This window comes from Mesocricetus auratus, unplaced genomic scaffold (assembly GCF_017639785.1).
Source record: "Mesocricetus auratus isolate SY011 unplaced genomic scaffold, BCM_Maur_2.0 Super-Scaffold_100013, whole genome shotgun sequence".
In the NCBI taxonomy this organism is placed as follows: domain Eukaryota; kingdom Metazoa; phylum Chordata; class Mammalia; order Rodentia; family Cricetidae; genus Mesocricetus; species Mesocricetus auratus.
In genome coordinates this window covers 27,628,765-27,881,441 of record NW_024429196.1, presented here as the reverse complement: position 1 = coordinate 27,881,441, position 252,677 = coordinate 27,628,765, and the positions used below count along the sequence as shown (strand labels likewise).

The 252,677-nt window shown below is 40.8% G+C and overlaps 4 protein-coding genes across 8 annotated transcripts; 3 read left to right on the top strand and 1 right to left on the bottom strand.

Moving 5' to 3' along the window:
- The first annotated feature begins 24,917 nt into the window (after nucleotides 1-24,917).
- On the top strand, nucleotides 24,918-59,751 carry Itih2 (inter-alpha-trypsin inhibitor heavy chain 2). Its single transcript, NM_001281662.1, is given in 21 exon segments — nucleotides 24,918-25,104; nucleotides 26,308-26,382; nucleotides 28,360-28,392; nucleotides 29,832-30,001; nucleotides 34,580-34,684; nucleotides 35,893-36,055; nucleotides 38,334-38,441; nucleotides 39,052-39,180; nucleotides 40,605-40,721; nucleotides 42,801-42,969; nucleotides 43,733-43,858; nucleotides 46,424-46,605; nucleotides 47,258-47,443; nucleotides 47,923-48,062; nucleotides 50,756-50,925; nucleotides 53,047-53,184; nucleotides 55,842-55,955; nucleotides 56,320-56,518; nucleotides 57,248-57,420; nucleotides 58,042-58,153; nucleotides 59,454-59,751. Coding segments are annotated over 21 exon segments (2,841 nt in total). The 5' UTR covers nucleotides 24,918-25,020; the 3' UTR covers nucleotides 59,602-59,751.
- Nucleotides 59,752-61,764: 2,013 nt separating this feature from the next.
- Nucleotides 61,765-74,126, bottom strand: Kin (Kin17 DNA and RNA binding protein). The gene is made up of 5 exons (XM_005071717.4): nucleotides 73,944-74,126; nucleotides 70,301-70,395; nucleotides 64,425-64,468; nucleotides 64,215-64,337; nucleotides 61,765-62,729 (listed from the first exon to the last, which is right to left on the bottom strand). The coding sequence occupies exons 1-5, from the start codon at nucleotides 74,055-74,057 to the stop codon at nucleotides 61,927-61,929; spliced, it is 1,179 nt and encodes a 392-aa protein (XP_005071774.1). The 5' UTR covers nucleotides 74,058-74,126; the 3' UTR covers nucleotides 61,765-61,926.
- Nucleotides 74,127-74,186: 60 nt separating this feature from the next.
- Nucleotides 74,187-91,695, top strand: Atp5f1c (ATP synthase F1 subunit gamma). 5 transcript variants are annotated; one of them, XM_005071718.4, is made up of 10 exons: nucleotides 74,188-74,340; nucleotides 80,961-80,995; nucleotides 81,686-81,817; nucleotides 84,987-85,191; nucleotides 85,626-85,769; nucleotides 85,873-85,937; nucleotides 87,924-88,079; nucleotides 88,436-88,532; nucleotides 90,947-90,983; nucleotides 91,568-91,695. In XM_005071718.4, exons 1-9 carry the CDS (start codon nucleotides 74,285-74,287, stop codon nucleotides 90,951-90,953), a joined length of 897 nt encoding a protein of 298 aa, XP_005071775.2. In that variant the 5' UTR covers nucleotides 74,188-74,284; the 3' UTR covers nucleotides 90,954-90,983; nucleotides 91,568-91,695. The 5 variants fall into 5 exon arrangements, with proteins under 5 accessions (XP_040611465.1, XP_005071775.2, XP_012970118.2 ...); XM_040755532.1 differs by lacking the exon at nucleotides 74,188-74,340 and adding an exon at nucleotides 75,359-75,383; XM_040755533.1 differs by lacking the exon at nucleotides 74,188-74,340 and adding an exon at nucleotides 79,222-79,250.
- A 7,125-nt stretch (nucleotides 91,696-98,820) lies between these two features.
- Taf3 (TATA-box binding protein associated factor 3) lies at nucleotides 98,821-241,933 on the top strand. Its single transcript, XM_005071716.4, has 7 exons — nucleotides 98,821-99,189; nucleotides 103,919-104,161; nucleotides 200,224-202,052; nucleotides 211,583-211,665; nucleotides 235,616-235,865; nucleotides 238,502-238,608; nucleotides 240,017-241,933. The coding sequence occupies exons 1-7, from the start codon at nucleotides 99,024-99,026 to the stop codon at nucleotides 240,129-240,131; spliced, it is 2,793 nt and encodes a 930-aa protein (XP_005071773.1). The 5' UTR covers nucleotides 98,821-99,023; the 3' UTR covers nucleotides 240,132-241,933.
- The last annotated feature ends 10,744 nt before the right edge of the window (nucleotides 241,934-252,677 follow it).

Genomic DNA, 252,677 nt, shown 5'->3' with positions numbered 1-252,677 from the left:
ATCTTTTTGTGAACTTTGGGGATACAAGTTCAAATACCCAGAACCCATATAAAAATCCAGGCATGCTCACACGGTCATTTGTAGTCCCGGTGATTTTGGAGGCAAAGGCAGAGAATCATTGGGGCTTAGTGACTGCCAGCCTCCAGGTGTGGAGAGCCCTGTTTTTATCCATTTTTCTGCCATTACACTTTTTTCCCCACTCCCAACTTTTTTGTTGTTGTTTATTTATTTTTTATTTAAATTAGAAACAAGCTTGTTTCACATGTCAATCCCAGCTCCCTCTCCCTCCCCTCATCCCCTGCTCCCACCTGTCCCCCTAGTCCCCCACTCCACCACCCTCCACTCCCCAGGGAGGGTGGGGTCTTCCATGGGGGGGGGAATCTCCAATGTCTGTCATATCATCCAGGTCAGGGCCCATGTGTCCACGCTGAGAGAGTATCCCTCCATGTAAAATGGGCTCCCAAAGTTCATTCATACACCAGGGATAAAGCCCCAGTGATTGCCGAGGCCTCCTCACGGGCACCCACACTCAGGGGGTCTGGATCAGTCCCATGCTGGCCTCTGGGGCTCATGAGCTCCCCCTTGTTCAGGTCAATTATTTCTGTGGGTTTCAACAACCTGGTCTTGCCCCCTTTGCTCATCACTCCTCCCTCTCTGCAACTGAGCTCCAGGAGTTGAGTTCAGTGTTTAGCTGTGGGTGTCTGCCTCTGCTTCCAGGATGGCGTATAAGATAGTCATCAATCTCATTATTGGGGAAGGGCATTTAAGGTAGCCTCTCCACTATTGCTCAGATTGCCAGTTGGTGTCATCCTTGTAGATCTGTGGAAATCTCACTAGTGCCAGCTCTCTCCTCAAACCTGTAATGGCTCCCTCTATTATGATATTTCTCATTCTGCTCTCCTCTGTTCTTCCCCCGACTCAACCTTTCTGCTCCCCCATGTCCTCCTCTCCCTTCCTCTTCTCCCCCTCTCTTTTTCCCAGCTCCCTCTCTCCTTCCCCCATGCTCCCAATCGGCTCAGGAGATCCTGTCCCATTCCCCTTCTCCAGGGTACCAAGCATACACTCCCAACTCTTATTTCTTCAAGATCCTTCTATTCAAATTCTACTCAGAAATAACCAAAACCTCCTCCAGAAACACTCACTTAAAAGTTTCTCTCCCTTGAAAAAGCTTAAGGCTTACAAAATGCAGGACTAAGACCACGTTGTAGGGATTGAATCTAGGTCTTTGCATGTGTTAGAGATATGTGTTCAACTTCTAAGCTTGCATCCCAGCCTTTGGCTTTTTGAGATAGGCTGCCCTTGAACTTCTGGCCTTCCTACCTTAGTTTCTCCAGTGCCAGGTGTGCAGAAGTGTGCTCCCAGGCCTGGATTGTAGCAGTACATTTTAATAGATTCTGGAAGCCATCAGATGGCTGAGTGAATGTTAGTTTTTGCCTTGATTTCCAGAGCTGAACAACAGCAGCAAAAATCAGAACTGGTGTTTTCACTGTCTGGTGTTAGCTCAAAAGAGCCAGCTACCGTGTTTGCTCAGTATACATGTTCATATGGAATTCACAGCCAGGCTAGAAATTCTGCAGAAACATTTGTCAGTTGAGCAAGTATTTGTCCCTACAGAAACATACATTGATCAAAAATCTTGTCATCAAAGAGTTATTCTAATTTTCTTTTGAAAGGATGAAGTGACAGCACTGTCATTTTTACAGAATCCGGGAATCACCAATAGGACAAGATTCTGAGTGTATCTGTGGGCATTTTCTATATTAATTTTCTAGGTGAATTAACTGTGGTTTGCACCATCCTATGGGCTGGTGCAATAAAAAAGGAAAGAAAGCTGACTATCAATGTTTATCTCTCTGTGTGCGCTACCTGACTATGGAGACCATGTGACCAGCTACCTCACTTCCCTTCCCTGCCATGATGGACTATGTCCCTTGAGCCATAACCAAAATAAAGTCTTCTCCATTAAGTTGTTTCTTTTCTGGTATTTGGTCCCAACAATGACTAAAGTAACCAACACAGACACCCAGAGCAACACCGGTACCCCCCAGCAGAGCTCTCGGCTTTGACATGGGATTATCACTTGGCATAGCACAGAGTGTTTTTCAAACACACATGGAATAAGACATGTTCTGTCACCTGTGCCTCCATGTACTATCCGTGACACTAAAGCCTGAAGTCAGAGAACACAGCAGCACCTGAAGGTGACCCCCAGGAGTGTTTTCAACCTGAAGAGCTGCCAGATGTGTCTCAGGCAGATGTTGGGAGAGCTCCAGAGCACATCCCCTGCCAACACAGACATGTCTCTGGAAGGGTTCTGGCTCCCATAGACTGTGGGTTTTGTGGGTGGTGCTGAGAGATATAACACACCAGCTGAAGCCAGGGCCTGACTTGGCAGCGTTGTTGGGTTCTCTGGAAATGCTGATGGGCAGGCTGCCTGACTGGCAGCAAGGGAGCCTCTGTGGCATGCAACATGTGCAACAGGTACCAAACACATGGGTACAGACTTGCTGAGCAAAGCTGTCTGGTGAGAACAACCTTAATTCTTGCCAGTTTCTGAAAACATTTGATCACCTCTGTCATGCTTTTCTTAATTCTTTTTCTGGTATTACACAGGGTTACATAAGACCACATTTATGCAAGCATATAATAGACTTAGAGTACATTTCTTCCACACCCAGCCCCCTTTTCCACTTTAACTTTTCTAAGTTGGTCCCTTCATTCCTATAGACAGATTTACTTCTATTTCCCTGCTACCCCTACATTCTTGACTGTATCTGTACAAAATCTAGGATCCAGGGGCTGGTTCAGCACTAAGAAGCACTTACTGATCTTGCAGAAGACCTGTGTCCTACACATTCATGATGACTCATCATCACCTATAACTCCAGCTCCAGGACCTCCAATGCCCCCTTGTGACTTCCAGTGGCCTGTGATGCACATCCAGGCACTCGGGCACACACACACACATACACACACACACACACACACACACACATACACACACAAAATAAACATCTAAGATCCGCAAATGAGAGAAAATGTGATCTTTCTCTTTCTTAGAATGACTTAATTTTCCTAATATGTTTATCTCCAGTTTCTGGAAGATTACATAACTTCATTTCTCTTTATGGCTAAAAACAATACCATTACATATTTATGTTGTATTTTTCAAATAAGCAAATCATTATTTTCTTCCTCAACTTAGAATTCATTATCTTCCCACCTCTCATTTGGGTTAGTTCTAAATTCTAGAATGTTCTTAGGAAACTGAGTCTGGAAGGAAGTGAGATGTCCTCATGGTATGTCTGATATTTTCCAGGAGCTCTGTGTTTTTGTGTGTAATAGTGTGTGTCTGAGTGTGTGTGTGTATCTGAGTGTGTGTGTGTGTGTGTGCATATATGTGTTTGGATGTTGTAGTGGTTTTAATGGTAAATGTTCCCGGTAGGCTCAGGTATTTGAATATTTTTCCACTTGGTAACAGTTTATGGAAGTATGGCCTTGCTGGAAGAAGTATATCACTGGAGTTGGGCTTTGAGATTTTGTAGCCTCACCCCACTTGCAGTTTGCACTCTGTTTAATACTTATGGCCAAAGATATGATTTCTCCATTTCTTGCTCCTGCCTCTACGTGTGCTACTTGCTGCCATGCCTCCCTGCCATGACAAACTAATCCATCTGGAATTCTAAGCCAAAGTAAACTGCCTTCCTTAAATTGTCTTTCATTGTGGTATTCTATCACAGCAACAGAAAAGTGCTTATACACACACGTGCTCTCTCTCTCTCTCGTGTGTGTGTGTGTGTGTGTGTGTGTGAACTTCTACATTCTCTCTAACATAGGATCTGCTTTTCCTTTTAATGACCTTATCAGAAATAGCAAATAAAGAACTGGAGATTTAACTCAGTGGTCAAGTGTTTGCCTAGTATTATTTGACCTTGGGTTTGATTTCCCAGTACTTCAGGAAATTGGGAATAAAGAAAGATAGTATTTCTTAGCTTCTTCTAGCAACTACACATGACATGTATATCAAAGGAGAGTACTGGCCTCTGTGGCCCTATTATACATGGTCATTTCTCTAGTCTGCTGTTTGTCTCCTGATTTAACCTTAAAATGTAATCTATCTGTCTGTCTGTCTATCTATATATCAACTATCTATATATCTATCTCATACTCTCCTTTGAAACAAATTATTGTTATGTCTCCCAAGCTGGTCTCAAACTCATGACCTTCCTATCATAGCCTACCCTATGGTGGGATTATAGATGTGTGCCATTGTGCCTCACTGGCCCCTCTCCTTTAAAATTTTTCAAGGTTTTACCACCATTTCAACAGGAATACTAGCACATATCTCCCTTCTATCAAGAACATGTCTGATGTAACTTCATGACCACAAAAGGGAAAGACAACTTATGGACCGCATGCCAGCATAATGCTAAGTGTTTTCCATGCCTTACCTTATTTGCTCCTGAAGATAATCTGCACAGCACAGGAAAAAAATACAGCTTCATAGAAATGCAACAACTTCCCCAAAAGGGCAGAATTATAAACAGTGGAGCTGCGATTTCATAAATCCAAGATTGTCCGAAGAACAGCTGCGGAGCTTTCTTTTCCTCGTGAGGCCGCTGTACTTTTATTGCATATTTGGTGTCTGTTCTAGTAGATTCCAAATCTTTCAGCGTCACTAAATTCCCAAGGCCACTGATCATAGCAAAGAAATGCCACTGGGCATAGCACTGGGCAACACACACACACACACACACACACACACAATGCTGCATGACTGGTTTCAGCAGCACACAGTTCAGTAGGAGGGCACATGCTTAACATACCTCAGGTCCTGGTTTCAACCTCCAACATACAGAAAGGAAGGTCTTGAAATGATGATCCTGTAATCACAGCACGGAAAGAGATGATCAGTTTTTGTTATGTGTAATGATGCACTTATCAATGACAGAAAGAATTGCTCTGTGTTAATGTAGGTACAACAAAGCACAAAGTGAGTTATTTAATACAGCACAAATGTATTGTCTTACACTGTCCCTGTAAGTTGTGGGGCAGACTCCTTCGACTGCTCCTCCAGCTACTACTGCAGCCCCACCCACCCCCACTCTACTTACTGTCACATCTCCTTCCTTCTCTCTCTCTCTCTCTCTCTCTCTCTCTCTCTCTCTCTCTCTCTCTCTCTCTCTCTCTCTCTCTCTCTCTCGTAGAGACTCTTGTGATCCTTGGAGTAACCCAGATAACTCAGATCTCATCTTATGATCCTTGACTGAAACTTGACACCTATGAAGTCCCTTTCACTGTGTAAAGAATAGTTTCTGGAATTGAGGACAAGAGCATCTGTCGTTTGGCCTATCATTCACTTGGTGTCCTACCTTAAAGCCTGTACTTGGTACTTCTGAGAAGTATGACAGTAAAGTGTGCCCCTTGCAAGCATGAAGACCTGAGTTTAGAGGCAGATTTCAAAAAAGATGGATGGTAGTGTGCACTTATAGCCCCAGCACAGCACAGACAGAGATAGAAGGATCCCTGGAGCTCACTGGCCAGTCATGCTAGCCTGCTTTGTGAGTTTCAACTCCGTTGAGAGATATTGTCTCAGAATACAAGATGGGAAAGAGCAAGAGAGGTGGTTCAGTGAGTCAGAGCAGGCGCTGTGAAAGCATGAGGACCTGAGTTTGAAACTCAATACCTGTGTGAAAAGCCAGGTATGACTGCACCTACACCTGGACCACTGGGGTTTACTGGCCACCAACACGGTATCAGATTCAGGGACAGACTCTATCTTAGAAAATAAGGCAGAGAGTGACAGAGCAAGACACCCAACATCTTCCTCTGGTCTCCATAGCAGACTCCTACCATCCCCACCCACACATCAGCAAATTTTTAACAAGTACAAGTATTTTGAGTGAAGATATAGAGAAAACTAGAAATTTCCAAAAGCTTTTGTTTTGTAAAACATTTTGATGTTTGGGCTCCTGAGTGATAGCCCTTTGGGGCTTGTAACAGCAGTGACTTTTCCATGCCTTGTCTAAAACTTCAGAAGAAGAAGAAGACTCCTTGATGAACTCTTCAGAGAGGTTTAAGGTTTTTAAATGTGTTAAATTCATTTACATCCAAGCTTTCCAATGCAGTGAATATTGGTTAACTGAGTAGCCCATGAGTTTACTATATGTCTATACTTTCTGATTTATGAGGCCAATTCCTGAAAAATATATCTAAGTATCTGTTCCTACACACCTGTCCTAATTTCATTTCTGTTGTTGTGATCAACTAGCCCTGCAAAAAGCAACTTTGGGGAGAAAGGTTTAATTTGGCTTACCATCCTAGGTCATAGTCCCTCCCTGGAGGGAAGCCACACTGGCAAGATCTTGGAGTATCAAGTCAACTCTCATCCACAGTCAAGAGCAGAGAGAAGCGAATGCCTGCTTGTTTAGTGCTCAGCTACCTCTACTCTTAGACAGTCCAGTGTCATCTCAAAGCACAAGACACCACCCACTTTCAGGCTGTGTCTTCCTACTCAATTAGACATTGAAGAGAGTCCCCAAAAACTGTCTGGAATGCCAACCCAATCTAGACAGTTCTTTATTGAGACTCTCCTCCAGATGATCCTAGGCTGTGTCAAGTTGACAGATATTCATCACAATACCTCTATATATTCACTGTATCTGTGATATTATATGAACCTTTACATACCCTTATATATTCATCATACATATACCAAACACACACACACACACACACACACACACACACACACACACACACAGAGTCAGAGTCAATCTGTAATAGTTTTAATGTGTGACTATTTAAACATGCTTTTGGATAGCAAAAACTCTATTTCTTATAAATTTCTCCCAAGATAGTACATGTGTACATATTTAACGACATTGAAGTAAAGCCCTGATTGCATTATTGTCCCAGTAATGACTGGGCTGACCACCAGCTCCCAGCATGAGGCCCTATTTTATCTGCAAGTTACTCCTCTCCAGTTTTGTACAGGTCCTATACACTACTAGCCCTAAAGTGATGTCCACTGTCTGCCACCTAGTGGAGACAGACATTCTAGAAAATCTGACAAATGACCTAAGCAAAAGTCATAGGCAAATATAAATACATGAGTGCAAGTAACAGAAATTTCAGAGAAAATGAGAGCTTTCCCACAAATATACAGCTAAGATAAAAATATCCTTCCCAACGCTTCCTACCCCGTGTTCCTGGCCTAACTCATCTACTTCCTGCAGAACACACTGTTGTTTTTCATAGGTGACCCGATGAAAATGATGATGTGTTTTCTTCACAGTGTGAGGAAATGGCTTCTGCTAGTCAGGGTTGATGCCTAGGCACCGAGGGAAAAGGGTGTAGGTTGTGATGGGAAATGACAATTTGTGGTGGACAGGCGCTTGCCCAGCTGACTTCACTCAGCCTTGATAACCACGTGAGTGCTGTGTGAAGGCACCGTTCCTCCCTTGGAAGCTGGACTTTTCCCTCCATGGTGTTGAGTTTCTCCTCTGAATTGCTGACTAGTTCGTCCACTTTGCTAACTGTCTTGTCTAGGTCTTGAACTGATTTCCTCACCTCAGTGATCAGATCCAGTCATCTCTGGATCATTGACCGTTTTGAAAAGTCTGACCCTGAAATCTCTTTCTGGCATTTCACTTATCTCATTTTCTGTGGTTTCCAGTCTTGAGGAGATGTGAGCTTGTGCAGGTATCATATGAGTCAAAGAATTAGTAAAAATATTGTAAAAAAATAAAATAGAGAGGCAATTTTTAGAAATAGCTTAATTGTTCTAGATACAAGAGTGTTGTATAACGACATTGACCCCTAATATTTATCTTTGGATCTGTTCTTAGGCTGCCCTGTGTTCATATCTCAGCTGGGCTAGCCTTTTCTATTCATACCCCAAATGGGATTTCCACCTCTATTCATACCTCAGTTGAGTTAGCCTCCTTTATTCATATTTCAGATGGGAGGCTATCGTCCTGTTTTATATCTCAGATGGGATATCCTCCTGTTTTGTATCTCAGATGGGCTATCCTCCTCTATTCATATCTCAGATGGGCTATCCTCCTCTATTCATGTTTCAGGTGCGCTCTCTGCTAAGGCAGGGAAGAAGCTAGAGGGAAAGAGGATGGGTGCTCTGAAGCAAGTGAAAAATAGAAGAAAGCTATTTTCTAGCTTTCAACAGTGTCTTTGTAGTTCCTTGGAGTTTGTCTTTCACTATCCCAATACAAGAATCCGTGTACTTCCTTAGAGTTTGTCGTTCAGTAGTTTACTATCCCAATACAAGAATCCCTGTAGTTCCTTAGAGTTTGTCGTTCAGTAGTTTACTATCCCAATGCAAGAATCCCTGTAGGCCCTTCCTAAATATTGTTTAGAAGCCTCTATGTAAAGTTCAGACATTTTTTTCTTTCTTTTTTTTATTAATATTTTTTTTATTTTCCATTTTAAATTTAGATAAGAAACAAGGTTGCTTCACAAGTCAGTACGAGGTCCCTCTCCCTTTCCCTCCCCTCCTCCCGTGCCCTCCCCCCCATCCCCCCCGTTATCCCCTCATTCCTCCAGGGAGGGTGAGGCCCTCCATGGGGGTGTCCATAGTCTGTCATTTCATATAGGGCAGGGCCTAGACCCTTCCCCAAGAGTTCAGGGTGAGAGTGCACCTCACATTGTTCTATGGGAGTCCAGAGACCGTGTGTATACTTGGGATGGGTACTGATCTGCTGTCCAAGGCTCAATAGATTACCTAGGCCTCCTCACTGACACCCAGATTCAGGGGGTCTTGATCAGTCCCATGCTGGATTCCCAGGCTGATGCCTGGGATTCAAGAGTTAACCTTTGTCTGGTCAGCTGTTTCTGGGGGTTCAACCAGCCCAGTCTTAATCCCTTTGATCATCAGTCCTCCCTCTCTGATACTGGCTTTCTTGAGTTCAGCTCAGTACTTAACCAGCCAGTAAATGAAGTTTCTGTTTCCCAGACTCTCTGGCAATAGGATTGTAGGCTGGCACTCCCCAGATCTATGTCTAAAATCCATATATGAGAGAGTACATGCCATGTTTCTCTTTTTGTGACTGGGTTACCTCACTCAGGATGGTTTCTTCTAGTGTCATCCATTTGCCTGCGAATCTCATGATTCCATTATTTTTTTCTGCTGAATAGTACTCCATTGTGTAGATGTACCACATTTTCTCTATCCATTCTTCGGGTGAGGGACATCTAGGTTGCTTCCAAGTTCTGGCTATTACAAATAAAGCTGCTATGAACATAGTGGAACAGACATCTTTGTTATATGAATGGGCATCTTTTGGATATATGCCTAAGAGTGCAGTTGCTGGGTCTTGTGGTAGGTTTATTCCCATTTTTCTGAGGAATCTCCATACTGCTTTCCAAAGTGGCTGAACCAGTTGGCACTCCCACCAGCAATGGAGGAGTGTCCCCCTTTCACCACATCCTCTCCAGCATAAATTGTCATTGGTGTTTTTGATTTTAGCCATTCTGACAGGAGTGAGATGGTATCTCAGAGTTGCTTTGATTTGCATTTCCCGGATGGCTAAGGATGTTGAGCACTTTCTCAAGTGCCTCTCAGCCATTTTAGACTCCTCTATTGAAAACTCTCTATTTAGTTCTGCAGCCCACTTCTTAATTGGGTCCTTTGCTGTTTTGGAGACTTGCTTCTTGAGTTCTTTGTAAATTTTGGAGATCAACCCTCTGTCAGATGTGGGATTAGTGAATATTTTTTCCCATTCTGTGGGCTGCCTTTTTGTCTTGCTGACTGTGTCCTTTGCCTTACAGAAGCTTCTCAGTTTCAGTAGGTCCCATTTATTAATTGTTGATCTCACTGTCTGTGCTACTGGTGTTATGTTCAGGAAGCTGTCTCCTGTACCAATTCTTTCAAGGGTACCACCCACTTTCTCTTCTAAGAGGTTCAGTGTGGCTGGATTTATGTTGAGGTCTTTGATCCATTTGGACTTAAGTTTTGTGCATGGCGATAAACATGGATCGATCCGCATTCTTCTACATGCCAGTCTCCAATTATGCCAGCACCATTTGTTGAAGATGCTTTCTTTATTCCATTGTATATTTTTAGCTTCTTTGTCAAAGATCAGATGTTCGTACGTGTGTGGGTTAATACCCGGATTTTCAATTTGATTCCATTGGTCTGCCTGTCTATTTTTGTGCCAATACCAAGCTGTTTTCAGGACTATAGCTCTATAATAGAGCTTGAGGTCAGGGATAGTGATGCCTCCGGACGTTGCCTTGTTGAACAGGGTTGTTTTGGCTATCCTGGGTCTTTTGTTTTTCCATACAAAATTGATTATTGTTCTTTCAAGGTCTGTGAAGAATTGTGCTGGGATTTTAATGGGAATAGCATTGAATCTGTAGATTGCTTTTGGCAGGATTGCCATTTTTACTACATTGATCCTACCTATCCAAGAGCATGGGAGATCTTTCCATTTTCTGAGGGCTTCTTTAATTTCTTTCTTTAAAGATTCAAAGTTCTTACGATACAGGTCTTTCACTTGTTTGGTTAGCGTTACCCCAAGGTATTTTATGTTGTTTGTGGCAATTGTAAAGGGTGATGTTTCTCTGATTTCTCTTTCAGCCCTTTTATCATCTGTATATAGTAGGGCTACTGACTTTCTTGAGTTGATCTTGTAACTTTGCTGAAGGTGTTAATCAGCTGTAAGAGTTCCCTGGTAGAGTTCTTTGGGTCATTGATGTAAACTATCATATCGTCTGCAAACAGTGAAAGTTTGACTTCTTCCTTCCCAATTTGTATCCCCTTGATCCCCCTTTGTTGTCGTATGGCTATAGCTAGAACTTCAAGTACCATGTTGAAAAGGTATGGAGAGAGTGGACAGCCTTGTTTTGTTCCTGATTTTAGAGGAATTGCGTTGAGTTTCTGTCCATTTAGTTTGATGTTGGCTGTTGGTTTACTGTATATGGCTTTTATTATGTTTAAGTATGTCCCTGTTATCCCAGATCTCTCCAAGACCTTTATCATGAAGGGGTGTTGGATTTTGTCAAAGGCTTTTTCAGCATCTAGTGAGATGATCATGTGATTTTTGTTTTTCAGCTTGTTTATATGGTGGATTACGTTGATGGATTTTCGTATGTTGAACCATCCCTGCATCCCTGGGATGAAACCTACTTGATCATGGTGAATGATTGTTTTGATGTGTTCTTGGATCCGATTTGCCAGTATTTTATTGAGTATTTTTGCATCAATGTTCATGAGGGATATTGGTCTGAAGTTCTCTTTCTTGGTTGTATCTTTGTGTGGCTTGGGGATCAAGGTTATTGAAGCCTCATAGAAAGAGTTTGGCAAAGACCCTTCTGCTTCTATTGTGTGGAACACTTTGAGAAGAATTGGTATAAGCTGTTCTTTGAATTTGTGGTAGAATTCTGCACTGAGGCCATCTGGACCTGAACTTTTTTGGTTGGGAGACTTTTGATGACAGCTTCTATTTCCATAGGGGTTATAGGTCTATTTAAATTGCTTATCTGTTCTTGATTTAGTTTTGGCAAATGATAGCTGTCCAGGAAGTCATCCATTTCCTTTAAATTTTCGAATTTTGTGGAGTACAGGTTTTCAAAGTATGACCTAATGATTCTCTGGATTTCCTCAGAGTCTGTTGTTATGTCCCCCTTTTCATTTCTGATTTTGTTAATTTGCGTGTTCACTCTCTGCTGTTTGGTAAGTTTGGACAAAGGTTTGTCTATCTTGTTGATTTTCTCAAAGAACCAACTCTTCGTTGCATTGATTCTTTGTATTGTTTTCCTGGTTTCTACTTTGTTGATTTCAGCCCTCAATTTGATTATTTCCTGGCGTCTACTCCTCCTGGGGAGTTTGCTTCTTTGTGTTCTAGAACTTTTAGCTGTGATGTTAATTCTCTGGTATAACTGTTTTCCTGTTTCTTCATGTGAGCACTTAGTGCTATGAACTTCCCCGTAGCACTGCTTTCAAAGTGTCCCATAGGTTTGGGTATGTTGTGTCTTCATTCTCATTGAATTCGAGGAAGTCTTTAATTTCTTTTTTATTTCCTCTTTGACCCAGGGATGGTGCAGTTGAGCATTATTCAATTTCCATGAGTTTGTAGGTTTTCTGCAATTTGTGTTGTTGTTGAATTCTAATTTTAAGGCATGGTGGTCTGATAAGATGCATGGAGTTATTCCAATTTTTTTGTAGCTGCTGAGGTTTGATATGTTGCCAAGTATGTGGTCGATTTTTGAGAAGGTTCCATGTGGTGGTGAGAAGAAGGTATATTCTTTTTTATGTGGATGAAATGTTCTATAGATATCTGTTAATCCCAGTTGGGTCATTACTTCTATTAGACCCTTTGCTTCTTTGTTGAGTTCCTGTCTGGTATTCTTGTCTAGTGGTGAGAGTGGTGTGTTGAAATCTCCCACTATAACTGTGTGGGGCTTTAGATGAGATTTAAGTTCTAATAATGTTTCTTTAACGAATGTGGATGCCTTTGTATTGGGGGCATAGATGTTCAGGATAGACACTTCGTCTTGGTGGGTTTCACCTGTGATGAGTATGTAATGACCTCCTTCATCTCTTTTGATTGATTTTATTTTAAAGTCTAGTTTGTTAGATATTAGGATTGCTACCCCTGCTTGTTTCTTGGGTCCATTTGATTGAAAAATTTTTTCCCAACCTTTAACTCTCAAGTAATGTCTGTCTTTGAGGGTGAGGTGTGTTTCTTGTATGCAGCAGAAGGAAGGGTTCTGTCTTCGAATCCATTCTGCTAGTCTGTGTCTTTTTATGGGTGAGTTAAGGCCGTTAATATTGAGGGATATTAATGACCATTGATTGCTCATCCTTCTTCGATTTGCGATGGTTGTTGTTGGTGGAATTATGGGTGGAATTTCGCCCCTTTGTTCTTTTGGCTGTTGGTAGAGAGGAATTCTCTAATGCTTATGTTTTTCTGGTTGTAGTTAGCTTCCTTGGGTTGGAGTTTTCCTTCCAAAATTTTCTGTAGGGCTGGGTTAGTGGACACATATTGGTTGAATCTAGTTTTGTCATGGAATATCTTGTTTTCTCCGTCTATAGTGATTGAGAGCTTTGCCGGGTATAGTAGTCTGGGCTGGCATCCATGGTCTCTTAGTGTAGGTAGAATATCTATCCAGGACCTTCTGGCTTTCAGAGTTTCCATGGAGAAATCAGGTGTAATTCTGATAGGTCTGCCTTTATATGTTACTTGACCTTTTTCCTTAGCTGCTCTTAATATTCTTTCTTTATTCTGTATGTTTGGGGTCTTGATTATTATGTGGCGAGGGATTTTTTTTGTGGTCCACTCTATTTGGTGTTCTGTAGGCTTCTTGTACCTTCATTGGCATGTCTTTCTTAAGGTTGGGAAAGTTTTCTTCTATGATTTTGTTGAATATGCCTTCTGCCCCTTTGAGGTGGATTTCTTCTCCTTCTTCTATACCTATTATTCTTAGGTTTGGTCTTTTCATGGTGTCCCATAATTCCTGGATGTTTTGTGTTAAGGATTTGTTGGATTTAAGGTTTTCTTTGGTTGATAAATCCATTTCTCCTAATGTATCTTCAACACTTGAGATTCTCTCTTCCATCTCTTCTATTCTGTTGGTAATGCTTGTATTGGTAGTGCCTGACTGTTTGTCCAGCTTTTCTATTTTCTGCCTTTCTTCAGATTGTGTTTTTTTTAGTGTCTCTATTTCAGTTTTCAACCCTTGCAGCGTTTGCATTGCTTCTTGCAATTTTCTGTTTATCTGTTCGTCCGTTTGTTGCCTTTTATGAATTTTTTGGTTTGTTCTTTCTTCCATTTCTTGCATTTTTTGGTTTGCTTTTTGTTCCATTTCTTGGATTTTGTGCTTTGTTTCTTCTTCCATTTCCTGCCTTTTTTGGTTTGTTTCTTCCTCCATTTTTTTCATTTTTTGCTTTGCTTTTTCTACCATTTCTTGCATTTTTTGCTTTGTTTCTTCTTCCATTTCCTGCCTTATTTGGTATGTTTCTTCTTCTAATTCTTGCATTTTTTGCTTTGCTTTTTCTTCCATTTCTTGCATTTTTTGTTTCATTTCTTCTTCCATTTCGTGCCTTTTTTGGTTTGTTTTTTCTTCCAATTCTTGCATTTTTTGGTTTGTTTTTTCTTCCATTTCTTGCATTTTTTGGTTTGTTTTTTCTTCCATTTCTTTGAGGGATTTTCCAATATCCTCTTTTAGGGCCTCTATCATTTTCATGAAAGTGCTTTTAAGGTCGTTCTCTTCTGCTTCCTTCGCGTTGGAATATTGGGGTCTTGCTGGTGTGGAGTCTCTAGAATCTGGCGGTGTCATATTTGTTTTTCTGTTGCTGACTGTGTTTTTGTATTGTCTCTTTCCCATCTCTTCTTTTAGTGGGTGCAGAAAGAGCCCCTTCCTGGTCTGGGGACCAGAGTTCCCTTTGGTGGGTGCTAGTAAGTCCAGTAATCTGGTGGTTCTTCTATGCCTTGTCCAAATGCTGGTCCGTGGGTAGAGAAGAAGAACAGGAATCTGGGGCGCTTAGCCTCCTACCTGGTCCCCTGGACCCTATGCTGGGTCCTGTTGTACCTGATCCGGAACAGCTACTCCCCTGGTCTCCCTGGCTCCTGTAGTTTCCTGGTCTCTTTGGTGGGAGAGAAGATCTGGAGTCTGGGGTGCTTGGCTCCCGCCGGGATTGGGAGCTCTGTGCAGTTCCCAGGCGATCTGCAGGCTCTGGAACACAGGCCGGGAAGCTGGCCTGTTTACCTGATGATGCCAGAGGGACAGCTGCTTCCCTGTACTCCCAGCCTCCTCTCCTTTCCTGGACTCGTTGGTGGGAGAGAAGATCTGGAGTCTGGGGTGCTTGGCTCCCGCCGGGATTGGGAGCTCTGTGCAGTTCCCAGGCGATCTGCAGGCTCTGGAACACAGGCCGGGAAGCTGGCCTGTTTACCTGATGATGCCAGAGGGACAGCTACTTCCCTGTGCGCCCAGCCTCCTCTCCTTTCCTGCAAGTTCAGACATTTTGATGATAGATAAATTAATAATCACAGTGTAACCATACAGAGCAACTATTCAGTGAGAACTGTGTCCCATTTATTGCAAAGCTCTTTACATTAACCTTCAAATTACCTTTAGAACTCTCTTTCCACTTTGGCATCAAGTCTCTGGAAGGCTGTTTCCTTACTCCTTCTGCATCCTCCACTTTACTTGTTAGTAAAGAAATTCCCAATGGGCTTGGGAAGTATAAATCACTTGAGCTCTGTGCTTGGAGACCAGCTTGGTAAGTCCTTTACTAAGTAGCTCCTGGAGGGCTGCCCTGGCCAAGGAACCTCGAATCTTCAGTCTCTCAGAGACCACAGCTGGTGTAACAAGCTTATAATTGGGCACTTCCTTACAGAGCTTGTCATATGTAGTTTTGTCAAACAGGACTAGATTGTTGAGCTTACTCCGGACTTTGCCTTTGGACCACTTCTTTTTGGCCTTGCCACCAGACTTATTTATTGGGTCTTTGTCTTTCTTGGCAGACTTCCTGGCATCTTTCTTCTTGTTGTCATCCTTAGGCGGCTAGGGGAAGAAGACTGGAGTGCAGGATGGTCATAGGGTGGCCCCCGGTCTTCATCGATAGTTGTATTTCACCCACCCATGGCGGCGGCGCTGGAGCACCTGGATGCAAAGCCCACAGCAGCCCCGCAGATGATGAAGCGCTCCGTGTGACGATGCCTCCATGGCCCCCGCCCCCAGCACCGCTCAGCCCTCTCAACCCCACTGCTGAACACTGGTGAGTCCCACCATGTTGAAGCTCAGAGAAAGGCGACTACCACTGCAACCGCCACTAAGATCCAGATTATACTTTTGAGTAGTCAGAATGCCCATCTGAGGCCCAACTTGTGCATTCATGTGGAGAGATTCTATAAGAGAGGAGAATTCAGATTCTGTGCCAATGGGCTTCCAGCCCCTGGTGAGGTCATTGGATGCTACAGCCTAGAGGAGTCCCTGCTTGACTACAGGCCCAGTCAACACTATGCAGAGCCAAAAAACCTCCAGTTGAACCCAGTAAACCTACAAACTCAAGAGACTTATTACATTGTTTAAGTGATGTAGCAGAAGGAAACCGAAGCATTCCTGGTACCGACCGGTCTTGGCCTAGTGAATGCTGCCAAATTGCACCTCAAAGAAACAACTGGAAGATGCTCAGTGTTCCTGGGCCCAGTTTCATCCATTTGAACTCCCTCTGCCCTGGCCTTCTCAGGGCAGGCCTAGCCCTGCTCATTTTTCTGCGTTGGAGACTGGCCATCTGCCCAGCTCCCTCCAACTTTTATTTTCTTTCCCTCGACTCAGACTCTGCCCTCCTTTGTGACATGAAGTCTCCATAGGATAATAACTCCATAATAACCTTCTCTCTTGCCTCATACTTTGATGGTGATCATAACCTCTCCAGCTTAACCTTTTTGAACTGTGTGTCCAGATTATACCCTAAGATGCAGTTTTTAAATCTCTGTCCCACAAATCTTCAGTGTCATCTTTAGGAACACTCTCCATTTCCTTAGCGACAATATGATGTTGACCTGGAGCTCACCTATTAGGGTAAACTCCCTGGACATGGAATGTCAGAGACCTTCCTGCGTCTCCTCTCCCAGCACTGGTATTACAAACACACACCAACACCAACACCAACAAGCCCTGTCATTTTCAGATGGATTCTGGGGAGCCAATCCAGACCCTCATGTTTACAAGGCAAACACTTTACCAACTGAGTCATCTCTCAAACCCTCATTCTATTCTCCTGGTTAGAAAGTCCTGGTCCTATAATTAACCAGATGAAAATTTATCGCATTTTCTTTTTCTGTCTCAACCATAAGAAACATTTTGAAATCAACCTATACTATGACAAACCTGTGTCTTCAATTTAAAAACACCATAGTAAAGGGATGTAAAAATCAGTTCAACATAATGTTCTGTAGATCAATGTCAACCACTAGTTATTTAGGCAGCAAATCTCCCTGTGTCATCTGGAGGCTCCACAATCAGGGAAGATTTAACTGTGATGTGAGGCACTGTTGATGGATTATACGTGTGTCCGCTGACAAATTAGTTTGCCTCTGAGTGCCTGACCAGGATGAGGTCACAGCTCTGGTGTAGTCACAACCCCAACTTTAATCCCCACTGAAGATTCTTTGACTCCTCTGTTTCCTCATCCTTATGTACATCTTTACCGAACACTATTCTTGGCTTAGTTTCCCAGATCCCCCCCCCCGTCTTCTTCCTGAACTTGAGGCTCAGACTGTCCTCTTCTGCCTTCTTTAGTCTGCTGACCTTTGTCAAATAGTTTATTTGTAGTACCAAGGATTGAACCTAGGGCCTGTAGCATACTAGGTAATATTCTGCCAGTAGCTACACCCTCAGCATTATAGTTTAATCTAGAACATCAGTCAGAGTTCTACATGTTGAAGGCTTGGGCACTCTCAGGTGGAATGTTTATAGGAGACATACAAGGGGAGGAGGTTAGGTCATTGGGTTTATTGTTTACATTACTCACTTCTGAAGCACAGGGTGACAAAGAGAACCTTAGAGGAAAGATGTATTTGGGCTCACAGTTTGAAGGGACACAGTTCATCCTGGTGAGAACATGGCATCAGCAGGTGTTCATATTGCTTCTAGTCACAAAACAGAGAGATGAGCACTGATGACTCACCTCCTTTTTACTTTGACTCAGTCCATCACCAGACTATGTAATAATAGTTTTGCCCTCATTAAAGATGGAGCTTCCTATCTCTCTGGACCTCTGTGGAAACACCCACATAGATAAACACAAGTTTGCCTCCTGGAGACTCTAAATTTCCTCAAGTTGACAACAAAGATTAATCATCATGTTGGAGGTGTGCTTTTGAACGATACGTAGTGACCCTGCCCTGCTTTCTTCTTCTGCCACTAGCATTTTCCTTTGCCTCAAGCTCCCACCAAGCCACACTGCTTTGCCACAGGTCAAAAAACAATAGAAGCAATCAACCACGGATTGAAGCCTCTAAAACTGCAAGGCAAGAAATGCTTTCCTCCTTCAGAACTGTCACTGCTATTTTTACAGTGGTAGAAACTAATACAGCTTCCAACCCTGCACTCATCTGCCAAGCCGTGTGAGCTCCAACTTCCTCTACACTCCATATCAAGTGAGCCCCAGGCACACTTTACACACATGTGCATGCTTGTATGTGTGTGCATGCATACCTGTGTGTGTGTATGTGTGTGCACACGCGCACACATGCACGCGCATGCGTGTGGCTTTTTAAAAAAATTATCAAGCATCTTTTAGGTTGTTTCTCATTAATTTTTTTTCAGATAATTCCACTTCAAGCTCCCCAGCCTGTAATTTACAGATGTCAAATCCTCTTTGAATATTGAGGTGATCTAATAGTCATATCTTAGGATCTCTTTTTCTGTCAGTACATAAGAGCGTAATTAGTCTGAGAAACGAATCATTTAAACTGTGTTAGCACAGCTTTGCTGGCTCTATGTTTCTCTTGATTTGTATTTCCCATTGCACATTTTATTCTTTACTGTCTGATTTTTTTCATGCCAAGGAAACACAAGACAAATAAGTTATTCAGTTGCATTAAGCCATCTTTGCTGGGCTGTCAATCTCTTACTTTTCTTCTTTCTGTCCTATATGTTGCAAACACAGTGTGTGCAAGGTGCTGTGTGTGCAGAGGTCCAGGGTCAATCTCCCCTCCATTATTCTCTAGTTATTTACTTTTGAGACAGTCTTTCTGTTAAGTTAAAGATAATCCAGTTGGATAAGATAGCTGAACAATGTGTTTCAGGGATCTGCCTGTTTCTGTGGAGCCTGCAGCTGTCTTCTGCTTTTTCTGTAGGGTCTGAGATTTGAACTCAGATCCTTGTGCTGACACAGTAGGCACTTGACCAAATAAGCCATCTCTCCAGCCCAAATACAGTTTTAAAAGTGCAGTTTGTTATGATTTTTCAAAAGTCACAATTTCCTCTTCCAGACTTCTAACACTGCTCTCTATTAGTATGATTATTTATTAATAATAATTATTACTATTATCTTTCTTTGTAACATTTTATGTATTCATAGCCTTATACTTTACTCAATACCCCCTATTGTCCTCTGTCCCCATTCCCTGGTCTCTTCCCTCCTTCCTCAAATAGTCTCCCTTCTGCTTTTTATTTTGTTTATTTATATTTTGAGGTTATAGTATAATTACAGCCTTTTGTTCTCTTCTCTTTTCTCCCTTCAAACCTTCCCATATACCTCTCTTCATTCTTCTTTAAATCCATGGCCTCTTTTTCATTAATTTCTATTGCATGCATATATGCTTATGTCCTGATCAGTCCTTTAATGTCATTTTTACATATATTTTCAGGGCTGTCCATTTGGCACTAGACAACCAATTGCTTTCCTCTTCCCTGGGGAAGGCTACCTCTCCTACTCCAACTTTCCTCGGTTGCCTGTGGTTCTTTGTGTAGAGTTGAGGTCTCTTGGGCTTTTACCTGTACACTTAGGCAAATATTGCCCCAGCACAAAGGCCCTAGTGAATCAGAGAGGCAGGTTGCCTGTGTGATGAGTAGTGAGGATCTGGAACCAGACTGCTTATTCAGACCTGTTGCCACCACCACGCTGTACCCATCATTCTAGTCCTTCTCTATTCACTGTCTACGACGGCTCTGAACACATGACAACCACTTTGAGTCACACTTCATCACCTTATAGAGAATCTATTGAAATAAACTCTGTCATCTCCATGACTCAGACATCCAAGCACACTCCTTACACTTTTTATACCCTGGAGAGAGACCTGCCTGATAAAATACAGGAAGATGCTGTTGACCAGAAGATGGATACTGATACCAGATCTCAGGATGATCCAGTTTCTGGATATGCTCCCTACCTTTCTAGAAACATCCAGACTCCCCAGGAGGAATGTCTCAACCTGTTATATTGCAATTGATTTATGGTGGCTGGTTGCTCTGCACCCCCAGATCCGTTATCTCTACTATGGCAGTTGGTATGAATTTGCACTTTGAAAACAAGAAGCACAGGACAGAAATTACTCAATAGCAAAGATTTGATTGGCTTAAGAACTAATGAGAACACCAGCTCCATAGTCTCTATGTTTTACTCATGCTGTAGATATTTTGTTCCAACCATTTTCTTCCAAAATACTTTCATATTGTGGATCAAAGAGACACTAACCTATTCCTGTACCTAATGCAAACAAAAAATATGTTGTCAGGTAGTAGAGCATCATCTTTAAAATACAAATAGATAATCCTTTAAAAACTTCTAACAAAATGATTTGGCTTCATTATGAAAAGGAAGTAATCAGAGACCATATTTGTGTAGAAACAAACCTTTTCTGTATTGTGCACCATTTGACCTAGTGGATGAGGAGAGAAGAGTCAAATATGACTATTAGTACATTAGCTTCAGCTTAGAATGTGTAAACATGTTCTTGGACTGGGGAGAGTCTCAGTGGGAAAATGGATTGCTGCACAAGCATGAGGCCTGAGTTCAATCCCCAGCACGCGTGTAAAAGCCAAACGTGATAGTCATGACTAGCCCTAGCATTAAGGTGACAGAAGCAGGTAGATCCAGGCCAGCTAACTTACGGTGAGTTCCAGATTCAGTGAGAATTACTGTCTCAAAAATAAGGTAGGCAACAACTGGAGAAGACATAACAAACTCTGGCTTCCACACATAAATGCACAAGCAGGTGCCTCTATATATACATGTGTTCTGTCTGTCTGTCTGTATATCATCATCTATCTATATCTCAGACAGGATGAGAACTGAGCTTTTTATAAACACACAGTTGCCACTGTCTAAACCACAACCACACATTGTGACAAGTTTCAGACTTACTGACATTTCTTAGAACTCTCAATGAGAACTGTTGTTACTTCATTCAAATGTCATGAAATAGTGTGACTTTTTCTTGTAAATTTACCGTTTATTTTCATACACACAGAAGCGAATATTGTTGTGACCTTCATAATATGGATTTTTCGTCTTATAAATTATGCACATTTTCAGTGGTGGGTAGCTTCAGTTCACTATGTTATCTCTGCCTGGGCATGAAAGGTAGGGGGAAGGGTCACAGGTTCAGGACCCAGCGACCTAAACACACATGCCCTTCCCGGTCAGAGTTGAGATACTTCCAAACATACAGAAAGAGCAAACAATGGTTTTTTTCTGGAGACTTTGGCATTTGGAGACAAGCTAGCAACATGAAAAGGGAAATTTGAACCAGGATGCCCCAAATTTGATTTCTCGAGAGATAATTCTGAATATTGATTTAAAGTCAGTGAAAATAGGATGATGGTTAAAAAGACTAGAATACTGAAAAACCATAATTATTTATGGAAAATGTGCCATTGGGCCTAACTTGACCCAAATCACTTTCTCAGTGGAGAATGCCATGCTGTAGAGGCCTTTCTCGTGAGAGCTTGGTGTAAGCTCACCTATCCCATCCTAGACAGAGGAAGGAAAATCAATGTCCTCTCTCCCATTGTACTTGAATGTTCCAGCAGATAAATTGTTGTGTAATTTCTAGGGCTTAAGAGAAGATTGGTTAGAAAAATAGAGTTAAGTATCACTCATATTCCATGTGAGTCAGTTTTTAAATGGTCAGGGAACTACCAGACATTCCCATAGGCCTGGGGTTCTTGACCCTACACAGGACAACCTCTCCTGGACAATAATTCTCCACAGAACATGAGTTGCTAAATTATAATCTGCATCCAAGGGTCTATATTCTGTGACAAGAAAAATAAAATTCTGTTAGATTTGGACAATACTCAAAATGTCCTCAGTGCACAGGTCTCCCTGTTCTACCATAAAGGAATATTGTCATATGCTAACCAATGTGCAAAACTAGAGATAAGAAATACATATGGATGTTTTTACCCATTTAGAAAAAAGCAAAAAGAAGAAGAGTAATAATATAGCAAAATAATCTATGATGAAAATTTAAATTGAACAAGCCTTTATTTGTGCTCCACAATGTGTGGGAAAATAGACTTCCAGGCACTGAGCTAAGGTTTACTCTCACAAATCTAGAACATGAAGAAAGTAGTTTATGGATAAGAAGAGACACTGATTACTAAACCCTATTTTTGTATGCCCAAATGTTTTCACACCAAAATCTACATTCCTTTTTAGGAACATAATTTGGAAATGTTATTTACTGCATATTTAACATTTTTCAAGATTTTTATTTATTTATTCTTATTAGTTTTAATTATGTGTGGGGCATGTGTATGGTCAAGTGAGTACAAATGTCTACAGAGGTCAAAGGTGTTGGATCCCACTAAAACTGGTTGTGAGCAGCTTGCTGTGGGTGCTAGGAATCAACTTGGGTCCTCTGGAAGAGTCCCAAATGATCCTAACTACTGAGTGAGCACCTCTCCAATCCCAGTGCCAAGTGTTCTAAATACATGATCATATTTAATGCCCTAAAAACCCAAGATATAGAATAGGTTAATGCCCTAGCTCAAGCTACTATAATTAAAAAATACTGTGAGCTGAGGAGATTAAACAATAAAAATTTGCTTTTTTTCAAGACAGGTTTCTCTGTATTGTTTTGGAGGCTGTCCTGGAACTCGTTCTGTAGACCAGGCTGGCCTCAAACTCACAGAGATCCATCTGCCTCTGCCTCCTAAGGGCTGGGATTAAAGGCATGTGCCACCAATGCCCCGCAAAAAATTTACTTCTTAAAGTTCTGAAGGTTGGATATCTAAGATCAAGGTATCATTCAACTGCTTCTTGTGAAGGCACCTTCTTGATCTGAGCATTGCTGCTTTCTTGTTGAGTGAGTCTTTAGAGGGAGACTTACAAGGACACTGCTTCTACTGGATCTGGGTCCATACCCTTCTGACATCATTTAATAATAATTGCTTCCTTACTATAGATGTGTCTATAGTAGGCATGAAGGTATATGAATTTGAGAGGGTCACAATTCAGTCTACAACAATGGGAGATGATGCTTATGCCACAACAAGCAAGTGGTAGAAATAGGTATGACCTAGGAAGATAGACTCTTAACTACTATTGTAAAGAAAAAAAGAATTGTCTACCACATGGATAATGCTGTAGTCACCATGATGTCTTGGTTATTTGCCCATCTAAGTAACTTTTTAAGCTGTCAACACATGGCCTCATCAGTCAGCACAGTGTTTTCATTAGTTGGCAATAATTAATATATGCTCATCTACATGCCAAAGATGAATGCTTGGGAAAAGTGCATACCTGTCATTCCACATTAATATCTAGAGTTTTATGTGAATATTTCATGAACCAACTAATCATCTCAAGCTATCCCCACTGCCTTTGCCTTGGCCTAGGACTTCATGCTATCTCACTAGAGTGTCAGTTTCTGAAGTAGATCCTTGAATTCATGTCTTGTTAATTTCATCATCTGAACTGCACCCAAAGTGATCTTTACAAAATGGGGATGCCATCTTCTCCTCTTCTAACTCATTGAGTTCTCTCTGCCTGGAGCACAGAATTCAGACCCCTGGAGGCCAGAATTCAGACTCCTCTGGACCTATTCATGTAGTCTCATCTGCCTGCTCCCTCTTCTTTCCTTCCTCCTTTCTTTCCTTCTTTCCTTCCTTCCTTCCTTCCTTCCATCTTCTGCCATACTGATATATTTTCACTTCCTTGGGTCATGCTCATTCTGCTTCCTAGTGATCCTGGAGCAATCACTCCCATCTTTGTAGGCCCAGCTGATAAAGCCCTGCCTTCTCTATGGAGGGTCTGTGCTTCTCCAGGTCAGTGGATTCCTCCCTTGCATCGGACATGAACTTCTAGTTTGTTCCTCATTCTAGGATATTTTCCATCCTCCTCCACTACTGCAGTGAGAGATTCCAGGATGAGTGCCATGCTTTCTTTTATGCATTTGGTACCCAGTACACATAATATATCCTCCACTGATGTTTACAGTGAAGGAACTAATTCATTAACTGTCTTAGCTATTCACTCAGCGTCTCCCCATCATTTGTCAATGTGCTTGTTGTCCACTTTTCATATATATAGATTGTTCATGTAATTTTCCCTTTAATCATTTTCCAGAAATTTGTATTGGTATTGTAATAACATAATAGCAACGTTATAATCCATAGTTTATATTTTCACCTCATGACTCACCAAAATGATGTAACCACTATGCCAGCAGAGATGAGGGGCAGCAGGAAGGGACACTTCTGTTTATGAGCATCTTCCCTGAAGAGTGATCCCTGGTTCCCTGCATCCTTCCCCTGCATCCTTCCCCTGCATCCTTCCCCTGTATCCTTCCCCTGATCTTTATATGGTGCAAATACTCAGTTATCAAAGTAAGAGTGGGGGACCAGAAAGCAAGAATTCTCTCCTCAGAAAATCACTATATTTCTTCTCTTACTTTTCCTAAATGCCTCTTGCTGTCTTTCAATTTTTTTAGATTTATTTTATGTGTCTGAGTATTTTGCCTGCATTTATGTGTGTGCACAATCATGTGAGTTCTGGGAATCGAACCTGGGTCCTCTGCAAAAATAGTAAGTGCTCTTAACCACTTTGCCATCTCTACAACCCTCCTGCTTTCATTTAACTGAAATAATTTTATCTCCAGACATTGTCAGTTTAGCTCTTCTTCCTGAGTTTATTCCTTAGTGTCGTTCCTTACTTGGACCTTTAAAGAGGGTGATAATTATCTTCAGGTCTCTCTGATTTTAAGATAAATTCGAATCAGCATATTCAAGGGAGGGGCACACAACCATCTAACCCTGGGTCTGACCCTGACTCATCCCTGCAGCCCAGGGACTGCTCCTGGCTTTGCTGTTTGAATAACCCCCACTGTCCCTTCCACCCCCACAGCTCAAGTTTGAGCTCCAGAACAAATATTTGTCCTGAAAATTTGAGCAAAGTTAGACGGCTCTCTTCTTTTTTCTTCTTTTTTAAAACGAACTGCTCTCCTCGACAGAATAAAGTTGCTGTGAACTTGTTTCAGTAGGAGAGGGATTCTCCCCAGACCACCTCCTCTAGAGCGCTTGGCACAGCTATCCAGCAAAATGCAGCGACTTGCATGCGTTCTCATCTGGCTATTTCTTTTGGAAGAACAAGCCTTCGAAATCCCCGCAAATGAGTACTCTGAAGTAAGTACTTCTGTGGGACTCCTAGCTATTGGTCTAAACAAATGGGCTGTAAATAACTGAATGCTATTCCTATTCAATAAACTTGTTCTGTGTAGAACAGAAACTTAGGGGAACATTCATCATCCAGTAGGAGCTTCCTGTTACAATTATGGTATATTTACCTCTTAAGACATTGTCAGGTTTTTGCATGAAATTTAAGTCAATTCAGTGGTCAGATATCCTGGTGTAGCACATATGGAGCATAGTTGTTGCTTTTTTATATAAAAATGTGTGTAACAACAGGCCTATGCTAAAGGGTTGCCATAAGAATTAGGAGATGTACATAAACTACCGGGCACAGCACATGAACTGCACTTCTTAGTGATTGCTAGTGTTGTTGTATAGAAATACTGTTGCTACTCTTTTACTCGGTCACTCTCAAAGCATCACTGTCTTTCACGCCTAAGCAAACTATTATTTTTGTAATAAGAACACTTTAACTATTCTGAAGAAAAGAAGGTGGCAGCACAATGGGAAATCAGCAGGAATGGCACCAGGGGTCTCAGGTCTCCACTTGAGACCCTGTATCACCCCAGGGTAGGATAAATCTTGAACTGAGCCATTCTTACTATGACACAAGAGCTATTTCTCTGCCAGCAGAGGAACATGTGTTACAGGATTATTCTTGAAAATAACAAGAAGTGGATTGCACACAAAAATAATAGAGAAAATGTGTTTTTAAGAGGAGAAAAATTACTCTGCTTAGAAACTATTACATTTTCCAGCAGTCTAAAAACCACAAAAAAATGTGTCAGAAATCTCAGATTGAAGCCAAAACACCCAAATATGTTTGGACTTTTTCAGTAATTTCTAAACAGCCTTCTTTTCATACCTACATCTGTCCAGTATCACACAATTAAAGCCCCCTTAATCCATCCAAGGGCTTTTTCAGGCACCTTTTCTCATTAGATTGCATGTCTGTCCTATCATCTTCAGGAACACTCAAAATCTAATTCTTACACACAACAAATTTGAAAGAGTTCATTTCCATTTACTTATGTCTGAGACCTAACTAGCAAATATACATGTTAAAGAAATTATTATATTAAAAATAAGGTAGTCCAATGACAGAGGGAAGAATATAAAATAATACAATGAACGTAGGTTGCCTCTCTTCCTGTAGATGATTTTTAAAAGAAATGTGCATCCTCAACTTTTTTTAAGTTCGCAGGATACGACAATCTTGTGGAACTGGCCCCAGACAAATTCCCATTTGTGCAAGAGAACAGAAGATATCAGGTATAGTAAATTTTATTCCAAATGGGGAAAATGGATGAAAGAGATCATGACTGGAGAAGAGGTAAAAGATGACTCTTTATGTTCTCAATAATTTGTTTTTTTCTAACAGAATAGTCAAGTATTGTTACACACTTGTCAATGTGATGTACAAAGAGAATTTTACATTGTTTTCCAGAAGCTTCTACCTTTAAAGGACACAGTAAAGTCACACATTCTCCTTCCACTGGTTGTTTAGTCAAAGGAAGAGCACTTTGGTCCAGAGAACTAGACATGCTTGAGGCCACATCCTGGGCGTTGCTGAGGAGAAACAGAAAATCTCCTCATTTGTGGGGTGGGGGTGTTCCGCCATGCCAGCAAGGGTTTGACTTCTCCCACATAGAGCCACATACTGAGAAAAGAGATATTTATGGAAATAACACTAAGCTGAGAGATGACTGGCTTTGTCTGGGTGTGAATGTTTGACTTTCTAAAGTCCAGCTTTTATAGATCAATATTATTAAAAATCCAGTAGGCAGAACTTTGTGTCAGGATTTTTATCTAGCCTCTGGTGTTAAAACTTAGTTATCCTGCACTCCTGGAACCTAGTGACAGAGATGGAAGAGTGATGAGCAAAGGGGTCAAGACCATGATGGTGAAACCCACAAAGACAGCTGACCAGATAAGGGGGAGCTCTTGAATCCCAGACTGATACCTGAGAGGCCAACAGGCGTCTGATCCAGACTCCATGAATGTAGTCTCAGTGAGGAGGACACAGATATCACTGGGGCCTTGGGTAGTAGATCAGTGTTTACCATGGTTTATGAATGATCTTTGGGATCCCATTTCAAATAGAGGGATGCTCTCTCAGCATGGACACATAGGGAAGGGCCTAGGTCCTGCCCTGGATGAAATGACAGACTCTGGAGATCCCCCCCAAGGAGGGCCTCACCCTCACTGGGGATTGTGGGGATTGGGTGGGGGGGCTGGAGGGGCTGGTGGAGGGACAAGGGAGGAGGGGTGGGAGAGGGAGCTGGGATTGACATGTGAAGTATTCATGTTTCTAATTTAAATAAAAAGATTTTTAAAAACTTAGTTATCATAACGTCTAAAAGTGTTGGGTATGGTGGGACACAGAGTTACAGGGCTCTGGAGTCTAGGACAGGAAGATTGCTGCAAAGCTGAGGCCAGCTTGAGATACATGGTAAGCTCCAGGACAACTTGAACTGCAGAGTGTCTCAAAGACAAATGAACAAACAGAAACTCCAAAAGACAACCCTTGACCTGTGTCACACAGCATCCACTAAAATATCAGCCACCCAAAATTAGCCCACATATAACAATGGACTCATTTTCTAATCCCTCAGACATTAGATGTTAACTCATAACTCTTAAGCTGTTTACCTTTCAAAGACAAGTGATGCCCTTTGTCCGGGCTCACAGGACCCTACTCTTGTGGCTAATCTTCTAACACTGTAGCATAAGTAAGGGCATAGAATTTTCAAGGTACCATTTACTGTATGTGGCTCCAGGGATAACAGTCTAGGAAATACATTAAAGTCCCTGTTCTCCCGTAGCTTAGTCTAAAAGGAAAAGGCAGACCTTAAACGGTTCCACACTTAGGATGGGTTATTATGAGAAAGGTTAAGTGCTCTAAAAGGAAAGTGCACAATGCTATGTAAACAGTAATGGAAGTTAACTTGAGGCTCAAAGATTTCATGGAGAAAGTTCTTCTAAAGCTTTGACTTGAAAGGTTTAATAACATTCTACCATAGAGCAACGTACATCCCAACAAAAATGACTGAGAAAGTTATTCAGAGAAACTCACAGGTGGGAAAATCATTTTCCGTAATACTCCAAATTTATGTCTTACACCAATGAATGACTTGTACCATAGTCTGGAGGGAACATAACTCTCTGACTGAGAACATGGGACTTTGCCTTGAGGGAGTAAGCCTCAAGCCGCTGAAGAATGACTGCCTCTCTGACTTGTTTCCACAGAGAAGCCTTCCTGAAGAATCAGGGGAGATGACGGTAAGTTGACTTTGATTGTGTCACAGATTGGTGTGTGAATGATTTTCCTGTTAGTTATTAACTGGAAATCAATCGAGGTGTTTCCTTTGTCTCTGTCACTGGAAGTATTGACCTAACTTGTGAAACTTTGCCTTACCCAACTCTGTTTGGAAGTGCTTCTGAAGCTCAGCTCTGACTAGCACAGGGCAGGTGTCACTGTGAGCTGAAACACCTTTCCCATCTCCTCATGCTTTACTAATGATACAGCTTTATCAACCATATGTATTTAATCCTGACTTAATACCTTTGACTTAAAACTACGATGCCTGATAGCTATGGCAAGCCAAAGAGTGCCTATAAAAAGTCACTCTCAGGCAGCATGGCTCAAGTCCTAAAAGGTTTAGAGCGGACCTTCCCATTACAAGAGAGCACCCAACACAAGTGGGTTGTAATGACTTCCTTTTCTGAACTGAGAGTTTCCCCGGAGAAGCAGGGGGAAGGGTAAATACATTGGCCTGGATTTTATCTTAGCTTGAGATAGGCTGGGGTCTAACTAGTTGGAAGCATTAATCTCAGAGAACAAAATCTGAGAGATAAGACCTACTAGTGAAGTAAGCAAATCTTCTTGAGGATGAAAAAAGCAAAATCTAACAGGTCACATATTGCCATGGAACTTGCAGCCCTCAGGAACATCCTAAAGGAGATACTCTTCATGCCTGTCCTGTGGTCATCCTGTTTTGTTTTGTTTTCTTAAGCTGGGGCTACCTTCAACCCATAGAGGATGGGAAAGGAAGTCCAAAGTATTATTAAACAAATAATGAGTAAAAATGCCCAGTCCAGGACAATTTTGTTCACTATGTACAGACTTCAATGTTCCCTTAGCTTGTTTTATTACAAAAAAAGAAGCAAGGGATGAATGTGTAATAATAATGGATGAGATTGAAGGAAATAGGTAGCAATACGGAGTTTGGGAGTTGCATATGTAGTTCATGCAACAGCACCCCTGCTTGCATTTCACTCTGAAGACACAGCCACTCTCCTCTTTTGACCCTGTGATCCCCACCTCGTCTCCCTAGTTACAACTATGCATTAGAAATTACTTCCTGAGCTCTTTCCATCCATCTTGCTTCCCATGTCCATTTTCTACTCATATTCTAAAATGATGGAAATGAGGAAAACACCATGAAAGGAAGAAGGCAGAGACGTAGAGAGGTGGAGAGACAACGAAAAAGGAGGAGACACATCAGAACAGAAAGGAGGAGAAACGTCATAACAAATGACCCATCTCTCTCTGTGAGGTATTTCAAGGAGTTAGAAGATTGCTTAACAATGCCTGAGTTGTGTATTTACCAACTACCCTAGAATTGTTCTTAACAAGTAAAATGGACCACTTGGAACATCATATACATAGTGCCATGTGGTATTTTGTTGTTACAGCTATGCTTTCTTGACAATTTCAGGACAATGTTGATCAAGTAACTCTTTATAGCTACAAAGTCCAGTCCACTATTACTTCTCGGATGGCCACCACTATCATCCAGAGCAAACTGGTGAACAATTCCCCACAGTCCCAAAATGTTGTGTTCGATGTTCAAATCCCCAAAGGAGCCTTTATCTCCAACTTCACCATGTGAGTAACCTCTGTAGAACCAGGGATTGGATGTTCCTCATGGACTTTGGGGATATACTTACCCTGATGGTTCTTACACTCAGCTGTGGCTCTACTTTGTGTCATTATGGGATAAGTTGGTGTGTGTGTGTGTGTGTGTAAGAGAGAGAGAGTGTGTGTGTGTGTGTGTATGTGTGTGTGTGTGTGTGTGTGTGTGTGTGTGGTGGGCAGAGGTCAACCTGGGGTGCCTTCCCTCACTCGCTTTCTTTTATTGAGACAAGATTCCTCACTGGCCTAGAACTCACCAAGTAGGCTAGCCTACCTGACCAGAGAGCTCCGGGGATCCACTGGTTTTTGTATCACCAGTGCTGGGGTCACAAGCATGAGTTACCATGCCCAGTCTTTATGTAAGTGCTGAGCATTGAACTCATATTTGCACAGCAAGCACTTTTCTGACAGAGCCAACTCTCCAGCCACCACCTGTCCTCTATAACTTGCTGAAGCAGATGTGAGACTCTTACTACAATAGCCATCTTCTACTCCCATTTGTATGTGATTTGAGAGAGAGAGACACATGAATCTTAGAGGATATCATATGAGTATGTTTGTAGTAAGTCAGTTCTGTGTGCCACTCATTAATTTGGGAGGAAGGAGTTGAGAGCCAGCAATTAAACCCAGTCTCATATCCAGTGTTTGGATGTCTCTATGACATCTTTAATGAGTGGGTTATAAAGGCTAGACTTGACTTTTTCCTTAATCATAAACTCACTGGTTCCTGAGGCAATCAACTCAATAGCTGACAGCTCTGTTAGAATAATTTCTTATGCTTCATTTAAAATTTTTCCATTTTCTACCCAATGACTCTGTTACTCACACAGAAGTTTTAAAGCTCTTCTGCAAAGTGGATATTGAAGTGCTCATGGATGAAATGGTATGAGGTTTGAGATTGGCTTCCAAATAATCGAAGTGGGAAACAACTGAGTACAGATGAACTAAGATTAGCCTAATATTCATAATGAATACCAGTGATGCTTTCATGTTGGTCTCATCCTATTGATATTTTTATAATTTTGAAATTTCTCTTAATAAAAGAAGTTAACTACTCTGCTATCATTAATAGCTAAGTCCATTGTCCATTTGGAGCATTTGTATGTGAAAGTTAAACAGTGTTCCCACAGTGGTTGGAATGGTTGTCAGCACCTGGACATCGATGTGCCCATCACCACAGTGTTCTTATTGATCAGTGTCCCTTTAGACTACCTGGAACAAGTACATTGCTCTGCATACAACCTCTTCTTTTTTTCTTAATTAAGACCTTAGGTTGAATTATTTCTCATTTGCTTTTTTTCTTTTATACACCAAGGTAATCAGTGGTATTTGTCAGTGAATGAGATAAAAGGGTAAGTTTGCAAGTTGTTTTGACAAGCAAGTGTTTTGAATGATAAAAACTGTAGATCCATCTGGGTGGTGATGGTAGACACCTTTAACCTCGCGTCTCAGAAGGCAAAGACAGGCGGACAGCTGTGACTTTGAGGCCAGCCTGGTCTACAGAGTGACAGATAAACCCTGTCTCAAAACAAAACAAAACAAAATTATCAAAACTTAAGAACTGTAGATCCATGTTAAGTATATGTCTTTTTTTGAATTTTAAATTGCATTTATCTATGCATTGTGTGTGCGTGTATGCATGTGAGTGAGTGAGTGAGTGTGTGTGTGTGTGTGTGTGTGTGTGTGTGTGTGTGTACATGGCAATGCCTCAGCAAATTCATAAAGGTCAAAGGACAACTTGTGGGAGTCAACTCTCTCCTATTACTCTGTGCATCGTGGGAATCAAACTCAAGTCACCAGACTTGGTGACAAGTGCCTTTACCTACTGAGCCATCTCAACATTTCCTAGGTTAACTGTGTTTTCTAAAATGAAAATTTATAAATATGGGGAAAAAGAATTATGCAGATTGGTATCTTTTGACTTGTCTTAAAATTTTACATTTTTTGAAAGAGTATTTATAAATTCCATCCTGCCCTCACACACCTCTGCTTCCAAGTGCTGGGGTGAATGGCATATGTCACCATACCTGGCTTCTAAGACAATTTCTGTTAGCTCTTTCTAGAAGTAAAGGGGAGGGGAAAGTTGTCTACATTGCTGCTATGTGGCACCATGTATGTAAATCCTATTTTAGGCTATTCCAATAAATTATTGTAATTAAACCACATAATTAGAATTAGAACTTATTCTAGGTATTTTGGGGTTCAGTTTTAATTCATTCATTTTCTCTCTTCCTTTCCCTTCTTGAAGTAACAAAAGACAACACCATGAAACGTACATTTATTTTGGTCTGCCTTTACTTGGGTTGAATTTATAGACTAGAGAAGATAGTCTATGTAGACCTTAGGATTAGCCAAAACATTCTTCAAGATTAGTCAAGATCCTAAACACAGGCTAGAAAGATGGCTCAGAGGTTAAGAGCACTGGCTGTTCTTCCAGAGGTTCTGAGTTCAATTCCCATTGATTTGATGGGAAACCACTGGTCTGGACACTTAACTTCGTTTTTGTTCCTGTTCTGACCAGCTTGAGTCAGTCACTCATCTCCTTAGGTCTAATTTCTTTCATGTGAAAGATAAAGCCTGGGAATGTTTTTCCAACCTGTATACTTATTGGTACTTGGGGAGGAAAACCCTTCAGGGATGTTATCCCTCCTGTTATGGCATTTCTAACATTCTTGGTGACTTTCCATTAAATGCCAGTGGCACTTCCCAGTCACCATGGCCACCAGAAACTTTTCCACCTACTTATAAATGTTTCTTCAGGGAGATGATCCTATTTAAGGACTATTAAGTAAAAAGTACAGAATTCTATTCCTCCAAACACCATTACTTGGTGAGAATTAACTACAAGTCAACGAAGACTAAGATGGATAGAGGCAAAGAGACAAAGAGAAAGCAGGGAATCCCTGAGAGAGATGTTAAAGAGATAAACAGGAAAGAAGAAGAAGAAGAAGAAGAAGAAGAAGAAGAAGAAGAAGAAGAAGAAGAAGAAGGAGGAGGAGGAGGAGGAGGAGGAGGAGGAGGAGGAGGAGGAGGAGGAGGAGAAGGAGAAGGAGGAGGAGGAGAAGGAGAAGAAGAAGAAGAAGAAGAAGAAGAAGAAGAAGAAGAAGAAGAAGAAGAAGAAGAAGAAGAAGAAGAGGAGGAGGAGGAGGAGGAGGAGGAGGAGGAGGAGGAGGAGGAGGAGCAGGAGGAGCAGGAGGAGCAGGAGGAGGGGAGGAGGAGGAGGAGAAGGAGAAGGAGAAGAAGAAGAAGAAGAAGAAGAAGAAGAAGAAGAAGAAGAAGAAGAAGAAGAAGAAGAAGAAGAAGAAGAAGAAGAAGAAGAAGAAGAAGAAGAAGAAGAAGAAGAAGAAGAAGAAGAAGAAGAAGAAGAAGAAGACGCCGACAACAACAACGACAGGCAATGGTGGCGCACACCTTTAATCCCAGCACTCAGGAGGCAGAGGCAGGCAGATCTCTGTGAGTTTGAGACCAGCTTGGTCTACAAGAGTGAGTTCCAGGACAGCCTCAAAAGCCACAGAGAAACCCTACCTCGAACCATCCCCCAAAAAAGAGATAAACAGAAACTTTTAGGGGGGTTCACCGGGGCTCTCCTTCATCTTTTCACATTGTTTTCTATCCTTCCAGGACAGCATAACACCCTGCTTAATTGGTTGATGCTGCTATAACTAACCACTACAGGCTGCGTGGGTGTAAACAACAACAAAAATATTATTCTCACAGTGTAGGAGGTTGGAAAATTAAAGATCAGGGTGCTGGCAAATTCAGTGTCTGGTGCAATCTCAGTTTCTGGTTGATAGATGGTTTTCTTATGTCTGTCTTCACATGGAGCAAAGAAGAACGAGAGTTTGGGCTTTTCTTTTACAAGGGCACCCATCATACTTGTGAGGGCTTCTCTCTCATGACCTAATTACCTCCTAAAGCCTCAACTTTCTAAATCCATTACAGTGGGAGGAAGAATTCAATTTACCAGTTTTGGTGGGATAACTTCACTCTTTTGCACCAGACTATGCTTAATTCTTAACTCTCCAAAGAGTGATCTGATAAAAGAAATGAAAATTCAATGAGTGGCTTATCAGCCACCTCTCCTAGGTACCTGCCACATTCAAAGGGCATGTACACATCCCCATGCTTCACCCAAAGAATATGATTTGAATATGGAAAGTTTAAACACAGAGTAGTACATGAGATAAATGTGGGGAACTGAAACCCAATTTAACTTCTCTCAGATCACAGGCAGATAGTCTTGTCTATACATTACTCAAAGAGCACTCTTGTTTCCTACAGATTCAAAATTATCATCGTCCTCATTCACGAAATCTAATTGATTGCTTGTTCTTTATTAGTTTCCCTAAAACTACTAATGTGTCGCTGGACGGTAGTGGCACACGCCTTTAATCCCAGCACTCAGGAGGCAGAGGCAGGCAGATCTCTGTGCGTTCAAGGCTGGGCTGGACCGATAGCCTCCAAAACAATACAGAGAAACCCTGTCTCGTAAAAACAAAAAACAAAAAAAGACTACTAATGTGGCCCATTGTTGTCTTCTGTCTATTCTAGGACCGTTAATGGTATAACATTTACAAGCACGATTAGGGAGAAAACCGTGGGCCGAGCTCTTTATTCACAGGCAAGAGCAAAAGGCAAGACGGCCGGATGGGTGAGGTAAGGGCTAAGGATCAGGGCTTGCTATCTTGCCTGCATACCTGCTTCCCCCTGCCCCATTCCTCCCAGAGCACATCAGGCTCCAGAGTGCCTCAGAGCCTCAGAAAATAGCCAAGTCCTAGTATGATAATTAGAATTAGGTGTCTCTTGCTGCTTCCTCTTTAAGACTCTAAGCAAGTGCCTCAAAAAGCAACCGTCGTACTGGATTTGGCAGTAATTTACAACACAAGAAAACCCACAGAATCAACTAACCTGGGCACATAGGAGTTCACAGAGACTGAACCAACAACCAGGGAGCCTGCATAGCACTGACTTAGACACCCTGCATATATGTGATAGATGTGTAGCTTGATGTTCTTGTGGAACTCCTAACAGTGGGAGCAGAGCTGTCTCTGAGTCTTTTATGGGCTCATACTGTATTGCCTTTCCCAGCCGTAATACATAAGGAAGTGCTTAGTCTTACTACAACTTGATATGCCATGCTTGATATCCATGGGAGACCTGTCCTTTTCTGAATAGAAAAGAAGGAGGAGTGGAATAGGGTGGGGTAGGGTAGGGACTGGGAAAGAGGAGGGAGGGGAAACTGCAGTTGGGATGCTAAGTAAATAAATAAATGTCAAAAGTGTTTAAGTAGAAAAAGGCCTTACACTGGAAACACAGACTCAGTTCTATAAGACACTGATTGATACTCATCCTCTGTAGATCTCCCAACATGTAACAAACTCAACGTAAGTCTCTGAATGCAGTGGAGGGCATAAACACCATTTTGGGAGATACCTAAACTTGTGTTCAGGTCCTGGTTCTACAGCTGACTAGTTGTGAGGCATCTTGTGTAGGTTCCTTACCCTCTATGAGCCTCACTTACCATGTGAAAGTTAAAGGTAATGACATCAGCTTATATAACTGCTGTACCAGAAACGATACATGGTGAGTTCCTTGAAAACCAGTACCCAACCAATGGTCCTTTGGCCAATGACACTCAAATCAGTGAGAAGCCAAGAAATAAATAAATAGGCCAGATGGGAAAGGTTAACGATCTTGCTTTGATTAAACTTATCTCCAACTTGCCCTTTTCTCTGATGTGTCAAGTTCATGAACAACTGAGCAGATGTGGTCAACCAGGAAAAAGATAAGAACTCTGTCGAAATTTTGTGTCTTGCAACTCCTTCATGTGCGTGATCATGTGTGTTGGGGTCTCCCACATCCAGGAGCAGAACTCTTGATATGGAGAACTTCAACACCGAAGTAAACATCCCGCCTGGGGCAAAGGTGCAGTTTGAACTTCATTACCAGGAAATGAAGTGGAGGAAGCTGGGATCCTATGAGCACAAGATTCATCTGCAGCCAGGAAGGCTGGCCAAACACTTGGAGGTGAGCCTGGGTTTATACGGTCAGCAGTAGTGCAGATCTCTGCTTTATTTTTGTTGCCGCCACCACCGATGGTGTTGACGCCCTTAGCTCTGAAAGGCAATGTCGTATACTGAAAAGGTTTGGGGTTGGAGTAAACCACACCACTTTTCTACAGGTCCCAACACCAGCTTTCCTTATGGGGTCACCACTGTACTGGCTGCCATAACAAGTTATCACAGTGTAAGCCAAAACCACAGAAAATTTGTTCTCACAGGCAGGCGGGAATCTGAAGAGTGCACACGAATTGTCCACGGACTGAGAGGATGAATTAATCCTTATGAAATTTTAATTCCCAGATGGAAGTGTAGAACACATACTGTTTCTTGCTTCTGGTATCTGACAGGTTCTAGCATCCTTGGCTTGTGGCTGTTCTATTCGAATATTTGTTCCTAATCTGAGAATCTCAAATCTCCTTCTGCCTTCCCCTTACTAGATTAAGAGCTGAGTAGCAGAAGATGACTTCCCCCTCAAGATCCTTAATTTAGTCACATTCCTGAAGACTTGTTTCCAAGAAAGTTCAAGCTGGCCGGTGGCAGTGCAAGCCTTTAATCCCAGCATTAGGGAGGCAGAGGCAAGTGAATATGAGAATTCAAGGCCAGCTTGGTATAGAAAGTAAGTTCCAGGACAGCCAGGGCTACACAGAGAAACTCTGTCTCAAAAAAGCAAACAACAACAACAACAAAACAAATAATTTTAAATTCAGATTCCAGGGTTTGAGTAATGCAGCCTTCAAGGAGCCACCACTCAACTCACAAAACTAGCCTTCAGTTCATCTGTAAAAGATGTGCTATCTGAGATTTGAGTCTTGTAGCCACCAGAATCAGAAGCCAAATAAATTTTTTGCCTATAAGGTTTCCATTCACAAGAGTTTTAACATACCTGAGTGGAATAATATACTGTTTTTCAAACTGTTCTATTACATACCACCACCCCCCACATACACACAGTTGAAACATACAGATGAAATACTCATACACATAAAATAAAACAAAAATATTTTTAAAACTCTCACGGTGCTAGCATCCTGGAGAAGGGCTCCTGGATTACTTATAATATGGTGAAGAAACAGGCAGCCAGCTCTCTGCAGAAGAAAGAAAACATATGAGTGACCTCCCTTTATACCAGTTTCCTGTCTTGAGAACTAACTCACTCCACAATGCCATCATTCACCCCTTTTGAGGCGATAGACAGTTGTCTTGCATAAGGCCCAATCTCTTGTTTGTATGTATAGGGGGCGTATGAATGTGTTTGTGGCTGCACTCCCCTGTGTGTGTATGCAGGTAGAGGTCAGAGGTTAGTTTCAGGTATCTTCTTCTCTTGCCTTTTACATTTTTTTCGAGACAGTGTCCTCTCCTAAACTGGGAGCTCATTGCCTGGCCAATGAGTCTTCAGGACCCTCCTATCTCCATCTCCCAGTGCTTCGGTTATAAGTGCATGCTGCCCCACCCAGATTTGACACGAGTAATGGGGATTAGAATCTAGATTCTCATGCTTCCCTGGGAAAGCACTTAGCCCATTCAGCCATCTCCAGCCTGAGGCCCACCCACTTCAGCTATTGCCACACCTGTGACCAAGTTTCCAGCATGTGAACCTTTGGGAGGCATATTAAAGTCATGCCCTGATGGGTAGTGTTAATTGTCAACTTGACAGAATCTAGAGTCACCTTGGAAAAGGGTCTCTGGACATGCCTGCTGAGGGTTATCTGGATGTAGGAAGACATATTTTAATTGTGGTGGGGACACTCTTGATCAGGGCATCCTGGATGTTGTTAAATGGAGCTGTATTCAAGTTCAGCAACTTGTATTTGTCCCTTTCTGTTTTTCTGACTGGGTGTAATGTGATCAGCTTCATCATGTTCCTGCTGCATTCACTTCCTCACCATGATAGACTGTACCTTGAACTGTGAGTGAAAACGAACCCTGTTCCCCTTAAGTTGCTCTTTGTCAGAGTGTTTTATCACATCCACAAGAAGAGAACTAAGCTGTCCATCCAAACCACAGTCAGGGAAAATAAATCCTGGGGGAAGTGAGGTGGTAGAAAGATATTGGGATGCTAGAAAGGAGTTAGCCACTGCCCTGAGGTAAATCATATCCAGGAAGGAACATTCCAGAGTGACAGTGAAACCATGCTGGGAAAACTGAGAGATGAGAAAAAGCATCAGAGGGCTCAGCAGTAACCTTACTTCCTGCTTTAAAGGTCTCCAAAGACTTTTGATTCTGACACGCACACTCCTTTTCAGGTGAACGTGTGGATTGTTGAACCTCAAGGGATGAGATTTCTTCATGTTCCTGATACATTTGAAGGCCATTTCCAAGGTGTTCCAGTCATATCCAAAGGACAGAAGAAGGTACCTGATATATTGCACATTGCCAGCTGTCTGAGTGGCTCTGGCTCTTTTTCTCCTGTGCTTTGTGTAGTGGGGGAAAAAAGAGTGGTCTGTGCTGAGGTCGAAGGCTAACTAGCATTAGTTTCCTATTAAGTGTAAATGTAAAGTAAATATGGAAAATAAAGCGACACTTCCAGTTATATAATTTCACTTTGTCCATTTTGGAGTCTGCTTTTTCTCAAGTCATCTACTTAATCAGTAGTTAGAGACACTTTTCACATAGAGAATTTTCATAAATCACAAGAAATATTCATTTTAATTGTGTTTGTCTTGATGGTTAGAATCCTCTAGGAACTTACACAGACTCCAGAGCTGGGAGCCATTCCTTCCATGGCATCTGGAGGGAAATTCCTTGAATCTCTTTTTTAAGGCCTGGTACCTGGCACACAGCACTGCAGCTTGTTGGAAGGTCCACTTGACAGCTCTAGTACTGTCATTTCCAAAATTGTTAGGCCAGTGGATGCTGTCAGCGGACTGTTTTCCTGTGTACATGATCAGGGACAATTGCCAAACCCTCACTGATCAGTATATGAGAGCAAAGATCAGCTTCTGCCATCCCTGTCCTTTGCAGGCCCATGTCTCCTTCAAGCCCACAGTAGCACAACAGAGAAAATGCCCCAACTGCACTGAAACTGCAGTGGATGGAGAGCTGGTGGTGATGTATGACGTCAACAGAGAAGAGAAGGTTGGGGAGCTTGAGGTGAGTACCAACTGACTCCAGGAGAACTATCAACCTAAGACCACAAGTCTCACTGCAGTTGAACAAACCCCTTGGCCTGTGAGTCACTTTTAGTTGTCAAGGAAAGTGTTCAGGATACAGAGAAGAGACTAGGATCATATTTTTCTGATATTCAGCCAAGAATCATCCCTTATGCCATAAAACCAAATAAAAGCATCTATAGAGATAGGTTAGTTGGTAAAGTATTTGTCGTGCAAACATGAAGACCTGAATTCAACCTCCAGAACCTACATAAAGAACCTGGGGGTGGGACTGGAGAGATGGCTCAGAGGTCAAGAGCAATGACTGCTCTTCCAGGGGTCCTGAATTCAATTCCCAGCACCCACGTGGTGGCTCACAGACATCCACAATGAGATCTCGTGCTCTCTTCTGGCATGCAGACACACATGGGAGCAGAACACCTTGTACATAATAAATCAATAAATCTTTTTAAAAAGAACCTGGGGAGGTTGGCATGCTGATCTACTTTAATTTCTGTTGCTCTGATAAAAAAAATACCCTGACCAAAAGCAAAAAAAAAAAACTTTTGGGAGAAAGGAATTATATTAATTCAGTTTACAATTTCAGGTTATAGTCCATCATAACAGGGAAGTCATAGCAGCAAGAGCTATTCATATCACATCTATAGTTGAGCAGAGATAAATGAATGCATACATGCTCGGTTGCTTAATTGTTTGAGCTGAGATAATGTCTCTACTCTTGTGAAATTCAGAATCCTCCTAACAAGGGAATAGTGATGCCTACAGTGGGCTGGGTCTTCTCACAACAGTTGACTTAATTAAGACAACCCCACATACACAGACATGCCCACGGGACAACCCAATGTAGACAATTCCTTTGAGACTCTCTCCTTGGATCACTTTAAATTGCATCAGGTTGACAAAGTTGACCATCAGCGGGTGTCTGTTCTCCCCTCTGAGTGCAACTCCCACTACTGGTACTAAACTTATCTCCCAGGGTCCAGTATAGATGCTATTTCTTTGGAGACTTCCATCCTAATCATAACACTTAGCATGCTGTGCTGAAAAAAAACTTGTTAGCTGTCTGTACCCTCGCTGGTTGGGACCAATGAGGGCAGAGACAACCTTAGTCACCATTGCTTAGCAGAGTGCCTGGACAGAGGCTTGAGATAAAGACTGAGTGAAGTGAAACAGGGCAGAATGAAACAGAGTGGGGTGACAGCAACACCAAGAAGGGCTTGGACTCCCAGAACAGAGAAGCAACAGAAACATCAGAAGAGAAAGACGGGTACATGCCAAGCTTCTACCTCTGTTATTATTTTCATCTTCGGGGACTCGTGCTTCCTTCTCCTGTAGTCTCCAGCCTCCATTCCCTACCTTCCAAACATTGGTCGCCATCTGACTCACACATGTTTGGTTTTTCAGGTATTTAATGGATATTTTGTGCACTTCTTTGCTCCTGAGAACCTGGACCCAATTCCCAAAAACATCCTTTTTGTTATTGATGTTAGTGGCTCTATGTGGGGAATAAAGATGAAACAGGTAAGGACTCTTTGTTTGTGGTGGTAGGTGAGTGTCTCACTTTCTGTGATTCTCTTTAGTAACACAGTTCAACCTTCTTTCTGACTCCCTACGCAGAAACTGAACTCACCGGTGATCAGACTGAGGGTGTCAGGCCTTACCAATTTTTTGAAGTTATTGTATGTCCACTAGGATGATTCCAAAATCAATGTTTCCCCAGGGAAAAAAAACCTTTTTACCTCCACATTTCCTCCATCCTTTTCCTTCTCTTGCTATTTTCAAATTCACCTTGTGAAAAGTTCCATCCTTATATAATGCCTTCTCACTCTGATCATGTCTCAGACGGCACTTGGCTTTAGTATATTGTCCTTAGTCACAAGTAACTTTTAAAATCCTCACATGACTATTGTGTGTGTGTGTGTGTGTGTGTGTGTGTGTGTGTGTAATATGTACTTGAGTATCTGTGTTTATGTAGTGCACATGAAGACCATAGATGAACTTTTGAGATATCCATCCATCTATTACTCTCCAGCTTTCCTTTGGAAAGAGTCTCTTCTCTGAACCCAGAGTTTAGCCTTTTGGACTAGAGTGTCTGGCCAGTGAGTCCCTGAAGCTCTGTGTATCTCCGCTCCTTTAGTGCTGAGATTATGTGTGCACACCACCACATCTGATTTTTACATTGGTATTGGTGATCCAAACTCAAGTCTTCATACTTTCACAGCAAGCTCTTCAACCCACAAAGCCATTTCCCCAGTCTATAATTTGTATCTGCATTGTCATTCCTTCAGGTGGTTGTCCTATCTCACGTTTTTCTAGTTCAGAGATCAACATAAGCTTATCCATGATAAATAGAATAGAAGCAAATCTAAACAACTAGTGAGGTGTTTGTTTGTTTGTTTTGTGTTTTGTGGTGGGGTGGGGCAAGATTTTGAGACAGGATTTCTCTATGTATTCCCTAGCTATCCTGGAACTTGCTCTGTAGACCAGGATGGCCTTGAACTGTCTGTCTCTGTCTCCCAAGTGCTGAGACTGAAGGAATTACCCAGAGGTGATTTTTTAATTTACTCATTAAGCCAATTAATTTGAACAATCAGCTAACTATTCCATCATTGGAAGCCATTTTCGACCACCTTAAGTAATTACTACTTGGTCACAACCCAAAAGAAGTCGGTGCCTTGGAAGATCCCCACCCACTTGAGCTTGTATTGCATTACAGATCCTCCAAGAATGTACTGTTGGTATCTTGTGTGGTTCTTCTTTGCTGTGGGAAGCTGCCCAGCATATTTCATGCCGACCTGATCTCAGTAGTACAACCTCCATGCCAGTTGTGACAGTTAAAAATTACACCGGAGCTGAATGGATAAGATAATTGCTAACATCTCTGCTGTGTACCCATGATGATCTGAGTTTGATCCCCAACATCCACATGAAAAAAATCAATCATGGTAGCATGTGTTTATAATCCCAGCACTAGGAAGGCAGAAACATACAGGTTCTGAGTCAACCTGGCATAATCAGCAAACGGGAGGCTAGTAAAAGACTCTGTCTCAAAAACCAAGGTAGATGGCACCTGAGGAATGACACCCAAGGTTCGCTTCTGGCCTTCATATTCACATACACTTGTACACGTACAAAACACACACACACACACACACACACACACACACACACAATGACTTCATATATTGCCCTGTATTTCTTGAGGGAGCAGTTGCCCCTGTAAAACATCATTCTAAAACAAGTGCTCGCTCACTGTTCCTTCCTTTCTTCCTTCACTCGACCAGTATCTATAAAGTACCTGCTACGTGTCAGACAGTCCAAGGGGGAATACCTACAGTTGTGTTGCTTATCTTAAAGTAGAACTAATAAACTGGTGTATTGTAGAAGACAGGAAAGTTGAGTATCCAAATTCCAATAGTAGATGCTTAGAACATAAGGGACAAGTCTGTGTTGGCTGCAGGGATGGACAAAAGTTTTCTTAATAAGTTGAGCTTGAGTCAGTACTTGGAGGATTAAACTGAGCCAGTGGTGGGACTCCTGATATCTCCTTCAGCTTGCAGTGTATGTAACGATCCCTCTCTTGGTTCTCTTTTGAAATAGACTGTAGAGGCAATGAAAACCATACTGGATGACCTAAGAACCGAAGACCAATTCTCTGTGGTTGATTTCAACCATAATGTTCGAACCTGGAGAAATGACTTAGTGTCAGCTACTAAAACACAAATTACAGATGCCAAGAGATACATTGAGAAAATCCAGCCTAGTGGAGGTGAGTGGGTTTGATCTAAAGTCTACAGGGAAACTTCCAGAAAGTTCAGTCTAGGTTCACTAGAGAACCACAGTCCCTGCTGAGTGCTGTGATAGATCTTACATCTTAGGACTTAGGAGACTGATGTAGAAGAATTACAAGTTCAGTGTCCCCTCTGGGCAACCGTTAGTTCAAGGCCAGCCTTGAACTTAGACTACACAGTAAAACCTTGTCTCCAACAACAACAATCAAAAACTGTTGTTCTCCACCACACTGGTATTTGTCCAGTCTTTAGTATCTGCATTAAATAATACATTTATAGATAAAAAATGAATACTGTTTGTGGAAAAAGAATAGCACACAATATAGTTTAAACAAGTCTTTAAACAGTCCATCATTTTACAAAAAAAAATGTTTAGGAAGGGATTCTAGGCTTCCTTTTTAATTATGAAGTCATTCTAAGCTTCCTTATTAACTATGTAATGGTATGTATGTATGTGTAAAATCCAGAGAATCTCAACAAGGTCATTTAGATTGTTAAGTTTGTTGCTTTACAAAATTGACAGACTGATGTCTTAAAGGGCTTATTCACCTCTAAGGGAATAGTTTAAAATTAATAATTTACTGTATTGTGAAATCTTCATGGACACAGATAAATTTGTCACTTACAAAGCAATCAAATGAATTTCATATTGAGCAAAATATGCATAAGTAGTTAGTAGACAGATAAACCTGAATCCAAGTTGTGGACTCTGTGTTTGTGACCATTATGTTATTTTAACAGGCACAAATATCAACGAGGCACTTCTGCGAGCAATTTTCATTTTGAATGAAGCCAGTAACTTGGGAATGTTAAACCCTGACTCAGTCTCTCTGATCGTTTTGGTTTCTGATGGAGATCCAACAGTGGGCAAGTATTGCTTCAGCTTTCTATTGACAAATGTTTTCACTGTTGCTTTTTAAGAATGTTATTTGCTTAACACGGGAACTGCAATGTACGTTTCTAACACATTTTAAACCCTGGCTTATGCAACAAAGTCTTCTGACCCAGAAGCACCCGGGAGCAATCTTTTTAAAACTTTATGTGAGACTATTTGCTTTTACATAATGAGAGCTAAAGAAAGATAAAAGGCATCAGAATAGAAATAAAAATGAAACCCAAAGGAAATAAATACACAGAAATGTGCAAAAACAGAATAGGACACCATCTCAGCAGTATTACCAACCAGAAAGGGTGAAACGTCTGGGAGTAAATTTGCACAGAGATTGCTGGCAGAAAATCCTCAGGGGTGTAAAGTAGGCCACACATGGTCAGGTGCTAAACCACCCATCAGCATTGCTCTCAGTACCTCTGTTTCTCTCCCACACAACAGGCTCAGAAAGCTAAGGTTGAGCTCTAATCTGTATTGTGAGAACTGCCAGTGCATGCTGGGAAATGCATTTATTTCCTCAACATTAGGTCTGAGAAGATGGTAGATGGGAGTGGTGAATGGCACTTATTTATCTTAGTTCCCACAGGAATGTAGACTCTACTGTTCTTCACATCCCTTCCAACTGCCATGGGAGAAATGACTGCTGGCTTGGGCAACCTTTAAATAAATCATTTCTCTTGTCTACAAAATAGTTTCAGCATCTCCCAATTCCTATTACTTGCTGTTATTTTTATTTGTGTCTTTATATTGACAAGTATTAGGAATAACCAATGCTAGATGGCATGGCAAGAATGAGTCGTCACATACACAAGAATGGTGACTAACCAGTGCTGTACAGATGAATAAAATAAAAGTATGGGAGGCAATTATCACAATGGCAACCAGGATCGCAATCATTTCATTAGTACAGAGACAAACATGAGTGGTTGTTATGTGTTTGTGGTAGAGCCACTGTTTTCTCCATTCACATCTTGTAGTTTTTTAGATATAAGTTTTGAATAAAATTATAAAGAATGAGAGGAAATACATATTTTTTAAGTTATGCCTGTTTCTTACTCTTGTCTCCTAATCATTCAGTTTCTGCACTGGAGTTAGTTTCTGGCTACTAGTTTCCAGAGACACTAATGTATTCCTGTCTTACTTTATGTACACACTTGTGTGCTTGTGCATGTGTGTATGTATGTGTATATACATATAAATGCATGCATTACATATACAGATACCCTACATAAGACTATTTACTTTGATTTTTGTCTTTTTAAAAATACCTCTGGGGGGAAAATACCTCTGGGGATCTGGAGAGATGGCTCAGTGGCTAAGAGCACTTGCTTTTGCAGAGGACCTACGTTTGATTCCCAGTATGCATATGGTGTCTCACAGCTATCTTTAAGTCCAGTTCTAGGGGATCCTGTGCCCTCTTTTGACCTCTGAGGTCACTAGGCACGCATATAGTGTACATACATGCATTCAGACAAACCATTAATACACATAAAGTAAATATCCTTTTTAATACTTTTGATGGGGCTAGGGAAATGCCTTGGGAGTATAAGTACTATACAACCATAAAGACCCGAGTCGGAATCTTCAGAACCAATGTTCAAAAAAAAAACCAAACTGGACATGGCTCTTCATCCCTGTAAAGTCAGCATTCTGGGGACAGAGACTGGGGCTCTCAGAAGCTTGCTGGACAGCCTGCCTAGCCAACATAGCAAGTTTCCAGTTCAGTGAGAGACACAGCTCAATCTCAAGGCAATAAGGTAGAGACTGCTACAGGAAGAAACCCAATGTCATCCTCTGGTTTCTGCATGCATGTCTAAGGTGTGAACACCTGCACAGACATGACTATACCTCTCACTTTCTCACACTCACAAAGACACGGTGTCTTTGAACATGAAAGCGGAAGAGCAGCTAGCAGGAAGGAGAAAGATAAGCAGGAGTGGGCAGTGACAAAAATGGATAATGAGGAGAATACTCCTGAAATACATTATGTACATGTATAAGACTTTTACACAGAGTTAATATAGCTAATCAAATTTTTGAATGCTTTTGAGATTATTCAATATAAATACATAGAGTAGCTACATAGGCTTTCCCAGCTCAGTTGCACCACAATCTAACCAAGTTCCCTTATGGGTGACTTGCTTTAAGTTGTTTCTGATGTCACTATACCCAAATAATGCCCCCACTTGAGTTCTTAATGAAAGAGTGAATCCATTTTTAAAAATTCTGGATTTTGGGGCTGGAGAGATGGCTCAGAGGTTAAGCTCACTGACTGCTCTTCCAGGGGTCCTGAGTTCAATTCCCAGCAACCACATGGTGGCTCTTAACCATCTACAGTTAAATCTGGTGCCCTCTTCTGGCATGTAGGCAGAACACTATATATATGATGAATAAATAAATCTTTAAAAAAAATTCTGAATTTTGTCTTATTGGGTCAAAGGGCAAATGTAGTTTTAGTTTTGAGAAGTATTGCTGATTATCTCTTCTCACTGATTAGCTCTTCTCACTGGTCCCTCTTGCCTTCCTGTCATCGCCAACTTCAGGTGAACTGAAACTGTCCAAAATTCAGAAAAATGTGAAGCAGAACATCCAAGATAACATCTCCCTGTTTAGTTTGGGGATAGGATTTGATGTCGACTATGATTTTTTGAAGAGACTGTCCAATGAAAACCGTGGTATTGCTCAGCGGATCTATGGGAACCGTGACACATCCTCTCAGCTCAAGGTAGCATTTCTTTTCCCCTTCCTGGAGATGGTCTCGCTGCCTGAAACTGATTCCCTCAGAAGACAGCTGAACTGGGCTTGGAATTGTCCTAAACCTTAAACCTCTCAGGGAACTCTGTTCAGACAGAATGGCCTCCTGAAGCCAGAAGCTTCACTTAGGTTTTTACACTTTCAGTATCAATTACCTCCTCATTCACTTATCGATCACAAAGAGAGACGTGATGGATGACTTGAAACAGAAATCAGTTAGCTTTATATCCTCTTTCTGACTCCTGTGTTTATTAAATGGACAACCAAACGATGCCAATGCCAGGCACAGCATTTGCAGCTTAGCTAAAAGATACAGCTCTAATCCAGGTTACTTCAGCCCAGATAAATTTTATTATGAATGCCTACAAGGTTTCATTTCTGGTCATAACAAAAGAGGGAGAAATTCTTGTCTCTTAAATTGTAGGTAATTTCCTAACAACATGTTTTTGTCTTATGGCTCAGAGTTCATGACCTCGGCGTGTTCATCATCCCAAAGATCCATGCAAATACATTAAGAGTTATCTACTATGTATGTGAGAAGCCTCAGGGAAAATTACTTTAGATCTACAAAGTGGTATGAAAATAACAAATTGTGGATTTTTTTTCTCTCCTGTGACTTCTAGAAATTTTACAACCAGGTCTCTACTCCACTGCTGAGGAATGTTCAATTCAACTACCCCCAGGCATCAGTGACAGATGTCACTCAAAATAGCTTCCACAACTACTTTGGAGGTTCTGAGATAGTGGTAGCAGGAAAATATGACCCGAGTAAATTGGCTGAAGTTCAGAGCATCATCACTGCGACTTCGGTATCTGCTTTCCTGCTTATTGTGAAAATCCTGACTGGTCCTCTATCCTCTAGTACACTCGGTCTCTGTGTTAACAAGCTAATCCTAACTGGTTTCTTAGTACACTCGGTCTCTGTGTTAACAAGCTAATCCTAATTGGTTTCTTAGTACACTCGGTCTCTATGTTAACAAGCTAATCCTAACGGTTCCCCTTTATACACTTAGTCTCTGAGTTAACAAGCTAACATTCTGCATCCCCAGTCTCTTGTGTGTGGAACAGAAGCAGGAGTTAGAAGGGAAGGCAAGACACATTTTTTTCATCTTTTCAGTCATTCTATAAAACCTCACTCTTTCTCCCAAGCCCAACTCCAATTTCTGGAGTTTGTGCACTTAACCTATCCAGTCTCTTCCTTGTATAACCTCAAAGTGCATTTACAGCAAATGAGTTAACTGTAATTCTAGTCCATGGGTGTCCATCAACTGATGCTTTCATTGTCCAGACTAACACGGAATTGGTCTTGGAAACCTTGAGCCAGATGGATGACCTGGAGGATTTTCTATCAAAAGACAAGCATGCAGACCCTAATTTCACCAAAAAACTATGGGCCTATCTCACGATCAACCAGCTGCTAGCAGAGAGGTAAGGCGTACACCATGGAGATTTACAAACATGAAATGTCCACCTATAATATTTGAAGTCAAGACTAGGGATATAGCTTAGTGTAAAAACCTTTGCCTAGGACACACAAGGCTCTAAGGACAATCTCCATACTGTAAACAAACAGTAAATGGGATATTTGAAGTCATAAGCAAGAAATATTTGGAACCAAGAAAGGTATCAAATAAATGGAGGGATCGGATTGTTACTGCCTGGTTTCTAGTACTTTAACTAAATCTGAGTTACCTATTTTCTTTTTATTAAAAATGTAAACATGGGGCCTGGAAAGATGGCTCATCAGTTAAGATCACTGGTTGCTCTTCCAGAGGAACTGGGTTCAACTCCGAGCACCCACATCATGGCTAACAATTTAGTGTAATTCCAGTTCCAGGGGATACAGTGCGGTCTTCTGATATCTGTGGTCACTGCACACATGTGGTGCGAAGGGACATAGATGCACACAAAACATCTACATACATAAAATTTTAATGATTAAAATTTAAATGTCACATATGTGAGATGTGTGGAGTGCATTAATTTTAAATGAATATATGTGTGTGTGTGTGTGTGTGTGCACATATACATATATATCCTTCAATGTAAGTGAAAGGTTTAGGCATTACGCTGGCCTGCCATGTTACCTGGCAGAATGCACTCAGGCAGCACTCTGGCCAGCCCAGAGTTCCATGCGAACCAGTCTGCACTCAGGTGCAAAGGACCCCTTTAAAGGACAGAACCCTGCCTGCTTCTGTTCTCTCTCATCTTCCCTTACTCTCATCTTCTCTCTCTCCACTTCTCTCTTACCTCTGTCTCTCTGTCTCTCTGTCTCTCTGTCTCTCTGTCTCTCTGTCTCTGTCTCTCTGTCTCTCTGTCTCTCTCTCTCTCTCTCATCTGTCTCCCCCTTTCAGTCTCGCTATAATAAACTATAGTTAACGTGCTCTCCATGGCTCGTGCTCTGTCCATCGTGCCAATCCTGGTTCTGTACCCACGTTCGTGTTCCTCCCTCCGCCCCTTCTAATTTCTAACTTAAAACTAATTAACGACAGTAATGACCATGCTACTGTAGATATAGAACGTTACAGGGTCTCCTTTTCTACATCCAAGGGAGCCACTATTTGTGACATGTATCACCACTGGTTACTTTTGTCTATTTCACATAACCACACAACCCTTTTTGGACTTTCACTCAGCATTATGCCTGATAGATTTAGCCATGTTGCTGCACATGTCAATAGTCCATTTGCATTTCCACTTGAAATAAGGTCCAAGGAAAAATGTATGACTGTGTGACTAGTGTCCCCCCGAGGAACAGCTCTTTGATACTTATGCCATCTCTGGCTTCTCAGTTGAACTGTATTTTTTTTTTTTTTTAGTTTTACAAGACATGGTTTCCCCGTGGCTTTGGAGGCTGTCCTGGAACTCTCTCTGTAGACCAGGTTGGCCTCGAACTCACAGAGATCCGCCTGCCTCTGCCTCCCGGGAGCTGGGATTAAAGGTGTGCGCCACCAACGCCCAGCAGTTGAACTGTATTTCAACTTTAACATAAAACCCTCTCATTAGCGCATCCTTGCCCACATTTCATGGGAATCTTCACTAAAACTTATCATTGCAAAGTGCCCACTTTGTCTCTCAGGTCAAATTCTTGGGAAGATGGACCAAGGTTGTTGAAGTGGGTTACGAGAATTGTAACCAACATATAACTGGACTCACAGAGAAAATAGTCAATAAGATTTAATTTAAAAGATACATGTGGCTATAAGATTAAATATTGACTTTTAAGGCCCTGTAGAAAGATCAGTGGTTGCTAGAATTTCAGGTGACAGGTTGAGCATAGAGCATTTCATGGCAGAGGAACTAGTCTATATGACTCTGGGATAATAGATAGGACTGCTGTATCTACTTGTAGGTCTGTTATATCTACTTGTCCATGGGATGTACACATAAACCACAGTGTAAACTATTAATCTATATGTCAATGCATTTTCCTCTCTTGTCACAGATTTACCTCTCTGGTACAAGATTCTGTAATCCAGGAAGCTATGGGTGGTTGGGATACATGGAGTACCCTCACTATCTTTTACTCAATTTCACCATGAACCTAAAACTGTCCTGAAAAAATAAGTCTTTAAAAATAATCCCTTGGGGGTGCTGGACAGTGGTGGTTCATGCCTTTAATCCCAGTACTCAGGAGGCAGAGGCAGGTGGATCTCTGTGAGTTCGAGGACAGCCTGATCTATAAAGTGAGTTCCAGGACAGCCAGAGCTGTTACACAGAGAAACCCTGAATCAGTTAATTAATTGAGGGGAGACCATGGTGGCTCAGCAGATAAAAATGTTGGCCATGCTTTTCAACATGAGTTTGATCCTGGCGTCCTACATGATGGGAGGAGAGAACCAACTCCCACAAATTTTCTCTGACTTTCACATAGACACTGTGGCACATGTGTACACATACATACATACATACGTACATACCAAAGAAATGTAACTTTAAATTTTTCCCTTGAGACCACGTAGCTAGATAAAACATTAGGGTTCATGAAACCAGTTAGTTCTATTTGCCTTTTGCCTTAGGCACCCTACCCTGTACTCATGTCTTGAGTGAATATCAGAAAAGTGGAGAGGCTTGTATACCTTATGTATAGTGATGCTATTCAATCTATCTCCTGAATGCAGAAGTCTGGCTCCTACAGCTGCCATCAAAAGGAAAATCACAAAAACAATCTTGCAGATGTCTCTAGACCATCATATTGTGACTCCACTTACTGCCATGGTGATTGAGAATGAAGCTGGGGATGAGCGCATGCTGGCTGACTCCCCACCACAGGACCATTCTTGCTGCTCAGGTCAGTGCTTTGGGACCTCATGGGACAACAATACACAGTGATCTTCTTGTCTTATGTTGAAGTCCCAAAGCCTCTGTTCCCAATTTTGATCCATCTGCTCCCAGCTTGTGTCCATAAGTGCTCAAGCTTGTTTCTTCAGTTTGAGCTGACATATTATGAACACCTGAAATCCCAGCATTTCAAAGGCTAAAGCAGGAGGCTTTGGTAACCTAGGCCATTCTGAACTGCCACGTGAATTCATGACTAGACAGGCTTCATAACAAGACCCTGTCTCCAAGTAAAGGAAGGGTTTGAAAGATGATGGCTCAGTAGTTAAGAGCACTTCCAGAGTACCAAGGTTTGATTCCCATCTGTTGGCTCACAATCATTTGTAGCTCCAGTTCCAGGGGATCCAATACTTTCTGGATTATGTGGGCACAAAGCATACATGTGGACAGACATATATGCAGGCAAACACTCATACAATAAAACATAAACTTTTTTAAAAAGCAAAATAAAAATCTTTAATGATTTGTCACTCGACAGTGTACTTCTCTAATCATTTTTAAGATTTATTTTTATTATGTGTATGTTTAAATGCATGCACATGTGTGCTGGTGTCCCTGACGGCCATAAGAGGCCATCAGATCCCCTGGAGCTGGAGTTATAAGCAGGTGTGAGCTGCCAGTTTGAGTGCTGGGAACCACAAACTCAGGTTTTCTGCAAGAGCAGCAAGCATGCTTAACCATTGAGCCATCTCTCCAAACCACCTTCTCTAATATTAATTGAAAGGAAAGAATTGGCAAACAGTTTTCTTAAGAAGGAAATCATTACTGAGTCACTAGAGTCATTCTTGTTTACCACTACACTACGCTAGCTGATGCTTTGGTTCCTGGGGACTTTCAGTAGGAAACATGAATTAGTTAGAAAATAGGTCTGGGGAAATGGCTCGGTCAGTAAAATTATTGTCTTATAAGAATGAGGACCTGATCCCAGCACTAGGGAGGCAGAGGCAGGCAGATCTCTGTAAGTTCGAGACCAGCCTGGACTACCAAGCGAGTTCCAGGACAGCCTCCAAAGCCACAGAGAAACCCAGTCTCGAAAAACCAAAAAAAAAAAAAAAAAAAAAAAAAAAGAATGAGAACCTGATTTCAACACCCAGCACCCACCTAAAAGTCATGGTGTAGTGGGGTGCACTTGCAATCCCAGAACCCAGGGATTTAGTGGCCAGCCAGCTCCGCCTACAACATCCATCCCCAGGTCCCAGTGAGAGACCATGTTTCAAATCACAAAGTGGACAGCTCCTAAGAAACAAACCTCAAGGTAATCCCTGACTTCCCCACATATGTGCACCCACATACATTTGTACACATAACAGACATACCCACACACCACTCTACCACACTCCTTATCCCAAGGCTAAGAGGACCTCTGAGTCAATTAGATTCCCTACTTAGTCTTCTTGATGCAGAGTCTTGCATAGTCTTGAGAGTGGCTGCCATACACTACAATGGCCCTCTGAGTTTTTAATTCTGTTCCAGTGGGTTCAATGGTAGCAGCTCTCTATCTAGCCAAGGATAACCTTGAACTCCTGCTCCCACTGCCTCCACATCCTGAGTGCTAGGGTTGTAGGCATGTGTCACTATGCCCAGCAGAGCAGTTCCTTCTACTGCAGACCCATTTATAGTCCCAGATACTGGAAGAATTGGATCTCAGACTCCTGCAGTGTGATGCCAGAGGAAACAAAAGGAAGGAGGACTCTGAATAAAAAGAGGGGGTTGTGCTTGGCGGTGGTGGTGCATGCCATTAATACCAGCACTTGGGAGTTTGAGACCAGCCTGGTCTACAAGAGCTAATTTCAGTACAGGCTCCAAAGTTACACAGGGAAATCCTGTCTCGGATTTAAAAAAAAAAAAAAAAAAGAGGGGGTGGAGTTGTGGGTTGAAGTAGAATGTTTACTTTGCATGATCAAGACTGAGTTTGATAGCTAGCACTGAAGTTTTTTAAAGAAGGGGCAGATAAAACCTTAGCAGAGAACCTTTGGTTGGGGGAAGAGAATACAAAGACCAGATACTTTGAATTAAGTGCAATCTCTATGGAAGAGCATCTTGAACGTTAATGGATTTGGGTTCTTCTGCACAGGTGCGTTATATTATGGCACCAAGGTTGCCTCAGCTTCCATCCCATCATGGGCCAGTCCATCCCCCACACCAGTGATGGCCATGCTTGCAGTAGGAGCGAAGCCACTTGAGTCCACTCCACCTCCACATGTGATTCGAGGTAAAAGCATTTCTCCCTTCTCAGTGACTTTCACAGGCATGGTTGCCTTCCATGGAGAGACAACAGCTCCATGCATCAGCTTGCTGCACCTGCCGTAACAAAACAGCTGGGACTGGAGTGCCTCTGGTGTCTCTTATTTGGGGGCTAACCCTGGCATCAGGGTCTCATCCTCTGGCCTTATGGGAACCTAAGGAACTCCCAGGGACTCCATGTCCAGACGCTATCACATTTTGAAGGGTAGGCTTCAGGATCTGAATTTGTATGGGGACAAACCCATACCCATCGCTGTTTCCAACTGTATGGAGTGAAGCCTCTGAAATCCAAGAGATGCTCTTCTCATGGGAGTGCCCTGGGGGAGCATGGTTTCACATTTAATGAACAGCCTTGATTGGTTAAGCACTTGCTTGTTGCTCAGCGAGTGGATACTTTCATTGAATAGGAACTATCAAATTATTTTATCCAAATGTATCATCGCCTCTGGCACAACAGCATGTGGGGGGCATAAATAGTAAATGCAATCATCTGAAAGCCAATAACACGGATTTCTTGGAGACTTTGGGCACTGAGGCTCCATTGGCTGTCCGCAACCTTTTTGACCCATTCCCTCTCAACATGTGAGACAAAGGCGCCACCTGGAGAACATAGGAGTAAATGCGTCTCCTCTCCTGGACCCCACAGTTAAGAGAAACTGTTGTCTTTTATCCACAGACACTGGATCCAGCTTTGAAAAAGATAAAGTTTACTCACATAGTGGCTGAATATGGGGAGGTGGGGGACAAAGCACTCAAAGTTACATCCCCTAGGGCTTAAGGATATTTGGGGGGCAAATAAACAGTGAGCAATGTGTGGGGAAAGGTGATTGGAGGCGAAGGAATCTGTGGTTTACAAACACACAATCTCCATAGGCCTTTGTGAAACGCACATTCAGAAGATGGAGGTGTTAGCATCATCTGAGGATGGAGGGACATCATAAGGTCACCCATCAGACACCTTTCTCTGCGTGTCCCAGGGAAGAGTCAGTGACTTCAACAAGCAAAGTCTTCAAGTCTGTGGGGAGTAACCTAGGAACTGTTATCACCAGGACTGCTATCCACAGCAAAGCTAGGAGACAAATAGTAGATTGCTCAGCTGTGTCACCTCTGTGGTTAGTGCTTGTTAAAGCTGACAGAAAGCAAATGCAGCTGAGGGTTCGTCCAGGCCTCCCTTTCCCTCCAACCACAGTTTATGGGGTTCCTTGACTTTGTCACTTTCACTTACTTCCTGGCAGCCCCTGGAGCCAGTATGTGCTTTACATCCTTATCTCTCTTGGGGAATAGACTTCAGACATTCTAAGAGTGCTTCTGACCTCCTCTGTAAGGGAGGGTCCCATGGCCATAAGCATGTGGGTTGTTTGAAATAGAAGTGGAAGGCTAGTTCCTGCTGCCAATACAAGTGCAGATGTCTAGCATCTCTTGAATAGACTCTCATATTTTAAAAAATCTTCAGCTGGGCCAGTGAGGTGGCTCAGAGGATAAAGGTAATGTCCTGAGTTGGATCCTGGAAAACCCACATGGTAGAAGAGAAGAGCACAAGTTATCCTCTGAACTCCACATGCATGCTCCACATAGACATGGGCCCATGTGCATGTACACACACACACACACACACACACTAAATAAATGAATGAATAAATAAGTTTCCAAAAAGAAGAAAATAATCTTCAGGACCGACATCTTAAGACTATTAAGCCAGCATGGTGGCATAGGCTGGCAATGCCAAGCTGAGGTAGAAAGATCGTAGGTGTAAGGCCAACATGGGCTATTCAGGGAAACCCTGTCTGAAAGAACAATAAATTAAAATTAAAAATAACAACATAAAATGATTAAAAACATTAACCTCTCATCCCAGCACTCAAGGTGAAGACAGAAGAACCTTGAGTCTGAGGGGAACACAGTCCACATAGTAATATCCCATCCCACAAAAGAACAGTTGAGGGTGTCACTCGGCGAGAGGGCACATGCCTAAAGTGATCAAAACCCTAGGTTTCATATCACAGTACAGCAGAGAGAGAGAGAGAGAGAGAGAGAGAGAGAGAGAGAGAGAGAGAGAGAGAGAGAGAGAGAGAGAGAGAGAGAGAGAGAGAGAGAGAGAGAGAGAGAGCCTGGGCTTTTGAAACCTTAAAGCCCAGACCCAGTGACATACTTCCTCCAAGAAGACCACACCTACTCCAACAAGGCAACACTTCCTAATCCTTCTCAAGTAGTGCACCTCCCTGGTGACTAAGCATTCAAATATATGAACTTGAGTGATGGGGACATTCTTATTCAAAATATCAGAAGATTGTATTTATATAGAAGAAAAACAATCACCATAATTGCTTTTCAAAGGAGCCATTGTTTCACACTTTTAATAATGCCCTCTAGTGCCCCATTTTGACATAAATCAATGAACCAAGTAGGTGTTGACCACTTGGCATGAACTTTATGGTTTGAAGGATCAACGGAAACAACAGGGGTTAATGCTAATACATGCCTGTAATCCTTCATTCTCAAGGCAGAGGCAAGAAGATCACAAATTCAAGGACAGTCTGGACTACAAGTTAGACCCTGTCTCAAAAAATGACACACATCATCTTCCTTTTCATAATTTTGTTTACATTTTCCTTGTATATTTTCTAGTGGAAAATGACCCCCACTTCATCATTTACCTACCAAAAAGCCAAAAGAATATCTGTTTCAATATTGACTCAGAACCTGGAAAAATCCTTAGCCTGGTGTCTGATCCAGAATCAGGTAAGATAAAAGCAGATTATACTTGAATTAACTAATTACATGATAGCCATGCTTCCCTGTGAATATCTGGGATTCCTTTCCCTTTCAGCTGATTAGATATTCTGCAGTTTTAAAAGTTTTATGATTAGTGAAAAATTAAATTACCTATATTAAGCATTTCAGGCAATTATAACTTAAAATACATATTTTGAGCATGAGCTAACTGATGGTATTTTAATTATTTTATAATAAAACATTAACTATAAAGTTTTTATAAAGAAAAATATTATGAAAAAATTACTTTCTCAACTTGTCAAACTTTATAAATACAAACCATAGTGCCCACATGCGGAGCACAAAAGAGAAAGGATCTTTTCTTTTACAGGAATCCTAGTCAATGGCCAGCTTATTGGTGCCAAAAAGGCAGAGAATGGAAAACTAAGAACCTACTTTGGAAAATTGGGATTTTATTTCCAAAAAGAAGACATGAAAATAGAAATCAGCACAGAGAACATCACCCTGATCAACGGTTCTTCTACAACTAGCTTGTCCTGGTCTGATACAGCTCACCTTGGGAATCAGAGGCAAGTATTATTTCATATTGATTCCCATCTGCCCTTGGAACATGACTGCAGAAGTGAGCCCAGGCTTATCACCAACAGAGAACATACAGTCACCATTGTAAACATAAGAAGTCGAGGTTCAGGGAGGTTGATCTCATCCACTATGCTATCCCTGGTACCAGGAATTGTTTTCAAAGCTCACTGTGTCTTAATGACAAGCCACAGTACATGGCATACAGTAAGTGCTCAATATGTGTGGGTTGAATCAGTAAGTAGATAGCCATGGAAATATGTAGGTGACTACATTGACAAGTATGCTCCAAGCAGTATGATCGTATTATATGCAAGAGTGTCTTCCTACTAGGACCTGTTCAATGATTTCTACAGATGTGCAATATCCCATCACACTGACATGGTGAAGCTCTCAATGGAGAGTTCCTATGAAGTCTGAGAATGACTTGCTTTAAAAAAAAAATGTCTGTTCTGGGCTTGGCGAGATGGCTCAGTATGTAAAGTACTTGTTGCTGAGACTGATTACCCAAGGTCAATCACAGGATCCACGTGGTGGATGGAGAGAACAAACCCTTGTTCTCTTCTGACCTGTACTAGTGTACTGTGAAACATACACATGCATACATGCATGGGCACAGACAAAGACACAACTAGTAAATGGATAAAATAATATAACATCTAATAAAATGTCTGTTCTGGAATAACCTAGAAACTAGTTCTCTGTGGACTTTTACGTAGAGTGCTTATCTCCGTGAAGAAAGGAAAATCTGTGACTCTCACCCTAAATAAGGAGATGTTCTTTTCTGTTCTGCTACATCATGTGTGGAAGAAGCATCCAGTCAATGTGGACTTTCTGGGGATCTACCTTCCTCCAACAAACAAGTTTTCACCCAGTGCACATGGACTCTTAGGTAAAACATCTCAACCATTGTACAGGCAGGTAGCAACTTTTGACAACTACGGTTAGAAGTTGGAAAGGTGGCCGGTAGGTGGTGACTCACGCCTTTAATCCTAGCACTGGGGAGGCAGAGGCAGACGGATCTCTGTGAGTTTGAGACCACCCTGGTCTATAGAGTGCCAGGATAGCCAGGGTTACACACAGGGAAACCCTGTGTGGAAAAAAAGAAAGTTGGGAAGTTGGCAAAACAGCAGGTGACCAGGAAATGTAATGGTCAAGGCTATGTGCCCAGTGACATTAATGTGGCAAGACAAGTGACAAAACAGGTTACGAATTATGCCATGATGTTTTTTCTGTGACTGAAGATGGGTGACTTGGTTTAGGAGGTCTGGGACAAGTAGACTCAGTAACACGCAGGTATTTTAAGAAGGGTTCATATGTATGTGACATCTCAAACCACCCTATACCTATGATTTAAGCTACACTTTCCAATGCCTATCTTGTCTGCTGTCATCAGAAGGGAAGAAGGGCAGCATCAAGTATAAAGAGATTGTAGAGGGACCAAAATGTCACTTGAAAACAATTACCGGTCTAGGAGTCCATGTAAATTGATGTGTGTGCTTTGTGTCATTAGGGCAGTTCATGAATGAGCCAAATATCCACATCTTCAATGAGAGACCAGGAAAAGATCCAGAAAAACCAGAGGCAAGCATGGAAGTGAAAGGACATAAGCTGACTGTTACCAGGTAAGGCCTTGGATGTATAAGAAAAGGCACTTGAGACACTATCGAACTCCACAAGTCACTGACAATAGACACATATACAGTAGTAGCCAAAGGACATTTCAAATAAACCAGATTAAATGCAAGTAATGATCACATGCACATACATATCATGAAGTGCCAACATGAATTAATCTAGTGTTTTCATCTGCACGTTAGAGCCCTACAGTCAGAAACCGAATAATTGAAAAGAAATAAAGGAAAAGATCATAAAATATTCAGGAAACACAGTGCCAGGGAAGGCATGTGTATTTTTATGTAAGGGCTTCTTGAATATAGATATTCTGAGTGCATTTGGGGATAGGTTTTCTTAAATGCATCACATCCATATGCTTCATTTCAAAGTGGGAATTTAGCATTCTGAGTATAAACTATAACTCTTTGAATTTCTCTCCCCTCCTTCTTGTCTCTCATGCTTAATTTAATATCATTTTAAAGCATTTTGTCTTTTCGTTATTTTATAAGTAATTTTCCTCATTAGAAATAACAGTACAGGCATGCTATTATCTTTCACATAATTAAAATGTAGCTTTACAATGATAATTAAATCACAAAATTATGATATATGCCACTACAATATAGACACATGTACTAAAATTGTGGATTCTTAGTACACCACCCAAATGGTATTGGCTTACCAGACAGAAAACTAAATGTCCAAATTAATGGACATCAGTAAGCATGGAGAAATAGTGAGACCCACTTTGCAATTGCCTTATATCATAGGCAGATCATCATTTCTATGACAAAAAGCAAACACTGAGCCTTTTCACAAACTCCTTTGACATTTCCAACGAGTAAATGAAACCATATCGGCCCCATTCAGTGCATATGTGCCATATGTACAAAATATTAGCTTCTTCCAAGTGGAAACTTGAATTTGCTAATAACTGACATCACCCTTAAATAAAACATCCATATATCGAGGAGCCTAAGAGTCACCAGATAGCACAGATGAGCCTATAGTACTGAGTTTTATTTAGCCTTTCTCTGTTTTACTATTCATTTGCTGTTACCTTGGAAGAACTCCTGTAGGCCAGCTTCTAGGAGGGCTATCTTAATTGTCTGAGGACACACTGGTTAGTTACTCTTTGTTCTTCTAGTGTCTCCAGTCACTGACACCTCTTTGAAGTTGGGGGACAGGGAAGGAGTAGTAGGTAGAGAGTAGGAAGGCAGAGAACAAGGACAAGAACTGTCTGGTTTGCAGCAGTGTCTTGTTACTGTGTTGTCTTTTCCCTAAGCATACACGGCATTTTTCTTTCAGAGGCTTACAGAAGGACTACAGGACAGACATAGCGTTTGGAACAGACGTTCCCTGCTGGTTTGTGCACAACAGTGGGAAAGGATTCATCGACGGGCATTACAAGGATTACCTCGTACCTCAGCTCTATAGCTTTCTCAAACGGCCTTAGCGGTTTATGGTTTTGGAAATTATATGTGTACATTTTCTTCCCTTGACAGGTTTTGCAGTTATTCCTCAGCTCTAACAATTCAAAACAAACCCAGATATTGCAGTGGTCTAAAAGGCCTGCTAATCCACCTGAAGAAAATAAATATTTGCAAAGAAGTCTCAGGAGTTTGTTTGGGGATGACGTATGTTAATCAAGGTGACACCCAGGAAGTGGTTAGTGAGTCAAGCCCAGGAGCCTGTGTTTACTGTGAAAATCCATCTACTGTTGAAAGTCACCACAGCATTGAGAGTAAGCACACACTTGCTGTTATTCCACAAGAGGGCCAGTTATAAGACTTTGGGTGAACACTGACAATAAACAGGGAATATATCTTCACGGCTGCTTCATAACAGAGTTACACTGAACTCCTGTACTGTAGGTGATAGTTCTATGGAATAGGTCCATAAGACTGTTCTATAAAATCAACCTCATACATGTAACTCAGGTGACCAAACTTTAAAAGTTGATGTTTCACCATTCATCACCTACAATATAACTATCTATCATATGTAAACCCTCTTGAAACCAGAAATGTTGATTTATTTTCCATTATAAATGAATAATCAACCTTAGATTTCAAACAAGGCCAACAACTTAATGGGGACAGTTGGAAAAGAACAGCTTTTCCCCTAAGTAAGCCTGTTCATTCTTTGGAGGGTTCCATGAACAACTTACAACTAGATATTTAGTTATATACAGTATGAATAATTGAGATCTCAGCCAACTAACATTGACCTGCTATTTCTGAGACACATTAGCTATCTTTTGGTTTCTTGTGGCCTGTGTTCACAAGCTTGGCCCAAGGATCAATCACAGTTACCATTAAACCAATTAAATGTGAATTTTATCTTAAATGAAAAACAAATCTTAGCTGAGCTTATGCCTGAGTTAACAAATTTTTTGTTTTTCCTCAAAGTTTAGAGACTGTTTTTAAATGACTATAAACTAAGTCAGTTTTCTTTAGGGTTAAAAACTGGAAGCAAGGGGCTGGAGAGTTAGTAAAGCAGAGAAGAGCATTTTCTGCTTTTGCAGAGGAGTCCAAGTTCAGTTTCCAGTATGCACATGTCAGCTCAGTCATCTGTAACTCCAGGTCCAGGAGATCTAATGCCCTCTTTCTGAACTGTGGTACACATATAAACACATACACACACACACACACACACACACACACACACACACACACACACACACAACATAAATAGTTCTTTAAAACTGTAAATGTGGCTGGGTGGTGGCGGCACATGCCTTTAATCCCAGTATTCAGGAGGCAGAGGCAGGTGGATCTCTGTGAGTTGTAGGCCAGCCTAGTCTACTGAGCAAGTTCTAGGACAGGCTCCAAAACAATACAGAGAAGCCCTGTCTCGAAAAACCAAAAAAAAAAAAAAAAAAAAAAGTGCATGCATGTGAATACACACACACACACACACACACACACACACATTTTAATTGTGACCTAATTACCTGGTTATCAAGCATGAACTATGTAAATGATAACATCATGACTGAATTCATGGAAAACAAGAGAATGTATGTTTTTACAACCTATGGGCCACCAGTAAGGCACCCTTAAACCTAATGAATGTTCCAAGACAGTTCGTTCTCTAATATGGCCCAGAGAAGGCAAAGGTTGGATACAAAAGCAACTGAAGGGTGTCCTTTTTATGTGTGTGGGTGTTTGGCAGGCATGGACATCTGTACAGCACGTCATGCAGTGCTCATGAAGGCAGTAAGAGGGCGCAGGATCCGGAACTGGAGTTACAGATGGTTGTGAGCCACCATGCGGGTGCTGGGAATTGAAAGTGAGTTCTCTGGAAGAAAAGTCAATAATATTCTTAACTGCTGAGTCATCTAGACAGACTCTAAAGGATTTCTTAATAAAGTGACATCTTTCACTGATCTTATTCTAGCAATATAAGTGACTTCAATGATTCATCGGAATTAAGGTCAAGCTTGCCTGATTAGAAACACACACATAGACTCTAAATTGTTTCCAAACCGTCTTACACTTTACTATAGTATTCTAATGATAGAAAAACAAACAAACAAAACAAAACAAAACACCAAGGGAGTATTATGAAAGAAAAAGGAACAGATAAAAATGACAGTTTTGACACTTAAAAAACATTAGATTTCATTATAAATTTACTCAAACAACTACCCAGCAGTATTTAAATGGATTCATTTTTAACACAAAACAAATCCCCTAACACAGTAGTTACATAGTACCTTGACTAACATCAATTTGATGCTTTACAATTTCAGTGTACGGTTAACAAATTTTCAAGCTCAAGCAAGTTTAGATATGTCTTCATATTGAATACCTTCAACTCTTCGTCCTTTCAAAGGTCCAGTTTCAATGACAATAGTGGCTGAAAAAGTCTTTTCATTGATGGATTCTAGGGTGCCTTCATTTCCTCTGTAGCCACCGTTTAAAACCAGAATTCTTTTCCCTGGGGCTGGAATGACGGTCTCTAAATGAGTCTGGTCCAGTTTCAGCCTGTCCCCAGAGTCAATCATCTTTACCACAGCTGTGTATCTGTCAATCACTTCCTTAACCACACCCTTTTTCTTGTGATATTTCTCTCCGAGTTTCTTGGTTATAATTTTCACAATGATTCCAGGCTGCAACCAGGAGTCTGTTCGCGCAGTCCTTTTCTTTTCCTCTTCAAGCTCCATGATTTCGTCCAGGGCAGACTTCTTTTTCTTCTTGGCAGGCTGAGCTGAGCTCTGTGAAGATTCTTTTCGTCTCATTGATGCTACACTCCCCAGAGTCTTCAGTGCACTTGGTCCCAAAGAGTTGGACTTGGATGATGTGGCTCCCGCTGAGCTACCTGCTCCTTTATTCAGATTGAATGTAACCTTTTCTTCATCGTTTTCTCGGCTTAATTCTGTAAAAACAGGCGTCTCCTGTTCTTTCCCCTCCAGACCTCGTCTCACCTGTTCCTCAATGAATTTGGCCGTTTTTTCTTCATCGTCAAGATCCTGCTTCTTCTTTTTTTCTAATTCCAGTTGCCGACGAATAGTTTCTGGGTCTCTGTCTATGTACTGAATGTACCAGCCTTTTGGTGTCTCGTCCACTTTACACAAGCCTTGGGGGCACAAAAACAACAACAGCGTGACTTTGCATATATCCAAAGTAAACTACAAGCATAATATGTTCCATCTCGGCACATTTACCCGTTCAGTAACTACAATCAAGTCTCCTCAAACGCAAAGCCCTGAAACACAGAGAGTTTTCACTTCCATGCTTATATAGCAATGCTGAGGTAACAGTTAAACAACTGTTCAACTACACCAGAGTCCTGACTGTCTAATGAATTCAGAATGATCTGTTAACAATACTCTAAATAAGCAAAATACTGACACCGAATTTCTCCTGTCTTCCTAATTTCTCATCATATGAAGATCAGAAATGGAAAAAGAAAAAAGCAAACTTGAACAATCTCCTCAAGATAGAAAATGAAACTTTTCCTAAAGAAGGATTACAAAGCTGAGTGGTGGTGGTTCACACTATAAACCCAACACTTGGGAGACTGAAGGAAGACAGTCATGGGTTCCAGGACAACTTGGAATACCTATTATTGAGTTCTAGAGTAGACTGGAGTACAGGTCAAGCCTCTGTCTCAACAAATAAATGAAGGAATGAAGAAGGTGAATATGAAAGAGAAGGAAAAAGAGGAAAGGAAGAAACTTCTAATGACCTTTTAAAATAATTTTTACTACTTTTATTTGTGTGAGGCACACATGCATATGTGGGGTAGACGTGTATGTATGTGTGGTGTACCTGCATGTATGTGTGTGGACACACACTTGGAAGTCAGAAACTTTCAGGAGTTGGCTCTCTAGGATCAATCTCAGGTCATCAGACTAATAACTCTTATATATATTTATATATATAAATAATATGGTTTGGACAGGCACTATCACCCAGGGCTCATGTGTTGAGAGCTTGGTCTGCAGCCACTGTGAAGTGATTGACTCTGGAGGCTCTGATCCATTCACGGACTTCAATCTGACAGCACTATTGGGAAATGGTAGAGACTAACAGGTAGGGCCTGGCAGGAGGATGCGCCCACTGGGCATGCTCTGAAAAGGAGTATCTTAGCCCAGCCCCCTTGCTCCTCCTTTGCCTCTCCGTCATGTGCTCCCTGGCACGACACTCTCCCTCACCACAGGCCCAGAAGCACAGGAGCCGAGTGATCATGAACTGAATTCTCAGAAACTGCAAGCCAAACCAAACTTTCTCAGGTATTTCACACTGTGAGGCAAAGTGCCCAATACAGAATGTTTCAGTGCACTGTCAAAAGAAGTCCTCCAGCTGGCCACTGTGGATCCAAAACCTGCAAGCCTAGCCCCTGGGAAGCAGAGGCAGGAGGGTCGTAAGTTCCACTACAGCCTGGCTATATAAGAGCCAGCTTCAAAAAATGAAAATGGCAAAAGTGTCATATAACAAACTTAACTATGGAATAGTATGCTCCCCTCCTGCTTTTATAATTGTCCTGCAGATCTGTTGACAATGACTTCTCTCCTAGAAACAAAGCCACAGAACACCAGATCCATTGCTCTCTTCTTACCCTCTCTGCCCAGCCACTTGGTAAAGTCAGTCAGAGTTTCCCACTGAGTGGCGTTCATATGGATGTGCTCTCGGTGGCTGATGTATTCATTGTACACAATGTTGTTGTGGACTCTCTTAGTGCCTAAAAACAAAATGTGACACTGTTGAGGCTGAAAAAAAGCCCATACAACGATGAAATTGGTATTTCCACACTATTTAAGATGTTTACCAAAGCGTCTCCTCAGAAGTTCCAGAAAGTCATTTCGGAATTCCCTAGAGAAAGAAAAAAGGAAAACATTAAGTTACTTGCTACAAATAGACAGCCCCATCGTCCCGAAGTTTAAGCAAGCATAATAAACTGGAGTGACCAAATGTCACAAATGTCACATCATGTGCCATAAACGTTTAAAGTGAACAGCGAAAAAACTGCAAAGATCAGCCTGGCATTGAAACGTGTGGCCTTAGTAAAGCAGCCCAGGATGGAAGCTAGCATGTGTCTTTAGAGAATGTTCATCATAGGGTCTTTGTGCTTAAGGACTATGGCATAATAATACCACTCGGCCCAGGCCAGCAAAGACACATCTTTTTTTTTTTCCGAGACAGGGTTTCTCTGTATTGTTTTGGAGGCTGTCCTGGAACTCGCTCTGTGGACCAGGCTGGCCTCAAACTCACAGAGATCTGCCTGCCTCTGCCACTGGAGTGCTGGGTTGAAAGGTGTGCGCCACCAACACCCGGCTAAAAGACATGTCTTAACCTTCAAGCAGTTCCAATAACATCAACTAAAAAAATTAAAAAATGCAACAAAATATCATAAACAAATTTGAGGGAATTGCCAGAGAGGATTTTAACACAGACAGTGAAATATAGTTCAAAGGTCATCCAAGTAGTGGCGGTGCACACCTTTAATCCCAGCACCAGGGAGGTAGAAGCAGGTGGATTCCTGTGAGTTCAAAGCTAGTCTGGTCTACAGAGCTTGTTCCAGGACAGCCAGAGCTGGTACACAGAGAAACCCTGTCTCGAACCCCACACCTCCCCCAAGAAACAATCAAAGGTCAAAAGGGGAGGCCATTGGTTGTTAGCAGAGCCATGAACACAGGGCATGCTTGATAGGTGACACTTACCCTGCTGTGGCTGGAATTTAGGATGATAATAATGAGGATGAGCAGAGGCAAAATGACATGAGGGGAGAAGATGTGCTTGAAGATGACGTCTGTTCTAATTTTTGAATCATAGTGATGTCATGTTATACAGATCTAGTTTTCAGCAAGCAATAGAAAAGCATTTCTAACCCAAATAATTTAGGTTTGAAAAATTAATGAATTAAACTCTAATTTGAAAGATAACCATGGCTTATACAGCCATAAAGGAAAGTAAAGGGGCTGGAGAGATGGTTCAGCTAATAACAACAGTGGCTGCTCCCTGAGGACCCAGGTTTGATTCCCAGCAACCACATAGCTGCTCACAACTGTCTTTGACTCCAGCCCCAGCAGATTCAACACCCTCTTCTAGTCGCCACACAGGCAAAACACTTATACACAAAATAAAATTTTAAAGAAAAATAAAATCATAACACTTGCAAGGAAAAAAGAATAAAAATTATGATGTTAAGGAAGCTAGATCATAAAAAGCTAGATTTAGAAGTGTACATGTGTGCGTACTTGTGTGTAAGGAAACCTGAAGGGGACCATGAGAGAGGATGAGGAGATGGTAGTAAGGGAGAGAAAAAGAGGGTAAGAGCATGCATGCGGTCTGAAAATAGAAGAGTGGATTACCTCGGGGGAAGGAAGGGATTCGGCAAGCAGTGGAGAAGGGTGAGAAGGAAAGGGATACTAGTAGAAGAATCATGAATTATGAGACAGTAGAACACGTTTGAAAATGCTATGATGAAACTCATTACTTTGCATGCTACCTTAAAAATAAATTTAACTATACTCATCAAACTATGATAGAAAAAGGGGGGTGAGGTGGGAGAAAATCTTGGTGGGCGGCAGAGAACAGTAATTCTCAAATTATGTTCCCCAAGCCAGCAGCATACCATCACCGGGGAATGTCACATAAATGTAAACTCTCTGGCCCCATCCAAGATCTCCTGAATGAAAAACTGGGTATAAGATCCACCACTGTTTTAAATCTAAGCCAATCCTGTACACACAATTGTTGTCGAACATTGGCTAGAACAGGAATAGCAGTGGCTAAAGTTGAAGGCTGGACTGGTGAGGAATCATGAAAGGAATTCAAGTGAAAAATTCTGGGAACCATTAGCAGGACAGAAAGAACGGAAAGGACCTAAGTTTGAAGGGCATCACACAGAATAGATGAGAAGAGTTCCAAGTGAACTGGGAGTTCTATTAGTTGACAACGAAATTTGATACATACTGAGTTCGACTTCAGAAGTGCTGACTCTCAGTGGTTTAGAGTACTTGTTGCTCTTGCAAAGAACCCAGGTTTGATTCCCAACTCACAATCATCCTAATTGTAGTTCCAGGAGATCCATTGCCCTCTTCTGGCCTCCATGTACCAGTCATGAGTATACATGAAGGAAAAACATGTATTTGTACATATAAAATAAAATAAAATTTTAAAATAATAATAAAAGAAATGATGATTCAGAACGAGCTTTCAGAAAAGCAGAGTTGTCAAGGAAAAAAATCATTTGTAACTTAGGACAAATGTTAGAAAAGAACGTCAAGATTTAGGGGGCAAAAGATTTAGGAGACACCTGATCATAAAGACAGCAGTTAAAGAAGGTGACTTACAGGACGAGCGTTGGTGGCGCACACCTTTAATCCCAGCACTGGGGAGGCAGAGGCAGGCGGATCTCTGTGAGTTCGAGGCCAGCCTGGTCTACAGAGCGAGTTCCAGGACAGCCTCCAAAGCCACAGAGAAACCCTGTCTCGAAAAACCAAAAGAGTTACAAGCATTAGCCACTGAAGATTGACCAAGAAAGATAAAGATGGGAAAAAGCCACAGTGACTTCAAAGGACTGAAAGGTAGCCCACAGCAGTGTTGTAAACAGCAGGTAAAGGCCGCAAATGTCTAGCACTTGTCACAGTGCCCTTTTCCAATGTGTAGCCTGAGCATCTGGTGATATTCAAGATGGTTTTAGGTAGTTCACAATTAAAACTAATTTTACCTTTGTCATTGTGGTTTCTGCACTGATAAGACTAAAAGCAATGAAAAGAAAATGGGTTTCATGGCAGACACCTGTCATACTAGCACTAAGGAGACTCAGACAAAAGGACTCTGAGTGAGAGACCAGCCTGTTCTACAGTGAGTAACCAGTTCAGTCAAACTGCATAGTAAGACCCTGTTCCAAAACACAAATAAATGAATGAATGCATAAATAAATATTTCGAAGATGAACAGTAAACCCACCAGCAGCTTAGCAGAACGAATAAGGTCACAGGTAGTGATCTAAAGTCATCTAACAACGGATGTACTCTGCAAAGCCATGCCAATCACTGAAAACTAAGACTAGCTTTGCCTAGAATGTCCCCATGGAGCAGTAAAACTTGTTGGATGTGTTAAATCACAGCCTTCAATACTACCCTGCTAATAGTCTGTGATAAGATGAGAATTACTAATGAACTGCCACCACTGCGTATCCCAACTGCTGTGAGAAAAGCACCATGCAATTGAGCTGTGAGTTGAAAACTTTTTCTCATGAGACATAAAAGACGAAAAGACATAAAGTACTATTATTCCAAACTGGGCATTTGGCAGACACATCTTCAAAATTCAAGAAAGACTGCTGTATTGGGTAAAAGAACAGGCCATGTGCTGCCAATGAGACTGGAGCTTCTGAGTCATGATTAGAAAGTAGAACCTGCCACTGTGAGCTCCCCATAACCCTCAAACTCAGAGCCGTCCTGACAACATCTGTGCTATTAATGAGTACCATCAAATAAATGCCACTGTACTAGTAGGGGTCACCATTTGAAAGGAAGGTGCTTGTAACTCAGTCAACTGATATTTTTCAAGAGACTCACACGCACTACAGGACCACACATATGTACAAGATGCATACAACAGGGAGACCACTGGATTTTAATTCAATAGAGTATAGATGTCTTAACCCTAACCCTACTTACATATTATAGTGTATTATAGCTACTCTAAGAGGCTTGCATTTACCCTATCCAGATGCAGTATCGAAGTATAACTTCTTTGGAAAGATGCTAGAGTGCTCCTTCTACTAACAAACAATCTATGCTAAAGTTGAACTTCCTTTATTAAAATTCCTCAATCAAAACAATATTTTATAACAGATTAAATGTGGAAGGTGAGAATTCAGCTGCCTTTTAATCTAGATATTGAAGAGATTTGCAAAAATGTAAAATAGATGTTTTTGTATTTGGAAGATATAGAATGTTGCCTTGGTTTGGTTTTTCTATTAAAAAAAAATCTCAGCAAGTTGTAGTGGAACATACCTGTAATTCCAGCATTTGTGGGGCTGAGGCAAGAAGATTTGTGAGTTTAAGGCTAACCTCGGCTACATAGCAAGATCCTGTCTTAGATCAAGGAAAAAAAAAAACAAAAGACACCAATGTGTAAGCTCTTGAGTGTAGTACATGTGCATTCTGGATACATATGGAGGCCAGAGATCAGCTGAGTGTCTTTCTTGATTGCTCTCCCTTATTTATTGAAGCAGGTTCTCTTACTGAACCTAGAGCTCACCTATTTAGCTACTCTAGCTAATAGCTTGCCGAAGAGATCCACTGTTGCTGCCTCCTGAGCATGAGGATTATGGGTTACTCTTTTATGTGGATGCTGTGGACTGAAACCCTAGTCCTCAGATGTGCAGAGGACATTATCCTCTGGATCCTCCCAAGTTCCAGTTTTATTGGAACATAGGATAAATACATTAGCATTTTACAACACACTAGTAATATTTGCAATTTTTTCAGATTTAATTTCAAACGTTGACACATATAACCCATAGAAACAAAAGTCCTTTAGAATATTCAATCATATGTATTAAGGGGTCATCAGAAAATATCTAGAAGTCTGCAAAAAAAAAAGCTAGTACTGTTAATTAACAGAAAATCATTATTAGTGTAGACAGGATTCTAACTCCTTTAAAAAAAATTAACCCAGTTGCAGAGAGGGAGGAGTGATGAGCAAAAGGATTAAGACCAGGCTGGTGAAACCCACAGAAACAGTTGACCTGAACAAGGGGGAGCTCATGGACCCCAGACTGATGGCTGAAAGGCCAACATGGGACTTATCCAGACCCCCTAAATTTGGGTGTCAGTGAGGAGGCCTCGGCAATCTATGGGGACTCAGGTAATAGATCAGTATTTATCCCTGGCATTCGAATGAACTTTGGGGGCCCATTCCACATGGAGGGATGCTCTCTTAGCCTGGACATATGGGGGAGAGCCTAGGCCCTGCCTGGGATGATATGACAGACTTTGAAGATTCCCCATGGAAGGCCTCACCCTCCCTGGAGAGTGGAGGGGAGATGGGATGGGGGGTTGGTAGGTGGCAGGGGAGGAGGGGAGGGAGAGGGAGCTGGGATTGACATGTAAGCAAGCTTGTTTCTAATTTAAATTTTTAAAAAAAGAGGGAAAAAATATTAGCCCTCAATAGGTGGAGGTAGGGCATGTCTTTAATCCCAGCACTTGGGAGGCAGAGGCAGGCAGATCTCTGTGAGTATGGCAGCCTGGGCTACAGAGTGAGTTCCAGGATGGGCTCCAAAGCTACACAGAGAAAAAAAAATAGCTCACTCTTCTTCCAGCCCTACACATAAGCCGAACAGTTACATCAGTGTGCCACTCAGTGCCCTTGTACCCATGAGAATACTAAAGCACAGAAAAACTCAGGAAGCTCATCTCAAGGCGCCATCTAAAACCCCTGCAGGGGGAAAGATGTGAGGCCAGACAGTGCTGAATTGAAAGAAAGGAAGGACAGTTCCAAGATATACTTTAGTTAGTAACAATAGCATACTGTGATTAATTTTAAAAGAAGACAAAGACTGAGCACAGTGAGACTCTAGCCATCTTAACACATATGGGACAACAGATCTCCAATATAAAATATTAAGCACTATTCCATGGCCAACTGAGTAACATTTAAGAGGTAAGAATGTCTTTGAGTACTTACTCTGAAAAATAATCCATAAACTGCTGAGGATTTTCTGAAGCCAGCAACAGTTGTCTTTGATGAGATTCAGACATACAATGACACTTAAAGCCATTCTATAAAAAATATAAAGGTAGTTGAACTGTCATCTACGTATCACAACACTCCCCACATAGTAGTCCATTAAGTCTGCAAAAGTGTTCTTTAATGATAATTCTGTTTAAGTTGTAAAATTATGTATGGGTGTTTTGCCTGCATGTATGCCTGTGCACCACCTAAGTGCTGTGTTTGAATAGGTTCCATGTCGAGGGTGAGGGGAGTGGGGGGTGCGACTACAGTGTTGGATCCACTGGAACTGGAGTTACAGACAGTAGGGGTGCTGGAAATAGAACCTAGTTCCTATGGAAGAGTAAATAGCCAGTGCTCTTAACCACTGAGCCATTTCTCCAGTTCTGATTAATTATTTTACAAAATCAAATCACTAGCTATAATCACACTCTAATGTGAGTGTGTGTGCAGACCAGAGGTGAGTAGCAGGTTCTCCTATCACTCTGCAGCCACTTCCGAGAAACCTGGAGCTCACTGGGTCAGGAACATTAGCTGTCAGGTAAGCTCCAGGCTCCTCTTGCCTCTGCCTCCCTTGATTAGTTTTACACAGGTGCGCACACTTGCGTGGGAGATACTGCCCTGAGAGCTCTCTGCAGTCCTGTTTTAATTTTTGCTTCCCCCAGAGTTGAGTCTTGAACCCTGCCACAGTCAAGAGCAGTCAAGGTCAAGAGACTGAAGGTGGTGCTGTAAAACATTTATAATGCTGCCAGACTGTGGGGATTTTACCAAGTCTTTCTGAGCACTTGCTTCTTAGCAAGAGCCTGGAAGGATGTGATGGAGCAAAAGGAGCCCATCTGAGTTTCTCCTACAGACATTCTTTTCTCTTGTTTTCTTCTACTTTGGTTTATCATCCAAAATACACCTAATGCCTATTACTACCTTATACTTAAATTTTGTTCATTGTATTTATAGCTGTACTTTTAAAAACCTGTTTTTAAAAAAAGAAGCAAGGTGGGCTTGAGATGGTTCAGAGGTTAAGAGAACAAGCTGCTCTTGCAGGACCTAAAGTTCAGTGCAGTTCCCAGCACCTACATCAGGGTGCTCACAACTGCCTCTAACGTCAGCCCCAGGGGATCCAGAGCCTCTTCTGACGTAACATTAAAAAATGAAAACTTAAAAACAAAATATCTATCTTGGTATATTTCTTCTACCTATATTTGAACCTGAAATTTCAATAGTACATATGCAGCTCTTCCAGAGGTCCTGAGTTCAATTCCCAGTAACCACATGGAGGCTCACAACCATCTGGAATGGGATCTGATACCCTCTTCTGTCTCATGCATGCCCCCTTCTGACATGCAGGCATACATGCAAATAGAGCACTCGTATACATAAATAATTTTTTAATAAGGACTTTTCCCAATCTAACAGCAAGAATAATAAACAGATGCTCTGAAATCACGCCTGTTTGTCTAGCATGCCAACTTTTTTTTTTTTTTGAGACAGTGTCTCGCTGTGTTAGTACACCTTGGCCTGAAATGTATGATCATCCCATCTCTACCTCTGGAATGCTGGGATTAGAGGTGTGTGCCACCACACCTGCATCTACTTGATTATCTTCAGATATTATCTGCAATTAAGTTCTTATGAGAAGAGGATAAATGACTAGTTCTGTTATTGTCAGTTATCTTTACAAGGTTCTTTTGATTCTGGCTGACTGTTCCCAGATATATTCACTGCCTTCCCTTCTTCAAAGGTGGTCAAGAGAAGGCCGACTTCGGCTCTTACACGTTCCCTTTTCTGTTCCTACCTTGCAATATGGGAAAACTGAGGAGGAAGACAAGAGCCATGATATCCCTTCCACCTCTCTCAATCCATTCCTTTGGGTTTCTAGAATTTAATAACATTTTGTTTTCCTTTTTATTTATATTTTAATTTATAGAATGCAATACTGGTCTTTGCTACCAAATTTCTTTTGAATTAAAATTAAATAACCGCCAAGCAATGGTAGCATACGCCTTTAATCCCAGCACTCAGGAGGCAGAGTCAGGAGGATCTCTGAGAGTTCAAGGCCAGCCTGGTCTACACAGCAAGTTCCAGGACAGCTATGGCTATTAAAAAAAAAAAAGGGAGGGAGGGAGGAAGGGAGGACAATTTCTTTCAGGTAGTGCACAAATTAGGCAAATATTATAGGTGTTCCACAGATAACTAAAAGGTTAAGAACTGACTAGGTAAAACAGAGTTTTGAAGCTGGGCAGTGGTGGTGCACACCTTTATTCCCAGCACTAAGGAGGAAGAGGAAGATGATCTATTTGAGTTCAAGGCCAGCCTGGTCTACAGAGGAAGTTCCAAGACAGACAGGGCTACACAGGGAAAGCTTGTCTTGAAAAAGCAACAACAAAAAAGGTTAACGTTTTGCAGTCTAGTCAGTGGCAGTGGATGGAGCAGAGTGTGGCTTGCAGAGGGTCAGTACGATAGCTCAGTGGGTAAAGGTGCTAGCTGCCAAACGTTAACTACCTGATTTCATCCCCAGGACCCTCATGCTGGAAGGAAATAACCAACTACAAGTTGCCCTTTGATCCCCGTATGTGTGTGAGACTTGCCCCAGTAGGCCTCTGTAGACATTTGGTGCTGAACATGCATCAAAATAAGATAATATAAATCTAGAGGGAGGCATGAGGAGATAATTCCACGGTAGAGCATTTACCAGGCATGTGTAAGATCCTGTATTAACTTACAGCACTGCTTAGTAAACAGGGTCCCTGGTTCCTACCACCACTACCACCAGACTACTGAGAAAGTATTAGTATGAAGTGGTGTGGTCTATCTTTGACACCAGCGCTCAGGAAGCAGAGGTGGGTGGATCTTGTTTGAGGCTAGCCCAGTCTATCTACATGGTGAATTCCAGGCCAGCTGAAGCTACATACTGAGATGCTGTCTCCAATATAAAGTAGAAATAAAAGGAAGTTTTATAAGGTCTGCTTTATTAGTGGCATTTTGACATATTGAAACAATACAGGCTATTAGTTTATGTTGATCACATTTAAGTTTTCATAGGTTAAGTATACTGGCGTTTATATGATTTACTATAAAATATTTCAGAAAAAAAGTAAATATGGTAAAAACACAGTTAACTTCTAGGTGCTATGGAATGCAAGCCTGTACCTCCTGAAATCCATGAACTGACACTCTAACCCCCATAGGATGGTTGCAGCACGTAGAAACTTTGGGAGATAATTCCGTTTAAGTCACTGGAAGACCCAGTCTCAAAAATAAAAAATAATTAAAAAAAAAACCTCAGGTAAAACTTATTACCTCCACTTTACCAATAAGACGTAACTTTATTTGCCCCAGTCTGTATCTCTATGACGCCGCACGGTTTGAATTCCCAAGTTTGGCCGACCCCAGGGCAGTCGGAGCCTGGCAATCAGTAAGTGTCTGTCTGAGATCATTTCTGGTGGAACTGGAGGGTCGCGCGAAGGCCAGTGAGCGTCACAGACCTCTGGCGCCTGCCTGGCTGGGGAAGACTGCGCGGAAAAGCGCTCCGAGCCGGGACGGGGTACCGGGTCGCGGTCGGTCGGGACCCTCCGGGTCGCGGCCACCCTCAGTCACTCACCTCGTCACGGCATTGTTTTTGGCACATCTGGCAGTACCAGCGAAGCTTCTGGAGCCCTTTGGACTTAATTCTATTCGCGATGGCCTTTGGGCTGAGAAAATCCGACTTGCCCATGGCGACCTAAAACGCCACAACGCTGAAGCAGCCGGAAGCGGAACTGGATCGGTTCGGGGACAGGCGGGACTAAAACTGACAGCAGGAGTGGGTGGGGCCAGGGAATTTGAGGCTTCGGAGCTCACGAGACTTAGCGAGACTGAAGACGCAAGCGAAGAGGGCGGGTGCGCCGGGAGCTCCCGCGCACGCGCAGTGAGCCCCGTCTGCCCGACCTTCAAGCTTCCACCATGTTCTCGCGGGCGAGTGTTGTCGGGCTGTCGGCCTGCGCCGTGCAACCACAATGGTATGATTAGATCGGGAGGGATGTGGGGCTCGGGCTGCTTCGAGGCAGGAGGGATCGGGTCGCATGCTCACCCTAGGCCGAGGAAGGTCCGGGCTCCTGCACGTCCCGGACGCTCGGGCCGCGGAAACGTCTGCAGAGCGGGAAGGGCGCGTGCCAGGTCCCGGGCCGGGGTCAAAGGGAACAAGGTCACGGCCTAGTCCCCCGGGACTGGAACGGCCATCCGGGACCTCAGTATCCGGACGGGAGTCGGATTGAGCGTTGTAGCCATCTGGGTTTCTATCTGCTCTGTACTTCCGCTACGTCCATGCCTTGTAAAGTCTTTAGAAAGGTCCTCAGGGTGAAGGGGAGGCCGGAGGAAAAGCCCAGGGAAAGTTAAATTGCAGATTTTGTCTATACGCCCTGTGAAACATTGCACGTTGAGCGGCTAGATGTGATCGTTTGCTTGAGCTCCTTCGTCAGGCATCCACTGTGCATCGGGCTCTTTGCTAGCTACTGAAGAAACTAAGGGAATTAGATGAACCCCCTCCTAAACCTGCGGGTCGTCTCGGTGCTGAAGACACGTTAAAAATATGGCGACATTTAGCATTGTCAGCATACCCTTGTATTGAAGTAGTATCCCTGCAAGGTCATGAAGCTGTCCCAAGGTCCCTTGGTAGGAGGAGGAGGACACATACGGGCTTTGGTAAAGTGACACTTGTTAACTTCCATGCGATGAAGGCATAGCTACTGTAAGGTTTGACGACTTTAAATGAGTTGTGAGCTATGGACATAAAGAATGTTGGTAGATTAACCTTGGGAGTAAGGTCTGTTTACTTTATATGGGAAGTCACACAAGTTGAATTCTCGGTTGTGTCAGTCTGCCTTTGGACATTTGTGGAGTGCCTGCCCTGCACTTCTGGTGCAGGTGTTCAAATGTGAGGGGTCTGGGCTTCCTGGGAACGTTCTTGGCGTCCAGTGGTGCCCAGCAACCAGTTCTTCTCCATCCTTTGCATTTGCTGGGCCTTTTATGGATCCATATTTTTAGGACCTGAAGTTAATGCAAGGTAAATGTTTTACATAAAACTCTCAGGCATAACTTTTTATGAAACACGAGTGATGTTTTGGTAAAGTATTGCTTTTACAGAAGAGCTCTTGGTCTCAGGTGACTCCTGCTGGGAACCTAAACTGGAACATAATGGACAAATGAAGGCCAAGTTTAACCTCTATGGAACGTTGGTTTTAAATGGATAGACTGGAAATTCGGGGAGGACCGGTGTTATGGAATTCATATTCCTTTCCCGTTTCAAATAGTTCAGAGTTCTTGGTGCCTAGTGTCTTTCCATCATTAGGCTTTGTTTTCCCATTTTAGTTGCCTTTTGATTTCAAAAATTAAGATGTCAAGGTTTCAGGGGCAGGAAACTTGGATCTGCAGTTAAGAGCATTTGTTGCTCCTGCAGAGGACCTGGTTCAGTTCCCGGCACCCACACATGCCATCCATAACTTCAGCTCCAGGGGATCCGGCACCCTCTTCAGACCTCCAGGGGCACCAGCTCTGCATGCAGTACACATACAGACATACAGGCAAAAGTGCTCCTGCACTTAACCCTGGTTTATAAAGTCTGAGAGTGTCACTATCTGCAGAGGTGACAGAACATGAGACTGTGCCTTCACCTTCACAGAACCATGGAGAAGCTTTAGAAATCTGTTAGTTTTGAGGGAGGATTGGAGAAAGGGGGTTCCTGGGTTTATTTTCCATCTTCAACTTTGAGGGAAAAATATTTTTACCTCCTTGGTGTTCAACAGTCTCTAAAATGGAACTGCTGTATAATGGGTACCAGTGGCTATAAATGAAGACTGGGAAGGCAGATTTCATCTGGGGTAATAAGGCCACAAAACTGCTGTAATGTAAACTGGGAGGCAACAGTCTCATCTCACAGATGACTCTGGAATTGGGTTTGAATCCTGACACTGCCACTTCATGTGGTGTGGTCTTGGGCACATTACCTAGTGTCTGTCCCACTGGGGCCTCCTCTTTGAAGCAGAAGCAGTGCTAGTTTAGTGTGGGACGAAATAAGTACACAGTAGAAGACCTGCTGGGAAACCACAAAAATGTGTTTATAAACACTACATACAATGTATACATAGGCTATTTTGTCTGTCAAAAGGAGGAAATGACGGGGATGTTAAAGAGGTGTGGTGAGGTCATTGTGGAGTACAGAGTCAGAATTTGATGAACTTGAAACTTTTCTTTCATTTTTATGCTATGCAGCATTATGAGCTTCTTAAAACCCTTCCAGCCTGCTAATTTCATGCGTAGGCATCACTCCTGACTCTCTCCTATACTGACTTGAAGTCTGGAAACTACACTGTACTCTCAAAGAAGATACTGCAATTTGTGCATATACTGGTATTGCCAAGACTCTTTAATAAACTCCAAGGATGAGTTAGGACATGATGCAGCGATCAAGACTTTTTCCTCTCAATGCAAACTCTTCTCAGTGTGAGACTGAGTAGGTCGAGCTGCCTACCCCTTAAGGTTCAAGAAATGGAGTTGGGAAGTACAAGCTTGACGTTCTGGATCCAACTCTTTGGACCTACAATTGAAGGAGAGAGCCACCTCCCAAAAGTTGTCCTTAGACATCTACCTGTGAGACTCTGCACTTCATATTTATATTTTTCCCCATAATATTTTTTAAACCTTCAGGCACCTCATCCTGTTCAGTGATCAAATTGATCTTAAAAATAAAGTTGTAGTGTAGACAGTCATCTTGAGCTAAATGAAGGTGAACTTTGAGAGCACTTCAGAGCTTATGAAGTGACAGCATATGCCCTGCATAGGGAGTTAGACGGCATTTCCTGTCCATACCAGGAATGTCAAAACAAATACACTGTGTTTGTTCAAATACAGTGTGTAATTCAGAATTGTTCCATGCAGTATTCCATTATGAGGTGCTTGTGACAGTTAAATTGAAGCATGTGCCTAAAAACATACTTTTCTAACTAAATCCAGAGCATTTGAGAGAAGGGTGGGGGGGCTCAAACTGTTTTTTTGTTTTGTTTTTGTTTTTTTTGCTGTGGCATTTCTAAGAGATTAGCACCATGTCCAATAATCAGTATTGTGCTGAAATAGTTTGTCATGTCTTCTGGCCTCCATCTTTTTCTGTTTTTCTTTTTCAATCAAACCTAGAATTTTGTATATAGTTTGTTTTTTCCATATTTAATTTTCTTTTTATATGACTGAGTAACAGCAGTATTAAGCTATGTAAGTCAAAAGATTTTTTTGTGGTTTGGGTTTTAGTTTTTTCTAGTGCCAGGGACTGGTCCCAGGACCTTGAACATGTCAGGTAAATGTACCACAGAGCTGCATCCCCCAACTTATAAGTCAAGAGATAGATTCTTCTACTTATGACCTTCTGTACGATTTTTACACACATAAATGCCTGATAAGCAAAACTGAGACACAAAGCATACATCATTCTGTAACCTACATTTGAAAATTATAACTAAAAGAAAGCACATTTTCCGTTGTAGTTTTAGATTTGTGTGATATCCAGCATTTCCTTGGAGAGTTCATATCCCTACCCACCACTCAGGACCATTTGCCCTGTGCTTAACATCTCTTTTGATACATTGTTACTTCCTCCTGTAGTGCCTTTCAGGTTCACTTGTTTTGTGAGGGGTTTTTTTTCTTTTTTTTTTTATGTTTCACATATTTTAGAGTCAGCATGGTGGCTCAGACGGGTAAAGGCACTTGCCACCAAGTGTGATAACTTGAGTTTGATCCCCAGAACCTTTACAGCAAGAGAGCCTGCTCTTCACGAGTTGTCCTCTGGACATTGACATTAGGGTCTTGTTTAAGGGCTAAAGAGAATGCTCAGAGGTTAAAAGCACTGGCTGCTCTTCCAGAGGTCTTGACCTACCTCTTCTGGCATGCAGACATACATGCTGGCTGAATACTATATACATAATAAAGAAATGCTGTTCCCACGGACCCAGGTTCAATTCCCAACACCTACATGATGGCTCACGGGTATCTGTTACTCCAACCCTAGAGGATCTGATGTCCCTTTTTAGCCTCTGGAGACATTGCATAAACATGATGCACAGGCATACATGCAGGTAAAGCTCATACACCTCAAAAATAAATTAATTATAAAAGAATTTTAAAGAGGTTTGTGTTTTATATATAAGTCTTTTATCTGGAGATAAGTTTGCAACTTTTTAATTTTATAAAATCCAACTCTTTTTTTTCTGCCATGGATTTTTTTGTTGTGTTTGTTTTGTTTTTCTCTGTGTAATAGCCCCGGCTGGCCTGGAACTTACTTAGTAGACTAAGCTGTCCTCGAACTCACAGAGATCCGCCTGTCTCCACCTCCCAAGCACTGGGATTAAAGGCATGCACTACCACTGCCTGGCCCTGCCATGGCTTTTAATCTCCCAGAAGTTATATGATTTTGCCTTTTCTACTTCTATGATCACTTATAGAAGTAAGATCATGTAATTGCCCAACTCCTTGTCCATTTAGCCGGTGTTAACCACTGTAACTTCGTTGACATCTCAAGTCAGACTTTCAACTCTTTTCTTCTTCAGTATTATTTGACCACCCTAGATCGTTTGCATTTCCATATAAACTTTATATCCCTTTATTCATGTAACCCCAAAAAGATGAAGTAGAATGGGATATTTAGAACTCAGTCTTCTAGCCACAACATGCTGTGGCACTCTTTTATGCACAGCTGTGATTACCTGCCCACCTTCAGCATCCATCATGGAGGGGAGAGGGGCCCCTACCTCTGTGAGTGGCACTTGATTGACAGTTAACAGTTGCTGATGGGGAGGGGCTTATAGGCCCTGCCCCTTCCTAAGGATCTATAGGCAGTTAAGGGTTGCTGAGGGAGGAAGAGGCATTTTTTTCAGTGGTGCAAGTACTGGTAAGTTGCCCTTACCCCTGTAAATAGCCCCCTACTCATATCCTGTAAGGATCCCTAATTGAACTCATTGGTTCACCTAAAATAAGGGGTGGGACAAAAAGACATGGAGTAGAAGGAAGACTGAGCGGGAAGCGGGGGTGGGAAAGAGGGACAAGAGGATAATAGGGGCTGAATGTGACCAGAATACATTACATACACGTATGTAAATGTCAAAATGAAGTGTGTTAATTGCCTATAATGTATGCTAATAAAACTAAACTTTGTAATTAAAGTCTGCCATATGTGTAGGTTAGGGTGGGGTCCTGTACTGCATAGCTTTGTTTCGTGGTTCTTGCCCGCTCCCATGAGGGCAAAAGCTGTCTTATTTTTCCTAGTGTCTAATATAATAGAAATAAGATACTTTAATAGAAACAAGAGCTTTTTTTGTGAGTGTTCTAAACTATCACCATAAACAGACATTTGACAGCAACACCCCAAGCTACTGCTGTCAGATTGCTGAGGGCATGAAGCCCACTCTTTAAGCTCATTATTGGGGGGGGGTGTTTTTTTCTCCAAGACAGGTTTTCTTTGTAGCTTTTGGAGGCTGTCCTGGAACTCAAATCTGTAGACCAGGCTGGTCTCAAACTCACTTCTGCTTCCCCAGTGCTGGGGTTAAAGGTGTACACCACTACTGCCCAGCTTGGGTATTTTTTAGAAACGGTTTTAGCTGGTGTGGTAGAGGTGGGTTCCGTGGTGACATTTTCATGAGTCTCATCTTTGTTAAAAGACATTAAACATTTATTATTTCAGCATAGCCTGTGGCCCTCGCTTCCTCACTACTATTTTTTACTGGTCCCTAAACAAACATTGTCCTTCAGAACTGTATTCTGAAGTTGTTCCTTGGGTCCTCCTCCACAAACGTACTAGTGCTTGTGTGGATCAAAAGCTTAGAAGTGGTATTTAATTGCGTGCTATCTTTCCTGCTAGGATAGAGATCTGTTTTCTCTAACATTTCCTTTACGTCTAATCATCTTTACTTTTGTGTATTAGCACTGTAATTTTAAAGACTTGACAAAGATTTGATTACATTTTTTATAAGCTGAGTTTTGTGAATCTTGTCTGAGATCATGTTCTTGTAAAGAAAATGTGATTTGTTCACTAGAACCAAATGTAAAAACTTTTAAAAAATGTAAATGTACTAACATTTGTGGACACACTAATGATAGAGATAAGAATTATTTTTGTTGGAGGTAGTGGTTTCGTTTGTTTTATTTTGTTTTGTTTTTAAGACAGGGTCTCACTATATAATCTGTCCTATGTAGACCAACAAGCTGGCCTCGAACTCACAGAGCTCCACCTGCCTCTGCCTCCCAAGTGCTGGGATTAAAGGAGTGTGTCACTGTGCCCAGCTCAGTATGATTTTTAATTTTCACCATGGGAGTCGGGTTTTGTTTCAATCCCGAGTTTCAAATATAATTAGACAACAATGGGAAAGACTTTATTGCTCTGGAAATAAAGTAAGCAGAGCTGTGGAAGTGGAAACCCAGAGTTAATGAATGCTATCATGCTTTAGGGCTTGGTATTAGTATTAGAATGTAAATATGCAAACATTTCTAGTTACATTCAGAGTCCTGTATTTGATAGCTTGTCTATATAGTCTATTCAAGTAAGCATTAACTGACGATACTTTAGAACAAAAAACTGAAGTATTTTTTAAATCTTTATCCTCAGGACCCAAGTTCGAAACATGGCAACTTTGAAAGATAGTAAGTATGTTTGTTGTTTCACTCAATATGCAAATTAATTCAAACTAAATTTTGACAAATAGAACTAATTTTTAAGATACACCAATTGGGCAGGCAGCATGCCATAGAAGATAAAAGTTCTAGCCACCAAGCTTAAGGACTTCAGTAGAAAGAGAACCAACTCCTGCAAATTCTGATATCCATATGTACACTATGGTACACACTCATACATGCACTCACACAAAATACATAACAGATAATACACACACAACTTTTTAGCTCATTGTATCTTCCAAAGTTTACAAATTTGTTTATACTATTGTATTGGATTTTATTTTGAAAGACCATGTGAGGTGACAGGAGAATATTGGTCTTTATTACCTGTAGAATAATGACAACATAACTAGAAAATCTATACTGCTTCAGTGTGTTTCTATTAAAACAACTAAAAATAATGATATGAAGTGAGGCCATTTTTTCCAGTTTAATATTATGTGTGTGTGTGATGTTCGTTTCCACATCCTGAGTAGTCACAGTCTCACTCCTTGACTGGGACTGGTTTGTGCATTTAGATTAACTTAGCAGCAGCTGCTTGTCAATGAGCTAAAGTGCTAATTACTCTGCTTGGCACTTTAGAAAGATTGCTCTCTGCATTCACAGATGAAATTGTACTGGGCTTCTTTTGTTTAACATGGCACTTCAACTTTTTAGTTACCAGGAGACTGAAGTCCATCAAAAACATCCAGAAAATTACCAAGTCCATGAAGATGGTGGCAGCTGCGAAGTATGCCCGGGCTGAGCGGGAGCTGAAGCCAGCTCGCGTGTATGGAACGGGCTCCTTGGGTGAGTTAGGAAAAGTGTGCCGTGCAGAGATGGTGTGTTCATAGAAGTGCATCTCGTGATGGGTAGCTTGGTCCACTTTCAAAAGCCTAGATGTACCTGGGAAGGGGGAATCTCAACTGGGAATTGCCCCCATGAAATTCCCCTGTGGGCATGTTTAGTGGCATCTTCTTCACTGCTGATTGATGCAAAGAGGCCCAGTCCACTGGGGGCTGTGCAATCCTGAAGCAGGAGGACCTGAGCTGTATGTAAAGTAAGTGGAGAAAGCCAGCAAGCAACAGTCCTCCAAGGCTTCTGTTTCAGTTCTTGACTTCCCGAGGTGATAAACTGTTGGTTTGAATCCCTGTTTTATCAACAGAAACCAAGCCTGTCCTGAGCACTCAACATTCATTCATGTTTTCGTATATGTGTGTTTTCCTGGGTTATTGAACTACCATCTGTAGGGCTAGAAAATGGTGTCATCTTGTTAATAACCTTCTGTGTGGTTTTAGGACAGTGTGGTGGGGACAGCAGATGGGAAAACAAACAGGGCAACTTGTTTGTAACTTTATGTGATGTCGTCTTGAACTCTTTTCCTACAGAGAAAAGTGGCATGGTGTTTAACAACTTAAATTTTGTGTTTAGATGATTTTATACTGATTTGATTATTAATTTGTCTTAGAGATAAGCAAAAGGCGTAGGAAATGTCCCATCCTAACTATAATTACATAATCCAAATTCTTTCAATGCTTTGCTGTCTTTGAAGTCACCTTCAATGAATTTTCTTTTTTTTTTTTTCTTTTTGGTTTTTCAAGACAGGGTTCTTTGTGTATCCCTGGCTGTCCTGGAACTCACTCTGTAGATCAGGCTGGCCTCAAACTCAGATATCTGCCTGTCTCTGTCCCCGAGTGCTAGGATTTAAAGTGTGTACCACCATCAGCTGGTAGGATTCTTAACTTACTCTGAAGAGTTTGCAAATTTGAAAGTGAAGGAGATCATTTAGTAGATTATGTTGCTCAGCCCTTTACAGCCTTCTAGGTGATCCCTTGCTTCTTTCTTTTCTAGTCTTTTCTCTCCCTAAGCTGCAGTAATTATTTGGGAATAGCTTCATTCTGTCCCTCCTGTAAATTTCTTTACAGATAGAATGCAGTTGTTAATGACCCTCAAGTCTTTATACAGTTCTAATCCTGCTTCACCTCCTCTGCCCACGCTGTTGCTGCTTTCCTTTGCAGGTGGATGTTTCTGTCCTGTAAGTCACTCCCAGGTAACCAAACAGAGACTTAATGTTAATCATAAATACTGCCCAATAGCTTATTTGTTATTAGCTTACTCTTACATTTTCAGTGAACCCATATTTTTATCTACACTCTGCCATGTAGCTTGGCACCTTTTCTCAGTACAGCATGTCCATCTTGCTTCTCTGTGGGTCCGCTTGCAACTCCCCTGGCTCTACCTTTCTTCCCAGCATTCTCTGTTTGGCTCTCCCCTACACTTTATCCTGTCAGTCTATTGGCTAGTCAGCTTCTTTATTAAACCAATCACGGCCACATATTCACACAGTGTAAAGGAATATTGCACATTTCTTAGTTTGCTTTATGTGGGCTTCCACTGATCACCTGTTCTGTAGGCCTCCTCAGGCCATCTTATTCCCAGTGGTGTCTCTTTCAATGAAGAGACATAAAAAGTGTAGACAGCAGTTTATTCAGCAAAGCGCACACTCATAGTGGGCTGCCTATGAGGTCAGTAGAACGATGAATTCCCCCATTGTAGATTTTAAAGAAATATTTTTTGAGGTGTGTGACATATTCTGAAGGTGAGAGCCAAAGTAGAAAGTTCACCATGAAGATATCAAAACCATATAGTAAAGAATACTGAGATATAGCCAAGGTCTCTTGAAGATGCAGACCTGTTTTTATTAATGCATATGTGTGGAGAATGCTCTGCTTTTAAGATTTTTAATTATGTGTCTTTGTAAAAGTGCCCATAGAAACCAGAAGAGGTGTCAAACCCCTTGGAACTGGAGTTATATGTAGTTGTAATGCAGTGGGGTCTGGAACCCAACTCAGGTCTTCTGCAAGAGCAGCAGGTGTCTTTACCATTGAGCCATTTCTCCAGCCTGTGCCTCAGTTGGTGATGTGGCAAGAGCAGTCTCAAGGACATTTACACATAAAGGGACATTTTGATAGTCAGGAGACAGACCCAACAAGATCCAGTTACAGTTTGCTTGATGACTTTGTATCTAACTCCTTTGAGATTGCTCAGCATCCATGTTGACTCTTATGACTGGCTATTGATTGAATCCATGTTGACTCTTATGACTGACTATTGATTGAATAATTGAGGCATTCTCATGAGTTCTGGACCAAGATTTTAGTACAAACAAGGTTTATGCTGTCTTCTAGGACTTTTTTCCCCACTCTACCATTCAGGTCTGTTTTATGTATATGTGTATGTTCTGTGTGTGTATAGAAGCCAGGGATGGACATGGGGTCTCAAATCTCTACCTTATTTCTTCTTTTTGTTTGTTTGTTTTTTGTTTTTAGTCAGGGTTTCTCTGTGGCTTTGGAGCCTGTGTTGGAACCAGCTCTTGCAGACCAAGTTGGTCTGCAACTCACAGAGATCCGCTTGCCTCTGCCTCCTGAGTGTCGGGATTAAAGGTGTGCGCCGCCACAACCTGGTGATCCAGGTATCTTTAATCCCACTTAATGTCTTCTTTGCCTCTGTTTCTTGGAAAACCAAACCAGAAAAGTTAATAAAGTAATACCACAAATAAATTCACACACATAACTTCAAATCAGTATCAGCAGTTTCTGTAAAATAAGAGCTTGATGTACAGATTACATGAGAGGCTAAGTAAATGCTTGCTACTTTTTTAGCTGTGTGCTGGGAATTTACATTGTATAAGTCTGGTATTCAGTTAAGCAGTTACTTTTTTGTTCTGTCATCCCTTTGGGTTGTATCTAGGTATTTTAGCTTTTTTTTTTTTTTTCTGGCCATTATTTGATCCTTAGGAACCCTTGTGTTGTCCTTCCTGGTTGTAAATAGAGTAAGTACACAAAAACCCTTGATTATACTTATCAGGTGCCACCTAAAAAAGTGCATAGAGGAAAAACTTCAACGACTTAAAATTAGAGATTGTCACTACATTTACTGTAAATTTTATTTTCTGTACTCTTTCTCTTTTGTTTTTCAGCTCTATATGAGAAGGCTGAAATTAAGGGACCCGAGGACAAGAAGAAACACCTCCTTATTGGTGTGTCCTCAGATCGAGGGTTGTGTGGTGCTATTCATTCATCCGTGGCTAAGCAGATGAAGAATGAGGTGGCAAACCTTACAGCAGCAGGGAAAGAAGTGATGATTGTTGGAATTGGTGACAAAATCAAGGGCATACTTTATAGGTAAATGAGATATGTGTTCATGTTCAGAAGTGTGGAAACATGGGTGAATGGAAGTCTCTTTGATAGAGAAAAGTTGTTCATGATTGTGTGTGTGTGTGTGTGTGTGTGTACTTCCTTGGTGCCATAAGTGAAATACAATAAAAACTAACCAGAACCACTGGTATTAAGCTGAGGAAGGAATCCTCGAAGAGTTGTCACAGTTTAGAAATGTAATCTGTTAACATTGAACAGAAGAAATATGAAATAGAGAGGCTCTGCTTGTAGTTCTTAGTTCTTCGGCAGGTGCCCTTGATGGAGTAGTCATGATATGTGGAACAACTTAACTCAGGCAATCCACCACCCACATCCCAACAGAAACCTGGCCGTGATAGCACTCTTTTTACTGTGTCCTTTCAACACAAGTATCCCATTAACCTATTTTATGTTATCTCTAGGACTCACTCTGACCAGTTTTTGGTGTCATTCAAGGATGTGGGACGGAAGCCCCCTACTTTTGGAGACGCATCAGTCATTGCCCTTGAGTTGTTAAATTCTGGATATGAATTTGATGAAGGCTCTATCATTTTCAATCGGTTCAAGTAAGAACACGTAGAATTCAGAGCTCTTTCATGTTCATGTTCTGAATGTCTGCTTAGTTTAGAAATTCTTTTTCTGCTCACAGCATGCTTCTGTTATTTCCAGGTCTGTTATCTCCTACAAGACAGAAGAGAAACCCATCTTCTCTCTCAATACCATTGCAACTGCTGGTAAGCTGCTTTCACAGGGCTAGGGTCAGGAGATAGACGTCTGTATACTAAGGAAAGCCAGTGCTTTCTGGTTGTTTTGTTACTGTTAATTGCTGAAGTGGAGTCGCTATCTGTAACATAGACTGGTCTCTGATTTTTATCTACCTGCCTCAGCCTCCCAAGTAGCAAGGACTGTTAAGTGTACTGCCTCTCCTGGATTGCAGGGACTGGGAACGTGGCTCCATGGTTAAGAGCACCTGCAGCTCTTGGGAAGGGTGTGGGTTTGGCTCCCAGGATTCACATGCCAGCTCACAGCTGTCTTTCTTCCCACTTCTCCCCTCTTCTGGCTCTGTGAGCATAAGGCACACATAGTATGCATGCATACACATGTACAAAACACTCATACACACAAAATAAAAATAAATAAATCTTTAAAAGAAAGAAAGGCAGCAGTACCAATAGTGCCTTCTAGGAATCCTCAGTCAAGTTGTAGACAAGCCCAGCTCCATTCTTTGATTTTAGACAAATGTCATTCAGCAGGCTTCTGTTTCCAATGACTGAAAAGCCTTGCTAAAAACTGCCTTTATGCTGTTGGCAAACACCATGCTCATAACTAGTTTATGACCCACTGAACTCTGTCATCTTTACTCATTAACATGTTGCAGGATGCCTGCCCGGGTCCCTTTGCCACGTTAGCCCCCAAAATAACACACAGAAACTCTATTAGTTACAATGCTGTCAGCCAATGTCCAGAGCTTTTCATTGGCTAATTCTGTCTTAAGTATTAACCCATGACTATTAAAACATATTTCTATAAGGACACCCTCCTGATGCATCCTTTCCTCCCGGGAGATCACAGGGCGACTCCCAACTCTTGACTACATTTCCCAGAATCCTGCTTCTTTCCTAGTCCCTCCTGTCTTGCTTCACTGTTGGCCAAGAGTGTTTTATTCATCAACATGTACAGAGAAGGACTTCCCCCATCAGTAACACATCTTAGAAGTAACTCTCCTTGTATTTATTGTATTTTATGTATTGGGTTTTATATTTATTTACTTTGTTTTGGGGGGTTGTGTATATTTGCTCTTTTTTTGCCTTTTAGACACAAGGTCTTAGCCTAGACTAGCCTTCAGATGCACAGGCCTCCTGCTTTTGCTTCCTGTATGACACCACACCCTGTTTGCCCCCCCCAATAATACACAAAATAGTTAAAGTCAGTACCATCTGAGATTTAGTGAAACACACAGTACTATTTCAGTACTCATGCGTGAATTTGAAGTGTACTGATAAATACCTATGTTGAATCCTCAACTCAGGTCAGTTTCAGCTCTTCCAGTCTTCATATTATAAAGGTCTTTCCTTGGCCTTACCCTATCCCTCTGAGTAGTAGATAGGGGGTGGGGGGAGGAATAGGAGAGCAGGAGGAGGGGAGGGAGTGGGAACTGGGATGGGTATGTAAAATAAAGATTGTTTTAAAATTTAAAAATTATAGAAAACAAGGCCTTTCCTCTCACTGTGTCAGACTGACATTCATATTTCTTTATTAACTAATTAAGGTGGCAATGTATAACACTTTTAGATTTAGTCTTTGATTTGCTTATTTATTTTTGGAAAATATTTTTATTGAGTGCTGTGTGTGTGGCAGATGTTTGTCTGGTTTCTATTCAGAGGGCTTTATAACCATGAACCACACACACACACACACACACACACACACACACCTACCCCCATAGCTGAGAACTCAACCAAGGGCCTTGCACTTGCTAGGCAAGCACTGCCATTGAGCAGAAATCCCCAGCCCCATAACCATGAAATTTAGTGCTTATTTTTAAATGTGAACTTCTTAATATTAAAGTTAACTTTTGGGGGTAAAATGCTAAATACCCTTTGACATATTTTGTTGATAATATTCTATGGCAATAGAAGAAATTGTTAGAACAGATTCATTCAATTTAAGATGATTTCTGTAATTATAAAAAATTATAAACTCTTGGCTTATTTTCACAGAGAGCATGAGCATTTACGATGACATTGATGCTGATGTGCTGCAGAATTACCAGGAGTACAGTCTGGCCAACATCATCTACTACTCCTTGAAGGAGTCCACCACCAGTGAGCAGAGCGCCAGGATGACGGCTATGGACAACGCCAGCAAGAATGCTTGTAAGCCCGTGATACGGTGCTAGAGGAAGTCTTTCTCTAGAAGCATGGGATTAGACAAAGCTCCCAGGAACACTTAGAGCCCAACTTCATTTCTGCTGAAAGGAGAAGCGACCAGGGTAGCATCAAAAATGTTAACAGAATATTTTATCTTATTGGGACATATATCTTACTTGATTGGTAGTGGATTTGCAAGGACTGTGAAAATAGCCTATGAGAAATAAGTAACTTTGTAAAATTCTTACTGACCAGTGAGACCAGTTTGGTGATCCAGAGGGCAGCAGGGGCTCTTCAATTAAGCAGAAATTACTCTTTTCTAACTTTTTTTATTTTGTTTATCCCTTTTCTTTTGTTTGTAGCTGATATGATTGACAAATTGACATTGACGTTCAACCGCACTCGCCAAGCTGTCATCACAAAGGAGTTGATTGAGATCATCTCTGGGGCTGCTGCTCTGTAAGTAATGTAGCTAGGTGTCTTCAGAAGACTTCTGTTCTTTGCATGTGGTTCAATGAGTCTCTGGTTGCTTGAGTTTTCTGTTTTATTAAAATCAGGAAGACTTGTAGCATCTTGTGTCCTTTCCTCAAATCTTGATGGAAAGGGGATCTCTGGCTTATTCTGATTGTTTGAGCTGAAACATTCAAGTTTAATTCCCAGCTTGAGAGATATGTATGTGTGCAGCTTTGACTTTCCCAAAGTATTAGGAACAAAGATGTGAATAATTCTGTATCAATTTGGAAAATGTGTCTTTGGAACTCAACAGCATTTATAAGCCAAAGTTTCTGAGTTACAAGACTGGTTTTAGGTTTGATGTTTACATTATTCTATTAATTACTGAATGATGGGTATTTTAAAATACTAAATATTCTAACTGGTACCATAAAACAGCATACTGCTTTCCTCCAGAAAATCCTGGATTGTTGAAAAATTAAACTGGACCTCAGCTCTGCAAACTGCCATACACAAGGCAGATGAAGATGAAGTGTGTAGTATATTGCCTTTGATTCACTGAGTCTTACCTCCTCCTGATTGCTCTAAATTCCTCTTTAATCTTTTTCTTTCTTCATACCTACATACTATGGATTATTGTCATCTCATAAATTATAAAAGGGTTTGCTAGAGATAGGGGTTTTACTATGTTGCCCAAGCTGGTCTCAAATTCCTAGGCTTAAGCTACCTTCCTCTCCATCCCCTTAGTAGCTGCCTGGCAACAACTGTAATTTGTAGGTGCCAGATCCTGAGGATGTAGTAGAGGCACTGTTTGTTTTTAGATAATTCATTGTCTTGATAGGGGAAACAGGTATTAAAGAAGATAATGGAAAATTATGGAGCTAGAAAACTGGTCCAGGGCCATTTTAAAGAGTTACAAAAGGACAGTATATGGCTCGCAAGGCCTGTAATACTTCCATGCTGGCTTTTCACAGAATCAATCTGCAAAAAATAGTTTATTGTATTTTCTGACCATCAGCACTTTGCAGTTTAATATTGTATACAAGGAGATGCCCTGGGATTTTGCCTGGCCTGGTTCTTCTCTTCTGAGTACTCCATTCGTTCTTCATCTGACACTTGTTTATCCTCCTTTATCGATAGTGTGGGTGAGGTATCTCTTAGCATCTGCCTTCACATGGTCTTAGGCCATTTTACTAGGAATTGACTTTGTATTGGCCTCTGTCCTCCTTGAGCCTTGGAGGGTACAGCATCCTGAAACTGAATAAGCCAATAGAATATATGTTATAGCTTACCTTCATCAGCTTTGCAATCCTGAGCATCCTTTTCCTAAACTATTTTGTTTTCTGAACATAGCTTCTCCCAGCCTGGTCATCATTGCCTTATTAGTATCACACAATATGGCATCTTAATGTCCAGTTTATAAACATGGTTAAGGTACTTTGTTTGACTCTTCTATGACAGGGAGACTAATACTAAGATTATGTCATTACAACTTTTTGCCAAATGCTAAGTTGGCATTTTTAAAATTTTATTTTATGTGCATTTGTGTTTTGCCTGCATGTATGTGTGTGTGAGGGTGTCAGATCTTGTAGTTACAGGCAGTGGTGAACTGTCATGCGGGTGCTGGAAATTGAACCCAGGTCCTCTAGAAGAGCAGTCAGTGCTAATAACTGCTGAGTCATCTCTCCAGCCCCCAAGCTGGCATATTTTTGAATGTTGAGTGTGACGTGACTTGAGAAAGAATTGACTTTGAAAAGTCTGAGAGCAGAATGAGTTCTTTGCTTCTGAAAGGGGATCTAGGTATGAACTGTGAGAATATAAACTGCACAATTGAGGACTAGGCCTTTTGTCGTGCTTAAGAATGTGAAAAACCTCACTTAAACTAGGAAAATGAGAACATGGGGATTAAACATTAAACTGAGAATTCTAAAAAGTAGTCTTATTGGAAATGTCTCTTCACTTTCTAGATAATCTAAGCCCTTCTTTTAAAAAGTTACTTGTACAGTCTCAACAGTGGATCACTTTTATGAATGGATTTGCATGCTCTATAACCTATCAGAAAATGTGGTTCAAATTTTAATACAAACATTGGCTTTCATGAAAAGCATGAAGAAATAAGTTACATTGTTTTTAATATGTGTTATTTTTTTAAAGATAGAAAATTACTTGTCTTGCCTATATGTTTTTTTTGTGTTTTGCTTTTTTGTTTTTTTTTTCTAGTCTTGCCTAATATATGAAGTTTTTTGTTATCTTTTCATTGGAATTTGGCATTTTATATCATTGAGTTGGTGTTAAAGATTGTAACTATTTATATTATATTCTCAGAGTAACTTGCAAAGAAATGGCCTGTAGTTAACTAGCATGGATTGCTTCTTAACCTGTGTGTTTTGTGCTCTCTTTTCTTCTAATATAATAACCAGGGATTAATGAAAATCAAGTTGCATCCACAGATAAGAGGTAAAGTTCACACACTCTTCCCCTAAGCCTTCAGCAGCAAAAACCTAGCCAGGGATTACCAAAGCCAACAGTAATGAAATTGCTTCTCTAAGAGAGGTTAAATGGACAGGATGATTTATAGTTCAGCCAGCTGGTGGGTGTGTTTGGGCAGTCCTGGATAGGGACAGATCTGTGTGTGTGTGGTACTGGTGACCTTTTTAAAGTGTTACTTTACATTGAATGTGCTCTAGAGAGTGTAGAGAACTTGAATTGTTGTAGAGTAGGTTAGTGAGAATAGTGGTTCTCAAACCTTATGGTCTCGAACTCCTATCATTTGGTTTGTAGGAGCGTCTCCTCTCTTTAATTCTGTTGTGCTTTTGTAGCCTCTGGAGAAACAGTCATTACTTGTGAGTGGGAATGAGGATGAAACAGCATTATTATGGAACCAGTTTTCCCTCATAAATCCCAGAGTCCCAAAGACCAGATTTGTCTTACTGTGTAAATGCAGTCAGTTCCTTATACCCTACCCTATTTAAGTATGTGTTCTTCTTTATTTTCCTGAAATTGCGCTGTTTGACTCCTGTTTGTTCTGAATTGTTTTTCAGGTAAAGGGAAACAACAAGCTAATTTTAACTGATTGCTGTCTGTGTCAGAAGAAACTTGGTCTACTGAGTTACAAAGACAGCAAGTTGTTTGTAAATTATCTTACAATAAACAACTTACGATAAGAAAATCAGTCTCTGTTATTAATAAAATGTTTTCAGCCTTCAACGGTCTAGACTCTGGGACCAGGGCAGGAATACCTGCAGGCAGTTTCCCTGGCTGCTATTCCTCTGCAGTCTTAAAGACCTGATGGGAAAATTCAGTTGTAATGCTACTAGGGGCACTTACTATTTCTCTCAAAAATGTTACGAATTTCCAGGTGTGTGTGTGGGGGGGTGTGGTTTCAGTAATTCTTTCAATAACATAATAACATGCATTGAGAAGGCAAGTATGTTTCATATAGATAGATGACTGTTAAGATTTGGAAGGCAGGACAAGGTACTGGTGGGGCATGTCTTTAATCCCAGCACTTGGGAGGCAGGGGCAGGAGGATCTCTGTGAGTTCCAGGCCAGTCTGGTCTACAGACAGAGTTTCAGGACAGCCTCCAAAACAATGCAGAGAAACCCTGTCTCAAAAAACCAAATAATAATAATAATAAGATTTGGAAGGCCGGTGAGATAGTTTAGTACTTAAGAATGCTTACTGCTTTTCCAAGGAACCCGAGTTTCGTTCCCAGTAACTCCAGCTCCAGGGATCCCATCTGTATTCTGGCCTCCTTAAGAACCTGTGTACTTATGGCATGCGTTTGAATGTCTGAAGTGATTCCATGATGCTGGCCATACCAAAATGTCAGGGGTTTTCTATTTGTTTAAAATAAGGCACTTAAAGCCACTATGGAAATCAGTATAAAGGTTCTTCAACAACAACAAAAACCAGAACTACCATATGATCCAACCATATACCACTCCTGGCTATGTATCCAAAGGAATATGTTAACATACCTTTACTGCTGCACTATTGATAGTAGCTAAGATACTAAACCAACCTAGATGTCCACCAACAGATGAATGAATAAAATGTACTCATCACAGTGGAACCGGAATCTTAAGTGAGGGAAGCTCAGAAAGACAGCATATTTTCCTTTCATGGTTCCAATTTTTGTTCCAAATAAATACACACATTATAGGACATAGAAGTAGAAAAGGGACTAAGCGGGAGGACGAAGTCTCAGGGGTGGAAGAAACAGTAATGGGAAAGACAAAAATGTGTTTGTGATGAGAACTGGAGTTACTGGGGGATGTGGAGTGGAGCACTGGAGAGAACAAGAGCAAGGCACAATATCTGTATGCAAACCTCATTGAATTGTTTTGTGCAAACAATACTGTGCAAAATATAATGGCATTGAAAGCTTATTGTGAAACTAATACAGGCATTCTGAAAAAGCATATAAAACCCATGCATTACTCTTCACTTAAAAGCTACCAAGAGGGGCTGGGAAGATGGCTCAGTGGTTCAGAACATATACTGCTCTTCCTGAGGACCTTAGTTTGATTCCCAGCACCGACATCAGGCATCTTACAACTGTCTGTAACCTCAGCTATAAAGGAAAACTATACCTTAAAAGCTACTAAGAAATAAGTGCATAAGCTTGAAATTCTTAAAATACTTTGTTTTCCCAACAACTGCATTACCAAACTGAAATGAAAAAATGATCAGCGAAGAAATAGGTAAAGCTGGGCAGTGATGGCGCAGCAAGCCCTTAATCCCAGCACCTGGCAGGCAGATCTTCGAATCTGAGGTTAGCCTGCTCTACAAAGCAAGTTCCAGGACAGCCGGGCTGGTAAGAGAAACCCTGTCTCCAAAAAAACAAGAAAAAAAGAAACTGGTAAAGAGATCAGTAATTCTAGAGAAATCAAGTTATTTCTGGTTCTTTTCTATTTGAAGAGCCCCCTGTGACTGGGACAGTGAATGTCAGGAAAGGGTTCTGTCTACTGGCCTCAGACACCTGAGTGATCCAGGCTTCCAATCTTTGTAGGAGTTATAATTTAGCTCACCTTCCATTTCCAGGACAGTGGAACCTTAAGGTTGTCACCTTTGTGTCCCAGACACAAGGTTAAGAATAGCCTGTGTCAAGCTGAGCTTGGGCATAGTGCCTAGGTACAGAAGAGAGCAATGAGGCCAGGAGAGTAATTTACCCTGCAAGCTCAGCTCTCAGGCTGAAGTAGGCAACGGGACCCCTAAATTCAATGTCAGACTGGGGTTACATGGTAATGTGTACTCTTAGCCTCGGTAGCTTCAGGATGGGTTCCCCCTTTGCTACAAGATTCCTGGTGTCTGTGGAAAAGGCCTCATCTGTCACTTGATTTTAGTGGTGTATGTTGGACAGCCTGTTTTCTGGATGTCTTTGCTGTCTTCACATTTACCAGTTTCTTTTCCTGGGTCTGCTTAGAAATTGGTTTCCCTAAGTTTTTAGGTATATATTGTCTGGCTTCCAAATGACTGTCCAAGTCTTGGAGCCATTTCATCCATGCTGTTTTTCTTCTGAAAGCTGTATGTTGTGTCACGGTCTCACATGGTAAGCAAGTAGATCAGTACTGAGCCACGCCCATAGCCACCCTGAAAGCATTGAGGATTCGGTAATTGTGAAGGATGGTCTTGATGTGACCCTTCCTTTATATGCACTGTATTGAACACTCATTCAGTTGTGGGAACCGAGTGAGGAAAAGGTCCTGTATTGGGAGATGTCATTCTGTAAAAATGAGTCTGATAGGTTTGAATAAAGCACTGTTGGACAATATGGAAGCAAGATAGGTGGGACTAGAAGTTGAGGAGGATTCTGAGAAAGAGAGACCCTTTTCTCCAGTAAGAGAAATACTTACATTAACAATTATGGGTTAAATCCTGAAGTCAGAGCTAGCCAGTAAGAACAAGCAAACCGCCAACAGCTTCATAATTAATATAGAGTCTTGTGTGTTATTTGGGGACTGCAACTGTGACAGGGCCCAGGCGGCTGGCAAGGAAGACTACACATTACAGACCTGTAGTAGAGGACAGATATTCTCATGACCCATTTCATTGATGGATTCTTCCTGCCACCTCTCCACTTTCTGGAACCAGTTTTTTACATTGATTTGTAATTTTCCTCTCTCTTTGTGTGTTCTCCAATCTTTTCCAGTAAATCTTCCATTGCAATCATCTATCAGTATTCTTGCAATTCCTTAAAACATTCATTTTAAATATTAATAATTCAATTTGTTTTTCCTGCATAGTGGCTAGTTCTCATGTTCCAAAGGCTTGGCAACTTTCATAAGAGCCATACAATAAATGCCTTAAGTCTTATGAGCCTCATAAGGTCTCTGCTTTTTTTTTTTTTTTTTTTTTTTTTTTTGGTTTTTCGAGACAGGGTTTCTCTGTATTGTTTGGAGCCTGTCCTGGAACTAGCTCTTGTAGACCAGGCTGGCCTCGAACTCAGAGATCCGCCTGCCTCTGCCTCCCGAGTGCTGGGATTAAAGTGTGCACCACCAACACCCGGCTAAGGTCTCTGTTTTGCATTCACGTTTTTTTTAAATTTTGTATAGTCCTTTAAAATGTAAAACAAAAGCCTGTTTAGCAACTTGGTCCTATTTAAAGTATATAATTCAGCCAAGCTTGGTTAGTCCCAGCACTGTGGAGGCAGAGGCAGGAGGGTCTCTGAGTTTTGAGTTCAATGCCAGCCTACATAGTAAGTTCCAGGTTAGAAGGGCTACATTGTGAAACTCAAAAAAGGGGGAGAATTTCAGCTTAGTATATTGAGTTGTAGACGTCCCCATTTCATAGGAAGGTGAATTGTTACAAAAGACCTTATTTATTATCTGTTCAGAACTCTATACTAGATGATTATCAGTGAGATGAGATTATGGGTCAAGTTACTAAAATGGGGGACTTTCACCAGGAGCCACAGTAAAAGTCCTGTTAGAATAAAGGCAATAGGCACTACTTGGGTACTTCAGCAGAGAGAAGTCACCAACCAAACAGCTGACCCTGATTATAGAAGTGGGCAATGGACACTATTTGCCTTACTAGAAGTCTGTTTGGGTGCTTTTGTTCAATTTTGACGGTAAATTGACAAGGTCAGGAGTCACATTCTAGAAAGGACATGAAAACCAAAGACTCAGAACCCTTACACATGAGGTCTAAGCAAGCCACTGAAAGCAGAAGTGTGGCCATCTGCAGCAAGAACAAGAGTGGCATCTCCCAGTCTTCCTTTTTAATGGGGGTTTTCAGGGGAAGAGATGATCACCAAACTTACACCAAGAGGAAGGTCGGAGGGGAAACAGTAGGACTGTGCTAAGTGTTATAATGTACTACCTAGAGCTTCTCAGGCCTGAAGGACTTCAGCCTTCCTTGGAACTGACTCAGCTATAAACAGCACATTGGCCTAAGATCACACACCCTTTCCTGGAAGTCTTCACAAAGTGACCTATGAATTTGGCAATTTAAAGGTCCAGTAGCTTCAGCAAGCACTCTGAAATTGACTGAGGCTTCTTTGATAGAACATTTGCCTGGCTCCCACTCCTTCCCTCCCACATTCAGTGTCCCAGGAGTGCTCCTAGATAAACCTGCTGTAGAGTTTGCTCCATCCCACACTTGGCTTCCTGGGAAACCAAAGCTGTGGACATATGGTCATACATATGGTTATAGAGGGAAATATGCTGGTTTGGGAAGATAAACGCTGAAGTTTCTCAGAGTTAAGTGTCATGTCACAAGGTTTGCAGCTTATTTTCAAACTGTTGGAAAAAGTGAGTATAAGTAAATTAAAAATATATTAATCTATAGTAAATTGTCAAAATGTTAATAATTGTTAAATCTAAATTAAGTTATTTTTATTTCAATTTTTCTGTAGTTTTGAAATTTTTTCTACTACACACAGGCAAATAAAGAAGTCGTGGGGGTGAAATCCAAGGTATGAGCTGCAAATTAAGGAAGTGTTCCATGTTATCAAATGGTTATAAAAATGAGCTAGGTGTGGTGGCAAATGCCTTTAGTCCCAGCACTTGGGAGGCAAAAGCAGATGGATCTCTGAGTTTGAGACCAGCTGGTCTACACAGAAAACGTCTTGAAAAAAACCAAAAAATAAAACTAATCATTTAAGGCTAGGAGTGAAAAGTGTTCTAGGGATTTTGCATCAAAAAGCTTCTTGATACTCTTGGGTACAGAAGTACCAATGAACCTAGTATGTTGTTGCTTCCCTACAGATTGTTATTTGTCAAAAGCACCGTATTTTCCGGACTTATTGGGCTTTCAAGACGTCAGCAGGGGCTGTCTACCAGCAGAAGGTCCAAGTATCCAGTAGTTGTTCCGTCCATGAGGCTGGATGTCTCAGCAGGTCTTCACTATAGGTCAGAATCCCAAAGACGAGGCTCACTGCCAGTGAAGTAGACATACCAGCTAGAGTGAGGGCAAGCAGGCAAAGAGAGAGCAAGCTGCCTTCTCCCACATATAACCCGCCAGCGGAAGGTTAAAGGTGAATCTTCCACCTCAAAGATCGGATTGGAAACGGTCTTCCCACTTCAGATAACTTAATTAAGAAAAAAAAATCTAGCGGGTCACTGACTTCACACTGTCAGCTGGGGAACCAGGATAGGACTGAACTAGGGCCCCTGAATACAGGTGACAATGGTGTGGCTTAGGCAGTATATGAGGCCACTGGTAATGGGACCAAGATCTAACTATAATGCATAAACTGGCTTTGTGGAGCCCATTCTCTATGAAGAGACACTTTTCTCATCCAGACATGGGGGGGGCACCTTGGTCCTGCCTTAATGAGGTCATAAGACACACTTGGCTGACATCCTAGAGAGGCCTTAACCTCTCCGCAGAGCCGATGGGAGGTGGGATGGAGGAAAGAAGGGGACAGCAGAGAGAGAGGAGGGAGGGGGAACTGGGATTGGAATGTAAAAAATTAAAAATAATTAAAAAATAAAAATCTCTCACAGGTATGTCCGGCTATTTGAGTTTTACAAAATTCCAGATGTAGTTGAGTTGACAACTAAGAATAGCCACCCAGAAACAACTCATAGGAGGAGCCGCATAAAGTTGTAAACCTAATACGCAATGTTAGGTACTTGAAGTAAATGACAACCTCGATACTCATAGGTTGAATAGAGCCAAACTAGATTTGGGTAAGCTAACTAATCCTTTGGATTAGTTTGGCTTGCAAACTGAAACTTTTATACTGCATCCCTAACCCATTAGCAGACACCTGAAGTTCCAGCTACCATGGGTGGAAGGGTCACTTCAGCCCAAGGGTTTAATGACAGTCCTGATAGCATAACAAAACTGAGACTCAAAGGGGAAAAAAATCCAACTATTCAAAATCAAGCTATTTCATCAAAACATCTTATTTTGGGGTATCGTGCAAACATCAGGCAAAATTAAGCTAGGGCTGGGAGAAAGTTCCGAGGAAGGCAAGGCAACCACTCTCGGACATAACCAATCTCAAGGACTTAAATGAATGTTCAAACTCGTAGGATATTGTGTACTCCGCATCCTGGATAGACTACTGTGGTTAGTAAGGTGCAAACCAGAATTTAGCTATTTTAGAATAGAAAACGGCACCAAAATAGTATGTATTTTGCTCACTACTTTGGGGGCGAGCCGGTTCCTCTAGAGTGAGCGCGGAGGCCTTCCTCCCCCTAATTCCAGCTCTATCACGAAGAGCACTGAATAACACAACGAACAAACTGAATTTATTAGCTTAGTTTGCTTTTTGGCGACGAAGTCTTTCTCCGTGGCTCAGGTTGGCCTGACTTAAGATTCCGCTGCCTCAGCCTCCCGAGTGAATGCCTTGGATTTCATTCAAACCTCACAGTGGCCAGTGACCATTGCCCCTTTTGTTCCATTTCATTTTGGATATCATCTTACGTTTTATTAATTTATTTTCTTATTTTATTTTGGCAAAGGAAGACTGAATCGAATCCGCGTTCCGGGAAGTACCTTAAACGCCCAGTTCCCTCGTTCCACATTTAAATCTCTATCACCACTGTTAACGTTAATTCTTTAACATCCCGATGTCACACACGGCCTCCTTGGTTTGCCCCTCAATACACCGACATCCACCTCTTACTTTTCCGTCAGCCGGGAGAGAAAGACCCTGACACCTGTTGTCAGGGGGGCGCATACTCCACCTGCGCCCAGGCGCTCGGCTTCCGGCCGGTTTCCTAGGCCCTAGAGTCGATCTCGAGACTATCGCTGCGCTCCCACGGGGCGGAGCCTGCGCCTCCTCGCTCTCGGCATTCTGCTTGTGCTGCCTCGCCCCGGCGGCAGTCCAGCGGGAGGCGGAGCGAGTCCAAAATGGCGGCTCTCAGGCTGGCGCGCTCCGTGCTGCTGAGGCTTTGAGGTGGTCGCCGGGGGCCGGAGGGGGGACGATTTCCCCGCCGCGGGGCCCCCAGAGGATGAATCGGGGGCTCTGCTGAGGCGAGGCGGCGGGGCTGGAGAGCAGTGGCAGCAAAGGGCTGCGGTGGCGTCCACGCAGCGGGATGTGCGAGAGTTACTCCAGGTCGTTGTTGAGGGTCTCGGTGGCGCAGATCTGCCAGGCGCTGGGCTGGGACTCGGTGCAGCTCAGTGCCTGCCACCTCCTCACCGACGTCCTGCAGCGCTATCTGCAGCAGCTGGGCCGAGGCTGCCATCGGTACTCTGAACTCTGTGAGTACTGGGGCTGCGTTGCGGGAGGGCTGCCCCCAAGCCGGTCACGAGTGACACCTCGGCCCCCCCGGCCCCCTTTGGGCGTCCCCTCCAGGGCTGGCGTTCCGAATCCGGCTTCGAGGTGGGCGATCCTCTCAGACTCGGATGGTCCTGGGCTTCCACCGTCCCCTGCGAACTCCAGTCATCCCTTAGGTGCCTCTTCCTCATCCGCTAACTTCCCGCCACCAGCAGGGAAGCAGGGTCCCGGCTTGCAGCTCCACACCCCCTCACCTCTCCTGGTACTGGAATGGTGCTTCGCTCTCTCTCATTGTCTCGGGTCTTCTGCGGCCAGAGCCACCCCAGAATGCTCTCCACCTCGCTCACCTTGGTCTTTGCCTCCCTTGCCCGCAAACTACTACAACTAGTTGTCACAGGCGCTCCGTCTACCGGCCGTTTCTTACAAGGCTGGCCATTCTTGAGCTCCTAACTACAGACAGACTCGTTGACAGCTCTGCTCAATCAGGGTCGTTGCCTCTTTTTTTTCCTCCGTATCTGTTTCACAGACAGCATCTCCACTTGCTAGTGTTCGAGGCCAGCTTTGTCGATTTCGCTGAATAACTTTGACAAGCGTCTCAGTTACGCACGCAGTCTCCTCCTTTATGCCTTTATGTCAGTGTTGATGGAAGTGTGATGGGAGGGAGCATAGGTAGTTTGCAAGGTTTTCCGGGTAATCGGGGCTGCAGTACTATTGACTTTTAAGTGAATGCCCAGAAGTGTCTTTAGCCGGAGGATATTTAATAATTTGGAACGTTTCAATAGAAGCTACAGATCATTTTATTGATGTGCTAAGCCGCGCGCGCGTGCATGTATGTGTGTGTGTGTCCCCTATTGGGGGTTATACCATTTATTTAAATTAAATGATATGATTTGAAGGGGCGGGGGTTTCAAGACAGATAGTCCTGGCTTTGCTGGAACTAGCTCTGTATACCAGGCTGACTTTGAACTTACGATCTGCCTGCCTTTGGCTCGCTCAGCCCAACATAAGACTTTTTTTTTTTAATGTATAGTGTTCTGTCTGCATGTGTGCCTGCAGACCTGAAGAAGGTACCAGATCTCATTATGGATGACTATGAGCCATCATGTGGTTGCTGGGGATTGAACTCAGGATCTCTGGAAGAGTAGCCAGTGCTCTTAGCCACTGAGCCATCTCTCCAGCCCCCCTACCATAAGACTTTAAAGATAGTTAAGTTGTAGAACTAAATGTGTTTTGTTTTTTTTTTTGTTTTTTTTTGTTTTTTGTTTTTTACGAGACAGGGTTTCTCTGCATAAGTTTTGGAGGCTATCGGTCCAGCCCGGCCTCGAACTCACAGAGATCCGCCTGCCTCTGCCTCCCGAATGCTGGGATTAAAGGCGTGCGCCACCACCGCCCGGCTCTAAATGTGTTTTATAGAGCACTTTGTTCTGCTAAAGTGGTTCCTACCTTTAAAATTAAGACCTATAGATTTATTGTATTTTTAAGATTCCAAATGCTGTTCCTGTCAAAATAACCAAACCCCACCACAAATCAGATCCTGTCCATGATATAAATCTCATCCAGTCATTCATCTTTTAAAAAGTATCTTGATTATTTTCCATTTGCTACCATCTAAAAATCTTAGCAGCACACAGTTCCCTTTGTGAGCTAGCATTTTTTTTCCTCTTCTGCTGCCCTAACATACTAATCTGCAGCCATGCTGTGGTATTTGCCTTTTCCAACACATTTGAAACTATCCACTCCCATCCATACATTGTTTTACTGAATGTCTTTCTGGTCTACCAGCAGTATCACTTGAATTTTGAGATTTACTTATCACTTGCTCTGGGGAATTTGTGTTATTGACTGTCATGATCCTGTGCATTTTTCTCTTGTGCTGTTTATCATCTTGCTCCGTAATTGTGTGTGTGTGTGTGTGTGTGTGTGTGTGTGTGTGTGTGTGTATTCGTGTATGTATGTATGTATCCTGTCCCAGGAGACAAATGAGTTATATTCATATTCTGCATAAGTACATAACTGATTGGAGCACCCTAAATGTATTTGTATTAACCTAGGGTGTGGCCAAAATAATATAGAAACTCAGGAAACAGTTGACTAGCTAATGAATGAGTTCCTAAAATGCACCTTATTGGAGTGCTTGCTTCTAACTAGGGAACTCCAAAGTGGTACTCTTTCATTGGCACCTTGAAAATATGCCATGGCAGAATGGTTTTCTATCCTTTGCTTCTTTGCCTTCAAGCCCCTCCTCCATTGTCCTTGAGTATATTGTTACTATTATGTTTAAGGTAGATTATATTTTGTTACCTAGTTCCTGAACTAAAGGAAGATGTTACCTACCTTTTGAGCTTTCAAAATATCCCCTGAATACATAGTTACCTTTCATGCCAAGTAGTTCATGGATTTAAGCATTCCAAAGTGGCCAGGGGATTTTGGGTCTTTGTTCCTTCGTTCCTCCCTCCTTCCCTCCCTCCTTCCCTCCCTCCCTCCCTCCCTCCTTCCCTCCCTCCCTCCCTCCCTCCCTCCCTCCCTTCCTCCCTCCCTCCCTCCCTCCCTCCCTTCCTTCCTTCCATTGTATCTTATTTTTGATACAGGATCTTTCTATATAGCTCTAGCTGTCCTAGAACTCTGTATGTCTGTCAAACTAGCCTGAACCTCACAAAGATACACCTAATTCTGCCTCATGAGTGCTGGTATTAAAGGTGTGGGCCATCACATCCAGTGTGAACCTTTTTCTTTTTCTTTCTCTCTCTGTTTTTTTTTTTTTTTTTTTTTTTTGGTTTTTCAAGATAGGATTTCTTTGTAGCTTTGGAGCCTGTCCTGGAACTTGCTCTGTAGACCAGGCTGGCCTTGAACTCATAGAGATATTCCTGTGGGCACCACCATTGCCCGGCTGAGAACCCTTTTCTTTTTTTTTTTTTTTTTTTGGTTTTTCGAGACAGGGTTTCTCTGTGGCTTTGGAGGCTGTCCTGGAACTCGCTTGGTAGTCCAGGCTGGTCTCGAACTCACAGAGATCCGCCTGCCTCTGCCTCCCGAGTGCTGGGATTAAAGGCGTGCACCACCAACGCCCGGCGAGAACCCTTTTCTTAATGCCCATTTTTTTTCTAGTAAGTTTTCTTTTCCTTCCTCTCCCAGACCCCCCTTTATGAGAATATGATCGTCAGGTTCATTATTGCTCATTTGTGCTTGGTGACTTGTTATAAATGCTTATTGATAGTTTTAGTGGGTAGAGAGATGGCTCATAAGTTAAGAGCATGGGCTGCTCTCCAGAGTTCAATTCCCAGTAAACAGACAGTTTTAGATTGTAGGGTTGTAGATATTCATTCATTTACTAGACGATTGTTTCTTGAGTGTCTATACTGTTTTGGTCCTACCTTATAGAAATATAAATACAATCAGGGTGCTCAAATCAGTTAGAACATTAGCATTTATGAGGAATATGAATATAATCAATTTGTCTCCTGGGCAAGGGTATTGTAAGAAAATTGTCTGCCAGTGGCCTGTCGAGTAGGTAGAACTTGAAGCCACAGCCCTGTTTATCTGCCCTTTTACCTTTCAAAGCTCCCCTGAGCCAGGCACCATGGTTCACTCCTGTATTCCTAACATACAGAAGGCTGAGACAGGAGGTTCACTGTAAGTTTGGGGCTAACTACATAAAGAGCTCTGTATCAGTAAATACATATCCAGTTCTTGTCTCAATAAACTACTCGTTGAACCTCATAACAGCTTTTTAATTACCATAGTCATGGATAGAATATTATAAAAAAACAAGCATTTCATAAACCTTAAATCACTTTTTAAGAGTATATTGTGATTTTTCTGTTTTGCCATTGGTTATAATATCTCATTGTGCCTAATGTATAAATTAAAATTTAACATAGTTAAGCTATACATAGGCAAAAACTGTAGCTTATGTAGTTTGGTAGTGTTCAAGGTTCTGGCATCTACTAGGGTTGTTGTAATGTATCTTCGGAGAATAAAGGAGACCCTTCTTCTGTGTTGTTTTTTGAGACGGGGTTTTTCTGTTATGGAACTCTCTCTGTAGACCAGGCTGGTTTCAAACTCAGGTCTGCCTGCCTCTGTCTCCAGTGCTGGGATTAAAGGCATACACCACCACGCCTGGCAGACAGGAGACCATTTTTTACTGAGGCAGTTACAGAGAAAATACAGAGTTGGGGGAAAAATATCTGAACTCTTTGGCAAGAAAAGAGGGGCCAAGGGGAGCATCAGAATGTCTGAGACTGAGACTATGAGGCATGTAGAATTTAAGGTGGTTTTGTTTTTACACTGATAGTAATAAAGACTTTTATGAGAAGTGAAATGCCTGCTTATTATTCAGTAAGAGGAAGAGTGAGTATTATTTTTCTTTTTTTTCTTTTTTTTGTACATCACTGAAAGTGTTTGGATTTTTGTTGTTGTTTGAGATAGGATTTCTCTACATACCCTGGCTGTTCTGGATTTCATTATATATACCAGGTTGGCCTTAAACTCTGTCTCTTGAGTGATGGGACTAACAGTGTACCACCATAACCAGCAGTCAGCTTTGTATTATTTAAGTAATATGATTATCTGTTTAAAATCTAATAAATATTTTCCTGTAACTAGGGTTTAAATAAGTAATGTTTTATTACAAACTATATATTTATAATATGCCTTAATATTTTGAAAATAATCATGGACTCTTTCCATTGATATGGTTTGGTTTTGATTTTATTTCAGATGGCCGAACAGACCCCATTTTGGATGATGTTAGTGAAGCCTTCCAACTTATGGGGGTTAATCTGCATGAACTAGAAGACTATATTCATAATATTGAGCCTGTCACCTTCCCACATCAAATTCCTTCATTTCCTGTTAGCAAGAACAATGTCCTTCAGTTTCCTCAACCTGGAAGTAAAGATGCAGAGGAAAGAAAAGACTACATTCCCGATTACCTGCCTCCCATCGTGTCTTCTCAAGAAGGTTTGTGTCCTTTTGTATTAGTGACTGCTTTGATGGAGGTTTTAAGTCTCTTTAACTTTCTGTACTCTATTAACAGAAACATTCTAGAAATGTAGTCTCAGTGTTTTAAAGTGATTTACAAATTATTCTAAGCTTTCAACAGACATGCTTGCTGCTGGCGTTATCAGGCAGAGTCGTGGTGTGAGGAAGGTTCTTTGTGATGGAGTATTTATCTGCTTTGTAACTTGTAGACAGGAGAGGACAGAATGTGACCACACAGAATCTTCTGGTAAATGTATTATACAAGAATGAGATATTGAGTTAGAAGACCTTCAAAACAAAAAGGAAACCTTAGGGCTCTCCTCTCCTCCCGTTATTAGATTATTGAAGAGCTGAATGCACCACTGTATACATGGGGAGAATGAGTGTATTGTGAGTACTTGCTGATATGAGGCCTAGCTCTGTTGTTTGGTAATTTTAGGATGAGTAGAAATATTTCCTTTGGGCCATTTAGAACTTTTGATTATAAAGAAGGTGGAGATGCAGCTCAGTTGGTAGTGTGCTTTCTTCCTACATAGGAAGCCTTGAGGTCAACCCCAAGCACTGTATAAAATCAGGCATGATGGCATATGCCTGTAATGCCGGTACTCAGGAGTTAGAAGGAGGAGGATCAGAAATTCAAGGTCATCCAAGGCTACATGGTGAGTTAAGGTCAGCCTGGGCTACATGAGACCCTGCCTCAAAGAAAAGAAGGCAGGCAGACAGCTGGCTGGAAGGAAGGCTGGTTGGTTTGCAGGGTAAGCAGAGTCACAAAGACAGAAAATGAATGGTATTTGCTAAGGCCAGGGGAAGTAAGGAATGGCGATTGATGTTTAATGAGAACAGATTGGAGTTTGGGAAGACAATACAGTGTAGAGATTGATGGTGGTGATGGTTGTATGAGAATGTGAATATACTAAGGACCACAGAACTGTACCTCTAAAAGTGGCTAAAATGGACTGTGCATGGACTCATATAGCATTTATACTTTGTGAGTGGCCTATTTCACACAACATAATGTCTTCAAGCCTTGTCTCCAGTGTTAATGTGACAGCATTGTCCTCTTTGTTTTGTTTTTGTTTATTGAGACATAGTTCTGGCTATCCTGGAGTTTACTTGGTCTCCAGTTTGAGACCAAGCTGGTCTCAAACTTACATATCCTCTACCTCTGCCTTCTGGAGTGCTGAGATTAAAGGCAGGCGCCACCATGCCTGATGCATTGTCCTGTTCTTAAGGATGGGCTGTGTGACATTTGCATATTCTACATCTGTTTCACCACCTCTTAATTGGTTGTTTTTAACCTGTCGCTTCCTGTGAGTAAGGCTGTTATGGCCTTATGAGAATTGAGCATATATCCTTGTTTATGTCCATGCCTTCAGTTTTCTTAGGTGTATACCCAGAAGTGGACATGCTGTGTTAGAATAAAATACAGGGTATAGAATTTTGTTAGTTGAGTGCTGGGCATTGAACTCAGGAGTTTGCACATGCTTCTCTGCTGAGCAACCCTTTATTCTGTAAAACTTTATTTTATTACATTTTATTTATGTTTGTGTGTGTGTGGTTGCAGCATGTGTATAGAGATCAGAATTGGATCTTTCCTTCAATTATGTGGGTCCTGAATATCAAAGCCATGTCATCAGACTTAGCAGCAAGCTCCCTTACCTGCCAAGCCATCTCTCTTACCCCAGTGTATATCTAATTTTTGAAGACCCATACCACTGTTTTCCAAAGTGGCTGGCATCATTTACCTTCCAACCAGGAATGGCCAAAAGTTGCAGTTTCATACAGTTCATTTTGTATAATCTCTTGTTCCCCTAGCTTTTGAAGTATGATGTGCTTGTTTTGTGGGCTAGGCTTAAACTTGAAGTAGGGTGTTTTACACCCTTGTGGCCATGCTGATTGTCTGAAAACTGGACATTCGCTGGAGTTGTGAGCTTCCTTGTGGTTTGGTGGGCTGCCATCAGACCCTGGCTCTAATGTGCAGTGTGTTTCACTGCGAAGTACTGGTGCTGTAACGCATCATTCTGAAAATGAAGCCCTGTTCATGCTGGCAATAGTCATGGTAGACAGGGCAGGTACTTACTGTAAGCTTTCTTCTTTACTTCCTTGGGAGGTAGTGGTGTATGTGAATGGTTAGCATTGTGGTGCGGGTGAGTGCATGCCTGTGGAAGTCAGAGGAAGATGTCAGCTACCCTGCTCTTCAGTGTCTGCCTTATTTCTCACTGAGGCGTGGCTTTACACTGAACCTGGAGTTTGCTGTTTTTTGACTGGCCTAGCTGGCCAGTGATGCTTTTTTTTTTTTTTTTATCTGCAACCCACAGTGCTAGGGTTACAGGTGTGCATGGCACACCCAGCCTTTTACAATATGCTGGGTATACAAGTACAGGTACTCATTCCTATCCAGCAAGCATGCTTACCCACTGAGCCATCTGTCTCCCCTTCACTGTTAACTTTTTGTTTTGGTTTGGTTTTGGTTTTTCTTGAGAAGATTTCTCTGTGTAACAGCCCTAGCTGTCCTGGAACTAGCTCTGTAGACCAGGCTGGCCTCAAACTCAACAGAGGTCCATCTGCCTCTGCCTCCCAAGTGCTGGGATTAAAGGCACGTGTGACCATTGCCCAGTTTCATTGTAACTTTTTAAAGTTATTGTTGTAACTTTTTAAAGTTATCATCATTCTCCAGTCTGAGCCTGTTAAGAGGCAGACTGATCAGTAGCCCAGTACTTTGTCTTCAAGATGTTGTGGAGAAAAAGAAAAAGATGGTCTTGTGAAGGAGTTTGTGACAGAGCTGAGGGTGCTCCATCAAACAAAGCGCACCATCCGTGGGTGTTCATTGGAGTGAAGTACTTACAAGTCCTGCTTTCTCTTCTTTCTGGTTCTGCTGGCCTATCGGACTGTGAACTCTAGGGTACATCTCAGCCTCTGGCAGCATTCCTTAGTAACTGCTGAGACTTCTTCTCATCACTGCCTTTGGTCCATCTGTGTTTGTGACCTTTATTTACTGTCGGGGAAAGCTTACTTAGATGCAGTTCTCTTTTTTCTTTCTATTAATTTATTTTTTTACACTCCAGTCCCAGTCCCCACCACCACCTCCCATCTGCTACTCAGAGAGGGTAAGGCCTCCCCTAGGAAGTCTACTAAGTCTGTCCTATCATCTTGTTGAGGCAGGACCAAGGCACTTCTACCCTCCACATACCCCTGTGTGTAGGCAGGGCAAGGTATATCTCCATACAGAATGGGCTCCACTAAGTCAGTTCGTGCATTAGTGTTAGGTCTTGGACCCACTCACTGTCAGTGGCCTCATATATTGTCTCAGTCACACCATTGTCACCTATATTAAGGGAGTCTAGTTCGGTCTTATGAAGGTTCCCCACTTGTCAGACCAGAGACAGTGATGTAGTTCTCTTTAAAGCCTTTATTGTTTAATGATAACGGTTTTTTAGCTTAGAAAACTACTTTTGTTATATCTGATTTAAACAGAAATTATCTACTTTTAAAGTGTATCTAGTGCATTTAAATACCAATATTAATGAAATATTTGGGGGCTGGGCAGTGGCCAGATAGTATTGAACTGGCTAGAATTCTATTGTCGTCTTTGGTAAGGCTTTGCCAGGTGGTCCTGGAATTTCTTTTTTGTTGGTGTTGATAAATGTGGTTGCTTAAACATTCAAGATATCTTCATGAAGATAGTACTAAGAATCCATGAAACTCAAATGCTGGGGAAGAAACAAGGAATTACAGGATGAAAGTAAAAAAAAAACCTAACATATCAGTAATCAGTGGATCAATGTTTTAAATATTTCATTTATTTTTTTAGTTATTTAGTTTTTTGTTTTTGTCTTTTGTTTTCCTGAGACAGGTTTTCTCTCTGTAACAGTCCTGACTGCCCTGTAACTCCCTTTGTAGACCAGGCTGTCCTCAAACTCACAGAGATCCACCCGCCTCTGCCTCTAAAGTGCAGAGATTAACGACATGTGCCACCACTGCCCAGCTCATCAGTGACTTTTAAGATGATGTGGTCATGAGTTTTATACTAGTGAATAAAATAGAGGCCAAGTGAGCAACCAAGATTTACATGTATTGTCATGTATGTGCCATGTGACTGAGCTAGAATAGGCCATCCTCTCCCTCCCTGCCTTCCTGGAGTTGCTTTGCTTGTTTGTTTTGGGGGTTTATTTTGCCTGTTTTCTTTGAGATAGGTAGTGTTCTCATACTATATCCCAAGTGAACATGGACTTCACTATGTAGTCCAAGCTGGCCTTAAATTGATGAACAGCTTTCTTTGGTGCTGGGATTGCAGATATCTTTTGTAGCTTAAAAACTTTAGCCCACATTCATTGTGCCTTTTAAAGCTTTCAAAATTGAACTATTTTGCAATTTTCTTATCTACTACCTACTAGACCTCCTACTTAATAGTTAAGTTGCTTAATAATTTGAAAAGGAAGGGTTCTTTTTATGAATTGGACTTATGCTGGGCAGTGATAGTGCATGCCTTTAATCCTAGCACTTAGGGAGGCAGAGGCAGGCAGATCACTATGAGTTCGAGGCAGTCTGGTTTACAGAGTGAGTTTCAGGACAGCCAGGGCAACATAGAGAAACCCTGTCTCGAAAAACCAAAGAGTCAGGAGAGAACTGGACTTATGAGGCTAAGGTGTAGCTTAGTGGTTAGAACATTTTGCATTTGCTTTGAATATGCAGAGCCCTGGAGTCAATCCCTAGCACTTCAGAAAACAAGAGCAACAACAAATAAATAAGAGGCAAGAAATTTGTACTTAGAAAATTGTGGGTTTGTTTTCCTTTATTTTTATTTGTTGTAATAAAATTCTTATAAAGTGATGGTTATCATATTTAAATGCTGCTAAATAAATATAGATAAACTATCAGCTTTATGGTAAGCAGTGAAAATACATGAGAAAAAAAGAATCATTGGGGTACTTTTCTGGATTATTTGAAGTAAAATATATCACTTAATTTTTTTGGTGTTAGAAACCATAAACTTAGCCAGGCATGGTGGTGCATGTCTTTATTCCCAGCACTCGGGAGGCAGAACCAGGTATATTTTTGAGTTTGAGGCCAGCCTGGTTTACAAAGTGAACTCGAGGACAGCCAGGGCTACACAGAGAAACCCTGTCTCGAAAAACCAAGAGGGGGAACAAAAGAAAGTAAAAGAATCCATATCATTTAAAAGAGAAACAGCTATACTTATTTATTTACTTTAATTTTATGTATATGGGTGTTTTATTACATGTATGTCTGTGTACCATATGAGTGCCCAGTCCCTATAGATGCCATCCGATTTCCTGGAACTAGAGATATGAACAATTATAAGCTATGTGAGTGCAGCAAGTGAGCTTAACTTCTGAGCCATGCTGCAGCTCCATATGTACTTACTTGAGACAGAGCCTCTCTTCATTGCCTAGGCTGGTCTTGAACTCCGGTCTAAGTGAGTCTCCCACTAAAAGTGTACAAGAGCCGCCTTTTCTTACATAATTGCCAACACTTATGCATTATCTCTCTGATAGTAGCCTTTTTTTTTTTTTTTTTTTTTTTTTGGTTTTTCGAGACAGGGTTTCTCTGTGGCTTTGGAGGCTGTCCTGGAACTAGCTCTTGTAGACCTGGCTGATAATAGCCTTTCTTAACCAGTGTGAGATAATGTGAATTCAGTTTATAATTCCTTAAAGATTAATGATGCTGAGCATACTTAAATGTTTATGTTAATATCTATATGTCTTCTTAGACTACCCATTGCAGTCCTATAGCTATCTCCAGTTCAAGATCAGGACTGTAGGGATTTTGCTTTTTATGCTACATCAGTATGTGTTTTATCTAAACTAAGAGTTCCTGTTCTCAGGGATAATGATCATAGCATTAGAATATTCTATAATTGCTCATTTTCTTATCTCAGAGCACACTTCGTATTGATACTGTCATTTATGATTACTAAAGCAGGTAGAAGCATTTTGTGTTGTTTGCACACAGTATCTTATCCACATTTTGAGAAAGCTATGTTTTCACTGCCAGGTCATATAGCTACTTTCTTGTGTTTTCACACCTTGTTGCCCAGTGTTTGAGTGTTGAGTGTGTTTTTCTCAACTTTTGATTGTCGGGGTGTTATTTTGGTATTTAATCACATTTTGCTTTAAAAAATTGCAAGTGTGGTTACATAAGCTCCTTTGAATTACTATGGAGTTGCATCCCGATGAATATATTGTAACTTGAACATATCATAAATTAAAATGCATGTATAGGCAAACCCACAGAGCTCCTGGAGAGAATTCCCTGTGTACTCAATAACCCGGGGCTGGGACTTCTTGACTCTGCCAGCATCTGAAGAAACTATTGAACATCCAAACCTTGAGGTACAGTGCCTCATTTGCATCATCATAACTGCTAAAAATCATAAGCTGAATAGTTGTTTAGTCAAGACTGCCAGTAGCTTTGGTGACTTTCTACGAGGTTCAAGATAGTTTCTTAACTTCACAGTGCGCCCTCTTCTGTTGCTTTTGTGTAATGCCCCCCAAATACTGTAACTTTTCTATCCCTGTTTCCCCATGCTGTTATCTGGATCTTTCCTTTTCCTTCAGGTTAGTTTTCCTAGTGTTCGTGAATTTTTAGTGTCTATGTATTACTTTAAATTATAATGTGGAACCATTAAGGGAAAGCAAAGTTTGTGCCCAAATTATAAGTATTAGTGTTTTTTAACTTGGTGCACAATAAGGATGAAGGATATGAATGCATTTTTTAAAGTATGTGTGGTAAGATAGTTCGGTTGGCAAATGCTGGTACTGTTGAGCAGGGAGGACTCCAGGGATGCAGTACCCCTGCAGACCTAATAGACCTCCTTTCATCCGCCAGGAGAATGATCATAGGAAAGAGCATAGTTGGAGCATGTTCCATGGATAAGATCTGTTTATAGAGCTAGTTGTATCAGAGAATTCACTACACAGGAGAGCCAAGATTTCATAGTTGGGAGACTGTGTGGCTGATCAAATATGTAAATACCCAGACCTTAAAGAAATTGATGTTGAGTTAAAGCTTACAGTAAGGCCATATTCTAACACCTTTTATGCTTTTTGTAAAAACAGGAGTCAGTTAGATTTTCAGGTTATGTAATATGCCAAGGACCTTGGGCCCAGGGCAGACAAGGATCTGTTTTTGAGCAGCAGATGTACTTGCTGTACAGCAGATGGACGGAGGTCTGAGCTACTAAGTTGTCTTCCATGTGCCAGACATCCACTGTGACCCAGGCTTGGGACACACATCCTCTCACTCATCTCTTGATTTACTGGAAGTATTTAAAGATGGCCCTGCTTTCATTGTAGAATAGTGACCTCATGTTCTTTCGGTTTATTTTTATTTTGCTGAGGTAGGGTCTGACTGTAACCAAGGCTAGCCTGAACTTGCAGTCTTTCTGCCTCTATTCTCCATTGCCTGAGTACTAGGACACTGGCATATGCCACTATGTCTGGTTTACTCAGTTCTTAAGTAGAAATTACTAGAAATCTAAAAATCAGTTCTGTTACAGAAGATTAAGTGTTAATCTTGAGGTTTTTGGATTATAGTTTCGAGTTAGCTGTCTAACTGCATTTGCACCTGATGCTATAGTATCTGCTGTTGCCACATGATATTTGCTATACTGACTGATAGCTTAGCATTTACTGCAGCAGAACAGTACAAAGCCATTGCCTTTTCTCTCTTAAATAAGATAGGCCTGGTAAATGGAAATAATTATGATTGAGCTGGGAAAATTGTTTGATCTGGTAAATTGGGGGATAATTACTTCCTTGGGATTATAATTGAATGGCATAGGTTATCTTTCTATAGGTCTTGGATGTGTTTTTCTGAAAATAGACTCACATTTGCCATTGTTTTTCCTGAAAATCTATAGTAGGTATAATGATTGACATGGCACATAGCTTCAAAACCGTAATGCAGTAAGTGTTCTTGAAATTAGTCGCCCCCTGAGTCTTTCTAACCTGGGAATAACAGCAGTGTGTAAGGTGAAGCACATAGTAGGGCTTAATTTGCTTCTGTGTAGGGGATTCTTCTGCATTCTGCTTGAGGGATACTTCTTTGCACTTCCACTCACACAGTCCACTTACACAAGTGTAACTTGCTTCGAAAGGTAGTTAGTCCTGTAAGAAAGGTGAAAATATGTGGGACTGTGTTTCACCTTCTATATTTGCTTTCCACTGGTTTGTAATAATAGATTTATTTCTAGTAATTGTTTCTTTTATAGTTTTTAGTTTCTTCTTTTGAAACCCATGGATATAGTGAAGATATTTTTATTTAGAAAATTTTTAAGTATAGTTACTTGCATCTTATTTTACCAAGGGGGGAGGGCAGGTATGCTTCTCACTTTTTGCCTCTCCTCTTTTCCCTGCAGTACTCTCTCTCTCTTTTGTTCTCGCTCTCTCTCTAGCTGTATAACAACTTTTGTTGTGGTACTAATTAACTTTTGGCAATTGGGGCATTCATTGTGTATTACAAAACCTGGTGTCTAAGATATATACTTTCCCCTCATTTCATCAGACTTGGTTTCAACTAACTACTAACAATTTTTGTTTGTTTTTGTTTTTTGAGACTGCGTTTCTCTATGTATCCCTGGCTGTCTTGGAACTCGCTCTGTAGATCAGACTAGCTGCAAACTCACAACTATCTACCTGGCTCTTCCAAGTGCTGGGATTAAAGGCATGTGCTACCACCACTGCCAGGTTCACTAACAACTTTTTAAAGATTTATTTATTTATTTTATGTATATGAGTGCTCTATCTGCATATACAACTTTATGTGAGAAACGGGCACCAGATCTCATTACAGAAGGTTGTAAGCCACCATGTGGTTACTGGGAATTGAACTCAGAACCTCTGGAAGAGCAGACAGTGCTCTTAACCTCTGAGCCATCTCTCCAGCCCCTCAACTAACAATTTTTAATAAAATGTTATATAGTCAAAATATGAAGTTAGGTATACACTGATATTGCTGGTAATATTCTTACTTGTTTTATTCTCATTGGATATGTAATGACCTGTAGTGTAAGATTGGTCCTTTCTACTGTGGAGGTGACTGCAGTTCAGTGACACCCTTTCCTTTCTTGTTGGTATCAAATGCCAGAATGTTTTAAAAATTGTGAGTAAAAGCAGCTTCAGCTATTTATTCATGACTTGTTTTAGATCTTCTCATTTCCATTTTTCCATTTAGCTCTGGAGTTTTGCTGGGCTTATCACATGTAAATCTGTTGAACATGTTTCTGCCTTACAGAAACATCTGCATCTAGAACAGATTCCCTATTAGCAAAGTTCCATGTTGTCTTTTCAGAAGTCAAGTTTCCTTTCCAAAGTTTAAAATTCTTATCCATTGTTGTATTCTTTTCATTAAATGCTTTATTTTTAAACATTATCGTCTAAGTTCCAGCAAAAGACATGTTAGAAATGAACTCATTTCTCCATTCTAAAGCAGCAAGATTTCTTTATTTCTGTAGCTCCTTCTCTACTGCTTTATGAAAGAGCATTTGGGTGACTGGAGTCGTGTCTCTTTCCTTCTTAGATTTGGGTCATGTGTTGCAGTGTTTACTTGTATCCTTATATTTCTTTATTCTTTGTACGTTTTGAGCAATGTATCCTAATTTACTTATCTAGTGTCTTATCATTGGGCACCGTCCTTATTTTAAGATGTCACAGTCTCACAGCTTAGCTCCCTGTGTACATTTTTCTTTCATATTATTTCCTTATGACAAATTCTCAGGAGTTTGGTGGTCAAAGGTATAAACGTGTTTATGATTTTTGACACATCTTACACTCTGGTTTCAGAAAGACTCGTGTCCATTTACAGAGCTACGATGAATGTGTGATTAGACCGCATTCCAACAGTCTCACTAAAGCTGCTTTTTTTCTCTCCTAGTAGCTTAAATTAAACATTTTCGAAGACAAGGTCATTTGTTTCTTAAGCTTTAACTTAAAATATAGTAACTACCAAAAACCTTAGCACTCTTGCCCCTGGCTAGAATTATGGCCACTGAGATGATTTTAATGTCCTCAGTGTCCCTGTGTATGTCTGTAAGTATGCATACACATGTGTGTGCAGTGACCATTTTAGTGTTGTTTAGCATATATGATCTTACATGTTACATTTTCCATGTGACTAATTCACACCTGTTCTGTTCTAACCATTGACTATTTTCTGTTTGCTGGACAGTTGGGAGACCTGGGCTAATGGTAAATATATAAAGTGAACTAAAGTGATCTGGTTTGAGTGGGCTAGTTAGTCACGATCAGCTGTGTAGATGGAAGATTGTGTTTGAGATATGTAGTATTGTGGAGTTATGCAAGTTTGTTGGGTAATTTTGTCTGGAATGCTTACTTAGCAAATATTTGTATATATGTGCCTAAGGAATTAACCACTCATATTTAAAGTGAAAGTTGAGAGGTCTCTGAGATAAATGTAAAGAGTACAGTTCTGTGTTGCTGGATAGTCTATCCAGCCACCATTATAAATAGACACACGACAGGCCACCCTGTTAAACAGTCACAGTTCCAATGACACAGGAGAGGCGTTCATTTTGTCCCACCATCTCAGCTGAGCCTGCTAACTTAGGAGATGCTTTATTTGCAGTTTTTGCTTTTATGTTTTTCTTTTTTTCCTTCTCTTTTCTTTTCTTTTTTCTCATGAGACAATGTCTCATCTATCCCAGGCAGCCCTGAGCTCAGTGAGGATGACTTTGAACTCCTAATTCTATCTCTCAAATGTAGGATTATAGACAGGCACCCCTCACCCAACTGTCTGTAGTTGTGTTATTAGCATAAGTTGTGTAAACGTGATACACCGTTGGGGTCCATGGACTCCAGTTTTTGTTGTGAGTTTCATTTTGAACAGTTTTGATGTTTGTAAGGATTAGAATTTCGTGGTTTGTATTATTCCTTAGAGGTTATAAAAGAACAGAGAAAGATGTACTTCTTGTGGCCTTTGGATCATTTGTAACTTGAAGGCAGAATGAAGTTTCCTGAATCTTCAAATAGTTTATATTATTTTCATAAAAATTATTATTCATCAACTACTTCCAAATTTGCCTTAAAAATGTAAAATGTTAATGAAATGGAAAATTAAGTTGCTTAAAGAAAGATGAACCAGTAGTGAAATAAAGTTTTTCCTATTTTGGATCTGGGACTATCATATTTCAAGAATGTGTTTTAAAAGGATGAACAATGGGCACGATGGTGTTGCCTTTAATCTTAGTCAGCGTGGCATGCATAGCAAGCAAGGTTCAGGCCAGCCAGGGCCACAGAGAAACACCTTTTTCAGCAACAAAACAAAAAGCAAAAGCGGACTAGGAAATCATTTTTTGTCTGGGTTTCTTTTGTTCTACACAGCTAGAATGTTTAACTATTTTATTTTCCATGTATAATAAAAAGGACAAAGCTGATTTGTTTCACAGTTATTAAAAAGACCAATACAAGGATATGGAGAGAGTCAGGAGTAAGTTCTTCCAGAGAACTAGAGTTCTGTTCCCAGCTTACAGTCTTCTATAACTACAGCTTCAGAATATCTGAAGCTTTCTTCTGTCCACTAGGACACCTGCACTGCACTTATGTGTACAACAGACACTCATACACAGAATTAAAAGGTAAACCAAATTTTTTAAAGTTTTTTTTTTTTTTTGAGACAGGGTTTCTCTATGTGTCCCTGGCTATCCTGGAACTCACTCTGTAGACCAGACTGGCCTTGAATTTACAGAAATCCTCCTGCCTCTGCCTCCTGAGTGTTAGGATTAAAGGTGTGCACCACCACTGGCCAGCTAAAATAAATCCTTTTTAAAAATAAAAGAAAGAAAAGTAAAAAAAAATGCAGAGGTAGTGTTTTGGGTTTAATGGTGATGATGATGTCAGTGGCATTGCAGACTTTAAGTCTATAGATGATAGTATTTGAATTTCAAATTTTTAAAATCTTTTATTTGTAGGAGCACACAAGTATAGTCTCTTATCATTTAACAAGAAAGGTTTTATCATACAACAAGAATCTTGAGACAAGAACTTAAATTTTCTTACTTCGAAAAGCTATGTAACAATATGAAAAATATTTTATATAACAGTATTTATATAGTAATGGTTAATATATTTTATAGTAAAACATTGTTTTGTTGATTTTTTTTAAAAAACTGTGTGTGCCCACGTGTGTGCACATGTGTACACAGGTACACTTGGATCCCCTGGAGCTGAAGTTACAGGCCATTGTGAGCTGCCTTACAAGGCTGCTGAGACCTGAACTGTGGTCCTCCACAAGAGCAGCAAGTGCTCTGAGCCATCTCTCTCCAGTCTTCTAGTAGGATCTCTAATAAAATTGTTCTCATTGTCCTTTATACATTCTATAAGTTATACACAAAATGAATTTTGAAATGTAAAGATTACACCAGATTCACTTGCTAAATGGCAAGGACTGTGTTTTCCAACATAGAGAGGGTTAAAGTGAGAAAGAAAAAAAGAGTACTTGTCAGATCTAATGGCATTGTTGCATTTTAACACCTGTCTTCAGTGCACAGCCCTAATTGTGGCTGACAGACACAATTGGGAATATTTAGGGAAACTGGTAGCTCTGGAGCAGTCATCAGTGGAATGAAAACTCAGGAAGTCCCAGCACCGGGGTAGAGGAGAAGGCTCATTTTTCCTTTCCTTCCATGCACAGTGTGTTCAGATTAACTTTAAAGAGCACGAGAGGGAGGTCGGAAGACTTGGTCTACAGTTGGGTACTACCTGTTTGTGGGGCCCATCTCAGCAGGCATCCAGTCATCAGCTAACAAGTCTTGCCAGGCTCTTGACAGCTGCCAGATATCCTGCTGCAAATTAAATATGAAACAGGGATGGACTTAGTTTCGAATTTAAAGGATTTCTTCAAGTTCAGCTTCAAATGAAGTTGTGGGCGCATGCATTTTTATTAAAGCTGGCTTTGTTGAGAAGAAAGGGATAGCTTGACTGTCTTTGTGGTTTTATAGAAAATGCTGTGGGAAAACAAATGCAGTTCAGTTCTGTACCTTTCCATGTCTATGTGGTGCATACAATAATTTTCCTTGTAAATATCACAGGATTGGCAAGTCCACAAAAGTGCAGCCTGTTAGTGAACTTGTTTGTGGTTTTCAATAAATGTTCCATGGCAGAGTTCATTTGAAGCTTTTCTTTTTCAAGTTTGTCTTTCTGTGTCTTAGTAGTAACAAGAAATAAAACATAGTGAATTAGATTAGACCTTGAGGAACAAGAGGCTGGATTCTGGATTTGAAGAAATGTTAGCTATACAAACAGCATCTGTGTGTCCTTTACTGAAGTAACACGAACGTATCTGAGGGTTTCTGCACACTAACCCTGTATTTACTTATTTCATTTGTATTTGCTTTTTGCCATTTAAAAATTCACTAAAACTCTCCTCTTCACAGTGCCAGAAGTCTTTTTTTGAACCTAGTACAGCAGTTGAAATAGAGCTCTCGTGTGTGTGTGTGTGTGTGTGTGTGTGCGCGCACGCATGCTATATATACACATATGCATGCTAAGACAATATACACGTGTGTGTCAGAGCACAGGCTCTGGTGTCAGTTCTTACTTCCTACCTGTTTGAGACAGGATCCCTTACTGTTGGCTGCTGGGAATGAAAGACACTCCTCCAGACGTCCTCCTGCCTGTGTCTCATCTTGCTGCGGTAGCACTGAGATGATGCTCCCACCATAGCCAGCTTCTCCATGGGTTCTGCATTCTACTCAGGGCCTCACACTTGTGCGGTGAGCTCTGGACCCACTGAGCCATTAGCTCATTTGTATTTTGGTTTGAGATAGGCTCTTACTAGCTCACCAAGACTGGCCTTGACTTCACTCTATAGCTCAGGCAGATCTTAAATTTATAACATTTATTCTTCAGGATAGTCATGTAAAGGTAAATGTTTGTGATAAAAGTGTTGTCAACTTCACAGTTATCAGGAGTCACCTGGGCAGAGGGCCTTTGTGCATGTACCTGGAAGATTACCTTGCCTGTGTTGATGTGGGAAGGGCCTTCATAACCGTGGGTAGAACTGGTTCTTGGGCTGCACTGACTGAAAGGGAGGGGGAACTAGGCAAATGTTAGGTCATCTTGACCGGATGCAGTGTGGCCAGTTCCCCGAGGCATCTGTCACTGTACCTTGAACTTTGAGCTAAAAATAAACTCTTTCACACTTTAGTTTCTTTTGTCTGAGTATTTTATCACAACAACTGGAAAAAAAAACTACTACAGTTTTACTTTATAGGTGAGCAAAATGAGGTGTAGGGATGATAACTTTCAAGATCATACCTTAGAACCTGGTGGTGGAGGGGGAATCTGAGGTTTATTTTATTTTATTTTATTTTATTTTATTTTTGGTTTTTCGAGACAGGGTTTCTCTGTATTGTTTTGGAGGCTGTCCTGGAACTCACTCTGTAGACCAGGCTGGCCTCGAACTCACAGAGATCCGCCTGCCTCTGCCTCCCGAATGCTGGGATTAAAGGTGTGCGCCACCACTGCCCCGCTGGGATCTGAGGTTTAAATTGAAGCAGTTTAGCTCTGAAGAACTCTTTTTCTCAGTTACTGGCCCATTTTTGTAGTTAGAATCAGTTCCTATGAGTGATAGATACTCCGTGAGTATGGAATGGAATGGACTGGGGTCTACAGGAAGTTTCAGAGATCCACCAAAGAGCAACAGGCTTCACTTCAAGTGTGGAAGCCACATCATCTCCTAGTAGTACCCCTCTAACCTGCACAGGGTGCTTGTTCAGTCAGCAGCAACACTGTGTTTTTCTGTCCTCACTGGTGTGTGTGTAAGATACAGATCTTCTGATTGATCTTTCAGGAGTGAGGAAGCCATGCACTCCCTCTATTATGGTTTGATGGAAAACTCCTCTTATCAATTTGTGGGAGGCAAAATCCACAGCACACATAAAGCTAAGGCGGATGGTAACACACATGATAATACAAGCCAGCCTTACAGTGTATTTTGTAATATTTAGAGATAAAGGTTTAACCTGGTGGTGTTGGCTCAAGCCTTTAATCCCAGTGCTCAGGAGGCAGGGGCAGATCTCTTTGAGTTCAATGCCAGCTGGGGCTACACCGTGAAACCCTGTCTTGGAGGGGAAACGTTTAAGTTTGGGGTTTTAGATCCCAGTTTCCCGAGACTTGTATGTCAGTGAAGTGTCTTAGGGTACTCTGCATGTAATCATCCCCTGATAGGCTCTTGGGAACTTTGGCTCTTTGAGTGAGTTGTTAGGAATGATGCTGGCTGCTAAATCCAACTATGACTGGTATGTCAAGATGTAACTCTTCTGGGCTCAGTGTTCCACAAATATATCCCACCACCAAGGAGGATGAGGCAGAAGAATCATGACTTGATGCTAGCCTGGGCTATAATGTGAGATGCTAACTTAGAACATGAAAACAAAATAACTTCCTCCCACATGGGCTCCTGCCATTGTGACATAAGCTGCTATTAGGACCCTCAGCAGAGTCAGAACAAGTATCCCCCAGGTTCCTCTCCACTCCATGTTTTATGTGGTACTCGAGCCTCTAGAATTGTGAACCGAGTAAGCCTGTTTTTTATAAAGCCAGCCTGCCTCACCTATTCTGTTGTAGGACCAAAAAGAAGTGTTTATTCTCCTTTGTTTACTGGGTTCATACAGCACATTTTTTTGTTGTTGTTGTTCTTGTTTTCTGATTTTATGTACCAAGCACTATTGCATACTCAGAAAACACAAAAGTAGTTTGTGCAGAAACACAAAAATCCCCACTTTTGTGTTTAGACTTAAATGGATGGAACAAACAGGAAATAATAAGCATATAACAAATAAGTTATGTAGCATATTTACAATAAATGCCATGGGGAAAAGGTAGAACATTAGAAAGGAAAATGAAAATGCTAGGTATGTGGAACAAGAGTTCATTAAATTACATTGGGGGCTGGAGAGATGATTCCAGTTAACAGCACTTGTTGTTTGTGCAGAGGGCCTGGGTTCAGTTCCCAGCATCCATAAGATGGTTCCTAATCATCGATAACTCTAGTTCAGCATATTGGACCCCCTTCTCTGACCACCAAGGGCAACAGACATGTATATTTTGCATACACACACACACACACACACACACACACACACACACACACACACACACACACACATATACAGGCAAAACACTCAATAAAATAAAAATAAAATTTAAATTTTGTTGTCATGGAATATTATAAAAGATTCATTTAGCATCGAACATTGATATAAAGGAGAGATAACAGTATCTAGGGAAGAGACAACAAGAAGAAGGAAATCTAATGCAAGGCCCCAAGAGGACACGTAGCTAGGGTGTTTGAGGAACCACAGAGGGGTCAGTAAGACTAGAACATGATAGAAAGCAACAGGAAGTCCAGAGGAACTCCCAGAGGTCATCTCAGGAGGCCAGGTGTATTATTTACTCATTCTCATTGAGAAGGATTGAAGCATCTTAACATTTTTAAAATTCCAAATACAAAAGTAAAAGGATTAGAATACTTAGCTCCCTGTGTCCATCCTTGGCTTCACAGGTAGTTCATAGGCAGTTCTGTTCATTACATTCTCATTCATTCCTTCTCTGTCCAGGCTGTCTCAAAGAAAACCTCTAAATCATATTCTTTCATCATAATTTAAAAACCTTTTTGTTTTTCAAGACACCGTTTCTCAGTGTGGCCTGTATAACTTATTTGTTATATGCTGCGTCCTGGAATTCACTTTGTAGACCAGGCTGGCCTCGAACTCAGAGATCTGCCTGCCTCTGCCTCCCAAGTGCTGGGATTAAAGGTGTGTGCCACCACTACCCAGCTAATTTAAAACCTTTTTTGTTTTGAGATACGAACTCGTATAGCACAGCCTGGCCTCTTGCTTGCTATGTAACCAAGCTATGCCAGAACTACATTCATTCATCAGTTGGAAACATAGTTGGCTACTGATACATAATTTTGATAAATATCAGCAAAAATATTCTATAGCAATCAATTGCATAGATGGGTTATATGACAAATAGTACTATATTTTTAAATTATATTCTATGAATCCTTTATGTCACTAAAATTTAAACATAGCATATGTGCACAGTGCCATGTCCCAAAGCAGGTGCTGACCATTCATCAGGACACCACTCCGTTTACTTAAACTGTTATCTAGCAAGTGAATCCAGTAACTGATTCCATTGTGAAATGATTTAGCCCTCTGACTGGGGAATTGAAAATTGAGTAAGCAGAAAGAACCATTGGTTTTACAAGAATCATGTATGTAAAACTCAGCAGGCATAGCTAGGAGCTCAAAGTAATCTGTCAACAGTGAGATTGCAAATATTCGTAGTTTGTATGTTTAAAGATTTTTTATTTTATTTTATGCATATGGGTGTTTTGGCTACATGTGTGTGTGTGTGTAGGATATGCATGCCTGTTGCCTACAGAGGTTAGAAGAGGGTGTCAGGTTCCCTGGAATTAGAGGTAGGAATGGTTATGAGCCACTATGTGGGGGTCAGAAATGAAACCCAGGTCCTCTGCAAGAGCAGCAACTGCTCTTAACAATGAGACATCTCTCCAAACCCTATAACTTTTATTAAAAATTTGCTGCTAATTTCTGGAAAACTGTGGCCTCTAAGCTACCCCTAGATGACTAGAAGGAAACATATGGCCCAGACAGTAAGTGCTGTGTGTCTACTGTTGTGCTGGACCTGGGAAGATACATGTGTTTGGTTAATTCAGCTAATTTTTACTGAATTCTCAGGTCTGTAACACACCACTCTTTGTACTGACAGATTGGGTCATTTTGGCCTTAGCCTGCTTGACATCTCATATATTAATGAGGAGGACTAAGTTGAACTTCACTCATTTGTTGTGATGTGAGTGAGTGAGTGACTTTCTAGTCTCTGAATGCTAGAAGAATGGTTTCTCCGTGGAGCAGCTGTGGGCACACAGCACACACCTCAATTATCCTTTCTTCAGTATTTCTTCTATAAGTTTCTTACGGTTTTCAGAGCCAACATAAGAGTTAGACTTTCTCTGGTTTCAAGTCTCCAGTGGAATGCCATCGATTGTAGAAGAGAACTGGGACTTCCACTGTCGTGGAGTTCCCAGTGCACCATTGGTGAGGGGACCGTAAGCCTGGCATCTGCAACTTTGTTAGTGATGTAACTGAGTCATAAAAGCTACATGACTGACCAGTCTCAGAACACCTTTAGAGACCTCACATTGTCCAATAGACAAACACCTGAGACAAGTTGCTGTTACTCAGTTTTTTAAAAGGGGATTTAAAATGAAAACAAAAATGCTCTCCACTGAATGGCATGTGCCTTCTTTGAAGTGACAAATCCTTCCAAAAGCCATGTGCTCATGGATGGAATATATGCATGCTTAGGGCACCAGGCAAAGACTCACTCGATTCTACAGTTGAGAGGACAAGTCTGAACCTTGGCTTTGGAGATAGAGCATTTAGAAAGACTATTTTAATTTTAGCATATATCTTTTTGTAATTTTGAAAAATTAAATATGAATGATTTACTATTTTCAGTATTTAGACTCAAAAGATCCTAACATGGCCTTGTGTTTGTAGACTTTTGTCCTCGGTAGTGAAGTTTGGAGGGGTTCCAAGGGGCCCCTACCTGAAAATAGAGACCAAAGACATCAGTATTCAGACATTTCTTTCAAAGTTCTCTGTGACATGTACAAAAGCAGAGACATGTGCCTACTAGAATCTGATGTATTTTGTAAATATGTAAAGGAATAATGAAAATAAAAATTGCATTTTACTCCAAAAAAGAAAGCCATGTGCTCATCTCCTAGTTTTTAATAATATCTTTGGTTGGCACATATTCTTTTTATATGGTACTGGGCTTTGCAAGGACATCTTCAAACAAATGTAATCTACTTTGAACATACTTCCTACAAATGTAATGAGCTCTCCTCCTTCCTCTGGACAGTGCCACTGTTTCCTTGTCATATATGCTTGCGTGACTACATTTAGAGGAATATCTAGTCATCAAGTTAAGATCATAACACTGAGGAACTATCTCCAATTTTTCTATCACTGGGGGAAAGGTAGATAATGCTATATATTTAAAGTATTATGCTAACAATATTGTCATTCCTTCCCCCCCCAAAAAAAGACCTCAGGACAATACACTCCCTAGTGTTCTGGAGTTCCTTTTGAAATTACTTTTCAATTGGAATCCAATCTTTTCTTTGTTGGAGTAACAATTAGTGCAGGTAAGCCCTCTGCTTCTAAGGTGATAGAATTTGAAGCATCTTGTTGTTGCCTAAATGAATGACTGTGAAGGGAGAAAAAGGCAAAACTCGAAATTAAGCAAATTAAAACTCAGAATCTTCAGCATAGCATTCGCTCGTTTCTGAAGCCTTCTCTTTAGTGCCCCAGGGCTGTGCTTTCCCATTAGCTAGCTGGAGCTCTCTTAGCTGCTCCCCCAGGTGGTGTGCCCAGGAGCTGGTTCTCTGAAACCAGCGGACAACTTGGCAGGATGCCTGTGGGATCGCAATGGCTATTCCCAGAGTGGAAGGCTTGGTGCCGGCCAGTCTTTGGAACATTAGAGTGGACACTGGATAGTTTATTACTTGGTGAACGACTCTCCTCAGACCTGCTCTAGAGTTTTAAAGGGCATTTTGATTTTATGTTGCCTGAATTAATCATCTTATTTGTGAGTTATTTCATGAAAGGGTGATTGTATTTTGATTTGAGGGAAATGATGACTTTTTTCTTTCACACGGGTATAAATATGTAAGCAGAGCTCTTAGCTTTCTCTTAGCTTGTTAATGTGACTATTTACCTCAGTATATTAAGTGATGTTTTGTTAAGGTCAATAGAGAAAATGATAGGAGACTGTTGGAGAAGTTAGGAGACTACTGTTCGCTCTTTGCATTCCTAGGGAACAGATTTCCAGCTATATCACACCCCATGATTCTTTTCAACATACCCCCCCCCACTGACCGTAGGGATTTCTCAGAAACCTTATGTCAGTTGAATTATTTGAGTAGGGAAGACAAGAAAAGGGAAGACTGGAATGTGAGGATTATGGGGGCAGACAGATTACAAGTAACATTGAATGTCTTTGGTAGCATATTAACTTGAGCTTTGCTTTATTACAAATTGAAATATGAGATCATTTTATGTCCTTATATACTGTAGTCAAAGAATTACTCTTTTAAGATAGTGGTTGGCCTAGGTGTCAAGTTGGGCTTTTCCTAAAGAATTTTGAGAGTAGCATAATAAAATCCTCATCTTTAGTCCATTTGTTTACTAGTGGTCAAAGAAATGGGTGACATTGCCAGTAGTTTAGAGCAGCTGTGTGTCATTTGGACTCGGTTGGAATACTCTAGACTGTGGAATCATGTTTGTTGGTTGGCCTATAGTCATCACAGGGGTTGCCTGTTGTTAGACACATATCTGTCAGGTGGCCTACAACCATCACAGGGGTTGCCTGTTGTTGGACACACTTTGTTTTTAAGCAGCTCTGATCCTGACTGCTCAGTTAGAAGATTCTAGGCAGTGAAAAACTTAACCTAAAAACCTGTCTCAAAACAAACAAACAAACAAACAAACAAACCCTAACCTTGGTTCCTCAGTTACTGTTTCATGCTCCATCTGTCATAAAGGAGAACTTATATTACTGTATTTGTGAGTAATTATTTCATTATTTATTGTTTTTAAATTATTAAAATTTTATATTTATAGGGGAGGAGTCTGTTCTCTCTTCTTCTACCATGTGGATTTCATCAGTTGTATTCTGTTATCAAGTTTGGTTGCAAGCACCTTTACCCACTGAGCCATCTTCTTGGCCCTATTTTCTTTTAACATCTATTTACTTCAGCTTTGTTATTCATTATGAGATCCACTGCTACATTATAGAGATTTCTGTCATCAAAGATATTACTTTTCATATATATGTTTTATTACAAATTGGGATATAGAATCTTATGAGACAGTACCTTTGGCCTTAATTACCTGAGTTTAGTTCTCTTCTTGCTAGAGTGAGGTAGTGCTCTCAGTAGTTTATTCCTTTGGTTTCTAGTGTAGTTAAAACAAGCTGTTGTTACTGGTATTATAAAGAAACAATTCTAGCTTTTCCCTTCTTTGTGTATACAATATGGTATGACCCAAAATGACCAAGGCCTTGTACCCCATCTGCCAAAAGACAAACAGTGTCTCGGATTGGGGTGCAGTTTAGGTGGTAAGATACTTGCTTGGAATGCACAAAGTTACATGCATTCAGTACCTGGCACATCATAGAAGCTGCTCATGGTGGCATGGCTGTAATCCCAGCATCCAGGCAGTGGAGATAAAGTCTTGGATTCATAGCAAATTTTAGGTCATGACCAGACCTGAAAGGAAATATGTCACAAAAGTGCTGGTATAAGCCAAAAAAAATTGGTATTCAGTAGTTTGTTTCAGTAAAATTTTGGTCTTCAGTGTCTTCAGACAGTATTTAATTTCAAAGGCTTGATATCCTTCTTCCAATAGGTGGGGCACTTGCTACTGGCACTGTGAATGGTCTTGTGAGTATCAAGTTTAGCCAGTAACTAACTTTTTCTGAGCAGCATTTGGTGCTGTCTGTACATACTGCTTCAAGAACATCTATGCAGTTCTCGGAGGTTCTCTGAGGCTCGTATCATCCTCATTTTAGGTGAAAAATAAAGCTAGAAACCCAAACAGAGGTATAGGGGAGTTACCTGACTAAGATTTGTGTACAGAGCTGTGCTGCTTATATACTCTTGCAGTGAATGGGTGTGACAACTGGAGTGCACAGTCATTCTAAAAGTTAGACTGTCTCTCCTTGTTTGATTTGTATGACCTGAGTGTTGGTTCAGAGGTCAACAGAGCCTGTCTGCTTGTTTCTTCTTCTTATCCTTCTTCCCTTTCCCCTTCCCCTTCCCCTTCCCCTTCCTCTTCCTCTCCCCCCCTCCTCTTCCTCCTCCTCCTCCTCCTCTTCTTCTTCGGTACACATGTGTATGTGATGTGTAGGTAAACATGTGCACATATGTGTGGAGGTCAGAGAACAATGCAAGTGTCATCCTCAGGAACTCTGTACACCTCCTTTTGACACAATTACCTTGTTATTCTGGGACTTATCAATTAAACTAGAATGATTGGCTCTGGAATCTGTCTGTCTCTCCCTCCCCAGAGTGGTGATTACACATGCAAGGTGGTCACATTACCCACTAAACTGTCTCCCCAGGCCCACTTGTTGAATTATCATCTGGCTTGCTTTGATGATTCCATCCCCTCCTCTGAAATTGCCAATGAATCGTTTATGTTTTGAATGTAGTGAGAGCCTCCTTTGGTCATCTTAGTTTGGCTCTCACTGTCTTTTCTTTGGTGTACAGGTCAGGCTTTACAAGCATTTTTGTATGTCTAATATTTACTAGTTGTGTTCTTGGCACTGTTCATGTTAATCGTATAATGCTTGGAGTATTGTTGCATTGCACTGTTGAGTGTTGATTTTGGTTGTGTTGGTTGCTTGTATCAGCAGGAAGTTAATCTGTCTAAACTTGGACTTGCATCTGTGCCTCTTGTGTTGTACAGTAGCTAAAGTCCGCATGGTTCAGTGTTGGCCCTTCTTACTGCTGTTGAGATAGCTGGACACTATGTACCCCAGACTGGCCTTCCAGCCTCCTGAGTTCTGGGGTTGCACGTGTGTGTCACACCTGGCACTTTTTGGGAACCCACCTTTTTAGTCTTGATTGACATATGCCTGGTATACAGTAAACCCCATGTGTTTAAAGCCTACATTTTGATAAGGTTTGAGATGTGTAATACTTCTGAAACCATTTTCACAGACAAAATAAGGACATGCCCACCTCCCAGGAGTCCCCTCTTCTTTCCAGCTCTGTTCCCAGGTAATTGCTGGCGTGGTTTCCATTACAGCAGCTTATCAGTTGTTTGTTTCTCACTCACATAATTAGTGTATCTTTTTTTTTTACTCACATAGTTATTTTGAGGTTCATCCATGTTGTTGCAAATTTCTATACTCTGGTCTGTATTGTGGAGCAGCAATTTATTACATATATGCAGCATAGTTTATTTGCCCATTCACTTATTAATGGACATTTGGGTTGTTTCTTGTTTTATGCCAGATAAAGTTGCCATGAGCATTTACGCTTTCATTTAACTCAGATAAATACCTAGGAATAGAAAGTCTGAGAGAGATAAAATTTTCAATCTGTGATCTTGGGATCAGATACTGTCTATGAAAAGGCAGAGAACTGTGGTAGACCAACTTCTTAACTTGCAAGTAATCTAGCATTTTAGAGCCTTCAGAATTCTTGCTATTAGGCCTTTGCATGAGACTTTGGATCAGCCTGCTGACTTGTGCAAGACTGCAGGCAGTTCATTGGGACTGTATGAAATCTCTAGGTCAATTTGGAGAAAATTTCTTCCTGACAATGTTGAGCCTTCCAATTACTGAGCATGATTTATCTCTCACTTCCTTATCTTGTTTGATTTTTTTTCTCTCAGCATTGTGCAGTAGTTTTCAGTGTACTGCTTGTACATAATTTATCAACTTACCCATAAATATTTTATATTTAATGCTATTTTACATGACCCAAGTTTTATTTAATTATGTACTTGGCTTAAGAACTATTTTAAATTCAAAGCAAAATTGAGCAGACCATCCAAAATTTTTTGGCATACACACTGCATCCTCAAACACACTCTCCCATGCCAACACCCTAACGGAGTGTGGTAACCTAAGGAGCCAGGACTGTCACGTTGCTGTTGTTCTAACCCTGTTGTTTACTTGAGGTTCACTCTTGCTCGTCACTTTTTCTGTTTTGACAAAACATACGAGCACCATAATAGTATCACACAGGATGAAAAATCTGTTTTCCTGCCTTGCCACTGGCAGCCTTCTTCCCTCCAAATCCCTAGCAACCACTCATCTTTCTGTCTCCATAGTTGTGTGTTCAAAGCTCCATCATGATTTCCCATGCTTGGTTGCCCGCCTCTTTTCAGCACTGAAGAGTATTCTACTTCTCTGTTTCCCCACCAAAGAGCATCCGTGCACAGGGTTTTGTGGATACACTTTCAACTCATTTGGGCAACTTTAAATGTTGTTGTCTTCACTATCCCCTGACCTGCAGAGCCTGTCCTGTACTACACAGTTTAAAAGTTAGAGTTTAAAAACAGAAGCCAGCACCCTCTCCCCAGTTGATCTCCTGCACCCCAATCCCATTGATCTCCTTTGTAAAATTTGTTAATCACATGCTCCATCCTTTGATTCCATGAGACAGCAGCATTGAAGGTTTCCATTTCTGTCCAGTGATTTCACAAAGACCCCAAAAATGAGACACTGCCCATTGTTTGCCCCTTTTCCTAGTGTAACTGTCTTTCAAGTCTTCTTGCTTGTCCTTACTTTCTAGAACCTTCACATGATTGTTTTTAGTGTTTTATCTAGAATTCCTATGTATTAGCCGAGAAAGGTTTGCTCTGATACACAAATTCACAATATGTAGAGACTAGACTCTGTCTGACCACAAGTTTTCAGGACCCTAATCTGGACATCATGACCATTGGTTTGAGCTTTGTTTCCAGGCCTTTTTTCCTTTTCTGAAAGTCTAAGGAGTTAGTCAGAATGTCTTGGTAGCAGTTGCTCTGGGCTGCATTTTGTGGCACACAGTGTCCTTCATGAATAATTAGTTCAAATCTTGAGGAAATCTGTCTGGAGTATTGGATCTGATTGACTACTCGCTGTTTGGCTTCCCTTGGGCTCCTGCTCTCCACCATGCTGGACCTTTTTGCGGTTCTTCATGTGAATTCTCTTAACTTCTTTGTGAATTTTAGACGTTTGCTTACTTTACCTTCTGGATTGGCCATTAGTTTATATGCTGCTGTGTTACTTTATAGTTCAGTCTTCATTTCCAAAAAATATTTGTTTCGTTAACTTTTTTAGATGTATTTATTTTATGCATATGAGTGTTTTGCCTGCATGTATATATGTGCACTGTGTATGTGCCTGGTACCCACAGAGGTCAGAAGAGGATGTCAGAACCCCTGGAACTCAAGTTAGAGATGGTTGGGAGCCACCATGTGGGTGCTGGAAAGTGAACCTGGAACCTCTCCAAGAGCGGCCAGTGCTCTCAGCCACTGAGCTAGCTCTCTAGCTTCTTGATACATTTTTAAAATCTCTTTTTTCATGTTTAAATTTAGAGATCTGAAGTCTTCATCCTTTAAAAAATGTAGATAATTAGGAGTTATAAAGAGTAGATTGGAATATTATACAAATAATAGTGAAAGTATGCACACATGGCTTGCACTATTTCTCTGTGACACACACATACACACAGAGACAAAGACATAGACAGAGACAGACAGAGAGAGCTTGTTGAAAAGAAACATAACCTTGAACTCCTCCTCTGGAGAGGAAACAGTAGGATTCTGAACCCATGATCACTTTGCTCCTTGCCTTGTATAATCCATTATGCCTTTAAGTCTGAAAATCTCACCAGTTATTCCTTTGTAAGTCTTGACCATTTTGAGGAAAGCATATCCATGTAAAAATTTAATTTCAGATATGAAATATGAAATTAGGGTACACAGAATATATACCTATATTCACTTTTATCTCTATTCCAGTTCTCCTGTGCTTTCAAAATTCGTTGTTTCTTCTGTTTTTCCTTTCACTGACAATGTAGAATACAATTTCTTTACAAATGCATTACTGCCTAATGCAGGATGCTTTGGTAGTTTATTATAAAATAAAAGATTAGATGTAAGTTTCATTTTTCTCTTGTTTTCCCTTATAAAATTTGAAAATTTCACCATTAATGAGAAATGCAGACTTGTTGTTGAGGTGGTAACTCTTCACCCAAGTCGGAAAAGTTTTCAGCCCTCACCAGGCTGTGAGCTCCTGGACTGGACACACTTGTGTCTGCTTCCTTCTCTCGCTTTTCAGTCTTGAATGTCTCCACAGCCCATTGCCCTAAGACTGTAAACTTCTACCTGATAGTTTCCTGCTGTGGCCACTTTGTTCATGAGAGAATGAGTCCAAGGGAAGTCAGCTTCCTCTTGGACCGATTTTCAGATGAAATTGCTGCACCATGAGCTTGTAGGCCCCTCTGATAGAAACAACCTATTTGTTTATAGGTAAGTAAAGGCAACATAAAGTCTTCTGTAGCCTAGTCAGCTAATAGTGAACTAGCAATAATTTGAGATCAGTTGTTTAGTATGCTAGTTCCTAAACAGTTTTCTAATGCCTTGTCTTACATTGTAAGATTCAAAACTTTGGATTCATGTCACTTAGGAGCTTGCATTGTGGTTTCTTATAAGCATGTGGGATTTTTGTTCCAGCTAAGAAACTCCATGGTTGCTTTGTTACTGGGTGTTGTGCATCACCAACTGTGGCTACAAAGTTTTCTTGGGGAACTATTTATTGCATTAAGGAGATACTGCTAGTGGCAAGAGATAAGAAAAGCTGTATGTTGTCTCTGTATCTGAATTGGTTTTAAATATCTTGCTATTTATCATCAACACATGTGAAGACCTGTTGTTGATGGTCAGGTGGTAACCTTTATGGCATCCCAAGAAATATAATTCATGCACTTAATTAGGGATCTTAGTTTCTTTTGCTATCTAATTTTTTGATAAGAAATGTTGAACTATCTAAGTATTTCTAATATTTGTGCACCACTTAAATGTAGTTTATCTTTAACCAGATAGGTAGTTAGAACCATTTTTTGAAGTCAGTTGTTTTAAAACTGCAAATTTCATCAGAAGATTTTTCATATGTCAAGTTAAATATTGATTTAGGTTTAAGGTAACAGAAGTTGGATTTCATCATTTACATAAAAGACAGGCAGCCCAATTTCCATAATTAAAGTTTGTTCTTCCTGGCTCTTTTCGCCCAGTAAAAATTGTATATTTTTATCTGCAGAGTTCTATAACTGCCAGTAGAGGGCACTGTTGTAACACCAGAGAAATATACTGAGTCCCTAACTCCTTGTCTGCCTTTGCAATTTGCAATGTTTTTAAAAGCAATATTCTCTGTGTAATTAAAATCAGTTCCCTGTATAATTAGCAGTTGAGCCTTATTCTTTGTGGCAGAATTTGTTTGTGGATGGCATTATTTCTTTTTAAGTCTGTGCTCTTCTATAGCCAGTGCCTAAACTGTCTCCTATCAAAATATAGAAAGTTATATTGCTGTTTATCTGCACTAAGCAGTACTGGAGATGGAAATGTAGAAAAATTACAGTAGGTTTCATTTAGGATCTGGGACCTAATTATTCAGCAGGTAACGTTTAAAATTCTTGGTTCCAGCTTTAGAAATGGTGGAGTTAATGTACCACGGTCATAATATTAGTGTTCAGGTGCCCGGCACAGTAATAGAGGACAGCTAATTCTGTGTTAGAACTCTTCTGATGAAAACCAGGCATCAACTTAGCAAATTTGCTAATAATTTCCCTTTCATGCTTCCTTAAAACTCATACGCCATTGATGCAGTTATCAAACTACTTAAACAGTGATGCGGAAACATGGATAAAGCTACCTCTCTTGCTTAAACACATAAATGTCATATGGAGTGACTTTAAATGTGCATTCGTTGCCTGGCCACTGTCAGGCTGCTGGAGGGCAGTGAGATAGGGGAGAATCCCAGCTTGAATTTTAAGTTGTCAGGGCATACTTCATAGCGTTATGATTTATCCATAGTCCCCAAACCTCCACAAGTAGTCTAAAATCAAAGAAAACTTAATACAAGGCTACATTATAAAGTCTTTCCTGGCTCATTTTTGGAACTAAAACTTTATGACTAATTGATGTTTTGAAATTATTCCATTTATGGTTTAGAATTTGTAAGAGAAAATTAGCTGAGAATCAAATCTTAATGCTAATCTTTTCGTTGGTAGCTATGTAGAATGAAGGAATGAACATTTTTTTTTGAGAATTTTATTTAACTTTGTGAAGCACTTTAGTTAAAAGGCAAGCAGCCTGGTGACTCAGGGAGAAAGGCTCTTAGAAGTGAAAGTGGCGTCAGCTCGCTCTGTGCATTGCAGACTCGGAAGTAGCACGGGCCATTCCACCTTTATTTAGCTGTTTACTTTGATAATAAAAATGTGATGATACCATTTGAGAGAGCAAGGAGATTGTTTATGGACACTGTCGTATAACTTAAGAAAAACACTTGGAAATATTTTTCAGGCATTAGTCACTGTAGGTGTAATTTTAGAATATTCTAATGTAATTAAATTGAAATCTGAAAATTTAAGTGTATGTTAAAAAAGGATCCTGCTGTTTGTCCCTAAGTTTCTCTGATGTTATAGCTGCCCCCAAAGGAAGTCATTCTAGTTTCTTCTCCCACCATGTTGGTTCCCTGTTCTTTGTGTTGTCTTCTTAAGACAGAGGCTGTATTTGGTTTCTTGGTTAAAATACATTAGATAGATTAGGAAAAAAATAACTATATACTGTTTATCTGTAGCTGTAAAACTGTTGCTTTCTCATTTGTTATTACGAAAGTGGGACTGAAGCAGGTTTTCATTTTGTTGGAGCATTTGTATTGAGTACTGTGACTTCCCTATATTGTCTTGTAATGGTTATCACTGCCTTTTCTCCTACAGAGGCTATCACAGGTTTCAGTCTAAGCTATTTGTATTCAGCAAGGTCAAGATAAGTTTTATCTCCACAGATAAGTCAAGTGCATTAGGATCGATAGGTAATAGTAAAATTCACTGAAAATATTATTGCAAGCTCTTAATGAATTTTTTTAAGCTGTAAGCTTGTCATGTGGACTATACCTATACTGTTTGTTATTTATTTGAGTGGCACTAAAGGAGTGTCATTAATTTTGCAGACATTTTAAAGAAACAGGAACAGATTAAAATAGCATTTTAGAAATTGCATTTTGTTCCAAATTTAAACTTTTACTGATGAAGTCTTGGAGGCTGTTTATTTTTCTTTTTAAAGAAAATGGCAAAAGAATAAATATTATAGAGGGCATTTATAAATGAAGAACATAACTTGAGTTTCCTTGTTAAAATAATCATTTTTGGCTTTGTACAGATGCATATCTTACCCAGAGGCCTCCCCACAGATTTGGGGTTCCTTAGCTGAGGAACACTGGTGGGAAAAGAGACATCTTGTCCTTACAAGGGACGGTGATGAGCAGCTCATAGGAACTGCTACCCTGGATGTGACAGTAAAGGCAGAAAGAACTCAGGCACACTCACTGACTGGTTTTAAACTCAGAGGACACTTTTCTGATACATTAGAAAGTGTGGAGTCTGTCTGAGTTTCTGCAGGTAAGGTGACCATGACCCTATGAGAAATGTACCTACAATTATTTTCTTTCTGGGTAGAATGCTTCATGTAGAGAAGCCGGTAACAGTTGGAAAGCACATACTCTATAGAGAAGTTACATAGGAGACTCGGTGATTTTTCTTTTGCACTGTTATGTAAAAATAACGTCTTTTGAACTTTTACAGGCTTAGTATTCAGGATTTTGCTCCGGTTACGTGAGTTTATGCTTTCAATATTTCAAAATGTACTCTGTTCCCTTGCACTCACTTAGAGATCAGCTGATGGCTTTCCCTTGCTTTACAGGAAGTTTTAATTGAAGTAAGGAGACTGAGAGCCATGTCAGTGTTGATTTTAGGAGTCCTTGTTCCCGGGGCAGTAAGTGATGTGCCCTTTTGCCTCATAATTGGAACTCTTTGTATTCTCTTCCTCCTTCTCTCTCAAAATTTCCTACATTTATATGGCCACTTAAATAAAAGTGACAGAAATACTTTCCACCCTTTTAGAAACTAAAGCATTTTCTTTAAAAATTTCTATAAAAGATGACCATTGGGTTTATGGTTATTAATTCTGATAATATGGGTGCACACAGCCACCCATGTAGCGATTTGCTTTTCTGGCTAAGGAATGACAATGTTTCCTCAACACCAAGTGGCCTTATTTTATTCCCGGCTTCTCTAGAATGTGCTGTGAGAAAGAGAAAACCGGAAGGTAAGGGGCCATGGTGGGCTGCCAGGGCTGAAGGGGCCTCTGCTCTAGAGTGGGCGGGCGGGTGGGCCTGAAGGGTGCTGTGGCCTCCAGCTGAAAAGCTGCATGAAAGAAGGTGACTGTCTCTTTCCATAAGTTATCTTTGTGTGGTGGGTCCAATGCAACAGTAAGAAAGTTAGAGCATTAAAAATAGAACAATGGTCCTTTTAAAATATACTTAGTGTAGTGAATTTACCCCCGCTCTCCTGTGTCTAGTTACTCAGAGGAGAAACCTTGCTGCCAGCAAAAAAAAAGTGTTGGGAAAAATGGCTTTCTCTTTGGGAACATTTTAAAACTCAGTGTTTTCTTGTAGGATTGATTTTACTGATAGAAAATGGTCTCCCTACAGTGTTAGGAAGCTCACACTGCTTCAGGATATAAGTTTGTGGTTGTGAAATGAGATTTGTTTCCCCCTCATGCCCAGGGCTTTGCCCTTTCTGTGAAATAAAGGGACATACGTACTGACCAAAAGCAAACACTTTTCACATATAGTAAACAGCTTGGAGCAGTCTTTATATTTTTTTCTTTGTTCCTAAGTAACTATTAAGTAAAACTTTTAATAAGAGAAAATGTGAGCATTGTTTAAGGTGAATTTCTTAAAAGAATCTGAAGTGCATTTTAGAATTTAAAAAATAGTAGTAGTTGCCCGGAAAGAACACTTTTGTTCCATGTTTAGGAACACTTATATTTTAAACTGTGAGCCTGATTTTCTCTAAGTTGAAATAGAAATTCTTATATAAAGTTACTTGGGGCAAGAGGGTGTTGATCTCATTAGAAGACCACTTATTTGTTGAAAGAGTAGCTACTGAGATGTTTGCTGCTAGGAGAGAGTTTGTTGTCCACGGGATGGAAGAAAGAAGGGATGGTCTTAGAAATCCACATGTGATAGATACCTGTGCGCAGAGTCACGGATGTAAATTGTTCTGTCATGTCCTGCTGGGTATAATCTGTGAATTTGCAAAGCGGTGCATTGTGTCAAAAGTTGTGAAAGTTCTTTTGGTTAATTATCGCTATCTCTGGAGGGATGCCAAAATCAGTGTTTCTACTTAATTCTTCATTTGTGCCGTAAGTTTTCTGCCTCGTAGAACTGCTCTCCCCTCCCCAGATAGGTTGCCCTGACTCTCGCTGCAGAACTCCTTCGTGCTAGAAGTAGGGCAGTGCCAGCTGTCCTTGTACCTTGATCTGCCTTCGTTATCCTCAGCAATCTAACTAAAACTGTCATCCTGGCGCGCAGGCCTGTCTTGGGATTTCCCTTCCCCAAACTGCTCACCTTTTTGTCTCCTCACTTTCTCAGTGGTGACCCCACAACTGACGCTCAGTTTTTGCTGTTACTGCCATTCTTCAGGTTGTCCAAGTCTTTCTTTATAATTTGCCTATTACTCTGTCACGACACATTTCGTCGAAAGCCTTGAAGAATACATGAGACATGAGGCAGTAGGCAGTGCGGGAGTCTTTAGGAGTCATTAATACTGATTTGTAAGTTTCTGCAAAGACAGTTTGGATGTGTAACTTAGGGACTGATAGTTGGAACTGATGGGGGTCGGGGTAGGATGCTGGGACATTGCCATCCTTTTCACATTTGACTGTGTTTAGAATTATTAATTAGTTAATTTCTCAGCGTTTAAAAAACCAAATCAAATAAATAGCCACATTTCTTAGCCTCAAATTGTGTAGAAATGTTAAAGAAAATATATTTGTATTTTTTACTCAATTCTTGAAGGCCCAAAGGGAGATATTTTGGCACCCGTTTTTTTCATTTCTAAAAGCCTGGACCGTGAACCAACATGATCCCATGTATAGTAGGGTTTTCAATACTATTCTAATACACTACATAGGTGCTTCCCTTTGGTAACTTGTCACAGTAAAGTACTGGATCGTTGGGACTGAAGTGGCTACTGAATCCTCAGTGATGAAGGAACTTAACCAAAAGCTACAAAGCTGGTTTGAGCCAGAAGTAGAACATGGTCTTTAATCACAAGACAGACGCCTCTTCTTTCGGTATCTCTTGTGTTACTTTGAGAAGGGCCTGGCTGAGAGGCAGCTCGTCTCTGATGGCAGTTTAGCTAATGTTTCTGTCCCCTTATATGCCATCGTGTCCTTGTGGTAAACTCATTGCACTTTATAATCGTTTTTCAGTGTGCATCTGAGTGCATACTACATGCCACTGGTGTGCATGATGAGAGGCCACAGGTGCTGTACATCTGACCTCATGCTACAAGTAATGTTTGCTATCATGCTGGCAGAGTGGTGGGGTAGGAGCTATGACAAAGGAACCGTGAGATGGGTTATCTCAACCCTGTCTTCTTTCACTGCATTGCAGTGAAGCCATTGTACTCTGCTGTCTGCCACCTGAGATCCAGGTCACTGTGTGAGTTGGGATAAATTTGCCCTCCTTCTCTATACCACTCGACTCACTTAAATATAGAAGTAGAACTGTGTGTGTATCATGGTTCTAGGTGACTAGGCACTCTTTCAATCAGATGTTGGTCAGCTTCCATCCTGCCTGATCCCATGGGTTCACAGTGTATCCTGGGATGCATAACGTAAGAAGTAGTAAGTTCCATCAGACAGGTATTGACTAGGCTCATACCTGGGTTCAAATCTGCAAACCATACAGCTTTGATTTGTCCGAAAGTTTCACAGACACAGCTGTTTCCCCGCTTGATCCACTGTTTATGTAGATTACAGAAAAACAGTTAGAAATGTTAAGGTGCATTCTTTTACAAATTTGGGGAGGTATTTTAATCTGTGGCATGGCACAAAGATCTACTTATTATAGAAATGTTGATCTTAGCATATTAGATTTCATCTTTACCACTAGGCACACATACGTCTCTCCAGCAGTCCTTGCCGTCATAGAAACTGGGTTTCCTGATAGGATCTTAGAGGCTAACTGGCCCAGACATCTCAGTTGTGGTCTAAGAAATAATGTCATGAGGATGAGAGAAGGAATCTTCAGAAGTGAAAAATAAGTGTATGAAATCTGGTCCTTAGGATGGCAGATGGTCTTTGAAAAGTCTTAGGGAAACATCGCCATAACTAAAGAATGCCACATAGGTTTCATGAATGGAATATATGCTGGGACATCCATGCCTCCACCTAAGGATTTCTCATGATGCCTAAAGGTGTAGTGGAGAGTGACTGGTATTATAGCTACAGAAGGTATACAGACCTCGCTTGAGTGATGGCTACCACGAGTAGGGTCTTGCAGAGCACATTGAGCAGTGACTGGATTAATCTAGCAGAAAAAAATTTACTTTACAGTCACAGATGCAGGAAAATTGCAAGACCTTGAAGAGTTTCCAAAGAACCTTCATCCAGGTTCCCTTGTTGCTTATGGGTCGGTTTCTATGTATATTCATTGTTTATTTTTCTGGACGGTGTTTGGAAGTACGTTGCAGACATGCTTCCTTTCTCTGCTACATTTTTGTGTCTATTTTCTTAAAATGGAGGATTTCTGATACAGAATAGTACCATTGTCAAGTCAGGAAATTGACACTGGGACACTACTACTATCTCATTTACTGACTATATTCAGATTACATCATTTGTCCCACTAATGTCCTCTATAGCAGAAAGAAAAGAAAATCTGTCTGGCTCAGTGTTCTTAAGCAATCCCACACAGTGTGTGGTGTGCTTTTGTTTTATAATAAATGAAAGAGTTTATTTGGGTCTTACAGTTTCAGAGAGTTAGAGTCCATGACCTTCATGGCAGACAGCAGGCAGGCATGGAACAGTAATTGAGAGTTCACATCTTGATCCACAAGCATGAGGCAGACTGGTATGCTCTCAATTTAGTTATTCTAGAGAAGTTCCTTGGTTGTCCTTGCCTTGGTAACCATGATACTTTTGAGGAAAATTGTGATTTTGAAGAGTGTTTTTGATTTTTGTTTTTTTAAATCAGAAATGCTGTGGAAGTGATGGCATGTTCTGTGTTCTATCACAAGCTCCTTGGTGGTGATTTTATTTAATCACAGTAGTGTTTGCCATATTTCTTCTTCTTCCTCCTCCTTTTCTTGTTCTTCTCCTCCTTCTCCTTCTCCTTCTCCTCCTTCTTCTTCTTAAATCAAATTGCTGTTTTCTTTTTTGTTATTAATATCCATATAGTAGAGGGATGTTTGAAACTATATAAATCTGTTTCTTATCAGACCTATGTGTACATTTAGTTGGTGGATGCACGTGCCTGTTTATAGGGCAGGACAACCTCAGCTGTTGCTCCTCAGATGTCCTTTCATCTTTTGTGTGAGACAGAGTCTCCCATTGGCCTGAAACTTGCCAAGTAGTTTAGGATAGCTGGCCAACAAGCTCGAGGGGTTCACCTGTCTCTGCCTTTCTTTTTGCCATCATGTGGGACTACAGACACACATGCAGATGTGGAAATGTCTGCCTTTTTCTATGGGTTCTGATGATCATACTCAGGGCCTCACATTTATGAGGCAAACACTTTATCTACTGAGCTACTTCGCTATCCGTCTCACCTGCTGCCATGCCTCATCACCCTGGAGGTCTGTAAGACCCTGGAGCTGTAAACCAAAATAAACTTTCTTCTGTAAGTGCCCTTGGTCATGGTGTTTTATCTCAGCAATAGAAAAGTAACTAATACAGAAGCTGGTACCACAGCTGTTGCTGTGAAAAATGTGGTCATGTTTTTAGGTGGACTGTGGAAGACTTTGGAACTTTGGATTAGAAAAACTGTTGAATGTGCCACGCAAGCTTAATGGGCCATTTTAATAGAATCCTGGAGAACAGAGGTGCTGAGAGTGATGCTGACACTGGAGGCCTGGGTCAACAGGTTTCAGAGAAGATCACTACCAGCACCTTGTGTAGACACCATTCAAATGACAAAGAGTCTGACTGCCTTCTGCCCGTGTCCTAAGAACTTGTCTGAGGCTACACTAAAAAGTAATGGACTAATTTCTTTGGCGAGAGAAACTACAAGATAGCAAAGCATTGAGTCTGTGTCATGATTATTACTCATTTCCATATGCAGGTCTACAATGAAAAAGAGCAAGTGAAGCAGAAAGAAATACAAGATATACTGTTTGGAGAGAAAAAGAACACTAGGAAGCTTAATGCTACATTCAATGGCCCTGCTGTGAGATTGTAATAATTAAGAAAATTAGTGCCATTAAGGAGAGGCCTCCTTTGCACTGGAACAATAGCAAAGGTGCTGTTGGGGTGTGGCCATACCTAGCTAAGCTTCCACCTTGTGCAACAGACCATAAGGGGTTTTCAACTCCTGCTAATCACCTACACACAAAAGCCTTTGCTGATGTGATTCAAGGGGGCCAGGGTCTACTCCAAGTTGGCAGCCAAACTTGGCAGAGTTATTCATATGGTTCTGGCTTGGAGACATGAAGGATACTAGAGTGAGGGTGTCATGGATTCTTCCTCTATGCTTCAGAGAGCTGTTGAGGCCAGGCAATATGTGGCAAGGGGGAGTCCCTTGTAAAGAGATTATAAGATGTTATTGTGGGTCTCACCCCAACAGCATGCTGAGTGTGAAAGTGAAGCCTGGGTTGCAGTGGAGATCCCAAGATGTTGGAGATGCCAGAGCCATGAGACATCTCACAGGGAGAGCTGCACACAGGGAGTGGATCCAACCCAGGAGAAAGACATATTATAGGCAGCAGAGCTTTAGGATCTGAACCACCTAAGTACTTGGGAACTGAATCCCAGATGCTGGATATGAAGTTACAGAATTTGGAGTCTTCACTGCTGGGTTTCAGTTTTGCTTTGGTTCACTATCCTCCCTTTTGGAATGGAAATGTATATTCTGTGCCATTGTATGTTGGAAGTATATCATTTCCTCTTTGATTTTATAGGGGTTATGGTTAGGAGATGTCCTTGAGTCTCAGAGACTTGGGCCTTCTAGACGGTGCAGCGACTGAGAAGGACTGTGGGGACTTGCAGTTGGACTAATTTTGCATTATGATATGGCCATGAGCCTATGGGGAACCTAGGGAGTAGATTGCGGTGGTTTGAGTGAGAAATGACCTCCACTGGCTCATGATTTAAACGCAGTCCCCAGTTGGTGGTGCTGTTTGAGGGGTGCCATGTTTAAGGAGATATGTCCACTTCCAGTTTGCTCATCATGTCTGCCTTTGGGTTTATGGTTGAGGTCATGATCTTTCAGCTTCCTGTTTCTTCTGTCATAACTCCTGGTTCTTTTTGTTTGTTTGATGACGATGATGTCAATTTGATACAACCTAGATAACTCTAGGGAACCACAATTGAAATGCTTCGATAGACTGGCCAGTAGACAAGCCTGTGGAACGTTTTCTTAATTAGTGACTGATTTGGGAAGACCCGTTGTTGGTGGATCCTCTACAGGGAAGGTGGTACTGGGATATATAAAAAAGCAGCCAGAAGGACCAAGCCAGGAAGCAGCAGTCCTCCATGGCTTCTGCTTCAGTTCCCGCCTTCTTGTTCCTACTTTTAGTTTCTATTCTGTAAGCTAAAATAAACGATTCTTGTCCAAGTTGCTTTTGGTGAAGGTGTGGTATCACTGCAAAGAAATCCTAACTAAGACTTGGTACGATGATGAAACTAACTAGCATGCACTTCTCCTTCCTTCTCCACTGGCCTGGACAGAAAGTCTGTTCTTTCCACTGATCTTAGCAATCCATGAATTCATTTTTCCCCTTTAATCAAGAATGACCACATTTTCAGTTAAAAGAAGCCCTTTGCAGCTTCTCTGTCTGCACATCTGACTCTCCGGGATCACCACTCTTTCTCTGGGCCATTATTAAGTAAAGGAAAGGTCACTTGATCACAGGCTATGTGATACTTTTGCACCGATCTGATAACTGACAGGGTTACTAAGTGACTCATGGGCACGAGTACCAGCTACTCAAGGACTACCTGACTAGTAGTGTGTGCAGTGGGCTGTGCCGGACAAAGGATTGATTTACGTCCTGGAGTGCATTGAGTGGGGTGGTACTCAGAGTGCACTCAGATGGTGCCATCTAAAGTATCCATGCTGTGTATTTGTAGAAGGCTATAGCTCTCTGACAGCATGAGCCAGGTCCTTCATCATCAGTCCCTAGCCTAGAGGAAAAGGAAGGGAAAAGAAAACTTTGGCTTTGGTGCTTTATAGTCCTTAATCCTTTGAGCTAGTTTTCTTCTTAGTGAAATGAGAACAGCAGTGATAGCTCACGGTTTTAAATTAAATGAGAAATATGTGCTTTATAGCATATGACAGATAGTCAGCAACTGGTGATTTCTTTCCCGTTTTCCTAGCATAACATAACATAAAATGATATGAACACAACACGACTTCCGTCTTCTAGTACTTCTAGTAGTCATATTCAGGAAGTAAAACATAAAATGAGCAAAAGATTCCATTCATTGATATTGTATTGAAATTGTTTAAAACCCTTCTTAGTGAAGAGTGAGGCAGGGTCATATTATATAGCACAGGCTGGCTTTAAACTAATTGGCAATCTTTCTGCCACAGCCTCAGAAGTACTGCGATTCCAGACATATTCCATGAGTCCTAGCTAAATCACCTTCTGTAAGAGTATCTTTAAACTTTGTTTGAAATTTTTTGCATTTGAAATAAAAATATCTTAAGAAAAAGTGACTAAAAGGCTGGAGAGAAGAACCAGTGGGTAAAAGCACCTACTATGCAAGCCTTGAATTTCTCAGCATCCATGAAAAAAGCCAGACATGGCCATGTAGATTGCTCTAACGCCAGCACTGGCTAGGGCAGAGGCAGAAGGATTACTGGGGTTTGCTGGTGTCAACCTAGCTCCAGGTTCATGAAGAGACCCTACACCAAAGGAATAAGGTGAAGACCCAGTGTCTTCTGGCCTCAGCAAGTGCTTGAATAGTCACATGTGAGCGCACACGCACGCACTCACACATGCACATACACACAAGTGGTTAGAAAAACTGAGCTTTCAGCAGTTTATGAACTGATACCATTAATAAAGGTATCAGTTTAGGTGACCTTGAGGCCTTTCGTTTTATGTAAAATAGTTTAACCATGACCCCTGTTTGACATTTTTGCTTATAAAATTGTCACTGGTTTGGAGAGAACTTTTTGTATTCACCAAGAGTCAAGAAAGGCTTTACCTTCACAATGACGAGACTGTAGGTGGCTCTCCTCTCTTCTCCACTCTCTTCCTTTTCTTCCTGCACTTCCGCTGTGATGGGGGAAAGGAAGCAGGAGATGAGAAAGCAGAGTGGATGAGAATGCAACCCAGGACTCCCCAGGTGGTAACTGCAGGCTGTTTACCATGAATTGACTGCCTGGCACTGAAACAGATAACAGCCCTGCAGTGTTTGATGCTTAGTCATCTGCAATTGGCCTACGTATCCCAGGAAAGACTTTTCGATAAACACTGACATTGGGGTTGACAGAGGAAAAGCTGGGGATTAAAGGGAAGATACCTGATTGTGCCTTTTAGATGGTTAAGATTTTTTTAAAATCTTTTTATTGGCCAATTGAGAAGTGCCAAAGTAAATTTGAGTTGAAACAGTGAAGCGATTTCACTGGGTTTTCTGAAGTATAGGCCAGTGCTTCCAGCTGCAGCCTAAGGGCCAGTACTATCAGAAGAGAGTTTTTCAAATGGAGATTTCTAGATCCCAGAGCCCAAATTTTAAAATGCTCTATGATTGCCACTGCTGTCCTGGGAATGTGACAGCCTGCCTAGTTCAGGCTCTATTGCTCCATAGCCCATTACCTATCACCCGGGTCCTTCTCTATTGACTCTTCGCTTCCTATCCAAATGTGCTTAGATCCCTTTTCTCCAAAAAATGTCTGAAGCCTGTCTTTGACTGTTCTTCCTCTAGGCTCCGATGTCTGTCCTCTTTTTTACCGCCACACTTCCTGAAACACAACTCAGGAGATTCAGGAGAACATGTTTAGCTTCTATTTCTTTTTTTTTTCAATTGCATTTTAAGGCCTTACTGATGTTGGGTACATTCAATTTCCTTACGTGTAATACATTTACACATCTATGCCCCACTTACTCAATTGGCAATAGATGTGCACCAGTCTCCTGAGCAGGATGGAAGTCTGTGCTATGACGGTGAAAGTGGCCATTTGCTTGCTCGCAGTCCACAGCTGTCTGTAAGTCTGTCAGGTCAGGTACTTTTATGGTTAGATTAGTACCTTCATGGAATAGGAACATGTAAAGGAGCCGGAGAAGAAGGGGGTTATAGCAGCAGCTATCCTGTAAGCCTTTGAATAGTTAAGCTGTTGTTTTGCTTTTGAGACAGGGTCTCACTAGTAGCCCCTGCTGACTTGGAACTCCCTGTGTAAACTAGGGTGACCTAAAATTCATAAGGTACCATCTGCTTCTGTCTCCTGAATACTGGGATTAATTGTAGTTAAAAACACTGAACATGGCAAGACTTGCTCCTGGCCCAGGTTTGCCACTAACTTTAATATCCCTTTAAGGAGATCAGTAGTCTGAACAAATAAGAAACTAGCCCCAGATTAGAGTTCTTAAGAAACTGATTTTCCCTCCTGTCTCTGGTACACAGAACTGAACAAGCCCATGATAGCAGCATGGGTATATAGATTACAAAGATGTGCAGTTAGGGTAGATGAGCTACAGATCATTTCTTCATTCATATAAGTAGAGAAGTTTGGGGACTGCTCCATAGCAACTGTTCCGGAAATAGTCAGTGGCTTCTTCGTTCCTAGTTTGACCCACATTTTCAGACCTCTGCTCTCTCCTTGCCTTTTCTTGCCTTTGTAGTCTCCAACCTTACTAACTTCCTTTCTCCCGCTTCTGTTCTTTCTACCTCTTAAATCTCCATAGTCAGGGGATGGTTTCATCCATACAAAACCTTTGGTTACAACAACCACAGCTTACAGTGGCACCCACAGTATTCCATACGGTACTCTAGACGTGCCACATGCATGTATTTAACTTTCACTGTGGCCCAGTGAGGTAAGGACTGTTCTTATCCCTTTGTTATAAATGAGGAAGCAGGATCAGAGAGAGCTTCTTGCCTGTATTCAGAGGGCTAGTGTGTGACAGGGACTGGATTCATGGTCAGTCTGGCTTCAGGGGATGTATGTGTTAGGCTCCCATATACCTTTCATCTCTTTCCTAAGCTTTGGACCTCTTTTGCAAGGTCTAAACTTTTATTCAGTGGTTTAGTAGATAAACTCAAACTCAAAATCATTGTTTCTCCATCAGAATTGATGATTTTTTACACTAGCCAGTTCTTGCCTATATCTGTATCTTGTCAGTAGCCTCATCATAACTCAGCTTTCTTCTCATAGCAAATGCCTGGAGGTGGTCTTATAAGCTCCTTCAAAGTCTCAGCCACCCTCTTGTTCCTAGCAGTCTACCTCCCACATGTGAAATCTGCCCCAGCTCCATGGCATCCTATCTTAATTTGGAAGGCTGATTCTACAGGTAGTCCGGCAGTCTCTCATTCTGTGTTCCGTGTCCGAGGGATCGTTCTGAAGTCTGATTGGTTACTGCTGTTCTTTAAATGCTTTAGCTTTGTTCGCCTTGCTGATAAAACTGAAATCCCAAGCTGTAGTCAGTACTTTTCATGAATAGCTTCTGCCCAGCTTGATTTTCAGTCATTTCTCCTAGAACTTTCTATCTCAACAACTTTAACTTTAGCAGCCAGAGTAACCGACCATCCTCTCACCCATCATTCTTTGTTCGTCTGCCTGCTAAATGTCTGCAGCCCCTGTAAGATTCAGCTCACTCCATTCATCTCCTCTCTTCTGCCCTAGTTTCATTGGATGCTTTTAGCATCTTGCTTATGTTCTGGTCATACTTTGGCATACAGAATTTTATCACTCATTATTTAGCAATACTAGTAACTTGCTTCCTGGGTTTCAGCATAATGGAGTAGAACAGTTTGTCAGTTCATCACATAAAAGATGTGCATCTACAGCGTGTGTGTGTGTGTGTAATACAATATACATACATATCCAACCTATTTCTCTTAAAGTGTAAATGTCACTCTTTTCATGAGTGTTGATTTTCTGGTTGAAATTTAACAGCATTTGCTTATGAAAAGGCTATGCATTCAAGGCTACCCCAGCACTCATTGTATGATGACCCTCTTGACCTCAGACACCCCAAGTGCTAGAACTATGGGTGCAACAACCGTGCCCATCTCCATGCCTGGTGTCAATCTTACCCTTCCTGCGTAAACACACTTTGATATAGTTAAGTATTTTCTCCTGGTTCCATATCTCTAAAACTGAAGTTAGAAGTTTAAGACCTGAAAGAAACTGTATAAAACCCTTATAATTATAATTTTAACCCTTCCATTTTGTATTTTAAATTCTTGTTCTCACCTGTATCACAAAGGTACTACTTTATCCATGAGTAGTCTATATGGAATCTTTAAAGCATTTAGTTTAGTTTTCTAGACACAGATCTATTTTTGTGCTCATTTTTCCTTTGTTAATAACCGAATTAGGAAGAAGTATCTGTGGGAACAAGCACAAGGGAGCAGAGCCGAGTTTGAGAACAACACAACTGGTGTTGGTGAGCAGTGAGCCAGGTAGGAGGCAAGAGTTGGAACCACAAGGCTAGCAGTAGCAGCAGACATGGACAGGAAATGGGAGAGCCTTGGTTAGCCCAGTGAGTCAGACTAAGTGGAGAGTGCTGAGTTTGCTGACATTATCTTCTGCTGTTTGGTTGATATGAAGGAATAATTTTTGTTAGTCAGTTTTAACCTATTGGGTTCTGATAATTTGGTTTTTACTTACAATCTCCCCATTTACCTTTAGGGGAAAGTAAAGGTGCTTACATAAAAGTCAGACACAAAAGAGAAGCCGTGAATGCAGCTGCTTGTATAAAAACCTGCAAATCAGTGTCAAAGCCTTCAATTTTAGAATGTTTGTGTTTTTCAAGTTGATTATTAGTGTGCCAAATTGAAGAGTGGTACAATATAACCAGTTCTGTATGTGTACTGAAAACATGGCTGCTGTGGTGGAGTCCTTACCAAAGAAGTTAAAAACAGGTTTTCTAAAAATAACAGTGAACTTTTTTGTCTTCTTTCCTCTCTTCAGCACCTTCTCCCTATTTTGGTAGGCACGTTTTCCCTTTAGATATTTGATTGTGGTATAGACAGCTAACTTAAACATCTGTTTATCACTGCCTGGCTAGGCTGAGTGCAAAATTTCAATTGAATTGCCTCCCAAGAGAGCTTTGAGCTCTTAGGGTAAAACACATCATCTTTTCTTCTCCCCAGGGATTGTGAGCTGAAAGAATTCATCTAAGTAGTTTACATGCATTTTGCAAATGTTATATCTACTGGACTTAGCTTTGTTGCTTGTGGAATGCTGCCAGCATTACAGGAGTATCCACTTTGTTAACTCGGGTACAATAATATTTTATGGTATCACAATGAGTGTATAAATTTAAACAGCAAATTATTTTCTGTTGATGACTGACTTAAAACAGTTTTCTTTCTAACACATGGTCAGTTTTCCTCTTAAAATTTTAACCTCCAAATTTAGGTGCTTAACCATTCCTTCACTAAATATTTAGCAATTACTGCATATTCAGCTTTGCATATTATAATCTTACACATTGTGAACACTTGTTTTACCCCCTTTGCTTTGAAAGAGTTTTGGACTTTGTGTGCATTTTTATGTATTTCATAAAGGTTTTGTGAAGAAATACATTACTGAACTAGCTAAAAATACCAAAAAGTAAGTACAGAATTTTGTGTATGTTGGGTGCTTCAGGATGCTCAGAGCAAAGGGCCTTCCCATTTCCTATAATGCTGATTTCCTTCTTTCAAATTTGTCTCATAAGAAAATAACATAATTTATCTTTCTTTATCCTACCTGAGTGTAGAAACTGAAAATTCAATACAAAATATGAATAAACAAATGAGAACCTAATTAACTGCATACATTAAAATTATTTTTTAAAGTAGCATATTTTGTGCTTTGTAATCTTAACATAATGCTCTTACCCTGGTAAAAATATTTTAACAGATTGTTAAAGTGAAACCGTTGGACTGGCAAGGTGACTCAGTGGTTAAAGGTGTTTGCTGCGAATGCCTGACAACCTGAGTTCAATCTCCATAGCCCAATTAAATGTGAAAGGAAAGAAGCAACTCCACAACATTGTCCTCTAACCTCCACACATGTGCCGTAGCATACATGTATATTCACCACACACCATGTGCATGCACACATGTGCGCACACACATTACTAAAGGGGGGATTGCTAAAATGAAATATCTGTAATAGTTTGACATGAATTCAGGTTTTTTTATTGGATTGCTTTATAAAGTTCTGATAACATGGTTAGATAGATAATGTGTGTGCTGTGGATGAAATAGGAAGGTTATCTACAGTTTGTTAATTTCTACATGTATTTCCTGTATTGTAACTTGTCAGAATCATATCTGAGCCAAGTTTTCCTTGTACCTGGTATTGTACCATGCACTCATATTCCCAAGTGTTCTCCTGTGTTGTAGTCTCTGACTTTTATTGCCTTAGCTTCTTGCTTCATGTCATTGATTTTTTTTTTTTATTACTTTGTTTCTCTCCTGTGGCCAGATCTAACCTGGTGTCTTCTGCTGTAACTGTTACCACTTCCTCCTCATTGACCGTTTGCTTCTAGCATTGTCTTGGTCTATCTGATGTGCTCTTCAAGGTTATCTCTTTCTCTGTTCTTCCTTCTCTCTGTTTTCCCATATCAATGGATTGACAGTATTTTCAGTTCTTATTAGAATGCTCCTTAGTTCTCCCAGTTGAAATACCTCTTTTTAAAAGTGAGTAGAATTAGTCTCTAATTTCTCTCTCTTCTGTCTTTAACTAAATGTTAATCAGCACAATAGATATAAAATGCAAGTATCTCATATGTGATTTTCTAACTCATATTATAAAAGAAATTAGGCATTTTCTTGTGTTAGTACTAAAATGATTCTGCTCCACCAATGCATGTGTTTCTGTGTTGTATCATGGTTAACTCATGACTGACAATGAGTCATCCTAATAGAGGCACTGGTGTATAGTCCAGAGTTACTATGTATTGACTTTGGAAAGTAGCACATGCTTTAAATGTTTCTTTTCTCTAACCAATGCACATTTTTCAATGGTATAATTATTGTCATCAAAGAGAAAATAAAAAAATAGATTACACACGTAGAAACAGCATCATATAGAACATCAAAACCAACCAACTAGCAGTCACTTGGAGTGTAGCTCAGCTCTGGTTTCTAATGAGTGGGTCTCTGAAATGAAGAGGTGATGTCTGTCACTTGAGCAAGTACAGCCAGGTGTGTGTACTGTCATATGTGTAATGTGATATGGTGTAGGATAGTGTAATGTAGGGTAGTGTAGTATAGTTTTGTGTATAATGTGGTATTGTGACATGTAGTGCAATGCAGTGAAGTTTAGCATTGTATAGCATGGTGTGGTGTAATATAGTATTTATGGTGTGGTGCAGTGTAGAGTATGTGTTGTGCAGTGTAGCATTGGGTGTGGTGTGGTGTGGTGCAGTGTAGAGTATGTGTTGTGCAGTGTAGCATTGGGTGTGGTGTGGTGTGGTGCAGTGTAGAGTATGTGTTGTGCAGTGTAGCATTGGGTGTGGTGTGGTGTGGTGCAGTGTAGAGTATGTGTTGTGCAGTGTAGCATTGGGTGTGGTGTGGTGTGGTGCAGTGTAGAGTATGTGTTGTGCAGTGTAGCATTGGGTGTGGTGTGGTGTGCTGCAGTGTAGAGTATGTGTTGTGCAGTGTAGCATTGGGTGCGGTGTGGTGTGCTGCAGTGTAGAGTATGTGTTGCTATGCAGTGTAGTGCAGGTGTGTGGTGTGCAATGTAGAGTATGTGGTGTGGTGCGGTGTAGTGTTGACTGTGGTGTGGTGTAGTATGATGCACTGCTGATTTTTACTTGATTAGATGCTGAACTATGGAACAGTGATTTTCTGTTGGTTGTTGTTCTAAGTTGGAGTTCATTGTGTTCGTTTATTCAGTTAATATTCACTTACCAGTTACTACAAATGGCAAGATCATCTGTGAAATTTTTCATGCATTTGCTGACTATATAAAAACTATTTATTTTTTATATTCATTTAGTGTGTGTGTTTGTGTGTGTGTGTGTGTGTGTGTGTGTGTGTGTGTGTGTTGAGCGGCAGAGTATGCATGTGAAGATCAGAGACAACTTTGTGGAATTGGTCTTTCCCCCTCTTTCTTCATGTGGGTTTCAGGATGTACTTCAGTCATCATCAATCTTATACAACAAGATCTGTACCCACTGAGTCATCTTGCCAGCCCCAAAATGCATTATTGATGATACAAACCCTATTTCAGTAGGTTTTTCCTCTTCAAGGATTTCTCATGACATAGTGTTCTGATGAAGGAGGCCTTTTTATTTAGGGTTATGTTTGGCATGTTTTCAAGCATCCACCTTGGAATGATAAGTACTAAATGAAGTGCGTTGGGACAGCTTCACTAAGCCCTCACCTGTTGCACTAAACTCCTGACCAGAGGAGCAGCGCCTGCCTTGTCAGTGATTTCAACTTCTCTGGAAAGTCCTTTGATAAGCCTCTGATAGTTCTTCTTCCTAAGGAAGAAGTCTCACAGCTCTAAAGAGTTAGTGCGGTCTTTTGTGGCATCTTGTGAATTTCTCCCTTGTCCAGCCATGTCCATGTGGCTATGAGTTATAGATATGACTGGATCAGAGTCCTGTAGTCTTTCTTACAGTAGAAAGAAAAGGGTGGTTAAAAATAGAGGGGCCCAAGTTGAATCTTCATACTCTAGGATGTGATTCTAATGGGAAAAGTAGGGGCTTTGGAGCATATGTGGCCTCCAAAGTCTTAGAGCCCATAGTCCTCATCTCCAGAGTAGAGAGTAATACCTACTTTGTACACTTGAGGCGTATGGACTGAGATAAGGGCTCTGGCATGCAGTGGATGTTCATGAGTGTTCCTGCTGCTTCCCTTATCATTTGCCCACCATCCACAGTGAGCAGCATGCAGAGGTGGAAGCCCAGGCTGGGTCTGTGACTGAAATAATAAAGAGAGGAACTGGGGAGTGGAACAGTAGAAGTAGGGGTAAGAAATGGACCATGAAGGTGGTTAAAGGTAGTTGGTTACATTAGTGTTAGCAGGTCCTTGTTCTCTTGTGTACCATAGGCTTAGAATAGAAACTTGTTGAGTTAGACTGGCTTCTTGGAGTGTATCCTGATAGAAAGAGGCTTTTCCAGCTTGCCTCTTAGCCTAGTTCTCACCATGCTTTGCCCCCTGACACCCACTGAGCAAGTTGAGAATGTTTTGAACACAGAGAACTGGTCCCATGACCGGTAGGATGAGCATGCCATGTTCTACAGCAGTAGTTCTCAACCTTTCTAATGTTGAAACCCTTTAATACAGTTCCTCATATTGTGGTGAACCCCAAACATATTTTTCATTGTTACTTCATAACTGTAATTTTGCTACAATTATGAGTTGAAATGTAAATCTGATATGCAGAATAAGGTTCTTCCAACCCTCAACCCCCTGGTGATTGAGACCCACGGGTTGAGAATGTGTTCTCATGAAATCTCAGTTTTCAGTTAGATGAATAGCTTATAGCAAAAGAGGACTAAATATAACAGAAAAACACATAGTTAAGTATTAGTTTTCTTTTGATGAATAACAGTTGAGAAAATTCACATTGCATTTCTTTCTTTTGAGTTTTTTCAAGACAGGGTTTCTTTGGACAACTCTGGCTATTCTGGAACTCTCATTGTAGACCAGGCTGGCCTGGAACTCGGCACCTGCATGCCTCTGCCTCCTGAGTGCTGGGATTAAAGGTGTGTCGTGCCATGCCCAGCAATCACATTGATTACTTATACCACTATACCTATAGGTCAGAAGTTCAACTGGGATGCATCCTTAAAAATCTCTGAAAACAAAAATTAGCAGCCAACCAGATGGAGTGTAGATGCTTTTGAAGTCTTGGGATTGTTTGTTGAACCTTTCATTTCCCTGACTCTTCATGCCCAGCTCCCTGTTTTCAGTTGATTCAGTTTTGACAGCGTGTTCATTACTAACCCCCATTTTTTGCACCAGTAACTACCCATCAACTCCTCATGTATTGAATTTCTAGCTTATTTTTCTGATACCAGCCAGAAGAAACCACTGTATGAGAGAGATCCAGCCCACTTACCCAAGCCTTTCTTCTGTACAATTGTTAAATTAACATTTCTTTATCTCCCCTTGGTCTCCTACACTTGAGGGTTTGGAGATTCTAGGCAAGCCAGGGGTCAGTAGGGGTTATTCTTAGAATTCTGCAGCCTCTGAACATTCACCTGAATAAAGAAGTCTCAGTTTGGTATTTAGTCTCCTGTGTAATTCTGTATTTTTATTTTACTGGTTTTTTGATACAGGCTTTCTCTGTGTAGCCTTGTCTGTTCTGGAACTCACTTTGTAGACCAGGCTGACCTCGAACTCGCTGAGATCTGCCTGCCTCTGCCTCCCGAGTGCTGGGATTAAAGGCATGAGCCATCACTGCCTGACTTCTGTGTAACTCCAAATTACTCTGATTTGACATTGTTCTGCTTCATTTTCAGTCATTGTGCCACTGGGCAGTGTGTAGATTCTTAATCTTCCTTCCTGCCCTTGGATCTCAGAATGTTTCTTGTTTAATATTTGGATAGTTTTTACTCCTGTGTACTGTTTTCCTTTTGGAGTTGTCATTGATTAGACCTTGAATGTACTAAATTCATGTAATGTTTCTCTCTTCAGCCTCCTTATTCTTTCCAAGAGCTTTTCTTGATTTTATTCTTTATCCCTTCTATATGTTTTCATTTCCAAGTAATAGAATACTCAATTCAAAATGGCAGAAACTAAGTTTTTTTTTAATTAATGAGGAATTAGGAATTAGTCCTCCTAAAACTGGCTGCACAGGAACCAGCAGTGTCATTGCAAAACCTGACCCCTTTTTCATCTTCCCTGTTTTCCTTGGTGTGTGATGATGTGCTTTCCTCTCTGTCCCCTCTAAGTGGACCACAAAACATTGGTGCTCTTACTGCATAACAATATGCAAAAGCAGAAGGCTATAAACAGTCTCTAAGCTCCCTTCCCTTTCCTAGAGAAGAAAAATCTTTTCCAGAATCTCATTGGTGGAGTTGATGGTAAGTTCCATTAGCCACAATTAGGTTTCCTAGCCACTCCCAGCTCCAGAGTAACTGGCCAGGTGAGTACCTGACTGATTGACCCCTCAGTACTGGTTTGGGGTCCTTCTTGGAACTTGGGAAACTCAGCATGACTTCAGACAGGTCTGGATAGACAGCTGTGCTATGTCTCATCACTATCATATGTCAGTGGCCCTTGTGTTGTAATGTGGATTCACTCTCCACAACTTGTTTGCTAAACTAGGTACTGTAGCTTGCCAAAGGCAGCTGTTGCCACTCAGTTGAATGAATACATTAGATATGGTTGGCTATGTGAGAACCTTGGTAAGCCCCTGCTTAGGCTTTCCACGCATGACTTCACCCTGGAAAGGCAGAACGCTATCACCACCGACCCAGATGTGTCCCTATGAGGCACAGGCAGTCATGCCTCCTACTGAGTCCCACTGGATGTTTCCCTGGCTCTTGTTTGCAGTGTGTTGCTTAGTAAGAATGATTCTAGGAGGCTTAGGTGTGGAGTGATCATTTTTGCCTCATCCTCAAATCCAGCCCACCTTCTCTTGACTTTCAAGTTTGTTCTAGAATGCCAGTTGTTTTTCTCTTTTGTGTTCTAGGGATTTTTGTATATCCTCTAACTTCTTATTCTTTTTCTTTCTTTTTGGTTTTTGGAGACAGTGTTTTTCTGTAAGCCATGGCTGTCCTGGAACTCACTCTGTAGACCAGACTGGCCTTGAACTTACAGAGATCCACTTGCCTCTGCTTCTGAGTGATGGAATTAAAGATGTGAGCTACCATTACCTGGCAACTTCTTATTCTCGATCATACAACTAATTTTTTTGTTTGTTTTTGTTTTGTTTTGTTTTTTGCTATGGGAATATGGGCTGCATTTTTGGTTGACATTGTCTTGAGTTGTCTATATTTACTTTAACAGGGAAATATCTCAGAAGCTTTGTGATCACTGAATGTGGTTTTACATTTAAGTGATGTACTTAAAAGTAAATGAGAGTTTTGTATATATATGTTCAGGGATTCTTTGGGTTGACCAAAGGGTGATTAGGAATCGGGATTTTTCATTGAGTATCAGTAGGTCTTTGCACTTGTTGTATGAAAACCATCCCTATCTACTTAGATGAGTCATTATAACCCAACTGCCAGGGGTTTGAAGAGAACATTCAGAGAGTGGCTTAAGAATGCTGATATGTTTGTTCATTGAACAGATTGAAACTTTTACTTAATTACTTGTAATTACTTGTAATCCAAAAATCTGAAATCCACAATGTTTCAAAGACAGAGTGTTTTGAGTGCCAACATGATCCAATTGGTAAATCTCACAGTTGATCACAGTTATAGCCAAAACATAAGTCCATAGAATTATATAAAATTATCACACACCCAAGTGTGTAAAGTATAGATGAAACATAACAAATTCCCAAGTCCAAACCAATGCAACTCTAATACACTTCTGCTCCCACACATTTCACATAAGAGCTCCTCAGCAGGACCATGGGACAGGCTCATTTGTTGTGTTCCATTGGCCCACTTGAGTTTTTGCTACTGAGAGACCCATGCTACCCAACTCCTGGCCACCTCTGTCCCTGGATGTAAACCCTCTTGTCTCCTGCCAGAGTGAAGAAACAGTAGTTGTTGAGCTGAGGTTGGGAAGGCCATCCAAATAACTCATTTCCTACAAAAACACATTCACTTTGTTCTCAACCCTCCTCTTGTTGGCTCCATGTTCATCTTCCAAGGGCCTCTTAACCACTCATCTCCAAACCTTCTCTCTTAAGAAGAGGCCATGTGCTCAGTTACATTTCTCTTTGCAAAGTGCAGTATCAGTGTTCCCTTCCCTCTGCCTCAGACTTTCATTACCCCTTCTCCATCCTCTGAAAACATGGATGTCAGTGTGTATAGTACACACAATAGTGTGCTAAGAGTAGGAAGCAAGTGAAGATAGTCTGTGTCTTCAAGAAGCTTCCAGACCTATTGGTGCTTACAGAGAAACTGGAAAACATGAGAAGGAAAATCTAAATGTTCAAGAGTAGGAATGTTAAATAAATCATGCAGTGTTAAGTGAAAATTAGAATATAAATTGCCTTAGTAGTATTTCAATCATTAGAGAATAAATATGCACAGAAAATACTAAAGTAAAATGTAAACCTCACATCAGCACTGCTTTCTTTTTGGAACAATGTGATTGTGATGACGTTTAAAAACAGTATCTTTTGGATTACAGGAGGATTGACTTCCTCTTGTTTTACTTAATGGCCTTAAGGACTAGAATCAACATACCCTACCATGATATCACTCTTTTGTTTGTTTGTCCGTCCATCCGTCCCCCTATTGTTTGTCTTTTGATGGACTCAGGCTAACATGGTGTAATGGTAAGGATTTGACTACTGTACATTTGGCCTCTTCCTACTATTTCTCCTATCTCTTCTTGTCCAAAATTCAAAAACAGCCAAGAAATGATGAAGAATAAGTATTCTTCAACAGTTTCATGCATGTATGTAATTCATTCTGGTCACATGATAGTATATGAGAGCAATTTCAAATAAATTAGTCATCCCTTGTTATCTACTGAAGACTGGTTCCATTACCTCATAGGTACTGAAGTCCTTTATGAAAAATGTCTCAGTCAAGTCCTACCTCTAAAACACTTTGTATCCCTGGCACCACATAAAAGCTAGGTCTAGTTGTACTCACTGCTCAGCTGAAGCCCTAGAGTTGGAGGATAGATAAAGAAGATCCCTGCTGCTCACTAGCCCGCCAACCTAGCCAATTGGTGAGTTTCAGAAAATAAGGTAATGGATTAGGGAAGGTATCTGAGTTGGACCCCTGCACCGCCTCCCCCATCCCCAGTTCAGGATAATGTTATGGTATTTATATGTAGCCTATTACAAATCCTCCTCTACCCTTTGAATCATCTCTAGATTGTGTGTAACACCTAATGTGATGTGATTCTCTGTTGTTAGGGAATAATGAGCAGGAAAAAAGGCTGTCCATCTAGAACAAGCTATTTTCTTAGTAGTATTTTTGATTGGTAAGTGGCTGAATAAAGGGTGTGGAACCTCTGTGTGTGTGTGTGTGTATGTGTGTGTGTGTGTGTGTGTGTGTGTGAGAGAGAGAGAGAATCAACTTAAATTTGTTAACTTGTTAATGAAGACACTTGTCTTCACATCATGAATCTATAAATAGGATACTGTTTCATTTCATTCATGCCTTTTACTATTATAGAAGTTCAAAGTGGCACATAAAATAGGTGTCTGAATTTTTAAATGTTAATTTATAATTTATATTTTATTTTATGTATATTTTTGTGTGTCTGAATGTGTATGTATGTGCACCATTGTCTGCAATGGCCAAGGAGGCCAAAAGAGATGTCAGATCCCCTGGAGTTACAGGAGTTGGGAGCTGCCATGTGGGGGCTGGGAACTGAACCTGGATTCTCTGAACCATCTCTCCAGTTCCAGGTAGCTGTTTTGTGTGTGATTACTGGCTGAAGTCCCTGGAGAGTCACTACTACATTGTGACCTGCAGGGACTCAAGGAAATAAGCACAAACAGTGATCCAGATGTAATTGACCACTTGATGTTCCTGTATGGGGATTTGAAAATCTGACTTCAGAAGAGATTATGACACTCCAGAATTCCTTTCATTGTTATAGAAAGACTTTATACAATGGTTTTTTTTCATGACACACTTAAGTAGCAAGTTCTCCATTTGGGGGGGAGGTTACAAAATAAAAGTATAGAGTACTTAACTCATTGTTCATGGAACTTTGCACTCTCCAAGGTTTTCATTAGAAGCTGGGGGGTGGGGGGATGGTTCTAAGAATGAAATCATATTTTTAAATTTTTTAATTAATTAAAATATAATTATACCATTTCCTCTCCCTTTCCCTTCTATGTCAGGCCCTCCTAAATTCATAACTCCCTCTTCATTAACCATTGTTGTTACATATACATATAAACAAGTAAATAATATAAATACAAGCTGTTGGATCCTTTCAGTTTTGCCTGCATGTGTATACTTCTAGGGCTGACCACTTACATTGGGAACAGTCCTTGGGAAGGCTGGTTTTCCCTGTTTAAGCAGTGAAATTACATAGCGTTTTAAATTATAGTGAATTTAATACAAAATAATTCACTCAGATAATAGATCTTAATTTTTGAAATTATTTTTAAAACCAGTGCTTCATGAAGGATTACTATACATATATCTATAATATCAATGTTCTTATGAAAAATTTCCTAAATACTTTGATTTTTTTTTTTTTGGTATAGACCAAGAATTTTAAAAGTTGCTCCTGGTTATTTAAAGTTACTGCAGTCCTATGTATATTATTATAATTTTTTAAAAAATGGACCATATTGGGTTTGACATGTTATCTAGACAGGGGTTGTCACTTATATTATTAAAGCTGCTTGTAATTGAATTTAAGTACTGTGATACTCTGATTATATTTTTTAAGAAAAAAATATGAATAAAAATTCAAGATAAATATATTCTTGAAGTGTTTCTCTAACTCCACAGAGTTAGTGCTGCAAAAGTCCAGGAGTATTTCGTGAATGGAGTTAATTACCCACAGGGTGCATGTTGGCCACTCTAAAATTCTTATAAAAACAAAGAAATTAATTATCCAGCACGAAAACAAGTCCTACTCTTTCTGGCAAACATTCAATTAACTTTTTAGTGCTTGCTGTTTAATGTTGTTTTTGACCACCCAACCATTGAAAACGGCTTTCCTTTGAAACTGGTCTTGGGCAGGAAACAGCATTTCGTGTAGCTGGTTACGTGGTTGGTCTCATTGGGCCTTCAGCTTTTTCCCATGATCTCTGAATTCAGTGACCTGCTCTGTTTTGGACTCAGTGCTAGATGTGCCTTAAACACATTTATTTTCATATTTAGTGCTTAGCAGAGTACCTAGACAGACTGGAATAACCAAAAAAATTCTTTTATTTGATTTCATGGAAAGATACTTCGAAAGTGTAATAATAATATTTTTTAAATTATACTTGAGGCCAAGTGACAATCATATTTAAATAATTTTTTAAAGAAGGTGCTTGTATATCTTTTCTTTCTGATATGTTACGAGATAAATACCTCTATGTTTTGAAACATTTAATGATCCTGTCACTTGCCCCTGCTTTCTCTGCCTTTGACCATTTGGTACAGATCCCCACTTTTCCTGCATGTCCTGAGCCTTATAAGTTGCTGCCTAGGTTTTGACAGTTCACCCCTGAGCAATGTATGCTTCCTGAGAACAAGGGCAGCGATCCTCCATACTGGAAGATTGACACACAGATAATTTTAACACTGGTGTGATGCAAGTGTTTGATATTATGTTTGCCTCTAGTTTCCCTGGTCCATTATTTATAGCTCTCATTTGGTTCCTCAGTTCAGGAATTCCCTGCAGGAGCACTCTTCAATTTCCAACAATACTTTGACTGTCAAAAGAAGAATCTTTTTTTTCTGGGATATTAATTGGAGAGTTGAAGTCCATATGGATGTGAACAGTTGTTTCCTCAGGATCAAACCTGGGGAAAAGTGTGGCTAGGAATATTTTGTAGGACTACTCTTGGCGTTTTTGTGCATTGTGAGGGTTCATCAGGGGAGTTTGTCTGTTTGAGGGGAATGGGTATCATTTAGTTCAAGTAGTGTCTACTAGATACTTTTGACTGTAAGTTAGCCTTTTCTACTTATTTATAATTAATGAGTGGTAGAGTGAAATGTATGAACTATAATAGTATTCTGTTTAGCATTCATTGATGACTATTGCTTCAGTTACTATAATTGTGATTGCAAAATTTGATTGTCTATTGTTTTTATTTCTTCTACATTGGAATTCTCTCCTTTCTTGTTCTGCTCTGTTACGTTCTTATGGCAGTCTTCCTATGCAGCCCAAGCTGTCTTTGAACTTGCATCCTCCTTCCTCCGGCTCCCTGGGCTTGCTGGATTATGTACCACCACACCCAGCTAATTGGCATTAAATTTTTAAAAAGTTTTTAGTAGTTCACCCTGTGCTTATCTGAACTCAGGATTCTTACTCCACGTGTAGCAATAATGCCCCTGTCTGTACCCTCATCTGACCCCTGTGTCCTCTGGGGAATACTCCTGCCTGCTTCTTGGAGCCTTTGCTCTGTTTCTAACTTTCTTGGTCCCAGGCACCTGTACATATCTATTTTATCTCAGCTTAGATGGAGCCATTTCTCCACAGAGGACCAGCTCCTGTTAGTGACAAAAGGTATGTAGTAAATAATTACATTTCTTGTAGACTAGAGAGATGGCAAGAGAGCTTGCTGCAGAGGATCTGAGTTCAGTTCCCAGTACCCACATTGTATGGTTCACATCCACCTGTAAGTGGAGCTCTTGGGATGTAGCACCGTCTTTTGGCCTCTCTGGTCACCCACACATAATGACATGCTCACAGAGACATACAAGCACATAAATAAAAATCTTTAAAATTGTGTTTCTTAAAATGTATTTTATTAACATACTTTGAACTTCTTTAGTTATTTGAGACATGATGTTGCTGTACAGCACAGGCTAGCCTCAGACTTGCTATCCTCCTGCCCACCTTAACCTCTCTCCCAAGTGCTGAGAGTCAAGGACTGTGCACACCTTTAATCCTAACACTCAGAGGCAGGTGGATCTCTGAGTTTGAGACCAGCCTGGTCTACACAATGACTTCTGTGGCAGCCAGAGTACACAGAGAAATCCTGTGTAGAAAAACAAAAACTGATTAGGAAAGAACTTATCTTCCCTGCTGGTTTGAGGGGATACACAGTCTATCATGGTGGAACAGTGTGGTGGTGGGTGGTCGCATTGCAATCAGGAAGCAGAAAGAAATGCATGCTGGTGCTACATTCCACTTTCTCTTTTATACTAAGCACAAGACCCAACTATGGGGTAGTGTGATCCACATTCACAGTGGGCCTAACCGTCCAATAATCCTGTCTGGAAACTGTGTTAACGACATACCCATAGGTGTGTCTCATAGGTGACTCGTTCAAGTTTACAGTGAAGATTATCCACACAGACATGTTCTTTAGAAGCAGTGGGTGGGTCTTGAAATGAGCATAGATTGAGCAATAATCACCTAGAATGTTGGCCCTTGTGGTATTTAAGAGGAATTTTAAGTAATTGCCAACATTTAAACCTGGAATTTTGGACTGGGGGTGTATCTCAGCCATAGACCACTTTTCTAGCACACTGAGGCCAGGGTTCAATCCCCAGCACCACAGAAAAACCAGGGGTGAGGGGAGGGTGTCTAAAGTGTGGGATTTTTCTAAGTTCTCTTGAAAAAAGAGGTTTTGGTGTAGCTTGGCTATGGAACTAGATGAAGCTAGTGGAACCTCTGAATCTTTTTTTAAAAAAAACCTAGAGTTCCCTGAGGTATCCTTTGCTGCCAGCACTCTCTATCCTGAGCTGTCACTCACCAAATCCCTTCTCATATTGTCTTCCTTTTGTTTTGCTGGAGGCCAAGAAAAAATTGAAGTATTTCACCTATTAGGGCCATGTGCTCTATGAAAATCAATAGCATGCTTCTCTTTTGTTTTGTTTTTATTGTTGTTGTTGTTTTTTTCGTTGTTTAGCTTTGGAGTCTATCCTGGCACTCTCTCTGTAGACCAAGCTGGCCTCGAACTCATAGAATTCACCTGCCTCTGCCTCCCAAGTGCTACACCTGGTGCATGTTTCTTTTTTAAAGATTATTTTTGTTTTATGTATATGAATGTTTTGTCTGAATGTGTATCAATACACCACATGCATGCAGTACCCACAGAGGCCAGAAAAGACATGGAATCACCTGGAACTGGATTCCAGTGTTATGTGGTACTGGGAACCCAAGCCAGGTCTTCTACTTGGGCAGCAAGTGCCTTTAACTTCTGAGCCATTTCTCCAGGCCAGAAAGCTTATTTCTTTGTGAATGTGTGAAGTGTACTTTGCCTTTAATTATGTAAATAAAGGGAGTGTTGGTATTGGTACCCAAGGGATAAAGTTTGATATCTGTGAGTTGATAGACAGGCAGAAACAAAAGGGCCAGGTTCTTGAGCCTACATGATGCTCCCTGCCTTTAATATATATTGCAAAGTCAATTTGCTTTCACTGAGACTAGTGGAGGAAGAAGAAGATCTTGATCCTTGTCTTCCTCCAAATGAAAACTAGATTAAAGCAGTGTTTTCTCTAAACAGCAAGGAGCAGAAGAGATAGATTCTGTAAAAAACGAAAGTCCTTTCCTTTTTCCTTATTCTAGTTGAAGTTAGTATTAAACATTTTGTTTGTTGTGATGGTTAGTTTTAAATATCAACTTATAATAATCTAGAATAACCTGTGAAGAGATTCTTAATTGACAAATTATCTGGATCGGGTTGGCCTATGAATATGTCTGTAGGAAACTATCTTGATTATTAGCTTACCCAGTCCATTGTGGATAGCAGCATTCCCAAGGCAGGGTGTCCTGAACTATGTAAGACAGAAGGAATGAAATGAGTTAAAAGATTTAGCTTTGAGTGAGTCAGTAAGAGGATTTTGTTTGTTATTTGCTTGCTTTTGTTTTGTGACAGAGTTTCAATATGTAACCTAGGCTGCTTCAAACTTTGACTGTCTGAGCCTTCTACATAGTAGGATTACACACATATACCACCAGAGAACTATTTGTTTATGTATTGGAGCTTTTCCCTATTTTTTTTTTCTTTTGGTTTTTCGAGACAGGTTTTCTTGGTGTGTCCCTGACTCTCCTGGAACTCACTCTGTAGACCATATTGGCCTCAAACTCACAGAGATCCTCCTGCCTCTGCCTCCCAAGTGCCGAGATTAAAGGTGTGTGCCACACTGCTTGGCTTTTTTCCCCCCTAATTTTAATTGAAATAAATTATCAGGTAGTCTCCCTCTTCTACGCAGAATGTATTTATTTTATACACAATGAAAATATAGAAGTGCTTGGTGTCTAAATATATTCAATTTTAAATTTATCTAATAAAAGTGTGGCTAGATGTAGCTATGCTAGTCTATTTTGGGAGAAAACTTAAAATTGGAAATAAAAACATTACCAGACAATACTGTGCCTTTAAAAATTAAAATTAAACAAAGATTCTGCTTTGTATAAACTGTACTCATATATATATATATGTATATATATATATATATAGTGGATATACCAGTTTTAGATGGGAAGTTATATTCAGGTTTCTTGGCAACTGCTAGTCAGGCAAAAGGAAACATAGTAGAGTGCTTGGGTGCACGGAATACACCCTGCAGAAGGAGTTGATCCCTTCTGTTGCTTGAGAACTTTAAAATATACTTGTGACTTTTCACCTCTTGTCCGACCCTCCCTATCCTAACTTTCCTTTAATTTTTCTCATGTAAGTTTCACTTCATAGTCTCTTATGCTTAATTTCCATAGTGGATGGGAAACTTATTCTCAGTTACTGGTTTCATTCTAACCAGGAAGTAAAACAAGCAGACTATCTGATGATGGGCACATTTAAGTAGAGCAGGGTTCAGTGTCCTTTGCCTGGTGACAAAGCTGTCCAGTGCAGGAGGTAACTGTAGCTGCGTTCTTACTCAAAAGAAGCAGTCTGAGTTTGATGGGAGAGGAGACAAGTGCTGATAAGGGTTACCCTACAACTCTCTTCTCCTTACAGAGGGAAACCTCTGGAAAACAGAGAGACTTGGGAAGGTGGCTCTTTAGGAAACCTCAGAGTCCCTCAAAGCTCCTGTTGCCCACCCAGCTCCATGCACTCTAAAGGCACATGATCTGCTGTAGCCTGTTCTTTTATTTATTCTGTGTATGTATGTGTTCACTTGTATTGATGCACATGCATACAGATGTATGTGTATTTGCATGTCAGAAAACAGCCTTAGGTGTTTCTCAATCCTATTCCACTTTTTGTTTGAGACAGGGTCACTTACTCACCAGGAATTTCACCTAGGAGACTAGACTAGCTGGCACAGAGCTCCAGGGAACCTCTGTCTCCATCTCCCATCTCACTATCACTGGGATTACAACACCACTGCTCCCTGCTTTTTATGTAGGCTCTGGGGATCAAAGTCACATGCTCTTGCAAATGTCCTACTGACAGAGCTGTCTCCCTGAACCTTTCTGTAGCTTCCCCAACCCAGTAGTACATCTGTCTTTGACCTTCGCATGTAAGATCATCCTTTGTGGCTGTTTACTTTCCCCTATACACTTTGGGTTGACATTTATGTGACTCATAGGATACAGGCTTTTTGCTTCCATAGACTTAAAATGCTTGAGTAACTTATAGTAAACTTGGTAAAATTCAGACCCAGGTCTGGCACATACAGAGTAGCAGCAGTACACACTGTGTTCATGAAGAATAAAGCACCGGACGTAACCACAATTCTGCTTGGTGGGTGCCTCAGAGCTTCTGAGCTATGGGATCAGCAGCCCCATAGGAGGTTCTTCATCAGCCTTCCATTTAGACGTAAGAATGGATTCCAAAGGGATGATTTGCATGTCTCTGCTGACAAGTGAGAACACAAATGAATATTTAGACTATGTTTTCTATTTTAATGTATATAGGAAAATGTGATTAGCACAAGAAACCTGTAATTTCCCAGGAACATTGGACAGGGAAAAGTTGGACATAAGTTAAATCTAAGCTGATTTAAAAGTCAGCTTGAATCTGATGCCTTATGTCTGTAGAAAGAAACTGGGATGCTAAGGTAGGAGGATTGCCACAAGTTTAAGGCTAGCCTGGACTACATAATGATTCCCACTCTAGCTTGGGTGGGTTGTAGAATGAGACCCTGTCTCCAAATAAAAACAAAATTAAAAAGTAAAAAGAAGAAAATAAAAAGGGTATATAATTCAAATGATTTGCTCATTGCAAAATGTTTTGAAGGTAATAGACCAGTGCAGGCAAGTACGTGAAGTTTGAGAAATACAGACTTAATTAAAACCTGGAAGAAACTGCTTTCCCCAAATTAGATAGGTGATTTGTAGCAGAACCTTAGGAGAGTGTGTCTGTTCTGTACCTTCCATACAGACATACATACATACCCCAGACAAACTGCTTCTTTGTAGAAGGAGATCTGTGTCTTAGAACTTGGAAAACATCTAAATATATATAATAATGTGAAAACTTTCATGGTGGGTAAAATTATGAAATCTGAGTTTGGCAAAGGTCACTCTGAACCAGGGAGAGGTTGGCTTCAAACTAGAAGAGACTGCAGAATAGGAATTAGTAAACCATGTTTTGAAATAACCATCCTGTTTAATCCACACTGTCTTCCTCCTCCATTATTATCCCTATCTGTATATCCATAGATGTATGTTTTTTTCCAATGCCGGATGCCTCCCAGAGCATGAGTAAAGATGAAGAGGTTTAGTTTTGGGGATCTGGACCTGGATACACCTCTTCCTGTTTTGAATGGGTGGCTACTGCTTGCCTCGGAATGCTTATTCCCAAGCAGGTGTGCATGTTCTGTGGTGTTGAGTTTTTCACTTTTAAAGTAGAAGCCGAAAATTCTGTCATTAATTGAAACTTGATTTTTCTTTTTTCTTCTTTCTGGAAATGGATTGGGAGACCAGGCTAGCCTCAGATTCACAGAGATTCACCTGCCTCTGCCTCCTGAATGCTAAGATTAAAGGTGTGTGCCTCCAACACCTAGCTGAAATCTGATTTTTCCATGTTGAACATTCCTTGAAATTCCACAATAGATGTTGAATGAGGCAGCCCTGAGGATTAAAGTGTTAATAAATGGAAAGGTCTTAGGCTAGTACCTTAACTCTTTACATGCCTTCTGCCATATTATAACATCATCACCATTTCCGACCCCACCTCTTTCCCCTTGGAAACACAGGTCACTGGTGGCTGTTGAGGAAAAACGCACAAAGCCTCTTCAGTGATGCTGAGCAACCCAGATACTTCTCACTGCTAGAGGCACAGGGCACATAATGACACGGAAGCTAGCATAAGACATTTTTCAAGCCACAGAACCATTTCTTCAACAAACATTGACATGGAAATCTGATATGTAAGAGAGATTAACTTGGATCTGCTCTGTTTGAAGTCGTTATGGACAGTTGAGTCTCTACTAGAGTGCTTATTCTCAAACTAGCTGGCGTGTGAGTCATCTAGGCCCCTTACAGCACAGACTTCTGGGCATAACCACGCTTTTCAGTCAGTGAGTCTGGAATGAGACTTAGGAATGTACACTTGATAAGTTTCCATGCTGCTGATGGTAGTGGTGATGGGGTAGTAGGAACAGGGAGAACCACAAATGAGCTACTGAGTTAGATGGTAAGTAACACCCAGAGGCTTGAACATTTTATGTGTCAGTCATAGCTAGGGCCTTTGGAGGTCTTTTGTCTGCAGTGTGTTTAGGGGTTTGCACCAGAGGGGAAGGTCCATTGGTTCATAGCTGCAGCTTATTATGAATTCACATTCACAGCCCTCATTCTAAACCACTCTGAAAATCTGGGCACTCAAGATCTGCACTTTTAAGAACTCTGAGGTTGATTCTTACTTATAATCGCTGAATTTGGGAACAGATAGCCTGGATGTACTCTGCTCATAAGCTTAGGAGCAGCTTAAGAAACTACCTATGAAAAGAACTATGTCCTCTTCTCTCTACCTTGCAAAGCAATCTTTTTACCAAATTTAAGTTCTTCATTCTACCACAAACTTTCCTGACCTCTACTGTATGCATAGCATTGAAGAAACTGCTGCATTTGTCAGCAGTTTCAAAAGGTAAGACAAGGTAAAGAGAAGTAGGGGCTGAAGGTACAGCTTCGTGGTAGCGCATCTTTTCAGGGTGTGGGAAAGTTCTAAGCTCAAGCACTGGAGGGATGGGATAGCGAACCTGAAGCTCAAGGATTTGGCTAGACTGTCCGGGGATCCACCTGTTTGTGTCTACTGTCTCCCAACTGGTGCCAGGGTCACATGCATTTGCCACTGTTCCAGGTTTTTTGTATGGGTTCTAGAGAACTAAACTAATGTCCTCATACTTGCACAGACTTCATTTACTAACTGAGCTGTCTCCCAACCCCAAGAACTGGAATTTGCAAAATCTCCTTCCTCCTCTGAAGTGCATGCCAGTCCCATTGAGTCATACCATATGACCTCAAGTAGCTTTAGTTAACTCTGAAGGTTCTCTCACTGTCTAAAGTCACAGGCATGCATCATACAGTCCATGACAAATAGAAATGAATTGGGAGTGAATAAGTGCAGCATGAAAGAGGAGCCCAGTGTCACATGGCAGCTACTCGAGCATTTGTTTGCTCCCTCTTCTGGCAGTATTTTCATTTTCTTTTTCTTTGTCTTTTAAATGATAGAAATACAGAAATTCACAGCTTAGTCCTTCTTCTGAAAGGTTGCTAACATTTTGTGCCATCATATTTTAGGCTTTCTTTTAAAATAAAATCTGTGTGTGTGTGTGTGTGTGTGTGTGTGTGTGTGTGTGTGTGTGTGTAAGTACACATCTACGTGGACATACACATTCCACAGCACATGTGTAGAGGGGAGAGGACAACTTGGGGAAGTTGGTTCTTTCTACCTTGTGGGTTCCAGGAGTTGAAGTCAGGTGGAGATTGAAGTAAGATGGTCCGGCTTGGAGAACCAGGGGGCATTCCAGAGTTCCCTGTAGCAGTTGGTTATTTCATAGCTGTTTAAGCTGTGGGGTGGGGTCTCCGGTAGATTTACTTACTGTTCTTTACCCCATGCTATGTGACTGCAGGGCTGGGACTGCCACTGGTGGCCCCGTACTCGAATTTAGCCCAAGGCGTATGGGAGGTTATCAGTCATACACAACAGGATAAATGGAGGCTGAGGGCAGTTCTGAGCAGGAGCTCTTGCCTGCAAGCATGAGGACTGGATTAAAATGCCCAACACCCATATAAAAAGCCAGGAATGTCTGTAACCCTGGCATTGGAAGAGAGACAGACCTAATCTTTCACTGGCTAGCTGCCCAGTCAAAATGGCAGGCTTCTAATTCAGTGAGAAGATAATAAAGGAAAGAGTAATAGAGAAAGACATTGTACACCCTGCTCTGACTCCCATGTGTGTACATGTAGGCATGCACATCCACATTCACATGTATTTACCACACACAACATACAGCAGCAAATATGCAAGAAAAAATGAGAAAGAATTTGACTCTAAAATGTTTGCATTTTCCTGTTTCCAAAGTTGCAATGTCTCTGTAATTGTTGAAATCTATTATGATTTTTCCTCTTATCTCGCTGGTGAATTTTCCAGTGCACAGTACACAGCCCGTTTTTCTACTTGAGAATTCATGTATGAAACATGTTAATTTCTTTAATAATAGATGGCACTTTAAAGTTTGTTGTTCAGTCGTTGACATGTTGAACTTGTCTTTGTACAAGTAGACATCTGTTTAGAACAGGGACCTTCTCCCTTACCTGTGTGCCTATTCTAAACTTCTTGTGAAAGGCCCACTGCTCTTTCCCTAGCTGTCATTCATTCCAGAGAGTGAATTCTTGTTAGAGTTTAAGGTAAGTACTTCATAGATTCCTAAACAACCATGTCAACCCAAGTTCATTACTACCAGATCATGTTTTAGCACCAGGTCTTATTGTGCGTCTAAACTGACTATTAATATCTCTTATGCCAAAATGAATGACTAGATTGTGAATTGTCTTGCTATGGCTCCACTCTTTTTGTTTGTTTGTTTGTTTGTTTGTTTTTCGAGACAGGGTTTCTCTGTATTGTTTTGGAGCCTGTCATGGAATTCGCTCAGTAGACCAGGCTTGGTCTCGAACTCATAGAGATCCACCTGCCTCTGCCTCCCGAGTGCTGGGATTAAAGGCATGCGCCACCACCGCCTGGCTACTATGGCTCCACTCTTAACCAAGAAGTTTTGGGGCTGTATGTTACCAAGTAGGAGTTAAGCTTTGATACAAAATCATCCAGCTAGATATTCTCCTCCTCCTCCATCTTCCTCAGGCAATTAATATATGTATTACTTATGTTGCTATGTTTTTAAGTTGCATATACCTATAGAAGTGATTATTTTAAAAAGTAGCATATAACTAACCTCATGTACCTGCCATCCTTACTCTTCAATATTATATGTTGGTTATGCCATTAAGAACTCAATGCTACAAATATAAGACCCAAATTAACTCTAAAATATGTTTGTCTATATGTTCACATACCTACATATATTCTACTTTTAGTTCACTTATAATTAATATCACATTTAACATGTGGGGTTTTTTTCCTATCTAATAGAACTTTCAGGATAGTCAAAATCTGTTAAGGGTGTGCTTTCTATATGGGTTTTTAAAAATAGGTGTATTTAAGTCTTTGACAATTGGTTTTATTCCTGTGTTTGTAAGCTTGTGTTGTTAAAAAGCATGTCTCAGGGCAACCTAGGAATGTTTGCTGCTTGCTTTCCCTGCTTGTTTCCTGTTTTGTTTACTATTAAAGACATATTCTTTATCTTAATGTATCATTGTTTTGAAGTTATTGACCAAATAAATTGGGTTCGCATTCATTTATCTGGCTTTCTTGAGAAACATAACACAGTGTACTGTTCTATAAGGTAACTGAGTCTGCCTCACGTGCTGACTAGATCCACTCATGCAACACACATTTATTGACTGTCTACTGTGTACATACATTTGTTTGCTGACATGATAGATAATTCAATGAAGGAAACAAAGTTTTTAACTTGAGCCTACATTTTAGTTGGGAGACAAAATCTAAAGGAACAAAAACCAGTTGGTACAGTTTCAAACTGTAACAAGGCCATTGATGACAAGATGAGAGTCATTTCAGAAGCTTCTGGGGAGAACATGTGATGGGAGAAAATGGAAGAAAGGATATAGTGTGAGAAAGTGCAGACAGTGAGTTCATTCCATATAGGCTGTACTGAGGGAGGACCTAACAGAGAACAGATGGCTCAAGACCCAAGCTGGTTACTACCAAGAACTGGGTTATAGCATATACGGAATGATTGTTTTCCTATGTAGATGAAAAATATTTTATGTTTTGAGCCTCCCACATACATCCTTTAAAAAAAGCTTGAAGGACATTTGATTATAAATAAATGCTGGGTTCATTTGTTGGTTAGATGAATGCTGTGTTTTTTGTGTAATTTCAATCATTGCTTATAATGTTGGGCTTTTCATGGTGTATTTTGTTCTGATATGTAAATGATAAAGTGTATTTCTAGCCATCTTATCCTAAATACAATCATACTGATTTTTATGTAACCTAAAACAAAATAGAAAATAATCTCTAGTGTCTACTCTGTATAATTCAGAGAAACAGTTTTAAAGAGCAATTCTGCATTGAACAATGTAAATGCCATGTCCTGTTTATTTGATAGAAGTTGGCATTTTAAAAGTCAGAGCAGAGATAAAAATCACAGTTAATTGTTTTCATTCTTTAAACTAGTATGGCAAACCCTACTAGTAGCTTTTATATTTGCAGCTAAAATAGTTTTCAAATATTTTAAAACTTACCTTCATATAAATAATTTAAGGAAATGTGGTAACATTGCCAGCAGGGAGACTGTTTTTATCGATTTAGAAAGTTAATAATTTTTGTGACAATACCGTAACTGAAAAGTTGCTGCTAGTTTTCGAAATCTCAGCACTCACTGACCTTCCACTTGAACCTAGCTGTAATGTAAACATTTTCTTGAGGTGGTTAGGGGCTGGACCAGTCAATCTGGAGGGTATTAGTGGTATTCTCATGGGAGGTTGGAACCCTGGGTAATTCTCAGGAGCTCCTTTCCAGGCCAGAGGCTGTCTTCAACATTACATATTGCTTAATTCTTCTGTGCTCTTGCTAATAATGCCTACTGTGCCTCTTGGAAATCTCATTAGTTAAAAACGTAATTAACTTGCCTTTGAAGTGGAGGGTAAGGGCAGTTGTATTTGGAAGCCTTCTGTCCTTTCCGTGACAGTTGCTAAAAGGCATAGTGGGGGATTCAGCCTACTGAAGTAGAGGTTATTGCCCTTGTGCAACAAAAAGTCTGACTTTTTAGGAATCTATTACACATCCAAAATATTTTTGTTCAAAGCAAAGCAAAGTACTGTATCAACTCCCTTTGACCCCTCACCCCCTTTAAACCTTCTGAGGTGTACTGAGCAGTGTTTTTCAAACATCAGGTCATGGCCCATTAATAGTAGTTAAATCAGTTTAGTGGGTTGAAATCCGCATTAAAACAATTAAATGGAATATAGCAATCATGGTAAGGGCAGGTATTGTCTCATGGTAGTTTTGTCAGCTTATACAGATGTGTGAGAGTCTTTGTATATGTGTGAAGAGGGAAGATGCTCTGGATGGCCCCCAGAGTCTGCAAAGTCTACTGTAGAGAATATTTTGGAGAAAGGATTTACAGCTTCATGTTTAATATTTACACTTTACTACCTTGAATTTTCAGCTACCAAGCTGATACCAGAGTTCATTGAGTGAGTATTTTAAATGCAATTTAGAAGACAGGAGTATAAAAACTACAGTTTAAAACTGCTTCTTCTTTACTCAGAAAAATCTGACATCATCCTGTAACCCAAAGCCAAACTCATGCTCCTCTGGTTCACAAAATACCTAACACATAAAAAAGAAAATAATACAGAGTGAGAAATGTAACTGTTTGGTAGCTATCTAGACATTTTATGTAAAAGATTTATATGCACCAAGAGAAACCAGTGTCTCATTTAAGAATGTCATGTGAATTCATTGGTGTGTTGAAATATGCAGGCACAAAAATTGCAAAAAAAAAAAATTGTCAAACTTCTATCCAAATCCACTATATCCCTACTGTTTTACTTCATCTTCTCCAAAACAATGACTTCTTCCCTCCCAGCATTCAAATTAAATAATTTTAAAAATGCTTACTCCTTAACTCATCAATGTCACATTCTCAGGCTTTAATTGGATATTTCTTCCTACTGAACATTTTTTTCTGCTCACTAAATTAACAGTGATCTCTATTGTTAATCCTTTAAAGTTTTAGACTAGATTTGTATTTGAGCACTGGTGTTATAGGCGTTGTCATTTTTGCTACATAAAGTTAACCTCAATTTCTCCAAACCTTTCTTCTCTGTAAAGTAGATGATAATCAAGTTGTATTCCAGACATCAGCCAGATACCTGGATATCTTTTTATATCCCCAAGTCACTGCAAACCAGTATTCAGAGTGTGGGGCGTGATGCTTTCTTAAGTACGGGAAGAATGAGAGTACAACACAACAAGACTGGATTGTTGATTAAGAACAAAAACATAAAGGCCAGCCAGAGCTGTACCTTGTCAAAAACAAACCAACAAGCAAGTTCCCATTCACCCTTAAATAATACATTCCTAAAAGATAGTTAGCTGTACCTTGGTCATAGCTTACTAGTGGTTTTAGTGCTTTGACTACCTGCTGTCAGTTTTCTATCCTGGAATATGTAAAAAGTATTATATTCTCAAGTTGTAAAGTAGTAATGCTCTTTCTCAAAACATTAGAAAACACTTAGGTTCACTGTATCTCAGTTATATCACTTTAAAGATACCAAAAGCAGATTGAGTGCCTCACTGGATTACTATTTGTTTTTAAATCCTCTGGGTACATTTAAACTTTCTCATAACATTATTTCTTTTGATGGATGGAAATCTTCTGTGGAAATTACTGTTTATGCTATATTAATTTTTATCTTTTTACATGAGTAAACAAAAGTTGTCAAAATATGAGCAACTGTATTTAAACAGTATTATGACTCTCAGAAATTTGAAGCCAAGATGAGGAGTGGTACTTGTCTCCTTGGTATGTAGTATCTTTTAAAAAGTCCTAGTAAGAACAGGGGTCACAATTTTTAAGTGCCTTGTTTTATCTCAAATGAGAGCATAAGGTCTTTGCATGCCTGTTTATTTACCACTTCATTGCAGCTCGTTTCATGTTCTATAATATCACATACTTTATAGAAGCTAATGCAGACTTCCTTCTTCTGGTATTTACCACATCTTCATGTTTAAAATGTCTCAAAGTGAACTTAATCTTTTTTTTTCTAGCCTCATTTTATTTTTGAAGTTAGTGTTACTGTGTTGGCTATAAAGCAAACTAAACCAGAAAAGCCATTTCTTCCCTCTTGCAGTCACTTTGATGTTCATTCTGAATTAGAGTGGTTGATGCATGATGATAAATGTTCTGTTAAATACAAAGTGTGATTAATACAAATAAAATATAGACTTCCTTCCCAAATTATTTTGATTCCTTGTACAAATATCATGGTAACTGATCAGTTGTTATATTGGAATAATTGGGAAAGAATTAACTTTTACCCATGATTTACTTTTTATACAAAAAGCAAGGCTGATATCTGGAATTAGAAACTTTTAGAGTTAACGTTTGATGAAAAGTAATGGCAAAGCTGTTCATTTTCACTTTGAACATAAAGGAGCACTTGAAAGAAAAGACTATTTCATACTTGAATTCCATATTTGACAGACACAGAAATGCTAAGACAGTTGAACTGTGCAACTGAAGGTGTGTAGACTGTCATTTCTTAAACACATCTTAAAGCATTAATTGTTGCTTAAGAAGGAAGCACCCAGCATCTTTTCTATTGACAGGGGTAACTCTGAAGACACTGTGTTGAACTTTGTTGCTCACCAGCCTACACTTGGTGCCCAGGGGTTCTGGATGTGAATGAGAAATGAAAAAACAGTGTTTCCTTTGGTGGAATCCCCCACTTGTTTTCTTTTTGCTAACCTGAAGAAAATCCATTAGCACAAAGCCAGTGTTCTTGCACACTCTATTTCGATTTTACAAGACATCTGAGTAAGATAAACCTCTTCCGTAATGTAGCTGGTCAGATTTTAGTCTCTACGTTTCCCTCTCATATATGAGTTTGCAGCTCCCCATGAATTTTGCCTTCAAGACCTGTGTGATCTGCCCATCAAATCGTAACAAACAGAGAAGTCATGCACATAGGTCTTTTACACACCTTAACATGGGTATGTCTGCCATTTTCCCGTTAATCTTTCTTAATACTAAATCCGTTTCTTTTGGCAAAAAGTAAGAACACCCTGTTGGACTGGGAGAGGAGCTCCTTGGTAGAAGGCCTGATTGACATGTGAGGCCCTGGGCTGTCCCCAGAGCATTGTCCAAGGAAAGAAGAGTGACTGAAGAGGAATTCCTTGATGATCCAGTCTGTTAAAATTGTTTTTAATTGCACATTACAGAGCAATTAAGACTGTAGATATTTTAAAACACCAAGGACTTCAAAATCCCCACATGTATTTTTTGCCTTCTTTGTGTCTCCTTATTTTTTTTACCATTTTTCTTATTTTTAGTTTGCATACATATTCTTGTATGCACATCGCTGTACTCAAAACAGAATCCCCCATTGCCACATCAGTTTTGTGTTGTCACCCACCCCACACCTCTTTACAATCCATTGAAAAGCTCTGCACCTATCAGAAATTGTGTCATGGGAGAGTCTACTTTGAAGATAATCATGTCAATTTACTTTTCTGATACCTTATCGTACTTCTCTTTCAGGATTTTAAGAGTGAAAAGCCTTGAAGCCTTATTGTTCAAACTATATATAATTAACTATTTTAAATTCTCTTGTTCAAATGTGTGTGGTATCATTCATATATATATACATAAATATACATATGACTATATGAATTTAGTTAACTTTGGGAGACAAAAATATTGGCGCCTGGAATGTCTCCTGGCAGTTTTAGGATAAGGCTCTGTTTAGTGTAGTTGAATCCCCCATGTCTGTCAGGCTGTCCGTATCCTGTATGTGTTAGTGTCAGGGAGCCCATGCCTTGCATGGAGGTCAGACCTCAGCTGTTGATCCTCACCTCCCGACTTATTTGAAACAGGCTATCTTGCCATTTGCCCATGCCGATATCAGACTAACTGGCACAAGCTTCCTGGAATTCTCCTGTCTCTGCCTCCCATTTCACTGTAGTAGTGTTTGGATTACAGACATACCGTGTCTGGCTTCATGTGGTTCTGTGGATCTGAACTCAATGCCTCAAGCTTGAACATAAGTTCTTTATATCCTGAAGCCAAGGTTCTGTAGTGGTTTAAATAAGTTTATCATAGTTCCTCACTTTACTAATGTCCCAGTGGGTTCAGCAACTTTTATTATAGCCAACTCTTTTTAAGCCAAGAACAAGTGGATTAACCTTTATAATATTGTACTTTGTGTGTGTTCAGTATCTATCACCATTCCCAATTGGGCAGCAGTTAAATAGTCAAAATTTGAGTGATGGTGTGAGTTATCATCTTCTTTTACCATACAAAGGAGGAAAGATGTTGGTAGGCATCTTGAATTATAAAGAAAACTGGAGAGTAGCCTGTGTTGTAGCAATTAAAAAAGAACTATTTAGAGTTCAGTAAAGCATTTGCCTCACAAACATGAGGATCTGAGTTGCATTCCCAGGAAGGGAAAGTAATGCGTTTGTAATCCCAGCCGTGGAGAGGCAGCGGCAGACTCACTGTCCAGCTAACCTAGTCTACTTGACTAGCTCCAGACCAGTGAGAAATTCTGTTATGAAAAACAAGGTAGACAAACCCAAAGTTGTCCTTTAGCCTCCTTATACTTACATGTACTCACCGCATACATGCATATATCTGCATATATGTATTCTTACACGCACACACACACACACCCACGTGTGGTGGTACAGACCTTAATCCCAGCACTTTAGAGGGTGAAGCAAGAGGATAAGGAATTCATGGTCATCACTGGCTACAGAGAGTGTTTAAGGCCACCCTGCACTGCACTGGGACCCTGCCTAAAAATCAAACAACAAAAATAACCGTGGAGTGATACACATTCTATATGGACTCTTAAAAATCTCAGCAGCTACCCATGTCAGTTGCAAAATAAAATATCTTGTAAATTGTTTACTAATCTAGTTACTTTACTATTCTATTTCTGTTTTCCTTTTTAGAGTCTGAATTTGAGCTCAATATATGCAATGAAAATTTTAATTACTACATTTCAAATTAGTAAACTATATTTTTAAAACTTTGCTACTTTTTCACTATGGGCAAATTAATATTATCTTGGATTTATGAGAATATTTTAGTATTAACAATACCAGAAGAAAATTAAGATGTTTCTATTGGGTTCACCATCATACACACATAACCAATGGCACTGTTCTTCATGGTGGAGACCCAAAGATGAAATGACCTATGAATTAAAACTTTAACTAGATGAGGGGATGGATGGATTGGAAAGAGCTGCTCCTAATGACATGGTGGCTGTGTTTCATCAAATGGTAGAGATGCGCTGCCCTGTAGCAAGCATCCTTCACTCTGAAGCTCTAGAACACCTCTGTAGTTAATGTCACCTTCTCAGCTTTGAAACTCATGAGGTCAAAATCCATTAGTAAGCACAAGAGATCAAGTGCTTTTGAATGACTAGGTGTAAAAACGGTAGGTTGGTGAACACAAATGGTTTTATCTGTGTGATACATGGTGGCAGTGGAACTTCCTGTCCTTGTCATTCTTCACTCAGTTTTCCCCTTTACACTTCTTTGGAACATCTTCCTACATGTTGGTGGTCTTCCTACAAATCCTCCTTCCTAGCTGCCGTCACACCTGTAAGAACCATCAGCCCCTGAAGATTGGAAGCACATTGCCACTGTGTTTCTGCCCCCACCCCACCCCCACACTTCTTTCTCTTTTCCAGCAGTATCTCAGGCAGTCAGTATTGGCTTTTGATGATGTGATCACAGAAACTTATGTGTCGACCATGGGCTAATTCACAGAAAGGTTTTCCTCTGTCTGAAGAACAGGTAGCACCCAGAGTATCTCTAAAGGGCTCTGTGACATAGCTTACTGTTAGAACACTTGTTTTAACATACACAAGGACCCGGGCTCTATCCCCAGCCCCACAGCGAAAATCACTTGCAGCCTTCCCTTTCCTGCATTTGGTTCAGTGGTGTCATAAAGTAAGCATGCGGTTAAAGAAACTACAAAAAAAATTTTTTTAAAAGAAAGGCTGGGTGTCATAGTGTACAGCTGTAATCACAGTAGTCAGGAGTCTAAGGCAGAAGGTTTACTCCAAATTCAAGGCCATACTGGTTTCTCTAGCAAGTTCTAGGCCAGCCAGGAAGGGCTGCATAGTGAAGTCTATCTCAGAGAAAGCACCACTACTACCACCCCATCTCAACAGTGATGGTCACACTCATAAGGTGGTTTTGCTTGTAAGAGGACATTGTTATTCAGAGTGGACCCTGTGTAAAAGTGTAAGCTTCTAGAGTTGGATGTGTGATTCAATGGTTAGGAACACTAGCTGCTCTCCTAGAGGATCCACATTCAATTCCCAACATTCACATGATGGCTAACACATATCTGTAATTCTGGTCTCGGTGTATCTATTGCCCTCTTCTGGCCTCCATAGGCACTGCACACAAGGCACGCAGATTTATATCCAGACAAAACACTCAATACACATAAACAAACAAACAAACAAGTAAATAGATAGTTTAAAAGTATCTGCTAAGGAATCTCAGGGAAGACCTTCTGTCCTCTAAATCTGGGCATTATTTTCTTGTTCAGTTTTCTTTTGATTTCTGGATTTTTAATGAAGAATTGTAATGCCTCCTGGAATTTATTTTAAACATGACTGATCAAAACTTGATTGTTTTAAAAACTGTATTTGTTTGTGTGTGTATGGGTGTTTTCCCTGCATCTGTTTGTGCACACAAGTGTTCAGTGTCAGTGGAGGCCAGAAGAAGACATCAGATCCCTGGGACTAGAGTGACAGACAGTTGTGTGCCACTGTGTGGGTGCTGGGAATCAAACCTGAGTCCTCTGAAAGAGCATCCAGTTCTCTTAACTGTTGAGCCAGCTTTCCTACCCCCAAACTTGATTTATTTTTTTAAAACTCATTCATTTGTAAGCCAAGCATGACAGTGTACACCTTTAATCCTGGCACTTGGGAGACAGAGGCAGGCAGATCTCTGTGAGTCTGAGGCCAGTCCACAAAGTGACTTCTGGGCTAGTCCAGGCTATACACTGAGACCCTGTCCCAAAAGAAAAAGAAAAATAAAACTTATTCATGTATGCTTTAGATGTAGAAAGTAATACTATAAACACTGATTTTTAAACCTTTTGACTTTCCACAATACAAAGAACCACAGAAATAGAAGCTGCAGTTTTGTCTGTTTCCTCTGAAATATAAATTCCTCTGTTTATAACCTGCTGTGTCCCAGGAGTTAGTACTAAAGATTTGTTGAAGAGCTAATTAAAATAGTTACAGTGTAGCAAACTTACTTGCATTCTACATCAATTTGCATTGTTAGACAACTGGGGGGGAGGGATTTTCATAAATGAATTTTATCTTTCATCAAAATGCCATTGTCATCTATTCTTGAAGATGTTTTCGAATTACGTTGTAGGCTTTACTTTATTTTATAACTTGAATTAGAATAATTGCTATAATCCTCAGTGAGTCATTGAAGTTTGTAGGATTGTCCTTGTATTCATTGTCACAGGCTATTGTGTGGTCAGTTTAAACTAATATCACGAGCAGCTCTTTCTGCTGAAGTTGTTGTATTATCTTTTTACTCACAGGTATGTAGGAAATGGCATGATATGGCCATCTTTATCTTAGCAAGTTATACAAATTGGTTTTTATTTTATTGTTCGTTTGGTATGTGTGTGTTGCTCGGGACAGACAGCTGCTATTTAGTGATTTCTTTTTTAAATTATTTTTATTGCTTGTATTTATTTAGAGAGACAGAGAGCAGGTGGTTCGTGTGCTATAGCACGTGTATAGAAGTCAAAGGACAACTTTCTGGAGTTGATTCTCTCCCTCTACTGGTAGGTCCCAGGAATCAAACTGAGATCTTGAGGCTTGACAGCAAGCAACTTTACCCACTGAACCATCACACCATCCCCTATTTAGTAATTTCTCTTTCAGTTCAGAGACCTGATTTCTGAAATAACTAACTTTCTTGATGCCTGATCCCTGGAGAAGTAGGCATATCATAAATTAGGTAAGCTATGGAATTGAAGGTATATGCTTCCAAAAAGATTTTCTTCTCCAAAGAGAATTGCTTTCTAGCGTTGTGGATTTGCCTGCACTGTGTAAAATGGCAGGCCAAGGGAGAACATTTACTATGGTAAAAGTCAAATTTTCACACTTGAATTTAATGTTAACAACTATGCTTATTCTGAAATGCACAACTGTGTTGTAAAGAGGACTTATGCCTTCTAGATTATTCTCTTTCAGCTTTTTAATCTCACCCAGGGTTTAACTCTCAGCATGAGAAAATATTTTTAGAGACAAATATTAATAGAACATTTGTATTAATTAGAGAGCCTTTTGAATGTGTTGATAACTTCTAAAATGTTTACTATTATCATAGTCAGTTACAGTTAAGTACAGCTATGTACTGAGCACAAGGAAGTGTGACCCTGGGCCTGTGTATGGTTTTTATTGTGGGGTGGGGTCCTGCATGAGTTTATGTGCACCACATGCCTCCTGGGGCCCTCAGAGGCCAAAAGATCCCCTGGAGCTGGACTTGGAGAGTTGTGAGCCTCCCAACATGGGAACTGGGATCCAAACTCCAGAGACCAGTCTCACTGGAACCTGGAACTTGCCTGTGAGGCTAAGACTGACTGACTAGGGAGTTCATGACTCTGTCTCTCCCACCTAGATAGACTTGAATTAGAAGTGCATGCCACCACACCTGCATTTTTATGTGAGTTCTGGGAGTCAAAATCAGAGGGAGATCTTTGTCCTTGTGTAGCAAGCCTGTTACCCACTGAGCCATTCCCTCACTCTCACAAATATTTTTGATCTGTAGTTGTTGAATCCAAGGATTCAGATAACCTATGAATACAGAAGTCTGACTATAGTTTCTCAGATTATACTTAACTGATTCCTGACCGCCTGTGCTAGGCTTTAAATGGATTTCAGAGAACACAATGATTTCCCTATTCATCTGACGTAGTGATCTGGAGCACAAGATAAAATGTGTGTTCACTGTTTCTATAGCCATGAGTGGTGTAGTCAAAGGTCTGCAGCACAGGTTCCTTCCTTTGGTTTAGTTAAAGGATGCTTTATCCTGGAGCTCTGGGTCCATTTCATATTATGCTAGAACACTAAGGGTAAGGAGAAAAGTGCCTGAATAGAATAAGTACCACTTTCAACACAGCTTAAGAAAAAGTCATATAAGAAACAGAGGAAGTAATTTTGAATAATTTTCTAGTCAGCAATGCTATAGATGCAGTTAATGCTAACATCCATTTTGCTCCCATTACACAAAATCAAATGATTTTTATTTTGTAGCATGTAGATTAACATTTCTAGAGGGAGACGGGTCTTTATAAGTCATACAACTTTTTCTTTCTAGAATTTATCTGCCAGATCTGAGGGGCATACAGTAACTATACCAGAAAGAATTTGGTCTGGTCATTGTCATCTGATACCTATAAGAGTCTCTGAAGTTAGAAGGAAGTTGCCCAGTTATTTGTTGAGTTAGGTTGCTTTTGCTTCATTTAGATGTTATATGCATGGCTTCTTTACCTAATAACTCATGTAGTACCAGTTAAGGTACACACAAGAGCTCTCAACTTCTGAGTCATCTCTCCAGCCCCCAGAACCCATATTTCTTAGATTATTACAGCATTGTGTGTTCTTCTGTAAATTAGCTTTAGGCAATCAGGCAATGAGTGTAAAGATTGGGTACTTGCTTCAGTCCCTCCCTTCTCAGAGTTTGGTTGTATGACCTTTGGCGTCATGGAAAAGATAGATTCGTGAATGGATTGTTTATAGTGCACTGCAGTTTATGAAGTCACAAGAATGCACTAGGTGTTTGAGAAGTGTGAACTTTACAAGTATGGATACAGAACATATTTTCCATATACTTTATATAGTTATTATTCAAGAAAACTATTTTGATATATATGGAGATAAAAATCCGTATGGATTTGTGCTGTAGTTAGTGTTTGGAAACCCTGAGTATTAGAAACTTAGAAATGCATTCAATATGAAGAATATAATTTATTTCTGAGGAAATAATATTTAATTATCTTCAATATTTTCTTACTAATCTCATTTCTCTTCGCTCTACCATTCTTAACTTCTTCCTTTTCGTATAAAGTTTTTGTACTTTTGGAAAGTAGAAAATATCTACGTTTGTCAGCAAGGCCATTAATCCTCTTTAAAGAGTGTACAGAATAGATTTGTGCACTAAAATGGTAGCAGTTTTCACATAGAATGGTAAATTCCTTTTCCACTTGGGAAACACACAAAGCTCTTTAAGTATGGGCAAACTGACCATTCTTGCATCCCACCTACCAAGAGACAAGCATCCTCACTGGTTGCTAGTCCATTAGAAGGTGTAACCCTGAGGTACTGGCCAATGTTTGCTGTAGCATATATTCAAAAGTGAAGAGACAAGAGTGAGGATGTGGGAAGGAGGAAGAGGACAGTAGGTTACTCATCTGTGTTGATGTGTCTTAAATATGCAACCAGAGTTACCAATGAAACAAAAACACGTGTGTATTCTCTACTTAGTGTAATCTTGAGTGTAAAGAGCAGTTTTGTTAATGTCATATTTTGCCCAAAATACAAATGTGTAATTGGCATTGAGTTAGACTGCACTTACTATTGATGGAGCAAGACTGGAAGAGATCCCAGTTCGGTCTAACTCCTTTGCATTTGAAACTTGCTTCAAACAAGGGGTGGGGTGATTTACAGAAAACCAGAATGACTGATGCCTCTGAATAAGAGAGGTTGGAGTGTCTTCAAGACTGTCTTCACTTCTTGGTAGTTCATGCTATTTACTCACTGTTCCAGTAAGTATTCCCAGACATTACTCTGAGGGTATCTCAGGTATTTGACTTCATAAAATCCCAGTTCCTTGAGATACAAGTGGCCAACCACATGGAAAGAACTCCAGATCCAGGTGTGTGGTGGGACAAGCTCCAGGTACCAGACATGCCTCATACATTCTCTCAACATGTAGTGCTATGACACCTGCCACAGGGACTAGAGTTGCCCAGTGAGTAGCTAAGAAAGATTGCCAGCTCTAATGAAACCTCACTTAGGACTGGAGATCAGAACTGGGGCCAGGAGTGTACTCCCTCTCTCACTGTTTACTCCACTGTGACCAGTGGTAAGTGACAGAACATGTCCTTGGTGTTTATACACACGTGCACACTCACATGCACATCAGTGCTACCTTTTCTAGGGCTCCAGAAATGACTTTGCTGTAATCCTCAAAGGGGGCGGGGGGGGATAATACATACGAATGTCCAGCATAAATTGCAATAATGGACACCCAGCAATTCTTTCCTGTGACTGTTATATATTGAAAAGAAGCACTTTTTTCCTCTCAGTATTTTCTGAAATACAGATGCTCATAGTTATTGCCTGGTAGCTCTCATAACACAGCTGTCAGCACCTGCACAATGGACCAGAGTTGCAGAATACACCTCTGTGGTATGCAGGAGAAGCGTACAGATATTCACTGAGCACAGAACACTGCCTTTCCAACACTCTCAGAGGTGTACAGATGGATACTGTGTGGGAAGGTATAGATTTTGACCATCAGAAATACAAATGGCCCAGAAGAATTAGAGACTTGAAATGTTATAGGTCTATCCTATGTAGCTATTACAATTTTTGTGGTTCAGGGAGTGATACCTTAAAAACCTCTAAGTAAATCTGAAAACGTTAAGTAGTGTAAATACCTTGTCTTGGGACTTTTCTCTAAAGCGATGTGACATGAATGCATCTTTTAAGACATGGGCCTGAGGGTCAAAGAAGCTCAGCTGCACTGTTGTCATTCCTTATCTCTGATACTCTTGAAGTAAATGTCAAGTGTGTGTGTAACAGTGAGCTAACTGGCCTCCAGTGTGTGTAACAGTGTGCTAACTGGCCTCCAGTGTGTGTGTATGCTAACTGGCCGGTGTTCTTGTTTCACAGTTACTCACTTAGCAACTCCTGAGAGGCAGGCATGTGATGAGAGCTGGAAGTACTCAGTGGGCAAAGCCAGTTTTTTCTCAACAAAGTTTATGCTCTAGAGAAAATGCTAAAAATTACTGGTATGTGGCAGATATTGAAAAAATAACATATGGATGATAGTGTCACAGGCCTGTAATCCTACCACTTGGGAGGTAGAGTTGGGAGGTTCAGGAGTTCGAGCTTATCTTCTGCTGCATAGCAAGTTTGAGGCTAGTCTTGCATACACGAGACCTAACTCAAAAAAGAAATGGAAGGAGGTGAAGGAGAGAGAAAGAAGAGGGCAGGAAGGAAGAGAAGAGGAAGAAAGGGAGAAATATGACAATAAAAGGTAGATTAAAGTGCCAGTGACTAATGGGGCTACCGTGTTAGGCTGTTCAGAAAGGTCTCTGATAAATGAGATTAAATAGGGCTTGAAGGAAATAAGGGAGATCACAGCTCAATGTCAAACTGTAGTTGCATAGACAAAGGGCACACACAGTCAGAGGCCTTAAGGCTGCAGTGCAGCTCATTGACTGAAAGCACAGGAGAAAGATACAACTGGACTTGAACCAGCCAAACTCTCAAGTCATGAGGTAGAATACAGACATCTTAGGCACACATTGTCTGAAAACACTCATTTCCCAAGCATCTTTTATCAGAAAACTATTAGGTGGTATGTTCTAAATTCAGTTGCATCTAGAGGGTATTTGAACACCCACTATATACTTAATGTGACACCATGCATATAATAACTTTCTTGTAATATTTATAGATCTGAGCTGAAAGGTTCAGAAAAAAGATGAATTAAAACACAGGCTTTACCCTTGGTAAGTTTACTAATCTGGGACAGTGTGGATAAATAACTGTAAGCACAGTTGTTCTCATAAAGTTGGAGGCTGCTGTGGGGATTTACAGTGCTGACAGTCCACATTTGACTGGAATTAGGGCTTCATGAAGGAACTGTTTGGGATATTTCTCATAAAATAAACGAAGTTTTCACAAGCAGGTATGGAAAGGAAAATGTTGTAGTCAATATAAAATATAATTAGAATTTAATGGAAAACTCAAGACATTAAGAAACTCAGGGAGTGAAAAGAAGCTGGGGAAGAAAAGGATAAAAGTCAAGTTTAAGCTCCAAAAGTGGGCTTTGGTGTGAGGCTCACCTTTCTTAGCTCCTTAGGCAGAAGAGGAGTTACTGGGAGATGGCCAGGGAGATGCTTCTTCTGGAGAAACTTGCTGACTGACTGTGTTTTGCCTCCTAGATGGAATCATTGCTGGATTTAATGTGTTCTCTCTCTTTGGCACCTTCCTGATTGCTTGGCATTGAATATGAATACAGTAAATATTTGTTGCATTGAACTTTAGATAAACGTACTATTAGAGATTTCGAGGAAGAGGATGGGTGATCCAGTACCTGTTAACTAGAAAACAATCAGGATGTTGACTGTAGCCATATGGTGGTGGTACACACCCTTAATCCCAGCACTTGGGAGGCAGAGGCAGATGGATCTCTGAATTCAAGGCCAGCCTGGTCTACAAAGTTACACAGAGAAATCCTGTCTTGAAAAACAAACAAGAAAGGAGGGGGGTTGGGAGGAAGGAAGGAAGGAAGGAAGGAAGGAAGGAAGGAAGGAAGGAAGGAAGGAAGGAAGGAAGGAGAAAGAAATGAGAGCCAAGGACAGTGACACAGCTTTGTAATCCCAGCTCTTGGGAGACTGAAGTAGGAGAGTCAAGAGTTCAATGCCAGCCTGGGGTCTGGAGTACATGAAACATAGAGGGGTAGCGGTACATGATGTGAACATGTAATCCTAGTACTTAAGAAATCTGAGGCAAGATGATGAGGGCTTCCAAAGGAGCAAAAAGAGAAGAGGAAGAAGGTAGCAAGGAGATATATTACAGAAGACCATGGAAAAGCATTTCAGATGGAGGCTGGGGTAGGACCAATAATCAAGAGTTCATAAGTGACTGGGTGATGAAGTGATCAGGTTAGTGTGACCTCTGAACAATGTCACCATAGCTGAAATACATCTTCCTCTCTGATTGTCACACTATATTCTGAGTGTCCCGGTTCTCCTTCCTGCTTCATTAATGTTCAGGTGGATTACCTTTCCTTATGGCTATGTTCATTAGGTCTGAAAAATAGCAAATTCTCAAATAATCGCTGGAAATGATTAGTGCAAGGACTCACTGTGTATGTGAACTAGACAGCAATGTTGAAGGGAAGCAAAGGGTTGAATAAAGCAGCTGGTTTTTAGTTATGGGCACTAGAAAGAATTGAGCATGTGTGTGAGCAACAGAGAAAGACACGTCTGTGTCTTGTCCAGCATTATGCTCCTACTTTCTTAAATTTAAGTATTACTTTGGAGCACTTTGGGGGGTTTAATTAGTTCATTTCAATTGCTTCTTGTCATGTCCCCCGAAAGTGTCAAATTTAATACAGCTTCAAGGAGTCAGGAATATTTGTTCTGAGATTAATTTCTTGCTCCACAAGTAGGGTGTCATGTGCTTCCACTTCATTGATATTTCAGGAGGTGACAGGTTGACATTTTCATTAAGTTCTATAATGTTCTATTAGTTATGTTCTTAAAACTCATAATTCTGATTTGGAGAAATTTCCGAGAGTCCAGGGGGAAAGAGTCAATCTAGCGGTCACCTGTGATGTATATAAATTTCTTTTGTAGCTTTCAATGAGGTTTCCTGTGTAGAATGTGCATATAAATATTGCTTATCTGAAAAGATGCTTAAGGTAAATATTTATGAAATAAACTTTAGCCCATGTGCTGTAATTAAATTTCACTGTCATATGTATAATTCTCTCAGATAGTTAATGTTTTTGTTTACCTGAAAATTACACATTTTTTTTAGCCTAAGTATTTCTAATATATTTCTATGGCTATGTGACATTGCTTGTGTAGTAATGATACTACCTAGCAGTCTCCCTGGTGACTGTACATATAAAAAAATGCTCTTCGCTTTTCTAAAAGTAAAATTACTGTGGTTTCTCAGAGAAAGTCAATATAGCACTGGCTTCCTATTGCCTGAGAGAGCCCTGGGGATAGATGCATGTCAGGCTTAGGCTGCAAAGCCACATCCCAAGAGGAGCTAGGGTAGCTGTGAGGTGTGTGCAGGCTCCTCAGGTTGGCCCCCGTGTTCTCTTAATCTCATCATAATTTCATAGGAGGTATAGAATTCTGAATCCAATGTTTTAGTAGGCAAGAAATCTGGGTGGTGTTTTGTTTGTTTTTAGTTTTGTTTCTTTAATGCAAATATCAGCAGTTGTCCTTTCACTTCTGTTGCTGGGATAAAATATCCTGGTAAAAATCAACTTATAAGAGAAAGGGTTTGTTTTATGTTGTACCTCACAGCTCCTTCATATGGGGAATCCAAGACAGGAACTTAAAAAGAGCTGATTACATCAGACCCATAGTCAGAAATTGAAGGAAATAAATATGTGCATACTTCTTGTTTGCTTGCTTGTATTCAATAGATTTCTCCATTCTTACACAGTTCAGACTTCCTACCTGGGGACTATGTCACCCACGATGGGCTAGGTCTTACCTAGTTAGTATTAATTCTTCCTTAGTTAACATTGGTTAACTAAGACATTCTCAATAGACATGCCCTGTCTACCTAGAGCTTTACATTTTGCAGGCCCTCAGGAAGACTGGTGCTACACAAAGTAATGTCAGAACCCAGTGTAGATTGTACCTCATGATACTCTCTATACAGATGATTCTAGGTTGTGTCAAGTTGACAGTTAAAGCTAACTATCCCAACAGCTAATTCAAAATGTCTAAAAACATTGCAGAGCAGTAAGCCTTAACTGTTGATTGCTCATCTGGCCCTTCTACCCTTGGAGGGAGTTTGACCATGTTCCATAAACACAGGCCGCTTTCACCACTCTCCTTGAGTGGTTACGTTTCTCTCTCAGCTCCTCTTTATTATTTGTTCTCCAGAAGTCAATTCTTAACCTGTTGTGAGACCACCGTTTGAGTGGGCTCTGTGTGCCTGGGTACCAGAACATGGTAGGAAGTCTTTTAAATGAGTTTATGCTTTTACCAATGGAGCCTGCTGTGTATTGAGCCTCACTGATTTCTGAATTGCCTCCATGCCATCTTTCCTCTTGTCCCTGTGGGAAAAAGTACCCGTTTCTTCTTAACAGTACTAGTCTCTTCCTTAGCCCATTGCATGGGCCTTTCTAACAAAGGTGCATATTTTTCTGTATTGCTCTTTTGCTTCCAAACCTTACTGGCTAAAAGCAACTGCAGTAACTATGCACAGACCAGATTAATGAGTACATCACTTTTAAATTCAGTCTCCTTCAGAGGGTCATGACACAGATGAAACAGACAAACGCTTTGAATTCTAGTACAGTTCCCAGTAGAATCCTCGTCCCCACCTCATTCCCTCAGGATCAAAGTCTTTCCTGCTCTCACCTTTGTTGGCATCCTGATCTTCTGAGTTTATTGATCCAAACTCTTCCAGATTTCCTCTCCAACCCACTTTCAAAGGCTTAAGAACTTGGTGACTAAGTTTAGTTGCAGCCATAATGAAACTTTTCTTACCAGTTTCAGTATTAGTTATATCCTTGCAGTGACAAAATACCTGCAATAGACAGTGTAAAGGGACATTGTTTCTGTTAGTTTGCAGTTTCTGAGGCTCTAGTCCATCATGGCAGGATTGGTGAATGGTCCAGAGTAGTTCGTGTGCCAGCAGGAGCATGTGGTAGAGGCTGCTCACCTCCCAGCAGACAGTAAACTGACAGAAAGAGGCTGCAAAGGCACGACCCCTGAACCTGCTAAAGTCTACACCATCTCCCACAATACTACCACCAACTGAGGTCACACATTCAACACAAGGGCCTGAAGGGGACATTTCTTATTCAACTATCACAGTAGAGTTCTCTGTTCACTGAAGACAGGGATTTTCTTGTTCTGTCTGCAGTTGATGTGTGTAATAGGAAGAATGGAAAATTGTTAATCCATTCATAAAATGTACTTTTGAAATTTTCACTCATTTCTTAAAATTGTGCATGCATGTGCATGTGTACATGTACATGCTAGAGGACTGTTGGAGAACTAACTTGTTTAGGCACAATTGTCAATTTTATTTTCTACTTACTTCTTTGGATAAACATACTGGAATGCTGCCAAAATTTCAGGTGGCTGGATGCTAATTTTGTTGAAATTAGATGGAAGACCTATTCCTGCCAATTTTCTATTCAATTATGCAGAAATTTGACTTTGTAAGACATAATCTAGTCAAAAATAGAGTCCTAATTTTCTAATTAGTAATACCTTCAAAAGACTAATTATTCTCATTTTAGCTTTTGCTTTCTGTTTAGAAAAAGTCAGAAAAGCATAATGCAATAAAAAAATTAGTGCTCATTTTTTCTCATGTAACCCACATGCCAATTTGCAGTATTAAAGGACACGGTGTTTATAGCTTTTCTTATGAAGCAGGGCGAGTCCCAGGAAACAGATGTGGGGTAGTTACTGACTAATCACTCACGTGGTGGTCAGGGATGGAATTCAGAGGGTTATCTTTCAGCTAATCCTCGAGTGATGGAATTGGTATATCTCTGATTTTTCTCTTAGCCTTCAAGGGCTTAGAAGAATGAGACAAAAGTGATTATGGGAAGTAGAGGGAGCCACTGGAGGCCACAGAGGAAAGGAGACCTTATCTTAAGCAATTAATCAAGAAACTCATATTGTGGGACAATTATTCAGAGTTAATTCTAAAATAGCTTTAAAGCCCCGATCTTGAATTGTTTTTTTTCTCCTCCAAATTTTGTCAAGGTCATTGAGACAGTGTTAGGTTCAGTGCAGCGCAGACATTGCATCTGTGAATGAGTGCATTGTGACAATGTAGTGGCAGGCAGCATTGATATAGGTATGGCTTTACTTTCATCCTATGATAGTTAGCTGTTAAAAATAGGATGAGGCTTAGTCCCTGAGATAGACAGCCAATTTCGCCAAGGGGATTCCTAGGTACCCTGGCCTCTGACCTCTAGCATAGGAGGAATGTAGTCCACGTATTTAAAGTTAGGTCGGCTTGCCTCACCTTGTAATAGTTGACTGCTCTTCATGCTTGCTTAATGAGTGTGCCTATGTCACGTCATCTAATAAAGTTCTTTCAGCTGTCTCTCGTTGTTCAGTCCAACAGTCATCTTGAGCTAACACTGCTGAGACTTTAATACCAGTGGATGTCTTATCTGATAGTTTCTCTTGTTCAGTGAGAAATGAGCTCTTGAGGATCTGCACTCAACTTCCTCTGCCCTCCTCTCTGACTGCTTCCCTTCTTCCAGTCACTGCACTGCTGATGCTGACCAGTGGCTCTCTGTGGGCCTGAGGCACTCTCTGGGTACCTTGGGCAGGCCCTCTTCTCTTCTACATAGGCCCCAGCTAAAGCTGACACCACAGCATGACCTTTTCTCTCTCTTTTCTTCCCTAGCATGTCTGTGCAAGCATCACCCAGGGTCACATTTCCCTATGTCTGGTGACAGCTTTGGCATCACTTCTTTGGTGATCCTCTCACCAGCCTGTCCCTTTCTACACAAATTGCCCTATTTTATTGGCTTCCTAGCTCTTAATCACTGTGAATTATCCTTGGTGTTTATTTGTTGCCTCTGCTCTTCTAGTAAATCTGTGAGAACACAACCCTTGCTTTTGTGGACTTGCCTCTAAATAGCAAGAGTTTCTTACCACAGATCATTGGCCTGGGAAAGATCAGATCTCAAAACCCAAAATGTGGCTTCTCCTGAACTCTTGTCAGTTGTGAGCCATCCTAAGGTGGAAAAATAAGTTTGATCAACATCGCTTGGGATTGTAGTTATTACCATGGTTAATTTCTGTCAGTGAAGTTAGTTCCTTCTCTGAGTCTTAGTTGGGGAAGTAGGCAAGAATGGCATTAATGATCAGACAGTTGTAATGCTTTCTTCAAAGTCTTAGAATGACTATAAACCACGCTGAAAATACAGTGTTAAGCTTGAGCTTTGCGGAATAAGAGAGAGAAGTGGGCCCAACTGAGAGAAGAGTGTTCTTTCAGGAGGAAAACAGCATAAAAGACTTCACCATGTTCCAGAAACCGGGGAAGGGGCAGAGGGGTGTAGTCATGTGGTTTGAGCAGAGTACACTGTATATGACTATTCTGTGACTTAACCTAAAGTGTACCCCAGTTTGGATTTGGAGAAATATCCAAACCAGGTATGTCACCATTAAGTGTATGATGTTAGTTTTAATCTTCAAGTAAGTAAAACCTACAATGACCTGGGGCGCAGGTTTCTAGGCCTGCCTGTGGGGGATTATCTTGATTAGGTTAGTAAAAGGAGAAGATGCCCCCGCTGTGGATCACACCATCCCCAAGCAGGGGATCCTGGACTGCATAATAGTGGAAGAAGTGAGCTGACCACTGCATGCATGTATTCCTTACTCTTCTTCTGATTGTGCATGTGACCAGCTGCTTCAAGCTCCAGATGTCTTGATTCTCCCATCATGATTTACTAGAACTTGGAACTGTAAACTAAAATGAAGCCTTCTCTGTTCAGTTGCTTCTGTTGGAGTTACGTTATCATAGCAACAGAAAAAGCGTATCAAGTATATTTTTTTCTTTCCGTGAAATGCTTATGGGAAATGCTATTACTTTTGAGTAAGATGCCTTAGTTTAAATCAGTAGTTCATACAAAGTGCTTGGTGATGATGAAGTCATATTCATACAACAAACAATTGATCTGTACATACAAACTCTGTTTTCATAGATTTGCCTACTCAACGCAGGCACTTTTAACCACAGATACTCATGATATCCCCAAGATAATTTGAGTACATGTGCAAGTTAACAAAAATTTTTTTGATGTGCAAGATAACAAAAAAAATTTCCTGAAATGTGGTACATTTACACAATGGAATATTACTCAGTGGTAAAAAAAAAAATCAATGACATCTTGAAATTTTCAGACAAATGAATGGAACTAGGAAAAAAAATCACCCTGAGTGAGATAACCTAGACCCAGAAAGACAGTCTGTATTCTCTCATAAGTGAATATTAGATGTAAAGCAAAGGACAACCAGGCTACAATCCACAACTTGAGAGAAGCTAGGAAAAATGGAGGACCCTGAGAGGGACGCACATGGAGGCCCCAGGAAAGGAAAATAGTTAAGATCTACTGGGTAAACTGGAAGGGGGTAGAAGGGAGGGGATGAGGGATGGGAACATGAAGGATCAGGAAAACAGAGTTGGGGGAGGGATAGAGAGGGAGAGCAATGAAAGAGATATCTTGATAGAGGGAGCCATTATGGGGTTAGGGAAGAACCTGGTGCTAGAGAAATTCTCAGGAGTCCTCAAGCATGACCCCAGCTAAGATTCTTAGCATTACTGGAGAATGTCTGAATTGGCCTTCCCCTTTAATCACATTAGTGACAACCCTGATTGCCATCATAGAACCTACATCCAGTAACACAAGGAAGCAGATACAGTTAGCCACAGCCAAGCACTGGACTGAGCTCCTGGAGTTCATTTGAAGAGGGAGGAGGGACCATGTGAACAAGGAATGGGGGAGTCAAGAGCATGAAGGGGAAAACCACAGAGACAGCTGACCTGAGCTAGTGGGAAATCACAAGTGTGGACTGACAGCTAGGAACCTGCATGGGACCGCAGTAAACTCTCTGAGTGACTTACCTATCACTCGGATTCTCAGGCTGCTGTATGTAGCTTTTGGAGCCTGTCCTGGAACTCACTCTGTAGACCAGGCTGACCTTGAACTCACAGAAATCATCCTGCCTTTGCCTCCCAAGTGCTGGGATTAAAGGGGTGGACCAACACTGCCCAGCGCACAAGTGTTCTTTTCATGTTCTGTGCAAAGCCTTGTGGCCCCTACTGTCCTTAAGCCCAAAAGGCTGGGATGTGCCGTACAGAAAATGTGTAGATAGGATAGGTTTCTGTGAAGCCAAACTCACACATGAGCTAACCAGGAGTTCAATGTTAGTCAGCAATACATATTACATCAGGTGTCTTTAAACAGGATCACACAGAGCTGGGTGTGCTTCTGTATGCCAGCACTCAGGGCTGAGGAAGGAGGATGGTGTTAGGTTCCATCTGGCAGGAAAGAAAAGAGGAGGAAGAGGCAAAGGGGAGGGAAGGCAGATACATAATACAAGATTATACATTGTTCGTGTGATGAAAACATGACCAGCGATTCATAGGAACTTAATTCTGTGTTTTCCCTAGGAACAGTATTTACAGCATATTATAGAAGTAATAACAGCTGATTGTACATGTACATATGAATACAGTTAAAATGTTGCTGAATTGAACCTCAACATTTAGTATATTAAAACAGCAACTCTATTGCTCCCAGTGTTATAATTTGACATCTAAGTTAGGTTTGCCTAACTGTGCAATTCTGCGGGAGATGGCTAGGCTAACACACATAGTTGTGGTTAGGTGGTGATCTATAGTCTCCCTTCCATGTCTGATGCTTTCCATGTCTGATGCTTTGACTAGAGTGCTAGACTCTGCTGTTCTCACCATCCATCAGGCAAGAGGGCTAGCTCCAGAGTGTAAGCTGTTGTTTGTTTTTTTTTTTTTTAATGTACTTCATCTTACTGTTACTTGAAAGCTGCATAAGTACTGCTTTCCTTGAACAGATTGTCAGAAAAGTAAGTACTCAGAAAGATGAAGCAGCCGCACAACCAGTGATGGGCAGAGGCTCTTACCCATGTCTGTGTGACGTAGAAATGGTTATTCTTTCTTTCTCTACTAGTTTACTTTCTGATGGATAAACAACTAGTTTGTCTTGTAGGGCTGAGGAACAGCAATAAGATAGGCTCTATCAATTCAGGGAAGAAGTGACTGCCATTGTTTGTCTTGGAAAACTGTGTCCTGTAGGCAGCCTTCCTGTGTGACAAATTGAAGAAAATGGTGACAATATTGAGTTGTGAGGGTGTGATGCTTGATTATAAATTTGACTCCTACCAAGGGCTTACATTCTGGATATGGGATCTTAGTTGTAGCAAAATTTATTCTGAAAGACTTAAAGGAAGATGATTAAAATATTAGAGATACTGACATTGTCCGAAGAGATCTATTTATATTTATTTCTTGTAAAAGATCCACAATATTACCATAGCTGGACCTATTATACTATTGTAATCCTAGTTGAACGGAGAAGAGTGATTAACGATAGCAATTTATTGTATCTGAGGAGGAAAGAAAATAGGAGATGTTGTCGTTATCATAAATCATATCATAAATAACCAAAAAGAAGCACTCGGAAAGCTTGTGTGGTGTCAGCAGCCAGCCCTTTCAGGCCCGTTAGCCAGGATGTAGCCATAGAAACCCCAAAGTCCTATTGTTATCTTGGTCTTGCTGCAGTTATGTGATACAACAGTATTAACATATAGATTAGGCCATTTATAATGCTAGGTGTCATTTCAGGTTGGCTTGCTTATATCACATTTTAGTTTTTTATTGTGCAGAATGTTAGTAGAATGAGGCTTTTTTACAGGTCAGTGTGTGTAGGTATTTATAACACATCTTCACTACTGCTAATTTATTGTGTCATTGATTGGCTATGCTCTATGAATTGTCATTGCCTAATTGTCTTGTCTTTGCAAGTAATTTTATTTTTTAAGTAAGTAGGTTCTTCTAAAAAAACAAAACAAAAACATGCCCACTTATACATGTTATATTTTAAGGTTTCTGATTTTGGTTATAGACAGGAGTGTTTAAAAATATTATATGCCGCAGTGTAGATATAATTAAAAATTTTTAGCCTCAGACTAAAGGATAAAATGTTGAAATGGTTTGCACTTGGTTTGAATGTCACTGCATCTCCTTTTCCCCAAGGCTCCTGTTGTCCATCTCCCTCTTACTGGCCACCTGTCCAAGCTCGATCCCTGTGGCAGCACCTCCCCTGAACCTGGCAATACCCTGGGTTCAGACCCATTTAACTCTTACCATTCCATCAGATTGTTTCAGTTATGTGTCATCTTCTCAATCTTTTTGTCTCCAAAAGTAGGCTGTCTTATTTTGTTAGCTTCACTGTCATGAAATTATTTTGACAGCAACATTTTAAAGATACAACCTATATCCAAAGACATAACGAAGTGGCTAGAATTCTAAGCACCATTCTCATGTTTCAATGACCTTATTCAGGACTGGCACTAGCTATATACCTGCACTTCAGATTGGCCATTATACATGGCCAACTACATGTAGAGGCAGCCTTAATAGTTATTATAGGCAACCCTTCGTAGGGGCTCAGATGTCCTTGCTTCTGTTCTGCAGATGAGAAATCGTAGGTTTTGCGGAAATTAAATGGGTTGTGGTGGGTTGAATTGTGGCTATGGGGGAAAATCAGCTGCAATTTCAGTGCAGTTCCATTTCTAGGCAGCATTCCATTTCCACTCTTTTTTCTGTTCTCCATATGTTCCCTCTGTTCAAATCTCAGCTGTACCACATCAATGGATGTCTACAAGGATACAGGTGGTTCTTTTTTTTTCTCACTATATTTTTTTATTTAAATTAGAAACATGCTTGCTTCACATGTCGATCCCAGCTCCCTCTCCCACCCCTCCTCCCTTGCCCCTCTACCAAACCCCCACCCAATCCCAACAGTATTCCCCATGGAGGGTGAGGCCCTCCATGAGGGATCTCCAGAGTCTGTCACTTCATCTGGGACAGGGTCTAGCCCTCCCCCATGTGCCCAGGCTGTGAGAGGTTCCCTCCATATGGAATGGGCTCCCAAAGTTCATTCGTCTGTCATGGTAAACACTGATCTACTACCTAAGGCCCCAGAGATTGCCGAGGCTTCCTCACTGACACAGCCTCTGCTTCCATCAGTTACTGGATGAAGGTTTGGCAATGGGATTGTAGGGTGGCACTCCCCTGATTCATGTCTAAAATCCATATATGAGTTAGTACATACATGTTTGTCTTTTTGTGACTGGGTTACCTCACTCAGGATGGTTTCTTCTAGTGCCATCCATTTGTCTGAAAATTTCAAGATTCCATTGGTCTTTTCTGCTGAGTAATACTCCATTGTGTAAATGTACCACATTTTCTCTATCCATTCTTCAATTGTGAGGCATCTAGGTTGCTTCCAAGTTCATGCTATTACAAATAATGCTGCTATGAACATTATGGAACAGACATCCATGTTGTATGAATGTGCATCTTTTGGGTATATGACTAAGAGTGGAATTACTGGGTCTTGTGGGAGTCCCATTTTCCTGAGGAATCTCCATACTGATTTCCAAAGTGACTGTACAAGTTTGCAGCCATCAGCAATGGAGGAGTGGTTCCACTTTCTCCATATCCTCTCCAGCATAAGCTGTCCTTGGTGTTTTTTATTTTAGCCATTCTGACAGGAGTGAGATGACATCTCAGAGTTGTTTTGATTTGCATTTCCCTAATGGCTAAGGATGTTGAGCACTTTCTTAAGTGTCCCTCAACCATATTAGACCCCTCTATAGAGAATTCTCTATTTAGTTCTGTAGCCAGATTTTTAATTGGATGCTTTGGTGTTTTGAGTTCTTTGTAAATTTTGGAGACCAGCCCTCTGTCAGATGTGGGGTTAGTGAATATCTTTTCCCATTCTATGGATTGTCTTTTTGTCTTGTTGACTGTATCTTTTGCCTTATAGAAGCTTCTCAGTTTCAGGAGGTCCCATTTATTAATTTTCGATCTCAGTGTCTGTGCTACTGGTGTTATGTTCAGGAAGCAGTCTCCTGTACCAATTCGTTTAAGGGTACCTCCTACTTTCTCTTCTAAGAGGTTCAGTGTGGCTGGATTTATGTTGAGGTCTTTGATCCATTTGGACTTAAGTTTTGTGCATAGCGATAGACATGGATCTATCTGCAGTCTTCTACATGCCAATATCCAGTTATGCTAGCACCATTTGTTAAAGATGCTATCTTTTTTCCATTGTATAATTTTAGCTTCTTTGTCGAAAATCAGGTGTTCGTAAATGTGTGGGTTAATATCAGGGTGTTCGGTTTGATTCCATTGGTCTACCTGTCTATTTTTGTGCCAATACCAAGCTGTTTTCAGGACTATAGCTCTATAGTAGAGCTTGAAATCAGGGATGATGATGCCTCCAGATGTTGCTTTGTTGAACAGGGTTGTCTTGGCTTTCCTGATGGTTCTTAAGGTCAGGAGACTGTATTCCTTACATGACTTTGTGTCCTTAAGAGTCTGAGAACAGTGCTTTTCATAGTAACACTCAACTGAACATACAGGCAATTGAGTCATTGAGTATCTCCCAGGAACTTGTTAAGATAAATATATTTGAGAGCCAAATAAATGTGAAGGTATTTTTTTACTGAGAAAAAAATTTTAATAATGCTGTTGATAAAGGGAATATTAATGGACACCTTAACCCCAGAACTTAGAAGACTGAGGCAAAAGATTGCCAGTTTGATGCCAGCCTAGGCAACTTAGCAATATCCAATCTAAAACTGAAGAAGTTTCTACAGAAGTAATGTAGCTTTAAATATATTTAATTTGGGGGAAATATATGTGGGTAGCATTTTATTGTCCTTTTAGTTAAAGTTTAAAAATAGAAGTATGTTTTCTGCCTGGTTTGAGAACACGCCACTGAAGTTAAGTTGCATGCATCTGTGTAGTTAATGAGATAAAAAGCTTTCATGCCATGTGCAAACAATTTCCTCTTTTTCCTAATGTCTACTAGCTTTTTAGATTACAGTGTTTCTTTAAAGGCATTTACTGTTCTAGTTAAAATGATATTTTGTTCTAAGTCAATATTTATCATAGCTTAGAATTAACATCCCCAAACCCTTGTGGTGTGTTCAGACCTTATTGCCTTGTTTTGTTTTTGTTTGAGAAGTTTGCTAAGGAAGCATGTTTTTTCCATTATTCCTCAGAGAAATGTGGGGAGTGTGGATTATTTATGCTGCCAATGAAGGGAAATAACAGTGAAGTTTGTACTGTTCTGCCCTCATCAACATTTGTGACTTTAAAAAGATGGACATTACTGTTGATTGTGTTTTCTTCCTTCTGTGTGAGTTAAGAGATTTTTGTACTCAGTCATCCATATTGTTTCCTATTATTTCCTTTTTCACTGCTCCTGCAAAAGCATTCCAGATATGTCAGTCAACTTTCCATCACTGTAACAAATACCAAAGGTGATCGACTTTAAAAAAGAGGCTTATTTTGGCTCACGATTTTAGAGGTTTCTCTTGATTGATTGACACTGTTGCTTTCAGCCTGTGGCAGAGCAATACATCATGGTGGGATCACACAGAAGAGCAAACCTGCTGACTTCATGACCCAGGAAACAAAAGCAGAAAATAAAAAGGGTCTGGAACCCACATTGCCTTTAGAGGGTACCCTTCCATAACTTAAAGACCTCCATGGGCCCCACTTCGTGAAGTTCCTACCACCTTCCAATAACACAAAGTCAGTAACAGCCCCTGACATGGGAATCTTTAGGGACAGTTAAGACCCTACCTCTGTTAGCACACATGGGAAAATATTTGTCAGAATGAAGAGTTCCTTTGTGTCCTTAGTTGTGTCAGTATTTTCTGTGGTGAACTATATGGATTTCACGTCTTAGTGAATTTGTATGAAAAATAAAGTTATTAGTAACCATGAACATTTACTAGAATATTTAAATTTTTTGAGGCTTTCCACCCTGGCTATTAGGATTCTTAATGTATCTTCTTTGGTGGGAGGGTAGATTACTGTCTTCTTTTTCTCTTCTATATGGTTATGGCATACTTTGTGGTGTCCTTCAATAAATGTCAGTGCCAATCAATAGTCAGTTATGACAAATCCTAATTAGAAGTAACTTGTCTTACAAAGACACAGTTGTATCATTGCTAATTTCATCCAGCCTCTGATCCGCAGGAAAGGAAGCACTTTTATGATTCTTTACTCAGAACTGGTTTCTTTTACTGAAATGTCATTAAAAAGTCTGCCCAGTCACTCTGTGCAGCTTTTGGGGCAGGACAGGGTTGTTGGAACAGGTGGCAATGGTGACACCCATTTCATGTGTAAATGTTCACTCTGCCTTGATCATGGATTGTTGTGCTTGGAGTTCAGGAAACAGAGTTGCTTTTCTTTTTTTTCAACCTTTTCTAGAAAGTGCTGTAGGGTTAATCTTCTATGGATGTCTGTCCCATTGAGCAGTGTCATTGTTTAGAATACTTCTCTGCAATGCTAGCTTTTCACTGTCCTTTCAAGGGAAATGATGCTAATGCCCACATCTGCTAGAGCAAGAAAGAAAACATGGAGAAATGAATGAGTTTTCTTAAAATCACACTCTTGATAGTCTGCCTCAAAGTAGCGTTCCCCACTGTTGATTTATCACACATGCACAGAAGATGCCTCCTCCAGTCTTAGATACTCAGATGGTTGGAACATTGGCAGATATCTTTTGTTGAACAAGTGAGGTGCTTTTTCCTACACAGATAGGAAACAGGAAAACATGTCTAGAGTTTAACAAAACAGAAAAGGCCCCTTCCTGCTTACAGAGCTCTGTTTTAAATAAAGCTTTATGACTTTTTAAATTGTTTTACTATCATGAATAACTATCATTGAAAATAAGTCAATATATTTTCATATATATATATGTATATATATATATATATATATATATGAAACTATTACATTTTCCCCTAGCTAAGCCTGAGTACTCCCTCTGTTCTTATACCTACCTGGCAGCGTCTGGCAGTTCCAATCTGATAGAATTACACGCTAATAGAATAATGGCTTCAAACATCTTATATTGAAACCACAAATTTGGGGGTCAGCAAGATGGCTCAGCTGGTAAAGGTACCTGCCGCCAAGCCAAACAACCTGAGTTCAGTCCCCTGAACTACATGGGAGAACCGACTCCTGCAAATTCTCTCTCTCTCTCTCTCTCTCTCTCTCTCTCTCTCTCTCTCTCTCTCTCTCTCTCTCTCTCTCCTCCTTCCCTCCCTCCCTCCCCCCCACAAGTACTCTGGTTAATCTGATTATAAACATGTTTATATCTCTAAGACTTAGGAGGCCTTTACCAGTTGCCCTGGTCCCCCTTCCCAGGAACTGCTTGTGTGAGAGCAGTTTCCCTCTGCTCTCCCAGGGCCTTCCTCGGGTGTACTCTAGTAGACTCACACTCCAAAAACAAATGAAGATCCAAACCAGCCTCCAGAATTAGAACAAAGTATGCTTTAAAGGATTCCACAGGCCTATTTTCTTACCTAGCCCAAACTTTCCTTTCTACCTTGTCATCTTTAGATTTGTGACCTTTTGTAGAATAAAAAGGGTTTTTGAAACAGTAAAATAGAGAGTTAGGTATGTAGTTCAGTGATTAAAGTGTAGTTTTTAGTGTGTGAGAGACTTAGTTTGATTCCCAGCACAAAAGACGAAAAAGATGTGTAATAGTACTAAGTATTCCTTTTTGTTGTTTGGGACAGAAACTCATGTATACCATGTTGACCATCAGCTTGCTTCGTAACTAAGGATGACTCTGAACTTCTGATCCTCTTGCCTCCTCCTCACAAATGCTGAACTTACAGGTGTTTGCCACCACACCCTGGTTTATGTATCACTGGGGATCCAACTCTGTGCTTCATGTATAATATGCAAGGGCTCTACCAGCAGAACTACATCTCCAGCCCACTAATAAGTATTCTAAAACTTTTATTCCCTTGGAAACTATCCTACATGATCTCTTCTCTAATTCTTCACAGGTTTACCTCCAATCAATTAAGCACATTTGAAATCTGTCCTGCCATTTTCATAAGAACAGGAAGGGAAGGCAGTGTTTAGATGATCTGAATAATGTAGATCTGGCACAGAAAACCTTTAGCTTGAAGGGCCGGGGAGGAAATACTCTTGGCTATCTTTATTGTATGTTATACCAGAATATAGTTAAGCCCAAAGGCAATGTACTCAAAAGTTGAGGCTGGAAGGAAAGTGTGCAAAGAAATGGTCTGAATGACTCCGATGTTTCTGCCATGGCTACTGGAGAGACAACATTGTCAAGTAATGGTAGCATAATTATGTTGAAGTTATGTGTTTTTACAGTTTATAGAATGCTTTCACTTTATTGCCTCACCCGTACACTCCTGAATGCTTTTGTAACCTGACTTCTGTTAGCCTTCATTCTCCTTGACTCTTGAGTGTTGACATTACTCACTAGGCTTCCTTTAAGTGTTTTTTTAAATTTGTTTATTTATGTGTGTGCATATGTGCACCACAATGTGCATGTGGAGATCAGAGGATAACCTGCGAAGTAAGTTCTCTCCTTCTACCATGTGGGCCCCAAGACTCAAGCTCCTATTATCGGTCTTGGTGGCAAGCACCTTTGTCCACTGAGCCCTTGCCCCAAACTTCCTTTTCAAAACTTGATCCTTTGAGCTCTTTGACATCTGATCTTCCATGTGGTCCATTGTTCCTTTTGTCTTTACATATAGATAATCCTCAAAATTCTGAATCAGCACTTCATATTTCATTCCACTCATCCTTTGTTTTTTCAGTCATCAACAAAAGCTTTTGTATCCAGGTCTGGTTTTTGGAACTTCAGTATAGTTTTAGTTGTTCAGTCAACACTACTGGCTAAAGGTTCCTCAAACCCTGTGTCCAGGACAGAGCTAATAATATTGCTCTTCATTCTTCTTTCTGTTAATGATGAAACTGATCATTCTGGATCTTAAAGCCTTGGATTTGTGTTTGAACCCTTCAACTCATACCTGAGCATGCAACAGTCTGTTCACTGTCTTAAAATGTCATTTATCTCTCCTTCTTCCTATTTGCTACTACTTTCTAGTCTAGTCTCTTCTTCCATCTTACCTACATCATGCTAGTCACACCTAATTTGTCCTCTGCTTTTGGTGTCTGTCACTCACCATTCTATCCATCATGTGGGATAATCTTACACAGACTCCAGTCTAGCTGAAATCTTCTGACTTCTGTGATATGAATACAACTTTACTCAACTTTCTTTTGCTCCCCCACTTTACTCCTTGCTTCCCAGACACATTATTCCATGGTTCTTACCTACTTCCTGTGTCTCAAGTCCTCCTCTTTGCCAACTAACTGTTCATCCTGGACCTTGGTACTCTTGGCAATATTCTAATTCACTGCATTATTCTTCAAGTCTTCCACAATGATAGTGAATCACACCCTTCTGTTTTGAAATCCTGTAGCACTTTGTCTGTGGTACTAATTTATTTCTCTTATGCTATACACATGTACTATTTTAGGCTATGAATTGACCCTATAGTTCTTTCATCCTTTATCATCATATATTATACATTTAGTTAGTATGCACAGAAAGACATGACCTGATCTTATAAAAACTCAGTCAAGAAGGCAGGGCAAGTGCATCAGCTCCTTTTGAAAGGCCAAGAAACAGACTCAAGGAGGTTGAGATGACCTAAAGCCCATCACTCTGTAGGGCCAGAACTCTAGCTAAAGTGCAGTTTCAGATGTCTGAGCCAAATGGATTGCGTTGCACCATGCCGCCCCTCCAAGGAGTATATCTATGATGAAAGTTGTATGCAGAGAACTAAATTTTGTTGCACATGTTTTTCTTCAAAATGCTGGAAAGATGTCTTAGTAAAGTGCTTGCCATAAAAGTATAAGGACCTGAATGCAGTCCGCCTAAGCCCATGTCTCCCCCGAATGGGTAAGATCCAGATTCAGTGAGACACTATCTCAGAAAGTAAGGTGGAAAGCCACTGACAAAGACACCTGGTGTTAGCCTCTGACTTCCACACACAAGTGTACACACATATACTTTTAAAAGTATGTCTTTCTGTCTTTCCTGAGATTAGCAGTCATGAAAACTGATCTCTATTTTTGAGGGGCATGAGGGTGTTGGGAAAAGCATGAGTAGAGTGTAGAAATAGAAAGTCAATATTCTCTCAGGAAATAAATATAGGAATCTAGTCTCCTGTTACTACTTTTAAAAGAATGATGACCCCGGGATGGGAAGACCTGGGAGGACTCACTCCTTTTCTTCTGTCCAAGAAGTAGGGTTTGAATCCTAGATTCTGTTCCTTAGTCCCTGCTCCATTCTAATCATGCCCTTTTCTTCTTTTACCAGAGGAAGAAGAGGAGCAGGTGCCCACTGATGGAGGCACCTCAGCAGAAGCCATGCAAGTGCCCTTGGAAGAAGACGATGAGATGGAGGAGGAGGAAGTTATCAATGATGAGAATTTCTTGGGTAAGAGGCCACTGGACAGTCCTGAGGTGGAAGAAATGCCCACCATGAAGCGCCCACGACTCCTGAGCACTAAAGGGGATTCCCTGGACGTTGTACTGTTAGAAGCACGAGAACCTCTCAGTTCCATAAATCCACAGAAGATCCCACCGATGCTTTCTCCTGTGCATGTCCAGGACAGTACAGATCTGGCCCCTCCATCACCAGAGCCCCCGATGCTGGCTCCATTTGCAAAATCACAACTACCAACTGCAAAGCCATTAGAAACAAAGTCATTTACACCGAAAACAAAGACTAAAGCTAGCTCTCCAGTACAGAAGACTAAATCACCGAAAACTACCCTATCACCAGCAAGGCTTGGAAGTCCCATTCGGTCACCAAAAACCGTCCCCAAAGAAAAGAAATCACCAGGACGTTCTAAGAGCCCCAAGAGTCCCAAGAGCCCCAAGATTATAACTCACACTCCCCAACCCCCTGTCAGACCTGAAACGCCAAATAGAACCCCTTCAGCTATAGTGGTTGAAAAAACTGTTAAAGAAACCATCCCAGTGAAACCAACACAGACTCCCCCAGAAATCGGGAAACTAAACATGGAAATGCAGCCGAAAAAGGCTGTGGTGACAGACAAAACCATCGATGACTCCATCGATGCCGTGATCGCACGCGCCTGTGCAGAGCGGGAGCCAGATCCTTTCGAGTTTTCTTCCGGATCAGAATCCGAAGTAGACACTTTTACAAGCCCTAAGAGGATTTCCGTTTCAGAGTGCACCACTCCAAAAGCTTCCACTTCCTCTAATAACTTCACCAAGTCTGGGTCTACTCCTCTGCCTCTTTCTGGCGGAACTTCAAGTTCTGATAACTCGTGGACAATGGATGCCTCGATTGATGAGGTGGTACGAAAGGCAAAACTGGGAACCCCTGCCAATATGCCTCCCACCTTCCCGTATATCTCTTCTCCCTCCATTTCTCCTCCCACTCCCGAACCTCTGCACAAGGGGTATGAGGAGAAAGCTAAGCTGCCCTCATCTGTGGATGTAAAGAAGAAGTTGAAAAAAGAACTGAAGACTAAGTTGAAAAAGAAAGAAAAGCAGAGAGATAGGGAGAGGGAAAAAGAGAGAAACAAAGAAAGAAGCAGAGAGAAGGATAAAATGAGAGAGAGGGAGAAGGAAAAGGAAGCTGCCAAGGAAGTCAAGTACCCATGGAAGGAGTTTATGAAAGATGAAGATCTGGATCCCTATAAGTTTAAAATTAGAGAATTTGAAGACATTGATCCAAAAGTACGGTTGAAAGATGGGATAGTGAGGAAGGAGAAAGAGAAGCATAAGGACAAGAAAAAAGACCGAGAACGAGGCAAGAGAGATAAAGATAAGAGAGAAAGGGAAAGGGCTAAAGAAAGAAACAGAGAAGACAAGATGAAGGCCCCTCCAACACAGCTGGTATTACCTCCAAAAGAAATGGCACTACCTTTGTTCAGCCCTTCTGCAGCAGTGAGGGTGCCATCCATGCTGCCTGCCTTGTCACCAATGCTCCCGGAAAAACTGTTTGAGGAAAAAGAGAAGCCAAAGGAGAAAGAAAGGAAAAAGGACAAAAAGGAAAAGAAGAAGAAGAAAGAGAAGGAGAAGGAAAAGGAGAAGAAGGAGAGGGAGAGGGAGAAGGAGAAAAGGGAGAGAGAGAAGAGAGAAAAAGAGAAGGAGAAACACAAGCATGAAAAAGTAAGCTGGGTATCATTTTCGGCACTGTCTGAACAAGGTCCTAGTACAAAATGCAGGTAAACAAAGCCAGGAGTTATATCTGTGGTTTGGATGTAAATCCAGGGGCAATTTAGTGACATTTCATTTGTAATGTGGTTACAAAGATCATTAGTTCTGTAACTAAGCCCCACACACATTGGATGCTAAACATACATAGCTTAGGAGGAATCTAATCATAAGCTGTGAAGTCTGTATTCAGTAAACTGATCTAGCAGTTAAAACACACATACATGTGCACACGCTAATCCTAAAATGAATATTTTTGTTCAATATCAAGTCTACTATATAATATCTTATAGTACTCAAAAGCATCTATTTTCCTAAGACATGTAAATACATGTCTTTTCTGTAAGAGGACAGGAAGGCCAACAGAGGGCTAATGGCCTTTCCTTTAGGAGAGTCACTCTGACGTTACTTAAGGAGGAGCCTGCGTGTAGGATTTGAACAGCTTCTCTTATTCCTGCCGTTAAGATTGAACCTCTTTCTCTGCTGATCTGTAGTTCAACCAGTGGGTAGAAAGGAACTCTACATGCAGAGATCTAGTGAGTCAGGTGAGGAGACCAGACTTGCAGAGTCCATGTAAACAGCAGGGATGTTCTGGAGCAGCCAGGAACTGTGTCCTTTAGACACAGGATATTGCCTCTGCTTGGACAGCTCTGCTCTTCCTCTTGGTCTTAAGATTGTTGCAAACTATCACTCAACACTCAGGACCTCTGTAGAGCTTATACAAGTACAGTAAGTACAGTACCAATAATGTCACAGTGTCTTTGGCTTCAAACTTACCTAGAAAAGCTAACTTGGCTGACAACAAATTTTGCTGCCTAAATTTTTTTTTAAGTTTTTTGAGACAAGGTAGACAAGGTTTCTTTGTATGGCCCTGGCTGTTCTAGAACTAGCTCTGCAGACTAGGCTGGCCTCAAATTGACAGAGATTTCCCCCTGCCTCTGCCTGGGATTAAAGGCATGTACCCTTACCACCCAACCTCCTGCTTAATTCTAATCACTTGTTTGGACCCCTTGCCTTTTCTATCAGTAAGAAATGGAATCAAAATGTCAGTAAGTGGACATTGGCAAGTTAATGAGCCACAGGACTTATTAACTCCTCTCTTCTTACAATATTTATCTTATTTGTATTACAACTCAAGACCTCTGAAAGAGCAGTCAGTATTAGTGCTCTTGAGCACTGAGCCATCTCTCCAGCTTATCTTATTTCAGTCTTTGCAGTCATGTTATCCTTTTATTGTTTCATTATCTTTATATGGTGCTTTTGGGCTTTTAAAGCACTTGCACACAGTCTTCTCCCTCCTGACACACCTATGACACAGATCCAGAAGGTATTATCAATATCCATGAACAAGAGGCAGCCTAGGAAAGGGGCCTATCCCAGGTGAGGATCACATATCCACAAGAGCCAAGTCCCTTATTGCACAGATAGTCTTCACGTTTTGAAGTGTTTTATTAGAGATAATTGTCTGACAGTAATTAGTCAGTATTCTATCATGCACCTAGAGTAATAGCCGCTGAACTCCCAGCCAGTCCAACATGATGCTGTGTATTTAGCACCACTTTGGCTTTGGGAAGTCAGTGGCATTGTTTGAGCAGCCATTATGAATCTGAAGGAAGCCCCCTCCAGATGAAGCTGATAACAATAGGCAGGTCATGAGCTCAGGAGCTACCTAACACTGGGGAAAATCAAACCAAACCCTCAGGCAGAGGCCCACTTACCAGTAGCTAGACAGACCATCATCTAGCAGAAGGGCTCAAATCTTGTGTTATTTTGATAGGTTATAGATCTGAGAAATGACAAAATATGAAGATTTATCAAAGTCAATTATCTTACAGAAATTTTACAAATAGAAAAATCGAATTGTACAGTTAGACCTAAGTTAAAATCCTGGCTCTTGTGAAATTGGGCATGTTGCTTATATGAAAATTAAATAAGAATGATATATAAAATGCAAAATGTATATAGGAACATGTCTGGCATATAAGTAGTAAATGTTACCTGTGTAAATGAAGATGATTACAGGAATAGTAATAGTATCCATTTTGAACTACCACATAAAAGTGTATGAACCTAGAGTTTCCTATTCATTGGGCCATACTAACCAACCTGTTAGTATTATCACTAAGCTTGGCAGCCTTGGCTTAATCCCCAGGATTCACATTGTTGAAAGAAAGAACCCACTCCCACAAATTGTCTTCTGACTTCCTTATGTGTCCCGTGCCCCCTCCATGCTACACCTAGAAATAAGGAAATATAATAATAATCCTTCCTTTTGACAGAGTTTCTGTTCTGCCTAGTCCCTTCTGTCCCAAATTAATACTCAGAGGCTTTTAGTAATTATTAACTCTTTGACTGATGGCTCAGGCTCTTATTGGCTAGCTCTTTCTTAATTTTTAACCCATTTCTATTAATCTGTATATCTCCATGTGGTTTTGGGTTACCAGAGAATGTCTAGGCATCCTACCTTTCCAGTGGCTACATGGTGAGCTACTCTCCAGCAGCTCACTCTGTGCCTCCTCTCCCCAGAATTCTCCTTATCTGGTAGCCCTACCTATACTTCCTGCCTGGCTACTGGCCAATCAGTGTTTTATTCATCGACCAGTAAAAGAAACATATGTACAGAAGGGCATGCCCCATCGCCTGCCCACATTTGGTTTCTCTGTGGAGAGAGTTTTTCACAGCTTGGTTCCACAAGTCTATTTGAGGCCAGAGTGGGATATATAAAACCTTGTATCAAAACAAGTTACCAGTACCAATGCCTAATAAAGATAATTAAATAGGGATTTTCTTGGAGTCCACCAGACCTAGGATATGATGCAGGACCTAGGATAAGGTGAAAGCTTTTCATTTTCCTTGTGAGCAGTCATGCACATTAATCAGGGCTGGGAATCTGAAATAGACCCAAACTAACTTTCTCAGAAGAACCTATTATAAGCAATTCCGTTGCCTAGTCATAAACATAGTGTAATACCATTATCAATAGTCATCAAAGCAGTTTAAATCTTTTAACTGTGTGTGTGTGTGTGTGTGTGTGTGTTACATGACTTCATTATTTTAAAACATGGATTGTTGGATATGCAGATTACCTTATTTAAAATTCATTTAGTATTTTAAGTGTGTTTCATAGAAAAATGATCCCATAAAAGGAAATATCTTGTTATTTATGATAGCGGAACTAAACAACTGCATTCATTTGTGCATGCACGTGTACATGATGCTGGGGTTCAGATCCAGGCCCCTCACATGCTAGGTGAGCTCTCTACCATGAAAAATGCCTGCAACTCTACCTAGAGTAGAAGATAAGTCAGAATCTGTCAGCATATTCTTGTATTTCAATGCATTCTTACTTGAATATCATCTTAATGATATAAGAGTGTCACCCCAAAAGGATGGCATTGCCATCTGGAGATAAATAGACCCAACTTAGGCACTCAGGGTAGACATCTAGTAGATATCCCAACCCCACCACTGCCTAGCTTTTGTGATTCTGCCCTGCCTTTTACAACTTTGGCTTCTTTCCTTCTGTCCCTGCCTCACGTTCATTTTAGGAAAAGACAGCATAACTCCATCCATTTGCTTCTGTTTAAAAACAGTTTTGGGGATGCTGGGGGTATAGCTCAGTTGTTAAAATGTTTGCTTAGTTTTTGAAGCTCTGGATTTAATCTCCAACACTGCATAAATTAGACATCAAAGCCCTTGTCTTTAATTTTAGCAATTGATAAGTAGAGTCAGGAGATTAGAAACTCAAGGTCATCTTTGTTTCGATAGTCTATTTGAAGGCAAACTGGAATGCATAAGAGCTTGTCTCAAAACAAAAAAGAAAACAATGTTTGTTTCATACCTTCTGTAAGAATACCCACCATGAAAGCCAGCCTCCATAGAAAACCCAGAGTAAACACTAGTTTTGTTATTTAAAATGTACAGATGACTGACAGTTTTGGATTGTCTTACAACTAAATAATAATGATCACATAGGGATAATTTAACATTTATTTCTTTATAAAGAACACACTAAACAGTGACCTGACTGATGGGTTGTTTTGTTTGAGCTAATACTGCCTATTTATGAATGGGCTGACCTAGATCGGAGCAGTTCTAGCACTTTCACTTGACAGTAGATTTGTGTGTCAAGCTATTCTCCAAACTGCTCTGTGGGTTGGATATTGTCATGCAGTTGAGAAAATTGTGCCCTGAAAGGTTTGAGTGACGTGCAGCAAAGTGAGAGGAGACTGACTTGGCTAGCCTATCTAACCAAATCCTGAGTCCTTGCCACTCACGACAGCCTGCTCAGGTGAGTCACTGTCCATTCTGGCGTGTCTAGGACACAGTATGCTACTGGAACAGAATGGGTAAGAAGGACTGAGGATCCGGATAAGGTGACCAGAAGGGCTGAGGGTCAGGAGTAAGAACAGAAGGACTGAGGACCAAGGGTAAGATGGGTAAGATGGCCTCTGGGCTAATAAAGTGTCAGTCCTTGAAGAAACCTTATGAGTTCCTGTTTAACGCCACGTTTTTAAAAACAGGAAAGTGATGACCTCAGAGCCCGGTGACTTTAGCAATCAGAAATATTAAACACTTTAATGTTTCCTCTTTAATGTGTCCTCAAGTCCTTTAGTATCTGCCCCCAAATTGCCATTGTTTGAATTAAATAGTTTAATACTGTAGAGAATCATAGTCTTAGTTTTTTGTTCCTTCAACAAAAGAATCTCTTCTTTCTTTCTATTTAAAGCAGCATAGTCATATTTCTAATATTTTCTCATCATTTGTCATAACTAGTGAAATGAAGGGTTTGAAGTAAATAAAGTAGCAATAAAATCAGGGAAGTGTTTCTCACCACTGCCTCTTCCATGAGGTTAGGCCCGTGACCATTCAGATGATTGTGTTTGCATTTGTGGACAGGTGCTGATGGCTGCACCCCAGCCTTCTGTAATCACTCCAAGGGCCCAGAAGGAGCCAGGCTTGCTGTTCACACTGGATGCCCTCTATTCAACTGTAGCCAGGCCTCTTCAAACTGTCTTCTGAATGTTTCAAATAGCAGGTTGACATTTTGTTAGCCTGTCTCAGAAAGGAACTCATGTGAAGAGCTTAATTGCTAAGAAGACAACAAGGGGGTTACCAGCTGTCATTGAACATCCAGAACGCTAAGTGGTTCCATGTAGCTTTCAACTGGGAGTATTGCTAGGGTTTTCTAACATACCCGCACAGGTGGGCATTGAGACTAGTACCTGCCAGCCTCAATTACCCAAGCTTATGCACATAGATGGTAGAGGTTCTTTGCTCTTTTTTTTTTAATGAAAGAAATTTAACATTAAAAAAATAAATAAATAGACCTGGACAGATTAAATTGACAAAGCTGCCCATTACCTTTGTAGAATGTAGAAAGTCCCTGTCAAAAGATAAACTTTAAAGCTAGAATGCATGAAAGGGTTCCAAGATAGAATTTAAATTTAAACTGATTCTTTAGAGATAAGCTTTTTAAAAATCCACCTCTTTGCTTCAAGTCAGGATTTTAAAAATAAATTTCCCCTTTAAATCTCTTGAGCGATTTTCATTTTTTGCAAGGCCGCACTGCTGGTGTCCTGGAAAAATGGAGAGTTAGGGCTTTATCAGTTGGTGCCCTGAGGTATGTGGCAAAGAAGCTAAATCCTTGAAGATTAGCAAAAAAAAAAAAAAAAAAAATGCAGCACATGGCAATAAGGGGCTTATATGACTACTAGTGTTAGCTCAGGTGAAAGGAGTATTGCTTATACATAAAACTGGACAAATCCACTGACAATGTATTTTTAGTTAGCTACAAAGGAGTCTTATATTGCTGGACTTTACCTCTTTGGTGAATTGGGAAGCTTAGTAATCCACTGTAAATGCTCTTCTGCTCGCCCCAATTCGCAGCATTACTCCAAAGTGCTGTTCTTTTATTTTAACCCTTAAAAGCTCTTCTTGGCCCTAAGATGTCGCTTTGTGCCATTAAATGATGACATTTGACATTTGTCTTATTTTTAAGTGATTGATTAGTCATTGTTATCACTGGGTTTGTTGTTTTCAGGAAAGAAATTGTTTTTAACTTATAGTTAGTCTCTCTGCTTTTATTTTGTTAAGCATTCAGATAGAATTAACATAAAAATTCAGGGGGAAGTTCTTATTTAGAAATTATACTGTCTTTATAGTGGTAGCATCCTTGTTAATCTATTTCCTTTGATCAAAATGGTCTTACTCCCCTTTCTCTGTACTTCCTTCACATTTTTTGAGATAAACATGACAACATTTTGACTAAAGTTAAAGTGTTTGAGTAATTTATAGGTAGAGTTTCCATTTGTCCTAGCTGCCTAAGATAGTCCTGGTTCATGTCTGCTTCATAGTGTACTTAATATTTCCCTCTTTTGCTATCAGAGGCAATGTTGAGTATTGTGATTGCAGATGAACTTTAAGCTGAGGTAGCACAATCATTCATTATTTCATTCAGTTGATGGAGTACCTGTTGCCTTCAACCTACATTCAAACTAGTTTGAATCTGACTTGTATCCTTATTTTTCTTTGCTTTTTTTTTTTTTTACACATCATTGAACTATGTTTGTTTGTTTTAGAGACATGGTTTCTCTCTGTATCTCTGACTATCCTGAAACTTTCCATGCTGGCCAGTCTGGCCTTGAACTCACAGAGATCCACCTGTCTCTGCCTCCCAAGTTCTGGGATTAAAGGAATGTGCCACTGTACCTGCTTCGTTTAACTTTTTTAGAGTAAGTCATAATAGCCCATTTTTTTGGTTCATAGTACCAGTCAGGTCATTCAAGACAGCAACAAGGAACTGTATTGTAGAACCAGAGGTGACTTTATATCAGGAAGCTTGGATTTACATGATTTATTTACTAAATTTGCAACCTTGAGCTGTTATATGGGGAGAGTCTGCCCTCCATACCTAGCTTGTGGAGTTTTGAAGATCAGTTGGATGGTGTTGGGGACTGATTCCTTAAAATGCTGAGCAAATCTATTACCGTTATCACATAGAAAAGAAATGAGCCAAACATAGTGAAGCATATAACAATTAGTAAAGCAGATTTTTTTTTAAGGTGGTGGAAGGGAACATCTTTGTTTTTAAAATAATAGCTTGCCAAGGTGAGGTAGTACAGGTTTTTTATTCCAGCACTTGGGAAACAGAGGTGAGCAGATGTCCGTAGTGAGTTCTAGGCCACTACTCTAAAATAATGAATAAATTTTTTAAAAAATTGAAGAGACAAGATGTAAGTTATACACTAAAAAATACATGAGGTTGTTAGCCAGAAGAAGAAAGGAAGATAATTTTTTCAAGGTAAGAATTTAGCACATTTAAAAGTTTAATGAGAATAATTACTGGAGTTAAGAGAATTGATGTTCTGTAAATAATGCTAAGTAATGGAGAAGGTTCTTAAAAAGTCTAGAAGAGATGAGCTTTATGCTTGGGGCCACAAAGAAGTTTGTACATTTGTAGGTAATTTAAAGAATTCACCTGCCTCGGGCCTCAATATTCTTTCCTTTTTGTTGAGCAAAAGCAAAACAGAAATCATGGCAAGGTTTTGGAAGAAATGATGGTTTGGAATCACGGCTTCATATTCAGGCCTAAGTGTTTCTTAAGCACTTACATGTCACTATGATAGACATTGGAAAATGAGTAAGCAAAACAGATATGGCTTCAGTGGTATTTGAGCTGGAAATCCAAATAAACTAATAGCATTAAAAGCATCCATGAAATCAAAAGTTTTTTAAATGTCCCTTTCTGTCATTCAGTGCTCCAGAGACTCAATTTGGGTTGATCCTGGAAGAGTAATGTAGTAACTGTTCAAATAAGCATTAATTCAACAGATGTTTATTGAATATGCCCTACATGTTCAAGAGAATAGTCAGACAGACTTATGTGATAATAGGTTTGTAAATGAACTGTAGATAAGAGAGTGTGTGTGTCTGTGTGTACATATATATGAGAAAATAGTAGACAAGATCCATATGCAAATAACTACATGATATAATGCATTGAACAGTACTTTATATATCTATTTCCCTTACAGCCCCACATGCTTTCATTATTGTTTCATTCTTGGGCTTCACATATATTAATCAATGCTTTTAGATAGTTGTCAGACTTAGCAATGACATATAGACTTGCAGTATTCCAACACAAGTTAAACATCTATTAGTGCTTGAACCAAAATTGCCTGTCACCATTGAAAAACTCTGATGTAGATAAGAATTTGGGACCATGGGAATTTTATTAGTTTATTCAAAATATTTATTATTCCATAATACCTTAACTAATTGTCAAAAGACCATGAAATGTCATACTTAATGTGTATATTTTCTTTCTGACTAATAGCTCAAATGCTTTTGAAGGCCTAAACTTCTTCAGGAGTCATTACCTTCACCATAAATCCTTTCTAAATTGAGAAAGTGTGGCATGCATACACACACGCATACACATATGAATTTCAGGTCTTTTTATAGTGAGCCAACAATACAAGTACATAGTACTATAATTATGGTACTTAGACTTCAGATATAATAAAACAAACTTACAGTGAGTTTTGCCTTCATCAAGGGCTATAAGTGCATGTTGTTGTATAGGGAAGATCTTATGGGAAGCCTTTTTGATTATGTTCTGTCTGGCAATTATGGAGCTTGAGAGGCTTCTGAGTGATTAAGAGCACTGGCTGCTCTTCCCGAGGACCCAGGGTTAGTTCTCAGCACCCACATGGCAGCTCAGAAGTCTGTTAATGCAGTTCTAGATCTGATACCCGCTTCTGACCTCCACAGGCACCAGGCATGTGTGTCACACAAACACACGCAGGCAAAACACTCATGCACATAAAATAAAAATAAGTAAACCTTTAAAAATAAGTAGAAATATGGTGGCTATGTAAATATTCCACCAGATGCTATGATACCCCTTTTTGTGTATGTATTTGTGTGTAAAACAGTACAATAAAATTAAAGAAGCCAACACAAGACAATAAGCCAGAAACAACTACCATATTAATGTGATGGAGATGAAGTTCTTAACTATGCTATATGTCAAATAACTTTCAGTTATTAAGAAACATGGTCTGGAGCAGGGGAGAATACTCAATCAATACAGTACAAGCCTAAGTACCTAGGTTTGATGACCAGAGCACAAGTAAAAGCAGAGAACCAGTAGTGTGTACCTCTAGTCCCAGCACTGGGGAAATGCAAGACAGAGACACTTGGGACCCTGATTCTCTCATTGGACACCTCCATCCTAATGGCTGAGCTTCCGCTTCATTGAGAGGGCTATCTTTAAAGAGGTTAGAGAATGGTTGAGGAAGACACCCATTGCTACCTCTGGCCTCACACACCCACATCTGTACACAACACACATGCCCTAGCCATGTCTTTATCTAGCATTTCAAATGTGTTTATTAGGTTTATGGGATGGGGAAGTAGAAGAGATAGGAAATACTTTAGGAAGATTGGTTTTCTAACTTATGTACTAACTTCCACAGATAAAAGTGGAGCCCGTCATCCCAGCTCCAAGTCCAGTTATCCCCAGGTTGACTCTGCGAGTTGGTGCTGGCCAAGACAAAATGTAAGTATGATCATTGGGAATTGGTGAGACCTACCTTCTCCCTGCTATCCTAATAGATTAGAGCTCTGCCAGATTTCCAGGTATGAACAGAGTCTATACCAGGAACAGCTTGGTTTCAAGTTTTTATTGGCTTCTTCCAGGTAAAAGCTTTTTTTCTTTGCTTAACATATAGGCTTCTATATTCTCCCCCAACCCATTTCTCTCTCTCTCTCTCTCTCTCTCTCTCTCTCTCTCTCTCTCTCTCTTTTTGTTTTGTTTTGTTTTTACGAGACAGGGTTTCTCTGTATTGTTTTGGAGGCTGTCGGTCCAGCCTGGCCTCGAACTCACAGAGATCTGCCTGCTTCTGCCTCCCAAATGCTGGGATTAAAGGCAAAGGCATGCGCCACCACCGCCTGGCCCCATTTCTCTTTTTTAAAGGTTAATATATGGCAGTATTGCTGAATAGTACCTGAAGTCCTGGCTATGTGAAAAATAAGAGATTGTGTAGTGAGTGGGTTAACTGCTGTATTTCACCCACATGGATGCAGTGTTAGCCCTTCTCAGGAACACATCATCTGTCCCTGGCAGAGACTAAAGAAAGACTCAGATGGTCTAAGAGAAAATAAGGAATGTCAATAAATATTTACCATTTGTCTGGATTTAACGTGGGCCATCTTTCTTTTTTAATATAGTTTTTACATTTTATGTATATGGGTATTTTGCCTGTATATATGTACACCACGTATGCATGGGTACCTGCAGAGGCCCATTTTTCTTTAAAGAAAATTGTTTTCTTTAGTTCATCTTTTGAGGAAGTGTGAAGACCTCCAGTTTTCTTATAGGTTCCTGATGCAGCATGAAATATTAGTCTCTTTTGTAAATTATGTTGAAATGCTTGCTCTGAAGAGCACACTGTGTGTGGCATTTCAATAAAATTTATGAGTGTAATTTATCATTTTTCCCAGTAAATGTGAATGTGGAACAGTTTGCTTTGCAAACAGTCAGATATTAGAAAGAAAGCAGAAGGCTTTCAGTTTCCACTCAAATTCAGCATAGAAGTGAGAAGAAGACTTAAGAATTTATTAAGTAAAGAATGAAATGTTCATTGTGCACAGTGGTGCATATCTATAATTCAAGCACTTGGGAGGTTGAAGCAGGATAGTCAAGAATTCAAAGCCAGCCTTGGCTACATAGCAAGACCCTGTCTCAAGAAACAAAAACTAGGAAGTTTTTTTTTAATTGAAATTTTATTTGATTTTTTATTTATTCTTTGACAATACATATATACAATGCAATTTTATCATATACCATCACACTTCCTCAGTCCCCCCCCAAGCCTCCCAGATACATATCCTCATCTTTTTGTTGTGTTAAGTGTCGCACAATCTAGTTACTGGGGCTTGTACATGCATAGGTGTGGGGCCATCCACAGGAGCAAAAGCAATCTACTGGCTCATACCCACAAAGAAAAATAACTCTTCCTACTGCAGCAACCATCTACTGACAATAGCTCCTCAGCTCAGGGTGGAGCTTAGTGAACCGCTCCTGATCCATGCTGGAATGTTAACTGGAGTGCTCTGTGTAAGTGAGCACACCTATGAGTTCATGAGTATAGCAGTCATGTCGTATCCAGAGGAGAGCCTACATTGAACAGCTCCTAAATTCTCTCCCCTACTTCACAATGCTCCGTAAGCCATGGCGGGGATGAATGTGTGTGATCTCAATATCTCACCTAGGGCTCAGTCACTTGTTCTCAGCACTTTGACCAGTTAAAAATCTCTGCACTGATTGATGCCTACTCCAGAAAGAAGCTTCTCTGACCAAGGTTGAGAGTGAATAAAAAATTGAAGTCAAAAGAGGAAGACATGACTACTCCTAAAGTACAAAGGTTTTTATTGTAGACAGAAGGGAGAAGGCAGGCAGAGAGTCTGGCCTGAACATGGCCGGTAGACTAAACTGGAGTGGAAGGCCCAAGAAAGCATCATAGCAAATTGAATTAGTTACATAGGGATCGGGCTGGGGGAAGTGAAGCAGAAGCCCAGCCCCCAGGAGAGAGGCTTAGCTTAGGGGGACAGAGGGAAGTGCTGGGAGGAGTCATGGGTGGGCACTGAGTGATGCTGGGAGGGCTGTCTGCTGGCTGCTTTGATATGTTAATAGGCACTCAGCCATTTGTTGGGGGTTTCTGAGACCTACCAGAACAGCACTAATCTATGGCTATAAACATAATATTTAGAAGGCCATTTGACAACACAGCCATTTTATAAAACAATATTCGAAGATTCATTCCCCTGCCTCCAACCAGGGCCTATGACTTCCCCAGTCCTGGGGTCCTGACAGGGTTTACAGTGGGATCACTGTTCTCAGTTCATTTCATCTTCGGGTGTGTGTATTTCCAGCTGTCAATTCTAAATGTCCTTCAGTTAGGAAGTCCCTCAGGGTAAGATGGCTTATGAAGAGGGGTAGGATAGAGGCCAACATGCTCTTTCAGGAAAGCATGTGCTCCTCTGCAGAGCTGAAGGACAGAGTCCAGATGCTCCTTACTGTTATTACCCACAGCTTCTGAGTGATTTCCACAGCATTCTTTGTTGTGTCATTAAAGACCAGAATAGCAGGTGGTCCTACTGCTGACAAACAGAGAATCTTCCAAAACTGTTTGAATTCCACTCTTTTTTCTCCTGGCATCTGGTATACCCATACCCTTGAACTTAACTAAGGAAGATCAGACTGGGCCAAGGTTCTACTTCAACAGTAGCACTTACCTAGCATACACAGTCCCTCAGGGTCTATACTTTTGAAAATCTTGAAAATTCTCTAAACTGTCTCATTTCTCTAAGGTAAAATGTTCTTGTTTATCATTCAAAAGATAATTTTACCAATTCATATTTAATTCCTATTTTCTCCATTGTTCATCAGTACCAGTCTTAACTCCCACACAGAAGCTTGGCTTCTTCCCTTTAGAGAATTAAGATTTTTTTTTTTTCGAGACAGGGTTTCTCTGTGGCTTTGGAGGCTGTCCTGGAACTCGCTCGGTAGAGAATTAAGATTTAAAATGGCATTTCTAGTTATATTCATCTCTCTGCCCTGAAGCATCTGTTGGTAATTCTGTTGGCTTTCTATTCTGTTTTCACCTTTCACTAAATCATATTCCTAAGAGACTGGGAGATGTGAGAACTGGATCCTATTACTCTGGATCAAAACGTCCAGCTTGAGGGAAATTAGAATAGTCTGGATTCTAGACAAATTACCCTCAGAAGTACAATGTTACATAACATGGAACTTGTAGATGCTTAGAAAATAATTGCCCTGTTATGTGAACAATTAATTATTTGACCAAGGCAGGTATAAAAGTGTACTGGACATAGGAATTAGGTATAACACATTGCGTATTAAATTAAAGTCAGAGGGAGGCAGAGACTCAAGTCCATAGAATTTCACATAAATATAAATTCAGTAAATTTTTTTTATTTTTTATTTTTTGGTTTTACGAGACAGGGTTTCTCTGTATTGTTTTAGATGCTGTCGGTCCAGCCCGGCCTTGAACTCACAGAGATCCACCTGCCTCTGCCTCCCGAGTGCTGGGTTTAAAGGCGTGCGCCACCACCGCCCGGCTTCAGTAAATATTTTTAATGATGCAAAGCACTAAATTAAGGGGCTAGTAAACTCCAGCCTAGGAGCCATATTTCAACCCATTTCTTGTTTTTGTAAACTAAGAGTGTTTCTTGTAAAGTTTTTTGTTTGTTTGTTTTTTGTTTTTTTACAGGGGGAGTTTTGTTTTTGTTTTGTTTTTTGCTTTTCAAGACAGGGTTTCTCTGTGGCTTTGGGGGCTGTCTTGGAACTTGCTCTTTGTAGACCAGGTTGGTCTCAAACTCACAGAGATCCACCTGCCTCTGCCTCCTGAGTTCTGGGATTAAAGGTGTGCGCCACCACCGCCCGACTATTTCTTGTGTTTTTAAATGACTGAAAAACTTAAAAGAATATTCTGTGGGGCTATAGAGTTGGCTCAGCAATTAAGAGCACTTGCTGCTCTTCCAGAGGCCCTAAGTTCAGTTCCCAGTACCCACACTAGGGGACTCACCAGCTACCTGTAGCTCCAGATCCAGAGGACCTGCATCCATGTGTACATACTCATAAAAAAATTAATTAGAAATCAAAAATTTTTGTAACATGAATATTGGATAACAATCAAATTCTAGCCATCTTTTATGGTAGCAGGGTAAGGAATTACCATGTAGCATAACCTATTCCATGGCTGTAGTAATGTAAAGTAGGGAGTCATATAAATGTGTGTCTAGTTATTGTTTGTGTACACCTGGGGGTGAGCTAATACTCCTTTAAAATGAAATTAATGAGCAGACTGGGATTCAAAAACAAGGGCATCTGTGTATTCCTTGGGGGGTTGTTTATTGCTGAAGGACCAAGTCTTTTGAAATTATGAGAGAAAGAAAAGGCTTTACAAGGTTCAAATTATACCCTCCTGTCGGAAGATCTTTAAGACAATATTTAGTTTCTAAGTCTTGAAGAAGCTAGGTCTTATGCCCTTGATCCCCAAAAGTGCTTTGTGGTTAGAGAGGGTCCTCTGTTCTCTGTTAGTGTTCCTTGCAGCAAGACAGCAGTAATTTGTTTTTCCCTTCGTTTCATGTCCCTCAAAACTGTCTTCCAGGGGTACTAGTACCCCTTCCTGACAGTGCTAAAATTCAGTACAACTTTGCAAAGACCCAGATTCTTTGAACATGTCTACTAGTGAGGGATATCTAGGGTTTCCTCCAGTCCACATTGAAGCACTAACCCCAAAACTACAGTTTCAACTGTGTGAATGAGGGAGCCACACATTCAAGTCCATTGCTGAAGTGTCTGAGTCTTAAGCTCAGTCAAGTCAGGCTTTCAGTGTGCCCAGGAGCCTAGAGCTGTGCTGGTCAGGATCCTGGGGTTTCCCCAGCAGATGTCGTGACAAGGAACTTGTGGGACTCACTGATAGCACGATGGCCCTGTGTTTGTCACCCTGACCCTACTATTTGCTGGCCTACTTCATCTTGAGCAAGTTTAGAAAGGACGACTAACTGATGGCATTATCCCAGTCCATTTCGTGAAGAATGTGGAGCAGAGAAATGTGACAGTTTGTTAGGGACAGAGTCTCTGCATAGAAAGAATTGTCAGAAGCTATGTGTATTGGTGCACACCTTTAATCCCAGCACACTGGGAGGCAGAGGCAGACAGATTTCTATAAATTTGATGCAAATTCAAGTCAGTCAGAGCTACAGAGTGAGACCTTGTCTCCCCACCCTCCCCCCAAAAGCAATTGTCAAGAAAGAAACATGACAGAATAGGGTGACCTACAGGTTTCTGAATATTTATAAAATTTAAAATTCAGTTCAGCCTCATGGAAAAGGAAATTTTCCATATAGTAAAGTATTAATAAAAGTGTAATATAAACTTGTATAAACTTTGAGGGTGAATACCGATTGAGAATAATCATTCTTCCCTCATTTTACAAATTTCCTCTCTAATGCTGTCCTGTCACAGGGGCTAGAGGGAGCATCTCACATCTCCCTCTATCCCAGATAAGATCTCATTAAGTAGCTCAGGCAGGTCTTGAACTGGGATATGGTCATGTGCTCCAGCTTTGAGCCTCTGCCTTTTCCATATACTGGTCTATACTTCTCCCATAGACAAGGGTTCACAATGGGGAAATCACCATCTCCCTCCTCTACTCTCAAGGTGATCCTGCCTGTACAACTGCTTGGGCAGTGATGAGCCTATTAGATCATAATGGCTGCTCTCAATGAGAACACAAGTTCTCTTTGAGAGATGGCACTAGGTAGTCTATTTGACGGGTTTCACCATTTTCTGAAGTTGGGTTTGAGGTATTGCTTTACCACTGGAGATTCTATCCTGCTGGTGTTTTGATTTCCAATAACAGCTGAGTTGATTTCTCAACTACAGAAAGTTTTTTTTTTCCTTCTCCAGCCCACTCATGACAGAGGTGCTGAAAATTTGATATAGTCTTGTTTGTGTCATTCTGGTTTTTGCTACAGGTAATAACATTTTGCTTAAGCCAGATAGGGCTTTTTAATAGTTGTATTATTTCAACCAGTTCCTATATACTGTGAAAATTAGAGCTGAAGCTTATTAATCTAAAAAACAGATTTGGTATTTTAAAACATAAAATAGATCTAGATACTTGTCTCTGCATTGCCTAACTTTTGACAATAGAAATAGAGTAATAATAAGAAAATACAAAAAAAAAAAAACGATTTAAGGATACTTTCAAGGAAAATAAGCATCTTTCTATTTTAAAATGTAGCCAGTGCCTATAATTCCTCACTATAAAGGACTGAGGCAGGAGAATTACTGCAGGTTTGAGCCAGCCTGTGCTATGCAGCAAAATTCAGTCAGAAGGTGGTAACTCCAGAGGGAAGGTGGGCTCTCACCAGAATACAGGACAAGAGCAGGCAAAAGAAACAGATACCTTTGTCACAGTTAAAGACAGTTTCTGTCCTATATAAGGAAACCTAGGACAGTGTAACTAAGCCTTTGTACAGCATGACTCTTTAGAACCAAGTTCAACAGGACACAACATGGCCTTCAAGCTGGGAAGGCCTCTTAATTTTCTGATATTAATATTTTCCCCTTTAAAAAACAAAACAAAAACAAAGCTGTCTGCTTTTTATTTTCATTTTTAATTGAGGTGGCATGAGTTATCTGTCTTTTGCCCTGCCCTGGTGAAATTATTATAGAAATGGAAGCATTTCCTAGATGTTTCCCATGTTTTAAGATAAATAACAGGAACAGTGACAAAAAGAAATCCTTATATTGGCTATATTGAGCTTTTGTAAGTGCAATTTAAATCTTGTAAAGAGTGTGTCTGCAACTTTAAAATGATGTCTTTTTAGTGCTAAGCATTGCTACTGATCTTTGTCCTAGCTGCTAAGTGGCTGACTGAGGGCCCTGTGAAGTCCTCTGTCTTCTCCCTGCGATCATCAGTGGTCTCGGGGGCAGCTCTCAGCCACCTGTCACAAACAGGTAGTGACACACTTTAGCCATTTCTGTTTCTTTCTGGAGAGCTCTGGTCTCCGTACATTACATTACTCTCATTTTCACTGACCTAGAATTATGATGAACTCTAAATTTAATTTCTTCCCCTGGAGCATTGTAGTTTGCTCACAAATCCCAAAGATGCAGTATGTATATTTAAGAGAAAAACTAGTCTGCTGTCAGAACAACCAGCTTTGGGTTTGGGGAAATGCTTTTACGACCCAGTAAAACAAGTGGAAAGATTATAATCAAAGCATTTCCATCTTGCTTGTAAACAATTACAGCAGTCCTTACAGGGATGCCACATTAGAAGACTGAGGAAAATTTACTGGGTTCCATTCTAATGCAATTAGAGCTAATTTTGTTCCTTAAATGAATAAAAGGTCAGCCAGTAAATCTAGCTTATCTGGAGTCCAGACTTCAATAAATTGTTTTATTTAATTTGTTGTAAAAGATCTTATCCTTAATGGGTCTAGGTCTTATTAGTTCACTTAGGTTTTAAAATATTTATGACCACCTTTTTAGATATGATTTGAATGATAGTTGGAAAGTTTCTCTCCACAGCTTTATCAAGGCCCAAGATCACTAATTGAATGAATATAGGAAGGTACTTAAGATTTGTTATCTGGGAAAAAAAGCTGATGTGAACTTCCAGAATTTAAATGTTCTTTAACCTGTGACAGGCAGAGATAATTTAGCTGTATCATGGTAACCTTTCAGATTCTATCAGATTATAATTCTCTCCAAAGATCAACCTGCTCTTGGTTCAGGTATTTATAAAACAATATATGCCTAGGAATGGAAACATTTAGACCTCCTATTACATCATTTGTGTTGTGTATTTCCTGTCTATCCTGTGACAGATTCAGATAGTTTCATAAAGATTTGGGATCCATGGAATAACTTGTTTGTTCACCTTTTCCACACCTACCGTGGGAGCTTATAAAGTGGATATCCACATCACTACAAGGGTTCTGGGACTGTTTCCCCTTTTGTTCTTACCGCTGTGCTCTCATTTCTGCATATAGAACTGACAAGCCATGTTGGCCTGTCTGTCTGTTTGAATTTGTCCTGTGGGCTTCTAGAACTTCGTGTAATATCCCTTTGCAGTTTATCTTCCAAGAAAGACCACAGCAGCATCCTTACTGACCCTTAGGGCCCACTCTCTTCTTACGTCTTCCATCACCTCATGGCTCCTAGCTGCTCTGGGACCTTTTCTCTCCTGCTCTTCTGCTCTGTGCCATTCTTTCTGTCATGTTTTCCTCCAGCCTCATCTCCTCACGGCAAACCCTTCCACTTCACCAGCTTCGCTCTATCTAAGGAAAGCCTGAGACTTCCCCTGCCTTCCAGATCACCTTATTGTGTTTTAACTTATTCACCCACTGCATCCTGGTTTCTACCCAAGAAACTTCCATAGCTTCTATTTTAGAAAATACTTTTTGTTCTTTGAAAATTCCGTGCATTTATACAATGTATCTTGACCTTATCCATCAATAACTCTCTACCTCTGACTCCCAATAATGCCCCATCCCATCTCCCACCCAGCTTCATGTCCCATTTTTACCTTTTTGGCTATTATTAAGCCTCAAAATCCAGTTATTGTTTCCCATATGCATGTAACTGTCTGGCCATCCACTGGGGCATATGCAACCCAACCCATGGCCCCAAAGAATAATAACTTTCCCTACCTCAGTAGCCACCAACTGTCAATAGCTCCTCAGTTTTGGGTGGGTCCTGGGGGGGGTCTCTCACCATCCCATTCTGAAATTTTAACTGCTATGAGTCAATGCAGCAGTCATATCATGCCCAAAAGTCATCATTTCTTAGCTTTCCTCCCCATCTGTGAGCTCTTACATTCTCTCCATCCCTACTTCTTTGAAGTTCCCTGAGCTTTAGATGGTGGGAGGTTGATATAGATAGCCCATCCGTAACATGGCACTTTAACCAGCCATGAGTTTCTGCATTAACCACCACCTACTACCAAAAGAACCTTTTCTAACCAACAGAAAGCAGTATAAATCTGTGACTATAAACATAAGTATTTAGAGCATAGTTTGATAGCATGGCCATTTAGCTAAACAACAATTGTCCTCACACACACCCCACCCCCACCACCTCCCAGGGATGTGGACAGAGGTATGGGACAGGTAAGGATATAAAAGGAAAAGAAAATACACAACTCTTTCTCTTAGAAGCCTGCCATGCTTCTCATCTTTACAGCTTGTGTGTAAGTTTTATCGGTTAATAAATATATTAGTTTCCTCATTGCATTGACTTCCCTCATCAAGGCATGGAATCATCATCCCTCCTGCAGAACAAAATCTCATGTCTAATCAGAATGCAGTTGGCTATTCACATAACTGTCATGCCAGTGGGTACATCTTGCCTGCAGGTCAGTGTTAAAGGATGCAGGACCTAGTGCTGAATAAGACCATTTGTGTCTTTTGTTCCCTCTGTATAGCACCTCCTGACCCTGTAAGTTAGCCATCAGAGATTTCTGGTCAGTCAAGGTTGATTTCTCCATGTCTTCAACAACAGAGTTTTAACATCTAGTTATGGTAGATAGCCAAGAGCCTGTGTTTGGGGTTTCTCTGGAGCTTCTTGGGCCAGTAACTGAAATTTTCATTTAATAATCCATATCTTCTGGGAGCAGCATTGTTCCCCCACACAGAATACTTTAAAAACATTTATCACGTTTTTTTTAGTTAGCTTACGAACTAATGAATTTCTGTAAGGTTTTCTTTATGTACTCTTACACTTAAATCTCTAACTTTGAGCATACTCCTTCTGTCTTTTCATGTCACCTACTATCATAATTGAATTGTTTTCCTTGCATTGGAAGATCGTAGGTTTCTATGTAGCTTTTTCACACCCCCTTCATTTGCAACTATACCTTAGTATTGGGATCAGTGCAGAGAGCAGACTGAGTCCTAATAGCATTACTCCTCTCTGCTCTTCTGGGGCCTGTTGCCCATGAAACTCTTTATTATCCCAAGTTTCCCCCCTTGTCTGCATCTCATTCTCTTACTGTCCCTTTTGCTTTTTCTTTCATGTACTCCTTTTTCTTTATACACCATCCTTTCTTGCACCTCACCCTCTCCTTACTCTATTCTTACCCACTCTTTACAAATCTGTTTTGTTTATATAATTCTACCCAGTTAACGAGAAAATTTTTGCTTAAATGGATCAATGCCATTGTCACGCATATTTTAAAAAATAAACCATGATGGTGTCCACCATGCTGCTTCTTCCCATTTCTTACATGCTGGTGATGAACCCCGAGCTTCTATTTTCAAGCTGCTGTAGGTCTTAAGAGAACTTGAAATAAGGCTAAGACTGAGTAATAGAATTGGGACATTGTTTATTTTATAATACTGTGCTGAGCCACAAGCTCTCTTGCTCCAGATTTCTAGAACTGGACAAAAAATAGAAATAAAAGACCCTATCCTTTGGTCTTTACATGATTCCTCAGCATGTTATATCTTTTGGATAAAATCGGCAGTTCTTGTATTTAAAAACCATTTAAACAAGTACTGCTATGTGTGGTGGTACTTAACATAGTTTTTAAATCTTTTTTTTTCTAATTTCAAAAATAATACATGGCCATTATTTTCTTTAAAGAGTTAACTGAGGGCCAATGAGATGTTTTGAGGGTAAAGGCACTTGCCATGAGCACCCACATGGTGCAAGGAAAGAACTGATGCCTAGAGGTTAACCCTGACCTCCACACTTATATCCGCACACACACAAATACATGCTTTTAAAAGTCAAGTTAACCAGTCGGGGCTTGAAGCTGGGACTGGGGATATTGTTCAGTTGGTAAAGTGCTTGCCTAACATGCACTAAGTTCTAGGTTCCAATACCTAGTACCAAATTAAACCAGGCATGGTAAGACAGGCCTGTAATCCTAGCACTAAGAAAACAGAGGCCAGAGGATGAGAAAGTTGTCTTTACCTACATAGTGAGGTGAAGGCCACTTTGGAATACATGAAACCTTGTCATGATGATGATGGTGGTGGTGGTAAGCAGGAAAAGATGAAACCTTGTAATAAGGATGATTACATGAAATGTTATCATCCTAATAATATGAAAATAATAACAAATAAGTTAGCTGTTTAAAATATATAGTTTGGATAGCTAAGCCCCCTATCCCACAAATCTCATCCTTTTTCCCAAATAACCAACACTAATTTCAGTATCTATTTCACCAGTTTTTTTTTTTAAATAGAATTAGTGGCCAGGTGTTGGTAGCACATGCCTTTAATCCCAGAACTCGGTAGGCAGAGGCAGGCGGATCTCTGTGGGTTAGAGGCCAGCCTAGTCTACAAGAGCTAGTTCCAGGATAGCCTCCAAAGCTCTGTCTCGGAAATCCCCCCAAAAAATAGCATATGCACTCATCTATGGCTTGCTCCTACCTCCTGGCAATAAATTGATCATAGACATTTCATGTACTTTTATTTTAATCTAGCTTTTAGAACACTGGTGTTGGACATGAACCAGATTTTGAACATGACCATAGTATAAATTATGACCTGGCTATGAAGCACTGATTAATCTGTACATGGACATGTGAGTTTTGTTAAAGCATAGAGGAGCAATGTTTGGAACCAAGATGAACAGAATGAGTAAATCACAGTTACAAGTGCTAAATGGCCATGTTCCCCATCACTGCCACCATTAAGCCATTCAAAGCCAAGTAAGTAAGGCCCAATGTCTTTCTACTTTTTTTTATTGTTTTCGCCATTTTTTTGGTTTATAATAAATACAAAGACATTAACATCTGTCTTATAAATTTAGGTTACTATCAAAGAGCCTTATAAAACAGACTTTTAATTGCCCCTTCTGCTTTTTTCTGGCCTCTCTAAAAACGTAGGCTATCTTTCTGCACACAAGTACACATCTGTCTACCAGTATATGTGCATTAAATACTGACGTTGCTCATTTTTTTCTTTTTTTTTCTTTTTTTTTTTGTTTTTGTTTTTCGTTTTTTGTTTTATGAGACAGGGTTTCTCTGTATTGTTTTGGAGGCTGTCGGTCCAGCCCAGCCTCGAACTCACAGAGATCCACCTGCCTCTGCCTCCTGAGTGCTGGGATTAAAGGCATGTGCCACCACCACCCGGCCTCTTTTTTTTCTTTTTTTTGGGGGGGGGACGTTGCTCATTTTTAATAAAACTAAAAGATGAAAGATAGCTCTTCTTGTTGGACAGTGGTGGCTTACACCTTTAATCCCAGTATTTTGGTAGCAGGAGTAGGTGGATCTCTGAGTTTCAAGCCAGTCTGGTTTACCAAGGGAGTTCCAGGACATTCAGAGCCACACAGAAAAATCCAGTCTCAAAAAATAAATAAGTAAATAAAAATAAAAAAAGAGGAGGAGGAAGAAGAGAAAGAAAGGTAGTTCTTAAAATTTGCTTTATTTCTGCATGCTAGGGATGTGGGTGGAATTTGCCTGCTGACACCAGAAGTGGATGTCAGATCCTTAAGAGCTGGAATTTACAGGCACTTGAGAGGCACCACACATGGATGCTAGGAACTGAACTTCTGTGCTGGAATAACAGCATGTGCTCTTAATCACCGATGTATTTTTGTTCTTTTTAATTATTTGTAGTTGTGATGTGTATCCACATGCAGGTATGTGCACATTAGTGCAAGTGCCTGCAGAGGCCACAGGTGTGAGGTGTCCTAGAACTGGAGTTCTGGTGGTTTTGAGTCACCTGGGAACCCAACTCGTAGACCAGCAATAAATGCTCTAATTGCTGAGCTATCTCTCCAACTCTGGTTTGTTGTACTGTCTCACCAGGGGGCACGGTGAGGTTTATACCTTTAAACAATATTAAATCAGTCATTTCTTTAGACCTTGTAAAATGCTCGATTGTTTTTTTAATGTGACCATTTCTTCAGTATTTATTAATTGAAACCCTTCAATGAAAGTGTAGTTTTCTTTGATTGTTTTGAAATGTAGCTCAAACAGGAAAGGGCAGATAAATGCTGACTGAATGTCTCCTGTTGCTATCTTCAGAGAAAGGAGTTAGTAGAGCTGACCTAGAATTACACTTAGTGATGATGTTGGATTTAGTCCATCTCTCCCTGTTCCTTCCCCTCAACCTGTTTCCTTCTCCTTTTCCTTCCTCTTCTATTATTTTTGTTTACAAATGATCTTGTCTTTCCTAATATTGTCTGTTAGATTCAATACAATCTTATCAGTGTTGAATAGCTTTCATGTATTTCCTATGTGTTACTGCCCATTTCCACAGACTTCAAATTAGCCATTCTTCTAGAGAACATTGATTCCATTAGTGGGATAGGAATCCAACTCAGACACTAGATGTGGCCATTGCTACTAGAATGTCATAACTTCTAGGCCTTTGCAAATGACAGAACTAGAAAATAGGTATATTTGTAAAGGAAAGAAAATCAGGCAAGGGTGATGTCTCTGGGTAGACTGCTTGTTGTATAAATTTTAGGGCCTGAGTTCAGATCTCCAGTACCCTTGTAAAAAGCTGGGCATGGTGGCACACAACTGTAATCCTAGGACTGGAAAGATGGAGATAGGAGGATCTCTGGAGCCTGCTAGCCATTCAGTTCAGCCAATTTCTGGGCTCCAGGTTCAGTGGGAGACCCTGTCACAAAAAAGTCACAAAGCAATTGTGGAAGAACCTTGACCTTAACCTCTTGACTCTACACAGACCCACATGGATGAGCACAACTGCACGTACACCACATACACACACACACACACACACACACACACACACACACACACTTGATAATAAGCTTATATTTAACATTGTTGATACTTCTCAATTTATTCTGTGCCCTTTTTACATATGCAGTCTTGAGTGCCAACATAAGTGGCACTTGTTCTGTTCTATAAGAACTCTATAGAGTACCCTGCATATGACAGTACCACTATTACTGACAAGACTTCCAAATGAAGTTAAAGATTCGGTGTTTTTTGTTTTTTTGGGTTTTTTTTGGTTTTTTTTTTTTTTTTTTTTTGGTTTTTACGAGACAGGGTTTCTTTGTATTGTTTCGGAGGCTATCGGTCCAGCCCGGCCTCAAACTCACAGAGATCCGCCTGCCTCTGCCTCCCGAGTGCTGGGATTAAAGGCGTGCGCCACCACCGCCCGGCGTGTTTTTAATTTTTTAAATAAAACAAATTTACTTTAACCCACAAATAAAAGCATTATATAACTAGATTAAGGAAGCTACTCAAATACTTCCAGTGGCTGGTAAGATGACTCAGTGGATAAAGGTACTTGCCACCTTGAGCATAGTGATCTGAGTTCTCTCCCAGGAGCCCATGTGGTGACAAGAGAGAATCAGCTTCCAAAAGTTGTTGCACTGTAGCAAATTCATATCTCCCAATGCACACATAAATGTTAAAATTTAAAAGTAAGATTAAGATTTTCTTATCCTTTGTTGTTGTTGTTTTTGTTTTGTTTTTCAATGGGGGGGGTAAAATTTTATCGCTGTTAGTTTTTTTAACAATATTGTATTTGTATCCAAAGAGCTGTGTAGTCACAGTTATACTCCCTCCCCCATTATTCTCTCTGATCCCTGTAGTGGTTTAAATAAGAGTGACCTACAAGGGTTTATATATTTGGAGGAAGTAGAATTATTTGAAAGGATTAGAAGGATGGGGTGGGAAGTATGGCCTCGTTGGTCTTGATGGAGGAAGTGTGTCACTGGGGATGAACTTTGAGTTTCCAAAAGTCCATGCCAGGTCTCTCTCTCTCTCTCTCTCTCTCTCTCTCTCTCTCTCTCTCTCTCTCTCTCTCTCTCTCTCTCTCTCTCTCTCTCTCTGTCTCTCTCTCTCTCTCTCTCTCTCTCTCTCTCTCTCTCTCCATCTCTCTCTCTCTTCCTGTCTCTCTCTCTCCGTCTCTCTCTCTCTTCCTGTCTCTCTCTCTCTCCGTCTCTCTCTCTCTTCCTGTCTCTCTCTCTCCCCTCCCTCCCTCCCTCCCATCCTCCCTTCTTCCCTCCTTGCCTCCCTATTCCTCCCTGTCTCCCTCCCTACTGCCTAAGGATTAGGATATTGCTCTCCATAATGATAATGGACTAACCCTATGAAACTGTAGGCAAGTCCCCAATTAGATGCTTTTTTTATGAGTTGTCTTGGTCATATTGTCTCTTTGCAGCAATGAAACACTGACTAAGTCCCAACTAGTCCCGCTCCTATCCTATGTCTCTCTTTCCTTTCTTCTTTTTTTGGGAGGTGGGGGAGGGCAGACCCCATGCAAGCAGTCACAGCTGCTGAGTATTCAGCCACATTGTGTCCAGAAGACAGTGTTCCACATGCCTCTCTGCCGTTCAGTTCCTACAGTCCTCTGTTCCTCCTTTGCAATGTTCCCTAGATGTTCTGTCTGGAGTCATGCACAAAACATTCACTATTCTTAGCACTTAACCAGTTATAAATCTTGCTTTGCCATTGCCCAGTGCTAAAAGAGGCTTTTCTGACCAAGGCTGAAATACTTGTCTATGAGTATAAATATGGGTGTTTAAAAGAGAGTTTAACTATATTGTTTAGCCATTTGTTAAAACTTCAGTAGTGGTAGTCTCTGATGTTGAGTCTTCCCAGACTCCCAGGGGTACCGCCAGTTGTTTGGGACCAGCTTGGTGCCACAGGCATGGTGGGACTGCCCCATGAGTGTGGACTATGTGGTTCCCATCGGTTTACTTTACTTGTCACCCAAGTGGTCTCTCAGTCCAAGGCAAAGCACCTTCAGGGGCAAATATGTATTTCTCCCATGGAGTGGGTCTCATATCCAATCAAGAAGCTATTGTACTCATGTTCATATCTTGCCAGACAGTACAGTGTTGTAGCATGGAGAGTATACAACTGGTTGTGACTATTAATGGCCCTTCTTCACAACAGCCTGCATAGCATATCCCTGCACTAAGACACTAGTCAGCAGAAATCTTCATAACTTGGTTTCTCTGTGTCCTGTATACAGAGCACGTCTTCAGCAGCAGAGGCTTACTCTGTAGTTGCACTGGGCATCCAGGAACAGTGGCAACAGGTTGTATTGCTCTAGAGGGCTTCTGTAGTTACCTGGTCACCAGCTAATAGGGATTTGCCCTCCTCGGTGTTTGCTTTTACACTCTGCTACGGATGTGTGACCAGAGTACCAGCATCCTGAAGTCTCCTGAAATGATGCTTATAACTGACATGCTAGGGGATTTGTTCATTTCTGCTTACTTTCCATTCAAAGACAGCTTTAAAAGTTAATTTTTTGAGCCAGGTATAGTGACACTCACCTATAGTTCCTGTATTTTGGGTGGCTAAGGCAAGTGGATCCCTTTAGTTCAAGGCTAACCTGGTATAAATAGCAAGTTTCAGGCCAGCCAGAGCTACATAGTGAGTGAGACTCTGTCTCAAAAAAAAAATTGATTTTCTTGTATCTAGAGATCATTTACCTGACTCCGAAGTCAAAAGTATATGACAAAATATATTCAGAGATATTTTTGCTTCTTCCCTTTCCTTTTACATAGCTTACTGAGAGCTTATCATTTCATTTTTATTAGTACCATTATCGCTCTACTGGATCTTTTTGCAAGTATGATGAAATGTTCATTATTCATTACTTATCTGAATGTTAGTGCCCTTTTAGGGTATTTTACAGATTTTGAACATTTGACAATAGGAGTATAATCATTTGGGCCCTTCCCTTGGAAATAAGATTCTATAATGGTGATGTTTTTCTCTAATTACTTCATGCAATTTGTTTCATTTTTCAAATAGGTCATGCCTGCATTAAAAGATAAAATGTTTGCTACTTGATGTGTACTTGGGCTATGACAAGATAAAATACCCATTTTATGAAACGATGTAAATATTCAAGAGGCAAGCCACAAGCTTGAGGAATTAAATCCATTTATCGTTGTCTTATAATTATATGAATGTTAAAATTTGAGTTGTGAGGATCAAGAAGAATAAGGAATAATGATTGATTTGAAGAATCAACATAAAACTGATTCTCATAATTGTCTTTGGGTATTTGATCAACGTGAAATATGGAAATGACTGTCTCACTGTTTGGCATTTTAAGTACCAATACTCTAAAATAGAATTCCTCCCAAGTTTGGAATATTTACTTATATACCTAAGTTAGAAAAATGGAAAAGTTGGTGTATTTGTTTTCCATTCCCACATAACAAATAATCCTGAAATTTAGCCATTTAAACAACACTTAGTTCCTGGTTCTGCAAGCTTTGAACAGTTCTCTCTCAGGCCTTTGGATCTGCTGACCAAGATAGCGTAGTGGGAAGTCCTTAGTGTCTCAAGCTCACACAGGTCACACATGCAGAGACAGCAGCTGGCTTTCCGCAGTGAGTGGTCCCAAATGGAGCAAGGGGAAGTGTGGAGCACTTATGGCCACTCTTGGAGGTCACCCATAGTGACTTTCATATTATTTAAATCTACCCATGTGTGAACAACAGACTGACTGCATGCTTAGGCCAGGTATGTCTGGGGCATTCCACAAAAGTGAAAAAGCAAAAATAGGAAGAATAGGCGTACACGTTCTTGTCACAAACCAACTGAGGTTCCACAGCAATATTACTATAAAATATCAGTAATATATTTCCATTTGTTGTGAGAAGAGATTCATTTAGCATATGTAAGAATGTGTTTCTTATGGTGATGGTGTGTCTAAAATCTAAAACATTTAGAAGGAAGTAAATGAATTGTGATGTAAAGAATGTGTTTTTTCCTCAAAGTGATTTTTCTCCATTGAACAACTTGTGTGTTCAGAAGGTCACATAAAATCCGCAGGCATGATTGCAGTACTTTTCCCTATGGTATCATGTCACCATTTAAAAATGGCCATTCACTGTTAGGGTAAATAAGTAAGCCATTATGAGAGAACTTTTGAACTGGAAGAGTACTTTAGTAGCCAGTTATTTGGACTTTGTTAATTTAGATTACTGGTTTCATAGGGTTTGCACACAATAGCTGAATAATGAGGATCATTAAACCTCCTGTGCAGAACACATCCAAATTGTGTTTGCCTCTAACCTTAGAGGCTCTGAGGGCCTGGGAGGCAGGGCCTGGCTCTTTATTGACTTGTCAAACTGTGAGTTTGCATTACAGCTCATGACCCATTCTGTTTGTTTCACTGATTTGGGGAAACAGGTAAAGAAATCCCTCTGAAAGTCCCTCCTTCTGCACATTTGTATGAATAACACCAGTGTTTAGAGCAGTTAGAACACTGTGACTAAATCCTCCAAAAGATGTAAGGTTAGCAGCAGAGCCTCTGTGGGGCACAGCTGTGGGCAGTATTGCTTTCTCTGTGAGACACAGGCATCAACAGGAGCCTGAGGGTTACTTTCTGTGCAGTTCAGTAGGAGGGAAAGGGCAGCCAGGATCCAGAATCACCTCTGCAATGAAACTGATTGAGTGTTTATACTAATCAGGGCTGAGACCGTGTATTATGTTGGACTGCTACATGATTTTTCATATAGCTAAAAGCGAGATAATAGAAATTTTTTCTTTAAAAAATTGCTTTTAAAATTGTATATTCAACTACCCTAAGTCACTTAGAACCTATAATCAAAATAAAATAACTCACTCTCTAAGAAGCTTTCCTTTGAACTTCAAGAGCTGAGGAAGTAGGTCATTGTGGTAGTAATATAATGCTGCCATGACCCCTTGAAAGTAGAGAATTAGAGTTACAGTAATTTGTCTTGTAAACTAAGTACCCAGTTTAGTAACCTCTCTCTCTCTCTCTCACACACACACACACACACACAAGCGCACACACGCTATCATACCAATATGTAAATGGCCTTACACTAAATCCTACCTCTTTAAGAACCCACTGCCTCTCAATCGGCACACTGAAGATCTAGCATATAAATTCATGTGTCTCCTGGAACAAACTGCATCCAAACTATAACAATATCTAAAGGACTAATGTATTATTTTAGCTATACAAACAAATAGCCTAGCTACACAAACAAAACCAAAAACTCTCTTCCTCGCTTTCTTGGTCTTTAGGCTATAGATTTCCGTTAACAATGACAAAGTCACCCATAACGATAACAGTCATCTGTATTGTGAAACCCTTTGACTTAACTTGGGACTTTATATGTCCTATATTTATAACTAAACTGTGGCCAAATCATCATTTTGTTTAAAAGTTCCTAGAAACACTTTAAATGTATATATTTTTGCTGGGCATTGGTGGCACGTGCCTTTAATCCCAGCACTTGGGAGGCAGAGGCAGGTGGATCTCTGAGTTCGAGGCTAGCCTGGTCTACAGAGTGAGTTCCAAGACAGCCTCCAAAATAATACAGAGAAACCCTGTCTGGAAAAACCAAAAAAAAAAAAAAAAAGTATATATTTTCCCTTTTTCATTAATTTTTATTACAAGATTTACATGTTAATATGGATATGCCAAGAAAAAGCACTCTGTAATCCCAGCATATAGAGGTAGTTCCTGATATATATATTTTTTTTCTTTTGAACTTTTTTATAACTATACACATAAATATTCTTGCTTGTGTTTTTCTTCTTAGAAAACTATTACCCACAAGTATTTTTTTTTATTCTTGATAAAAATAACCATGTAACACTTCAAATAATGTGGTATTTTGAGACAGGGTCTTGCTGTGTAGTCCTAACTGTCCTGGAACTCACTGTATAGATCAGGCTGGCCTTGAACTCTCAGAGATCCTCCTGCCTTTACCCACCCCCCAAGTGCTGGGCTACCACACCTGACTAAATAACATACTGTATACTGAACCAAAGGGTTATCCATTGCGCCACTGGCCATGCACAACATCCTTCAGGTTTTAATAGTCCTTCAGAAGGGCCATGCCAGCTACCTCTCCCTCTACCCACCTGCAGCACTGTGTGTTCCCGGGAGTCTTAATCTTCGCAGTAAAGTCATTGTCATTGTGATCACATCTCCCACCACTGTGTACATTTGTCCTATCTCTAGTATAAATTCTGCTGACTCAGTTCTACTCGCTGTGTCCTTTCCTCACAGTGGACTCGCTGTTAGTTTTAAAAGATGCTGTTTGTTACAATAGTTGCTTTTCTTATTGCTGTGACAAAACACTGAACAAAGGCAGTTCAAGGAAGGAAGGAAGGGTTTCTTTCGCTTCACCATTTGAAAGAACAGTCCATCATGGTGGGGAAGCTGAGGCAGCTGTCAGTCACATTGCATCCTCAGTGAAGAAGCAGAGAGGATGAGTGATACTCAGCTTGCTCTCTCTAGGACTTCAGTCCATGGAATGATGCCAAGGCCATCCATTGGTGACCTTCTGGCCTTCTTCAAACCTTCCTGGAAGCGTACATATAAACATACCCATAGATGTGTTTCTATAGTGCTTTAAATCCAATCAAGTTGACAATGAAAATTAAGCATGGCATCTGCTAACAGGTGACCAGTTCACTATTGTGACATTAGCTATCTGTTTTCAGTGTTAGGGCTTGAACTCAGAGCCTTAGCTACACTCATCAAGTATACCATGAATTATGTCCTAAGCCCCTACTTTTTAAAAAAGCATGTTTTATTTAGTTTAATATGTATGTTTATGGGAATTTTGTCTGCATATATGTCTATTACACCATGTGCATGCCTAGAGGCCAGAAGACAGCATTGGATCCCTTAGGATTTGAGTCACAGACAACTGTGAACCTCCAGCTGGGTGCTAGGAATTGAACCCTGGTCCTGTGAAAGAACAGCATGTACTGTTAACCGCTGAGCCATTACTAAATAAATATATTTCTAATTTATCTTTTAATATGGTAAATATTTAATTTTTAATATGGTAAATATTGATAAATATGTACCTTTTTTATGTTTCTTAATAATTTTGAACAATGTAAAGGCCAGCTGGTTGTGGTAGCATACACCTTTAATCCCAGACCTAGGGAGGCAGAGGCAGGCAGAACTCTGTGAGTTCAAGACCATCTTGATCTACAAAGTAGTTCAAGGACAGTCAAAGAAACACAGAGAAATCATGTCTTGAAAAACCAAAAGCCAAAACAGTTTCTTTTAGTACACGCCTGCAGGTAGCAAATCCTTGGGTTTTGTTTGGCTAACATGTCCTTAGGTCACACTATTTCTGTAAAATTTCAAAAATGGAATTGATTTTCCTTAGCATAGTGGTCTTTTGTTTCACACTGGCTTTGAGTCAGTTGCCATCTGTTTCTTTTGAGAAAGTGGTTGTTCTTTTTACTTCTAGCTGCTGCTTGGGTTTTTCTCTGTTTTACAGTATTGCTTGGATGTGCTTTGACTAAGGTTTCTTCTTATTGACCTGGAATGTGCTGAGTTTCTTAAATACATAGATTGGTATCTCCCATCAGTTTTGTAAAATTCTTCATGTCCAGTATCTTAGGGTCCCCATTACAGTCCAGACTTCACCTTTCAGAGTCTTCACACAGGGACTACCTGCCACAAGTTGCTGGCTCAACAGCTGTCTGAAATTGCAGAGGAGGAATACATGGCCCCTTCACTTTTGCATCCTTCATGCCTTTAACTCCATCCAGCACCACAGGGATAACACTGCCCAGTGTCCTCCAGCAAGGGATGGACTCTGCCCCCTGAGCCACACCAGTGTTTGTTTACAGTTGCTTCCTAAAGGCAATCTAAAGATGAAAAAACTCAGGCTATTTTACAGGTTAGAAGTTTAGGTGGGCTGGGGGGCATGCCTTGAAGGAACCCTTTGTTCCAGTGCAGAGCCCACCTTTTCTTAATGGCCCTAATCTCCTTTACAATGATAGCCTCTCTTCCTGCACTGCCTTGGCTGTAATAGTTAGCTACCAGTGTCCTTTTCTCTCCAGACTATTCAATTTGCATTTCTCTCCGGCCCTCTTGTGCTCTTTTGCTGTAGACCTGCATAGTGTTATCAATAACAGCCACACCACAGACTCACTAGTATGTTGCACCAGCCTTTAATCCCAGTACTCAGAGGCAGAGACAGGCAGATTGCTGAGTTTGAGGCCCTGGTCTATAGAGCTAGTTCTAGGATAGCCAGACCTACACAAAGAAACCCTGTCTCAAAAAAAAAAAAAAAAAAAAAAAAAAAAAGGAAATGGGATGTGAGGGAGTCAGAAGAAGAGGAGGACAAAAGAAAGAAAAAGAATCTCTTCCACCAAAGAAATTAGCCCATACGTTTGGTTTTTCAAGACAGGGTTTCTCTGTGTAACCGCTCTGGGTGTCCTGGAACTAGCTCTGTAAACCAGGCTGGCCTCAAACTCAGAGATCTGCCTGCCTCTGCCTCCCAAGTTCTGGGATTTAAAGGCCTGAGCCACCACCTCCCAGATAGCCCATTACTTTTAAATTTAGCTGCAGGCAAGTTCTCAAGATATGGACAGAAGAAAGCAACCAGATTCTTAGAATAGCCTCTAGTTCAGCTGCTAATATTGTTCCCCTTTCAAGCCTCTTGAGCTGGGCCTTTGTCGTCCACTCTATTTTCCAGGCTTCTATTAAAATAGCTCACTGAGTGCTGCTTAGAGTGTTCAACCACTTTCTGATACAGACTTACAAAATCTTCCATAGTCCTCAAAATAATAACCTGGCAACTCTTACATTTAATTGGGTGGCTCACTTAGAGTTCAGAGGTTTAGTCATTACATAATAGATAAATTTAATAATCCTTGAAAGTTTAAAGTGGTGGGAAGCGAGGGAACAGACAACAGGAGTGAACTGTCACTGGGCATGACTTGAGGATATAAGAGACCTCAAAGCCTGCCTCCACAGTGACACACTTCCTCTAACAAGGCCACACCTCCCTTAGTGCCACTCTCTTGGCGTCCATTTTCTTTAAAATCATCACACGTGGTGAAGTGGATGAGAGGCAACTTCTCTCTCTACCAACTTCTGTAGTAATTACTTTCCTTTTGCTGTGATCAAGTTTTATGACCAAGTCAGTTTATAGAAGGGCTCATTTGGGCTTACAGATCCAGAGGATGGGGCTCCATTATTGTGGAGAGGCTTGGCCACAATAGCGGGCATGGCCGCTCGAGCAGAAAGCTGAGTGATCACACCTTTAGCTACAAGCATGAAGCAGACAGGCCAAGCTGGAAGCAAGATGAGACTATGTAATCTCAAAACCTGTGCCCAGTGACAGCTGTACCACCTAAATCTCCCCCAAACTGCCTCCAACTGGAGACCAAGTTTTCAAATACCAGAATCTATGAGGAGCACTCTCATTCAAAATTCAAAAAAACAAAATGTAAAAACACCTGCCAGTTTGGGGCAGGGTGACTTCCAGGGAGGACGAGATTCCTCTGAAGTTAACAAGACTCCACAGTCCATGATGGCTCACAAGAGCTGCTCAGAAGTGACACAGCCCTTCTCACATTTCATCAGCCCCAGAAGTCATATTGACACATATGAAGTCAACAAAGGGGAGTGTGAAATCCAGCTACAGAAAAACACAATCCATCGATTGCACATCTGTGAAAAACACATGTGCATTGATTGTTACACTATCTCTACATATCTGATCACTGAAGGGCAGTTGGAGAAAAAGAAAAGTTAGCCCAGATTGGGAAACTAATTGATGGTGGGTCGTGAATTCTGAGTTCTTTAACTGTTTCTGGATGCTTAAAAGCAGATTTTTGCAAGACTAAGGAGATAGCTCAGCTCTTAGAGTGGTTGCCATTCATACATGAGACGCTGTAAAATAAATAAATAAATATGGATGGCAGTATGGCTCAGCAGGTGTGGGTACCAGCTACACAAGCCTGACAACCTGTGTTTGATTCTTGGAACTCACACAGTAGAAGAAGAAAACCGTCTTCTATCAAGTTGTCCTCTGACCACCACATACCCTAAATGTTTGTTGGTGTGTGTGTGTGTGTGTGTGTGTGTGTGTGTATGTGTGTTTTAAGTAAAGTAAACCTGTTTTGCTTCTAGACAAAGGATTTTTGCAGTAACTTTGAATATGTGATATATTTTGAATTTCACTTTTCTTTCCTTGACAGTGTCATCAGCAAGGTGGTGCCAGCTCCCGAGGCTAAGCCAGCCCCCTCTCTGAACAGACCTAAGACCCCGCCTCCAGCCCCAGTTCCTGTTCCTGTGCGTGTGAGCCCTACTCCTCTGCCACCACCACTCCTCGCCCAGGCTGCAATGTGCCCAGCCCTAATGCCATCCCCAGCCCCTGCCCTCTCTGGAGCAGGGAGTGCCAAAGCCCCAGTGCGGAGCGTGGTGACAGAGACGGTCAGCACTTATGTGGTGAGTATGTTTCCACAGCATCTAAGAAAGCTCTGGTTCCTCGATGTTGACTCTCACTAGCAGAGAAGCATTTCCATTATGACTGTATACTTAAATATAAGGACATCAGTATATACTATGACATTTAAATTCCACAGTGAATTCTTACTAGAGTGATAAAATTAGTGACTTGAGTATAATTTATGTAATAGGCATAGATCTTATGAGCCAGCTAATTATTGTATTTTATTTACTGAGATCCAGAGTTTATTAGAACTTACATCTTAAATAAAAATGGACCTTGAGACCATAGGACTTTGTGAGCATTCAAGTGCACTTTTTTATTATTAGCCCTCATGTATGAGCTGGAGACACAGCTCAGTGGTGAAGAGTTTGCCTACTACATACAGGGCCCTGAGTTTAACCCCTAGTACTGATAAAAATACATGCATCCTATCATAGTGAATGACTCCACATTGTCCTGGGATGTTTTCCCCATAACTCTAAATTCAACCCAGTAATGAAGTATTTATAAAGACATGTTCTCAAGGCACAGTGAATAGACACACACAAGCACAAAACAAACTGTTTTGTAAATGGAGACACTGATGCTTTTGATTAGCCTAACCTTTGCAAAGAGATGAATGACTGACAAGTGGCAGGGCAGGGCTGGTGCTGTTTGTTAGGAGCTCTCCAGCTGTGTGTTACATATGTGAAAGACTGGAAAGGCACAAAGGAGTATTTTTAAAAATCCTGAATACATTCAGAGAGTACACAGGCAGGAAAATTAGTGTAAAAATAATAAATTGGCAATTCGAGACAGGAAATGTGATACAAAAACCTATGAGGAATAAATTGGTCCATTGAAGAATCAATCGAGGAGTCTAATTGAAGCATCACCCCCACCCCCAGGTGAGTTTATCAGGAAAGAGTTTATACTTAATCTCTTCACCCTCCATTTGTTTATCTGTAATTAAGGGATTTGTATTAGACTCAATAATCTCTGTAGTCTTGTCTGGCTCTAAAGATTGCAACTTTCCAGTAGACATTTGAACTGACTCCACAGAGGTGACACCAACTGGGACAGTGCCCGAAAAGTCTTCTAGTCTAAATAGGTACTTTATAGACTGAGAACACTGAGGGAGATTCTGTCACTGCCTACTGGTGTGATGTTGACAGTGAAATTCTTGTAGCTCCTGTTTCCCATTTCTAAACTATCCAAAGATTATTTACAATGATTAAATGAAGTCGTATCTTTGAAAGAACTCGGTACCCGAGAAAGTAGTGGGTGTTCCAGTGGTGCTATGGCAATTGCTTTTTTTCTTTTTTTATGTAACACAGAGTCACAACCTGCTAATGTCAAGAAAGGTCAGCCAGCAGCAGGACTGACCATGCATGGTGGCTTTACTCACTGAACACTCAGTGCCTGGTGACTGCTGGTTCTTTCCCCATGATGCAGTTTCTCCCAAGTTAGAGCCAGCAGCCAGAGACAGCTTTCTCCACTTTCTTCTAGAAAGGTTTGAGGTCAGTGTAGTCTGCCTTGTAGAGACTTTTCAAAAATAATAGCTCTTACAGTAAACCCATGCATACGGAGGAATATATCCACTTTTGATAACCCCTCACATGGAAACCACTGATCTTTCACATGCCTAGTCAGCTAGTACCTAACTACATAGGAAGTGGCCACCTTGCAAAATACACAGTGAAATTATATGTTGTCTTACTGTGAGGACATTTAAAAGTGGGCTTGACTTGGTGCCCTTTTATTGTACCCATGCAGAATTGGTTTCAATAATGTGACATTTGAGACAGTCTTACCATTAGGGACGGACACTTCCTGTTGAGAACCAAGTCAGAACTCCAGAACATGCAGTATTTGGAGCATGATAATAATTTAGTATGTAGTTCTTTGGCCCCATGAGTCTCTTATTTCATTTGCCCTTTAGTTGATTGTACATTTCTAAAATGTCATAAAAGGAATGGAAAGTTACTTAGTAACAGGTCTTTTATATCCTTGATCTTATCACCTAGTTCAGGAGAAGGGTTTGGCTAATAAGTAATGAGGGAATACATGCATGTTAGCCTGTATGTGCTAATTCCATGCTATGAATGTAGCCGGGAAAAAAATATGTAAAACTGAGCACTTTAAATATCAGTTGTTACTGGCATGAAGGCTTATAATTAAGAGTTCCGAAGATTATAGGAATTTCTTAGCTGAAGCTGATTATAGATTGTGTTATATGGTTTCCAAAGATGATTCTACAATGCCTTGTTTTTAATGATTTACAAAGCAGTTTAGAATATGCACTAGGAATATGTCACTAGAAATCCCAGCACTCAGGAGGTTGTGTGGGAGGGAGAGGTAAGGAAGTGTATTGGGACGGACGAGGAAGGAAGTGCGTGTAAGAGGGAGGGAAGAAGCTATTGGTGACTGACTAGCTGTCTTCCCAACAGGGGTTACTGATGGTGACTTACAATGCAGTGCTAGTCCACTGTATTTCCAGCTCACTAGCCCACTGTCTATGATCTAAAGCCGCATTTTACTATATTTCCAGCTCACTAGTCCACTGTTTATGATCTAAAGCTGCGTTCTTACCTGGCCCCTTTCTTTCTCTTTCCCCACACCATCTGTTTCTGCTCCTCCACTGTAACATCAGATCCGCGATGAGTGGGGCAATCAAATCTGGATCTGCCCCGGGTGCAACAAGCCTGATGACGGGAGCCCTATGATCGGCTGTGACGGCTGTGATGATTGGTACCACTGGTGAGTGCCCCCCAGTGCCCCAGTTCAGCCACTCTCCTGAGGACAGTCAAATGGAGCCTGCAAAGTGAAAGAACTGCAAATCTAACTTGTGCTGTTGTTGCAGAGCCTGGAGCGTGAATAGTTAGCTTCAGTTATATACCCTTTCTACAAAAATAAGAATATAGGCTTTCCCTCATCTTCCTGTCCACTGGCGTTGGGTGGGAACTACAGTACTTGACTGGCTGTGCCCAAGAGCAGACTCACAGACAGCTTGTTTGTTTCTGAAGTCTCCTCAGCTGTGTCCATCTGAAGATGCTCAGCCAAAATGTGTCCAACCTTATTTCATTCTTAAAATACCTGTTTGGCTATAATGTTTGCTGTCTATACAATAAAAGTGGAGCCAGGTACAGTGGAATGTGGGTAATCTCAGCACTCCTGGTGCTGAGACTAAAGGATCACAAGTTTGAGACCATCCTTGGTTACATAGTGAGTTTGAGGTCAACCCAGGTTACCTGAGACTCTGTCTCACACCCTGCCCATTTCCCCAAATGAAAACATAAAAGCAAAGCCATTGTATTACACTATTCCTGACTGAAAGAGCAAAATAAACTAATAATCTCCCCATAGGATCTATACAGAGGCATTTAATAATAAGATAACCCAAATACCCAACATTACTGCTGTGTAACTTAGAGCTCTGGGCTGATTTCTGATACATACATCATTTTTAACATTTACTTTTATTGTGGAGATGGAATATTGGTACACATTCCATTTTCCCACATGTATGTGAAGGTCAGAAAGCAACTTAAAGGAGCCCGTTCTTCACTTCCAAAACTACCACGTGGCTTGGAAGACCATGTTGTCAGGCGTAGCAGCCAGTGTCTTTGTTGAACCATATCACCATTCCTTAAAAAAAAAATCAATGTAAAGCATCAAAAATGGAGCGATTGACTGAACTCAGTTGGTAGAGTGCTTGCTTAGCATTTTGGAGGACTCAGATTCTATCCCCAGGATTCGAGGCCAGCCTTGACTGTATGAGGAAAAAAATGACGCCTTTGAAAACATGGCACAATGACTCACCAATATCCTCCTGGTGAGTCATTATGGTCTGCAATTCCTTTTACAGGGAATCAGATACCCTCTTCTAGCATCTGCCAGCACCAGGCATGCAAATAATACGCAGACAAAATACTCATACACGCAGACCTTGCTTCAGAAAAAGAAAATCATAAGTGCTGGGTGGTGGTGGCTCATGTCTTTAATCCCAGCACTTGGGAGGCAGAGGCAGGCGGATCTCTGTGAGTTCTAGGACATCCTCCAAAACAATACAGAGAAACCCTGTCTCAAAAAACCGAAAAAGAAAAACCAGAAAGAAAGAAAGAAAATCGTAAGCAACTTGTTTATCTGAACTTCTTTTGGTGTCTAGGCCCTGTGTGGGATTAATGGCCGCTCCTCCAGAAGAGATGCAGTGGTTCTGCTCCAAGTGTGCCAAGATAAAGAAAGACAAGAAACACAAGAAAAGGAAGCACCGCGCGCACTGACAGCAGCGTGGGCAGGACTGATGCCCCGCGCCGGTCGGGGCTGGGCCGGTTCTGCCATCCTGTCTCCCCCAGGCCCTGTGGACAGTGCATCCCCGAGGGGCAAGGACGAGAATGTGCCATCGCTCTGGATGCTCCCTTCTGAAACAAGGGCCTGAGCTCCCACGGCGTGTGACTGAAGAGCTCCAGTGGAGGCGTGGCCTGAGGGCTAGCGCCTCCAAATGCCTATTACCAGTGACAAGTATTAATAAAGACACCACACATCTTCCCTCTTGATTTCCTTTCTTCTCTCCAGAACCTTTTATTACGCTGTTAGAAGAGAAGGTAATGTACAAATGCCTTGATTGTAATTGAAGGATGCATCATTAGCTATAGTTTCCAAGCCCTCTCCCTCACAGAGATAATCATAAGGAAAGAACGCCCCAGTCAGAGAACTGGTAAATATTTTTGTGATGAGAATATATGAAACTCCCCCTCCTGACCCCACTTTTATTACTAACATGTAAAATGTTCAGGCTTTTGTGAGATACCTTATATTTTTTAAGAAAAAGGTTTCTATCATGTCCTGTTCACCTCCGTGCAAATTTTTTTCCTTTAGTCTATTTTATAACTTGGTTGTGTTCTAACCCTGCTCTTCTGTAAACTGCTGGAGTCTCTTCTCACCGCCATGTGTACATTTATCAACTTGTATAAAACTCTTGATACTAAGAACAATTTCCCCTTACTGTAAATAATAAATATTTATGAAGTAGTTATTTTTAAAATTTTTTTATCGTGTCTAATTCTGGCTTTCTCTGGAATCCACTGTGATTCCAGCCATGTCTATAATTGCTACTGTACGTAGTCAAAGAGGACAGAGCGAGAGAGACCAGCTATCCCTCCCTAAATTCAGTGCCCACACCTTGGTGGGGAAAGGACCCTAGCAGTTGGAAGGAACAAGGCAATTTAAATCTAGAGTTGATGGTTTGAAATTGTTTTGTTTGTTATATATTTTCTGTAAATTTCTCTCACTTTTACTAAAAGGACATGTAGTTTCCACAAAAGTAAAAAAAAAAGAAAAGAAAAATACTGTAGCATTTTGTGTTTATATTGTTTTATTTCTACAGATTTGTTCATGGATATTGTGCTTTAAGGTTGAAATGAAGTATATTATGAATTTTTTTAAGAAAACTCATCAAATTTCAGGGTATCACAAAACTTTATTATATTACTATACTGCCCACTATTTATTATATGTTATAGATATCTGAAACGTAAACCAAATATTTTATTTTTAATGTAAAAAACATCAAATTTAACTTTATTAGCATATTTTAGTGACTTTGGAATAACTGTGGACTTTTACTTGATTTTTGAAATAATCCCGATTTGGGCTTGTGTGAAGGCTATCTTGAATGTTAGAATGTGGGATTTGAACCTAATACAAATATACTAATAGAAATGTGATTTTTTTTTACTGCCAACTCAATTGATATTAGCATTATAATTAGTCCTATTTTAAAACATACAATGTGGTTTCAGAAATGCGATTCTCTGCCTTGATGTTATGCAGAACAGTGGGAATGCAGTCGACCTGAAAGAGTGGAAATCACCACCCTCCTTGTTTAGAAGCCAGAAGTTTTCTTCTCTACCCCCCAAAAAGTATCTATGTTGAGATATGTGTATTTTTTGTTTGTTTCATTCATTAGAGATCATTCTAAATACTTTCTACAATATTTTCACATGCACAGATATACCCACTAGTGCTTTTTGGAGAGGGTGAAGGGTGGGGGAAGTGCAAAATAAAGATTATTGGCTGTTTCGTAGTTTGCTTTTCCATTTTCTTTATTTAGGAATTAGTTCCCTGAGGCACGGTCAGTGACTCTGAAGTTGCCACGTCTAAATGAGCAGGTTGCGTGCACTCCTGAAGTAAGAAAAGAGGTGCCTATATAGAACTTTTTCCCGTTCCTCCTGTCTGAGAGGCTCCAGCCCACGAGACATTTAAGGAATTTCAATCAATTTTGTTGTCCCTTGCTATTTCATGGTTGCTTTCCTAAATCCAGTTCATGATTTTATAAATGGTCTTTGCAATAATAAAACCAAAGAATCATTTTCAGGGGGCTGGATGGCTCAAGGGATTAGTAATGGAATACAGAGCCTTTCACCTCTAGGTCAGTGAGTCAAATCCAGTCCAGGTCACTAGAGACCAAAAGTTGTCGCCATCGTATGACTGTTCAGTAGCCTGTGTAAATGAACTGGTGGTTGCAGTCTCCACTGATGGCTGTGACACCGACCAAAGGAAGTTTAAGAAACTGCAAAAAAGAAGTGTGGATTAGAAAATAGAACGTTGGTGTTACAAAGAAAAGTTAGGAAGTTGGTGAAAATCATTCTCCAGAAAGTAATGCCCCCCAAAATTATAAATGCCACAGATAGCGCAAAAAAGAGTGGAGGCTGCTTTCCTTAATGGCGGCATGGGGAACCAGAATGGTAAGAGGACAGGCATAAGTAGAGGAGGGTGACAGTCGAGTAGGGGGACTACAGCAAGCCCTGGGAAAAAACAAAAAGTGGGTGTAGAGCTAGGGAGATTTTCGGTGAGTACTTGCTGGACAACCACGGGGACCCGAATTGTCCCCAACACTCACATAAAAGCTGGCCATGAGAGTGTGCCTCTGGGGAAGCAGAAAGATCGATTTCTGGGGCTCAGTGGCCAGCCAGTCTAGCCAAGGTGGCAAACTCCAGGTTCAGTAAAAGACCTTACCTCAAAAAAAAAAAAAAAAGTAGAGTCAGTCCCTGGAGCTTTTTCTAGTCTATCAGAGGACCATGTCCAGATCCTAGCACCCCACTAGGAGCCTCAAATGCCTTTGACTTCATCTCCTGGGGATCAAATGCTGCCTTCTGTACTCCATGGGTGTCAGCAAACAGATGTGCACATGTATAAACACATACTTTTTTTTTTAATGTGTTCTTATTTTAGTGTTTGGCTTTGGTTTTTCAAAACAAGGTTTCTCTGTGTAGCCCTGGAACTCACTCTATAGACCATGCAGGCCTAAAGCTAAGAGGTCCACCTGCCTCTGCCTCCTGAGTGCTGGGATTAAAGTCATCCACCCTCACACCTAGTTATGTCTTTCTTAATAATAATAATAAAGAAGGAGAGCAATAGAGAAAGATACCCAGAGTCAGCCTCTGTCTTACACAAGTGCACACACATACACTACATACACACCAGTAAAGAAAAGTGGGGATTAGCTCTGCAAAGTGAAGGAAATCAGCTTCAGGAATGAGAGTTGTCACAGAATTTGAAGCAAAACAATGAGAAGTATTTCTCATTAGGAAAGCTGGAAGTTTCCGTCTGTAAGTAAAACAGCAACTTGTTTTCCCTTTATCCCAGATCATCTTTTTAACAGCATCCATCCTTTCTAATGAGAGAAGGGAGATGAAGTACTTACCCTGCAAGTGTTTTTTTTTTTTTTTTTTTTTTTGGTTTTTTTGGTTTTACGAGACAGGGTTTCTCTGTTTTGAAGGCTGTTGGTCCAGCCTGGCCTCAAACTCACAGAGATCCGCCTGCCTCTGCCTCTGCCTCCCAAGTGCTGAGATTAAAGGCGTGCGCCACCAACGCCCGGCTGCAAGTGTTTTTATAGGAGACAGTATCCAACAAACATACATGGAGGAAACTGAGCTGTTCTTAGGGTGTGATAATCTGCTGTCTAGGACTAGGGTAGCTGGAAAGGCATCTTCTTTGTGGCCAACAAGGAAGGTATTTGTCTTTGGAAGGTGTCTGTCACTAAATACAGTGAGGATTTTTATCCTCTGGCTGATGTATGATTCCAAACATGGAGAAAAATCAGAGACTGTTGTAGTATTCTGACCATGAGCTTTTTGCAGAGATAAAATTACTCAACAATGTCACCCAAACCACCTTTGTTCTCCCTTCAATATGATGATTAAACAAGGGCCTACCTGTCAAAGTATAAAACGAACAGTACATAGGGAATTCTTGCCACTGAGAATGCTAACCAATGATTCACTGAGGCACAGTTCTTAATACAAATAATTTTGTAGCCAATCTTCCCATCATTGCTGTTCTCTAGAAGTTCAAAAGTAGATTAGTTACCTGAACTGAAGAAGGAAGGAATGTCCTGTTTGTATGACAGTACCAGTCATTTCTCTTAGGAAACTGTTTCTTTAGAATGCTTGCATTCATTTCTAAAGTATAATGTACACAGACCATTATTCAGTATGTGCAGACCACTAAAGAGCCTTAAAATTAGAGTAGTTCAGCAGCAGGACAGTTTACCCTTCATTTCATTTCAGTGCAACACTTTTGGGCTGGGGGAGACGGGCCACTGGGTAAGAACTTTTGCTATGAAATCAAGAGGACCCGAGTTCAAATCTCTAGGACTCTGAAAGTCTCACATGGTTGTGCATACTTGTAACCCCAGTGAGGGCCATGGACAGAGGTGGGCAGATCCCCAGAAATCACTGGGAGGCCACCCTAGTCAAATAGCAAGCCACATCAGTGTCTAAGCCTTCACAATGGTTTGCGGGCATGAACACACACAGACACACACACCAAAAAAGAAAGGAAGGAAGAGAAGTAGAACATTTTTGCTGAGGATTGGGGATGAGGTAGAGCATGTGCTTGGCAAAGCCCTGGATTCAAAACCCAGAACCAAAATAAATAAAAAGCATATATGTGAGTTAGTAAAATGACTGTTGTTGGCTGATGATGGGACTCACCAGGTAGTGGAAACTGCCACCTGAATTTGATGCCCAGGGCCCATGTGATTGAAGATGAGAACTGAGCCCTACATGTTGTCATCTGGCTTCCACAGTAGGGTCCTGGCACCCTGCTCCACCCTGGACATACTAAATAAGTGTATGAAATCAAAGAAAAAAAAGCGGTGACTGCTAGCTAGTTTTCCATCCTTACTAGACAAATGAGGGTTCCACTCTTTGCAGAACAGGACCTGACCCATTCACCCACTGCACATTTGAGAGCAGCTTTCACAGAAGGCGAGCTGGTATCACAGCCAAGTATGTCTCCTGGGTATGGCCGGCTTCTCTTGTTCCTTCATGTCCCATGATTCTACCCTGCTTCCTGCAATGTTCTGTGATAGAAAATGGTTACACCAGGCACTGGAGAGCTGGTAGTTAAGGCAGCATACTGCTATTGCAGGAGAACCAATTTGATTCCCAGCTCCTACATCAAGCTTCTTGGAGTTGCTTTTAACTCCAGCTCCAGAGGGATACAGTGTCTCTGGTCTCTGGGAACACCTGCACTCAAATACACATTCTGCACACGGATACTCAAATATACATAAAATTAATGAATATTAGAAGCCAGTCATAGTGGAACATGCCTTTAATCCCAGCACCCCAGAGGCAGAGGCATGTAGAGCTCTGTGAGTTCAAAACTACCATGGTCTATATAGTAAGTTCCAGGCAGCAGGCCTATGTAGAAAATCCCTGTTTCAAAATAAAGAATAAATCTTAGATTTTTTTTTCTGACTGCATCATTGGTTGTATTGGCATGTACCCATAATTCCAGTACTCCATAGGCTGAGACAGGAGGATGGCAAGTTTGAGGCTAGCTTGGAGCTGTATAAGGAGGAAAAGCAGACTCAAAACAGGAGGGGGTGCATTTCATCAAATTCCAAGTGTATTTGCTCCCCTCTACTTTCTAAGGGCTCTAGCTCAGTCTGGCCTTAAACTTCCTGTGCCTGAGAACAATTTGTAACTTCTGATCACCCTGCCTCCACCTCCTGAGTTCTGAACTTACAGGCATGCGCCACCATGTCTGTTTAATGTAGGGCTAGGACTGAACCCCGGGTTTCACACACGCTAGGCAAGAGCTCTTCCTCTGTTCACATTTTTCTATAGCTGATTTTTCTACCACCTTAGACAAACCAGAACAATGTGTAATGATCATAACACAGAGACAGACAGATAGACATAATTGATAGAAGACAGATGATTGATAGAAGATAGATGATAGATAGACAGTCAGACAGACACAACATTTAAAAGCTCATCAAATGCTTGCATGAGCGATCCTAACAATAGATGCTGCAAGAAAAATATAAAGGTGCAGGTACATGTTTCACAAGCTCTAAATATGCTAGGTTCTCAGGACAGAAGCATCTTGTCAAATTTCCTATTACATTTATCAACGTGTTTGTGTGTTGGTTCATGCATACCATGACACACCTTTGTGGGTCAGAGGATGACTTTCAGGAATTGATTCCCTCCTATCATGTGGGTCCTGGAGATTGAACTCAGGCCTTCAGGTACCTCAGTTATTTGCCTGCTGAGCGGTCTCAACTGTTTCACCTGTAGTCCTGAGTGGTGACTTCTTGCTGTGACTCTGCAAGCTCATTGATATTTCCTTAACCTTTTGAAGCCATTTGTTTGGTCTTATTTGTTTTTGTTTTCCTTTTCTCTCCCTCCCTTCCTGCTTCCCTTCCTCTCCCCTCCCTCCCTCCCTCCCTCCCTCCCTCCCTCTCTCTCTCTCTCTCTCTTGGTTCTTGAAGATATCTAGAAGGAGGAGACTACCTTAAGCAAAATAACACAACCCTGAAGAATACCATTGTTTGTCCTGGATGAGTCAACCATTGCCAGTTTCAAGGGTTTGATGGTCCTGTTTGCCTAGTACTAACTAGTTAGCCCAGTTAGAGCCATAGCAGAACTTGGAGGGAGTTCAGAGTGTTCATCCACATGACCAACTTCTGATCATACTATCTCTTACTCTGAAATGGTGATTACACTTTGCTTTTGCTGGCTTGTAAAAATTAAACTCTTCGAAACTGAATTCTTAGACACTCAACTCCTCATCTCCATTCCATTTTTGTCTGTTTACTCACTTGTTTTGTTTACTGAGGTTCAGTCCTGCTTGTAGCCCAAGCTGGCCACAAACTCCTGCTCCTCCTCACTCCACCTCTTGAGTGCTGGGCTTACAGGCTCACCATATCCAGCTACTCTATTAATTATGGCAGGTTTATTGGCAATGTTTACAAAGTTAAGTATTAGGCAGAAAATGTCCTGCACTCAGCCATTTCGGTATGTTTCTTTAAGAAAAAAGTTGTCATTCCTCTGAACAGAGCACATCACATAAGGTGAGAATCCAAAAAACCCGTGCCCATTGCTGAAAGGGGCTACACAGAGAAGATGGCCAAAGGTCATTCACAGCTCAAAATTGAGTGCAGGGGCCTGTGAGATGACCCATCTGGTTGAGGCACTTGTGAAGAGAACCAACTCCATCCCCACCTCATTCCCCGAAAATAAATCAAAACGTAAAAAAGAGAAAAACTCTGTGTAAGGCAAAGGTTTATGGAAAAGTGGAAAACCATACAAGAGTAGAGATAAAGATAACTCAGAAGCCAGCCACACCCAGCAGATAAACTCTTACCCCCTTGTGCACTAAATTTGGTGTGTGTTGAGGTGGTGGGGTGAACTCAGACGTGTGCACATGAAGCCACATGCTCTAACACCAAAGGTGTGGTGTGTGTGTGTGTGTTTATATACACAGGTTGTGTGTGTGTTTGTGCCTATCCCTGTATACAAATGAGGAGGTCATACTAATAGTGTCAGTTTTTTAAAAAAATGCTGAGCATAATAGCTACCACTTACTGACTCATTGTCAGTTGTAAAGCTATGCATGGGCTGCACATGGGCTAGGGATGTGGCTCAGTCAGCAGGTTTTTTAGCTCACCTACCCTGGATTCAGTCCCTAACTCTGCCCTAAACAGGGGTAGTGTTGCTGGACTATAACCCCAACATTTGGGAGGTAGAAACAGGGGACTCAAATGCTCAAGATTATCCTCATTTGGACAGTCTGCCCAAGAAATGACTCTTCCCCCAAAGTATCCTTAAGCTAATTTTTTTTTTTTTTTGGTTTTTCGAGACAGGGTTTCTCTGTATTGTTTTGGAGGCTGTCCTGGAATTCACTCTGTAGACCAAGCTGGCCTCGAACTCACAGAGATCCTCCTGCCTCTGCCTCCCGAGTGCTGGGATTAAAGGCGTGTGCCACCAATGCCCGGCTTAAGCTAATTAATTGAAAAAAAAAAGTGGCAGCACACACTTATAATTCCAGCACTAGGGAGGCAGAGGCAGGTGGATCGCTGAGTTTGAAGCCAACCTGGTCTACAGAGAAAGTCCTAGAACGAACAGTCATAACTACACAAAGAAACCTGTTTTGGAAAAAAATGAAAGTGATTGATCATATGTAGTGGTGTGTGCCTGTAATCCCAACACTCAGGAGGCAAGACACAGTCTCAATCAATCAATAAGAAAATATCTGTAGCCAGGTGGTGGTAGCACATGCCTTTAATCCCAGCATTTGGGAGGAAGAAGCAAGCAGATCTCTGAGTTTGAGGTCAGCCTGGTCTACAGAGTTCCAAGAAAGCCAAGGCTACAGAGACAAATCTTCCAAAAACACAACACAAAACAAAACCAGAGACAGACAGACAGACAGAGAGAGAGAGAGAGAGAGAGAGAGAGAGAGAGTTTCTTTAAATTGTTCGCACAAATGCTGCAAAGAATGTATTTGAAGTCAGACGTGGTAGTACACACTGTTAGTCCCAGCTCATGCATGAGCAGGACCATGTGGCTGATGTTAATAAGCAACAAGCCAAACCAGTCACAGTGGCACTCACTCAGAAGTCAGAGGCAGGAGAACTATGAGTTCAAGGTCAGTAAAGCTACGTAATGAGACTTTACCACATGGGAACATACCACCAAGAAGAAGGTATTGTGCCTGGCTGTTCTCTAGTCATCATTAAACAGTTTCAAAGAACTACAACATCGAATCTCAGAAGGATAGCTATAGTTGGCTTCCCCTAAGCTCTACGAGTCCCAGACTGTGTTTCCATTTTCAGTCATCCCCGGCCTTGCTGTAGACAGGAATCGGAGGGAGGAAGGATGCTCTTACACCTACCCGAGCACGGACTGCTCAGAGCTAATCTCATTCCATGTCAATGCCAGCATTCTTTACAGAACAGAGCCTGATGGACCACGTTGCCCACACTCCTCAACAGATTGTGGGATGTGTTCACGCAAAGGTTGTTTGTGTTCTTTATTACCCCTCAATCAAAAGGTTCACAGGTACAACTAAACCTTTTGTGACAAATGAAAGTGCTTATCTATAGTCTCTGCACTGGCCCATTCAGTCGCTAGGAATTTTTTCAAATGTTTACTATTTATTTATTTACGTGTGTGTGTGTGTGTGTGTGTGTGCACATTCGCTTGTAAGTGCATGTGTGCAGTTGCATGCTTACCACAGAATAATTGTAGGATTAGAGACCAACTTTGAGAAATCTGTCCCCTCTTTCTGTCATGTGGGTCCTAGGGATCGAACTCAGGTCATCAGTCTTGGCAACAGGTGCCTTTCCTAGCCCAGCCATCTTGCCAGCCCTCATGTGTTTTTAATGTACAAATTGGTGTCACTAAACTGTGTTTCATATTACTAGAAAAACAACAGAGAAGATCCTCTTGTGGATTACAAAATACCAAAACCTATTTGAGAGTTTCAAGTGTCTGGGCCACTAGAACAAAGATAGCCCCAGGTTTCAGTGGGTTGTCACAGACAATAGAGCAATTTAAAGCAACAGAAATCCTGGGTTATTCCTAAAACATGGAATTTAGAAATAAGAAGTACCTCACATTACCACTAGCAGCCCATTGACATGGGTGTTTGACAGTCACTCACTGCGTCTCTTAGTTTGCGTATAGATTCATATGAAAGATGTTGAAATAAAAATATAAAAATGGAGTTGGGAAGGTGCCTCAGTTTACAGTGTTTGCCTAGCCTAGGCTTGACCCCAGCATAAACCAGGTGGGTAAGGAGGATCAGAATTTTTAAGTCATCCTTGGCTATACAGTGAATTCAATGCCAGCCTAGGGTACACGAGACCCTATCTAAATAAATAAATAAATAAATAAATGCAGTGCCACTCTACACAGATCACAATTCTTTCTATACATCTATATTTATACTTTTTGCAATTATGTAGGTTAGGAATAAGCAATGTACCAAATAGCTATCACATTGAACACGTGTGATACCCTTGGCAAGAAGCCCACGACTGGCATGTTTTCAAAAGCATATGATTCATCCAGTTAGTAATTGTGTTTTCCGAGGACTCAAACAAACTTTAAAAGAAAAATACAGGTTTTGGTGCAAACACTGGGGAAGACACAGGCAGCTTTCCTCACTTTCCCTTTGGTTACTAGTCAGGTCTACGGACGCCCATATCACTGGCAAACAAACGGTAGCCTAACTTCGTTCATCGTCACTACCCTGCTACGTGTGCTTTCTTCTTGCACAAGGAAAACTAAATTCTTAAAATTATTAGTAGTAAGGGGAATATTGTCCAAATTAGACAAACCCAAGGCAAAAAACAAGAGGAAACAGTACACTTCATGTAAAGGATCGATACAAGATTTGTCAAGTGGCTATTTAGACTTAGGTGGCAGCAGTGCCACTAAGAGCCAAAAGAGAAAATGAAAAAAAGGAAAGAAAGAAAGAAAGAAAGAGAAGGAACACCCCAAATGAAGCATTAATCATGCTGTACTTATGCCAACCAGCTAATCAGAAATACAAAATATAGTGCTAAGACATTAAGGCGCTATAGAAATGCCGCCGAATACAGAACATGAAAGCAAATATGCCAGATTCCCTAACGTCCTGGTACCTAATCTGATGGAGCCACCAGTGCTTTGCCTGAGGTAAGTGGAGACGCTGGCAGGGCAGTCTGTCGCAGGTTTCTAAATGGACTTCTGTGAAAAAACCTCAGTTGGCTATCTCCTGGGATCAGCGTGGCATTTAGTTGCCGGCTGGCCCCAATAAGTTCCAGCCACCCCAGCCGCAAACCCCCCACTGTTATGGAAAGCACCACGTGACCTCCAAAGGTCCACCCCCGGGTCTCTGTTTTCAAGGTCTTTCCTGAAAGTTGGCCATGTAGATAACCTGGTTTTCATGCTATTTACTGCCTAGGAAGGAGGAAGGGTTGAGCCCAACCCCTCTGGGATGTGAACTTGTGGTTCCAGGGAGTCTAGGAAGTCAAATTTGATGCTTTCAGGACTCAGCTGCCTCATACAATGAATCAAACTGGAGTTTTCTCTGAGAATCCAAAGCAAACTGAATTACAATAGCTCTTTCTTATATGTACACACACACACACACACACACACACACACACACACACACACACACACACACCTTTCCTAAAATGAACCTAACATATCTTACAAGGAGTAATTTTTCTGCATTAAGAATGAATTATTTTTAACATTCTTTTTTATTAATCCAAACATTGTTTCATCCCTGGGAACCTCCACTTGTTTGTAGCAAATCTGGTTAACTTTGGAAGTCCAATATCATGTCTTCCATCAGAATTGCTGTCTGCAGGTTAGGGAAGATTAGAATGTATGGTCAAGGCCCATTCTTTCTTCCAAAGCATTTTAATAAAGATAAAATTCAGATGATGTTTTGATGTTTTTTGGTAGAAATGATTGCCTTCTTTAAAGAAAAAGAAAGCATACAATAATACTTCTTCAACAGTAGAAAGTTCCCTTGCTTAAATGTGCGTTGACGTTTCCATTTTGGAAACCCTGTCTCAAAAAGCCAAAATAAATATATAAACGTATATCTCAATACCACCATCTCTCATGTATGTATTTATGTATGTATATGGAATATAAGTATATATTATAGAATACACACACACATATATATATATATATCTTTTTCTCTGAGACAGAGAAACCCTGTCTCAAAAAGCCAAAATAAATATATAAACGTATATCTCAATACCACCATCTCTCATATATGTATTTATGTATGTATATGGAATATAAGTATATATTATAGAATACACACACACATATATATATATCTTTTTCTCTGAGACAGGATCTTTTAGACAGTAAACCCAGACTAGCCTCAAATGTAAAATGCAAGAGAGATCCCTCTGCTTCAGCCTTCTGAGTGCTAGTATCACAGGCATGTATTAGCATGTAAAAATAAATATTTGGGGCTGCTGTGATGATCAGGTTTAATTGTCAACTTGGCACAACCTAGAACTAAGAGAGTATCAGTGAAGGACTGTCTACATTGGGTTGACCTATAGGCATGTCTGGGTGGGAGGCTGCTTAAAAGGTAGCTCATGTGTACAGCCCTAGCCCACTGTGGGCAGCTCCATTCCTTGTGCAAGGGATCCTGAACTGTATGAGTGGAGAATCCCAGCTGAGCTCAAACAAGCAGTGGACTGCAACCTGGAATTGTAAGATAAAATAAACTCTTTCCTCCCAAAGTTGCTCTCCCTCCCCCCCCCCAGGATATTTTATCACTGCAACACAAATGAAACTTAGGACAGCTAGGAAGATGACTCAGTTGCTGGAATGCTTGTCATGCAAACATGAGGACCTGAGTTCCAGCTCCAAAACCCATGTAAAAAAAAAAAATCCAGGCCTGGGGATATGTGCATGTAATCCCAGCCCTGGGGAGACAGAGACAAGTGGATACCTAGGACTCCTTGGTCAGCTTGTTTAACAGAATAGTGATCCCCATGTCGT

Bases quoted from the DNA above. Each gene is read 5' to 3' on its own strand.
- Kin (XM_005071717.4), bottom strand. From the start codon at position 74,057: ATGGGCAAGTCGGATTTTCTCAGCCCAAAGGCCATCGCGAATAGAATT. The intron at 64,469-70,300 runs GTAAGTACTCAA...TTCTTTCTCTAG, and splicing joins TTTATGGATTATTTTTCAGA to GGAATTCCGAAATGACTTTC. The intron at 64,338-64,424 runs GTAAACATCTTA...TTTTGTTTTTAG, and splicing joins ACTTCTGAGGAGACGCTTTG to GCACTAAGAGAGTCCACAAC.
- Atp5f1c (XM_005071718.4), top strand. From the start codon at position 74,285: ATGTTCTCGCGGGCGAGTGTTGTCGGGCTGTCGGCCTGCGCCGTGCAA. The intron at 85,192-85,625 runs GTAAATGAGATA...TGTTATCTCTAG, and splicing joins ATCAAGGGCATACTTTATAG to GACTCACTCTGACCAGTTTT. The intron at 85,770-85,872 runs GTAAGAACACGT...TGTTATTTCCAG, and splicing joins ATCATTTTCAATCGGTTCAA to GTCTGTTATCTCCTACAAGA.
- Taf3 (XM_005071716.4), top strand. From the start codon at position 99,024: ATGTGCGAGAGTTACTCCAGGTCGTTGTTGAGGGTCTCGGTGGCGCAG. The intron at 104,162-200,223 runs GTTTGTGTCCTT...TTCTTTTACCAG, and splicing joins CATCGTGTCTTCTCAAGAAG to AGGAAGAAGAGGAGCAGGTG. The intron at 211,666-235,615 runs GTAAGTATGATC...TTTCCTTGACAG, and splicing joins GGTGCTGGCCAAGACAAAAT to TGTCATCAGCAAGGTGGTGC.